Here is a 243,793-nt window from a genome sequence, read left to right as displayed (position 1 = left end):
CTACAACTACATTTTTCCTTCAGAACAAGTCTATTTTTCAGAGCTACACGACGCCCAAATACGTGGGATGGAACAGCAAACCACTGCCTACTCTACACAGACTGCCCTCTGCATGCTTAGAGGGTGGGTAGGGCTCACCTTTGCAGCTGCAGTGCTGTCCTTCCCTGAATATCTGCACTGTTTTTCACATGTTGCACCTCCATACACACAGATGGGAAGGCTTTGACTGGGACAACATATTATCCATTCTGCAAATCCCACAGGGGATTAATTCCATAGGCAATATTACTTTTGCCTACATGGTTGGGTTGGAATCGCTACGACTGAGCTAGAACATCAAACAATATCCTGCAATCTGGATTCCCTCAAAGTTATCATCTCTCCTGAGGACTCCCAGGCTCTGCTTCACTACCCCGCTGGAACAACCCAGGAATCCCTTTCTCTTTCTACTGCCCTTACTTTTTTCCTCCCAAACCAGACGAGCGATACGGCTCATTTCAGGCAGACATCTACGCAAAACGCACTCGAAGATATTAAATTCAAGTCCTAGTTTGACTGGCTACATCAGAAATTTGTTCCTAAGTGTAAGTAACAGATTACAACGCTTAATCAAATAACCTGATATCTCCCTTAAACAGGAGAAATGGGAAGATCCTGAAGAAAAGAGATGCCTCTGAAGAAGACCACAGGAGCTCTGACTAAGCAGAATTCAGTTCTCACCAGTAGCTGGTGATGAATGTTGGTGATTTTCAAAGACATTAGAAGGATTTTCACAAATAAAAAGCATACAAGTATAAAACTTGTAAAAAGTACTGGACCTGGACAATTTATCTTAATATAGAACCCACTGTGGTAATAAAAATACTGTATATGTAGCCAATAAACAGTTTTATATCATCACAAGGACAGAAAACAAGTGTTGAACCAGGAATATCAGTTTGGACTCTTATCTATTTGGTAATTGGTAATTCTGTTTAAATAAGGCACAAATATTAGCCTTTTTAAAAGATCACTGGTAGTAAGTGGAAAAGATTCTGTAACATTACAGACTTAAAAAATGTACCTTCAGTTAATTCAACATGGATGTAAGACCGAGTTACTTTTGAACACATACAAGGTTCAAAACCCAAAAAGACACGCTATTTAATGACTGTAAACACACTACGGGCTTTATAAATAGTAAGGGAAGAATGCAGCATAAGCACAGTAACTAGCATTTTGATGGCAACTGAAATAAAAATAATTCTAAGTTGAATTTTACCTTCCATCTTTTAGCTTAGCTCTTTACTTCTTTTCAGCCTGCGTTTTCACTCAATGAAGCAGTGAATTATTACCACAATGCATCGATTTTGAAAGATTCCACTATCAGACTTATGATTTTATGATCCTTATAATAACTATAAGAATATTAGGAGCCTCACATGGCTTCCGTATTTTTCCCACAAAGGTGAGAATGGGACAATATATGTGATAATAGGAGTTCAGTGCCTAACTCTCATGTAAAGGGAGTAAGATTTATTCCATCAGAGAGGCATTTCTGAAAACCATTTTCTGGCAGCATTCCTGAACTTATGTGTTTGATGGTTTTGAAAGTAATGATAGCCATAATTTCCGAATTTTTTCCTATTTTTCCCCTTAAGACATTAATACTGTTTATTATCTTTAATACATGAAGAAAATAAAACATCACCTTAGATGGAACTGTGGACAGAAACACCATGTCAGATGCAGAGGAAAAGGAAAGGTGAATCTTGAAATTCTCATCAACAAAATGCAAGGGCATGAATGAGAACAACTGAGAAGTGCTACAAAAACACAGACCTTTGTGTTGCCTGTCTTCTCTTAGACACACTCAGCAGCACTACTTTTGGGTAATGTTTAGTACCAGCAAAGGAGAAGAATGCCCTCTACCAAGTCATTAATACCACCTCTAAACAAGTATGCATGAGGTTGCCCTGCAGTTTTCTCATCTGAACAGCACCTGAGCCACCTGGTCTAACCCACCTGGAAAGGTTACAGCTAAGATTTAAAATAATTTTTATGACAATTTTGATTTTAATAGCGCAAAATATTTTGCCAAATAACATTTTTATGTTATTAAAAAAAATCCACTTCTAGCTTACATACCGTGTTGATACACAAGAGGAAACCAACAGATAGATAAATACTTTGGAGTACAGACCTCTGGACATACCACCTCTAACTCTGGAATACTGAGATTCTGCAGCAACGCAGATTGCAGATGCCCTCAGGAATGGTCATGCTCTAATCAGACACAGATATTTCTATAAGATTTGCATTTTTACAACCTTTTACCTTCATTGCACTGATTAATAAAAATAATTTTGGAGGCTCATCCTCAATGACAAGTACTGGCCCTGCCCTTCTCATTCTGGAACAAGCTTAAACTTTTGCATTAACAAAACCAAGGTCTCACTCTACTGCATCTCTTTGGTAAAGCATCAAACATTGCCTCTGTAATGATATGGATCCATTTCCTTAGGTCAGCTGCCTTGTAATAAAGCAGCCAAAAAACAGAAGGAAAGCTAGAAGGAAAATTCATTCATAAATCTCAATGTGGCAACTGATATTAAACTTTGCCACAAACTACTACTAAGATATTAAAGCACAATCTGATCCAAATACTGACCTCACAAACGTGCTCACTCAGGCCTATTCTGAGACTAAGACTGACCATTCATGTCAAAGAGGAAAAGTCAGAAAAAAAGGTTTCTTACATGAGTTTAGAAGAGCAAGAGAGCATTCTTCTCAGGTACAGTTCATTTTATACCCACATGTTACTTCTGTCAACTGCATCACAAGTTGACAACTCCAATCTGCTGAAACTTACTTCATGCCTTCCCTGTCCTGACCTATTGTGGGGGACAATGTATGTATGGCAAGGTGGAGAGGTGGAAATAGAAAAAGGGAGGAAAATTAAAAAATAAAAAAAAAAAAAAGAATGAGCTGCTCCATATAGCAGCAAGAATTTTCAGACTTTAAATATCCAAATATTCCTCAGGAACACTGCCAGAAGGAGGATAAATGCTTGTTCCAAATACAACATACATCAAGTCTATTTATTCTCCTTCACTGAATTTAGAAAGAGATTTTTGGTTGTTCAACTTGGCTAAACTGAGAGTTGGATATACGCAGTCTCAAGCTGAATCTGTAATTTTAGTTCTCTAGTGTTACAAGTAATTTTCAGTCATGCTCTTTAATAATTTAACTAAATATGACGTTTAAGTAACAGTAATTCAATCTACCTTCAAAAAGGTAGCTACTAAAAACTGAAAGAAAATAGTTCAGAAGAGGCACAAATTAGTTTGCAAACACTATTAAACTGTAGAAAATAAAAAATAATAGAAATCTATCAATTCCACTTACACTTTCCTTTCTGAAAATTTTTAGGTGAAATAGTCTACCTAGGGAAACCGGATAAAATGTCTTTAAAGTGTCTTAGTTGTAAACAGAAGTTAATAAATGTCACATTATAATTCAGCACTTCATTTACTTTACAGAAGAGAGAAAAGCATGTGCTACCTTTTCGAAGTCTGGAAGACAGGGCCACAGTTTTAGTTTGGAGTAAGTTCCAAGTTATATTCACAAGAAATTCCTTAATCTAAAAAAAGTTTCCTTTCCCCCCCTTTGCTGAAGCAAATTCTTGCCATGGAAAATCATTATTGCTGTTTTGTAGATTTGCATTCATCTTCCAAGATAGTTAAACCTCTTCTCAAAAGATTAAGGCAATTATTATTCATTATAAATATTAACATTTGTACATTTCAGACAAATTAGATTGCTTGGTTCATTTCATGCTTAATGGGATTAATATAGTACCTTCAAAAGCTGGTTACCTGTTAGGTAATACCTTTCCTGCTGCTTAGAGGAAGCAAACGCTAGGAAGCACCATACACCTGCTGCATTTTTAACACAGAGACAAACTAGTACCTGATTTAAGAGTGCATTCATATATTTAGTTCCATTTTGTGGACCTAACTACAGCCAACAAATGAACTGGGTAAACATAGAAGCGGATGTCCCAATGGCAGAAAATGCATACTCAACTGAAGAGATTTATTTTTATAATCGAAGATCTCTTATTCCTTTTTCATCTTTTGGTTATCATGTTATATGGAGTTATATGCAGTCCTGAGTAGTCTCCCTTTAACTTCTGATGGGAGTCAAGTTTCTCTTCTCATAGTTTTCTTACGTTTTATTTCCACTGCTACTGCTGGATAAGCTATCCTTTGAAATATTTAAACCATAGTGAAAAGCAGAACTCAGTTTACATAATGACACCACTTCTTGAAGAAGCCCACCCTCTTCTGGAGTTTCATTTCTTTCCTTCCCATCTTTCTCCCAGGGGACTAGAATGGATGGATGTTGAGCAAGACTTGCTGGGAGCTGATCTTCTGAGGTATTGCTTAGTGTTTCATTCCGCTTTGCATACTTAGAGGAAGAATAGCCTGCTTTGAAACTTTCTAGAGAAGCAAACTGGGCACTTGATCGTACTGGAGATGGGGATGTCATACTAGTGGTGTCCATCTTGTCAGTAATAAAGATTTTGTCGCTACTTTCTTCTTCCAGCCTTGAGAGAGATTCTCTATGGCCACCAGAAGAAACTTGCTTCCTTGGTGATGGAGGGAGCTGCTTCCCATGGACGACACTGTCATCCTGTCCGAGGTTCCACTCTGCTTGATCATTAGCACTGCTGCAGAGCAGGGTAAGGTTGCTCTCACTAGGTGCATTTGACTTGTTCTGAAAGAAAGAACATGTGTTTATAGTTAATGTCACAAGAAACGTCTCTACACTGGCACTTTTGAAACAAAAATACTATAATGGATTTTGTGTGTTCCTAAATCATGGGTCCCCTTTGGGGTTCACTGTTACAAAACAACAACCCCAGAAACAATGTAAGATCAAGTGTTTTTCTTCCTTGTCAGAACACTCTGTCTCTTATCCTAAGGATCACCTTTTGTACAGAGGAAGGATTTCTGTCTCCCCTGTCCATTCAGTCTTTGCACAAGCAGTTTTGACAGTGAACAAAGACACGCTTTGCTGGTTTGTACCCCTAATATGAGAAGGAGCTGGAGTAAAACTAAAAACAGATGGCATTTCCTCTTTGCTTCAGTGATTAATTATACCAACTTTCAATATTAAACTTCTTTGGCCAAACAAACAAAAATGGGCATTTTATTAATGTGACCCCTGTGTGACACTCATGATATAAAACTTTACAAGCTTTCTAAACATTTGCATCAGAATTTGCTGTTCCAGCAATGAATCTTCTACTATAGGATCCCTTTCAGCAAAAGTAAATGTTGGACAGCTGATATGAGCTGGAATTCAAAAACACTAGCATTTTTTTGGCTAACATCACAGCAGTGACTTGGTGAGGGTTTTAAAGTTGTAGGCAAGCAGTTTGTTTACACTACAAGTCCTGTGCAACCCTACCTAAAAAAAGGATCAAGGAGCCTTCTTAGAAAGCTCCAGAGTACTATTCTAGCAGTGTTTCAGGTGCAATTACCACATCAATCCCATGACTTATGATGGAAACACCACCATATCACTATGACTTGTTTAAGGATGCAAGGTGAAATGGAAATAAATACCATCTAAACTGCATAAAAAAAGACTAAAACCAGCTCTGAGAATACCATATTGAACAGCTAAATATAATATTAAGCTATTCAATTAAGTAAATTATTACACTATTCACAGCTGTATATGTGGTTACTGTTATAAGGGAAAAATACTGTTCAAAGATGACCTGGTAAACTGGACAAAGGTGTAGCCAATCTCTTGGCTGGTGAAAAACCATCATGCAGTGGCCAGCACAGGTATACTGTTACATAGCCCTAGGAAGACACACTAGCAATTCTAAGGACTATGCTGGAGTGTCTGAGCTGCATGTTGTTGATTCCACAAGTGCAGGATACTACTATACAGGGATTGGAGTTGTTTTTCAAATGAAAGCAGAAGACTAACCGCAGTCTTGTAATCAATGTCATCCATTGACCTGAAGAAATCCAGGCTCTTTGCCCCTGAGAGCTTTCCTTGATCTGAACTGTGTGTGCTCAGTGTGTCCAAAATCTCCCCAAGCAAGTCCATTTCTCCTTGAGGTGGAGGAGTTATTCCAGTTTCACCAGAATCATCACTATCATAAAAGCAAGCAGAAGCTTCTTCGCTGTCTTCTGATGATAACCTGAAAACAAAAACTCTTCCATTAGCTAGGAACATAAAAGCCATTTTATTACAGCCACTTCTGAAAGCAAGTAGGAGAATGCATTCCAAGACTTTTGAAAGGGGACATAAACCTGGAACTTCTTTCTACTCAAGAATTTTCATAAACATAGATGTATGATATCTATGGAGATGCAGTTACTGTCAGCTGTTTTTCCCGTCTCCTGGCGGCTCCCCAACCACTATAACTGTTATTTCAAGTCACCCTTAAGACAGCTTCCCAAATCTTCCCTCCAAATTTTACAGTTATTCCAAAATTGGTTCCTCTTTTCCCTTGTGTACACCTTACATTTAGGTCAGTGTCGCTACACCTCTCCAGCTGACCTAGCCACCTACTTTGTTCTAGTGGCAAGACTCTCATATTGCAACTCCTCTGTCGTATGACCTGATTTACTGAAGTACTGCCTATTCTGCAAGGAAAACTGGTGCTTTTGTCTCTTCTCTCTTTCGTTCTTTGCAATACTCTTACCTCTGACCCCCATACTACCGCAGTCTTTCCCTATCTCTGTCTCTCCATAATACTACTACAAAGGGTATTTCCATGGTTCACTGTTTTGATGGTATCCTTTGAACACTTCAGTAGCTACCTCTTCCCTACTGCATCACAGCTTAAGCTGCTTGACTTTGCTTTCAAGGTCCTTCATGGTTTATATCCATATGTTCATTATCAAAAACCGTCTCCTGAATTCAATCAGAGAATGCCTCAATGCAGCTTAAGCCTCAACTTATGATTTTCCTTTAATTCACACATAGGAAGACATTGATATAAAACTCACAAGGCAATATTTCTCTTTCAGACCCTTCAGAAAAACTTTCCATTGTCATGACCACAACACAAGACTTAAAGAACAGATTAGCTGAGGTTACTACCCACAACATTGACAAATATTATTTCGCTGCTTCTTTGTGTATGTAGCCTATCTTTTTATCTTGAGCCTGTGAAGACTGAGGATTATGTCAAGCTCTTCTAAGCACTATAAATAATGAAAAGATATAATAGCCTGTCCTTCTTTTTAAAAGCATATTTAATCCTAAATTACTTGACACAATCTAGATCAAGAACCAAGCTAGCAGCCTGGACAGGAGAAAAACATGTCACTTAAACTCAACTTTGCTGAATAACACTAGTTACCCTTTCTCCCATACATACACACACATTCAAACAGGCTTCTTACTTGCTTGTTCTCTCCATTTCATCATCATCGTCTTCATCCAAGGCAAAATCCTGGTTACTGAGATGCTGGTTGAAGCGAGTCTGGAGGATAGAAAGTTAACATTATAATTTCTGTTTATTTTTTCTATTTTGGCATTACTTATTTGGAGACTAGCTGCCACTTCACTGGTTAAGAGTTCCTGAACACTTGATGAGGAAAACCACATATCAGTCAAGTCTTCTAAAGGTTGTTATGAGAGGATGTGAAGTCCTCAAGCATCACCAATTAAAAAGCAAGTGAAAAATTTTTCTTCATGGCCTACGGAGTGCCTTATTATTTAGGCAAAGTCTTGATTAGCAGAAGACTGGCTATTGGAGGAAAAGCATCACTCAAGTCTACTGCCTACGTGGTCTACTGAGCATGAAGAAAAATGGATTTTTGAAGCAGCAAATACAAAAGAAGTCAGGAGTTTCTTTACATAGCTGTATTATGTTAGGGTGTTAAACAGAATTGCAGAGTAAGTAGTATGCCAGCTCAAAAACTATGTACTAAGAATGCCTTTGTGCAGAATAATTTACTGTAAATTACAGTTAACTCAAAGTTAGTGTATACTCAGAGCATCCCATGGGGAGCTTGTGTAGAGTATCTGGTGTGCCGTAAATTCACATACTACCATACTGAGTACTCACTAACCTGTTATATCACATTATGATTTAGCAAACAGAACCAGGCTAAAGATTTCTACAATACTTGGAAAAAAAGTCTCTATCTTCATAGAATCATAGAATGGTTTGGGTTTGAAGGGACCTTAATGATCATGTAGTTCTAATCCCCCTGCCATGGGCAGGAACACCTTCCACTAGACCAGGCTGCTCAAAGCCCCATCCAACCTGGCCTTGAACACTTCCAGGGATGAGGCATCCATAACTTCTCTGGGCAACCTGTTCCAGTGCCTCACCACCCTCATCGTAAAGAACTTCTTCCTTATATCTAATCCATATCTACCCTCTTTCAGTTTAAAGCCATTACCCCTTGTCCTATCACTACATGCCCTTGTAAAAAGTCCCTCTCCAGCTTTCTTGTAGGCCCCCTTCAGGTACCAGAAGGCTGCCATAAGGTCTCCCCAGAGCCTTCTCTTCTCCAGACTGAACAACCCCAACTCTCTCAGCCTGTCTTCATAGGAAAGGTGCTCCAGACCTCTGATCATCTTTGTGGCCCTCCTCTGGACCCTCTCCAATAGGTCCATGTCCTTCTTGTGTTGGGGGCCCCAGAGCTGAATGCAGTACTCGAGGTGGGGTATCACGAGAGTGGAGGGGAGGGGGAGAATCACCTCCCTTGACCTGCTGGTCTCGCTTCCTTTGACGCAGCCCAGGATATGGCTGGATTTCTGGGCTGCAAGCACACATTGCTGGGTCTGTCTTGAGCTTCTCAGCAATCAACACTCCCAAGTCCTTCTCCTCAGGGCTGCTCTCAATCCATTCTCTGCCCAGCCTGGGTTTAAGCTCGGGACTTCCCCGACCCACGTGCAGGACCTTGCACTTGGCCTTGTTGAACTTCATGAGGTTCACACGGGCCCACCTCTCCAGCCTGTTAAGGTCCCTCTGGATGGCATCACTTCCCTCCAGCATGTCAACTGCACCACACAGCTTGGTATCATCAGCAAACTTGCTGAGGGTGCACTCAATCCCACTGTCCATGTTGCCGACAAAGATGTTAAATGCACCAGTCTCAATACCAACCCCTGAGGAATGCCACTCGTCACTGGTCTCCACTTGGACTTCAAGCCCTTGACCGCAACTCTTTGAGTGCGACCATCCAGCCAATTCCTTATCCACCAAGTGGTCCGTCTGTCAAATCCATGTCTCTCCAATTTAGAGACAAGGATGTCGTGTGTGACGGTGTCAAATGCTTTGCACAAGTCCAGGTACATTTAAGTCATGAATTTTAGTCACTTATGCTTCACAAATTACTGTCTTAAGATCTGTGCATCTCTCATACTTGTTTTGCATCAAAACCCTGCAAAAATTAACTATGCAGGCAATCAATCCACTGAAGAGATTCTGAACCTTGGAAAACTGGCCATAATTTAAAGACATATAGATAGAATTTCTGCAAAGGGAAACAGTGTTAGCTAACTTTAAAGAAAATCATATGCAAGTAAAAAAGAAGTGCTGCTGCCCACATCTCATCATGCAGTTCACTGAATGCCCGAACCTACAACAAGCCCCTGATGGGGAAGAAATATGGCCTTAATTTCAGACTACAAGGAGCTTGGAAATTTTGTACTGTGAGGATTTCAGTACGTCACCTATTACAGATGTTGTCCGTGTTCAACATGTACCAGGACACTCTCTGTAACTTTTTCCCCCCATTATTGTCAGGAACGTTTCAAAGTTCACTCTTTATAGACTGACACATTTGTTCTTGTTCAACAAGAGAGGATTTAATTAAAGCAGCAAGTTTTGATAACACTTTCCATAGTTCTTCGTCCACAAAGAGGAAACATGTGGTTCTTAATGTGTTAAACCAAGTAACAGTTGATAGAAAATGACAGAATTATTACAGTATTAAAAACTATGAAAGAACCCAAACTAAGCTTCATACCGAGCAAAAGTTATAGAATGGAATGCAGAGAAACAAACTATTGATATTTCTAAGTCTTTCCCAGTTTTGAGAGTTCTTCGTGTCATTCCCATCAGTGTTGTAATCAGTCACATCCCTGCTTGTAACTAAAGGGAGGTTAACCACTCTGTCTTAATTGACGTTGTTAATTGGTTATCGTACTGATTACTGCCACAACTACAGTCACTGTTTTCAGTTTAAAAGTTGCTGCTTTAAGTATTTATCTTCACTGGGACAATTAAAATACTTTGTTTCTATAACACTGGTAATTCACTACTTCCCCAAGAAAATTCTGACACGACATTCATTGTAATTAAAGCTCTAATCCTGGAACTGACTCTTAGAGGGCAAACCCCTGTCTCTGTCTCACTTTCTTGGAATTTCCATCAGAATTAGATGCTGCCATCACATTTACTTCTACTAATGTAAAGACAAGATTTTGCAGTAAAGAAGGTTCTTCAAAAATGTTGAGAGATTTCAGAAAACAAACCAAAAACCAACACTTGATCATCTGTAGATCGATTAACCCTGTCAATGGAATAAAATTCCACAAGATAACAGTCACTGATTTATCAAAATAATAAATAATGTTTCAAAGAGCATAGACTGCAAGTTTCAAAAAACTAATAAAACAAAAACAAAAACAAAAAAACCACCACAAAAAAAAGAAAAAGAAAAAAAAGAAAGATTGTGTCTTTGAGAAACAGGAACTGAATAAAATTAATTAGAATCAGCAAACACCACAGGCATAGCAGTGGCCCCTCAGAGCATCTACAAACAGTATTATGCAAGTGTGTTAGCGAAAGCAAGAATAACATCATATAAAGGAATATAACAGAGCATCTGTTGCTAAACCTAAAAAAAAAAAAAAACCAAAAAAAACCCACAAAACAAAACAAAAAAACCCACAAAACAAAAACTTCTAGTTCCTGATAGTCAGACTCTCTATTTGGAAAAATATTTTTGTTACCAATTTAAATGTTTAGGGGTACGAAATTATACAGGAAAACTTTCAAGACTAAACAAAATAAAATGGGATTTACATACAAAGAAAAAAAGCAAAAGGGGAAGGAAAGGAAAATATTTGGCTGTAAATAACAACATTCTCCAGCATTTACAGCTCTGTGAGCTAGCCACAGAGACAACAAGCAACACATGTTTTTGAATAGGTGACTTTCCTCTAGGAGCTGTAATAAAAACAACTGCAAGGGAGGGGTATGTCCAGACTACTTTGCAAAGAAAGAAAAAGAAAGAAAGAAACTCTTAATAAATTCCAAAAGGAGAACCATAAATCTTTTTCAATGCTCCACTAGGCAAAGTGACATAGTACGTGCACCTGCAAAAGCTGTCAAAGTCATTTAAGAAGTCCTTCCATTACTGACGTACCCTGCTGTTTGCAGTTATTTAAGCTTTTAATTTCTGTCTTTTCTGCATTTTGAAGTGTGTAACCTTTTTATACCTTTTTATGAAAAAAGGACAGACTTCTGTTTCCTTCCTGATCAGCATTCTAATAACAACCAGACCATTTAAATTTATTACCGCAAGAAATGATATGGTAACACTCCCTTCTTGCTACACCAGAACTTTATAAAGTCTTAATAGACTGCTGTCATGTTTTTTTCTATAAAATAAAGCAACAAACTTCTTTAAAGTACTCAATTGTTTTGCTTCTTCCAACTAGTTCTGCTTACATAATAAATCTATTATTTAACCCATCTACTTTATATCAAAACACAAATAGGGATTTAACTTTTGCTATTTCAAATTTTTCTCATCTTCAGGCACACTGCACCACAAGAACTCATCTCTCATCTTGCTCAGAACATGAGAGCTCAACATACTTAAACACAACAAGTTTACGCTCTCCACAACCCGCTGTTGAACCATCAAGCCTGTGTGTAAAGTACAGCAAAGGAACAACTGCAGCTGGCGTGAAGATATATATCGTTTTTGTATACATTGCATACATCCTCTTTGCTTTCAGCCCCACTTCAAAATCTCATTCTGCAAGTGGTCTGCTACCTATACAGTTGTGGTAAATGCTGATCACTGAAACCAGAAAAAGAAGGCGCTGACAGTACAAATACGGGTAGAACCAAAGAAAGTCAGAACAGGTCCTTACTACTTCGGCATAAAAATGTAGGCAAAATACATGAATGCTAAAGGATTTAAATGTAAGATGGTTACATTCTTGATTGGGCATAAAAGTCAATCTTTGAAATGTCAGCTTTTTATTTAATGCTGGACCTTTCAGAAGCACAGCTTTCTGGAATGAATGCTTATTGATCGATACTAAGGCAGGAAGTTTAACAAGGCTGCTGCTATTAATTGTCCTCGAAGTGAGAAACAAATAATCTTTTGATAAATGGCAGCACACATATTATTTCACATTTACTGGCTACTCAATACATCAACACGTATAAAGTTTCAAGAAAAGAAAACTATCTAGTATGGTTTAAATCTATGAAGTACTGTTTCCTTTTTCTTAAAAATTTAAAGTTTATTCACTCACTACAAGAAAGCAAAATAAATACAAATTCACTATTATTTATGATCCAGTATTTTATTTTACCTATCCTCCTCTACAACCCAATCACAGATGTAATTATAGCTTCACCTCCAGTAGGGAAACAAAACATCTCTCAATCAAACTTTCTAGTTAAGCACGACCCGTTGCCTTCCTTTCTGGTTAAAAACTGTGACCTAAAGCAATGGATAATGAAATCACAGGAAAGTACTTCACATTACAACCCACAAGAGCTGAGACTGATGGGGGAAGAGGGAAAGAAGAGACATAAAAAAAAAGAAGTACAGCTTCCAAACTTTCTCTTCTTCAATGCCCTTCTTTTTCTCGGACATGGTACAAACAACCACAAGCTTAAAGTAGTGCTAGGGATACCAATTAGTTACATGGACACCAGACAAGGATAGATGCAAACAATAATTCTAGATTAATTTCTAGAAACGATCCCTTCAAAAAAATTACTTGTGTGCTTTTACTCACAGAAAGTAACACAAAGTAATGAGGCTTCACAAAAATAATGCTCTGATATCAGAAAAGTTGTCCTGGATATAAATTAAATAGATATTATCTAAGACGTCATATTTGCTTTTTAATTTTTTAAAATTATTATTATAACACAGGACTCATGGATAATTTAAAAGCTATTAATGTTAAATAAAAAAACCCCTTCATAGTTCCTGGGATAGAAACCTTCTCTGCTTTAATGGAGTTGGACATATAAATGATGCATTTGAAAGAACACGAAGTGATTGGAAACATCGACAGCTGTATGCCATGAGACAAAAGTGTCATCGATTCTGAGATCCTGTTAATTAAAATCATAGGGAAACAGAGATGATACACAAAAAAAGTAGGTTCCCAATGACAGAAGGAAGTCCTTTTCTGTGACAATAAAGTGCCTGCAAGAGCAGGAAATCCCCAAAAATCCGTTTAGAGACATAGACAACCAGAAATGTGTAGATAAGAGGACGAGCACAGTACTTTGAAATGACAAGTAAGCTGTAATGCAATAGAGATCTCCACTGACTTCTGTAACGTTAAAGGAACCATTAATATCCATGCTGAGGTAGGACTTATTCTAAGTAAGGATGATAAATTTGTCGAGATACTTAGTCATGGATAGCACATCATAATTATTTATGTTCTGAATTACTGTGATGAAAGATTAACAAATTCTATGCTTCCTACCTTTTGTGTATACTATACTCCTGAACACAGATAATATTTGAGAATTTTGTAACACTGCTTTTGATTTTTAAGGATTAATCATGCTTCTGCAAATATTTTTCAGAAATAGTTATGTTTTTCTCCAAAACAGCAAATAAACTTCCATTTTCTCTGAAGAATTGCAGACCATTTTTCCCTCAGGAAGCCTGCACCACCTCCTGTCCCTCCGAATCAGACCAAGACCCCACGCTGCCCACAGTCAGGTATCACCTCCAAATAGCCAGATCTCGCTCACTCTTCTCAACGGCACAGAGGCTATTCTTAGCAAAAACGGCCATTTTCAGCTGACACACTGTGGCACCATGCCATACATCTAGCTGCAAAGAGTGCACCATCCGAAGGCAGCCTGGCTTCACTTTAATTGGCAACAAGCAAGGAGTGTTAGTCTTTTAAAATAGGACACAGATTTTCAGTGCTATTAGCAATAACTAAAGCGAGCACCTCTTTTATAAACAAGTATTCTTTATGGATTATTTTTTTGTGGATGATTCTAAGAATCAAATTCACCAGGCAGAATTTCCAGATACAAAAAATAACAGCGAAAAATAACACTTATTTTCCCTTTTTGATGGTTATTAATGGCCTACGTTTACTCAACGATTAGAGGGAAGGGAAATGACAGAATGGAGGGTTGAGGGGGTCACGGTGGAGAGAGGAGTAAGAAGATAAGGGGGAACACGTGTCAGAAGAGAAAAACTAATCAGTGTCCGTATGCACAAAGGCATGTGAATATCCATATACACAAAGGCAGAAAAGACAGCACGTTTTTGAGGTAACAGGAAAGTCAAGAGACCTGGAAGTAACTTGGGTGCACAGTGTGTGACTTTAGTGAATCAAAACAGCTCTAAAGCCAGTTTATCTGGCTGGCACATGCTACCTATTTGCTACAATTCCTAAGCAGGTAAAACAGAGATTACTGACTAAATCAATCTTTCAGTTAAAACGTGCATCATATCCTTACATCAGCAGAACTATCATATGGTAAAATCACTGCTGGAAGCGCTGTTTGCAGATCACGTGTGACTTTTTTCAAAAGAAAACTTACCAAAAACCCTAAACATGTTAAGTCAATAATACAAGTGACTGAAATTAAAATGTACGATGTGGATGTGATCCTAAACACAAATATCATAATACCTCCAGACTTCAAGATTTAATGGGAAACACCAAATGACACAAAACGTTAGGTAGATAAAACCTGAGCAGCACTGAACTCTGTCCATCAAACCTACAGACAGTGGAAAAGCATATTTGAGGGAAGCTCTGTATGAAGCATGAAAACAGAGACTACTTACATTTGCAAGAAAAAAAGATTGTGCCTTAGAAACAGAAATATTGACTCCAATCACATTTCTGTCTAAGGCTCCCAACCAGAAGAAGTAGTTAGCAAGGAGGAGTTCCTCCTTGTTTGATGCCAGTAGGAGTCTTCTGCTCAACAAAGGTGGTCTTTCTCTACAAGGTGCTGGGAAACATGGATGGCACTCGGATTTTGATTCCCTTCACTAATTTCAGATGCTTTAGGGCCTAAATTAGAAAATAAACACCAGGAGAGAGGCATCATCAGGATGTAATCTAGATTCTAGGTGGGCTGAATTGCCCTTTGGCACGCCTCTCTCTCCACTTTCTGTGGAAAGCCCCCAGGGTAGCACTGCTACTAACTTCAGCATCTCAGTAGTGTCTAAAATTAGACGGGTTGAATCTGGGCTTTCACATTCAGAGACGCCAAGATCCCTGCAGGAAAGGCTTTTCCTGTTTCTTCTACTTCTTCCTTTTGCCCTCAGCCAAACTTTATTCTTTAACTGAACTTCTTCATATTTTTCACTGTTATGTACAGGAACAGAGAAAGGTTGGGGAACATACAGTACTAGAGCTTAAGTTTTAGACATAAGGTTGTGCTCTCCAAACTTCCAGGCCAGAAGGCAAAAGTAACATGGAAGTTGGGACCCAGGTCCCAACTGTTGGCTGACGGTTCTTCTGGCTCCCTGCTTGGGCTAGGTGGAGCCAAAACGTGACCCATGGAAGACAGAAGATACACAGCAAACGAAAGCAGAAGATACAACTGTTACATTAAGACTGCAAATTCTCCTGATGAAAAATCTAACCCAGTTATTTCGATTAACTATTAAGGACAGAAAGTTTCATCCAGTTTTGAAGGTACTTTGTGAAACAGCATTTTTCTTCCAGACCCTTCAGAAAAAAGAAACCTTGGTAGACATACGAGCATGGTTTGTTCGTTTGTGGAAGAAAGACCCTGAGAAAGGCTGCCTCTCTGTTTGCTAAAAAACTAAAATAGGTGACAATAATAGCCAGAAAAAGCATCTGCAAACTTTCTGCTTGCCTAAATTTCTCTCTCAGTAGGATAAATCAAAGGTAGATGTGCTGATGACTTTGCCCTGAAAAAAAAAAAGTGTTCCACGAAATGCCCACAGGGTAAAAAAAAATTCCAGAGTGATTTCCTGACCATTACCATATCTTTCCACTCTTTTTTTTTTTTTTTTTTTTTTTTTTTTTTTAAATTAGAGTCATGGCAATTAGTGGAGAGATTTCTCAAGTGATGTTTACTGCAAATCTCAAAGGAGAACAGGCGCCACAAGGTTTACGCTGGTTTATGGGTGCAGAACGAAGAGCAGAACTCTGCTGAGGAGATTTTGCAACAGTCCTTCACTTAAAATCATGGTGAGAAGAGACTGGGACAGAGAAGAGGAAAGAGCTCACACTAATAAAAATACTGAAATTAAAAAAAAAGCTTGACAAACTTCTATTGCTTCTTTTTTCTTCAGATGTGTTCACTGACTAAATTAAAATCAGTCACTGTAACTGTTTAGAGGCACTATCTATTATCTTCTTGTTGGGGGGAGGTTTGAGCAATTTTGTAATTATACTTCTACTTGGTAGTGTATATTCCTGAAAATAAAATTATGCACAATACATGAAAGCATATAAATGCTTAAGTTGCACAAAATCCAGATTATCTTTCAGTTAAAAAAAATAAAGGAAGTACCGCTTGATTTCTAAGAGGTCTTCTGTTGTAAAAAGCAGGTTTATACAAGGCAAAGATACACGTGTGCCTGTATTACTTCGGAAAGGTATCAGAGCCACGAGAGGGCACTCTCGTAATCTACAATTTGAAATTCTGCTGCCTGGCTTTTTCATTTTTAATTAAAAGGAAATCTGACTGTTTTGCAGAATGAAGAGATCTTACTTGACACATCAAGACAAAAGATTTTTCTCCAAATTAAAGGAAGGTAATGATATCTACGATATTTTCAAATTACACCACATTAGCTAAAGAAACAGAATTTACTAATCAACCAAAGCTTACTTCAAAAATGTATTTTACAGAAACAAAACGTGACTTACATTAAAAACTAGCTCTTACTGTTTATGACATCTGTCAATTTATAATATTTTAGTCAATGAAAGTAGACGATACCTCTGGCTATATAACCAGTATTATCTGTGGGTGCTAGGCACAGATGTGATCTCAGGCACATCATCTGAATCCAAATACAGGTAAAGGCCCTTAATCAGAGCTTTTATGTTTCTGAAATTATTGTGGGGTTGTCTGTGGGATTTTTTTTTTCTTTTTTCTTAAAGGGGTTCAGTCACCTTATACAGAATATGTATACTCAGCACTGCATTATCACAAGCATTTCCTCTCCTCTTTTATGTTCCCAGAAAAAAAAAAGTCTTCAGAATAGCCCACTCACCACCTTTTTCAGGTTAGAAGGGTAATCAGTTACTGGAAGCCCTTTGTAGCTAATGATTATGTCATTTATTTTACTGGCCATTATAGGGGTATTGATAAATGGGGCACTCCTGAAGGTAAGGTTATTCTGAACACATCTTCTTGCCTGACACTTGCTGTCTTTGTTGAACAGAAGCCAAGTATACCTACTGCAAGCTGAATTACACATTGTCTAGTTAGTAGGATATACTGCAATAAAACTGTAAGAACTACATTTGCAATACGCTTTTAAAAAAGAATAAAAAATGTTAATTCTCTTCTGTTCAAGAATACCAAGAAAAAAGTTCAGTCTAACTTGGATTTTATTACCTTATGCAAAAGTGTTTTTAAAACCTTCTTAGACACTGTATTTAGATCCTGCAAAGTCATGGGGAGCAGTTCACTTGGTTTCTTCAATAGACAAACATTTAGAGTAGTGCTGACACACAGGGATTCCTGGTAGATCCACACTTAGAATCCAAATGCCCAAGTTTCCATTACGGCTGCAAGGTAGTGCATGCCTAAACGTACAGGTATTACATACATTTCCTTAGAGACAAGGAGGCATTGCTAACTTACTAATTATAAAGTGAACTGGTAGTTCTCATTTGGTATTCTGCAAATCTTCAAGAATGTTTTATTAGCCACTAAATACATTAGGACTATTGACATCCAGAAATACTCCGTTTTTAATAAGCTACCCTATCACCTGATATAACAGTAAAATTACAAAGATTATATTCATGAAATCAAACAGATCTTCCTGGCATTCTATCCAGGCTCATAATAAACACGCTCTCTTTTTAATTATGTATTAATTTGGAGCAATTTTATAGAGCTCTCACTGCATTTAGGCCGCTGTCTACCCAGAAATCTGCATTACCTGGGAGCATGTAATGAAACAGAATTAAAATAGATTATGCAAAAACTGAATGCACAGTAGTCTAATACATGCACTGCCGTACCCTCCTCATCAATAGTTAAAGGAACCCAGCAATATCATTGGCAAGATACTGCAAACAGACTTGAAGCAATCTCATGCTTGCATTAATTTTTATTTCAAAAATTTTAGCTGGTAATTTCTTATATTTTCTACATACCTAATTAATATAGGAGATAAAACATACCCGAGACATATTATTAGATCTAGGCATGAAACAGTTAACAGCAGTGCACATGCCAAGGTTTTAATAAGGCTTAACAATAAAAAGCTTCAATCCTCCACTTTCACTAGATTTTGTTGTTGTGGTTTTCCCTTGCTTAGGGCAATCCATCTGTTAATGTTGACTTGCAATATAGTTAAGCTCGCACACATATAAAAAGCCTAGAACAGCTAACCTAAGCAAGAGTAAGTTCAAATGAATATTATAGAGAGAGAACAATTCATCTTAGGCAAAGATTAATTGTGTGTGCGCGCATGCGCGTGCACACAGGCACGTATGAGTGCCCTCCCGTTATTTTTGGGTTTTTAGGAAAGACTTTGAAAATGTAAATTATAGGAGGGCAAGCTGATCACTACAGTTTGCAATAACACATTTAATTATTTATCCTCTGATTAGGTTTTGACAGCTATTTTACATGGTATAATTTGTTTTGATTCACTGCTAATTTTTTTTAAAGTCTATTGCCGATCTGGCAAAAAAAGATACAATAAAACCACTATGACAGCGGTGATAAAGCTTAGTCAATATTCATTGTTAAAAATGGCTCTGCACTGTGACCAGTGCTGGTATTCTCCCTGGGCCAAACTGGCCTTGTTTTCAATAAAACCAGAGAAGTATCCTTTCCCTTGAGCCCTGTTAGGCTGAGGCTGCAGTTGGAACTGTCATCTTCACACAAAAGCAAAGGGGCTGGGTTTTACAAACGCAAAGCCTAATTGGGAGATCTTCATGGCTGTACCCTTGACATTTATTAAAGCCTCATCAACAAAACAGGAAATAACCGTACTAATTAGCAGACCCACATACAAACTACTATTTGCGGGCGTAAAAGCAGATTCACTTCCTATTGTAAAGGAAACGTCCCCCCAGACCCCAAAATCCTGCTATGAACAAATTATTAAAATGATCTTTTACAGTGAAGCAAACTTTCATATCATACACAATGTTTCGAAGTAAATATGTTTTACAGCATCTCAGGTAACTATTAGTTAGTATTTATGATTAACTGTTTCCAAGATGCAGAGAATGAAAAGCTCAAGGTATGCGTCTAACATGACATAAAATACAACATCAAATTCTTTGTATTTACAAGTTTCTAAATGTTTCAGTATGGAAGAGATACTAATAAGTGGAAGCAAGATGACCATTAAAAGCAATCTCTCTCTTTGTTTGTTGTTTGTTTAGGTTTTGGGAGGATATTCAAATACACTGACATTGCAACTTAATATCTGATCCTTACTTTAAATATATATCAAAGTGTATGAACTGCATGGTAGTACTATCCTTATACTGCTATAGACACCCATGGGCACCACTTTAGAAATCTGGGTGCAAAGGTTCATTTGCAGGATAAAGAGTTACAGAAAAAAAGGATTAAACCTGACAACAATAGCAATCTGTGAAATTCACTTCTTTTAAACGGCAGATTCAGTACTAGATCAAACAGTCTCTCTCATACACATGCACTTGTGAATACAAATATATTTTTTTATTTGGACATAAAGTTTAAAATCACCACTTATTCATAAAGAACTTGCACTTATGTTATCTTATTCAAATACTTACCAAGAACAAAAAAAACCAAAACAAACCAACCAACCAACCAAACAAACAAACAAAAAAAAACCCCACAAAAACCCCTCAAGAGTAGCAACAGTAGACTATTATTTTTTAGAAATATTTTGGTTTAGTTTGCTTTTGGGGAGGAGGAAAAAGCGGGAATAGTGCAAGTGAGAGGTGAAGGAAACTGTGTGAGAGCGGAGTTCTTGAGCGATCACCATTTGCTCCTTCCCGCCCGCTGGGCCCACATGACATTTGGGACAAGAGCTGGGGAGAAGACATCGGACCTTCAGTTTGCAGCAGGGCAAAACTGCTGGGCTACTAGTTACAAGCTTTGCTAGTAAACAAACCCTAGATAAGTACATGTACATGTATGTGTATACGCATGTGTATATGTATACATGTAAACAAAACTATTGACGGACATGCACTCCTCCTGTCTTGTTTTCAAAACTAAAAGATGAGTGGTAGAAACAGCAACAATGATATTAAAGGATTTAGCAGTATACAGCTGCACGAACACGAAAACATACAGAAGTTAAATTGTTCTGTCCAAACGCAGGCCTTCAAAAGAAATGTTTAATTGTACCAAGGTAAATTATATGCTTTGTATCCCTAGACTCCTGTACCTAACGGTAGGCAGCACTACCATATCAGTAAATTACTGCAGATTTCTTTAATAAAAGCAGCCTATGAAAATTCACTGAACTACAAGGGTACATTTGTGTTACATATTTACACGGATACATACAACTGTAGATTCACCTAAACTAATTTGTGAATGTTGGCTTATAATGCATTAAAAGCTTTTTAATACCTCACATTATCAAATTATTTGGGGGGGGGAGGTGCTATATATTAAAATGACTGTTATCTATTACAAACAAATATCTTAAGAACCACTCACGTTATTAACATTAGAGCACTATGCTCATACATTTAGAATTGTATACCCTCTCTTCCAATACTCAGTGAAGAAAATCTACTGTACACAAATTCCTGAAAGAATGCAGGCACCACAGATGCCTGTATGTAAAAATATACTGAGGGCACATAGTTTAAAACTTTATCACTGGCTTTAAGAGACCATGAAAACATGTACAAAGTAAAACCTGCCTAAATAATTAAAGCAGAAAGTCTTTGATTATTTATAACCCTACTAAAAATAATGACTTAATACTACTGTACAATTTCAACATCATTTAACAATAATCTGCATCAGTTCTATGTTAAAATTCACAAACTTCATATTTATTACAGATAAAAGCTAATTCAAAAATCAAATTGATTAAATAGGCAATTCAGATTTTTATCATTGCAATATCTAAAGTAAAAAACCAAATGTTGTTAGATCAGCTGGACTGAATTTCTATACTTCATTCTCATATGAGGAAGATATATGCATCAAAAATCCATATATAAACATTTATTACATGAATTAAAAACATGCAATAACAATATAATGTAAAAATATATACCCACACATTAAAATATGTACAAATGCGGGTATTTATTCCCAGGAAAGTGTTACAAAAACTATTTTATTGATATCTTTGAAACAAAACTCTCAAAATGAATCCAAAGACATTACAACACTTGCCAAAGTTGAGAAACTACACCTGTTACTTCAAATCAAGAGTAGAAAGGATTTGAGAACAAAAGGATATGAGATTGGCACCGTATTAACTAGCTGACTTATTAATAAAGTAATAAATCATAACTATCTGAGCAAAGTTAAAGGCCATATGACTGCCAAATCAATTTATTAGAAATACAAAACTGATGTGCCCCACTAGAAGAAACTAAAAAAGATAGCTTAACACAGATCTGTGAATAGAGCAGAATATATTTTCAAAGCAGCCTTTATCATAAACAGTATTTAAGAATTAAATCTCAGATCCATACTTATAAATCTCCTGTTTTTTCCCTCTCAACAGGGATGAAATACGAATAACATTTTTCCTCCATTCAAGAAGTACAGCAGTATTTCTATAAACATAGCCTTTTAATCACACTATCCAAACACAGACGGTAAAATAATCTTAAACAGATTAATTGATGCATTGCTATAAGTGACAAAAAATTTTCCTCATATGTATGTGAATAAGAACCGAAGTTTCAGGTGTCTTACCTGTGCCAGTCTTCGTTTTTCTGAGTTTGCTCTTTTCTCATAATGCAACGTGTAGACAGGAGCAGCCTGTACTGCACCAGCACTGCAAGTTCCATACTCTTCCTCACTCTCCTACAACAAAACAGATTTAATTTCCTTTATTTATAATCATTATCTGCAAACGTACCCTCCATATTATGCATGCAGAATGCATTCAAAATTATCTTGCCACGATCTATTACTGTCATGAAAATACCATCTGTAGTAAAAATAAAATTTAGCTTTTCAGGAAGCTGAATTATCAACACTGTCATTTAAAAGATGAATTGTTCTAACGTCTAGGAAATATTTTTGAAAGTTTTCTTAAAATAGCATAAAATATATCTAAAAAAACGGTTCCTTCTCCCTACAGAAAAATTTTAAGTGGAAACAAAATTTTCAATGGGAAAAGCAGCTGCAAAATGCCTAAAACATCTTTTCTGATTTTCTGCAATGTCGCTTTTGCAAAATGAAACTATTCCTTCATTTTTAAACATTGCCATTGTCCACATATCTTATGAAGCCAAAACAGACAACCACACCTTCTGAAATACATCGCACTGCCAGACTCCCCCATCTCAAATTCTCAGCTTGAAGCAAAGGCTTCGATTGTGATATCAAAGCAATCAACTTTATGAAAACATACATCCTGTTAATGTATCTTTGAAGACCTCTGTTGTTCTATGATAAAATATGCAAACAATAAAGAGATTATTCAGTGGATGCATAGAATGACAGATAGTTGCCAGAGGGCTCGTTATGAAAAATGTATTGTTGAACAAAGGGCTAAGCATATTTCAAAAGTCATTAAAAACACAAATCTCATGTGATTTGTAAAGTATAAGCTTCAAAATGATACAGGAAGCAAGGTAAGAAAGTAAAAAGTGTACTACATACCTTATGTTTTAACTTACTCTTCACTTCTTTTATTCCTTGCCTTGCCTGATTTTTTGCCTAGAAAAATAAAAGGACTTAAGTAGCTCTGCAAGACACTGGCTGTAGTCACAGAACATGCTTTATGATGCCATACTTATTTACCTTTTTTTTTTAAACACCTGGTGATATAAGAAGGATAATAACCTTTACCACAAATTTCATACATGCATTGTCAGTATATTTTAGATATTCATGCTCTGTCCGTATATGTAAGGATTTTTTTCAGTACATGCATGCCAATGCCATTAAAACATACATACTCAAAAATTCTCCAATATTACTAAGGACAGGCTAAAAATGGTCATATACATCACTCCTTTATTTGAAATGGTCCTTTAAATTTGAAAGGGTATTTTAGCAGTAAGGCATGTTGGAAAAATGTTAAGATTTTCAAGACGACTGCTACAGTGTTCCAGTCTGGCAACTTGCAGGGCAACATCAATCTTAAGAGAAATGAAGTGATTTCATATGCAGATGGAGATTTTGCCCAGTGTTGCTGAACAGCATAGTGCTGCTATTTAGGGGAGAATTCAGTATGTATTAAAATAGGCAGCCAAGGATCACTGTTGCATAGAAAACAGAGCCAAGAATGTTCTTCAATAGAGAAATATATTATCAATACAGAATAGCATGTACTTATGCTAAAAAAATATTGAGAGAGAGAGAGAGAGAGAGAAGGAGGGAAAGTAGGGAAAAAGAAAAGATGGGGGGAAGGAGGAGAGGACCAAAAACCTTAACCCTAATAGAAGAAAGAGTATTTTTCTTATATGAATATTGGAAAAAAATACAAAAGGTTTCAAGGTTTTCTTGAAAATAGGACTTTTAAAAACATATTTAAGGGCATAAATATGTGGAAACCACCTATTTTTCTATGGTTTTCTATACATGGAAATTCAGAAAAAGAAAATAATTTTCTTGAATCAAGAGGTCAGAGAGTCATTTTGATCCTTAAATCATACATCTATAAGCTCAATAACAGCACAATGGGGTGCCATGTAGCAGATGCTAACCTGAGAGCCACTTTCAACTTTCCAGATCATGCTCACAGCATTTGGATGAATTTTGGAGTGCTTTGTTCTAACTCTGAGGGATGGTACCAAGCACATTACTCAAGGCTACCAATCAGTTACCTAGCAATTAAGAAACGCTTATTTCATTTCTCTAGTAGTAGGCTCTAAAATGGGATACAGCATAAGAAATTAAATGGGGTATAAATACCAATCCCTTATACACACAGATCCTCACAAAATTTACCAGTGTTTCCTGAACAGAAGTTCACTTTGAATAACCTTTATTATCAAGGACATAATTCTCAAAATTGAAGGCTGGGAGAAGATCATGTAACCACAGTCTAAGCTAGTGCAAACTGAAGAAGAAAAATTTGCAGATAACCTGTTAATGAACCATTTATTAAATTATAAATGAGTTCATGATTATGAAGTATATTTATTTACCTGTTTCTTTCCACAACTGCTGTGTTTTTCAACTGACGTAAAATTAAAAATTCTGTTTGAAAACTTTACTTAAAATACACTAGCTTAGACTGATGTACTGATTTATTCAGGACTACTTATTATGCATCCAACTAGTGAAACATTTGGAAAAGCAAAAAGGAAGCCAGAAGTCTTTTCCCATATATTAAAAATGCAACCTTAAAATACTTCCCACTTTATTTTACACTATTGCTGTTTTTTCATACTGCATGATACCGTATAATTTCACATGCTTTATTGGGTAGGCAGTCTTTTAAAACAAGATCTTTTAAGCTCAAAAGTATAAGCATTAAATCCAGTTAAACATGAGTATTCTAGTACCATCTTTAAGAGAGCAGATGACAGAAAAGACTTGCTGCACACATTACTGATGCTTTACCACATCTTTTCAACAGTGCAGCACTTAATGCCAAAGTGAAATTGCATCTGTGTAAGCCACGACTCCATTTGTCCAGCATGAACTGTATCTGTTCTGAATAGAGAAGTTCTCTACATCATGTTAATGCGATATACTATGTAACGATATACTATAACGCCATATTTATATTACATATAAATGTAACATTTACAAAATGTTTTACACTCATGTTAACTTTGCAATGCCTGTGTTGTGTTACCGGACCTTAGTGTAAATGAAAATTTCTATTTTCAGAATCCATATTTTAATCATGTTGTCACCAGGTTAGGAAGAGTTTAAAGCTGTGTATCAAACTTCTAAATGATATTCAAATAAGCTTCTCATATGTATTATGATTGAAACAAAACCAGCACACTGATGCTTTAAAAAATGTCTATTGTTACATTAAAGATATCTGGAAGACTGAATCAACTCTAAATCCTAGTGCTATATGAGAAAACAAATGAAGCTTAAAAACATTCTACAGGCTGAAGTGTTTTTCTGCAATACATTTATAAAATGCTCAGGTTTTTAAGTATTCAGGAAGAATGAGAGGTTGTAGGAAGTTGCAGTATTTTTACGTATTATTTATTTGAAAGAGATGGTCTTACAAATTTATATGCTGTTTTCACAGCCGGAGTGGCTTTGGTCATTGCTGTGTTGATCAGTGCACTGCCTTTCTGAAATTCACAAAAAATGTATTTTAGTAACATTTATACAAGTTAAACCTTCAGACAACAGCAAGGGAAAACAAACAGTGTGCTGTAAAGAAATAATCTTCCTTTTAAATCGGCAAGAATAACCACAGCTGTGTTTCCTCCCCAACCTGCTGTCTGCAGCTACACAAGGGTTACAGTACATCATTATCATAGCTGACACGTTTATCAATGCATTCTAACAGAATGATGTATTTTCATTCTTCATTCATTGTTACCATTTCAAAATCAATTCAGAAGTTATGGCTATTTTTCATGTGTTCCTATCATATTTATTATGCAACTTAAAAATACTTTGACCTGACAGAAAGAACTATCTCATTTAATCACAAAAGAATTCTCTTTATCTAAAATAATACATTTTACTAATCCTGCAGAATAGCAAGGTTATACCAAGGGTCTTCTGCTAGCCAAACTGCACAAATCCATATTAATGAAATTGCTATTTACTAGAAGTGATAAACTTCGTATCAAATTGTACTGTCACACCAAATTCACAGTTATGGAACGTAACATGATACAGAAAGCAGTGAAAACCCTGACTATACAGACAGAAAAACCTTGGGCATTTTGGCATTCATTTTGGGACTTTTTTTTTTTTTTCCAAATCTTCAAGAAAAAAACACAAAATTATTGCATATACCATAGACATGTTATTTGTTATAGAATGTACTTATATTTTCTTTGCAAATGAATGAACTTTTACCATTACGCATATGTAAGGAAAAGGACAAAGATTTAAAGAACAGGATGGCCAGTATAATTACTTATCGAAGTTTATACCTTCACTGTATGCATCCACTGTTGGTAAGATCTTGAATTTCCTGAAATAGAAATGTAAAATGTAACACAATCAAACACACATTCAACATTTTAAATGTTACAACCCTCCTTATGACCTGCATAAAAAATTCCCTTAGAGGATTATTCATTAATTTCATTCTTCCTAGATAGACAAGGAATGTGAAGATAAGAATATGTGTACCCTATGAAAAAAAAAACTATGTATCTCTTATTTCACATTTTCCATTTTCTTTGTAAAGGCATATCTTTTCACCACACAGAGTTTTTAATTCCAATTGAGGTAGAAAGAGAAATTAAAACTACGATAAGGTAACATACAGCTAAAAAGTCTAAAAAGAAAAACACCAACTCGAAGGAAAGAATAATATATAATGAACTGCATTCAAGCATAATCCCACTGGGCAAACTTTCAAGTACAAAAATGGCATGGACTGCAGATGGTACCATCCCAAGGAAAAAGAATGAGAGAAAAGTCTAAGGATTATGGCACAACTATATACTCTTGTGCAGGAAAAATCCTTTTAAATTATTAACTGTGTCTACTTTCTTTCACAAAGGAAAACCTCTAAAAGGCAAGTGAGAGCTACTGGCTTCCGTAGGACTACTGAGGACTATTGTGCCACCAAGCTGGCCCTGAAGGACAGGGTTAAATTCTACCAAGCACTTGATGAAGAAATGAATACTATTTCCCAAAGGTGCTTCAGCTGAACACCAAAGATTGGGTCCCTGATCTCTGAGAAAGTTTCAGAGTACATCAGTCACTTGAATACTCCGGTACTTTGAGCTGTTACTAACCCCAAACAAGACATTCACATTGACAAGAATGCTGAAGCTTCAAATAGAGAATTTATCCATTGTGAAAGGACCATACTGATATATCCTTGACATTACAGACTTTCAACAGGAGTTCTCAGGACTCTTAAGCTTTGCAATGATCAGTTGACTAAGGCCTGGGTGGAATTACTGCATTGGCTAGTGGAAAGCCAAAACATTCTCCTAGAACACGGCTGAGAACTAACTGGATCATTGTAAAAGGTATTCCCGAGTTTCTCAATGAGGTGAAAAAACGGAGCTGTTTATACTCATATCAGGCATTTTCACCCATTCCACTAAATTCTTTACAAGCAGTTTTGAGACAGCCAGAGTCTCAGGAATGATGGCACAAGCGAAAGCAATGCTTGCTTAGAAAGGAGAGAACCTGATGATCATTATGATCCTATCTCCAGTAGGAACATCAAAGAGCAACCTAAAGCAGAAATGACTCATTTTTTACTTCTTTGATCTTGCTCCCTGGAACTATCAGAGAAGGTAGCATGCAAATAACATGTAATAAGGTGAAATTTAACCACTGGTAGTGTGTTAAGGACATTTCAATGAACCATAAGTACTTTCCCTAACATGACATTTCGTAACTTCAAATTCTTATCAAAAATATTCGTATATCATCTGGCTTGTGGTATCCTTAACAGTGACTCTTTCCACATCTGAGCTTTCTCTGTCAGCCTATGACTTAAGCAATTACTAGGGACAGTAAATGAGATCACAGAAAATCACCAAGAAGTTTCACTGTCTTCTAGTTGTGTAGAGAAATTTCAGGGAAGCCAAAAAAAGTAACAGATAAATACTCATCTACAGAAAAGGCCATGTTAACACTGCATACCCTCAGCTAGAGTTGAACCTCCTGAAACTCTAGCAAGGAAATGCTGAATCCTTAAAATAAGTTACTATTAAAAGTGGTGTTCAAAGGTTTTTACTTTTTCAGTTTTCCTTATACTACCACCATTGATATTAGATCAATTGAAAAAAAAAAAAAAATGAATGCTGTAGTAAAATTCATGCAATTACAATTACTTTAATGGATATGTTCTACAAGACATCCAAGTGCTAAGCCAATCAACTATCACTATATTCTTCTACTGAAAGTTACACAAAACTCTTGAGAACTAATACTTCCACAGAATAATACACATCACAGAAAATAAAATTTTAAGTATAAAGTGCAAACTGTAATGAAGATGGGTGACAAATTTCTTTTCACATATAGTCACAGGGAAATAAGTTTTGACCATTTTATTGTAAAAAAATCATAAAAAATAACGAAAACTAAGTTTTATTCTCCAATTTCCAGTTTAATTTTCTGTGCTGGTTTAGTTACGCTCGCGTATGTGGAAAAATGCAAATTAAAAAAGAGATTACTTAAAGAAACACTTTCCATTTGATTCAGTAATCTTAAAACTATACTCTCTATAGCTAAGAATATGTTCACCCGTCCTTTTAACAGCTTGTAGCTTACACTAACTTTCCGTGACTTTTCTGAAGGCTGGGTTTCACCTGTTTTTTTTAAAACCTTGGGCTTCCTGATAAAGTTGATGGGAGTTAACTCTGCAAAGAGATCATAGTTCTGCCCCATTAGTGTCACAAAATGTCACCTTCAATTGCATACATATTGTTAGCCCTGCACTTCATAACGATAATGAGACAGCAGTTATGTAAATACTGAATATGTGCCCTAAGCAATTTGTCCACAACCTGGCAATATCCAGCTTGTCTGACTTGAAAAGTAAGCACACAGTGCAATCTAACCGAGAACTGCTAGCAAAGCCAAGCATTCCCTCCTGACCAGAGCCAGGTGAGACGTGGTTCACAGGCAGCCAGCACACAGCCAAGAAACAAGCTTTATCTAACTTCTATTGCAGTTTTATTGCAGCCTCCTGACCCCCTAACTGCAGTCAGTGAACGAACTACGAATACTGACACCACCTATCTGAATAATGGATGCTCAATGCCTAAAATCTGTTTACAGAGCAGCATAAGTTACCCTAAAAAGGTAGAAAAGACGTAAATCTCTGTATAACTAACCACACTTTAATCAAGGAAAAAGAAAAAAAAATTATGTGCTAGATCATAGCACAAGACACAGAGGGCAGGAGAAGGCAGTGAAAATCTTGAACAAAAGGATTTATGTACTCTGAGTATAAAAAAGATATTTTACAAAAGGTGAAGATAGCTCTGCACCACTCGATCATTTCTCCGTGGGGGCCAAATCCTTTCCTCTGTAAATGTGCCCATTTAAAGGTAGTCTTTGCAAAGGGAGACCATCTAAAGCTGCCATATGCAACTCAGTGCATTTGCTCAAATCACATAACGTCCATTTACTGAAAAAGCTTCTACACTACTTTAAAGACCATAAAATGGTATTTGTGCTGTGATGCATATTTTGATCCAATATTTTGATAGCAAATATGATACCTCAAATAACAATACAGCTGTAATAAATGCCTAACAGGAAAGCAATCAACAATCCTGTAATATTCAGCAATGGATTGAGCACCCACCCTTCTATACAGGTTAACTTTGTAAGCTAGTTAACGTGAAAAGTGTTATAACAATTGTCAGTGAACATAATTGAGGGAAACAACACAAGGAATAACATTTTTATTTATGAAGAAGGTAAAATTTCAGTGTTCCTTCTGAGATTATATGCAAATGTTAATTTTTTCCCCTCTTTTTGAGAGTAACACATTTGCTGGAGAAAGCAAATTTCTCTAAACATTCAGGAAATCACTCTGATTTCTGCACTGCAGAAATAATTAGATGTGAAAAAAGTTAGAAGTGTTTATGGAAAACATAACTATCTAGAAAAAGTTCAGCAGCACAAATTTCAAAATTATTTTTAAAATGCAGTTTACATATATCACATTATGTAAACATGCACTTAAAAAGTAAATAATATAGTGATATTTCATCACATATTGAAATCTAAGTATTATTTTACTGGATTAAAACAACGTATCTTCATTTCATATACATAACTAGATACATAATAGTATGTGTCCCAGCAGTGACTTGTTAAAGGCTAAAACTTTTCCAAGAAAGAATGGATACAATGAAGCAGTAATAAGATTAACGACTTCTACAATTTACAGGACATCCTGAGAACATCATCATGTTGAACAGCTCCCAAAGAAGCATCATCAGTGAGTACACTCAAATTAATTCTGTACCTCCACAAAAACCTCCTGCTGTGATTTCTTCCTCAAAAACATCAGAGAATCCTCTTCCTGCATTTAATTTTGATAGCCGACCATCAATAAACTGAAAAAAAAAAAAGTCACACTGTTGGCCCTTCTATTGCTATACAGTGTTACAGTTTTCAGTGCGTACATTATAATGGAATATGGATGTTCAAGACAACATATGGCTTACGGATAACATAATGCTTTTAGATGGATTAATTAATGCTTTTAATTAATGCTTTTAGATGGATTTTGCAAGAGCAGTTGCAACTATGAGCAGCAGAAATATCAGAGTATTTTATATACATCAAGTAAATTATATGTATTACGCAAAATTTACAAATGGATTTGTAAAATTTTATAGTCAATGAAATTATACGTCAGTTTGTTCAGAAATATTTTAAATGGCTTTCAAGCTTTTCTTGCTTTTCTAATGGCATGAAAATATATTAATTTATTTCCTTACAAACAGTAACTTTGGATTTGTAATCATAATCAAATAAAGATCACTGAGATGCTCCTTGATGTTCTGTTTTGAAATCATAAGTTTACTTCACATCACCAAGAAAAGAACAAAACCAAACCTATGGTATTCCTTTCTGGGTATGCATCAATGGGTCCAAAGAGGAACTTGTTGTACACAGAAAATACCTTTAGAACAAATGGAAACATTTCACCACACCCAGTTCAAAGAAATTATAGACTACGATGTCTGCTTGAGGTCCATTAAAAGTGTATGTGTTTTACATGAAAAATGACCCTATAAGGACAGTACGTGGAAGGGAAATTGTAGCAAAACCATCCACACAGAAATAGCAGAGGAAGGCTGTGACTTGGTTTCAGAAATGGTGGTAGCAGGAGGTTGGATTTGACCGGCAGCATGCAAAGGGGCTCGAAGGATGTTTCGTTTAAGTGTATGCGAATGTGATGCATGAAGTCCCAATACAAAGTGAGGTACCATGACAAAGCAGACCCATAAAGCCCTCTCCACCTGATGGAGCACAGTTCAGGGTTGACATCATCGTATTTTTTAGTTCCAACGCATCTGTTTGCCCTTTTTTTAACCACTAACACTTACTTAGTTGCATCTACAGATGCATATTGCAACAGTTGTCCTTATGCAGAGGTTACAGGTGCATAAGCACATGGATTTGCATCCACGTATAAATGTACATAGAAAGACTGAAATGATCCAAATATGCCAGAAAAAGTCAAAGTAAGATAATTAATGATTAAACCTTTCAGAAAGAATGAATACATTCTTTTCAAGAACTACGAGGCTTCAAAGAAGTACAACGAGCACATTCTTAAAGGTTTAAAATTCTTTCAAGAAGTAACCCCTCCCTTTTTGTTTTGAAAAGGCTAACTCAGGTCTGAGAGATAAAGTGAGAAAGCACTTTTCCAATTATACATGGTTCATCTTCTAACAAAACTTATGAGCTATTCACTGGTACTAAACAGTACATAGGAACTAACTAAAATTAATTATTTGGCTATATCATATTTTACCACAGATTATCCAAACAATGTCACTGACAATCTGATGCTTGTCAATGAACAGACTAGTGACATGAAACAATTTACTTCAGAGAGTACAGAAATTCCAGCAGCAAGAATAAGGCAAGCATGAAGATAACCATTTCTTTCACTTTCTTGTCTAAATTCCTTCTTATTTTTTCATTTTACTCCAAGTTGGCTTTTTTCCAAGTAGGTTGGTTCATGGTCAGACCACATCCAGATCACTGGATTATTTCACAGTTAAAAACAAAAAAAAGGGAGATAAGAGCATCCTTAGCTACTGCTGGGGGGGGCGGAACAAAAAAAAAAAAACAACCCCTCTCCTCCTATCCCCAGCCTTTGAACTGTAAGACATTATCTCTTTTGGGAAAGTTATGAATTCATTCCATACCATAAACTAACAGAAGATTTATGGACATACTCATCATTTGGTAAAATTCTATCAACAGAGGGCTGAGACTGACCGAATTTTAGTTTTTAGAGGATCACTCCAACTGAGTGTTTAATGTAAACAGTGACAAACAGAACTGTTAGCAAAAAGATAATGGAGACATTATTTAAATGAAATTATAAGTGGTAGTAGTAGTTATTATTTTTGAGTAATTTACTGTAAATGGTTTCACTTAAATTGCTACATGAAAAGAATGGGGAATCACACATACAATTTATGGTTTTCTCCTCCCCTTTTTCAAACTCACCCTCTCAAAAAATCTGGGCCTGCTATTTCAAGAAATGCATTCACTTTGAGATCCAGAGTGCCCTTGGTTGACTACCGCTTTCAATGAAAAACTAGTAATTCCAGTGCTGCTCTTGGATTGTAAGCTGAATAAAGACAGAACTATCATAATCCTTAAGTAATTTTGAATTCTAAAAACAAAGTATAGACCATACCCACTTCAGAAGATCTTGTTACACAGGTGGTAAAGGGTGGGGGGGTGGGGAAGGAGAGATGATGTTCGTGAGCTAAGCCCAATCATTTATTTAGGCAGGAGTAAAAATTCCAAGTCAATTCACCCATTATTAAAAACAAGAAGTTGATAGAAGCAAAAAAAACATCATAAATGTGATTTCCACATATTAACAGCTCAAAAGCTTGCAATAAGAGAGCTCAACTCATAAAGCTTGTAAATGAAATTTGAAATTACTAGTAATTTTCGAAGACTTATGATTCTTCAAGTCCTAATCCTGCATTCATTATTTTTCTAGTTAGCACTTTCCACCATTTTAGGAACAAATTCCAATAAATGTTGCAGATTATATTACTTATACAATTACATTATTTAATGAGATAGTCTAGCATTAGGCTTCATGCTAGTTCTAAGAATGAATTAATATTTTCCCTGGACACTCATCAGAACTATTTGACATGTAAGATGCAACTATTAATTGCTTATGTTTGCAGCTTGAACTAAAGACTAGCTACACAATAATACAAATACCAAAGATGTGGAAAAAATATAGTAAGGAAAGAAGTAACATATACAGTCTAAGAGAAGAAGCATTTAATCTGAAGAAAAACTGTCATATACAGAATATTTCATCAGGAAATAAGAATATTTAGTATATAAATAATAGTTATTTTCTTTTTAAGAAAAATATTTTTTATATTACTAAATATCCTAATCATTTAAGAATAACAATTTTTTAAAATTGTTTTTAAAAGGGTTTTTAAAATTAAATCTATTCAGGGCAGAACACAGCTTTAGAAAACTAAAGCCAGCAAATTGCAGCAAACTGAACTTCACACACCCCTATAGTTGTGATCCATATCAGGGTATTTACCATAAATTACTTCTACAAATTCCTGGAAAATGTATGTTTTGCATAAACAGTTCGGTGTATTCTGTTTCAGAGCAATATAAACAGTCCTTTCAACTTCTAAAAACGTGAAGTCATCAACCTGATTTAAAAGACATCTCCATAATTTATAAGTCCAAGAGAATGGCTTGAGGCTAAAAGATAATCTAGGCACGGTCCCCGTCAAAAATATCCTGTCTCAATTTTCAGTAAAGACTACGATGCTGAATAAGGGACCAAAAATACCAAGTGTTAATGAAACATTAACGTTTATGTGTTATTATACATCATAATACCTAAGGAACAAAACTCAAGTCAAAAAAACCCTAGATTCACCTCTGTTACACAATTCTAAGGAAACCAGCAAGTAAAAAATTTTTATGAGTCTATCGAGGTAAAGAAAACACAGCTGAAGTGAAGAACAACAGTACCATTACTTAAAAAACAAAGGTTGTGATAAGTGCTGGTCTATCAGTTTGCCCTTAACAATTTGATGAGGCTTACAAATAGATTTCTGGGGGAAAAACAGTAAATGAGTAAATGGAAAGATATGAGTTATCAAAACACTGGTTCTCACAGATTCTTTGACAATTAATTTTCTAGATAAAGGACATGCAATTTATCTATACCACAGAAAAGACTCTTGCATGTGCCTCAAAATACTAGCTTAGATGAAATAAAAGCAGAGTACCTGAACAGTACACCTGAACTTTAGGTTGGATGAGGACTGGTCCAAAAAGGAGATAACAGCTTGTAATGAGAGGAAAAGTGCCAGGCTGGAAGTGTCACCAGTCATGGTATTTAAGGGTAAGCGCTGGAACTGATCCTATTTACAGGTTAATTAATGATTTTGGTACAAAAGACTGGCATGTGCTAATACATTTTGGGATATCATTACTAGAAAGCACATCAAAATGCAATACAAAGTAAAATCAGATGATGTTAAAGATGAAAATAATCTGAATGGGCGTAACACAAAGAATTAATTCCACAATTTATTCCAACAGTGATTTCCTGGTACTTTGGTGAAAAGACACTACAACTTCCAAAATTAAGAGAGTGGATAAATTAGAGGAATTAACATGTTTTAATGTAGGAGAGAGGGGGAGAAGATTAAATACCTACAAAGACAAAAGGACAGAGGAAGGGTTTTATAAAATGGCACAAATAAAGCTTACTTGTCAGTTATGGCAAAAAGGGTGCATTTAAAGTACCTATTTTCTGCTTGGTCTAGGTTTAAAGCTGCTTCTAAGAACTATTTTCTGCTTGAAAGATTCTCCAGAACAGAATAAAATACAGTTTAGTCTTTTTGAACACAAACAACTTTGAAAACAGCTCATTTGTCATTGGGAAAAACTGGAGAAGATGCAGCTGGGCTGAGGATTAGCTGAAAAAGTAGGAGTAACCTTCACAACAGAAACTAGAGGAATGAAAAAAAAACCTACTGCTACTACTGCTATTAAACCATACACATCATCAAAATTGTTACTATTTCCTAATCCTCTAAAATATATTATTTCCTTTCGTTGAAATAAAATTAAAACAAGCTATAAACAAACTGTAAACTGATTCTGTTTAATTGAATACATATTAAAATGTAATGGGTAAGTACGGAGCCACACTGACAAGCCCATTCATTTCAGTGGAGTTAACCTTTTTCTTACAGCTGAAGATCTTGCTTTAGTCGTAGCAGCGTGACAACAATTTAGAAACATTGCTTGTAGGCAGCTTTCTAGGAAGAAAGTTCCATGCTAGCTTATCGCACTGAGATATGCAAAATGTAAACAACACTGTTCACTCTATTACTTCTTTCCATTTCAATCATATGTGCTGGATACTTCAAAAGGTTTCAGATTTCTTCTTTATTATTTTATATTTTTATTTACATTTTGTTACTGTGTAAAACAAAATACAGTAAAATTAACAGAGCCCAATTCTATGATCAGCATTTCTTTAACTTTTATACAATTAGGAGAAACATATTTTCACAGGACTTCTACAAACTATCATCCTTGCGTAAATCTTTACTTTAGACACTAGCCTCTGATTAACACCAAATGTTTTTTGAAAATCAGAAGGTTTTGCATATAATGAATTTCCCTTATCTATCATGGTAGTATATCTTCAAAGAAGTCCACCAGATTATTTAAACATGAACTCCCATGCTTCAATCATTCCAGATATTTGCAGGCAAATATATATTTTTATGAGTCTTCTAATTTCATTCAGATTTTCCTTGATTTTCCTAAAAATCTAGTAACAAGTTTCTTAACACGCTTTTGATGCAATGGGATCATGTGATGAAAAGGAGGGAAAAAAGAATTACAGAATCAAATCAAAGAAAAAAATTCATTTCAAAGACTGTAATAAAACTATTACTGAGCTGTGCTGGACATTCAACAATTTGTTCTCTATTAGTTCAAATTCTATATTAACAGATCAGCTAGAATATTCTTCAGGCCACCCCTATGGCTTGGGTTTGTAACATTCGCTGTGTGCATAATTCAAAAAGCCTAGCAATGAAAACTGCAATTACAGTATGAATCCAGTTTATAAATAAAACACCATTGAAGTCCAATTTAGGTAAGTGCTATGTTGTTTAGGTTCTCTGGTCATGAGCCAAGAGAGCTGAAAATGAAGTTCAACCATCAAGCTGGGAGATCCATGATTTTTCTTGTTTAGATGAGTTGCTGACTGGCTCTGAAGAGATGCTGCATTGGCTCTGCACCCTAGGGTTATTTTTTGTTGAGATCACCCCCCCCCTTTTTTAACTATAACTGAAGATGTAAAAATACAATAAAACTAGGATGACTGTCTGTACAAAAAGTACTTGTATTTTATCCCAGAGTTTCATAAGCTGACAGAAAGGAAAATGTATTTAAATATGGATATGTTTTAAGGGAAAATCATTAAAAATGGGTCATTTACCCTCTCATACCTGTTTAAACAGTTGAAGATTAACAGCAGTTTCCAGGAACTGCTTAGTAGTACTGGAACGATGTTTCACAAAACTATTTTCACAGAAAGTTATAGGCTCTCCCTAAAAAAATTAAACAGAAAAAGTTAGATCGTAACTAGAGTATGCAAATATGGTGCTTTATTTAAAATTTTCCATTACAAATTTATTTACTTCTTAATAGTCAATACATACAAATATTCCCTTTAAACCAATCTTGATAAACATGCACCCAATTAAACAGACAACAATAAAAAAAGCCCAGAATCTTCACACAGTATTTAAATAGTTCTCAAAGTACATGTTGCAATTGAACCTCTGGTTTATGAAGTCAGTCTACAAAATACGCATTGCAAGAAAAAAACTAAGTGGTTTATAGTTGGTTCACGTTACCTTTATAGCACTGTTCATTAAAAATTTCAAGTGGTTCAAATTTTGAGGAAGAGCAGGTCCATTGCTTCAAATAATTTAACATGCATTATTGTTCAGGATTACTCTTATTTCGTGGCATACTAAACCAGCAATAGTAGTAAATCAAACCATGTTTTTGGACTGAATTAGAGTATCTGAACCAATTTATTTTTATATTTATTCTACCAAAACATGAGAAGATTGATAAATATACTGCTGATTTAACAGGAGATTACTGAAATACAAATCTATTTTATTTTTACACAAAACAAAAGGTACAAGCTTTTTTGAACATTGTTATGGAGAAAGTCTGAACAGACGAGATTAACATTTAATACAATAAAATGTACTTCCCCAACATGGGAAAAGCGCATAGCCTATAGTTACCAAAAACCCTGCACCAAAACACTTTGATGATGAAAGAAGAAAAAGTATTCGTTGAAAATGTAGTGTTTGTTGAAAAAATTATTACTGAAAACAGTACTCATTTAAAAATGAAAGATGCTAATAAGATTATTTATAAACAATTAAATTGACTCCTATGTTACTCCCTAATTTCATTTAAAATTTGCTATCTCTTGTGTGCACAGACCACTGGACATTTCTGATGAGCATTCTCTCCAATTCTGTTATTCTTGTCAATACTTTGTGATAAATACTTGAAGCTGTTTGACTTAACTGGATAGGTACATTACAAAGCTTGTGTAGTGATCAAGGTACATCACCTGATTGCATCATAAAGCCAAGGGGCCTCTGACCCAAGTTTCCAAAACCAAAATAACGACCAGGTTAGAAACAACAACCAAAAGTCTCAAAGACAGAAAATCTGGAATCCAACAAAATCCCACATGTAAATCTACCATAGAATATTTTACTACCCAAAAGCTACATATACAGTGCAGTCCCACAACAGAATAAAAGACCTCTCAGCCATTCAAAAGAAAAAAGATCAAAGACAACTGCTATATTGATCTTCACAACAGCTCCAACTGTTAGCCACTTTAAAGACAAATTTATTCATGCCCATGATCACCACAGCTTTCTGCTCCTACCCCTGTTTAACTACAGATGCTACTTCAAGCATTTTCCTGTCATTCTGGCTGACTGTGCAGTTATCTGTTTCCAGAATATCACCAACTGTTTTCTGCATGTGACCTAGGTGAGTTTGGCGGAGTGGCTCTAAATGATTTTCAACTGCTCTTTAGACCTTGCACTGTTTTTAAATGGTTCAAGTATGATCCAAGTACATGTTGCAGTAAAAACACTGTGATGTAATTTTAAAATCCTATTCTTATACTATCACAAAAGCTTCCCTCTTTTTAAGTCTCTCTTTTAAGAGGTCCAATCCTACGCAGCAAAGTACTTAAGTTCATGTTTCACTTGTTAAGTTTTACATCCTTACTTCTTTATGGAACCTCTGATTTTAGAAAAGAAATCTCACTGGAAGAGCTAGAAGCTATACATTTACCTAACATAATCCTTCCCCTTTCACAGGGTAGCTGAAATGCTGTGATACGCAAACCCGTCTCAGTACAATACGTAGCACTGTCTCAATCAAGTCTCCAGGAGAAGCACCCAAGTTACTCCACCTACTACTTATCCCAAGATAACTGGTGAACACTGTACACATGGCAGGACATGCTGGATCTGCCAAATAGCTTGAAATGTTTGTGGTGCTTTAAATAGCACTGCCTTCCTGACCCACTTTGCATTAGCTATTCTTGAGCTCCTAAAGACTCTTGTCTTAAGAAGATGACCCCAAGCTACTTAGCAAATTCAAAGTGCATCAAAACAAATGAAATAGTCTCCAGTGAGATATGGTCGTATAAGACACAGTGTTCCTGAGGGCAGACTCTCTTCTCAGTTCTGTCATTCTTCCAAAAAATTTCAAATTATAACAACTCCTTATTTATTTATTTATTTATTTATTTATTTATTTATTGTTGTTGTTGTTGTTACACAAAGAAATGATTTCTGGAAATACAGAGGCTTTGTGGGAGTGTAGAACTGACTAGATGATGGTTCATGACATACTATGAAACATTAAATTTAGGACCAAAGACAGAAAGTAGTATTTTCAAAATATACTATTTAGAAAAATAAAAACTAAGCTATGCCTCCACTGTCACTTTCCCAATTGTCTTTGGAAAGATGAAAGAGAAAAAGGAGAGGTTATCTCCCAGCAGAAGAGAAAACGGGCATGCTTGCTCTCCCTTTCACATCAGCCTGGGAAGAGAGAGCAGTCACATAGTTTTTCTTGATGGCACTTCTCCTGCCCGAGCCACGTAGCAGAACACCAGGAAATGGTCGTTCAACACACATTTGTAGTGCATGGCTGTAATATTTTCCCAAATACTTTCCTTTAATCGCCGGATGCTTCAGATATTTAGTAAGCACTCATGCCCTGGTGCATCTGTTCCCTTATCAGTACAGTTCAGAGACAGAATAACCAAAGCTACTCCTGAGATGAAAATTAATTTAGATCTATAAAGAGTTCACATCCAAAAGTCATCTATGTTATTTGAACCTACTGATAGCAAGGTTGCTTTAAAAATTTGAGTAGGTTTAAAGCCGCTACCTGTTCAGCACATGAAAATGAGAAAGTCTGTGGAAACCTGTAGAAATTCCACACTGAAGTTTTCTGAGGATATCTGCTGTAACTTTACTGAAATTGCATTAAATAATACAATACTCCTAGCTCTTTTATTTGTTCAAGGTTCTGAACAACAAAATTGTTTTCCAAATAAAACTTTTACAAATCTTCAACATTATTACTGTAAACACGAAGCCTTTTAAGTGCTATTTAAAAAATAAATTATTGAATCAATATAAACAAAAATAGCTCTATAAGTTTTCGTACATAAAGCTTATAACATTCTCATTTCTGCAAATACAACCGGGTACCTTTAGAAACTGAGTTTTGGAGGAATGTTCCACTGATATTTAACTACTAGACCATCAAATGGCTCCTGTCGTATTGATCTACAATGTACTTTCAAAACAAGTTCGATCAAAACCCAGTGGGGACTCTATACTGAAAAGCAGACAGCTAATACTCAGACCAAACAATCTATGCCCAAACAAGATATCTGTCCTTTCAACAACAGTTGCTATAGAATTTTCTTCCCCTTTCATAGCTTGCCACACACAGCAGGAAATTCTTACTCTAAGCTACATTTTAAGCAAGCTGTTTATACAGACCTCAATGCAACGTGAAAACAGCGAACTAAAACAGCGTGATCATTTTAAAAGGAAAAATAATCTAAATTAGAAGGTATGTTTGTGCTTTCTAAATCTAGTGCTATTTAACTTGAACAAGAAGTACAAACATTTAAATTCCTTATTTCAGAAAACATTCACATCTCCTCTCTAGCATGAGATGACTCATACCAACTATTTGTACTATTGCTATAATTAATACCATTTCATATGGTAGCTCTTGCTTATTACGTGAAGAGTATAAGGTAGGCAGGTATGGGCATAGCTTCTTTGGTTTTGTATAATTTATTTAAAAATAAAACAAACAACAAAATTTTAAACACGATTTTGGTTTTGATATTAAAATTCCTCTGTTTAAAATACAGGAAGTACAAAGCTGAAATTTCAGCTGTTGTCATGACAGTCAGAGATAAAGGCCAGGGGATAACTGAGTATGAGCTATGATTCTACTCAGGAAGGTGTGATTTAAAATTACAAACAAATTTCTGCAAAATTTGCAAATTTCTTGCAATCTACCCAAAGAAAGATTCACATATGATGATATTTCTTATAGTCACAATTAAAACCTACAACAACTCCTATTAATACAATATCTATATTCAATAAAGGACTACTACGATCCTTAAGACAAATTAAACAATATGGTTTTCAACATGTAATTAAAATTCTTATGGAAGTCACAACAGATAGTCATAACGGATATTACACAGGGTGGTTCTGGATTTAAACACAAACTATATTCTGGCATTTCATTACTCTTTCTCTGTTTCTGTACTCTGCTATACTTTTTATGCCTAACTCTTGGCGGAAAGGTAAACAAGTCAACGCCCATTTCAAGAGATACCTGTCCTCAAAAGGTTTCATTTTGAAACTCAATTATAAGCAACCATTACTTATGCATTCTCAAGTAATTCAGGTGCATTCTGCATCTTAAAATATCTATTTTTTTCCTAATTTAACATTTAATTGTATTATTTTGCTTTATTGTATATTGAATACAATACCTGCATCTGTTGGAGAGTCAATGTCACTACTTAAAATAGTGTCAATATTGGCCCAAAGCACTCCAGTTAGCATTCAATTAAAGTGAGGTCTGACAGGTTGTGCTATCTTCAAGCTGGAAGTTATCTCAGCACCCTGGCGTGCTGATGAGACCATGAACTCCTACTGCTGAGCATTCCACAGCAAGCCATTACCCTTTGCTCTTCATTTCTTAATTTCTGATGAGTGATGCTACAACCATCATAACTTAAAGTTATCCTGGGTTTCTTTCTTTTGTTGTAACATCAAGAGCTTTGAGGACCTTTTCCCCCAAAGAGGCAATTTTTTTCAATAACTTAATCTTTTGTTAGCTAATTCTTGAAGGAAAGCCCATTTTTCAAAGGTAGAAAATAAGTTATTGTTGCTTTAAAAAATCACACCTCTATATCCTCCTCATGTTTGCTGCCCAAGAGCAAACAGCTTTTCTGCTTTGCTTATTTTCCTGATGATGTTAAAATTACTCTCTATTATGGTGAATATTTTTATACTCATTATTCTTCCACTCCTTCCTCATTCTCTTACCTACCTTTCCCTCTCTAGACATAGATTGTCAGTGGGAATATTGCCTGTTTAAGAATTCTTTACATCATATAGTGTTTTATTAACTGACCATACTGTATATGATTAATAGAAAAAATTTAGTAGTCTTTGCTTTCATCTGCAAGGTTTGCACAAGTACATGTGTAAGGCCCATTTTCCCTTGCCACCAGAGAGTTGTTAAAATGTTTGACTGGCGTGGCTATTGTCTGATATAAGGAAGGATGCTTAAAAATGACGTATGAAGAACGTGTAAAGTAAAATAGCTAGAAAAACCACAATGTTGCACATACGCTGATTGACAAAATGACACAAACTGCACAATTGCAATCTTTGTATCTCACTCCCACCAACGCACATAATTCTGAAACATGGAACATGCAATCTTATTCCACAATAAATTCCCAAATGCTGGACTACCTAATGAAAATAGGAGCAACAAAAGGTTCAAGGCTAAGTTCTGACCACCCAAAGTAAACATAATTTGGATTTGTATGTGCATTTACATGGTATAAGTAACACTTATGTCACAACACTCTGATCATTGCAATGCCTCAGCAGGATTAGACTCTTGTGATCCAAACTGTTTGTGATCACTGACATTGCAGATCACGCAATGGCTCATACCACAGCTGCTAGCTGGCTGAGTACAGCCATGTACTGATCGCTTGCCCTTCTATATGCCAGGACTCCTTATAGCAAAACAGTTTGAACGGCCTCATTGCCACGGCCGTAGGTCTGCACTGCTGGAGAAACACCCCCCCCGCCCCCCTCAAAGTCCATGCACATTACCCTGTCAAAATAGGTGGCAGTCCTTTATGTCAATGGGACCACGTACAAAAACATTCTAATTCACTATTCCACTGATGACAATTTTGTTCTGGATTATTTTTCGGTCATTTATCAAATGACACTGAAGTAAATAAAGATGAAAATCTGTTTTATTTTCTTTTTCCCTTCCCTATCAAAATTTTGGAACAGTGATAAGATAGTAAAAGAGGTTGTATAAAGAATTTTTTCAATCATCCCCATCTACCATGCATTAACTGGATTCCTTCCAGACTAAACTAAAGCAGAAAATGAGCTCCAGCTAGTCATGGATATTCAGTATTCAACACCAGACTCAAGTAAGAACCACAATAAAGCTAGAAATGCACACTGTGTGGATGTCAGGTTCTTAGCACCAACTGTACTGTTTTGCTCTACAGATCCGCTCCTATTATGCAATATTTGCTAATGTACAGTGTAGCATATTACAAAAATATTCTTGGCAGTTATATCAATTTGACTGAGTTCTTTAATTCAGTATCCAGATTAAATCAGAAAAAACCAACTACTTCCACTTTTCTTGGAAACTTTTACTGGACTGAGATTTTTATTACCATTTATTACACAAAAAAATATGATCACCTTTATCTATTACATGTCATATTTCCTGTCTGCATTAGAGTAGTCAAATTTTCCATATGGTCTTTTGGAGTCCCATGAACTCCTTCCAAGACCCCTGAAGCTTCACATTTTCCTTTTCACCAATCATTTTTTTTTCAATAATTGCTAGACGTTTGTTCAAGACATATTGCTATACCGAGGAGAATCTGTCCTATGCTGAAAACAAACAGTTGCACAGAATGAGTGTTCAGCATGATGAACAGCGTTTGGAGTGAAGAGAAGTGTTGGATGAGTACAGACACTATCAAAGCTGTTCTTTACTCAAAGTGAATATTAATGACAGTTGTTCCATGTTTCAAGTTAAAATCATACAGAACACACCGTTGTAAGGAAAATAGTTCACTTAAACATATTTTTCAGCTTACAAGCAATCGATAACTATCCAAACACATTATTTTATTTTTCATCAGGATGTTTGTGATCCTAAAAATGGTACCCCAAAACCTCTCAGTTCTTGATTCTGAAGCTTATTTATAGCAAAAGTATTTCAAATCTATATAGAAAATATTCTGATTTAAATACAGCCCCAGAAATTTTCAACATGAATACTACTTGAGCTCCTGAAAGAATGTAAATGAAGTCCATAGCTCTAGTTTAGATTTCCTTATTCGATCTAGCACCAAAAAAAAAAAGGTAGTATTTTCTTTGCAATAGCAATTCACAAGTTTTGAGGCTCCTGACAAATGGTCCTAATACACTCAAAATTTCTTCACCGAAAGGGTAGTCAGGCACTGGAACAGGCTGCCCAGGGAAGTGGTTGAGTCTCCATCCCTGGAGGTATTGAAAAGCTGTGTAGCTGTGGTGCTTAGGGACATGGTTTAGTGGCGGACTTGGCAGCGCTAGGTTAATGGTCGGACTTGATGATCTTAAAGGTCTTGTCCAACCTAAACAATTCTATGATTCTATAAATGTGACTTGATCTTTTGAACTTCCCAATTCACAATGCATTAAACTGAGTTCAAAAGGCTCATGTAAAATGAGCTCAACGATCATGGGACAACTCCTATTAGTTTCTACTAACCCAGAGCAAATTCAGCTTCTAATAAATTTTTCTATCACAATAAAAATTCTGTAAAATACTAAAATTAGTTAAAACAATGTGAACACAGCTCAAAATAAGATACAATTCCTTTTTTTTTTTTTTTTTTTTTTTAAATACGCTTTGTCTTTGGACAAGTTGATGCCAGTCCAAGATATGCTGGTATTTGCCAGCAGACTTCTGCCTGTTAAGACATTCTGAAATAACATATCTTTAAAAAAAAAAAAAAAAAACAAAACAAAAAACCAAAAAAAAAACCACCCACCATCAGGCCACAATGGTTTCATAAATATCTTCTCTTATATGCAATCAGTGGAGCCAAAAAAAAAAAAAAAAAAAAAAAAAGGCAAAAGAAAATAATGCAGAAAGAAAAACTGCAAAGGTCACTTTGACAAATGTTTGCCAGTTGAAATGATGCATGGTGCACTACTTTCAATACAGTGTAAATGTAGATATCTCAGATATGCCAGCATATAAACTGAAATAAAATGGAAATCAGTTAAAAGGAGAGCTCATTTCAACCAAGATGCTAATCAGAATGCTAAAGAACTTGCACATTCAGTTCAACAAATTTACCAAAACAAAGGACTGACTGGAGCCTATTTCTGGTCAGAAGAGAAGTAAGGACATCAACTAGACTGACATCATTCTGTTTGCATATATCGACTGTAGATTAAGACACTTTTTGGCTTAATAACCGTTACTGCAAGCTGCCATGAGTTGACACAGACCAGTGTCCTCACCTTTAGACTAAGGGACAAATTAGATAAGCAGTGAAGCAATGTCAGGTAATGCCACTATGGAATACACGACAACTATCTGCTTTATTGGAATTATTTGTTTTAATGAAACTAACACTGTGTTGAACTCTAGCAATTTTGAAAATAGGTACAGTCATTTCAATATAGCATGCAAACTGGCTTTCCATATCATAAGAAAACTATAATGACCGCTAAACACAAATACTTGAACTAAACCCTTAAACATCATTTCTGCATGGGTTACTTTTCATCTCAATAACAATTGTTGTCAATGGCACAGACAGCGTGTACAACACTTATGGCAAAAAGGCTACCTGTAAGAGAATCACTTGGGTAGAAAGAAGACCCTGCCACAATATATTTTAGTGTTTCCTCCAGGAAAAGGCCTCATCTGGAATTAATAATGACCCTATCCATTTCCATCAAGGAATACCACATAGCTCCTTACCCGACAGAATATACTGCCCTCCTCGCCTCCAAACAAACATCCACCCACGCACCCACACACCCACCAGATTTACAAACTTGACACCTCAAGCAAGGATGATTTTCTCCTATCAAATCTCAATAAAAAACTGAATTAGTCAGACCACCAAACATAACATCCTCAGAATCTGATTCAGCCTATGTCATCTCAATGCGTTTTATCAAATGGAACTACTATCAGTAGTTTCCAAATATCATAGGAAAAGAATCTGGACTGACAGATGAAATTAATCTCTAACTTGTTTCTGATTAATGATTTTATCTCTAATAGGCTCAATATGTGCCACCCTCAGAAGCCAGAAAGGATGAAAGCCCATAACACATTAATCTACTGAGTACCAGCAAAACATGAGAAATACAAATTCTCCAGTTCTGATGGGATGAAATGGATTTTCATTTCTCCTAACTTCTCAGTGAAATCAAGATAAGTGTATAATATAAGAGATGCATGTTTGACTCATGTCTGGCTTCTGCTAGCAAATAAAAAGCTTCTGGCCTCAAACACAGGAAAGTCTCTGGACCAGTACAGTGAAAAATGATGGGAGTCTGAAAGGCACAGCCTCTTCAGTTCTTCACCACATTAAAACAGGTGAGCCGTGTGTAAGTAGCTTCATTAACACAATCTGATTTTATACTAGATAAATTATGAAAGGGATACAAATAAGAAAATAACTGACTTTAGATGAGTATTTTTTTTTCAGTACAACTCACTGTCAGGAGCTGGTCGTGACTTCTAAATTGCCAACGTATCCTTAGCATAGAGTAAGATTTAAAACATTTTCTTTGGGATGAAACTGGGATAAAACATATCATATTTTCCTTACAAAGAATGAGACTGGGCTCTCATAAATTAAAGAAAAAAAGAAGTAAAGAAGAAGCCTTACTGGTTTGTATCTTAGTGCATCTCTGTAGGATCCAAACAGTGCTGCCTGTGCCCGAAGAAAGGCCTTGGCTACTCCATCACCCGTAGCTGTAGACTGCTTTTTCAGTTTATTTTTCAAGGCCGAGACCTGCATGACAGAGTGGAACAGTTAAATTAACACCTCAGAAATTGGTACAGCGAGGTATGAACCCAATCAGCAGGCAAACCATGGTGTCTACAGGTCAGCCAAAAATTCATCCTCCTCCTTGATAGCTTATCTTTTTAACTGCAAAGAGCACCTGCTGGTCTGTTAATTGAAATGAAAGCAGGGGACGATGGTAGAGTGCTAATGCAAATTGGTTTATGCTCTCTTTTTTTCCCAAGGCCTCTTGACATAAATAAGCTTAATTATTTTACAGTAAACTGCATGTGAGCCACTTTTCTGCAGATTTTTTTTTTTCTCTCAATCATAACATGTACCTACTTGTTTTGAATGAAGACAGTTGGATATTTTTTATTTATGCTATGAAGGCTTAATTTTAAGGACTCTTAATGGTCACTTACTACTCAGTTTTAGGGATTTTTTTTTTTTTTAAGTCAAATTACTATCTTACATCATTTCTCATGCACCATGGAAGTAGCTGCTACCACTGTCAAATAGTTGAGAAAAGTTTGTGTAAATTCAGTGATACATGGTCTCTAGAATTGTCCTAGAAGATAAAACATATGAAAGGGAAAAAAATAATATTTATGAGACACCTGTAGTTTTTAAAAAGAAAAAAAAAGACCATTCTTATTTTAGTGCTTGACTTTTTTGTTTGAAGGAGGTCTTTCCTTACTTGGCAAACAACAATCACTGATTATATAGAATTGGAAAAAAAAATTAGAAATACCAATTTAGATGACCCTTATTTGGAGATACTTTGGAGAAAAATCTTATAGTTATGGAATTATTACAGTATTCTTTAAAGATATGTAGAATTACACCCAGTTATATTCTATAGTCTCCTATTTTTCAACATGAGGGACATCTAGGGAAGTAAGTCAACTTCAATTATGTTGAATACACGTTTCTACATCCCTTTGTATTGCAATATACCCAATAAAGCAATATTTAATTCACTAAAACCTATACAAAGTCACATTTAAAGTTACTCTTTAAACTGAACATTATAAACACAAACTATCACCAAAACAGCTTTCATTCTTACAGAAATATACACAAGAATGAGTATCTTTGTTTCTTTATGCAAGTAGTCCTGACTGCTCTTGTAGATGATGATTGTAATTGAAGTGTCAACCTAATTAACAACTAAACTTTGAATAATGCTAATGAGAACTGAACATGGCATCAGAGAAAAGACCAGCTCTACAGGTGATAAACCTTCACAGTAGTGACATTTTCCAGTGTAAAGTCACAGTTACTGTGATCTGATCAAAGAGAGAGACCCCCATTGGGTCCAATTATAACCATAGTTTTGAAAAAAAAAATTATTGAGTTATGATGTTCATAATCTATGCAGAAAGGCCTTTACAGTATAGGTCTTTTCCCCATAGCTGTGATCTTTTCAATTTATATCCAAGCTCCATAGATCTAGATAAAAGTTTAGAGCCTGATTCGTTTAGCCCATGGAAAGCATACACCAAGGCTCATTTACGTTTTTTCCTCAAAAGAAAAAAAAAGTACCAGTCTGAGTACAAAAACCAGTTAAGCAGTTCAAGGTTGAAAAAATAAATGCATGTTTTGGTTTCTTTTTGTTCTGTACTGTATGATTATTTTCAAGTTATTAAAAATAAGATTTATTTAATTCCAGGGTAAATAAATGTATATATCCTTTGAATAATGGAAATGTGCCCATCAACATTAGCTCTGTTTCACTAAAACAAAAGCAGTAACATGAGGTCAAAAAAAGAATTGTCAACCTTAAAATGTTGCCTCTGTCATGACAGACAAAGCATCTTCTAAATATAAGGGAGGGAAAAGGTAGAAAATTCTCTGTATTCTTTTAAATCTTCATTCTTCTAAATTACACCTTGCGAGTTTGGGGAAAAAATGGCAGACAATAAGACAGGGTCTGAGAAGAAAGGGGTAAAGATGATGTAGCGCAGAGGAAGTAGGGGATGTGAAGGAAAATGGTATTTTCTGATTTTCTCAGTTCTGGCAGGCCCTGTGTACCCTAACACGAATTGATACACAGGATGCTTTAGGCAAAAACATGTTAAAAAGAACAATAGAAAGGAAAAAATCTCCCACTTCACTGCAGTATTGGTACGTTATTAGTTCAACAATATTACAAACATCCCAATGGGCTGGCAGTTTGAAGGCGGGTTCTCCAGCACAAAAATGTGTAAGTCAGGCACAGTTTTTGTGCTGGCATCCTGGAGGGAGTTCTAGCCTCAAAAAGGCTATGCTGGAGTTCAAAGAAAGTTCCTCCAACTTTTGCTTCTCTCAGGAGGCTATGCTAAAAGGCAGGAAGAGCTCTATGAGATTATTCTGCAGATATACTAGGAGCACAGTGCTCTTAAGAAAAAGCCTGCAGAGAGAATGTGGGCCAGGACCCTGATTTCCCAGTTGCCACAACCAGAGTCCTGGCTGAAGCACTTTTGAAGCACCCTTGAGACCTGCCTAGGTTTCCTTCAAGCTGAGGTCAGCAAACGTGCATGCAGAGGGACAGTGCTTTCTCAGGGCTTATCCCACCACTGAGCGGTGGCAAAGCCAAGCTGCACATCTGGATAGGTTGCTGGCAAATTCTCTCAGTTCCACAATTTAATCAAAGATAGCGCGTTAAGGTAGTTATTACAGTCAATACAGTAGGTACAGATAAGAGACCCGGTGCTTTGAACTACTTAGGACTTGGTGCACAGCAGGATTGTGATTGCTTAAGATCCATGAACCTAAAACCAAGGAAGTGAGACACCCCTTTGGGTGACATCATTAATAGCTCTTAAAATTTCAAAGAAAATACACAGTTCTGGCACCAAGCCAAAAAAATACCAAGCAGCATCTTTATCAAAATCTTTTCCTCATATATGCTTTAATCCATCCATCTATCTATCTATCTATGATTAAGAATGCCAAACCTTTTTTCTCCCCTTCTTTGCATCTCTTAAGCAGAAATAGTCTTTTACAAAGTTTAAAAATAAAGATGTGCAAACAAACCACAGGGGTTAGAATACTGTTAAAATTTATTTCTGGAAGACATTAGTGATCCATTTCAGAAATGGTATTATTAATTACACTAGAAGGCAAACTGGTTTTATCTTCTCCTAGCAATGGCTTCTCATAGGAAGGTGACTTCATTGGGCTGCTAAACACTACCAATGAAGAGCAATCAGGGTTTCAGGAAGATTTAAATCAATAGAATAGTTTTTCAGAGATTTAGAAAGTCATAAGATTGCAATGTGGTTTTTCTTTCGTATGTAAGTAAATATCTAAAATGTAGAAACATATTGTGTTGATCATTAAAAAAAAGAGCATTATTTTTTAAAAGTCACCCTGTGTCCTTTCCTAAATTATTTCCTAAAATATAACTATCTGATCAGAAACCAAGCATCACTAATATCTCTTCAATATTCATGTGAGTAGAAGAATAGAACTGCATATAAAGTTAAAAAATAAACTAATAAAATGATGTAACTATTAATCAAAGCCTTTGCTGCTGCAAAAACTTAAGCACGCATATGAATTAAAGCATGTATAGAAGTACTCAAAACGTTTGTCACCTAAGAAATGCAGAACCATGCACTGGGGTTCCCAGTGACTACCAGATCCCTGAAAAAAAGATATTCATGTATTTCTCTGGCATCAGTGATAGTTGTTGTGCTTTGAACTATTTTTTGGTGTTCCCCATCAGATCATGTCACTATAAAAGTAAGCCCACTCTCAACAGTGAGAAAGTGATAGAAGATGGCAGAGAAGAGAAACAAAACAAAAGCCTTACAACAAAATGGAATCTGATACGATTTAAATCAATATTGTTAATGAAAGGGCATCTACATATTTGATATTATCTACACACATAGGATTTAGGCATCGCAGATAGCCCCCCGGCATTCAATCACAAATGCTCATTTAGATGAAAACAACCACTTAAATGCAAATGTTTTCAAAACTAGTTGTACTTTTCAATCTCATATTCTAGTTTCTAAAACTATATCGAGGTTCAATGGTATCTCAGCTCTAAGAATTTATTCAAAATAAAGAGTTGCCTCATAACACTGCAAACACTGTTGACTGCTCCGAGTTTCTAAAATGTATTAGTAATATTTTTGGCAATTTTCTGATGGGAAAACATAATAAATTATTATATTTAAATTTTTACAAAAAATCTTTTTAGTTGCACTGTTACACATTGACCATAACTTCTTTATAATACTATTAATCATTGTATTTTCAGAAATAATTTGCACTCCTAGTAATTGTTTTATAAAGTAACTGTTTAATTTTCTACAAGAATTACAGCCTACTTCTCAAATGCTACTTTTAGAACAGTAATATTCATATGCCCAATTTACGGTGTTAAAATCCTGTGACTTTAGGAATCTCAGAACGAAAACTCTAAAAACCCATTTAGATTCTGTATTGCATCATAGTGTGCAGGCACCACACACTACAAAGCCTACGCATCTTTCAACAGCTCTGTAGATTTTACGGTTAACCATACTTAAAGACCACAGAAGATGCTAAAAACCTATAAAGCCTATTGTTTTCTGAAGATTATATTTATAAAAGTTCTGCTTAGTCTATGGAGAAGTCAGTAAGACTTGGCTGCTAAACATGATGCCCTCAATTCTCCAAGCTTTTTTTGAAAGTGTTCAAATTTGAGCACAGGAGTAATCTTTTTGTCAGAGTTAACTGCAAGCATGTATTGCAGGATCAGGCCCAAAGTTTATAAATTTGTGTCCACAGTCTCCGCTAATTTATATACATCACATGTTCTTTGTCTAACATCTTACATTATTCAAGTGGTGATCTAAGTATTATTGTATTAGGAAATTTACTCCCACAGAAGTAGCTACTTAGTTTCATTTTTTTTTAATTAAAAAATAACAGACAAATTCACAGTGAAATGATGAAATTTAAAAACAAGTGTTCTTGCCAGAAGAGAGGAAAAAGAGGGGTTTTCCCCCCTCTAAGAAAACAAAGGATTCCTGAAAGTCTTGCACTGATTTATTTTTCCAATTTTAAATACCTTAGGAGTAGCGGAACTGCTACTGGCATGGTAGTATTTCTAACAGTCAATAAATCTAAAATATTATGTGTGAATATTGGAACGAAGCCATTAAGAAGATTACAGCATGCAACGCAGCAGAGGGTCCACATGAAAAAAGGACTGGTAATTCAGGACAACTGTGACCACTGACCTTTGCACAGTCAAGACCACTGGTCAGTCTGACAAAATAATAGAGTTCACATGCATAGAAAGTCATCTAGCCTGTAACTATAATTTAAATGCTTGAGTGAATGATTTAAAAATGCCTTTAAATCTCAGTTAATTTATTATACAGTTTATTAGACAATGCCATATAATAATGTTTTTTCAATCTTAAATTTATCATGAAAAAAAATCACAATCAGAACATTTTAATAGACATATTACTTATACATGGGTAAACTATTAAATACCTATGGTGTGAGGACATCATCAGGCTTATTGATCAAAAAATAATTACTCAATTTCCTTCAGACACAAGAAACAGTTTTAGAAAACTCTTTGAATTTCTTTTGTTAGGCTGTTAACCAACCTGGAATCAATTTTTGAAAGGGATAGTAAGACTAGAGCTTCTTTTACATTTTCAGTTCTTCATTCTATTTTAACACCCTTCAGAGGTACTCATTATTTTTTTTTTCATCAGAAGTTTTACCACCTTTGTACGTATGCTTATGAGGTTTATCTATATACGTTAAAATGCTTCACATACGTAAGTATCTTTGATATTTGCTTTAATGTTTAAGTCTAACTTACCATTTTGACTCTACGCTCTTATGTCTTATACTTTTTAACCAAGATGTTAGCAGTTGCAGTGCCCCTCACGAATGCAAAAGACGGGCAAGCATTTTGTCATTTTATGAGCCAAACACGGATGTTGTCTGTGTCTTTTGTTTCCAGGTTTTCCAACTATAATTATATATGTTTTCCATTAAATTGTTTTAATTAAAGTGCTTTACAGATTGAAGTAGAGGTAGAGATGGGAATATTCAAATTAAAAGCTTCATTATAAAATCCCCATATTCTGCAAGTATATTTTGCATAGAACATAGTTGTTCTGTTTTTTTCTATATTAGATATGGAATTAAATATTTTAAGTCTACTGTATATTCTGTACACTTGGATAACCTTCATTAACATTAATAATAGTAACATGTATATATCCTGGGGGAAAATATACTTCTAGAAGTAGGAAGATCTGTATTCCTTTTTTCTTCACGCTAGCCTACTCATTTAGAGATCATTTTGATATGCATCTCTAAAATAAATGAGAAATCCCTCTCATTGCACAAATATCCATTTTCACTGTTCGAAGGATCTCCAGCTACAACTCCAGTATCTTATGGAAGATGATGCCTAATTCTCAATTCTGCATCTAGCTATTATTTGACAAGAGGTATGTACCCCCATGACATTACCACCTCAACCTTATTTACTGAATGCAAGGTCAGTTAAAATTACTGACACTCCAGTACTTTTTTACTTAACTTGTTATACTCTTGAATGATAGAGTACAGTCAAAATTACTGTATATACATGTATGTGTGTGTGTATACTTTTTCATACACTAGCGTAAAATCACAAAACATCAGAATAATTTTTATATAGCCTTTTACGTTTCTGAACTATAGTTGATACCGCATCAAAAGAAAGACTGACCAGGTGATCTATAAAAAGTCTAGGTTTTAACATCATTAAAATCAAAGGGAACTGACATTAATATAATCATCAAGAGTTTGATTTCTATTGTACCAAATACATACAAATTACCAACAAAAACAAATGACATAGTACATCACTGCAGCGCCTTACTTTGATTAAGACAGTTTGTTTTTGTGATTTACGATTTCAGAAAATATAACTCTTTGATTTCACATTTCGATATAAAATTCTTTGTGCTGACAACCATTTGTGATAGCTTGAGCATCTGTAACTAAATAATCAAAACAGTATTTTCACAATGATATTCTTTTAGAGCTCTATTGGGAAAAACAAGTGAATTTTGCGACTATTTAAAATGATATACAGAATATGTTCCCCTATAGGCAATAAGAAAAAAAAAAGGGGGGGGCACCCTCTGCAAGATCAAAGTCCAGAAAGAACTGGCACTTAATTTATCATCCTTTACAGACAAAAGACAGTTTTCGTCATTTCAAAAGGATCAGATGTCTTTTATGACAAACTGGGTTTGCAGTTTAATTTACAAATAGAATTCTAAGTAAGCAGTCTTTGCTCTGCCAAAGCAAATGACAAACAGTATAGGTTTTCATTCACACAGCCCTCAGCAGGATAGAAGAGATTAAAATAAAACTGAAATAATTTAGAGAAAACAAATAAATGTTTCAGAAAGTTGAAGAAGATCAAAGCCTGAATTTTCTGACCCCAACTGTACAAGCATTTCTTATTATATTGACCAGTGCCATCAGATCATTAATTAAAAGGAAAACGCTGGCAGGTGGCAGGGAAGCAGAAGCCGATAATTGGCCCCCTTCTTCTTTTTGCCTTCAAAAACTCTCTCGTTCTTTTGCAAGACATGCCACTAGGCAGACAGAAATGCCTACTTTGTAATATAATGATTAAGATGACATGAAGAGACTCTTGCGCTTAAAGCAGCTATGCCTAATGAATGCAGCTAGCTTTATAATTATGATCCTACTTTTACAATAAGGAATATGATGTTCCATTCAACATCTCCTCAACTGTCAAAAAGGTAAAAATCTCAAATATAGGGGTCTACACTCGGTGCTTTTCAGCCCCTTATTCCTTTCATAGCAGTTAGCAAAACCAGGCAAAAATAACTACTAGTAATTCAAGCATCTATATAAGAAAGAAGAAATGAAACATCTGTAAGACTCACCACTTCACCAGGTAGGTTGTTCAGGTCATTAAAAGGGGTTTCTAGAGTGTTTGTGTCAACATTTAACAAAACCACATCCTCCAGTGATCTATTTTTCACTCTCTGTTAAGAGGGGAAAAAAAAATAGTGGAAAAGCATTTTACTATGGCATCCTCCTGAAGTACATTTTTATTATAATATGCTAGATTACAAACGATGATTTTACAAAGGACAATAATGGCAAAGACAACATTTTGAGCTTTAGATGTAGGATTTGTGAATTAGACACAGGATTCAGATTAGCTTTTAAAAACATTTCCTCTTCATCGAACAATAAGGTTATATTAATAATCTCTGAAATACACACATATTCAAGAAACGAATTCTTGAAAACAAAGATTTACACAAAACAGTTAAATATATTGGAACTATACATATCTTATAACAACGTTTCTTTCTCTCATATTTGTGAAAGATAGGATGTTAATCATATAATCACATGAAAAACAGAGAAAAATAAGTAATTATTTGCAGATTTCTCTAAGTCCCAGGCATGTGATGTCTACTAGTATTATAGAAGAATGGATGAAACAATCTTTCATCAATGGAACTTGACTAGCAGCTAAGAATTAAACAATTTGTTCCTTTCAGGAAAAAACGATAGAATTCTTTTCTATATGGTCCTACAATAATACATAATAGTGCAGTCCAGGAAAAAATTCCAGAAGGAACTGAGTGACTATTTTTTCAGACCAAGCCTTTCTGTTCCATTATTTTCTGATGGAATAAGGAAAAAGATCCTAGTCAAGATATTATTATCTATGTATGCAGATCATAAGAGATCATCTGAGAGAATAGAAGGCTATGCCTAGAGTTAAGAAGTGTACATGTAGAAGGCTCTTTTTTGGAAACACAGAAGTGCTAGTGACTCATACTGGGGGATAACACACCTCATCGGCTTAGCACATGTGAATTGACCCTTAGAAACTGCTTTAGCAGAAGTGTAAATCAACTAAAGTTCCCAAATCAATTATCTGCTCTGCATGATAATCAGACTACACACGTAGGCTTAATGGTGTCATCGAATAGTTATGGGAAGAGGCAAAGCTATTTATGACCCAGCTATTACTTACTGCTTCGGTGAGTTGTATTTGTTTTGTTGTATGTTGTATGTTTAAATCTGAAAAGGCTACCTCCTGTTTCTTGGCAAAAAATATTCATTTCTAAATTAATAGTTATGAATGTTATGGAATGAATGTTAGACTCAGATTTTCAGAGGAACAGGAACGTAAATTATCTGGGAAATCAGAATGATGCTGAATTTTGATTGATGGCAGCTCCAAAATAAATTTTAACTGTTCTTATTATTGGGAAAATCTGTTGCTGAACCACTAAAAAAGGCACAAAAAGAGCTATCATTGAGCTATTAAATAGACACAGAAACAAATCATGATGTAGAGCTTATATGTCTCCATAAAACACTTCAAAAGTAAGATTTCAAAGAGGGACATTTTTCACTTTGTAAAGCATCTGAAGCTTAAATTTTGTAATTCTGTATGCTAAAACACAGGGATTCTTTCTGAAGCATTACCATTCAAATTACCATTTATGGCACACACACCTCACTCTTACCAGTATGCAGAAGTGTATAGTAAACTTACCTCTATTAAGCTTAAGTGGACACCAATTAGATAAGGCATCGGTGCACTGAAGAAAAAAAGTGGAAAAGATCAAATTATTGTTTTAAGTACCAACTACTACAACATTTTGGAGCAAAAAAAAATCTAAAATCTTGGTACATACAGTCCCTAGTTAACATTCACTGTTTAAGCCTGTATTAAATTTACACAGTTGCTACTGAAATTTTTACTAGGAAAGGGGAATTTATTTTATTTTTTTACTCTGCAGTAAAGACAACCTCAAAATAAAGGACACTTTCTGACTATGGAAGTATGAGCAGGAAGACACGTAAGGCTTGCTAACCGGCTTGCCGTACCTAGTTTCAACAACTAACCATACTGTATGGCAGAGCTAACCTAGCGGATGTTCCAAAAGTGGTGTGTCTCTAGAACTGGAATGGCTTTAAAACACCATTCTGGAGAATATGGTACCAGTTAACATCACCACACTGCAATGCAAACATCATTAACATCAGTTTTGGTTCTGGATGTGCTTCTGAAACCCATCCTCGGTCGGCATGTGGAAGCTGTATAATATCCTATTTAACTGAAGATAGTAAACTTCTCATTTCCAATTTGAATAAGACAAGGAACTATATTCTCAAAATAAAACAAATATCCACACAAAGCCTCTGGAGTGAGACCTCCTGCAGCACGCAAGCAAGAAACTGAATTAGTCAGGCTAAATTATCACGGTTTCCTATAATTTTCTGTTTCTTTCTCTAGTGAATGTGTTCTGCCAACATCTGACAAAGAATATACTCAGTATGCAGTGCTGAAGGGAAAAAACATCCAATGATCATTACACTTTTGGGTACTTCAAGATTACTAAAAATATTCACTCCAGAGAAGCGAGCAATAGATAGGCTGGTTTAAGCAACTCTGTGGGAAACAAAATACTAAGGGAGTAGAGAGAAAAAAAATAAATAAAAATAATCTCTGAAAAATAAATGGAAGGTAAGATGACTCATACAAAGTTACACAGATAGCTGACATACAATAATTTCTCCCATTGCATTAATTCGATCACGGATCTGAGCCACGGGCACCAACTGATTGGCAATTGACTTGAGGCCCGAGGAGAGGCTTCACTGCATCATTTCACATGGCCACATCAATTTGGTCCCAACTCTGGGAGCAGAAGTAGCAATTCTCACCTGCCTGTGACTGCAGCCAGTTTTAGAAAAATCTGTACACACTGTGGATTAGCCAATTGCTCTCATTAACAATGTCCCACAGGAGAGGATCAATGCAAAAAAAATCCAAACCACCAAACCAAAAACCACCACACCAAACAAAAAAACACCCAAAACCCAGACTGACTGAGGCCAAAATAAGCTTTCATCATGTTTATACTATCAAAATAAAGGTTTGCTGAGACTGCAAACTGTCATGGCTTAAGGTTTCTAGGCAATGGGGCTTCCAAAAGGGGAAATGGAGACCCCCATGTCCCCACAAATCTTTTTCTTAGCGCAATACTGAAAAATTTTAGTACCTCCTGATGACTTCCTCCAGGCTAAGGCCTCATGCCTTTGTGGACTAAACACAAGTTGCATGGAATCATAAATGGGTGCCCCTCCAGAGCAGACATGCATTTATATTCAGCGAGGAATCAGACAGCTTTAAAACACTGTAATTTTAAGAGCGCTTTATACTGCGTAACATATTTAACCAAGCCAATGAGAATGACTGTGACTGACACGTAACTGAGGATTCTCCTTCTGAATATGCAGCAAAATAGATCCTCAGGTTCATCGCATCAGAGTTATCTTAGCGTTACGAATAATGTGAACTGGAGAAACTATGCTGAAAACAAGCGCTATATCATGTATGCATTTTATGCACACTTGTTTTCTTGTACACCGACACTGTTCTAGCAGCTTCACCAGGCCTGTACTAACTTAAAACAGCTGATGATTTGCTCCATTAATAAATCTGTCATTAAAAAGAGTAGCGTGTAGCTCTTTTCTATGGAACAAAGCAACAGCTACATCATTTCAATTTTGAGAAGTTAACAGAATAAAGGTACAAAGCTAATTAGATAAACACATCTTGAAAATGCATGAAATAAAAAATTCAGGCATGGAAAGTCAATTTGATCATATTCAGAAAAGAATGAATTTTATTACTGCTGGATTCTGAAGCCTTAACAGCAGAGGTTTGTAATACGTACATGAAATTGCTTACTGTGATACTACTGGGAGCTGCCGTATAGTTTTTCTCTTGCTTATGCACGTTATTACCAAAAATGTTATTAATCTACAGCATCATTGCCTAAAATAATTATTATGTTATGCAAAACATGCAAGTTAATTGGAAAATAATTGCCCCATTCTCAGGAAAACAGGCATGCCTATATCCCAATTCAGAAGAGGCCAAATCTCATAAAAAGACACGTTGCAATTGTAACTTGAATTTTCTAATTGCATTATATTCTTAGCAGAGCATCAGTAGAACAGATGCTTTATCATCCACAGACAAAACTGTCATACATTCTTTTAGCAGTGACTTAGTTTGCGAAGAAATTACACAGAAATTTGATGAAATTAAAATTCTCCTTTACAAAAATTAATTTTATTCAAATATAATTACTGTATCAATGCTCAAACTTAATTTTTGTAACAGCTTTCCTGAAAGCCAGCCACCTACTGGGCTGAGTGCAACAATATGTTTTTGCTTACTTAAATGTAGAAAAGAAATAAAGGCTTAAAAAAATACTCAGAAAATTCCATTTTTTAGTAACTCTCCTGGGTTTTCTTAGTCTAGAGCTAAAATGAAAATTACTTTCACTGCCTAATATTTTGCTGTCTTCTAGAAAAAGAAATTTATCATCTCTTCTTTTTTGGATAGTTGTTCCAATTCTCACATTGGAGTTCTCATAATGGAAATCGAGGCCAAGATAAGCTACGTGGGGGAAAAAAAACTTCCTGAAGTAAATAAATACGCAGTATGTTCACAGAGTGGACCTTGCAAGTACTCATAACCTGGCCAATCCTGACAGCATCACAGTCCACACTGATGCTCAGTACTGGAGGGTTTGGACTACTTTAAGAACATCTGTTACATTATGTCTAAAACCAGTCTGTATATCAGGTTGCCTGATAGAACTTAAGAGGCTTTTTGATTAAAAAGGCAAGGGGAAGAATTTAAATAATTTTTTAATATAGATCTGTTTTACGCAAAGACACATTTTGCTTTTTTCTTGCCCACAAAATGTACAAGCTGAGCAGTTTATGTAATTTATCAAATTCTAACCCCCACAGAACTATATCATTTATCTTTATGAAACTTTGAATATATATAATCCAACTCATAAAAAAAATTGAGGATTTCTCTCAAAATACATTGGATAATTAATATGCAAAGAAAAGTTGCAGGATCAGGGCCTATATTTAAACCAGTAGATTTAAATGCATTTTATCTTCGTTTAAAAATGGCCTTACTCCCTTGGAACGAACAAAATTATCAAACTGACAATCCCCTAATTCATTTATTTGAATACCATTTCAGAACAACACTAAGAAAATGAGAGTTCATGGGAGACAGTGCAACAAAGGCAAGTGAAGCAACAATGTAGTTTCTAGGAATAAAAATGCATGTTAAGCTAAAGGGAAAAAAGGCAATTTTATAAAAGAACTTTGCTCTATCAAAGCAAAAAATATAAAACAGAATTAGACAATTATTTTATTAATTTTAAATTGACATGACCCTCTTGGACTGCAGACTAGGTCTGCCCTAGTATGAACCTTGACCTTATGAATTCATCAAGGTTTTCTAACTTGATATATCATATACCTATGAGAAAAATATTTATTCACTCTTAATATGCCAAAACATGAGGCAAGCTACGTATTTTCTGTGGTTTTATTACACTATTCCAACCTATCTCACAAAAGAACCATTCAAACCAGACATGAGCAGAGAGAGAAATGTAAATGAACAAAAATCTGAGTTAAAAGGTCTGAATTACAGTTACTGTGGTAAATTCATCAGTTGTGCATTTCCTTTCATGAACTTTAAGCTTCCATTTGAACATCTCTAAAAAAGGGAAACTTTTTTTTTCCCCCACTCTATTGTACTACTGTGAAAAAGAAAAAGGGATATAAATGAGTTTTACAAGTTTAAGAAACTCCATGCTTCTTCTTAATGAGTAAAAAAAAATCTCAGGTCATGCCATAATGACCTAGAATCTCAACTATTATCATCATCATAAGAAGCTGTGTACAGCATCTAACATTATTATTTCTGGAAACATTATCTGTGCTTAGGAGAGGGAATAAAAAAATCTTCTAGTATTCAGGATGCACTCTGCAGGGTACAGCTTGAATAAAGGTGTTGATCTGCCTTCTGAGAACAGCATTTACGGATGATACTGAAGAAATTACAAAGCTTCTGGCGGTAAGCTCAAGTAATACAAAACCTAAACAAATACATCCAAGCTCTACCACCATATTGGTGTATTTTATCAAAGATAGGAGGAAAAACAATTAGGACAGAGTTTCTTCAAAAGAAAACTATCATTAAAGATGAAAGGCTTAGCTATAGTTGAAAGTAAGGGGAGGAGTGGGAGAAGCTGGGTTGTTTAGTCTGGAGAAGAGGAGGCTGAGGGGAGACCTTATTGCTCTCTACAACTACCTGAAAGGAGGCTGTAGCGAGGTGGGGGTCGGTCTCTTCTCCCTAATAACAAGCAATAGGACGAGAGGAAACGGCCTCAAGCTGCGCCAGGTTGGATATTAGGAAAAACTTCTTCACCGAAAGGGTAGTCAGGCCCTGGAACAGGCTGCCCAGGGAAGTGGTTGAGCCTCCATTCCTGGAGGTATTTAAAAGACGGGCAGACGTGGTGCTTGAGGACATGGTTTAGTGGTGGACTTGACAGTGACAGGTTAACGGTTGGACTCGATGATCTTAAGGGTCTTTTCCAACCTTAACGATTTTATGATTCTATGATTTCTTGTTAAAAACAATAAATAATAAATATATGAAGTATAGAAACTATCACAGAAAAAGATATACCATGGGCAAATATTGTAAACTTGAGGAAAAACTATCAAAGAGACTTAAGGAAACATAACGAGAATTTCTTTGAAAACAAGAAGTTCAATAGACTGGGTGGAGTTCAATGGAACATCAATATTTACAAGTACCAGAAGAAAAACAAAATAAAGTCGAGCAGACATACAAGAATAATTTATTTCTGTGAAGAAAAACATTAGTAACAGAAACATAGACTTATGTTGGTAGGCATCTGACTTGGACTCGTTTTTTACATATAACAATTCCTGATCTCTAAAATGGCTTTAAATGGTTCATTTCTCCACCACAGATCCATAGGGTCTGGGTAAAGCGGAAGTCTCCAGGGATGGATACTCCTGTTTTAGGTGCTTTAATGGAAACTCTTATTTGGTATCTCTGGCACTACTACAAATAAAAGAAAGTAGATCTCTTCTTAGCCTGGAATCTTAAAACACAGGCATGTGGAAACATCGTCCCTTGAAGGATCAGAAGTGACTCAAAAGTGATTCTTTCTTGTTCAACTTAAAAATCTGCCAAAACCACAAAGCGTGTCATGTGAAGAGAAACACATCGGGAGAAGCAGAATTCTTATAATGAAAATTTTGGAAGTACCAAAAGGAGATTTTCAGCTCTTTCAGGAAGGTGTTGGATAGGATCCTGAACCTGGCTGAGTCTAAAATACAAATATTAAATTATTGGATAGACCTAGGGGAAACACTGATGCCTACTAACATTTGATTCTGGAAAAACTGATGGTTTTTTTTTTTTTTTTTTTTTTTGTGCTTCTATCACTATCTTTTATCTCAAGCTAAGATAAATGCCAAATAAAAGAAAACCATAACACAGCCACATTTAAATTACTGAATGCATTCTCTAACAATAAAACAGGAACAGCTATTACAAACACGATTCTAAATGCTGCATTGATAGTAATCAGCACTGTAATTCAAGGTACCAATTCAAACACCACATAAAGGCATGCTGAAATGTCTCCATTCAAGTCATCATTTAAGCACTGGCTTAAGTGCTTTCATAAATTGGATCTTGTATATTTAGTCACATAAGTAGTTAGTGTTTTCATCAGTTACTTAGAATTACAAGACAGGTAAGAATCTCAGAAATGGGGATAACACGTTAGCTGTCTTACCAGCAGTAGTCCAGAAGATGTGGAGGAAGCACTGGGATGTAAATGTGTTGCCAATACATTGGATATAACAATGCAGCTGATGCATGAACACAAGCAGTTAACTAAAAATAAAAATACACAAAGAGAATTGGCAAAAAAAATGAATAAAAAGAAAATACAAAATCTTAAATTAATTTTTAGACATGTAAGAATCTTAACCTCAACAAACCACCTTTTATAGCATTTTTAATTACTTTTAATTGCTTAAATGCATCTATGAAGAACTCTGATATACATACAGAAGTACAACATTTGCAAGAAGTCAGACTAACAAGTCAATTAAAAGTTAGCCCTGCTCAGCTATTTCCTTGAAAAAAAGAAAATAAACATGCACTATTTGATGTTTATCAAATGTGGGTACTGCCATGAACACACAGAACTTGAGTGCAGCCCAGTTGCACTCAGCTCCGCTGAGTGGGGAAGACTCGGGGGAGTTTTATGGTCCACATTTCTGCTATTTGGAACAACTGGAATTGATCTGAAACTGCATGAAGCCACAGAAGAGCATTAAACTCAGGAGCAGGATTAATTTCTGTTTGTGCCACTATTTTGATTTCCAAACTACCTTTAAAAAAATCTGAAGTGAATATTCCTTGTGACAGCAAAGCAACTTTATTACAGTTTTCAAAAACTCCCTTCCCAAAGCAGAGACTGGCAAGTCTGGCACTAGCACCACCAGAAAATTAAAAACTCCTTGACCAAGAAAGGTGGTGTTACAATCCGCTTACCATTCAAAACCTGTTCTTCCAAAACAAACAAGCAAACAAACAAAAAACCACCACAAAAAAAGCCACCCACCTCAAAAAACAAACAAACAAACAAACAAACAAACAAACCCCACAACTATGGAATTGATTAGGAACGTGGTCTAGCTCACTCCTCAAGTGAACAAAATAATCTGCAATACCTAAAGAATTCAAATTTGATCTATCAAATACCGCTTTGCTGTCAGGGAGTCATGCAAATTTATCTATTTTATTACGCAGCCACAGAGTTACCACAGAATGAGAAAACATCAAGACTGTGTTCAAAATGAGGTAGCCTATATCCAGCAAATAAAACACTAAAAACCTCATAAAATAAAGAAAAAAAAAATTTAAAAAAAAAAAGGGAATGCCCCATGTAGAAGACACCAAGCTTATGGAAAAAGACAGGACTGTCCTAGTGTTCTATATCACAACAAAATTACTATCTGAGGTTAACTTGATAATAGCGCTGTTTATTAGACATGTACTTTCAGAGTAACAAAATGAAGAGCTAAAAATAAAATGTAAATCCTGTCCATACAGCAAGTGCTAAAACATTATGGATTTTACAGGAAAAAAACCCCTCTTTGTGGAACAGATCAGCAGTTAAAGCTTTCACACCCTGGCTGTCTTGGACATTTAGACTTGTAAATAAAAATTATACTGTGATTTTGTACACGTATTTTTACACTAAAAATGAAAAAAAATAATTATAAGACCATCGCAGCAGAAATCATGGACAATTACAATTTGTGCAGCATAGTTTGCTCAGCACTCAGATTAATATAACACGATTAAATATGGAAAAGAAGAGGGTCTGAAAGCTCCTGAGGGATATCATTAGGGCAAATTGCCAAAGAATGAAACATGAGCCAGTCAGGAGAGTCTGGAAGCTGCAGTAGTACCAAGGGACATGAATGTTCGACAGTTGGAGCTGCAGTAATGTGTGAACTGCAGGTTAAGGTATCAGGAGACTCTGCTCACTGACACACAGAATGTCACTATTGACCAGCGAACCGCCCGAGCCTGACAGCTACACTACAGAAAGCCAAGTATATCATAATTCCATATTTAAACTCTTCATTTCAGATTAACACCTCGTTTCTTAGCTTTACATCAAACCTCTGCAATTACTCTCATTTTAGACTTACAATAATGGCTACTTTAATAACTACTGTGCTGTTACTAAGAATTAATTAATTTGGGGGAAGAAATAAATGAGTATCTTATCCCTATTCTACACAGTGGGATTTATGAGTTGTATTTCCATACTATCTCTCTCTGTAGTTTAACTAACACTACTGATAGCACAGTCAAGCCAAGTATTATGTTTTTTTCTCTTTTACTCAAAATGGATATGGAATTACTAATTAGTAGGTCCACATACTATTGTACACAGTATATAAATTTCAAACTCCAACTACCTATATAAAAATTAGCATTTCATATATTTCAATCACAGACTGAAATAAAGCTGAGCATAGAGTTATACAGGATATCCCCCAATGTATACAGCCTCCTCCTCCTCCTCTTAATAGGCATTCTTAAATTATGAATTAAGATGACTATACTATTTGCATGAAGAAATATTTTCCTCTCTTACACATATGTCTGTGTTATATTTTAGTTCTCACTTTAACAGAGGAAGTGGATAATTCCTTAAAACATTTGAGGTTTTATTAAATCTCGTTTTACAATCTATATTTTGGTGTGGCACTCAGACTGGCATCTATTTAACATTTGTAATTAAAAATATCTACTACATTTTAGCATTTCTAGCAGGCAAGGTAAAGATTTGATTACTTACACATCAAGGTTTTGCTGTACTGTTCCTCGCTTTTCTATTTAATGACATCTTAGTGTAACATCTTATTTAAACATTTCCATCTATGATGCTGCAGTAGGTTTCCAAACATTTTAGTACAGCATGAATATATTTTATAGTTTCCTGTTGTATTCAGCCTGTAATACAAGCAGCTATGGGATTCTGCTGCTCTTCAAACTGTGTGACATTTTAATACTGTGCCAACTCTGCCTTTAAGCAAATACTGATAAGATAATTATGGATTTCATATTAAAAATTGCACATTTTCTGGCAAATTCTCTTTTTGCCTTTTTTACTGTTTCAGCAGTGACTGCATTTCTCAAATGCATTAGCTATTTAAATAACTTACCTCTTTAACTGACATATTCACTCTTCTAAATAGAATGGGGACTACTGCAAATCTTGGAATAATGCCGCATGTCTTAAGTAACCAGACAGTTCAAGAGATCTGAAAAGCATTCGGGGACCAGGTAGAGCCCGACTCCTTACATCTGAACACAGAGGTCTATACAGGCGACACTGGATTTGGAGGGGTGTCTGATAGCATCTGCGCTTGGGAGAGGAGCCAGGCAGAGCCCCGGCAGGCACCCTGCCGAATGCTGACGGAGGAGACGGTAAGGCAGAGAGTGCAGCACAAGCTCCTAGGTGTAGAAATGAGCATCTGTTGCTTGACCAATTGGTGAGATCTTTTGCAGAAAACAATTCTCTATGCTATTTAGGGAAAAAGGCATTCATATGGAACCTGTCTGTTGATTGCTATCTATTCCAAAAGAAATTATCAAGATCCACCTTTTAAAAAAGATTTGTAAGAAGAGAAATGTCATAGATCAGAAAAATCTCTTTTTCAAGACAGGTAGTAGTTATCCTAAATTATCTTGAAGTCATCTTCAAGGCTGTGTACAACCTTACCTATTTTGCCAGCAACAACTGGAGATTACATCAACTGTGAACTGTGATCCCCTTTACAGATAAGCTTGTATATATAAGGTGAAAGCATCTGTCCAATAAAATTTGCTATATATTTATGTATACACACAAACATATCATTGCTCAACTTTACAGTTTGCTAGAAAATCTTAAATTATAGCAAAACAGTGCTGCAGAACCTAGTTATTGCAAATCTGATAGTTTATTACATGTTTTGAGGCAACAAATAATGTTGAAACATCCTCCTACAGGCCACTGTACTGGAAAAGACCTATCAGAGTTGTGTTTCTATCCATAATAAAATGGGCAGGCAGTTTTTAAGTAACATTTTTGTCTGTTGAAACTCATTTGTCAATATTGAACAGAACTTTCAATATTTCTGCTTCCAACAATTTTGATTTTTAGACTGTTTTTCTCCATTTCAAAGAATGTCTTTTAGTTTAAACAAGTTTTATTTCAAAAATAAATCTAATTATGGCTTTAAAATTGGTTTAAATAATGTGGTTTTAAATTACATAAACAATATGAGTCAACTGACTTGAACTACTTAAAAAACAACTTTTAACAAAAAATTTCAATGTTCAACCCTCTAATAAATAGACAAATGTAATTTTAAATCCCTAGTATTTGCATTGGACATGAAAAGAAGTTTCCTGTCCCATTCTATCAGTAATGAATTTACTAACATTACTGAGTACAACTGAAGGTTTCAGTCTGTTTCTGATCTCTTCTGATAAGACACTGCAGCCAGCATCACCATATAAGCTTTCATCACCCTACAAGGAAAGGTGTGTGGTGTTTTCTCCAGTTTTGTAGTGATTTTGGTAAAACAATTTTATCTCTGTCTCCTGAAAAAATAAAAAAAAACTAGAACTATGTGCCTGGTGACAATACAGCCTCTCCAAATAGTGGGAGGCCATGTTACAAAGTTTGTTAGCAAAATTCAGTATTGGGTGACAGTAAATTGATTACTACCAAATCCCTGCAAGACTGAAATAATGCACAAATTCTAGAGAATGATGAGTTACTTTCCACCTTATGGCAATAAGCAGCCACTTGGGAAGACTGTTGTTCAAAAGCTACACACTGCTGAACAGGAACAGTCAGGAAAAGTTTTAGCTCAAGATTTGATCAGAGAAGGTTTCCCTGCTCCTGGGAACATGAAGAGTGCAGCTCCTCCCCATCCCTCACGTGGATGCAGTAATTCTGATGTGTGTATCTGCTACCCCAATGCTCACTTCTATCAATGAACCTTTCTACTCTGGATTTCAAAAGGACTGGCCCCTTTTTCTTTTCTTTCTTTTTTTTCCTTTTCGAATTTTAGTTTTTGCTAAAACACTGTGACATGTCTAGAGCCATACTACTTCGGCTGAAAGATTTTCTGCAGACTCACACATTATGCTTATATGATACCTATTATTCACGTAATTTCAATGAGTAACATGAAAATAATTATTCGGTATCCTGTACAAAACTTGCCTGGCAGTTACTTTCTATCTATATAAATTATTTTCTTCAAAGCCTTTTCTATCACCAAAGGTAAAAAGAGAGGCAGAGCATAGGTGGCAAGATTTGCACGCACCGCAACGCGCAAACTAGAAAGACAGAAACTGATTAGCAGAATCTTGTCAGAAAGCCAAAAACAGCAACAGAAGTTAGACAAAACACTAAAGTAAAATTAACCTGTGATACCATACAACCTTTCAGAATCTACTGTAAGCAACTAAAGAACTACTGTGACAAAACCATTTCTTGAAAAACCCTCAAACACTGTCAATCTCTGTCAACACCATGTCCAGAAATGGCTCCTGGTGTGCTCTCTCCCTCCTCCCTCACAGTCCCATTGGGCCAAAGAACTGCTTCCCTCCCACTGCCTTGACCACACATATGTTGAAAGATGCCAAAGATTCTGTTTAGTTCTCTCATCTATTTATTAATACCTATAGCAATAAATTGTAGGGGATGGGTCACTGTTTTACCGCAATTCCAGTAGCTACCATCAACCTAGACCAACTTATTGCTGTTACCCCAATACTCCCAGTTCATGAGAATTACTGAGAAACCACTGTCCGCTTCCTGAAAGGGGAGCAGTTGTACAGGTGAAAGGAAGCCTCTCCTCTACATTATTACAACTCCTAAGACTACCAGCTTTGTTAGAGGGGCATCCATACCTAAATCTTGTTTGATCAGGAATGAGATCAGGCCCCAAACCCATAACAGATACTTAACGGTTGCTAAGACCTACCTTCCCATCCATTTCTTGAGTGGGTGGGGGAGGACTGCTGGGGAGTAAAAGTGGGAAGGGAGCCCTTGCTTTCGCCAGTTTACCACAGAGTGTAAATCCCTTCCCAGCTCTAAAGAATAAACAGTTGGACTAAATCATAAGCTTAGTCCATTCTGCTGGCATTGGTGAGAAGTCAGAAGTCACTGATGAAAAATAATTGAGCAATGAAAGAGAACAGAATATACTGTCCAAGCCACAATATCCAAAGCCACTTCTTCTGCATTTCTTTAATTTAGCTCCTGGCTAATCGTTTCCAATCTGCCATCCCCATAATCTTTAAGAAGAAAAAGAGGGAGGACCTTAAATAAGCCAGAATGCATTTTTCTCCTGTTGGCAAGACGAGACCCCCCCAGCTCTCCTCTCTCAGAGAAGGGAGAGAGGAGAAGGGAAATATATTTCCAGTCCACAGATGAAAATTTTAACTTTTTCCATTGTGAAAATTAAATATGAAAAAGAAAACACTAATATAAAAAACTTATTGTCTCCTGGGTTTGTTTTGGGGTTTGTTTGTTTGTTTGTTTAGTATTATTCGCTTCCTTTTATCATTCTTTCTGGGGGAAGGAAAGGGAAGAGAAGAGTGTTATTCATGAATTTGACAGCACTTCATATACAATCAATTTCATTCTTTTCTTGCAATTCTTGATTCACAAAGCAGCATTATGGCATCATTCTTGTGCATTAGTTTGGAAGGGAAAAGAAAAGACTACAGACACAGTTTGTTCCTTGCCTATGGCTCCAGGAGTGACATGTTTCCCAATAACGGAAGCCGAGCAGAAAATAAAATTGAAGTGGTAGTAGACAGGTGAGCACTCAACAAGGAATACCACTGGCATACTGTGCCTATACTAAGGACCTACAGGCACTTCTACAGATAATCAGAGGTATCTATATACCAAAGTAGGTGTGGGTGGCATAGAAAAAGCCACGTGACTTGATTTAGTTAATTTCTTCATCCCACAAAGGTTTTTAGTATTTTTCATCAGTTGAAAATTAAACTTCCGAAAGTTAGTTGTCAGCTTTTATCCCTAACATGTTACAGATTAGTAACATGTTACAGTCTCTTTTGATATTCATTTATCCTATAATAAACTAATTATGCTTCTTTATATCATCTGTTCAATAATTTCAGTTTCCTCATATTTCTCCATTTAATCTCTGTACATTCTTGATAATTTGTTTATTCTCTTTTTGACATTCATGTATTTCCTAACTTCTTTCTCTCTTCCTCTCCGAAAAACACAGAACTCCACAAACATATACATCTTTTTGACCCTTTTCCTGACTATCTCCTGACTCCCCCTTTCCTCCCTCCTTTATTTTATGACCTGTCTCCGTGGAGGAAGAGCTACCCTCCCACAAAACAAGGGAGTTCTGCAAATGTTTCTCACTTCTGAAAGAAGAGTTTCCAGGAAAATAATTTTTATTAACATTTCCTCCCCCAGAGTAACTCCATGGTATGTTCTTCTGCCATACACTAATTAAGAAGCAGCAGGGAACAGCTTCCTTGTGAATAGCTGACAGACAACTTATTTACTGCGAGCAAGAGTAGAGATAACCACTGACTATTTTGCAGTTCATCTCATCATTGGTGAATTTTGGAGGAAAAAAAAAAAAAAAAAAAAAGAGTGATAAAGCAGCAGTGACCATGAAAAAGCAAAAATCTTGCCATAATGGCACACCAGAACAGAGAGCTGGTATTACACTCACACACCCTTCACTAGCTCATCTTCACATCTTACGCTTCACACAACCACCAATGACTTCAGTGGTACTTTTTTTAGGGGGCGAGACAGTTCTGGTCAACAGAATACAGACTCTTTCGCTTTCAGTTCTCATAGAGCCCAGCCACAAAGGGTTTGGTACTTAAAGGCTTCTCTTCAATTGCATATGCCCACAGTAGCATCTGCACTGGCTCTACACAGCATTTTGTTCTGGCAGTTTTTACTGAATTGCCAAAGATTATATGAGTTGGAAAAAGAAACAACTTTTGCTCCAGATTATCTTAATCTTGGATTTGTTCCTTTTCCTGAAAGTGCTAATAAGTGAAAAATTTAATTTTGAAATGAATTTGTAGATCTGTCTTTCTGTCTACATGCTTTTCTTTTACAGTGTGGTTTTTTGGTTTTTTGTTTGTTTGGGGGTTGGGATTTTTTTTTTTTTTTTTTTTTTTTTTTTTTAAATAAAAGCCAGAGATACAGTTCTTCATGTTTTACATAGATGGCAGGTAATAGCTATCTGCAACTTTCTACTGTTTTTTCCCCCCTCTCATTAAAAGAAAAAGAATTTTAATCATTTGCTGACCGTGCATTTCTATTTCTTTTCACAAAGTCTTTCACAATTTTTTCTCCTAATATTATGCTGTGGCAGTGGGAAAACTATTCTAAACTTCAAGACTGGGAGAGCTTCCCAGGTCTGGCTGTATATCCTAACCATATTCTGATTCCATATTGACATTCCGCAGCTTCACTGCTAGAAGTACACTCCCGACGGGTGTCCCAATGGGACCTTAACTGCACCCACAACACGCACCTCTGCCCAGTTTATCTTAGACTGCTTATACCTGAACTATTAAAAAAAAAAAAAAAAAAAATTAAACACCACTCCTCATCTACTCCCAGACCAAATGATCTAATTGACCTAATATTCCAAAATGAATTCTAATTATGCTTCTGGGAGCTCAGTAAGTATCAGCGGAATATCTGTTCTGCCTTGAAAGTTAATGATAAATTCCCATCCATTTCTTGTTTTCCAAGAACTAAATTTAGTCCTTGCATATTTCCACCCACTATGTACTGCATCACAGGAATCTGAGATATGAATTAAATTTTACATCTATATTTTTTTTAATTATTGGACCAGTATTATTTACAATGGGTCTGCCATACACTTCATAAATATATTTTTAGATAAAATTGTGACTGCACTACAGTGAACAATTAAAATAAATTAAATGCTATAGTTCGTTTAGCCAGAACTGGAGCATCACCCTAGCAGAAGGCAATGTGAGGATGTCGCTAAGCTGTATGACAGCTCCCAATGCCACTATTTTCTCCAACATGGAAGGCCTGTATGGAGACAATTGCTCCACTGTCTTGGATCCTTAGTTTGCACCAGAGAAGTAGCTCAATAAATAGCCAGCTTTGAACTCAGAAACATAAAAATACAAAAGAGGAGCTTTCTGTCTTTCCAGGCTCCACACTAACGTGCGCTGTGCTCCAAAACCACATCCCAGCGATCTGGCCTAGTCACAAAGCACTGCTTGGCAGTTTTTTTTAACCATATCCATGAATCTCCAACATGTAAAACGCAGAGATATTTAAGTGACATGAGAGAAACAGACAACCACCACAGTTGTCTTCTGATTCAGTTGACAATATTACTGCCCTGGGACATATGGATTTTCAAATAAACTCGAGAATCTTGAATTTAGGGTCAGATGAAGGAGGAGCAAAATGATTCACAAAGACAACATGTTTAGAGTAAGGGGTGTTTCACTTTCTCCAGTGGCTGGTACTACATTCTCCAAGGAGCCTCCATGTCTTCGTAGTGCCTGAGCGACCATGGATAGTGTGACCATGCCTGAACAAGACCAACAAGGCGAAGCCACCGTTCAGTCCAACTCTCTATGGCAACTGAGGGCAACTGCAGAAAACTCTCTTTGCATATAAGCAACAGTAAAAGTGATTCCACAAATGTATGTTTGTGTGTAAATTTATATGCCCTGCTCCTTCACCACAAAAAAAAAAAAAAACAAAACCCACAAACCTGTATCTTTTATTGATATATATGTTTGTTTTTATAGGAATCACCAAAGAAATCTTCAGCCAGCGCAAAGCAGAACTTTGTAACCACCATGCTCTCAGACACATCAGACTTGTATTACCTGAAACAAATACTGGTCAAAATGGAGATAACGTTTAGACATTTGCTTTAAAGTGTGGCATCCTTTCCACCTGCCAGTGTAGGCCGCAGAAGATACACTCTAGTTAGCATATTACTGACAGGATGATGAGAAAGCTCCTGTCAGACATGGGCCAGCCGGGTGTTTGAGACAAAATGCACAGCCCCAGCTGACTAGTTAGGGAAAGACTGGTGAGGTACAATTACAGAGGCATATGACAAGCTTTCATGCTTGAGTGACTTGAGAACCGATGACATGGCTTTAAACAGCAATCCTTCCTACCTCCGGTCACAAAACAGCAATAAGTCAACTGATGCACTGTTGTAAAATCATGATTTATTCCTTTGCTTTGAATACATGAGAGCGTGGTATGATGTTCTGGTAGACTACCACAGCAGGTGCACTTGGGGCCGAAACATCTAGGGCCTGCCTCCAGCATGCATAAAATCAATGCTGTAGTTCAGCCTTCCTGGAAAAGACATTCCCAGCACTTTAATAATTTATAAAAAGACTGAATTAAAAAAGTATTTGTACTGAAATTCATACAGCTCCATGCAACTAATAAGAATACATGCAGATGCAATGACGTGTGAGAAAACAGTGCTGTGCAAGAACATACAGCATGACATTTAGGAAAGGTCTTCCTTTTCAGCTAAAGTGAAACAATTAACAGCCACCTCTGCAAACAGATCATTTCCTTTGTTTCATTCATCCTTTCGTTTAATCCAAAGCTATATAATTTGTTTCTCTTTCGTAGTTTACTGTTCAAAACCCAGAAATGGTAATTTTTGCTACAAACAGATCTTACAGAGCATAATCCTCAGGCTAGCTGAATCAATCTCACTCTAACACTAAGCCTGAAGCAAGCTGTGAGGCTGGTGGTAATCATGTTATTAAAGTGGCTGGAAAGTCAAGCTAATAAAAGAATCAACAGTTAGCGCAAATAATGACCCAGAAGCTACGACAGAAAGGAGTGGTGGGAAGTTTCCACTTATGTCTTGGTAGTAATAGGTAGGGCAAGTAGACAAGGATCCCCACAAAGGAGTTTTTAAAGGAGGTAAAAACAGAGAATATCAATTTAAAGAAAGATGCAAAGAATACATAACAATTGCAAAAAAAATCAGAAAACGCATATAAAACAAAGCCTGCTTGGCTGAAATAAAATATAAACTGACAATCGAAACACACCCTCAGAATAAAATGGTACTTATGTATTTCTTTTTCTTTTTTTTTTTTTTTTTAAATTAAAAAACTCTACTCCACAACAGCTTAAAATAGGTAACCTTCTTTTCTCTTTCTCTTTTTTTTCTCCAAAGTAAACCTTCTTTTTAAATATAGCATCATTTCCTCCCCCCCCCCCCCCCCCCCTTTTTCCATAACAGGACTGATCCTTTACTTGAGTGTAATGAAAGCATGAAATTTATAGGGCAGAGATGCTAGACAAAGAATTCCTGTACATAAGTAAGTGTAGTTTTCCATTCCTGGCCCCCCACAAGAAGGGTTGAGGAGAAAGTGAGCAAGGCCTTGAATTATGCCTTTTTTTATCCGTCACTGCCCTGAGATAGTGAACCGAAACAGAGCTGATAACTCGAAGGTGACATCACAACCCAGTCTTCATGAACTGACATAAACACTTGATATTCAGTTAACCCCAAAGATAAGGCACAACTCCCTTAACAGAAAGCTGTACTTGATAGCACTATTTTTGAACAAATAATCTTTTCAAGTATCAAGCTGTAATTTAGGAATATTAAAACACAACCTTTGCAACACAAAGTACCAGTCTGCTGCGCTTTCTACACAATAGTGAAACAGCACAAAGCTAGCAAATGCTAATGTCCAAATAACTCCATTTGCTTATTTGTATTATATTAAGCAATCCAACATTTTAAAGAAGAAATATCACAAAAACACATTTAATCATTCTTAGCAATTCAATTAAATTCTTACAGGAGATACTGAGAAGTGTTCAATTTACTTTTTAAACTATATTGCTCTGTAAAGAAGCAAGCCTCACAGCAGTCCTGTTCTGTTTATGAAAGAGATTAGCAGGTAGCAGTTCTCACTGAAGTTCTTGACAAACCAGGTCTATTTTTCTGTTTTATCAGAACTCACTAGTGCAAGTGGAAATTAACCCAATCCTATATCAAAAGTGGATCCAACACGATGTGGCAGTAATTTCATTTAGCTATTATTAAGTAACGCTAGTAGACAGAAAAAATAACTAGAAAAAAGTGAAATTGATGTGCTGTCTCTTTTTGGACTTGACCTGCAATCTACTATTTACATTCACATCTTGGGACATTCTTCAGGACATCCAAATGCCACTACAAATGTCTGCTATTGCTACCTATCCTTGCCCCAGAGAGTGATATAAATTATTTTCAAGTAAGGACACCATCAAGATAACTATTACTTCATGAAAAGGTTTGGAATAAATAGCTGAATTTTGAACAAAGTTAAAGTTTCTCACAACCAGCATATTATATCTGTTGTTCTGTAATGACTTCCAAAAAACTTGGAATCTGAACATAAAAATAAGGTGGTCTAGATCAGCAGTGTGATTCTGATACCTCCTCTTCTCTTGTCATATCATAGCAACAGAGATCGGCTGAGATGTTCAGCCTAACAAAAACAAGCCTTAAGAGGATCCAAATGTAGGCTGAAAGTACGATTCCAAATCGTGTTAAACAGACAGGCACATGCCCACCTGCAGAATGAATCTTCCACAGGCACAGAGCTGCCATCATGATTCCTATCTCCTCTCTACTGGAGCAGTAAAATAGGTTTGACTGGGGCATCATTGGAGCTGAGGGTTTTTTATGGCGTATTCCCCCCCCCCCCCCTTTTTTTTTTTTTTTTTTAACATGCCAAGTTGGGTCCCAGACTGGCAAACTAGAGAAAAAAAAAAAAATTTACTCCACAGTTTTGCTACATCATGTGAACTTCTACTAAGCAGACAGGTTCTTTCAAAGGGCCTTCCCTTCAGATTCTCTTTGCCCATTTGGGTGGTCTTATTACTGTGTTGCAATGCCCAGTTCTTCCCCTAGCCATTTCAGCAGGTGGGGGGCAGGTGGAAGAAAAAAGTGTGATAGCATATGGAAATTTCCCAAGGTGAAGTAAAATATTTGGTGGTAAAAAAATATATCATTGACTAGTAACTTGAAGATTGCTTATATTCATTCACTATTTATTTTTCTGGTTTTCAGTTGTTCAAATGGCCTCTGCTTATATGAGCCCATGTTTCCTTTACTCTCCAGTCACCATGGACTGACTTAGCTCCATATTCTGCAAACCACTGGTAAAGTGCTGTCTTTGTGCATTCCCCTAACTGCAATGGCGACTGCAGATTCAGGGACCCAACACTGTGGTGTTAAAAAAAAAAAAAAAAAAAAAAAAAAAAAAAGGCAGTTAAACCTGTCAGCCTTTTATGGCAATTCTGAATCTTCTCTATCTTCAATTTACTTTTGACTCAAAAGAATTTAAAGGGGTTTTATCCACTACTTATAATAAAAAAAATCTTATTCCTTACATGCACATGTATGTATCAGAAATCAGCACCTGCAAGTCTTTGAAAATATTAATTTCTAGTACTATATCCAACCTTGCACCTAAGTGTTGAAAATAACTGTTCGTTTATTTGGTAGTACAATTAGCAGTGTTCAGGAACATAAAGTTGATTTTGCACCACAGAAAGCATATTAAACAAAATGTTTTATGCAGTACTGTTGAAAAAAAATAAAGGTATTTTCAATGATTGTGCTTAACAGGCTAAAGATTCTGCGTAACAAATATACTCTATGATGAAAGTTGGTTATAAAGTGACAGTCTTGTACTAATGCAAAATTAATCTTGGGAATATTTTCAAAATACACGATATTTTAAAAACTCAAGATTCTATGAAGAATAAAAAAAAATAACATCTGAACATTTAGGTATACTTTCAAAATGAAAAACAACATTCTTTTATTAAGCAGTCTAAGCAGGCATAAGGAGGAAAAAAACCCCAAACATTTTAATGTGGGCAGTAGCCCAAAACCTGTAATAAAAAAAAAAAAAAAAAATGCTATTTTGAGTTGTACATTATTATCAGTCTGAAGAGCTGCTCCAAATCAGAGCTATTACAGTATGCACTCCCAAACCACTCTAACAAAGATGAATCTACCTATTACCAGGTTAGGATAGCAGCTATTATTATAGACCCTTGATTTCTTTCAAGTAGCTCCAATGGAATAAGCCACAAGTGAATAATAAAGATCTTATAATAGCCCTTAAGAATTCTTTTTAGGTTAGAAGGCACAGAAACGAACTCAGGAGAGTTAAAGAACTCTCATCTCCTGATAAGAAAAATAATTAACCTGACTTAATGTATCTGAGTAGGTCTTATATAAATCAGACTTTTGTACTTCAAGAGCCAGACTAAAACCATGTATCAGAAAAGTATGTAGATATTGTCTTATAAGTACACATGGAACATATCTAAAACCACAAAGGTCTGCAGGTCATTTTGTGAAATGTTCAATATATTCTACTTAAAAGGAGATGTGTGAAGTACTTACAGTGCTTAGTTTGCTAGAGGTAATAATGATTCGTCTCTCATGCAACATACTGGCATAAAGTTGCAGCATGTTGTTCACATCCACAGCAACAAAATATTCAGTGAGGTTTCTCTGTTTAAATAAATAAGATGTTAACAATATAGCAACAGTAGTAGCTAAGTGGAGCATTTTATATATTACTTACAAAAATTTGTGTCCAATTAGTAGGTGGGAAAAAAAACCAACCCAAAACTATGAAAGAAATCCCTTTGCATTAAAATTTGTATGCTTTAAGAATAATTGACTGGGTTTTAAAGCCAATGAAAAACTAACTTTGGCGTAAGTTATTAATATTTTGCTCATTTGATTATGCTTGTGAATTTAGATTTGCCCTTTTTTTCCAAATTTGAAAAAAACATTAAATTTGGTATTATATCAATAGCACCATATGCTATTCAGGTAACCATTACTTCCAACCGAGGAATAGATCTTCCACCACTGCAATAACTGTTCTGTCATAGCTACAATAACAAAACTGTGCTATTTTGCCAGGCTCTCTCAACACATTTTATTCTACTTCTACAGCAAAACAGCTTGCTGAAAAACACCAAGCTTTTGCTCAAGCTGTATGCGCCAGGACATCAAACGTCCACCAGCACTGGTAGAAGGTACTGGGTCCTTCCCGCAGCCACCCTTTTCGCCCCAATAAGAACCCCACTGCCATCCCCACTGTGGGGTTTAATGAAAAGCAAAGTCACCAGCACCTCTTATTTATAGTTCAGACAACACAAAAGTGGGGGAAAAAGAGAAAAGGGGGAGGGTGGAGGGAGAAGGATGTCTGTGTTCCAGCTGAACTTAACAGTATTTCTGCATGGCACAGTGCCAGAGACATAAAAGTTCTGAATAAGCTACAACAGCTACCAGCAAAAATGCCTAGGAAAACAGCAAATTTTTGTAAACTTTAGAGAATATGTATGAAAATACACTAATACACCCCACAATATACAAAACATTTAAGTTCACACATTCATTATTGTATCTGCAACCAGAACTCTTACTCATCTCTTCTCAGGAACAACATATTACTGAACATTAATATAGGAGGTCTATCAACTATATGCCCCAACCCAAGGATAGAAATCTGAACAGTGGAACTCAGTCTATACTGGATGTGGCCAACACATGGCAGCAAGGTAATGCACCCCTGAAAAAACAGCGAGGGCAAGACAAGTGGTAAAGGCTTCACAGCAGGGTGACCCCCCTGACTGCCGGCAGCTCCCCCACGGGGGCCGGGATGGCCAGCTGTGGCCTCCCCGGCTTACAGCCCTCCGCAGTCAGGGAACGCGGTGTGGGGCAGAGCTGCTGTTCACCAGCTGCTGGTTTATCTCCTTACAGACTCTACTATATGAAAAGCTAACTTCAGTTAAAGCCCAGATGATGATCAGAAGACTGACCTCCTTTTTGGATATATTGCGATATTAAATAAAAAAAGATATTGACAAACAAAAATCCAATGGACAATGCAGTTTCATGTAAATTCAGAAATGCATTATTAATTTGAAGACACGGAGTATAGAGTTATTCTTGGTCCATGCCGCATAAAATTTTGGAAGAGATAAAAAACAAGAGCTTTAAGGCTACAAACACTCAATTTAGAAAGAAACTCTGGTCTTTCAAGTGCTACCTTTAACTAGTTGTCAGAGGCTGATGCCCCACGACAATTCGAGTCCAATTTACCTCGGACACCCTCTAACACTGTAGCTGACAATGGTATGCTGATTCTGTGTTGCAAAAGCTGTGGTAAAAAGAGTTTGCAATCTTGTACAGACCAATATATCTTTAGAAGACAGTCACAGTTATTCCTGCATTACATCTGAAAAGTTACTGCCCCTGAAATATGTGAATCTTACAACAAAGAATAAGAAAATTCATTTTATTGCTAATTTACTGTAATTACCTCACCTCTTCACTCCCTGCATGTTCTAACCCTCCATTAGTACCATACTATTTTGATTCATACTGGAAGGATGAGAGTTTTTTAAATGAAGTAAAAAATAATTATAAAAAGGCACCTTGAAAATTACTTTTCCCTTCTCCCACAGAATCAGAAAAATAAATCCACAGTGGCACCATCTCAAGACCCTCCATCAGACAGAGGCCCAGAGTGAAGCTTCCCACATTTTCTTCAAGTTGAACACATAACGCACCTTCTAACCTCCAAAGCTGTGTTTTATTATAAGCCCAAATAATAAGCTAGAACAAGAGAATTCTTTAAAATAGAGGAATTCGACCCGTAGGGTGAAAGAGATGAAAATAAACATTGAAAAGCTATGCCCTGTCCTGCCCTAAGAGCCCTTGCAACAAGGGTCCTCTCTTTTACTCCTCTATCCAGCAACTTTCCGTGGTTTTCTGGGTTGCAATAAGGGCCGTGACATCCCCTCTGCGTCCCTGGCACAGACTCCTTTCCACCACCACAGACGTACCCGCAGGCCTCCCCTCCGCTACAAGCACCCCACCGCTCCTCGCCAGCCTAAGCTTCCCGGCTCCGTTGCCTTCCCTCGCCCGTCCCAGCCCGCGGCCCAGGAGCCGCTGAGGGGCACAGCCTCCCCTCTCACCCGCAGCGCGGAGCCGGGGAGCGGGCGATCGGGACGCCCTCCCCGCCGCGCCTCACTGCCGCGCCACCGCAGAGGCTGCGAGCACGCTTCTGTCACGCTTTCTGAACAAACACCACAACATCTACCAAGAACGAGTTCTGTGGTACTGCGTGATTTTCTACCGTGGTGAAGCCCCCAGCAGCTTAACTTTGAGAAGGAAGTTATTATTTGATGTAAAAATGCACATCTATACATCCATGTTCAATTCCAGATTTAAATGCAAGAGTGGAAAGCAGCAAGTTTTGAAGCTTTTTTGTTAGATGTTATCCAGCTAAACACATCATAGAGAATGTGATCTGAGATTTCACGTTTGCAATCTACCCACAGCACCATCAAGGATTTAGCATCTACAGAATGCAAGTCTTCATAAGAACAAAAAAACCCAATAATAATAACAATAACCACCACCATTCCTGGCACATGGTTACCATCCCAATGTAGGCAGGTACGGCATGTTTTCAGAAAGCCCGAAACAATGCCTTCTCACACAAAAAACAACTGCATATCTTGATAGCTGAATTTGCAGCTTAGCAAAGCAGTGTTTAAAGGGCAGGTATTCAAATAACATGAGGTGCAGAAGTAGAATATATTTTACATAAATAATCCCAACAAATGCAAACAAGCCAAGTAATTATGAACAAAGGGTGGATATAGCAGTGGTCAAAAATGACCTGTTAATGCCTTAAAACAGGTTAATGATGAATGCAACCGTAACTACTAGCTAAAGGTTGTAATAATAGACATCAATCATATTCTAAAAACAGTCCTAGAAAAAAAAACATCTACTGATAAAAGCAGAGTTCAGGCCTACCCACAGAATGAGGTTGATACTTCTTCTAAATATTTAAAAAAAAGAAACTGCATACTTACGCTTTCAGGGATTGTTGGCAATCCAGTTATATCAGGAGTAATGAAATACGAGTGCTAATGAATGGGGAAAAATAATTAATAATTTATGCACACAGAAACCAAAAATTCTTTTGGAAAAAATCCAGCATTTAGGATTTCCAACCCCATCTTTGTTTAAGCAAATAGCCATTTTTCCAATAGCATTCTTACCACTACTAGACAAAGAATTAAGCAGATCACAACACAAAATGACAAGCTCTGGTTCAGCACAGCACACAAACCAAGGGAACAAAACACTGGGCTGCAGTTTTGAAATAACACTGAAATTAAGCCAGCTTTAAATGTTTTCACGAGCCTGAGAGCAGCATTGATTAACTTAGGCATTAATTTAAAAATTGCAACCAAAAAAAAAATGTTGAAGGACAAAATGTAAATTTAGAATGGAAAAGAAAAAAAAAAATCACATGAGAAAATTAATTAGAATAGAAATATTATTACTTGATATACATTCTCTTCTCTTTCCAAACATCTTTGAATCAAAAATGTGTGAACAGAAATGCAAGGTCTGACAGCTTGAGATTCCACAATCATTTATGAAATACATTAGCAATTTTATGCATCTTAGTTTGAGGCCATCTAGGATGTAAATATAAAATGGATTAAACTAAAAACAGATGTAATTTAAATTATTTTCATTAATCCAGTGCTTTTAGCAGTTACCAGACATGGATTTAGCTCAGTAACTTTAAGGCATTTTTGCATATTCATCTAAATATTGAAGGACAAAAAACCTTAGGTGCATACTAAGTAAATGTGATAATTATTGACTTTCTAGCTTTTATTTGTTTTTAATAAAATTTTGACATTTTTCGTAGACTTTCTTTGTTTTTATAGTGTATTTTAAAATTATAATTAACAACACAAAGACACAGTTTGTTTTCAAGTCAAACTTGAAAAAGATATACCAAAACATAAAGGAAGTCTATAAGATATTAAATGTGTCTTGTGTTCAAGCAAAAAAAAATTTATTAATACTATTAACTCTGTGTAGGAGACTTATTAAACCAGCTTGATACATTTAATAGAAAATTTTCCCCACAAATTAGGTCATTTGGCAATAGTTAAAAATTTAAGAAGAAAAATTGGCTTAAAAAAGGCATCTCATAAACATCATAGCACTTGCACAATAAATATCCCAGGTTATTGTTTTGCATCAACATAGAAAAAAAGCTAAGATTTTTTTTTCTCTAGTCAAGAACAGGAAAATATTCAAATTAATGGAATGCCTACATTCTTCAGAAGTATAGTGAGAATAGAAAATTATTTCCTATATGTAATAAGGTCACAGAATATTTATCAAAAGATTTCTGAGTAATGAAGTTAATAACTTAGAGAAGTAATTATTTATAATTAACAAAGTAATAATATTTCACTCATTAAACAGAAAAGGAAGTCAGAACTGTGAGAAGCAAAGACCCATTACTGCAGTCATTAAGAGTCATAAAGCATCAAAAATAATGTGGTATGGAGTCCTTGCACATCTTTGTGAACTCCCTTAGGAAGATGTACGACCTTCGAAGAGATACTAAATGAATAGTTGCTGTCCTGTAGAAAGTTTTCTCTAAAAAGGACACTAGAAAATGCAAGTTTTGTTCATCTATTTAAGGGTTTGATTTTGGTTGCGGTTTTTATGAAAGGATTATGACGCACGCTCACATAGCTCACATAGAAGTTAGATTGATTTAAACAGAATAGTTACATTAATATTAGACTGCTCTTTTAGGCTAAAGACAGCAGCAGAATTTCCCAAAGGACAGGTAAAAGTAAGCCTGAAATCAAGAGAGATATACTATAGCAAGTAATTATTTCTTTAATTACAATAGGCTTTAGATAGTCAGTGCCTTTTAAACTCACCGATACAAGACAAGGCTGTTTTTTCAAAACTTGCTCACTTGCAAAAATCATCTCTTGGTTCTTATGCAAGATGAGAGAAAGATTGAACAATTGACTTTTTACTTTTCCAACACAAAGGCCAAAGCTGACTCTAATGCTTGTAATACTCCATGTTTAAAATATTGGCTGAAAATATGTTTTATTCTCTGTATTCCTTCCCCATGTGAATTCAGACCTAAGTTAGCTAGCTTTTCCAACAACAACAAAAAAAAAAGAAACAAAAATAAAAGAAAAAAAAAGAAAAATCACTTTTGTTGGCCCTCTATGGGTAAAATAAAAGTGACTCAAATTATATTTAAGCTCGGGGTTCACAGGACAAATGATTACCCCTCATAAATTTCAGCTGCAGAATATTTGTTAGTGGGACCAACAGGTGAGAGTAGAACTTGGTCCCTAACTGGATCAAGGCATTTTGGTGTCCTCCTGACCAAGGACTACTGGGAAACACCATGTATCCAGATACTGGCCATAATTTATGCATGATTATATACATGCAATCCTAAGTACCATTGTGGTCTGCCATCTAAATCCCGCTCTAACATCTATGAGTAAATGGGAGGAGGGATCTTTTTAATTCTGCATCATGAAATTTGAACTAGACTCATCCTGGCACAATGAAAAGGCACCTCATGATGTCATTTCTACAATTATTTTTCAGACTGTAACTTCTTTTTAAGTCTATTACTACTGACAGTCTAACTTATTCACAATATACAAGGAGCAAGAAAGGAACATCAATATAAAAGACTAGGCACACAAAGTTAAGAGTTGAAAGTGGTCAGAAACACTTCACTGCTCCTTGCAGCACTGAGAATTACAAAAACAGATATGCCTGTAGATCCAACAAGCATTCTGATCCAGGCTAAGCTATTCCTTGCTGCTCTGTCCCATCTGAACCCACAACATTTGCTCGACTGTGCAGATTAGATAATCATTGTTCAGCTAAAAAGATTACAAAACTCTTTGATGTAACAAGCTACTGGGAACAAGAGACAATTGAGGAAAAAAAAATCCAAAAGTCAGATGAGGTACCGCGTCCAGCTCTGGAGTCCTCAGCACAGGAAGGACGTGGACCTGTTGGAGAGGGTCCAGAGGAGGGCCACAAAATGATCAGAGGGCTGGAACACCTCTGCTATGAGGAGAGGCTGAAAGAGCTGGGATTGTTCAGCCTGGAGAAGAGAAGGCTGCAGGGAGACCTTATTGCAGCCTTTCAATACTTAAAGGGAGACTACAAGAAAGATGAGGACAGACTTTTTAGCAGGACCTATAGCGATAGGACAAGGGGTAATGGTTTTAAACTAAAGAGGGTAGATTCAGACTAGATGTAAGGAAGAGATTTTTTACGATGAGGCTAGTGAAACACTGGAACGGCTTGCCCAAAGAGGTGGTAGATGCCCCATCCCTGGAAACATTCAAGGCCAGGTTGGATGGGGCTCTGAGCAACCTGATCTCATTGAAGATGTCCTTGCCAATTGCAGGGGGAATAGACTAGGTGACCTTTAAAGGTCCCTTCCATCCCAAAGCATTCTATGATTCTATAATATTGAAATAAAACCAGCAAGCATCAACTTTATTGCAAGCAATTTGTCATCCCAGTGTTGCCAGCTGTATTCACCACAACATCCATTTCCAGGTTCGTAACAACATTCATTTTGAGGTAAGCAAGTTCTATGCAAGATGAACTGCAACGCTGACTGCAACAGGCAGTAACACTTTGCTAGAAATGGAAGGGAAAATATCTTTAAAACTTCTCTATGTCCCTCTGAAACACAGTAGCATTTTTAAAGGACTTTATAAAGCATTTTAGGGTTGCCAAATTAGAATTGGTTATAATACTGCAATTAATGACAGCAAAATATTATTTGACATACAGAAGTATTCTTGGCAAAGGTACTACGAACTGGAAAATAACTTGAAAATACTACACTGACAACAGAAAGAAAAAACTTAGCAACAGAAACAATTCTGACTGCAGCCTCAAAAACCAGTACATTGTTCCAGTGAAAAACAACACACAAGACTGGAAAGACTTCCAAATACAGTGGATTAGCACCGTTCAAGAGGGAAAAATACTAGGCCTCTTTAGCCTATTGAAAAAAGCATAACAAGGAATCTGAAATACAACAAATTAAAATGAAATAAAGGTAGCATTATGTTGAGCAGCAAGGGCGAGTAACTACTGGAACAGAAGTGGTAGACTCCATTTCTGTATGCCTTCATAATAGAGCCAGATGCTTACTTTACTCGAAATATTGGGCTCAATTCTAAAATAAATGAGTTAAAAGTAACAGGAAATGACACAAATAAGGTCAAGATAAATAATCTAATGATCTTTCAGTATGTGCGCAAGAGAAGCCTTTACAAAAACACTTATTTCTGTGCCCTGCAGACTGTGCTAGTTCAATCAAGAAACAGTTATTTGCACACAGTTACTTATACATGCAGTAATTGTACAGATGCCATGAACATCAACAACGTCTCAGAGACAGCAGAGGCTCTGTATTGCCTTCACATTTCATGTAGGCTCTACAAATGTATTTAAACATGTGTCCATATGCCATTTCTGTTAAAAACTGCAGGAACTGTAACAGTGACAGGCTCACTTTTTGATGTTTCTGCCGCAACACCACCTTGCCATACTATCAATGTCCAGTCCCACATCATGAAAAGTCAGAGCACAAAAGCAAGGTAGGCGTGGACACGTTCTTTTACCCAGATGTGCCGAAAGTTTCCTATAACGCAGTACATGTCTCCTACCATCTCTCCTACACCATTTTTGCACTATCAAGCAAAACTAGGAAGAAGGGAAAGGAAGATGGGAAAGAAGCCAGCTTACACAGGTTTCTGTCCAATCCTGCAAGCCTACCTACTCAGACATAAGAGGCAATAAAACAGAGTTAGTGTCTCCCAATTCACAGCAGGAGAAACCAAAATTATCTACATGAAACAGCTGGAAGCACAAAAAAGTAGTCCTAGCACTGCCAGATACCACTGCAGTTTACTTTCTTATCCATACAGCAAAATTCAAATTTCTGCTTCTTTATGACTATGACTTTAAGAGAACAACATGAGACAGAGACAAACTCTGTTCTGCACAGATAGGGGGGAAGGTTGTCCAAGCCAGTTAATGATGGCAAGCAACATAAGTTTACTCTTTGCAAAGGATTGTTTGGGGTTTTTTTTTGGTTCAACCTTACCTACTATTTCATAGTCAGTAATAGAAATAAGAGTTAAACCGAGAATACTTACCACACTTAAATTGACTAAAGCATTCGCCTTTGGCACAGGATGGCTATACAATGATTTTAACAAATCATTTGAGTCATTTTCCTATAGGGAATATTTTTAAAAGGTAGTTAATTATTGTATAAAAACTGACTAATTACCATTTACTATACTTCGAACTATATATTGACAAAGATATATATATATTTAATGAGAAAGACAATTGCAATTTGCAGTGAAGTATTTATATATTAAGTATAACATTCGGGCCAACTTTGTGTCTCAGAAAATGATTGTATCTGCAAGTTAAATCAATCTCATATATTTCCCCGTATACTCCTTAAATGAGTCACATTACTTGCAACTAAAAATAGTGTTAACACATCTAGCTGGTCTGTGCATCTTGGACATAATCTTCCTAAAACTGATAGCCGTGACATTTGTCTGGTCAAAGTTTTACTAAATATGCAGCTACACAGCTCTATTGTATACTTTAAAAATGATTCATCAGAGCACATAAAACAGTTAATAAGGTTTACTAAAAAGTACACGCAGTTACCGGGTTTATCTAGGATCCCCCATCCTGATCTCCAAGAGAGACATTTACTTGGGAAGAGATGCGGCTGGAGTTTTTGTTTGGTTTAGGGGTTTCATTCAGTTTAGGGTTTTTGTTCATGGAGATTAAATTCTTTTTGTTGTCAAAGTAAAACCAAAAATATCAGTGACAAGCCAGGACCAGATTTTAAATATATTGTTTGAGTTTGCAGGAACCTTCCACCTCTCCCTGCAAGAATGATGATGTTACTGGATGTTATTCTAGTAAACAAGACTTTGGGTCTAGCTCTTCATCAGACAAACAGTGCCTGGGCCAGGAGGGAGCAGTATCCTCTAACAGCCTCCTCAGCAACAGATATAGGCAATACAACAAAATATTTCCATACACTGCTAAAACTTTCTGATCCATCAGAACCGTTTTCTCAGCATATAGGACAACAAACTTAAAACCCAGTAACTTAAACTGGTTGCAGTAATAGCTGCAATGCCAGAACCAGTGATCAAGAAAAAGGAGAAAACAATCCCTACCCCTTCTGTCAAATACAACCTTAATAACAATTTTCACTATTACAGTGAAATCGGGGCCTAAACCAAAGTCTCATTATACCATCTATAAGACTTAAATGTATTCCACGTTATTTAAACACAGCTAACACCAAACTTTCCTCCTGCATTTTCTTTTTACATAAAATATCATCATTCTCTACAGTCCATTTACTATAATGCACAATAATTGCTTATTCTATAGTTCATATATTCTTGAAATGTCAGCTTTTCCAGTCTACAGCATATGGCTGACTATTGATGCTTCTTTTTTTTTTAATTACAATCTAGTACACTAATGTCGTTAAAGCAGAAAGGTATAGCTTTAATGTTCTCAGTAAAGACAGATGCCAGTATTTCCTTTCCTGCGTAATCCTGGAATATGTCTAATTGCTCATGAATATGCAAACTAAACTATCATGATTCTTCACCAAAAGCTGCAAGTAATTTTGTCTTGCTAGTTGAGATGACGGAATTATGAGAGGTAGTTTTTCGTTAATATGAAGGGTGAAACAGTACATCATATTTTATGCAGTTCTGAAAAAAAGTGTTTGTAACTGATAATCAGATAGTTCCAGAGATCTACAGTTTACAATCAATACATCATACAGATCTCCAGTGATGTGACACTTTGCTCACACTTCACCCAGGACTTGTTTATGCTAAGACTGACACTTTATAAAGGTATATTCTCAGCAGCTTTTTAAGATTAATGTGGGATTCAAGTGACAGTGGCAGCTGTATGTTCAGATTCTTTGAATTTCAATATGATGAATGTAAAAACTTGATTCTAAATTCTACTAAAATTTTAAACTTTTAAACAGTATAGAATGACTTTACAGCACTTCAAATGGTGACTATTATTTCAAGGAAAATATTTTACACAAAGAAATAAAATATCGAAAATTACCTGTTCTTTAGCCAAATAATCTGCCAGTGTATTTAGGAGCTTGTAGTATACCTCAAACCATGGTAGGTAACTAAAACAGGAGGGGAAAAAGCATTTTAATAAAATAAAATATCAATGTATTTTTTCCAGTGCTTATAAAATACTACTACGATTAATCTGACTTGCACATTACATATAAATAAAATGCATATAAAACTTTTCCCCACAAATTTAATGGTACATCACTGTGAGATACTAGCAAAACTACGTTTCTTTATGCTGGACACCTGCTTGACATTCCATTAAGCATAGATTGGCTCATAATACTCTCACTTCTCATTATTTTAAAGGCACCAAAAATCATTTTAAACATTGCCAAATCACATTCCCATTATCTTTAATTGTTATGATTGTCAGTAGTTATGTTATTTGCAATTTTGAAGTTCTACGTCCTGTTGTATCTGGTGGGCTGCCAGAACTGCTGCTTCTCCAGAAAATGAAAAACAAGTTTACCTGGGCAGACCAGGTACCCCATATTTGACAAGTGGTACAAGGCTATGCAATAGTATAGATGTCATGTAAGAATATGTGTTTCCCTATAGAGTAATTTCTATAGATAGAATTAACTTCTAAAAATAAGAGAGCATTCACCAATATTGTAAACACACAGCACATTAATACATGAATACTTAATCGACTTTCAACACAAATCTGCATCCCATATGCGTGCAATACTCTCAGCGAGTTAAACAGCATCCAAGATAAATAAGACATAACTGAAGAGCATGAGAAAAGAAACTCAAACACAGTGGCATCCGTTCCATTTTTTTTGTAGTTTATTTACAGAACAGTTACCTTTAACAGTGACATCATCAGTGGCCTCATGCTACAGAACTTTCCATAATCACTATTTAAGCCTATGATACCGATGTAATAAGTCCAATAAACTAAATAGTACCAGTATAAATTACTCCTTATTTACAAATTACACACCTTCTCATGTCTGTTAGAATTTTATCACAAAGAAGATTTACTAAAATGGTAATAGTACAGTTAATATTAGTTGTTTGAGATTAGAAGCGGGGCTGGGAAAGAAATAAGGCTTGAAATATTTTTACTACATTTCATACCTACATGTAACAATACTACACACTTTGTTATTCAGTGCAGTGTAAATCCACAGACATACTTCCAATGCATTTCTTAAAAGCTTTAGTGTGTGCTGTGGACAGACCTTAAAATTTCAAATTTATATGTTTCAGGAAATATGTAACTGCAACTGAAAAAGCCCAGTATGCAGAACCTAAATGTTTTCCCTGATAGGAAAAGGAAACCTGTTAGGGGAAACCCTGGCTGGCAGAGAAGCCAAGTTTACTTTTGTGCAGCAAGTCCAGTGCAGGGTTATGTTTTCTTTGTAACACCTCTGTTCTCAGTAGGCAGCTGGCAAGGCTTTAAAAACAGATCCCGGTTCTTAGGGCAAAGAAAAGAACAGCAGAAATCTGAACACAGTTATGCATTTTGTAGCAATCCTACTTTGCTGTCCTTATAAATGCTTAACTGCTGGTTCTTAAAAAAAAAAAAAAACAAAAAAAACCACACAAAAAACCATCATGAATTTACACGTGCCAAGCCAAAGTGACACAGAGGCAATGATTTCTTTTAGAGCCACTGTATTAATGTCTTTATCACACTTTACCATATACTGTGCTGGCTATTAATCAAAACTACATCAACCTCTTAATGCTCACAGACGTTTTTAATGCTTGGTATTGTTGACAGTAGTTAAGGTGTGACATTATTGCGTTTGCTTTTCAATATATTCCTATATAATCAAAATTTACTTCGTTGCACCTGTGTAAGGCCACTCACTGCTTACAGGCACGAATGTTGCACGCCCTTGTAAAACACCCATCATACCAGCACCTAAAACATCTGATCTTTGAGTTTTCTTCCACCTAGGACTCCTGTTCTATTATCTTCTGAAATCATGTTAACCTGGTTTTACATGTCACTGAAACACAGCGCAGATAGGCAAACAAAATTGTTCACTACAGCATTCAGAGTACCTGCAAATGTCAGAGCTATTGAACAGTTTTACCAGCCTAGAATTACAGCAGGGACTGGAACACTCTTCTAGCATTTTGTCCAAGTCAAGGTAGAAGGTACGTATAAATCACAAAGTGTTTTTATATCACTGGACACAAAAATGGATTAGATTACCTAAAAGCTTTCCAGTCTTTTGCTATCACTTCTGCATTAGCAGTGTTCATCACCCCAGATATTTTGCTGTAGAATACTCTAAAATCTTATCTGATCACTCATTTTTCATAATGAACATTTATGAACAGCATTCTATAAAAATAAATGCTCCTACTTCAATAAAATATTAACCATATTTCTTTCTTGTATCTATGTTCTCAACTCCCCTCTTAGTGCGAATAGAAAAATTAAATGCCGTTTTTAAGTCTATGCATAAAAAGGTCAAATTCATTATTTGAAATGAATGAACCCTAGCAGAAAGCCAAGGGAGATTTTTCTTTCATACAGCAAGGCATGCTGACCAGAGTACTCGTACAAGAATTTCTTCCCTTAGCAAAATCTGGTTGATGATACACTTCCATGTCTTCATGTAACCAAACCACAAAGAAAAACATTGTAAAAACAGACTACTTGAACATAGTTTAAAAATGCCAGTTTCCTTTCTGAGCTGAAAGATTGGAAAAAGAATTGCTTTAAGCCTTATAACCACAGACACGAGGTTAATATAATTTCAATATGCCTCTTAAACCTGAAAAATTAAGGAAATCAAAACAAGTACTCCATTACATTATATGGCATGAAACCAAAGGCCACCAAGACCTGTCCTCTGTTTCTTTTCCACATAATCTTCTGTTCTGCAAAAGCACGGTTTAATTGCAAAAGTTTTTGTCAATATTTTAAATTATACTGTTCTTACTGCAATAAAATATTACAAAGATCTACTGGAAAGCAAAGAAGTTCCCTTTATATGTTTCTTTTATGTATTTACTAACTGCTATTAATTCAGTATAATAAAGAATTGTTACATTTGTTGTTTTCATAAACAATAAAGAGTGCATTTGTGCATGTGCATACACAATGCATCTCTGCATGCAGAAGGAAACATAAACACAGGTTGTGTTTGTTCATAATAGAGGGTGATATCACGTGGTATTTTAGATTCTCATTTCAAAAAGCAAGTATAAGCTCTCTTTTATTTTGTAACATCCTCACGGCTGTCAAGCAACATTTTTGTCCTCCTATATCACAGGCTGATTTTGGAAGCACGTGTTAATAACCCTATTAATTTATTTGGACTACTCTAGTAAATAGATTTATTCATAGTTGAACATTCCCATGATATAGGCTTTACATCTTTATCCAGTACATCGTATTGGATAAAGCACTGTATATGGCACTTGCGTGTGTGCGATAGCTAAAAACCAGAGGCATTGCAGGTAAAAGAATCTTCTTAGCTTGCACTGTTGGCAAATCTTGCAAAATAATTTAACCTTGTTTAGCACAGAAGAACTAGTCTATGTACAGAAAAGTCATCCAGCACACAAACGTCTATCAACATCTGTTAGGCTGGGTAACCATTTTTTTCAAGTCAGTACAGAAATGCACTGTCTGCAAAAAATAGTTTTGAAATGGCTGAATTTAATAGAGGAGACCTGCAATATATTATTCCTAACTCAAAACTGTCACACTAATATGTATGTACCTTAACAACAGATAAAAATCAAAATTTTAAAGCCCATTACTAGAAAGACCTTACCATCATACTTGTATTCATAAAATTATTTATGAGCAGTGCATTTCATAATTAATTAGCTGTCTTACAAAAACGTCAAAAGGTTATCAATGAAGCCCCTTCATAGTAGATAAAGCAGAGGAACAACAGTGGTTTAGTTTTCAATTTTAATGTATTTAGAAGCCTAAACTTCAAATAAAAATAATTTAGGTTCTTAAACTATGAAACCATTATTGGTTTCTTTTTTATTTTTCCTTAATTGTACACATTGTCTTTGCATTCCTCATGTTACAATCAATACCTGTTTGAGAAATAAATATACAAGACAAACATACAACAACCTCCAACAACACCGAACAATTTCTCTAAAGCTACCACAAAACATTTCTCCCGTAATAAAGAAAAACATCAAAATATACGCAATATTGTTTTAATAGATATGTATTCCCCGATTGAGAATACAGTGGTCTTTATTTAAAAGTACAGCCACTGCCTGTCACGAAAGCAAGAGCCCAAGATATTTCATGGTTAATTAAAAACGTACTTAGCATTTTCTTTTAATCCAAATGAGCCACAAGGCAGGAGCTCAGACTTTTATTCAAAGTCATGCATAACCCTTGTTGCCGTAAGTAGACTGGTGCTTCTACTATAGCTCTGATAAAACTTTTACATTCATGAGTCAAAGGTTAAATAAAGGAGAGGAAATGTTTTCTGTCAAATAGTCAGGTAACCACTAACAGTCCTGAACTATCAGCAGGAATCTAACTTCTAGTAATCAAATAAAACTAAGGAAACTGCCTTTCCGTAGCTAAATGTCTAATGTCTAGGGGCTACTTTTCTGTCTGGAAAATTGACACAAAATGTGTAAAATTGAAACATTCTGCTTCTAAGGGATTTGCCTAAAGGAAGAGCGAGAAAGCTTCAAGCGTGGTCTGAACTGAAGAACTACAAAGGCTTACCACATAAACCTGTCTTCCTTATTAGAACATTTCATTTGGAAACGTAGGTGACAATTTTACAGTCATAAAATTAATGAGATCTAAGACTGAGCATTTTAATGATGCATTTTGCGTTCCTCTGGATACATAAGGTCAACCTCAGAGTCCACAGTTTCAAGACTTTTAACAAAACAAATTTCAGTCAAATTATTTGCACTAAATATTTTTACTACTAAAACCGTTCAGGTAATTGAAAAACAATTTCAGGTAAACCCAGAAAGTATTATTGCTACTGCAAACAGCAATGGTATTTAGAAACAATACCCAGAAGAATTAAGTCTCCTTCTATTACTGAAAAGTGAACATTGAAGCTTCTACTGTGCCACTTCAAATCTCAACTGGCAAAATTATTATTTAAATTAAAACATAAAAAGGAAAACTAGAAGAAAAGATCTAGCATAGTACATGAGCACAACAAGGTATATTACAATATTCCTATTGTGGTACCCCTCGTTCTTACGGGGTTGCATTAGCTCAACAGTTTGGGGAGAGGGAGAAGGTGACACAGCAGGATTCACACCGAGATCTTCTCAAAGCAGCTGTGCAGTTTAAAGAAAAAAACAAAACAAAACTCGCAAAGGAATCACACAAAACTTCCAGAGAGTGATCCAAGATTTTTTTTCTCATCTTACTATGGTTTTGCATTTACTTGCACTTTGAATTTGGCAACTGCAGTCAAGCTCTGCATGATCATTTCAGACAATACTGTATCACAATTAAGTTCTTCAAACAAAAATGCCTGAGATAGCTACCTTTGGGGATTTTTATTTCAGTGTATAAACATACAGAGAACTTGAACAAAACATTCTGATTTGGGAGAAAATTCTGTTTACACATTTCCTACACACGCATATATAAAACAAAAAAAAAAGAAAAAAAAAACCAAAAAAGCAAAACATAAAACTTCTAGAAGAATTTTATATGTACAAGTATATTTTCTGTTTCAAACTATCCAGTTTAAAGCAGGACCATGTGGCTGCAAATTCAGAGATGATTTCCTTTAATTAGTGTTCCAGATGAGGAATGAATTATAGAGAGAAGTCCCATAAACTACAAGACTTGAATCTTAGAAGCAGCTTTAGATCATTGGTGTAAAACCTGAGGACAAGCAGCCTTTTCTTCAGTTTTTGGTTAAGAATCCTGTTCAGCAGTTCAAATCCTATCTCTTCAGCTGCCCTGACATAGGTTAACACATGGTCTGGTATCATCCACAAAAGATGTTCACAAGAGAAAAGTTGTATCCTGTTCCCCACTCATCAGCCTACCCAAATTTCTTTAGAATTTCCTTCTCATCACTTTGACTGGCTTGTTCCTGCTCTTCTTTTCAGAGATTCTTACTTAGATTTTAATTATTTATGACCATTTCATTTAGTTAACTTTCCTGTATTTGACTCTCGCTAGTTGTCTTTGTTAAAGCCCCAGTCAGAAATCTTAATATATTACTCTTGTTTGAGGCGACATCCATGTATGTGCGTATGTAGATGTATAGTTAGACATGGATGGTATTTATGTACGCCTGCATTTGTGTGTTTATATAGAAGTCTATGACTATTTTGTACATCTCTGTGATGGACAAGTACTTTGAATTGCTCATATATCAGAGTCACTATCTGTATATACACATAGTGAATATAAATTTATGCTATTTTGCTCTATGGAAGAGAGAGAGTATGAATATGCATGCATACTCTTTATATATAAAGACAGCATTCATTTGTTAAGACTTCTTTGATTTTGGTTAATGTAAGATCAACAAGCCATATAAAATGTCAAAAGAAATCCGCTAGTGAGTCTTCTTTCACTTGGTCACTTCTAATGAATCTTGGATCCAGAGCAGAAACCAGACTGGATACTAAAATGCATCGGATGGAAATACTGATGCATTCTTTCTGTCTGAGCTGAACACAACAAACACACAAGTTGGAGAGAAATGGACTACCAAGCTAGAAGTACAATGCCAGGAAGCTAGTGCTGTTACACCTTCAGCTACGTGTTGTAAATTTGAAATTGTCACAATAATAGCAATAAAGGCAACGCTTTGATTAAGATTTGGTGAAAAATTATAGCTTGCCACTTTTCATTTTCCTAGTTATTTCTACCAAGTAACAGACCGTTGACTAATCTTTAGCTGATGTATGTCTGTGGGGAAATGTTAAAAGAAATACCCAAGTTTACACCAGCTGAGAATTTGCGTCCTTTGCTTTGCAACACTACATACAGTATTTAAATGTGCGTACTTGAGTGTGCATAACTGATTAAACATTTGTTATTATAGCACTAGAAGCCAGCCAGACAATGTTAGCAGTACACACAAAAAATTTTGTTTCTACCTTGATGAGGGAAGAAAAGGTTAACCCAGAGGAGAGAGCTAAAAGCACACACATACATTCTCTCTGTGCCTTACAAGATATATCCACAAAAGGTACCACAGAGAAAAGGGTTAAGTTAAAGAGTTATTGTCAGGATCACAGAAAGTCAATTAATTTCCAGAATAAAATCTTTTCCTTTTGCTGTTTTCATTATATGGTAGTAATTATTATTTTTTGCAATCTTTATAGCAAATACTTATTTTTAAATTAGCTGCCCAAAAATGTCCAGTGTACTGGCTCTCAACATGAGTTTAGAATCTGATTAAAAGTTCACGGAAGTCTTGATGTGATATTTCCACACGATTAATTTTAAGCACTACTCTACAAGTTTCTATATTGTTTTGGGTTTTTTTCCCCCCCGTGTGTTCTTTCACTGATATTCTTTTACAAGTCGATGTAGGGTTTGTCTCCCTAACTCATGTGGTCTATCCTAATGACACCTTCCATGACTGCCTGACTTCCATGTTGTCCAAATACCTGATATTCTGCTTTTCTCCATAAGCTTCCTAGCTTACTCTCCAAAATTCTCCAAGTTGCCCCTCTGCTGCCAATGGGTTTGGCTCTTTGGCAACACATGGCTCCTCCTTCACCTTGTGTTTGGGGATTCTCACTTTTATGCAATTATACTTCAATCTTGTTCTTCTCATGTGCTGCTGAACTGGATGTTCCCATTTCCTCTATGGACATTACAGGCTGCTAGGCTCTTAACTAAAGTGGCAAATTTGCCTTTTAATTAAAGCATTCTGCCTTTTAATTAATTTCATTCAAAGGGTTTTAGGACAGCTAAACAATCGGTTTTTTTCACTACCAAAACAATTATCTTACAGGAGAATAAAGAAAAAGCAGAGGGAGAAACAAAGTATTTCACTGGGGTCAATTTCTCCATCATCAATATCTCTTCTGCAACAAAGTGGCATGCTCTTTATTGAGAATTATCTGGCCCTGGCGTTTCTTATATTAGATATAGTCTGGCCAAAGAACATGAAAGAAACCCCAAAAAATCATATTTCCAAGGAGAGGAATACAGAATAGTGCACTTTATTGTTAAATTGACTGGATACTTGTCAAAGATCTCATTAGAAAGTAAAAATATCCACACAATATTCAAAGCCTCTAAAGCTGCAGTGTATTGTTCTCTGCTTTTAAGCAGAGATTTCATGTTATTTAAATGGAATTATTTAGCCTCACACAAGAATACCATCACATGGGGCTTGGGACCACTTTTCATGTGAAATCAATGGTAACACTGTTGTAGAGAAATGATAGCCTGATAGAGAAGTACAACATATTATCAGAGGATTTGCAAAAGATAATTTTTTCTTGTATTTTTCTTATATTCGCTCCTTGACTCAATTTTTCTTATGACAACTTACCTTAGAATACAGAGGCAGACCTTGCCTCCTGACGTCAAACGGCAAAATCCAAACCTTTGCTTACTTTCAATGTCGGTGAGCACGAAGGTAAAATGCTGTCCTACTTGGTTTTGGGACACCCTGAAAAATTAGAGACAGAGCATAAAACCACTAAATCACATAAAAGACAAGCACTTAAGTCATTGGTTTCAAGCATTTTCATACTCAAGCCTCACTATCCTTCTCTCTCTCCTCACCATCCAGGCTGCCTCCTGCACCCCACTCCCTCCCCTCAGCACAGAAGAGCCCAGGTCCTTCCTTCAGCCATGTCTCCAGCTGCCGCCCCAGCCCCGCGCTCCGGCTGACGTGCTCCATGGGAGCTGGCCCCCAGTCCGAACAGACAGGGCATTTCATAAGGTTTTTTCCTACATAACGCCTAAGCCGAGCCAGTACAAGCCTGCCACAGCTTGTTGTCTTTGAGCACACCTCAACAGTGGAAAATGGCAACCAAAGTAAAGGTTTAAAATTCTACAAATAATTTATCAACTGTCATAATACAGGCCTGGTGTAAGCCATTAGAAAACTAGCTTGTTCCCCCCCCACCTTCAGAATAGCTTTGTTGGTTAAACCCGTAGCCTTCCCATGCACCCACACACATCATCTTCCCTTTTTTGCACTACACAATGCACAACAAACAACTTTTCGCTAAGTTCCCCTTTTCCAGTGCAAACTTGTTCAGCTCTGGAAATGCAAAAGCCAGAAAATAATCAAGAACAAACAGCATGAGAGCTAAAATAATAATATCTTCAAGACTGTATCAAAACCTACTTGAGACAGAACATGTTTACAGAAAATTTCACTGCCTGGTGGTCCAGCTCCTCTCATCCCCAAACTCTGCTCAGCGAGCGTTCTCTCAGCAGTGCAGGCTCATCTGTTTTGTTCTCAGTTTCTGCCTCCCCTCCAGTGTCACCTCTGACTCTTCGTACTCATCTCTAGGTCCCAGTCCCAACCTCCATTCCTGACCCCCTACTTTCTGCTTGACAGCATGAACCTTTTCCCAATTTCTTTTTAAGAAGAAATGGCATTTTCACTGCCATGACATGACTCTTATCTCCTTTACGCTCTCAAGCCAGGCGCCTTTCTCTCTTGTGCAATTTGTCAGCTTCAAAAAGAGGATCACTGAGAGCACGGGATGGACCTGCTTTTCAATGTGGCCAAACTTCAGTGATCTTCATAGAAATTGCAAAATATATTCAATGTAAGCATTTTAGAACTGTATCTGAAGTTCACTCACAGAAATACATATTGCACTTTTCCAAAATCTCCCAAAGAGAATCAGCTTTAGGTAGACTCGGCATCTTCAGCCAGGAGAGGTAATGTGTGGCATAGAATGAATCATAGAATGGTTTGGGTTGGAAGGGACCTTCCAAATGAAAACAAAGCTGTTATGGGGAGTGCATGGAGATTTGAAAATTTAAAACGTAGCAGTTCTGCCTGTAATTCTATTGTCCTCTGTTCTGTTCCCATTCTTACACAATCTTCTACAGCAGAATACCTAAGCACCTGCTAGTAAGCACTATGATTAACATGTGTCATGTGTGGTTCATTCTCGGATGCCAAGCTGAAAATGAATTCCCGCAGAAGCTGAGAACCATCACAGATCTCACAGATCTGACAGTCTCACAAGAGCACAAAATATTTTTTTTAATTTATCCCCTTCAATATGGGTTGGGTTTTTCTGTTGTGATTTTTTTAAAATCTCCACCAAAATAAAATATAAAAATTTTCCCCTAGGAAAGAACATAGAAGATGATCAAAGGGTGAGAGAAGTTACACAGAACACATGCACATTCCACTGCTTAACACGTGCATCACAAAAGCTTAAAAGATTAGTTAAGTGATACCACTACCCAGACTGTACAGTCTCCCACTCATTTCAGTTTGGTCTAGTCCCTTGTGAACATCCAGTGACTTGGCTAAAACAAAAGCCTGTGCTGAGCATACATGACATTACAAGACACCTCTAGTCCAATATAATCACTGGAAACCCATGGAAATTAATGGAATTTTTTTTTTAGGTAACTAAACTCAAATCATTAAGAAAAGCATTTTTCTCACTTGTCTTCAACAGACTGGAACAAGCTAGTGCGCTCTTTAAATGCAGCAAATGCTCAATGGCTTTCACTCAGTCCTTCATTTTTCCGGTTCTGCATAGCTAGCATGCTGCCTCTATGTTATGCCTGATACAACAGAGAGCCATCAATAACAATGTGTTATTACTCCCCTGCCAATGATGCAATTTTCTATTTCACATCTTTGTATTTCCCTCTATTCCTGAGAACAGATCGCCACTGAAACCTGCAGCATGGTTTCAGTATCCTCGCGCACTGTGGCTTACAGAGCAATGCAGCAGTAGCTGGTCGGTCGGTAGCACTGGTAACGCAGCATGCACAGCAACCTGGGCTGCCTCCTGCTCCCACCCCCTCTCTGCTCTGCTGTGTCCCACCATCAGGCTCGGAGCTTTCTGCAGCCATGACTGGCTTTTTCTTACACCGCCAAACACCTGGCATGGTTAGGCTGGGGTCTCTATCCATCTATCTTAACCCAAAGAGGTCATTAATAATTCACAAAAAACTATTGTTAATAGATGCCCATCTATGCAGGCGTTGCTTTTAATGTATTGTGTACATGTATGTCAGGCAAATGACTACTCCATCACTGCTTTAAAACAATTCCTTAGCCCTAAAAAAACCTCATATCAGTAAGGATCTCTTGCTTTCAGTTATTTGCCTCCTCCCTTCCCAAAATCTGAAGATTACATGGGAAAATAATCAGTTTTGCAATTAAAGCATACATAAAAATGTCAGTACGCAAGACCACTTTAAAAATGAGATTTAACTTCTGGTATTCTCTATCAAAAATAGCCCAGCCAAGTTATGACAGTTCAGCAGGAGGCAATTCCAATGCTATCTCACCACCTCCAACTCAATGTCTTCCCTTTGCTTCTTTAAGAGAGATAACTCTATGTTTCGACAGTCAGTGTAAAAATGGCCCAGCTTGAAAACTGCTTCCCACAGAGTTTAGAAGGAGATGCAAACAGCATGTTGTAGGTTTTCGAACTGAGAAAAACTCCAAGGCTAAAACTGAATCTCCACAAAGAACCCAAAAGTTTACATTTGGTCCCATTTGCTTCAAAGCAACAGCTAACAGAAGCCAGTGACCATCCATCTGGACCACATTTTCTGATCAGAATTTAAAATACTGAATTAATTCTGGGTTTCTAATTTGAAAACTCCACTTAAGATCTGGAGGCAGCAAGGATGCCTGGTTTTGTTTTTTTTTCTCCTCTTCAGCAGAATTAAAACTGACTATATGTAAACCTTACAGAAACAAACAAATGATGATTGGGGATTTCTGCATATCAGTAGATAACCACAGTGTATAAACCAGACATAAAACATTCAAAAAGTGCTAGCACTGCAGTTTCCACGTATATATTGCATGTACCATCATGTGGACAAATGTTGGCTATGTGACTTGGGGCTCGTGCCTCTCTGTTTCACTGCAGCACACTCAGGTTGTTCGGAAGTCAAGTCCCACTTTCAGTGATGCCTCTCAAGTTTTCCTTAACGTGAATATCAACACAGGTAAAACGCAATTATTATGTACAAGAATTCCCTACACAAAACGTTATCTAGACTTTCTATCAGAGCGCAGGATCCACTGGCCGAGCTTCAAAAACTTTCTGCAAAATGCTGGTCTGGTCAGCTATTTGAAGAGAGCGTGATCTACTCACTTGTGCAGGGAGAGTAGGCACAAATCCTTCCCAACCATTGCTGACCTTCTCCTCACTCATTCCTCTGCCTTGCTTTTGACTTACTTTCAACTCCTGCCCTGCATGCTTACATTTAATCTTAGTTTAACAATAATAAATCGCTAATAGCAAAGAATGTGTGTAAATACTTATTAACCCTGCAGCCTACAATGGGCTCTTTCAAGGTTATTACAGTTCACTATAGGAATAAAAGTAGTTTTTAAAATTTTCTAAGTACATATCCACACAATGCAGAAAAGGCTCTTTGGTACGCATGGAGTAGGTAAAGAGTCATTTTAATGATTTTTTTGTTTACACTACAGCTATTGTTCAGGCCTCATTTTAAGGGCGCCTTGAGAGAGCTGATTAAGGCAGGAATTAAATCTCTTCTTCGAACAAAAACCAGCATGTCTAATCACTAAATTTATCCCTTGTTCTCAATAAGAATTGATCTTCCAAATTAATGTTTAGGACACACAAGATGTTTGAAATTAGTTTTTCTTCAAATTTCAGGAATTTTTAAAGGGTTTTGAATTTCAGAGAGATTTTTCAGAGAACTAATTTTTTCAGTGAGTTTCAAAAAATGAAAGACTTAAAGCATGGGAATACAGATTTTGATGACTTATTTTTAAAAGAAAACAGTTACTGGTATCATTAATTATAAGGTGTCACATACACGTACTTGACCAATGTAAGTAAAGTATACGGTTCTGATTAAGGCTTTAGCGGCTGCTACCTAAACCTGAAAATTTCAAATGCATTTCATCTCCCAATCTGATGCTGAGAAGCAAACCCCACCAGTCATTCACCTAAGTCTCTCCAGATTAGAGAACAGATTAGAAACCATGTCACGCAGGAATTTGAAAAACAGATGTTAAGGTAGTGGCACAAGCTGATGGAGAGACTGGGTAACTCTAGGTCGGGCTGTCTCCTTCAACTGATTGCTATACCCAAATCTAAGCTTCAGGGACTATTTTCTCCACTTCCAAGCACACTCCATGATCCATGACTCCACAGCTCAGGCTCCCTGTATGGAGGGCTCCTCTGCTCCAACTGAGCTATCTGACTTGAGCTCTGCTTCCCAGAAACCCCAACGCCTTACACATCAGAAAGAAAAAGAATGAGAAGAAAACTGCAGAAGATATGAAAGTGTACAAAGTTACTACCAAATAAGGAAATTCCCACAAATAAAAAGCATAGTTAACTTATAATTGGGGTTGTGTTTTTGAAACAACAGAAGCATTAAAAAAAAACCCCACAATTAGTTAGTAAAGAGTCTCGCTGGGTGTATTTAAGTCGCAACACACCCCAGCTCTGTCCAGAGGCCCTGGCCACAGTACCTCGCCCAGGGTCTATCAGAGCACACTGCGGCTCCCTCAGTATGCCCAGGTTTCCTCAGACAGGTCCACTTCTGCACAGACATGGAAACCAAATAACTCACATTCGAAACCAATAGTTACACTCTTCCACGGCACACAGTTCATGCTGCAACCTGTCCTTACAAAGACTTCTCTCTTACACATACATATGCACATACCATAACACAACGAGATAAAGGATGGAAAGAACTCAGCTGTATAAAACCACTGCTACATTCTCAAGTTCACAACCCATCTTGCAAACTGACTGGAATGACTGAAGTGTACAGGAGATGCTATAGTTTATCTTCACCTGTACGGCTTGAAATACGTTCTCAATTATATACTTTTCATTCTCAACTATTTACTTTGAAGGCAAAAATTTTTGTGTAAGATAGCTTATAATTGCCTTTCATAAGATCTGCAAATCCAATGATCTCTGCAGCCATTGTTTTGCACTTGTCTTGATCATAGCTGTGTTTCTGCACACAGACTTTTACCAGAAATACCAACAGAAACAGCACTAGCCAGGAATAGGAGAGTGAAAGTGATGTCACTCCTGCCATCATTACTCATTGACTCTAATAGATTATGAGTTAAATAATATGCACAGTAATTCCTCTACTTGAGTAATATTCTACTGCTAACAAGAAATCTTCCACAGCATCAGCAGTAGAGCCACTTCTTACGCTCCAAAATACAATGCTTCCCTGCGATCAGGTGAGCGCAGCAGGGGAAATCAATGAGGTACACATCATTGTCTCCATGCTGATCCTACAGGCAGTTTCCAAAGTATCTTAGCTAAGAAGCCACATGTGCTACACATTCAGCAGAAGAAATGCATCCTGAAAGGGAAAAGACAGAGGAATGGAAGGAGAGAGGGAAAGTATTTATGGTAGGGACAAATGAGAGAGATTCAAAGCACGGATAAAATTGAGGGGTCAAGCATCGATGTAGCGCAACTTCGGACTGAATTTGAAATGGGGCCAAAAGGAACAAGAGGAGAAGTTGCATGCTCACTAGTCATCACCCAGCTAAATAACTGATGGATGTAGAAATCGAGGTGTGGGCTGTCGGCAAAGTTATACCCGAGTTTTGCGTTGAGAGCGAAAATACAGAAGACTGCTGGAGAAAGAAAAGTGAAGAAAACTATGCAGAATTTGCATAAAGGATTCAAGGAACAAAAGAGAGGACAAGGTGCTTTTTCTGATGTATTATGATTAGTTTAGCAAACATTAAAAGGAAATTAAAACCTCTACATTCTCAAATGTTAAATCCTCCTATTACGTATGAAAAGAAACAAAGAAAGGAATTCTGCAGCAGAGAAAAGGGAACTTATTCATAAATATCTACAAGCAGTGTTAGAATGTTATACAATTGTGCCATTTATTAAGCCTAAAATCATTTATTCACAAAAAAGACGTAGGTTCTTGGAGCAAATGCTCAAGAACTTCTATGACGCAATTCGTTTCTTAACCCCTTCAAAATAAAATGTAAGCCATAACCAACAGTAATGAAATTATGTGCTTGCTTTCACTAAAAAAATTATATATATAAAACTCAAAGTTTAAGTCATGGTCAAAACATTACATCATTGTGCCTATTTTGGCTTGACTTTCAGTTTAAATTTAATGGGAGTTACCTATAGATTTTTAATCACCTTTCACAGTATAAACTTTTGATAATTAGAATGATTAGAGTACAGCTATTTATAGCATCTGCATAAAAGATTAAGTAAGTATGTCTGGTGAGATGATGTAAGATACATGATAGTAAGAACCAAATCTGGATCTCTGTCTACATTCACTGTAGCTTAGTGAATAAAACAAAAATCAAATACATGTTCTCATTTCATGAACTTTTCAATTCATTCACTAATTAATACAGGTGAGGTGAAGGAAAACAGGTGACGATGATTTTAGCACTGTGCTTTAACAGTGCTTTAACTTTCCTATTTCCATAATTTGAAGAATATAGACTTCCTACTTTAATGAGTTTTATTTACCTAGTTAACAGAAAATACACTCCTTTCCCTCCAAGTCTGCTGTACAGTAGGAATCTATGGAACAGAGTCACATTTTTTAATTCTAGGTATCTTGATCAGCAGCATCAGTGGAAGTTATCACTTTTGCACTGGTAATTTCTAGCTCTTACTAGGATCAGATATTGCTTGAAGTGTTTTATATAGGTATAGTACGCATAACACAGGTTGAGAAACTATGCTCTCTAAAGTACAGCATGCTCAATCAATGAAACAGATACTTTGCGTTTCACTTCAATCAAAGCTTTCTGTACAGAAACTGTCACTGAAACTGCCTGTAAAATACGTGGGGGTATTAGTTGTATGGTCTATCATGATCCTCTATACAAGAAAAAAACCCATATATATGTATATATTCACCAGACAAGTGAAAAGCACATTTACGGCTAGACAAAAACTAATATGCTTGTCACATCTTAAATGTCCATTGGAAAAAAGCCATATGAAAAAGGAGCTACAGCAGTGTTTTTCTCAATACTTTTCTTTATCAGTCAAAATTTCAAAACAAAAAATAAAACTGAGAAAGCAGAAGACAGCTGAAGTTTTCTTTGAAAAAGTGGTAATACATGTCTACACTATAGAAAATGCCTGAACTGAGTAGTAACATACACCACACAGCCAGTAAGTTGTTCACACAAATAGCTTGCCAGTAAACAGTCGCCTGCTTTCTTGAATGAGCTTCCAGTATTTCTGTCCTTTTCCCCACAATAGCTCTGCCCCTCCTACTCGTCCGTGCTCTTTTATACTCTCATGATGTCTCATTGCCTTTCGTTCTCCCACAAATCCCCTAAAACTCACACAAGAAGCTGCAAGTGCGGCGGCTGATTTTAAAGACACCACGGTACTGCCGGAGCAGTCAGCAGGCCAGACCGAACACGTCAGTTTTGTTCCCTCATCAGTCTATCTCAGCTTCCAAGAACCTCTCCTTCCTCCGTCCCACTGCCAATTTTTATGAAAATTGTAGAAACTTTGCACCTTTGAGAGCACTGCTTTACAGTTGAGTATGAGGCCAAGAGTCAAAAAGCATGTCTGGGAGGGGTGCACGGGAGTGCCTGTATTAACAGATGAACAACAAACATCCCATAACTTTTTCTTTTCTTTTTTTCCTTGCTTTTTTCCCCCCTTCGGGTACTCAGTTAAAATACATACCTAGCTATGCTGTAAATTAATGTATTCCCACAGGTTATTGATTAAGCTTATCCATCTCATACAAGCGACTAAGTGACTTCTGAATGGGTCGACAGAAATAGTTAATGCAAGACGAGTTATTTCGAAATAATTATTTGCTGCCACTGATTATCTTCTTGCCACTGGATGGCAGCAACAGAACCTCACCTTTTTCCGTTATCCTCAAATTTTATTTCCATTATTCATCTTCATTACCAATTTTAAATAGAATTCTGTACATATTATAAGCACATTAAAGACTTTAATGCTTTACAGCCAACACTGACAAGCGTATTAGTTAAGTCATTAAAACAGCTTAAAGGACAGTGAGTTTAACCAGTCCAAAACCCAAACAGCTTAATTAAATTCAACTATAAAAGACTAAATGAACCTAGTTTACTTCAGGGAAGTTGTGTTTATGAAGATCTTTATTTTGCCAGTGTGTTTTTCTGCAAAGCCTCTCTTCTTTCCTCTATACACGCACCACCTTTTATTCCACAGATAGTAGCTTTTTGCGTCCGATAGATGCTTCTCTTCTTTGAGTCTTCATCTACAACTGATGCCAATGTTGTTCTGAAACCGGCTCAGCCTGCACACTACCTGGGTGTATCTTTCATTAATTATGCAAATCAAGCTTCTAATTCAATCTTTGCTGATTTGGACAATACGAGTTTTCCAAACTGAGTGAGTACCAATTGATTAAATTAATTATCGTCAGTCATTTTGACAAGCCTAAATAAATATTTTAATTAATAAAAATGTTTTATGTGAACAATTTAAATGACTGGCAGCATTACATGGAAGCCACACTATAACTGATACCAGAAAGGTAAGGGCTAATTAATTATAAATAATGGCCCTGATTCTTCTCTGAGAAAAAACAATTGCATATTCAGTTACTTCCATGCAATTAAAGTCGTAATTTCTTTGAACTCAAACAACATGTTTTCAGTACTGCTCGGTGTGTTTTTATATCCTGGTGCACCGTAACATTTTTTATGATGCTTGCCGTTTGAAGGAAACTATGTTATATCCTTATATTAACACAGATGGTGTTTACAATTATAATGGACAAAACTGGGAGCTGGAAGGTAGCTCTACCTTGAAAAAGGTATCTCCAAAATTCTGCAAAGGTTGCATTTTGCTGTGATAATTTCCTACTAGTGATTTCATACTTACTTGAACACAAAGGATGCGTTCTTCTTATCTGCAGGTGCAAGTTTAGGGAGTACAATATGTTTTCCTTTTCTTTAAATCTTCCCTTGCAATTATGCTAAATATCATTTTCTATGAAATATTTTTAAATAAACAATAACTGTAACACATACCTTTCAATGTCAAAAGGAAAGCAGAACTTTGGAACGCTGTTCAGCACTTCCTGTAAATACAAGTAAAAGAAATAGAGTTAAGATTTTGAAAAGGCGTTTATCTGTATTTGCTAGCAACTGTCCTACAGCTTGCTTTTAAAAAAATACCAAAAAATACTCGTAACAAATAATAAATTCAAGGAATATATGATTGCAAAAAATACAGCACACGTTCCTGGACTGAAATAATTGATTATTAAAAAGGAATTAAGTTTGTGCTTTGGCAGATTGCAAAGACAATGCCATGGAAGCCCCAGGAGGGAAAGGCCTGGCCTGAAGGGTATTAACACCCTTCACATCCCCGCTGGGATTCCCTTCAACAAGGCCATATGGATTTTACAAGAAGCACCACACCATATGGGTAAGCCACGTCTGCTGCTACTTGTACCACAGACTAGCCACAGGGACTTCTGACAGATCCTGGCTCAAAAATACAAATGTTGTTTCAATTAAAATGCAGGCAGAGAAAAGGGAATGAAGTTGGCAGCAGAATGAATTACGGAGAGGTATAACAACTCTATACATGTTCCATAGTCAAATGCTGAAAATGATGGAAATCGTCTGCTGGTCCAAAGGAGAAATTTATGTGATTAACCCTTTGGGTTTCACAACCAAGCCTCGCTATTAATAAAGGGAAAGGGGTGGGTGGGAAATCCACCGGATCTACATTCGTACCATAATATGAAAGGATAATGTCACTCTTTCTTGCAGATTTTTATTTAAGAAGCTGTTTAGTGGCAAATAAAATGTGTTAATTAAAATATAAAAATGCTCTCAAACTAGTCAACATTTTTCTTTTTAACGAAAAAAAAAGTTAATTACCAGATCATTTAGCAGCAAATATTAAACAATGACCTTACAAGATCCCAGAAAAACAGGTTTTATTTCCTTGCTCCCAACTGGGAAAACAAACCCTCTGTGAAATGCTTCAGCTAAGACGAGACAATCAACGTCAACGCAGTTGGTCAGCAAAGCTACAGAATTCCCTTTCTGTAGCAGACCAACAGCGACAGACAGACTGCTGTATACACGAGTTATCCCACAAGGTGTGTGTTTTCAGAAAAATGCATATTGATCGCAAATTTCCAGAGCTGCACATGGCGGTTTAAGAACTTGATTTAAGATGTTAGCACTCTCCAGCCTGAACTCTCTGTTTACTGCATGTTGAACAGTCAACTCCCATTAGGAGAAATTATGTATTTAAATTCCTGCACACCACAATGACTATTTAGTTCAAACATTTGCCTGGCTCAGTGGATAGTGTAAAACATGAAGAACCCATGCAAGTTAATCAGCAAGGAACAAATAGTTCAGGAAAAAGATGCCTCTGAATACAACATGTATATGTTAATTGCAACATTTTAAAGGTATATGATGTGGCCCAGTAAGTCATCATACAGTACAAAATGGAAACGTCAATTTTTCTAGCATTTCTAAGTCACACAAGAGAGTTCAAGAAATCTTTGGAGCTTTTACATTTTCAGCACAGATAAAGCAGGATAAGAAAGCCACATATTGTGTTTTGAGCAAGGTTATTAACTTAATTATGAACAATAGCAGTACATATAATATTCTCCAAAAGAAACTGCTGAAGCACCATCCTGACTGCTGCGAGTGGCCACTGTGGAAGCGTGATGAGCAAAATACAAACAGAGCAGGTAAACATTTTGATTTCTGTAGGCAAGAAACAAGCATACATGATGCTGCTGGTAGTAATAATAAACTCTAACAGAAGAAAGCAAGCAGAATGGCTAATCAAAACTTTTAACTCAGAAATTTCCTAAACATTTCCAAATAGTCTCTTACTTCAGGCTCATGAAGCTTGTTTTTCCCATTCCAAAGAAATAGTATTTTATATTCTATTTAAAATCTCTTTCCAAATCTGCACCTATTCTCACGCTATAGGAGGATCCTTATTACCGAGGATTTTAATTGCTGCCTGGTGAGCTTAGCACTGACTCAGAATTGGGTATGGAAATGTATTCATTTATGTTCCCCATTGTATTCTCTCAGAATAAATTATCACACAAGAAAAAGAAAACAAAAACAAAAAAAACAAAAGGTATTAGCTCAATATTTTGACTAAACAACCTGAAAATTATGGGTATGTTTTGCAGCGTTTTCCAGGCTGAGCTGCAGGACTGCGTTTCCCCCAGCTCTGCTGCGTCCCTCCCCCAGCCAGCACACGTGCACACAACTTCTGCAGAGCAGCCTCAGCTCGCTTCCCAACTGGCAGGAGCATCCCTCAGGGGACAAGTCTTTAAACCTCCGCACTCTTTAAAATTCAACCAGCCAGCAGGTCTATAGACTGGTGTATAAACAGTATAGACAAAAAAAAAAAAAAAAAAAAATCCTCTCTCAGCTTATGTCAGTGACAAAGCAGCTCAGCAGTTGACTGCTTCTCCCCTGACAGCGTAAGCCAGGTTTACACGGATCAATAGATGGAAGTCCTACCTAGCTTCCAGGGCTCAGTTTTCTCCCTTAATTACAGGTGCTATTCAGATTTTTAAAATGGAAGAAAACAAGATGCCCCAAGATGTTCCTAGACAAATTTAAAATGCAAATGACATTACACACACATTCACATACACAGTCACTATTCGTGTACAATTACAGTTGATACTTTCAGTAACCTCTCTATTGAATAAAATTTAAGCTCTGTCTCCTAACGGGTCATCATTTTCAAGGATCCATAACTCAGCCAGGACTACTCCTTCAGTCAACATACACATGCTCAGAAAAAGAATGATGTATTTATTGTCTTTTATTTTCATAGCTTCATAAAAGTATGTGTTTATTTCTGAAGACAAAAGGTTGTACAAGTCTTTCAGAAAGCAATATATCCTTGATTCACGTGCCCCATGATTATTTCCTCCTCCGGTACTCACAGTATTAGTGCTTTCAGAAATGGTCACTGTGTCATAAAGGAAAGAAATTGTATACATGGGGAAAAGGATAACAGTGTTAAAAAAAAAAAAAAAAAAACAAAAAAAACACACAAGTAAAAGATTATCTGTTTGCTTTCAAACACTGAATAAACACCTACAGTTGCATACACAATTGAGTTTAATTGCTATGTTAAAGGATAACTATGTCATTCCTTATACAAGCTCCAAAAGAAAGAAGAAAATCATAAAATTAATATCATGTGAACTACAGCATGCTGTTTCCCTTGCAAAAAGCTTAAACAAAGGTGGAAATGGTATTAAAGAAAATATTTCCTTTATGCCTACAGTACAGCAGCAGAAACTTGCACTCTCACAGGTTCATGGTCCAGTGGTTTTATTAATTCACTTTCATCAATTGCACTACACAACTGCAGCCTAGCCTGGTCGTGCTCCTTGGCTCTACATTGAGATGATATTACAGAAGCCTAAAAAGTAAGAATTATTTAGCGTTCATTGCTTATTCGGATACCTATACAGCTAATTCTGTGTATCAGTATTTTATAAAGCAATGTAAAAGGTGGTAGAAGATGCTTCTGAACTCATACATGCCAGTTTTCTGGAGAAAAGCTCCTGATAACTCACAGTCTTGCCCTTAAGTGAAATTACTGGTCAGTCCTTTTGGTTAGATTCAAGATATACACCATATTCCTTACTAACTAGAAAAGATAGGATTATTTTTTCTTTTTTTAATATCACAGTCAATTGATACAAGCGTATGAAACCTTCATGGCTGTTCAGTATACATTGTAGAGCACAGCGATTTGGAAAGATACTTGTTTCTTTTTCCACTTGAACAAGACACAATGGGATCTCACTACAGCTGGAAGAAGGTACAGGAGCCGGTTCTATGGGAAAATTGCACCAGATTTCATATATATTACAGAATCAGCTTATTAATGTATCTCTACACAAGTGTGAGTGGGTTTTTTCACTTTAACTTACGCATTTCAACCAGTTACCTTTTCCTGTGTAGATGAGGCCTGATGACTTGATGAATTGACAGAAATTAAGTTCATCACTTAATATTATGCTACTGAAATAAGTATTGAAGCTTAACCTGATTAATTTCTGAGGTTAGAAGATGTGGGAACTATTCACCCCAGCATTTTTGTTCATATTATAACATATTCTGCAGTTTGCATTTAAGTGGGGAGGGAAAAGAACTTGATTTTTCCGAGGATTGAAAATCTTTCCTAATTGCAATAATTTAAGGTATCCAGAATGCTGAAACACTTCATAAATAGCAGTTTAGACACTGTTTTTTAAAAGAGACTCCTGTTACCTTCCAACTATTTCTGCATTTATCTACAGCATAAGACTGTTCCTCAAGCAAGCAGGTGGGTTCTCCCCCAGGTCCATTCTACATATGGAAAGAGCATCTCTGGAGAAGAAAGGGAACAGCCTTACACTGAGACACAGTCACACTGTGCCCATTCCAAAGACACATCGGGATACCCAGGGAAGAAATGGCTTAAATAAAATAGATAGTAACCAAGATAATTTGAATTATTTAATTACATAATCCAGACCAGGTTACCAAAATCATTCATACAAACTAGCACTCAAATAACTATCTATCTATCCTCATCTCTTTATTCTCTCTTGAGGCAGAAATCAGCCAAAGAAATATCAATTATAGAAGCACAAATAAATGGTCATCCACTTAGTTACAAAATGCTTTCACACTCTCCCCCACCCATCCTTACTTCTTCAACTGTTTTCTTTCTTAGTAACACTATTTTTCTAGCTTTTGTCTTTCTCTTACTTCTGTACCTTATTTTTGTGAAGTCCTTTTCCCCGCCCTGTCTTCACTGAAAGGGAGATTGTCCTTTTTGTCTGTCTTATCTTTGTCATATCTACTTTATTATACAGTCTCTTTTTTTTCCCTTGTTGACAGAAGCTACTTGTTATTCTATTTTAGTATTTCATCTAATTGTCCTTCAAAATTCTTATTTTCTTCCTCCTAGAACTTCCTCTCCATACTAACCTCTCTTTAAATGTCTTCTCTTGAAACACCTGACCACAGGTCTCTCTTTTGGTTCTTCTTACCGGTTTTCCCTCTTCAAATCCCCATCTCCAACTCCAAAGTCCTCTCTTCACTCTTAACCCAACTTGCTCTCTGATCTTTCCTCAAAGGGGACTCTATTTCACCATTCCTTACTATAGTTTTCAGTCACCTTGTGCCAGTCCAAACATACAAACAAGAGACCTACTTGAGATTTAAGACTGTCATGACAGGTATTTCTGACTCAAACCAGTGACTTCAGTCGGAATATTTAAATGCTTAAAAGTTAAGCACAGATTTAGGTTTATTCTTAAATCAAAGCCAGGCTGCTTAGCATCTTGCAGTGTTGAGCCCTTCATCATCATGGTTCAACGAAGGTGAAATTCTAACACTGCTACATAAAACAGCCGATGAAAAGGCAAGCTCTGTCCTCACCACCGACTCTTCCTTTTCCTTCCTCTGAAGTCGCGCACACCCACAGCAGGGACCCATGCGAAGACAGCATCAGTAGTTGTATTTCAAAGACTTAGCTCTTACCTCTGCTAAAAATCTCATCAGAAAATTGTAGCTACAATAAAGAAAGGCCCAAATGGTTTGAATAATAAAAATTTTAATCTTAGATTACATTCACGGAAATCCAAATGCCTAAAGTATGGAAGTCATTATCAGGCCTCCATAAGTATTTTTAACCTCTACATGCCTCTCTCCAAAGTGCATCATTCAGTAATTATCTAGTAGTTCTGTACGGTAAAAAAAAAAAAAAAAAAAAAAAAAAAATTATCAGCTGCTTTCTGAACACTTAAAGCAAAGAAGAATACAGACATTAAATGCAAATGGTTTAGGGTGGAGATGAAAAGCTGTTTCAAGAAAGAAAGAAAGAAAGAAAGAAAGAAAAATGCACCTTAAGATTACAGAACTTCATTGTTGCAAGAATGAACAACTAAATTACATGGCGCTTTTTTTTCACTTCTTTTTAAACCTTTTTTTTAAAAGTCAGCAATCTCCATTTTAAATATTTTAGCTATCATTTCCATATTTGTTAAATAAAGTGTACACATAATTTAGAATTTTCAGGAGTTCAAGGCTCTTGTGAAGAAGAGACTGGAAAGCAGAAGTGTACAACTACATGATTCTAACAAGCTCTCTGCAACACAAGCAACACCTTTCTCCAACCTTTATGAATCATTTGAAACAAAAAAGTTTTCCAGACCTAGCAACAAGTCCCACTTTGTACACTGGAAAGAAACACAATCAGCAGTTAACTTTTTGCATTTTTGCCTTCGGATATTTCAAATTTTCCTCTAGGTCTAAAGGCAAATTATTAAGAATTCTCTGAAATTGTTTCAGAGAAATATTAATATTTAATAGCAATTACTAATTGGCTTGCTAGTCATATTTATGGGGTAGTCCCACGGAAGTCACGTGCACACAGCACCATTTCATTTGCAGCGTAACACCACAGGATTAATGCAGTCATGACGTAAAACGGTGGGGGTAACACAGCTGCGTGACACAGGAGTTTCAGTGCTGTGTGGGTAGCAAAACACAGACCCGCAGATGTGCCCTCTAAGCTCTACCTGTTGCAATACTTCTATTCCCAGAAGATAAAGAAGAAAAATTGTGCAATGGCAGCTTGCTCAAAATAGACCTGTTCTTTTCATCTCACAGTTTTCAGAGTAAGTTGTGGATGGTGCTGTGTTTTCTGACACTTAATCCTACCCAGATACAGCTGACATGTAAGGGTTCATACATCCCTGACAAACATATAAAGGGGAAGGTGATTCTGGACCATGTAGCAGAATGGATTGTATGTGACATGGACCATGTCACTAACGGATTCATGAAAGATTAAAACTCCACTAAGCTGAGCTATGTGTACATTCCTACAATCATAGATCATTTTGACCCACAGAACACAAACTCTACTCCATTGCTGAGAACAATTTTTGATCCTCATTTAGTTGGCTCACACATAAACTACAACTGAAGAGGTCCTAAAATCTATGACTGACATTCAGAAGAATCAGGTTGTTCATAATGCTTAAACACCAAGCCTTTTAGAAGAAGACTTGCTCTCTAAAAAGTGTCATGTTTTCATCTTTCTAAAGCTTATTCAGAGAAATATTTGTTGTCTAAAATGAATGAGGAGCTGAATACCTTCAAATGAGGAGGAGATCGCTTACAGAATTCCAATCAGAGTTAATTTCTCTTGTTCCTGTTCCCTGTCTCTTCTCCACTTGGCCACCTCTCAGTTACGTGCTCAAGGGGAGGACGGAAGGAAGAAAAGGTTGGTTCACCTACTTGCTCCTGCCAGACAGACAGCTATACATTTTTGGTATCTTAGTCTAGCTGCTCTGTGCTCTACAGAGCAATAAGGGCACAGTTAAATCATGAAGACAGACAAGGTAGCAGGACAGAAAGACTCTAAACAAGGTAACAAGAAGATCTTGAGATCTTAGAGAAGGAAAATCACGTAAACAAGTAGCTATCATAGAGGTGGCAGCAGAGACCTGAAGGTCAGCTGTATCTGCTACTGAACTTAGAGATGATTGTTGCAACATCACTTAGAACTAACAGTACATTAAATACAGACAAAAATAAATGAAATAAAATTAACGACTGGAACAGTGACATGATGTCGTGGTTTAACCCCAGCCAGCAACTAAGTACCACACAGCCGCTCGCTCACTCCTCCCCGGTGGGATGGGGGAGAGAATCGTAAGAGTAAAAGTGAGAAAGCTCATGGGTTGAGATAAAGACAGTTTACTAGGTAAAGCAAAAGCCACGCACACAAGCAAAGCAAAGCAAGGAATTCATTCACTACTTCCCAGCGGCAGGCAGGTGTTCAGCCATCCCCAGGAAAGCAGGGCTCCATCACACGTAATGGTTACTTAGGAAGACAAACGCCATCACTCCGAACGTCCCCCCCTTCCTTCTTCTTCCCCCAGCTTATATACTGAGCATGATGTCATATGGCATGGCATAGCGCCTTGGGCCAGTCTGGGTCAGCAGTCCTAGCTATGCTCCCTCCCAGCTTCTTATGCACCTGGCAGAGCACAAGAAGCTGAAAAGTCCTTGACTGGTGTAAACTCTGCTCAGCAAGAACCAAAACATCAGTGTGTTATCAACATTATTCTCATCCTAAATCCAAAACACAGCACTCTACCAGCTACTAAGAAGAAAACTAACTCTATCCCAGCTGAAACCAGGACACATGACCAGGGTGCGGTACACTTCGACTGGAGGCACATTACAGGACGCTCTGGCCCTGTACAGCGGACTAAGGCTGGCATCCCAGGCAGCACGCATCAGAGTTTACTGCTTTTAGAGCATCTTTCAAAGGCACCTTACAAGGAGAAAAGAACAAATGTATTAATTAACCCTGAGTATTTTAAAAGGCATTGTTAATCTCACTGTCCTGCAAGACTGAAGAATAAGGCTTCCTAAACAACCACAGAGTAAGTTTAAATATTCAGAGATTTTTACTAAGTTATAAAACTTTGGAGTCTCTATATGTCTGATTGTTGCTGAATCTCATCATGTAACCAGTTAAAAATAAAGCCTATTTCACCCACAGTTGTGTCCAGCGTAGCATACAGGGACTCAAAGTTCACTTTAAAATAACAAGCTCAGTTACAAATAGCAGAATAGTTAAAACAATATGAAGTTCAGCACAGGTTAATTTACCGGCTTAAAAAAAACCCTCAAGTTTCCTGGAACTCATAATAAAAACAAAAAAATTGACAACGCTCTTCTTCCCAAAGGAAGTTCCCATTCGAATAAGTGTAGATTGAAACATTACCATCTACCCCTAATTACTGGCAAGGCAAACAAAAACAAGAGAAATAATACTTTGCCATACAGCTCTAGCAAGCATATAATATTTGTATCCCATGCACGAATAAATAGTTTCCTCTCACTTCCCTGACTCATGTCAGGGAGACCATTATTCCCCAGGCAATATCAGAGAGCTGGGAAAAACAGGAAATATGTTCTTCCATCTCCACTCTTGAGATTTCTATGTGGGCAATATTTAACTTTTAAGGTAGTAGAGTATTTATTACCTTTAAGAAAGTTCATTACAGTTTGTACAAAAAAAGACACCAGAGTATGACACAATTTTGTATCATCATGCAGTAGGGAAAAAGTGACTTTTTATTAATATCCACTTTCAATGACAGTACCTCTAACATTATCTGGAAACTCAACAGAGAAATTGTCCTGTTGGTTTTTTCATTCCACCTTGGAATACTCTGATAGCTCAGGACAGAAATGAGCCTATTTGCAACATACCCAACTCCACCTATTCAATATATTGCTTTAAAGTGAAGTTTGCAGTCTCAGAAATGTCTGCAAAACAGTATCAAGGAATATCACGAGTAGAGCAGACTTGACACTCAGGTCAAAAGGCTCCTATTTGCAAGATTTTCTTCACGATCACCAAGGGAAGAAATTTTTAAAAGGAAAATTAACTATAAAAATATACTACAAAAAATAAATAGCTGCATTTCCATAAAAATAAAATATACCGAAAAAAGTCATAAAATTTCAAGCATGACAAACTACTCTTGATGACACTTGATACATTTCTGATTCATTTCAACTCCAAGCATATGTTGTTCCAAATATTTTTTTCCTCCATAAATTCTAGTATTTCACCAGAGACTTCAAACTATGCATAGTACTAATTATAAAATAAACAAACCAAAAAAAGCAACTGCACTTTTGATGGAAGTAGCCAAGGCAGAAGACCCACAGCATGCAGCAACCAGCAAACCAGAATGAAAGGTCAGAGGCAAGAAAAGGAGAAAATTGTTTTTGAGGCAGAAGGGAGAAACCAGCTAAATGGATTTACTTCATAAGTGAGATAATGGTTTCTAGCCACACATGGCACCACATTTTCTTTTCAATACAGGTAATCAGAGGTTGCCAGACTTTTGGATGTACAACCAGCAAACATTTTTGACAATTGCTGAAGTTCTTTCAAGTCTCCTCTTGGTGTCATCAGTAAAAAGTCTGGATTTTTCCATAAAACATGTTTTTGCAGGCTGACAGGTAAAAAACAAACAAAAAAAAACCACCACCTTGTTTGAAATATCACTTTACACTTTCTGACTCCCTCGGTTTTATAACCATTATGCTTTCACCCAGGCATATTTCAGAAACAGAAGCAAGCAAGCAAACATTATGGCTACAACACGCAAACTGGGAACAGCAGCCGGAGCACAACATACGAAATTGCTCCTTTTTCTTAACTAAATCCTAAGTATAAATAAAAAGTACTGTATAAGTTACCTAAAAGACAAGTCCTGAAACAGAGAGTGTCTGTAAACAGAAGTCATTCCTTGCCTAGGAAGCTTCTACTGAACAATTGGTCTGCCCAGTAAATACCCAGTACTGATGTACCCAGAAAGGTCAACACCAGATCTGCAGATTGCTTATATGCAAGAATTGGCCTGCTCAGGCTGGGGAGTGAAACTGTGTCTTGTAATGCCAGGTGATGCCCTTCCAGAATTGGAACCTTCCACTGATTTTTTTCATAAAATGACCGTACATCATATGCCGTGATGAAATCCTGATTTTGCTGGCAACTCAAAAACTTAAAAGTAGTTAATAAATGAAGTATCACATAGGTTAATGAACAACTTGGGTGCCACGCCAAGAGAAAGTATCTGTAGTAGAGAATGACTTATGCAGATAAATAAGGTGATACAGTCCAAAAGTTAAACCCTCAACCGGGCTCATCCACCTCTAAATGTGCAGTCCTATGGGGAAGTGTGCCGGCTCTCATGGCTGTGACAGTAGTAGGGGAAGTCAGGGAACCACATTACATTGTAAAGGGTAGTGAAACCAATTACATGTGTGGGCTGAGTTTCTTGAGCTAGAAGAATCTATAGCCAAGAGAAAAGGAACTGAGAAAGGAAATCAGCTTCTAAGGAACCTGCTAGGATTATCATTTCATAATTAGAATTATTTGTGATATTTTTATAAAGAAAACAGTTATTTCTTGTTTTACAGGCAGCATAGGTCAAATTCTAAGCCTTACCATACTATAGCTCAACAAGGCTCACTTGTAGTAACAGTAATTGTAGTAATTTAGTAATACTAAATTCAGATATTATCAACAGTGTTGAAAAATGGAGATGAAACAACTCCAAGACCAAAGAGGGACAGGGAAGAAGCAAACAAGCATAATTTCAAAGCTCTAACATATCCCTTGCGTTACCAGATGCAGACAGATGACTATCGCAAAAAATAAAACACAATGGACACACAACTATATGTATTTTTTCCCAAGGAGATACGCAGTGTACATTTGCTTCACCTATGGCTGAGCTTGTCCAGACCTTCTGGCTCCCTGCTATGGTATCATTGCTGGAGATTACTCTGCAACAATTTCAGGTTGGTGTTTCTGCATGCAAGCATCCGTCAGCCACTTCAGCATAAAGTCAATCAGCTTAGCTTAGACCTCTGACATAGCATAAGCCAACTTCGAACAGCTAAGAGGAGAGGGAGGCAGCTTCCACCAGCAAGCCAGGCAGCACAAGCAGCTACAGCAAGTAAGATTTTCAGCTGCTTCAGTTTGATGAAGAAGAACAGAACTGCCCATGCTCAGAGAAGACACTCACAAATCTAACCCAAATATTCACTGCGCTTACTGAAAATTAATAAAAAACCTGTTCCTACAGCAGGATTTCTCTATAAATTGAAAAAGGTCTTCCCTCTTCCCGACTTTAGTCTAAAATTCAAGAACTGATGCACTGAGTCTGCACTGGCCCAGTATATTTTCTCTAATAGGGGCCATTAGTACCTAGTGAAGGACAAAGGACAGAGACAAGCATGCACTGTGCCCTCAGAGACAGGTTATTTCTCAGATGTGGATCATTTGTTACTAATTGTACTTTTATTAATGAGTGCAGACAGAAGCTGACTCACACAAAAACCAGAAACTCGACACCTCTGCTTAGGGAAGAAGCAAATAGAGTCTACCAGCCAAATAGTTCACAATGCCTTGAAAACTTATACAGAAGCCATGAGTACCAGAAATAATTATATTCTGATGGGCTAATGTATTTCCCTTCCTGATCACCTGCCTGGAGCTACTTCACCTTCACTTATTCCTCATCCAAGATCCCAAAATGTGTAGTCTGGACCCCTCTAGCTGCAGCCCACTAACCACCCTTGCCTTGCTCTTGCTGCTGGCAAAGTCCTCTGCTGCTCCAGTGCCTGATCTCAGTCCCATCAAGTCTCGCTCTTTGGCACCAGAGTGCCCTGGTTCCTTGATTTCATCATACTTGGATTATGACATTTGATCCCAGACCATTGCCTAACATAAGTAACATATAAAAGAAAGTTATTTTATTTAACAAAATATAAACAAATTATTTTAAGTGACCCTTCAAATACCTGTAGCAGTAACAGTGAACCAATGTGCCTCAAATGCTCTCCCCGTTCTGCAGAAAACTAGCATCAAGAAAGGCAGAGCAAGAGCCAAGAAACAAACACAGGGTTCAGGAATATTACATCCAGTACCAAACACAAAAAGAGGCTGAGCTAGTTAGGATATTCCTCAAAGAGCAGCAGTAAGCTTGCGACACAAGAGCAATGCTGAAAGTAAAACAGAGGCAACATATTGAAGACTAAAGTGGATGGAGGGTACTAAGCAAGTAGATGAGAAAGTATAAGGTAGCACGGAATAACGAATTAGGTGACATTAGACTGGAATATTCTGAGGGCAGTTGAGGTCAATCAACAACAACATCACACATGACAATTTGGCAGTCTTTCTGGAAGACGTTCCAAATGACTGTCATCACTGTTTCAGCCATCAGTTAATTTTTTCTTCTTTGGTTTGGCACATCGCTGAAGGCTGTAGGAATAAGCCAAATCACTAACAGTTATTTTCGATAGGCTGATACAGAATATCTGAAGGACAGTCAAATATTAATACTGTACTTATTTGAGCAAACAGAGAAAAGAACATTTCTACAAAACGTAATCCCCCAATATCACAGCTGTATGATAAAAAAAAAATGGCTAACATATGCATACAGTCTATTAAAACGCACATAATTTATTTGACTCAAAATGAAAACATATCTAACAAGTAATTCCATTCATCTGGCCCTTTTTCACCCAGCCTTAAGATATACAAATGCATGCCTTTTCACCAGAACACAGCAGCTGGGAATGAAAAGGAAAGCATTCAAATGATCATTTTCACATCATATTCCATCGTCTTTTCACCAGCTTCTCCCCAGTCTTTCTTTGAGTCCCATTCTGTTACAAGAGAGCTGCTTTTTAGATCAATTCATATTTCCATAATCCACACTGCTGTTTCTCCCTCTCCTCCCCAGGGTGGACTAACCCCTGCATCCAGAACTATGGCTTACAACTGTCATTAAGACCTATAACAATAACAAGATAACAAAAGAGCTGGTAGAGATGAGGCTAGCCAGTACCATATGCTGATCAAGTTCAACATTTCTAACTTAAAAGCTCTATAAAACAAAACTGCCACAATCCTGAAAACAAGCATACTTGATGTTGCCACCTGTCCTCAAAATTTCAAGAAAGTTCCAAGTTTCAAGTATTGGGCTTTTATGATTTTAAAAATAAAAGTTTCAAAATAAAGATTTATTCTGTCTCTGTTGGGATAAATTTAAGAAAAAAAAAAAAAAAAAAAAGAAGAATGCATCTTGGAATATTTACATCTCAAATGATGCAAGGGTCTCGGTGATACCGGGTGTTCCCAGCATGTCTAGGTAGGTAGTTATTTCACAGAATATTTATCAGGACCAGGCAGATCTTTTCGGTTCACACAGTGCAGTTAGCAACTATAAATACATCTCTGAGTGTTTTTCTGCTGACCATCTATCAGCTGTGATTTGCATAGACAGAAAGCATTTCTGCCTTACACACACAGTATTCTTCAATAGAACCAATATGTATTTCAAATACAAAGTTTCAGAAAATCACAGGAAACAATCTTAACCTGATAAAGCTTACTTGCAATGCACAAAGCTGCCATCATCTCAGCTGGGTTAGTTCTTTTCCCCAAAGTTACACAGGGATTCAAGTTCCAAAATATCCTTAAACTAAACAATAAGGTGTAACATTTAGACAAAAATACTTTGGAAAATTAGTAATCTAATTAGATTGATTCCTCCTTTCTCATACCAAAGTATCCAAATACTAATCAAACTTATTAATACACAAGCAACAAAATCCCAAAACCCTTTTTAAGATTTACTGATAAAAACAAAAACACCAAAGCAAGCACCTATCTAGTTAGCATAAACATTTGAAACATGTATTTAATGCCTCATCAGAATAAAAGAACAAAGCCATCAAATGCAGAAAGCCGGTGAGATGTATCCCCTAACAGCATGCCTGCAGCCTTGAAAAGAGTGTAAACAGTCTCATACCTCCTGGGTTCCTGCTGCTCTCTCAGGAGAGCACAGAGGAACACAGAATCGTCACAACTGGCTTCCACACATTATTTTGACCCAGACAACAGACTTTAGCTTGCTTCTTGAGATTTCTTTTTTTTTAATAAAACTTGTGCTATTATTTAAATCATAAAAAAAAAATATATATAATCTCTTTCATATTGACCTCATTTATAAATTGCTGCAATGATCCATGCAATTAAATATTCCATCCTTTGAGAAACTGAGCACTTTGACTCCAATCAGACATTCATTTAAGCCAGGTTTAAGTTTCGATAGTTAATACATACGTTGAAAGTAAAGGGTGCGATTAGTGCTTTGCTGAGAGAAGGCTAACGTATTGCACGTTCATAGCATTTATCCCTTAAACAACTTATGTTTACACACATGCATGCGTATCTATATATTTTTATATATACCAATATTTTCACATGAATCTGACAGATTTACATGTATAATATCAGGCTTTAATAGTTGGGTCACTACAGGATAAGGAGTAAGGTTTATTGCTCACCATTCAGTGGTGACTTTTGCATAATGTGATACATTAAAAATAAAACTCAGATGTTACAATATAAAACATGAGATAATAACACAAAGCCATTACTGTAACTTCATAGAAAACAGTAGAGATTCCTCACATGGGATGCCATATCCCTTACTGGTTACTCATCTGCAGGGTTTGGGAAAAGCCTGACATGAAAAGGCAGATTTAGTCTGCTTGCCTTAGAAAGCAGAGAACAAGAGAAGATAGGATGAAATCTGCAACACAACTAACAATCTAATGCAGAGTCTCAAATCCTTCTTAACCCACATCTTCAGTCAACAGTCCCTTGTCATATTTCACATTACTAAAGAGGCTTCTGGTAAGACCGTCTCCTGCCATATTAGATATTTGTACTATCTTTCTGGTGAGATGTTTTTCACCAGCAGAGAAGTGGCAGACCAAAGAAAGAAATTAGTATGTGATTAGAAGGGAGAAGAATAAAGAACTATTCAATGGATCAGTTTTCCTATACACCGTATACTCTGGGACCTATTGCAGGTGGAAATCACCTTGGGCCAATAAGCAGTCAGATTAAAAAGCAACTGAATTCTTACACAGCTAAAAATAATATCCAAAATAGTTGTAATTACTAACTTTGTAAGAAATGTTAGACTTCACATGCTTCAAAGGTTAAGACAGCACAGAAAGCAGCACTGCCTCTGGCAGAGCCACTAACACCGGCTGGTGCTATCGGCACCGCGCTCCCGTCCTTCCTTGTGCCAACACTACTCCTTTTCCCAGGAATGATTCAACCCAATAAAGTTACTGGGAGCTTGAGTGTTTTTATTTCCAGAACAGCTACGACTAGAGGCATACTGGAGGCATCTGAACACATCTGACATCGATAGGGCTTTGCCACTGACTCCACTGCCATGAGGGGACAGCCAGCATCAGCAGATCTCAGTTCTGCTGGGTGACATTCATTTCTGCAGAGATAGACATTTTCTTTCTCAACAGGTATGAAGTATTCCATTCTGGAAGCAAAGGTGCTGTTTTTATTTAGGTTGCTTCTCTAAAGCACTTAAAAAATATTTTTAAAAATTAGTGGATTTTTTTTTCCAGTTATCATAGCATTATTATTTCCTCTGTATAGACTTCCATTAGAAAATTAGCTTGCAAGGCTGAAATTAAACTTTAGTCTCACCAGTCTGAATAAACAAAATAGGAATTTCATGATTAAAAACACATGCATCTTTTATCATAAAAATTTCATTGAGCACAAGGGGAGTTTCGAACATACTACAAGGCAGAGCCTGTAGGCATATACATTCAAAATATATTTTAAATAAAAAAAAAAAAAATATTCCATTAAATGGCTACAACCCATTCCTCATCCAAATGTGAGCTTGTGAGGATAATCATAGAAGAGCTATATATGCTCAAATCAGGAATCTTCACATTTTTTCCACAGTACTGAGCTTATTCAGAACTTTGTCAACATTGCGAAACTCATGTTTATAGCATTAATGCCAGTATAACAGTAAACTGTAACTCTGTGATGTCTCAAACAGATTAGTTCTTTTGGCTCTTGGGGTACTTTTAAATAAAGATTTTCTTTGAAAGGGTAACCTGGTTCTTTGTACTTAGAATTCTACCTGGCATGAGTTCATTGTTTAATTGATAGTTTTGAGAGTCACTAAAACATTAATTACAATCCCACCATCAAAAAAAACAAAACAAAACAAAAAAAAGGAAAAAAAACCCAACTTTCTGAAATACTCCTGGCAAAGAGAAGTATTTTTCATTTCCTGCCTTGAAGCATTATTTTTTTTCTTTCCCCATTCTGTGTTTTTCCCTTTTCCTTCTTATTCTGGCATCTGAAGAATTACCAGAGAGAAAATAAGTGGTTTCCCTGCAGTCTTGGCAGATAAGGAAACCAACAATGAATCTTGCAAATTCTTTTGTGGTACCAAAACTACACCTTAATATTTCCTTTACTTAATGGACTGCATGTGAGCGATTAGGACAAATCACTAATCTTTTCTTTTTGCTAATCATCTGTAGTTTCTACATCCCATCCACACCAGATGGGATGTTTTCCAAAACAAGATTTTGGAGAGTCGATATTTAAGAAAAAAAAAAAAGAGACCAAAAGAAGAATACTGGCCAGCATAAAAGAAAATGGCAGGCCGCAAGAATAAGAGAGAGGATTAGGGATGAGTAAGCATTGGAAAGTTCACGCATACTGAGAGGGCGAATGTGAGAAAGAGGAGGAATATATCAAAATGGCTTAGACAAGTTTTCTTTGCATTATGAAAGCAACAAAAAGGTGACATGATAAACTGTAGAAAAATTCAGGAAGAGAGGAAAATATTTTGCCCACTGTTATCACATCACTGTGCAAACAGACAGCCCTTAGATTTTAGGAAAGATGATTCTTTGGGATATATCCAAAAACTAACTCACACATTTTACATTTAAAATAGAAATGACTGGAAAATAGGATGGCGAATATTCTTTTTATTTTTTTTTATCTTTTCCCTTTTTTTTTTAAATATTCTCCCCACAAACCTTCATTGAAATTAGCCTTGATAGTTCTAGTGAGATCTCATCATTTAAAAAAATTAAATCTGGTAGGTATTCAAGGTCTCCAATCCAAACCTACAGAGTTCAACATGCACACACACATGCGCACAGAAGGCTTCGGCTGCTTTCACTTGATTCTTTGGCTCGGGGGGTTGTTATAGAAGCTGCTATATATTCTGTTCAAATTCAGTGGTTCTAATAGGAAAAGCTCCCTTGCAAGGACGAGGATTAAAACATACTGTTTTCCAGGAACACAAGCAATTTACCTGAAACGCTAGATTCCCTACACTGCTGAGACACAATGTGCAGGTGTAGGTTTTTCAGAGCCCAAAGGCAGTAAGCTGCCTGAGGACTCCGGTTTTTATAGATTAGGTATGTCTGTTGCATCTTTGTATGATTTCCCTCCAGTCTTTAGTGATCTTCATCTTCTAATCATTTTTCTACACCAGCTGTTCTTTGAATAACCTTCGACTTACTGAATAAGCTCCCATTTTTCTTCATACATATTTTTTTTTTTTTTTAAGATCAAGTCTTTCTTAGGGAAAAGAAAAAGAACAAAAGAAACTAGAAAAAAAGAATTTAAATGACAATGAAGATAATCATTCTGCAGCCAAGAAAATTATCAAAACTTGCTGGATATCTAGCTAAGAACGTATAACGGCACACTTTGCTCATGTACCATTTATCACTATCTTATAAGCTGCACATGTTTCTGACTGATGCTATTCCCTAACCAGACATCCTACCTTCTATGTTTGTATATTTATTCCTTTCATCATGAATCAGCTTATAGCTGTCTTTAGAGAATCTTGTATTATTGATTTCAAAAAAAAAATCAACAATTTATCAAGATCTACTGTACAAAAGTATTTCGAGATCATTCATTGTGGTGATATTACCAATGAAGAATATGTTTGACTCAGTATCAGTCTAAAAAGAAGAGCAAAGAGAGACATTGAGGTAGAGATATTTCTTCTATTTAGTGTTTTCATGTATTTTTATTTATGAAAATAAAAATATTTCCATGGAAGAAACTCATCTAAAAGTTGCTGAACTAATCAAATGTATTAGTTCCGTTAAATTTTAATATTAATAACTTTAATAAAATAGTCCAGGGAAAAAAAAAAAAAACAACACAACACACTAATTAATACCTTTGTTATCACTACAAACAGTGAAATAATCCATCAGTCCTGTATGTATAAACTTTCCTTTGAGGATTAATTACACATAGAAACTAGGATTTTCATGCTTTCAAAATCAGTAAATTCAGATCATTGTCACTTTTAAGGGTCTGAGGATTATTTTTTTTTTCCAAGCAAATAACTAGGGTATCTCTAAAATATTATTAAATAAATACGTAAAATTTTGCATTGTAAAGGATTAAAGGAACAGGACGCACAGGTTCTGACATTAAAAGGACATAGATGTGTAGCTCTTCAACTTTTTTGTTCTGGTGGTTTTTGTTAACACAATTTATAACTTCAATGTTTGGCAAAGTTTTGTTGATAAATTTTCCACATTTTCAATCCTACAACAGATAAAATGCCAACACTTCCAACAGAAACAGCTTATAAAACACTTCGTATCAAAAATAAGGTGATACAGAGAATTAGTATGATATACAGTGCTCTACAACTGCTATTGCATATGCCTGTCACAAAGGCATTCTAATCACCAAGCCACCAGTTGGGTGAAGACTTCCTCCCCGCTATCATTAGCATCTGCCTCTCCACAGCTGAATAGGAGAGCTTTTTTATTATTATTCTAACATTAAAAAAAAGTTCAATCTCATGTTTCCAACCTGGTCTCCAAAGTCCTCCGGGAACTTCCACAGTACCACTGGATCTGTAAATAATTGACAGACAGCATTAATCAGAGGCAAAGGAACAGAGTATTACAGTCAGAGTACATTAATATTAAAGAGAGGGTCAGCTTAGCGTCAAGCTTTGAGGCAAGTGCAAAAATGTATCTAAAAACTAAGGAAAATACTGGATTATTAAAAAGGCTTATTTCATATTTATGAAACTATATGTTTGTTGTTTTACATACAGTAGCAGGTTATAATGTACTGAACTATTTTCATATTCAACTCTTTTTAACTTTTGAGTACTTCATTTTTTAAGCACATGTTCAATTTTCACATTTGAATTTAATTAAGAAATACTGATATAAAACCGCTTTCCATCCAAGGAAAAAAAGATGTAAAATGATAAGAAGGGGGAAACAAAGATCTCTATGAGGTATAGAAAAGTGTAATTTGTGATTTTAAAGATAGTACCAATATAACCAGCACTCTCAAGGATGAGTTTAGAAGAGCTAGCACATTTGAATAGTTTCTGTTCAGAGCCATTTAAAATCAGCATTTCAATAATATCTTAAAGTTTTCATTAACCTATTATAAACTTAATTATCAGAATAATCAGTGTTATTTAGGCTATATATTAGCCTACAATTAACATTATTTTGAAGGCATCTAACACAACGACCTGAACCATAACCTTTCAACAAAAACCGAATTATGCTCTTCATCCCCCCAAAGCTTTTAATCTCCTGTGATACAAAACCTTCCCGAGGTGCTACTGTTAAACTGTATCACAGACACCCATGAAGCTTCACAGCACTTTTATACAACAGATTAGCAGCAGCATTTGTCCGTGTGCTGAAAGTGAAATTACCCATCTTCCTGCAAGGGAGACCCAGGTCGGTGCCAAAGCCTGGACTAGAGGGAGAGCTCACCAATTTCTGCTCGTGTCCTAGCCAATGTCAGGCAGATCCTCCTGCCGCTGACCGCACGGCCGACGACACCTCTGGGTGCCAGAAGGCCGTAAAACGAACAGAGAAACCCCCGGGTAAGTGCCAGGGGACACTGCCTGATGAGAAGTGCAACCTCTTGGCTACCTCAGGAGCTGCTGGGATTCCTGTCTTCTGAGGAGCCAAGATCTGGGAAATGCATTCAGATTTCCACTTCAGTCTCTAACGCTAGCACTGTCTGATAAACCAGAAACCTCCTTCTTATTGCTACGTTTTACATCAGAATCGGAGGGTTCTCCACTTTTGGCAAAGTACAGAGTTTTCTACTCTTCTTCAACCCCCCACATATGTTCGCTGCTGCAAATTGAAGCTTTAATAGAAGGGAAATGCCATTGATGGTATTTTCATTCCCAGCTGCTGATTTCAAATCCTGCTATTCAACATGCAGCTGCCATGCCCGTGTTTGCCGCTGGCCCGCTCACAAGGAGCTGGAGACTGAAGCCAGTATTCCTCCTTCACCCCGGGCCAGATGTTAAACCAACAGTGGAACGTACATTTTGAATGTGTTGCAAAATTCAACTTGTCAATCAACTCAACCTAATTTAGACTTAATTTTCAACTAATTCAAATCTAATTGATATTTTAGATAAAAATGTGGCTATTTGACTCTTCTTATTGGACAAGCACATCTTTGCTCCTAAGAACATCTTGGGAGGGTTCTGCAGCTATTATCTATGAAAATACATGTATTTTGCACAAGGAATCTTCCTGCATCTGATATAGTGAGCAAGAACTTTTGGAGGCAGACGTGAAACAAGATAAGATGCTATGTTTATAAAAATATGAGAGCCAATAAATACAGTTCCTTAAAACAGAGATCTTTTCTCCCATTTATTTTGTGTGTAATGACCAGATACAAGAGGAGTTTGAATATCTCAGTGCCTATACTCTAAGGGTTCTCTTATTTTTATTCTGATTTAGTATGATGAAAAAGAAAGTAATTATATAGCAACAGTTATCACTGATAAATTCAAGGAGCAGCAAGCACGGTAACATATCAAATACTCACTGTTAAGTAATTCATACATTACTTGCTAAAAACCACTGGAAATTGTGCAGAATCCAAAAAATACCTTAAAAGAGCTTGCAAATCTAAGGCCATATCTCCACAAACATTTCAAGCACAAATTTCTCTGCAAACGAGCAATCCCACTGCACTCCCGGTACCAGCTACTTGTTGGTTATCCTGTACCATCGTCCCTCTTGCTGATGCAGACTTTTCCACAGCTACCGCTGAACCAGATGAGGGAACTGGCCAAGATCAAACCAACCATTTGGAATTTTTCAGGTCAGCGTCTACTAGATCAGTTCCTCAAAACCCTTGGTTTTGTGCCAGAAAAAAAAAGGAAGAGAAACCAGGGAATGGGGAGCTGTGCTGAGAAGAAAGCAGGACCGCTTCACCCGGCAGCAATCCGGCCTTAAGCATTTGCTAGACCTCATGAAATGCAAGCTGGTTACTAAGCTGCATCTAGTTCCGTTTCTTATCACCTATTTCTTGTTCAGAACTTCCCAAGTCTTGTCGTACCATTTATAGTTGCTTCTATTGCAAAACACAAGAGTTATTGTCTGCAAATAGGTGCGCGGACCATTCTGCAGTAAGGCAGGCTGACGGAGCATTGCCAGGGAGGAGCGGACTTGGCAAGCTCACCTCTTCCTAGCAATGAAACCGCGCAGAGTATTTCGGCAGATGTGAAGTACAGTTACATGAGAAACATTTAGTATATTGAATGCTTTAGCAACACAGTAACAAAATCACAGGTTTGTTTTTTTTTTGATACTTTGTAAAATGTTTAATGTATAAACTTCTAAATGAGAAAGAAATGTAATTTCTTTCTTTCACTGTTCTTAGTGGGAGTATAACCGCCAGGCTTCAAAAAAGAAAGCAGATCACAATAGCAAAACCACCAAGCACAATTTTAAAAGGTCACAATCAGGCGCAAAGTATAATCTCAGAATTGAGCAAACTTGGGGTTTGGGGTCACAAAATGGGTAATATCTTCACACCTCGGTGACGTGCCCATGGAGCTGAATTACATTTCACAGGAGCGCCTTTTACCTACTGGCAACAAGACCAGCAGCTCCAATAACTTCTTTTGGTGCCCTGATATACTAACAGATATAAAACCTACAACTATAACTTAGTGTCCTGCACAGTTTGCCATCTTTACTTCATGTTTTTAGGGCGCTCTCATACTACTTTGGTCTCATTTGAAATAATAAAAACAACTCTGAAGTAAATTCCAGTTCACTGAACTACAGGTATAACAACATTTATTTTGAAAGGATATTTATATCATGAGAGGATAATTAAATTCATGTGATCTAAACAGGCAGAATAATACTCTTAATACTCCTTCGTGAAAACAAAAAAGAGCCAACATTTTAAAAAATATTCCTAACTCAATTCAAGAAAAACGTTCAGTGCTACATTCAGGAAAAATTATACACCTCCAAGACTTGTCCAACTGCTTTGAGCTGGGTTTTGCACTTGTTATTACTGGCTTTTAACCAGTTATTTTAGTAGGTACTTGCCATACATTTATTAAGTAAGAAGATCTGATGCGACTTGTGCTTCAAAAATAAAGGTTACTATATTCTTTCTATGCCTTCACTCTCTGAAACCAAACCCTAAGACCTATTAAAAGCCTTGCAATTTTATCATAATTATCTGAGTCAGGGGTTGGGCTTTTTTCAAAAGATTATGTTTGTTTCTGCTTTTGGAGCTAGACTCAGGCAGCATCTGACACATCTTTGTGGCAACTTCTCACAAGTGCTACAAAGGAAGAAACAAAAGAGTAGTGATTTAGAAATAAAAAGAGAAAGTATAATCCGATTCTGCAACTTTATGCACTTTATCTTCAGATTCACAAAGACTGAATTTTCTTTTCCCTGAGGATTACTTTCCAGATACCCCATCTGATCTGGCAATGTTAGGTCAATTTTATGCTGATTTTATGGGTGAAAGGATGAGAATCACTCAAAAATAGCTGCTGCTATAGCAGGCTGAGGAACTACTGAGTTTCTCCTGGTTTTCTTTTTTTTTAACAGACTTTTTGGGACAAACACTTTGTGCCAAGTCTAAGTAACTGTAGTAGTAAGAGGAAATTGTTAAGTGCACACATAAAATGGTTTGTGCGTTGCACGTGTAAGTAGAGATAGATATATATATATATATATATATATATGCACATACAAGCATCACTTCTTCCTATGCCTACAGCACCCAGGACAGACATTTCTTACAAAAGTACATTTTAGCATGTACCAGGAACGTCTGAAAATTCCTTTGCTAAATATCCTACAGCATTGGAAAGTACGTCTCCCAGGTGCGAATTTCACACCACTGTGAGGCTGCAGCTCATGCACACATTGCTAGACATAACTTGTGACGTTTGACTTATTTGACTACTTTTGTATCATTTGCGATCATGTAACTCTGTTTATATATATTTTAAAAGAAAGCTTTTTATAATAAGATTCAGAAAGAACCAGTTAAGACCCTGAGGACCACGATTAGAAGCAGGTGCAACTCTTGGTACAATTCAGAAAAAAGAGACAAGCACGGAAAGGTTTGTTGAGAGACCAAAATTTAGAGTACAGTACACTTGCTACAAAGACAAAAGTGAGTCACATGCAATGCTTAAAAACAAAAGTATTTAAAATGTTGTAATCTAGAACTGCTCCACAAGAAAAATGCTGGCAAGTGTGATACACACTAAGAGAAGAGGAAAACGTATTCATATCTTCAAGGTAACTCCTCCCCAAAAATCTATTCCCATAGAGGTAACTTCATAAAGCACATCATCTGTATTTTTAGGAAAACCAATTCTAACACATTTCAACCTCTGTAACAAATCTAAGTAACTATAAAAGTACTATTTCTCATGACAGAGTAGATTAGAGAAGTAGTGCATTCAGAACGACAGAAAAATAAAGACAAAGCTTTCCGAGTGGTAACTTTCCCAAAAATTCAGTAGTTAAATATACTCTAAAAATACTCTTCACAATCATTAAGCTTGCAGATTATAAACGTCACCCAAAAATACAACAGGATAAGCTAATTAGCAGACATTCAATTTGGTAATGGAACAGAAATTACAAACACATGCTGAGAAACATCATCTCAGGTAATTCTCTTGATAGCAAGAGAGAACGATTTCAGACAGAAAAACACAGCTAAGGTAAAATGAAACGAATTAATTAAGTAGTCCAATATTCTGCCTGGAGAGGAGGAATCTTCGTCACTGGGTTTTACGGAGCAGGATAGACAGAAAGACTGCCAAGCAGAGTTGGTCACGTCTTGGGACAGAGGAATGGACTATATGACTGCTCAGTATCACTCCAGCTACATTGGCTCTGATGCTATAAAGATATTCCTTGGAAAAAAGCTGTCAGTGCAGAGGGGAAAGAAGAGACTGGGGCCAGGAGTTATGGGGGTGGGGAAGAAACACAGTGAGGAAAAGGAAGGCAGCAAAGGAAAGCTTATTGCAGACAGTTCTTCTTTCTTGTCTGGAAGAAAAAGAAGTTCCAGATTGTTTTTCTTACATGAACACCAGAATGCAGTTAATAAAGCTGAAATGCTATATCATTATCTCAGGGAACAGCTTTATAAACACACACTTAAGCAATAAGCGGAATTGATTTTGTTAGAATAAGTCGTTTTCAGCAATAAAAAATTAGTTCCCTAAACCAAGTTTATAATACTGCTACTGTTCAAAGGCAAAAATCTGCTACATACTTAAAATAATTTGACAGAAACCTGCAACAATAATTATAATGATGCTTTTGTATCAATATAGTATTTTATTACAACAGTGATTCAGAAACAAAATAAGAGATGAACCATAACGTGCAACCCAAGCGTTTTCACAGATGAAATCATCTGATGAAAAAAACAGCATTCACATAAAAAGATTACTTCTTGCAAAAAAAGACTTCTGTATATCATATTAAAATCTGCTTGTTAACAGTTTCATACATGAAGTGCCAGAGGTGCAGTGGGAACGGAAGGCACTGCTGTCAGGAAGATCTGAGTGTGACAGTGGTCTTCAGCTCCCAGGTTTGGGGGATCAAAGTGGAGCACCCGCCAGCAGCTGGAGGAAGAGCAAGATACCGCGGGAAAAGGGGGGAAGAAGGGAGTTACAGTATTTTCCAAGCACCAGTAATCAAAAGAAAGAACAAGGACAAAATACATTGAAGCAACTTCATTAAAAAAAAAAAAAAAAAGTGAAACTAAGGAACACTCACTAACTTCTCTGGCACTTAAAACCTGTCAGATTAAAGACAATATGCAAATGAAGGTGCCACTGTAGAAAATACTTGAAAGTATACTTTTATGCAAATCATGTAGTCCACATATTTTTTTGCTCATCAAAGGAACACTGAAAGAAACTTCTACAGGACCGTTAAGTCTGTTCTTACTCTAACTATTCCACAGAAAGCTTATTGCAGAATGCAACCACGCTCTTAGTCTTTTCATACAAGCAAAAGAGAACTTATTTACAAAATTGTACCAAATCGTAACAATCCAGCACCTTCATCTTCTTTACTCACACTTCACCCACTCATGTGCCTTCCTAAATTGCCACCACAGTTTCAAACAGTTGCTACTTCAGCAAATAGCAAGCGAACACAAGGCAAAAAACCACTGCACCGAAACAGGTACGTTCCCCTGGAAAGCCAACTACTTCCCGTCAAAGACCAGTAATATTGAGTGCTTGAGCACTGACAATTTTAGGAGCTAAATACTGACACTATAGAATCATGTCAGTTACAGAAAAACGTTAACGAGTTTCAGGAGCTACGTTTGTCAGCTTGTCCTGCTATATATTAATACATTGAGATTTTTCTGGGTCTCTAGGTGTTTACACAGTAACTTCAGCAGCACATTTGAGCAAGGTGCTGGACCTGGACTTGCCTTTCAAAATAAGCCACAGTGTGGCCAGAACGCAGGACCCAGGTGTCTCCTATCCCCGTTCCCTTTGCCACACCAGTGGCCTCTGCCTTGTCAACTGATTGTAAAGCTTATACCCCATTCTGAAAAACTATTTTGGCAGTGAAGGTACCTGACTCTCACTGGCATTGAAGGAGATATTTGGAATGTGTGACTTTTGACATTTTTCCTTTTAATTTTTCTCATACAAAGTAAAGTGTGAACTCAATGACAACAGTGTCAAACAACACACTAAATACCGCTCTTTAAGAAAGGGAAAATGGAAAATAACATTTTACTAGCCTGCCTCAGTTATAGTCACAGTAGCTGTCGCCTGTAAGTCTTCGTGGTTGCACACTTGCAAATCAGAAATGTGATTTTTATACCAGTACCTTTTCAGTCAGGTTCAGAAACATAATTACAAAGACTGAGTCCTCACAGGTAAGATGAAAACGTCTTCCTCCCGCAAGGAAGCTGTTCCCAAGGAAACTGCTTGTAACTGTAGCTGAACATAAGCTGGGCAGGCTTTCAAGTAAACTGAAAACCGTATCATAGTTTAAAATAATTTCTGTAGGACTTATGCTTGGAAAATGCCCCAAATTACAAGTAACCCAAATTACTCATGGACTTATCAAGTGGCTTAGAATTTAATTGACTCTTTTCACAGACATGTAACTTTCTAAGTGGTTTCAAGATACCAGTGCTCACACGACGTTTGTGGAAATTCAGAATTTTGTTTCTAATACACAGGAAAACAAAGAAACAATCCACAGCTGTAAGATTCACTTGGTCTTTAAACAAAAACCACACCACATTCTTCTCTACTCCACACAAACACAGCTCGCATTTGAAGTCAGTGGGTCCAACTCAGTCGCTACTCGCAGCATTACGTCACGGCAACTCCACAGCTTTTACATGCAGTTAGTACCACCCCATCAAAGTATTAACAGCTCATGATCTGTACCGCAGTGTGTGAATCTGACATGTGTACATCGCACTGCAAAGCCATGCAATATATTTACTGATTACAAAGTTTACCATAGAATTATTTTCAAGAACTTCTACTTTTAACTTCTGTGATAGTGGTTCCTCAAAGTATTTGGAAAATCAAGGATGTGAAAACAGTGTGCAAATACTGAACTCCAACTCATTATGTGCAAGGTTCAGCCTACCGCATTGTAGAGATGTGGGGCTTTGTCTGATGGCAACTACAGGGTTTGGACCTGACAGTTCCTCTGATTTTTCCAATTTCCCTGTCTGTAACACACTCAAACTACGCAATAAATACTTTTTCCCTTTTATGAGCAAGTAGGTGGTTAAAACTTCTAGCTACAACTTGCCACCTCCTTCAGAGCTGCAGGTCAATCCCTTTTTGCCCAAGAATTTGTTACCACTGAAGGACAGAGCAGTAAGCCATTTCAGCTAACTAGGGACAGAAAGAAAGGGTCCTTTCGGCTGCAATGCTATTAGCCATGCTTCAGGATAAAACCTTAATCAGGGTGAGAGTTCATTGCACAGATAGTGCACAGATAAAATGAATATGTTCAGCCTTCATTTGGTCTCTTCACAAGATAAGCAGGAGTTTCTTTTACCTGGTAAGTCTTTAGAATGAGCTTGTAAAGTATGACAACAATTGTATGCCTTTTGGAGCCATAGTGTTATTTTTAATTTTCCTATTTTTAACTTGCAATCATGAGTGAATTACAGCTCATGAAAACGAGGATCTAAGAACTCGGGTAACAAGAGAACAAGCAAGAGCACCATACATGCCTTAAGTCCTTGCTAATGTTTGAGGAAGGTTTACAAAACAAAATACTTCTGTTTTGCTGTCACTAGGTCTCTTGTTCAAAGAAGTTTCAACCAGACAGGCTGTGCAGTGATCTAATGAAATGAACAATAATGAGTGAAAGCGAATGAATATTATTGTATGTTACAAAAATATAGTTCCAAATTCTCTATCTTTATCCTGCTCTCATTCTCCCATTACAATTAATGTTGTCTATATGAAATTCAAACCTTTCACATTTTGCTTACTGGCTGTGGTAGCAAAGGATAGGAGTAGAGCAGCACTGAGAACCGGGACCTAGCCTGGCTGTTTCCTACTCCTCAGAGCATCTACAGCACCACAACTGAAACACGTCTGACTATGAAAGCTTTTACTATATCAGAAAACATTTCATAATTTTATATACATACCAATCTGCTACAAATTAAATTATAACAATCATAAACATTCTCAGTTACACAAAGCTCTAAAACCATAACAATCATGTTGATTAGCCATAGCCTACATATATAGTTTGCTGTATGTGTAAACAATTCACAGATCTAAAATAATTAAAATATCTTATACACATATATATTTTCTAGCCTATTCTGATTCAGTGTTCATTTTTATCTTTGTTGTTCATGATACATTAAACCAGAATAAAGATGAAGGAGCACTGATCAATAAGCACAAATCTTTTTTTGCCTTTGCTTTCCATCTTATACCAAATCCATTTTAATACCACTGGGGGGCAAAAATAAACTCATCAGTCACCTGATGGAGTAATTCAAAACTTAACCAAACAGGGCTAATGGGTGAGAATTGAATTGAAAACACCTTGACAAAGAAAGCAATTTCTTTTCTTCGCACTCCTCAGAAGCTGTGGGTGATCACTGTAATCGAACCGTCAACAGCAAGGGGCCATCTGTCCCAAGGGCCCTCCATGTGAGCAAGAATCAACAACAAAAAATTTTAGAGGCTGGCCCACATGCATTCAGCCCCGATTTGTCTATGGCAGGCAGCATGCAGCTGAAAATCAATGTTTTGACATTTTTCACATACCAATCCTTAAAAGTCAACACTAAACTTTTGATAAGAACAAAACACAAGAGTAGGTTAAGAGGTTGCTTACAGAAAGATCAGTGTTACTCCAACAGCTAATAAACCTCTAATCAGCTGAGATTCTCACTCTATCATGAAGCACTCATGTTTCAGTATTCAATAGCCATGGTCAGGACAAAAAGAGTACATAAAACAACCTTTACACTAGCATTGATGTTACGAGTCCCCCGTAGTATTAGTCCGTGCAGCTACTGAAGATATTCTAGTCATTCACCAAAATACTTACACAGAATACCCAAACCTTGGGGTTTTTTCCATAGAAAACAAAGAAAACATTAAGAAAGGGTCTCCCAGAAGTTTCCGAGCCAGTGACCGCACACAATGCATGCTGAGAGCAAGGGGCTCAGGCTGACCCAGCAGAGGCACTGTGGCTTTGGCACCTGATGTCCTGGGGAAGAGAGACCCCTCTGATCCCCGCCAAGGACCTCCCAGGGCAGGAGCACAGGCTCCATGGCGTACCCCTCCCAGGGATGCTCCCAAACCAGGCACTTTTCCCTCATCAAGCCTTTCAAAGGGGAACAACAGACACAGCAGAAGGTTAATCCAATTTATTTCTTTGGTGTTTTCCTACTGGAAAATATATTGATCTTTTAGTAAAACAAACTCTGTCATAGCTGCACCTCTCTGCACCTTTCTCTCTACCCTGCTTCAAAGCTCTGAAGAGTCACAAAGTAGTTACAGAGGGCAGCAAGAAAAAAAAATTATATCCTTTTTTCTTCAGCTTCATTTATATTTGTCCCTCTTTGCTTCAGCAGAGCTAGAACGTGGGCCCAGCCAGAAGCACAACACGCCAGGAATTAGAAAACACACGCTCTGATTTTCAGTCCTGGCAGTTACCTGCTGCGTGACCTTGCATTTGGAAACCTGAAATGACTTATATCATGAGATATTGGAAAAATTAATTCTTTTTCATTCAGAAGAACATTTACATGCATTAAAAAAAAGGACATTTCCATGCAAGCCCAGGGTTAGTTATTTTACTCAGGTCAAAATTCCCAACTATTTGCCAAAGCAGGATCAGTAAAACAGGGGATGTAAACGGCATCCCAATATACGTAAAGGGGCTGTAACCAGAATGGTACTGTGTCTTGCTGCCTTGGAAGCAGGAGATCTGGGTTCCAGTCTCTATGGGTTACTAACCCCAAAATACATTCAATAACCAGGAAACTCTCCAAGACATTTCTTGGTATCACATACATCAGTGATAAAACAGAAGAGTTACGTTTCTGTACTGATTTCTAAAGTTCTATTTATTCAGAACAGCAAAGTAGGAGGGTGATGTAGAGGCATGATTTCAATTTACACCCCATTACAAAGTAACTGTGATGTGGTTAGAGTGCAAAAGTATTTTATCTTATGAAACCTCAACGCCTAATGCCTCTTCATCCAGTGGAATCTCAAATAAATCGTGCACCAAATAGTGAAAATTAATTTAATAGTGTGATAATAGCAGACAATATATTTCACCCCAATAGAAAAAGCTAAAGTTCAAAACAACATGCCGCACTCGCACGTCCCACGTGTGGTCAGAACTCAACACATCCTTCGTAAATTGAGCCTTTCCAGAAGGCAAGGTCAGAAGCCTTCTTCTCCCATTTCAGCAGTCTGCATTGAAACTAGCTGTCCTAAAAGTACAAGCAGTCAGAAGCAGTTACATCGATGAAGGCACCCTGCAAGGTACACGGCTACGCTGCTGGGTGGGAGCCCGACCCAGGCCTGGCTGCCTCGCTGATGAGAAAGCCAGAGTACACCAGTCAGGCTGCGGCTGGTCGGTTATCTGGTCACAGAGGCAAAGAAGTGGCCCGAAGAGTGGTTACTGCCACTCAGGGTAGAAAGAAGAGAAGAAACAGACCTGCATGCACTCAGAGGAGCAATGGGGTGTCTGAGGATGGGCAGATAAGGACTACAGGAAGGAAGACAGTATTACAGAAAGATGGGCCATCCATATGTTTGAACTGAGTATTTCTGCCTCTTAAGTAATGAAGGTCTTAATTTTACTTTCCAAAGAGCATAACAGCAGAAAGAAGTGTGATGAGAACAGGGAAACCATGAGTAATGCATGTGTATGCACCAGATACAGAGCAGTCAAAAATATTAGCAAGGGAAAAAATATTATTATTATTGATGTGAAAGAACAAGGAATGACTTACTAATAAATCAACAACAGCATAAATTAAGGTTATGTCTCATCTAAAACCATCAATTTACCAAATAAATCTGATGCTAATATTTCAGAATGCACATATAAACCTGCACAATAGTAACAGCCATCAACACGCAGAATGCACAAGAAGCTGAAATATATGACACTTCATGTAATATTACATATTATATTACATTAATCCGTATGAAATTTTTCATAAAAAGGTCTCCTCTCAACCACTGCCCTTCTCATTGCACAATTTCCCTGTGTTCAGTAGTTGCAGGAAAGGATCAGATGTTGCTATTATGTCCTCCACATGTTGGAGGGGCTGTATGATTCTAGTAGCCATTTTGTATCTCCAACTTCTTCCGTGACGCAGATCATTACACAAACCTCAGGTTACGTACAAGGCCCACATCACTAACCACTTCTGGTCACTTCACACCCATGCGCTGTCCTCCCATATGTTCGCCATCCCCACCAGTAGGGCAGCGCTGCTGCCATGGCTGCACCCTCACCACAGTAAGCCTTGAAAGCATGATTGGTATGGTTTGGTAACCATTTGGTAACTACCTGGAGCTCTCCCCTTTGTTTTTCCTTTTGTTTCTGAAAACAAAAGGAAATTCACCTCTAGGAGAAATAGTTGAGCTCTATTATGTCTCTGAAACCTAGACCAGAAAGGGTGTACAGTTGAAATCAATGCTAAAGGCTAATAATTTCTGATCTAAACACAAATTTAAGTCATGACCAGATGGGCCCCAAGAAAACACCATTGTCTCATTGGTCATTTATCAGGAAAACAAAAAAGCTACAAATACTAAGAATTAATCACAGGTGCCAACTAGTCTTCATAAGTCATAAAAATGAATTTTCAGAGGAAGTATTAGGATGTTTTCAGACAAGCAAATTCTTGTGCTAATATACACTATGCTGCAGACGAAACAAATCATTAACCACATGCATGCACTTCTCATCCAGAACAGTTCAATATACAGCTAGATAAAAGAGAAGTTGCTTTGCTTTAAGATAACTAATTCCATTTTTTTATTAATGAAGTCTAACCATAATCACCCATGCTGACAATTTCATAATCAATGGGATACGATGTATTTGTAAATTATGCCTATATAAAGTAAGGTATCTCCTTATAGCACCTTTTTAATTAATTGTTTTGATAATTAGTACGAAAACATACAAGGTACGAAAACACTGCTGCACCTTTCAAGTAGAAAGACATACTCTCTCTCAAGCAAGCCTCAGATTACTCTCTTATCTTGAGCCTTCCATCACTCTGATAAACAAAATCAGCACACTTGCCAGAGCAGGGAAAATCAACTTATTTCTGAAAACTGAAAAGACTAAAAATAGACTTGAAAAACCATGGATGTGCAAATATCACATCTTAATTTTAACAAGTTATCTCAGATGACTTGTTATTGCTAAAACTCTTCATTCCTGTCAAGGTGACTAACCTGCTCTAGACAAAAAAGGAGGCCTGTGAGCTGGGTGTCTTGTCCACATATGTTGAAAAGCACATTCAGGGCAGAACCGGAGCCTAAAGCCCCATCCACCTGCACAGGATTTCTTTTCAGGGTAGGTAAATTCCACGGAATAACATTCTGCTTAAAACTGTAAAGCATACCTCCTTTCTTCAGGGAAAAGGGACAGTTAAGATTCTAGAAATAAAATCTTATTCTAGCTCAAGTCCATGCTCATTTACCATTTGCTTTCCCACGACCAATATACCACCTTAAGATATGCATGACTTACTTAGAAACTTTATTTTTGAGACATAGAGTAATTTTTATTATGAAGTTTTCTACCACCATAGCAATTAGTCAGAAAAAAAGAACTTAGCAAAGAGATACAAACTACATACAGCAGTAGTTTTAACCCATTGTCTTCCTGAAATATGGACACATTGCATGACATACTATTCCAGAACATGACGACATCACCGGTCATCTTTTATAAGGTATAGAAGAGGCTTAGATTGTTTTTAAAGATTCCAGAAGAAATAATTATGGAGGAAAAACTGTATCTCTTGTTTTCCAAATTCAAATACAAGCTACTGGAAGGTCACTTACTCTAAAATGCATAAACCTTTTAACTTCGGGTGCTTCCCCAAGGGCAAAAATGTCAGTCCTTTTGGTTGAAAACACCATTTTATCCCATCGAATTTGAAAAGCCTAAAAGGTCACAATTCATATTAACTGCTGCCCACTGAAAAAGTTACAAAACTAACCCATTAACAGCAAGGCAAATAGAGTATAATGGGTTATTCATTTTACTTTCACTTAATAGCTATAGGAATCACCTGCGTAGGTATGTCCAACAACAGCCACAATCCCAAGTCTTTCATTTAAAATTTAAACAACTCTGCAGATTTGACAAGCTCTTCACTAAAACACTGTATTTCAAAATCAGTAAACCCAAAAGGGTTTCTAAGGATCGTAAAGAGAATGAAGAGACTTCTCTCTCATTTGAAGACATGTCAGACCATGGAAGTACACTTAGTAATACTTTTCTGAGGAATTTACCCCTATATAATTAAAAACAAGAAAGACAGATGTATACATGAAATTGAGAAATGAAGGATTAAGCTCAGCCAAGGGTCAGAGGAAGCATGATGTCTGAGGTTGTGCTATATCCAAGCGCAAATAAAATCAAGCATGTACCAAATTATATGTCCCTGAGTGCTGAGAAGTCCTGCCACTGGCTGGCTGAGGAATGCTGGTGGTTGCTGATCACTTCTCTTAATGCAAGGGGCCTAAAGCTGTCCAGGTCATAAGCAAATGTTTGAAGATGTGACATGTGAAGAGGGTCAACAACAAAGCCTAGCTTTAATCCCTTTGTGTGAAGCAGGAAGAGGAATTTACCTCATATATAAAACACATCTATGGCCAGTGAGGGATAAAACTTCCAGAGGTGCACAAGCAAGGCATTATGTCTTCTTTGCTTTTTTGCATGCCGGTTCTCATGGGCTGGATGTAGTGAAGCACAAGGAACGGTTGTATGCCAGGCAGGGAGCTTTAACGCACCAAATATATTAATCACTGTTGGTATCTTCTGCCAGCCTGGGTCAAGAGTAGCGTAACCAATTAGTCCAAACGGGTAGACCTGAGAATATGGGAGGCTTAACTATTAGTTAACATAACTTCCATCATTTCTAATTGGATTGCGACTAAATTCCCAGCATTGATAATACCAAAATGAGATCAGAAGGGAAAGCCTCCATACTCCCTTTGCACAAAGATTGGAAACAGCTCTCCCCTGCTGCTGTACAATAGCACTGACCACCCAAAGACCCACGGCATTAACTAGAGACCCATCTCACTGCCTGTTGAACGCGTGTGAGAGGTTATTACTGTGATGCTTCTTTATGAACTTCAAAAAAACAGTCCAGAAACAGTGGAAACAGTTAAAAGGCTAAATGATGTTAATTTATGCAAAGGAAAATTAAAATTTAAAAAAAAAAAAAAATTTAAAAAGGATCTGGGCTGGGCTGGGAAGGTGAGCAGAGTAACTGTACTTTTAAGGGTAGCTGAAAGATTCAATTTTCATTTGCTTTATCAAGCATTTGAGAAGAGAGAGCTATGCAACCTCCAAACTCTGTCACAACGTGCAGCTAAGCCAGCACACATCTTCAGACTCACTTGCGTCCCATCAGAACCCCTGTAACCATTCCTGACACTCATTTGCTTGACCCATTTTTGATAAACAAAGGATGGAGTACTTGAAGTATTTTTCCCCCTTGTTCATCCCATTCTTCGGTAGTCTCTTATTTTATGGTCAGAGGTTAAACTGCTGACCTCTCACCTTCAAGGCAAGTTTTTCCCCCCTTCCATAAAAGGTTTTTCACAGTGTGCAGCATTCGGATTAGCCCCTATCCCCTTGAACAAAAGCTATGCCTTTGTACTACTGGTTTGGGCATGGAGTCTGTACATCAGAGGAAGCTGCTCCTACTTACCATTCACAATAACGATATTGTGAGGCCCCTCTCAGGCCTCGTCTCTCAGTGTCTAGACTTTCACCCAACCAGCCAGCAAAAAGAAAATCCTGTAAAGCACTCAACTGAAAATTAACTATGGTATCCTGTTGTGAACCTGATGAAGACGTTATTTGAACATACGGTAAAACTTTCCATTGTTTAACATAAAGATAAGAGAAAAACTTTTAAAGCCCTAAGCTTTAAATAGTCATAGAGATCAATTCACTCATGGGTCAGTAAATGCATTTTATTAGCAAGCAGCTATTGCTTATGTGTGTCTTTAAAATAATACACAGATTATTAAATTATACTCAAACACCTAGCATTCTAGATATCTACAGAGCCTAACTTTATATTCACTCAGGATACACTAAAGCAAAGCTCAAGACACAGGAAAAGAAGTGTATCTTCCAGAATTAATTGAAAGTATAGCATCCGTATTGCCCACTGTCCCAGTCATCTTCAGCAACTGAAATAACAGAAGGATGGCAGCAGATGTATTTTATGCTTTGCTGTATGGAACAAGATGTGTAAGTGCTCAGCATCGCTTTTCATCAAAAAAGGAGAACCCTGGGCAAGAAAGAGTATCTATAAAATTAGAGTGAAAATAAACCATGGGATTTTCCAGGGGCGGGAGGGGGAAAAACAACCCCACACTGCAATGACTTGTATTTTGTTTCCTTTTAACACTTGCATTTCTATAGCATAAATAATACACAGTGGCATGAAAGTTTACTGAAGTGGACTAACATTAATAAAAATATATTCTTTCATCTTGAGGAAAAAAAAAAGAAAAAAAAAACAAAACACAGTCAAGCCACAAAAAAACCCCTAGATCTGAGCAATATTTTAATGTTTGAATAAGCATATGACACATTGTGAATCACTGAAAAGAATTCACTATTGCAAACAAATAGATGTTTGCATCTTTGTGGAGTTCTTATGGCCTCTCTTGAGTGCGTATTTTGGAAAGAGTTCCCAGGGCTTTGCTAGGAGAATAAGCCACAGCTGAGGAAACGCATCTCTCACCAATTTCGCCAATCTGCTTTGAAAAAGAGAGCCAGACTGTCTCAAAATAAGAGGCAAACAGATTGCTGTTTGGCATAGGTTGCTTGACTGGGGGAATGTGAGGGTGTTTGCTTGTTTTGGGGGTTTTTGTTTGTTTTTTAAAGTGTGTTTTGTGATGAAACAAGAAAGTGTGCTATCATCCTTGTCATAACAGGAAAAACAAAAAAAACACCAAACCCCACATTTATCCCTCACCAGCTACCCCACAGGGCCTGGTCACAGCAGCAGTATGTGGAAAGCAACAGGACTTGACAGCCTAGAAACAAACACTACCATAACTGCAATGCCCCAGGACGGGAATAAAAGCAACCTCAATTCTCTCAACAGGTAGAATAGGTTGGATTTGCGAGGGAGGGAGAAAACAGGAGATAACCTCTATCTTCATGAAGTATCAGACATCAGGCACATGCCACCATCTCCCTCTGCCACACAGGACAGTCATGCTTAGGAAGCCTGAGTATTTTAATGTTCCTTGTAATGCTCTTTTAAAAAAAAAAAAAAAAAAGTTCCACACAGGATAGTTACTGTCATGCCTAGAGAGTGCTAGGTGTTAATATCTTCAGCTATAAAAATATTTAAGTCAACCTCTCATATGTTTCAGCTCTGATCTTTCCTATGACTGACCATTGGACAATTTACCAAGCAGACTTGCATTGCCCACTACAGTCACTGCCAGCAGCGCCTGCTGCACTACAGCAACAGCACAAACACCCTCGGGCTTGTACTGAACTACTTTTACTTTAAGTTATCATACATAAACCCTGCTATATTATCACTAATCTCCAGAAGCGATACAAAGAAATATTAATAAAAAGACATTTAGTATAATTAAATTGGAAAGGAAAATGGTTGCCTTCTACACCATGGATCAGATATGCCTTCTGCTCCATGTCTACTGCACTCTGTCTTCTTTGCAGACAACATCCTCTCAGTGCAAGATAGCAATGGATGCTCAACTTGATATATCATCATTCAATTTACTTTTAAATAGGTTGGCCAAATCAGTAACTACAAGAGGGATTTCTCAAATAAGAACTTAAGGGCATTAAATTCAAAACTATAGAATAACCATTTTCTCTGAAGCCGAGTAGCGCTACACAGGAACCTCAGCTTCCCAAAACAACACAGCTGCCACAGAAGAACAACAACAGAGGATCTAATACTATAATCCTGCTCACGGTACCAAAGAACTTGCTTGTTTATAGATATTTACTGTGAGTGTGATTCAACAAGATGCACATTTTCACAGATATGTAGGCCGGTCAGAGGATATATGCAAACTGATTTTAGATAGACAAAACATCTGAGAAGGAACAAATCCAGAGCACTAACCCAAGAGTATGATAATAGCAACAGATTTATTTTCTTACAATTCATTACTATTTTTAGTTCTAAACCAGGTTACTGAGAGAAAAAAAAAATACTAACACAGGAGATTTAAAAATCACTTTGAAATTCTCCCTGTGTCTAGAAGTAAAAAATCCAAGATTATTCTTCTTATACTGAAAATAAATTTTGGGCCATTTTTATGTTCTCTTCTCTGACCCCACGTTTAGCACCATAACATCATACCAAACAGGAAAAAAATACTGTGAAAAACTGCACTACATGAGATCAGATGACCTACTGATTTGAAGCTTCAGAAACAGACATAGAACTCAAAAAGTTTTTGTTTGGGTGTGGTGATGCCTGTTTTTACAACTCTATATATTTATAATCTTGTTGCTGTAACAATGAACAGTAGATTCTCCACCATGGGTAAAAGTGATGAAACACTTGCTTCCAAGCACGGGGGGGGGGGGGAATTGTGAATCATTTGCTCTGCTGCTATAGAAATCCATAACACGATGACACTTTAGATATTTCACATAATTATGACCACCCTCTCCCCAAAAACCAAAAAAGATTGAGAGAAGAATACAAAGGGATATATCATAGGTATGGAAAAGCACCTACTCATGGTCAGGCTCAACAAATTACACTCTTCAGGTCAGAGAGCCAGCTGTGGGGGGATAAAAGATCACCCATGATGCAAGTGAAGGTGAAAACGAAATATTTACTCCCTATTTCTTGTAATACAAAGCCTATAATCCAAATGAATCAACAGTAGCAGGTTTCAAACAAACAGAAGGAAACACTGCTTACAAACTCTGTACCGCAGCCACAGACAGGACTGTCCCAGGATGCTGCGGAGGCCAAGGGTCTAAAGTAGGCTCAAAAACAAGTGTGCTTGCACAAGACAGGTCTGCTGTGGGCCACGAGAAAAAATGACAGCTTTAACCAACTTCCAAACCTAAGCAGCTGACCATGGGTATGCACACCATGAAAGGAAGCTGGCATAGACCAAGGTGGGCTCAGGCAGTGACACAAGGCACACAGCGCCCACTCCTGCCACCCCCTGCTGCCACACATGGGTGGGGGAATGAACTCCTGCAAAGCCTGCTCAGGGTTTTTCTTCTCTGTCTAGAAGGCTAGAATCTGTATCTTGACACATTTTCCATTTTTCTTTCAGTTAGAAATACAAGAATGGAGTCACACCAGGAATGCATCCGCAAGGAGCGGGTGCCGGGGGTCAGCCCTCCAAAACTCTTTCAGTCAGGCCCATCCCCTTTCATCTGTGCTGAGGAGGGACAGAGCAGTTTTCATACAGGCAAAAGGGAGGCCTGACGCTTTTGGAGACCGCTAGAAATGGGTAACAGTTTAGTTTTGCATCCACGCAGGAAAGAAGTTGCATCCAGTGCAGGAAAGGATTCATCCTTTAGACTGGGGGTTCAGGCATTTTGTTCCAAGCAGGCAGCCTTCTTTTCAAAGACTGCACACTGAGCTCCTTGCAGCAACATCAGACCCATTTTAAGCTGCCAGATCTGGAAAGTAGAGTTTAGCATATCTCAGAAGAAATTTTCTGGATCATTCAGCTAGATTCAGGAATGCTGGCCAGTATCACTAAAGCACTGAATTGCAACACCTGCTGTGGCTAACTTCAGCTGGTTTCATTAGCCAGTGTTTTAACAGTTATGCAAAAGGAGACACATGCCTTCACATAGAGATCACATATACATTAAACAACAAGAAACGCACAGATAACTTATCTGCAATGAAAAAAAAACCAGAATCTTTACTTGTCCTGAGGATGAGAAGCAACATCTTTCTTTTGCACAGAACTGCTGAAAGATAAATTTTCAAACACAGAAGTCTAATTTAAGAATACATTTCTGTTGTTCAAATTACAGAGCATCTCCTTAACAAAAAGCCTCAGTCACAACTTCCTCCCACATACACTTACACCCAAAATTAAAACTAAAAATGAGAAGACAGCAAAACAAGGAACCAACTGCACTAAGAGGATACTTTATTAAGCTACTGAGCAAGATACTGAAATCTCATTTCTGATATGCTAAGAAAACTTTCTTTTATAGACAGTTATAAACCAAGCACACAAAACATGCATTTAAGAACCAGCTTGCAGAGATGACTTGGTTGACCTACTTTGTCCTCTTCTTCATCTATATGCTATTGTTTACCATCTTGTTCTTTCTTATACTTAGAGATAAAATTACTTAAATTGTTTTTCATTCCTGACCTACAAGCATATTATCAAATTAACACCTCAACAATTATGCAATATGCACCATCCTAGAAGCACCACATGTAAGAAAGTAAACTACACACAAATGTACACCTAAACCCCTTCTTCACACTGACAGATACACAAAGAAATCCTCATCTACCATTGCTTTTGGGCTCTTTAATCATTTTAATCTCAATTAGTCAGTTACTAAAACTGCTTCAAAAATGGGAGTTATAGTTCTGCACGTACAAAGGGATAAGTTTTCATGGCGTGGTACAATGCATGAGTCATTTCAAGTACCACAAAGCCCTGCAGCTAAATTTAAAAAGAAAAAGGTTACTGAATATAATCCCCCAGTAATATTTGAAAACTACTTAAGAAAGTTCTGATTACAACCGTTCATTTTTTCCCCAAAAAAAGGTTCTAATAAAGGGTAAGTGAATATATCACTTATTTGTTTTGCTTTTGGAATGAAACTCTACAGCAGCTTTAAAAAAAAAATGCACTTTAGTGTTTGTTATTTCTTTGCTAAATATACAGGAACATTTTGATAACAAAAAGTATAGCAGATTCATCCATTTTTATAGTTCTTTAAAATATTGATCTATTTTTAAATCCTGTGTTTTACATAGAAACCGATACTGATCCACTATTACCAGAAGCAATTATCAGATGCTCTGAAATGCTACAAACACATTACAAATGCAGCAAAAGTTTCAGCCTGAACTAACAAGACCTCATAGTCTATGTCACTACTCCCTGCGCATTAACCTAGCTTTTACTGAATAAAAAGAAAGAATCAAATAAACTCTGTTATCTTAAATATAACCCATCTGTGTGGTACCTTGAACTCTTCGAGAGCAGAGTTCAGCAATATTCTCCCCTCTAAAAACAAGGACTTGAAGAGCGATGCTACACAGCAGTGCAATCCTAATCTGCTCCCTCTCTCAAGTCAGTCATTGCTCATTGGATTTTCTTCCTATGTTTCCTAGCTGCTCTCCATATACCATGGGGAGCCATTCACCCGTTAGCAGTCACAGAAACGTACTAGCTTTGCTTGGCCAGCTTTCTTACACAGGACAAGGTTAGAGGAGCAAAGCAACACTGGGACTGTAGCACGAGGTGACAAGAGTCCTTGCAGCTTCCCCTGCCACAAAGAGGATCAAAAGAAAGAGGTGCCAAATCACACCTCTTTCTTGGCAAGGCATCCAAGCCCCTAATGGCAAAAACAGAAAGCGGAGTGGGTACCATTCTCGCAACGCCTATTCCTTGAAGAGTGACATGGCAGTAAGTAACTAAGGATATGTTTGATGAGCTATGGGTAAATTGGCATGTAGTTTTTACCTATTAATTTACTCATTTCCCTGGATTATGAGTATCTTGAAACAACACCTTGTAGATCTGTTGTTGCATCAGGCAACATTAACAATGTTTTAATGAAGCTTTTGGTAAATTTCCTACTTGAATAAAGCCTAGAACAATTTTCTTTTTGAAGTTAGAGGTCAGCAGGAAGTTATAACTTTCACATAGATGTGCAGCTGAAGCGCTGCTGTGGTGCAAAGGTAATAACGATACATAGTCTTGTTTAATCTTTTCAATAGTAGATATTACAGCACTTCAAGGAGGTCACAGTCACAGTCCCCTCATATTTCATGATATGATAGCTTATAAAGAGGCTTTTTTTGGCTTCTTTGTTTAAAGGCTGTCTACTGCCTAAATACGTTTAAAAGGTTATACAGTAAATTTTCTCCACTGTCTTACCCCACTCGGATTATTTGAGGTGAACGTGTTGCTTAACCATAGACTTCACCCCCACTGGCTCCTGCTTGAAGGGGAGCTCATAAGAGGTACTTTAACTACTGCCAAATACATTACTAATTAAGTTTTTAGTCACCAATGAACAAAACCAAACAAACTTAGGTCATTTTCTGATATTGTAAAAATGATATTTCAAAAAAAAAAAAATAGTTACTTCAGGGACATGAAAAGCTAACACTTAGGAAAATTATGTACATTCTCTATAATGCACTTACATCTTGATTTCCAGCAATGAGAACCAGCATATATATGCCATTTTCTCCATGGCAGTTTCAGGAGTGCTCATCCCCTCACTATTACCTCAGTTACACCAACACAATTTCGGTGCAGCCACGCAGTAACTAAGACAGCTTTTGCTTTCTCCTAGCTGCCCATGGAAAGACAGGCTATAGAATAGAAGACAGTAACGCTTACCACTAGCACCAGAACACTACTACCAAGAAATGCACTGCGCTCAGTATTAGTCATTCATTTCAAACTTGAAGCATCTATTTCCTGGAAAATGCTATTCAAAGACCTGGGGATTTTTGCAGAACTTGCCTAATGCATGCTTATTAGCAGTAACACTCATTGATGTGGCCCACAGTAATGCACCACTTGGGCTTTCAGCAATGTGATCCTGGCTTTCTTCCCTCCCCTTTGGGGGGTGACTGGTGCTTGCACTTCCTACTAACATAGAGTATGTGTTTTACCTTTGTGCAACCATTTATTTCTCCAGTTCGGTTGAAACGCAACATCAGCAAAGTCCAAAACGAACCTAGGATTATGTCTGGCCCTTACAATGCGGGGTTTTTTCATCCTTTTCCCTTAGTACTGCTAACTCAGATGAAAACATAAACCTCATGCATGCAAAGGAGGAAGCATGGACAATAACAGGACACTCAAAAGAAAAAAAAATATAAAAAAGAAAAATAACAACAGAGCTAGCTCTGTAAACATATTCCAGAGCTGAAAGATTTTGTATCCTATTAATAACTACTGAGCCATCTAGCCACAAGTTAGAAAGATATTTCATCTATTGTTTATAAAATCATTTTCTTTGTTGACTTACTACCATTCAAGGTTGGTACTCTGTATGACACTGTGGTTTGTACCACCGCATCTTTGGTGTTTGTGATCAGTTTTCTGGGCACAGGAATTTCTAGAGGGGAAGTCTGCAGTTCATCATACATAAAGCAGATTTTATCCACACACCTGTGCATTCTATCAATGCCCATAACTTCTAACACACCTACGTATGAAAGAGCATTCTTGTTTCACTGCTCACATATTTTATTTGAAGATAATTAAAAATTATACTATAATGTCTGAGAATTTCAAATTCGAGGAGTCAATTAGCATATCTCAACAAACCACCGTTTTTCATTGCTGCTATATAGTAAACATTCTCTTAAGAAGCACCTAATGAAGTTGAAAACATTGATTTCAAATTCATCTTTCCCAGCCATTGGTGTTCAAAGTAGATCTGAGAATAAAATCTGGCTCTCTGCCTAACCCTGCATACTTGCAATACTCACATCATTCCAGTATGTCTAGCTGATACACTGTAGAGTTAAACAAAATCCTCGAGAAATGTTGGCAAACAAACTATGACTATAATGGGGTAATTAAACTTTAGAACTATTGATTTATATTTCAAATTTGGTTTCTTTGGTTTCTAAGATGTATTATTTTCTTGTAACAGATCAGTATTGCTCTGTCACAGGAATATTAATTTAGGATAACACACAGCATACGCCGTCATTTCTTTTTGTTTTACATATATGACATGACTTCTAACATTCCCATGAAACAGATTAATTGAATATATACTGCTGGGACTTAAATAGAAAAAATTGAGCTTCTGGAACATCAATCAATAGAAAGCCACTTTCTCACTTTCTGTAACACTTAACTGTTTCAACATTTATCTCAGATTAGGCAATTTGTATCTGTTTCATGATTTGCATTGTGTTCTGACCCACAAGGACAAAGTTAATATAGTAACTGCTATGCTAAGTAATAGATACTGTTCCACATATCGAAAGCAACATTAACTAAATATAGGCCTAAAAAAACAAACAAACAACAAAACCCCCACAAAAACAAAACAAAAAACAAACAAACAAACAAACAAAAAAAACAAAAGAAAATACCAAAATCCCTTTGCTCTCATTGCATACAAAGCATTTTGAAACATCACTTTGTTTTAACTATTGTTTATACTGTTCTGGCACTTTCTATCCTAGCAAGGCTTTTTGTCTTGCTCACTGAAAGATGAATATTTCAAGATGTGCTGACAATTAAAACATACTGGTCATGCTTAGATGAATAATTCCTAGTGTTTAAATACACAGGAGCAGAACACCAGTAGCAGAAGTACCCTAGTAGCATACGTCAGTATCAAGCCTCCCTGTTTATATTAAGATATAGGGAGGAGTGTACACGATGAGACACAAAGCAAACAATGCACTTTTACCAGCTTATAAAATCCCATTATGTTTTTAAGACACAATGTGAGCAATTCTGATTTGGCTCCATACACAGCCCAGTTATGTTCCCAGCAGGAATCCAAAAGAACTGCATATACCAAGTATTTACTTTACACAGATTGACTCTAAATCCATGTTACGATACAACCGTAATGAGCACCTCTGCCACTGGCCTAAGCTGAATTCATTTCAGACTCTCTTTTACTAAAGTCATTAATGATGATGTTAACTGGTGAGTGCACAGATCATTCTGCAATCCCAGGCCACAACTTACTGAAGTGACTGCATACACAGCCAAATTTTTATCCTGAATACCTCTGTCTCCCTTTAGATGGACTGTTGAGCATTTTAAAACTTGGACAGCCTATGAAGTACAGCCACTGTTCACCAGAAAGCCAAAACTTCTACTGGGTACTCCTTTTGCAGAGGACGTCTTATAACAAGGTATCATACAGATGGGTTCTGTGAGAACAAATGCTGCTACCAAGAAGCTTTCTGGGAAATGCAGAGAAAATAAGTGTTTCAGAGCTGAGACACCTTCAGTCCCATGTTAGGAGAGTCAGGCAAGCCTACAGATTGAACTGAAGTAATTTAGGCCTGGAAGCAAAGTACTTTTTCCTCTTTCCAGAGCTTCAAAGCATTCTGCAGTTTCAGATCTTTCTCATCTATTCAAAATGCACGAAGCAGATCATATATGAGCAGATCAAGTTCACATTCTCCAGCCACTAACAGAGCAAGTGCTCATGTTTTGCCCGTCCTTGTGCATTTACTGGCTTCGAGAGCTCTGCTGTCCACAGCCAACACTGATTCACCAACCTTTCTATTTTCCAACTTTCACCCTATTTCACTTCCACTGAAAGTTCTGGTAGTTTAATTTATTTTTATTATTGTTTGATCTGGTCTATCCTTTCCTTCATTATTTTCCCCAACAGTAGCAGCTGAAAGGATTTCTGGTTTATTCACTGTTGAAAACATAATGCAAATTTCCCCCGAGGACTGCGAGGCCTGACAAGTATTCTCAACGACAAAGCGGTTTGCTAGATCTGTTAGCATCCAGCAACGTTACACAAAATTGTTTATTTAAGAAGAAGATAGTCACCATCACTAGTTGCCAGAGAATTTAAGGAAAGCTTTAATTTATTATGGTTTTTATGGCCAATGAAAAATGTTTTCACCCAGGCACTATAGAAGTGGTTATCTCAAGCACTTTTTTTTTTTTGTCGTGCAGTTTCATAGCATTGATTTCTAACATCACAATCAGAATGCAAAAGAATACATTTCAAATTATTCTGTGTAAAATACAGCATATTATATCAAGACTGAGAAAGAGAATTCTCTTTTTCAATTACTTAATTACACACGCTAGTTTGATCTGACTTTTTTTCCCTGGCTGACACTAATATAAGCATTTTTAGACTAGACCTTGCAAGATGCTATGGGGCTCTGACCCCAAGTAAAGGCAGATGTAAACATGTACTTACATTGCATGGGACGTGCCCATTCCCAGAAACTAAAATGGGTTTACTCAGATGCGCCAATTAACAATGCCTGATTGAAGCTGCAACTGAATGCTCAGAACCTCACCTCACTCAGTTTCCAGTGTCAGAAAGCTTTACCTGTGCTGGCACACAATCACTGTCATCACAGCTACCTGTGACACGACAGGAAAAGTTCATTAGTTTCAGCTAAAGAAGTAAGAGATTCATCTGCCACTAGGGAACTAAAGTCCTTTTTTATCTGGCAATATTCTTAGCAGGGAAAAGATACCTAGAACATGAATACCAGCAAAACTCTTTCCTGGACACAAAGTTTTTCAGAATTTCCCATGTTGTGTCATGATACCGTTAACTATTTTAAGTGCTATGAATTACTGCATGATACCAATCTAGCATAATTGCGCTCTTTAGACAGAATTTTATTTACACAAAATGAAAATTTAATCTATCTTCAAATGTGCAATGCCTTAAAGTGACCATGGGTGACAGGGATCTCACTGAGTATTTGGTTTTTTCCTTAAGAGCTAAGTTTTACTATGCAAACAGAAAACTGGAAGGCACCAGCAAAGTTGTTGAACATATTTCCTCAAAAAAAGGACAGGAGTTTAACATAACCCCAACACAATTCCAACACTGAGAGTACCCTAGAAGCTCAAAAGCCATCAGGAAGATGGCAGGAGAGAGTAAGGGCATCCCTAGTTTTTTTCAGTTTCCTGAACTGGCAACACATTTATTTTAACAAAACCAAAAAACCTGAAATTAATGCTCAGAAATGAAACAACAGCCTATGCTACATCGCACGGCATGAAAATCCCACCAGTTCCTCCTTATCTGACCTACGTGAGAAACATTTCCTGTCAGCTCCAGAAGCAGCCCCACCAGCTGAACAGCGAGCGTACCCACAGAGTAAGCCTGCCAGGTGCCACCAGAAGCAGGAAGGATGCTTAGCTCACATGCTGCTTTTAGCGATGCTAGGTATTTGAAGTAAAACACAAACAAACAAACAAGCCAACACACACAGTTTAGGAGCCAAATGACCTCCAAAGGTTAGGAAGAGGATGCATGAATGATCAGCTCTTGCTAGCAAGACTCAGTTATGATAACTGTTTCCCTCTTGTCACTCTAAAGGCGTAATGGTTTCACTCCATTATTTCAAACTCATGACAGACCTCCAGGTAAGTTTACAACTGTCACGTAATCCTTGTCTTTTACCTCTGTGCTGCTACTTTTTCTTATTTTGCGTTTAAACAGACCATAAGCACATTCACCGTAACACAAAACACTCTTTTACATTTGCTTCTTTATATTGCACTTAACCTGAGGATATAAAAATTATCATCGTTCTTCAACAATGCAACTCCATTCTGGAAACAGCTGCCTTAAAATGTTAAGCTTTCATTTGCAGCTTCTGAGGGAAATGATGCTGTGCCTTATAACCATTATCAGCACGGTTTCCCTGTGTCAAGTGCAACTCTCACAACACAGTTAAGTTCAATTCAACATTTAGCATCCAGCATTTAAAGACAAAGGCAGCAGCTTTTTGCATTTAGCTTGTCCTGTAACAGAGCAAAAGAACTGCCTCCTCCCAAAAGCAAACATTTGACTCAGTCTACACAATGACACCGTAGCTTTGCAATATTTAGATGTGCTCTAGAACAGGTCCAACTGGTACAACAAATAAAACCCTCGATGTGAACAGTAACTAAAAAGTCAGATGAACAAAAATTTCTTGTTCTCTATTAGAAGGTAAGCAGAAGTATTAATCATTCTTTGTGTCACTCTTTCCCATTCCGAGTTTAAGGAAAAATGCAATGGTAAACCAGCTATGGCAAAATACCTTGGTTATGACGATTATGCCTCTATAATGATTAAAACTTGGTATTAACAAAGAAAGTTTATAAAATGTCTCCTAAAGTAAACACAGAAACCCTAACTAATATGCTATTTTCAGACACAAGTTTGTAATTTTAGCTAGGTTTTAATCTACATCTGAATACCCACTCAAATGCATAAAGAAACCAGATCCAGATTCAAACTCTAGGAAACATAATCCAAGGGCGTTTTTCAAGCCTTATTTCTAATTAAGGATTTAATACTTGGACAGTACCTTCCAAAGGAGGATTAAGAATTTTGCAGAGGAAGACAGTATGACTGTAAACTGCTGCCTTGGCTTTCCCAGCTCAGGAAGTGCAGATACCACACCCAAAATCTTGTTCGGGCCTTTTTTCTCTCACCACTTCTGCTTTTTCTCTTCTCTTTTCCATATAAAGTTCAGTATTAAGTTTTAATCTTTTCTCCTAAACCAGAATCACAAAATATAAGAAGTCTTTGTCCACCCAAATTATTCAGTTCTACACACAGAGCTACAGTTCCAAGACACCTGGAAAAATGTCAAAGGCAAATATAAGAAACTAATGTTTTCAGCATTTTACTACTTTATCTGTCAGTCACATAGAATCTTCCATCCTAAGTATGTGCCTGTAAACATCATGTTTTCACCTGGATACGGTTGGACTTGATAATCTTAAACGTCTTTTCCAACCTAAACAATCCTATAATTCTACAATCCTGGACTTATCTCACGTCAGCCTACCATGAAAAATATGGATTCTTAACACATTAGCTGCAAAGCGGTGCTATGCTCAAATTGCTCTTACTACAAAATTATTTTAAGGAATAACAGTAGCACTTTACTGGCAAAATTTATTTTGGCTTCAGGGGTTTTTAAGACCTTCATGAACAGTCATATAACTCTTCCCTTTGTAGCCCTAATCATGTTTTATTTTATTTACAAAGTAAATAAGAAGTATCCATCCCAACAGTTATATGATGAGCACATGCATCTACGTTCATCTGCATCCCCAGATAATATCACCAGTGGCAGAGGAAAAAGAATCAAAAAGCCTGTTTCTGTGAACCAGACAGGAAACCCTACACTTCAGCCTCTTCAAGTCAGTGCTAGAGAGAGAAGTGTCTCAGGGCTTTGCAAAAAGCATTTTAAACCTTGAAAGTTTAACCCGTTTTCAAAGCTTTTTAAGCAGATTTTAAATCCTCCACATATGAAAGACAAGCCACTGAACTATGTATGAAGAGAACCAGCAGCATAACATATGTCCTGAAAGAACGATAAACCCCTGTGTAAGATGGACTGTTCGGCGTGTGGGAGGGCAGAAGCATGCTGACATTAGCTTAGAAAAATATGCAAACTCTTAACACTTCTGAACGCAAGCAATTTAAAAGCCCGCAAACTATCCCCTAGGCAGCCATCTCAAATAGTTAAGTACTAAAACGAAACTAAATTAAATTTGAAAAAAAGCACAGGAACGTCAACTTTCATACTGATTGACTACATTACATGATACAGGTTGCTGTTTTCAGCTTATATTTAGTTATATTAATACTAGTACATTTATTCTACTGAATTTTATACAAAATTCTTCTTATAAAAAGTTAATATTTGTATTAGTTAACTTATCAAGTTTTTCCCTTTTCATTTCACTTCCCAAAACCTGATCGCACTGCTGAAAGTGGCATATGGCACTACATGAAAAAATGACACAGTCAGGCAAATGCCTGCAGGGGAATAATTCATCTCTACCAGCATTGATACCACAGCGCCTGCCCCCACATTGCTACAGCTGGAATCTCTGGAGTGGAGCAGAGCCTGCGGCTCCTCCCAGGACTGTCCTCTGGCTGCTGGGGAGTAGGGTCGTCCCTCCCACCGAGGTCTCTTCTCCCCGGTGAAGAATGCAGGGGAGATAGGAGAAAGGGCTTCCTTGACCTATTTCTCCATCAGCTCTCACCCTTCCCCCTCCTACACACACATATCTGCACCCACCTCCAAATTACACATGCATCCAAGAATCTCTGTAGGTTGGTGAAAAAAAAAAAAAAAAATCTGTAGGAAATGAGGCACTGAAAAGCAGCAACATTTTCCTCCACATTTTTGCATCTGTGAAGAGAAGCCGAAAGCTGGCGTGACTACCCTCCATTTTTCAGTCTCTGGAGAATGAAAGGAAAAGGTAAAAAGCATCAAAAAGCCAATCTTTATCTTAGATGCAAAATCATAGTTGCCTTAATTGTTTTTGTTGTTCATAATTCTCCAACATCCACTCTTTGCTAGTGACAGTCCAAACACACAGAAGACATTGTTCATACCCTGAGGAGCTTTCCAATTAAATGAAAGACATTTGAATATAATGAAAACACTTATTTAGATACAACTGGAGGGTTTGAAGTTATACAAAAGATTATAATTTATGAAGGACTTACAGGTATGCTTGGTGCTCATGCACAAGAGAGCTTCAGCCAAACTCCAGCTTATATTCCTTGGTTTTGTCAAAAAGGACGAAAGCGATGCACAATCTCAGGCACTACCTGCTTTTGCCCTCAAAACATTACATAATCCTCAACAAAGGATTGTGAAATATTCTGCTCCTAATCAATTTATAATCCTGTAGAGAAACCGGGCTAGATTAAATGTCCTCTTCCAAGCTTTTTAGGTACCACCACTTGAAAATTTCAACATGAAAAACAAGAAGCCATTACAGGAAAGTAGCACTAACCTAAATAACAACGTATCAATTAATGAGTTGGGGGCGGGGAGGGGGGTGTTCAGCTTAATGAAACTTCAGACGAGTATGAAAAGAAAGCTTTATTTTTTATATACAAAAACTGCGTCTAAGACTATAATCAGATAGCCCATGTTCTCAAATGGCATTGTACAAACTGAAAAAGCATCTTTAACTTTTTATTGGCGTAAAATAAGTTCCAATATGGTAACATAATATTTGAGACTAAAAATCTACAAATAAATATGAGATTTGTAAGAAAGCCTATCTAGTTCATAGCAATATATAGTTGTTCTTCATAGTCACCTGAAGAACACAGCATGCTTTAAAAAGTTAGAGAAACCTAACTTTCTGTAGGCCAGTACTTATTTAGTATCCTTCCAGTTAAAACCAACAGTGAAAAGGATTGCAGCATATAAACGTTATATCAAAAGTTTTAATTGCTCTGAAAAAAATCCTGCAGACTTCTTCATGTATTACATACGATAGAATTATCTTTTTAATCAGGTTCAAGTGGTGTTCTGCAAAAAAAAAAAAAAAAAAAAAGTACGGCAGAGGAAAAGAGTTATCTGATCAGCACGTTACACCCACAGGCTGAGTCTGTGGTTAATAAACAGCTCTCTACAGTGAAGAAAAAAAAAAAAAAAAGAAAAAATAGTGCTTGCTCTGACCACAATCCTGAAAGCAGCTTTGGAAGACTCTTAATCAAAACCCTACCAAAGCTAGACAGGTTACCCATGGACAGAACTACCAACTACATTAAACTTTTTTTCAGAATTGGGACCTTCCCGGAACTACATATCTTATTAGTACCTTACAGATCACAATCAAACCTCATACAAAAAATTTTGCATTTCTGGCCTAATTCCTGGACTCAATTCATACAGTTTTTAACTCTACCAATACACAATTAAACTGGTTTGCATGGCTTTTCCTTGAAAATTTAATGAAAAGAAGACCCTTTAAAGAAAAATAATTTAGAGATCATGCATCACTAAGATTTATTACCATTCTGACACAGCAAGATAAACTACAGGAGTTATTCATGCAATTCAACACAACCGATTAAACACCTTCTCTGAAAATCACGTATCTAGCCCTAGAGCTATAGAAGGCTTCCTAGCACTTAAAGAGGAAATAGAGACAAAGCAATCAGATTTCAAGCCTTGTTCAAACAATTATTCTTTGCTTGAACAGAAAATGAACTGCTATTTCAAAGTGATTTTCAAGTAAAACTTCAACAGCCAGGACTAAAGCAGTCCAAGACCCAAACCACGACATTCAGTGGTTGAATTTTTGGGTCTACCTGCACACTCTATGGAGCCTTCTTGTTGCTTTTCGTATGTGCTATAATCAAAGAAAATAAAGGTGTAGCAAACAGCACCCTCTTAACCACACAAACTGAAACCAATCTGAGTTGTCTTCTTTTTGGGAAACTGTGGACAGAAATGCTGAAGACCTTATGTTCACAGAAGTTGTTGCACGTTGCCTTTCTACTGCTAGCTGCTATATTTGCATTGCCTTTTGTGTCTGGCCTCTGCAATCCAGTTTTAATAAAACCAATATAGGACATACAGTTTATAGAATGAGTTAAATTACCAACTTTATCTTTGAACATTTAACCAAAATGTAAAGTTCAGATGTGTGTGTATGCACATACTGTATATGTTTGTGTATGCATAGATACATACATAAATATATACTCTTCACAAAGATTACACTGGCACTATTATTTTGGACATGTCCTGTGGAAGAGTTCAGAAACATCAGCTTTCCAGAAATTGTTTACTTTTCCTGATAGAAGGACCTGCATAGAAAAAGAAAAAAAAAAAAAAAAAAAAAAAGCTGCAGACTGCTTTGGTTAGCCAATTTCTAGGCTCGAGCATATCTTACAGTGCAAAGTGCAGTGTAACTTTCGAGAGACAAGAGAGTGCCAGGAGAAGAGTAAAGTTGCTGTAGGTGCAGCTGTCGTACAACCTTGAACCAATAGCCTCATGCAAGACTATGCACTCAGGACAACTGTAACACTGCATTACCCCTGATACCTAGAAAGGGTGATTCAGCCCGAAGTGCAAAAAACTTGCATCTTTTTACCCTAAAGCTAAAGAGCAATGGTCGTCCTTAAAATAACACAACAGTTTCGATAATATTAGTGTCTGTTATCAAGTTGTCCTCTGGGTCTGTAAATGAAAATGTAATACAGAAGGCCAGCTGATGATGTTCAAATGAGCACATGTTTTTCCTACTTCTTTTGTTTGCTTGTTCATTAAGGAGTGACACAGGAAAGAATTACGAAAATCTGCAACTGCCTGGGAGGCAACATAAGACCTTTTGCTGTAAGGTGCTACTGACACTGCAATGCAAATGCACAGTTAACAAATATTGGGCTGTTAGAATAGCTTAGCACTCATCTCACAGTCGCCTAACAAACTCTGGTGAACAGAACTTAATTCATCTCAAAGGTTTGCGAGAATTGGGCTATGAATTTTCCCAAGAAAAAGTTGTCACACTAACAGTTACTATGTTTCAACACATCGTGTTAATTGATTCTTATCATCTTGACCATGCTGCAAAGGACTGGAAGTTATGACATGGGCTACAATCTGATTTTGGACCTAAAGGTTTTCTCTTCTCTTTGGAATATACGCCTCAACTGTCTAATTAAATACAGCTGAAACGCCAACTTGCAAAGTAAAGTCTTAGGTGTAGTATAATATCAAAAGCATCATTTACTCTGAAAATACAGTAAGCAATATATTCTAAATTGTTGAGGGAACCATATCCTGCTTTGTGCTAAGAGCAGGCATTAAGCCCTTCTAATAAACAGAAGATTTTTTTTTTACATAACCCCAGTGAAGAATAAACAAAGCTTGTCAGCAATAGCAAAAAATGTTACAATTCATGCTATTAGTTCAATGGAGTGCTCAATTATAAGAATATTCACATAAGTACCCTTTTTTCTCTCCCGTCCCAAAAACGAGCAAAGGGTTAGATCACTATTCTAGCAATGCTATTGCGCACTTCTGTAGTTTAAAACAGCGAGAGAGAGAAGAGAACAGCCCAAAAGGATAATCTATTCAGTCAAGAACACAGTATTAAGAAATAAATATTCAAGTATGCACGCTACTCTTAAATCACAAAAAACAGGTATTCAATGGGAAAACAAAATTTTGATCCAGCTATAATAAAAGATATGCTAGCACAACTGAGCCTGTAACCAATTCAGGAGCTACCTACCATACATGAAGTGATAAATTTACATTAACCTACATGAAACCTCTTAGGTGTTTATATTGAGTAGAAAACAATGTTGGAAATAATAAGTGGAATGATTTAAGAACAAATTTCATAATACATATAAATGTTGCTGCATTTCATGTATGTATGATCCTTTATAGCTGGAAGAGCCCTAGGACATTGTCAGATCTGAAAAATTAACATTCCTTGAGAGATATACTATAATTAAGAAGTTATCTAAAAATACTTTTTCAAAAGCATAACAATTCTAACAGCAAAATTTTTCATCATGTCACACTTGCAGGCATATTGCATCCTCCTAAAAACATCACCTTATTAACAACTACACATGCAGCAGGGCTATCTCAATTTATATTTGTTAAAACAGTTACACGCTGGCACAGGGAAATTAAAACGCAGGAGAATGCACACTACAGCAGAGCTTGAAAAGAAAAAGCTTAAAGATACATGGGTCACATTAAGGTCTGCCTCTCTCCTAAGTCGGGCTTCTCCTGCTGCTCACTCATGCAGGGAGATCATAATTTTGTGGCTGTGATATTTCCACAGCAACACTGGTGACAGTGATGTCACAAATTCAGCCCTGACATAGCTTCAGGATCAAGCACAAGGAGCAGATGGGATGCGAGGGAGAAAGCCCCTATTTAAACACAAATCTCTTTCATAAGAAAGAAAGAGGCATGAGCAAAGAAACAGGTGAATGGATCACGTTTTCAAGTATGATATATTCAAAAGATTATCCTAGCATGAAAATCTATTTAAAGGCAAGACCTACAATACAGGGTAACTGTCAAATTTGTTAGGCCTTATAATAAACCAACCTTGAAAGCTCCCTGTTTAGCATGACAAGCCTTGTGCTCCATTTCTAAAGTGGCGGTGAAGACAATACACTTTTGTCCCTTGTGAATTTCCTTTAAATAACTTTAACATTCAGATATATTAATTTGATACATCACTGTGCTCATAATACCATATGTAAATATGATGTCAAGCCCTCACTGGAGTGAGTTTGTTATCTGAATTAGATATAATAAGAAAGAAATTAAATCGAATCCCAGATGGGCCACCAAGTACAACAGGATGGTAACTGGAATATTCAGCCAGCACAATGTGATGCTAAAAGGGGACTGCACTTTTGCACTGATCTGCGGACTCATGCAAGAATCAATGCAACCTCCAGGCCAGCTGAAACACCCCTAAACCCCTTGCCAGTCACATGCCGCAGCCTCCAACACTACCAGTATCAGACCTCCTTTCTGCCTTTGGCCACCCCATGGACGAACAGCAACTGAGCCCATACGGGGTAGAAGGGATGACAGCAAAAAGTGGAATAGAAGAGGATGCACCCACAACACAGTCACAAATACAGTCTCCACATTAACTCAGGTCACAGTTCAAGGAGATACACAGATTTCTTAAAGAAATCAGAATTCATGTATAGGCAGTCATTCACAGAGCTGCAGGTAACGAGAAGTGGTTTCTCATGGCAGCAGAGGCAGAAAGATGCAAAACAAAAATCAGAAGTCAAAAGGGAGATTAAAGGAATTAAAAGGATATAGATCCATGTTCTGATCACAGAAGAAAAAACCCCACATTTTTCAAGATTTCAAGATGAAGACCTGAAAGGATTATCAACAGCCCAGCTCTCAGGAGGGAAAGGAAGAAAGGGAATAAAATCTGCAGGTTGAAGCGATGTGAACAGGCCCCCAGGAAGGGATGTCAGGTGGAGGCAGAGACTAAATGCACAATGCAAGGAGGAACATATCATAAGTCAAGTAGCTAAGCAGGGTTCACAGACATCATCTATGAAATTACTAAGGTAAAAACTGCAAAAGGGAGAGAACAGAAGGTAAAATGTGCCATGATACAAACCACAACAACGATCAGAGTCTTAGGAGAGCCCATCTGATTCCCCAAACCATGACTGTACCAACAGCAACCCAAAAAAGCAGGCAATAAACTGAAGGACGCTGGCTGGTCACAAAAAAAGTGAAAATACCCAAGGACTGCACCAGGACCAAGGCGTCATTCCACAAATTAATGAACAATCTTATGAAGAGGAGAAAAAAAAGAAAAGAGAAAAAAAAAAAGGCAGAGGAACTTGAGATATCAATAATGGATAACATGTAATACAACAGGTACAGAAAAGCCTGCTGGGATTGTCAGGAAAACACGTAAAGAACTACAATTGTTTAGCTTCAACAAAAATGTTTTTTGTAACATTTTAGGCATGTACCCATGACACCACTAACAGAAATGTTGAAATATGTTGAAATTAAGAAAAATGTTGAAATTAAAAAAAAAGGAATAGTTTGGGGCTATAAACTTCCACAAGCTTCTAACTCGTTAGAGTAGTAAACTCTGGAAACAGCATCCACTAGCACAGTAGGATAAGAAATATACTCAATTTTAAGATGTAGTTTATTGTTTTTTACAGTTATGATTAAGACACAGCTGTGGCAGACTAACACGACTACAACACAACCCCAACAAGACTTCTTCTCTCCCAGAGTTTTTATAAGGCTAACAACCTCAGATGCGAACACGAACTGAATTCCCCCAATGGACCTTCTAGAGGTCACTTTAATTTCAGCACTGGAATTCCCATCTTCTTTTTACCCAAGAGGAAAAAAGCCTCTCTCAGATAACTCTTGCAGTACTACATCTCTTTTACCATGTGTTTATAGAGACGTGAAACTGATGGCTAATACAAGCTCAAGTCAGCACTCATTGCTGTTTGTATCATGTATCAAAGCAAAGCAGCTGCCAAACATGAGCTAGAAAGTCAGTCTCTTTCTGTTGTTCAGGAAAGAACTTACTTTCTCCCTATCACACTGATCAAAATTAACATTCCACTGACAGACAGAAGTCAATTGTTCTGCTAAAATGAAGTCTTATACAAAACATTTTAAGACTAAAGAACTGTAGAAGACACATTTCAAGTCCAAGCTTTGCAAGCATTTCTCTCAGAACAAAAATATTTTTACAATAGCCAAAATGAAAACATAACAATAAAAATCCATGACAACTATGAATTAACACATTAATAGATTTTAAAAGGCAATAAAATAACCATAGTCGCTTTCTAATGCAATCCCAATCCAACAGCAATTCAAAACATAAGATGACACTAGATCAGGATACAAACAATTTTTTTTTTCCACCTCTCATTTCTATAAAGAAATATCAATAGGCACAGTACATTACCTTCGTTTTCAGATGCTTGGCATTTTACTTTCAGTACCAAATCAAAGGTACGTTCTGGATTTTCCCTAGAAGAAGCAAACACAACTGATTAATCAAATATATGTTTCAGACAGTGTTTCTGTCGTGTTGTATCTTTTCCATTCTATTTGTACAGAATAAAATTAAAATAAATTAAAATTTAATTAAAATAAAATTAGAAATCAGATTAGTTCTAAGGAAGAGCCAAAAAGTCACATTTCCCTGTACAGCCTTAAAAAAAGAATAAGGAAGATAAACAAGCTAAACTGTGTGATTTATTTAAGTGATACTGTCACTGCCTTATACATCAAATAGCTTTTAAGTCACTCCACCGTACCACGCCGAACAGAAAAAAAGTGCTAGTAAAATCTTTATCAATCAATCTGAAACATATTAATGGAGTCGTGGGCAGCCTTTTCTAAAGCTACATTTTATTTCTACTTAATAGGAATAGCCCATCATTAGACTTCCATTTTAATTCCACAAATTTAGCCGCTACCCTTTAAATGCATACGATTATCACCATAAGGCTGAGAATCACTTAGCTTCCTCTTTCACAAGATATTGATTGTCGACTTTGACTTTAAAGGCTGAATCTCAGGCATGATTCGGTGAGTGAGAAAACAATGCAATAACTAGGGACGGACGCAATCCCAAGCTAGCCAGGAGGATGAGAAGATGGAGCCTCCGTATCTGCAGCAGCCATCATGGTCAGCTCTGTGTGATGGTCAACGCCTCTTTCACCTCCCCAGTAAACACACACCTGATAATAATGAACTGCATATGCTAATAGCAGTTAACACTCAACCTAATCCCAAACTAAATATTTATTAAAACAGCTCTAAACGCCATTACTATACCACTCACCTCTCTCTGCCTACCAAGCATGCTGCTATTTATATTAAAAACAAGTGGTATAACTACACCCGTATCAATTATTTATTTAACCACATAAAAGGCTCACACTTGAACTCGCTTCTTGGGTAATGCTCCTGCTGAAGTCAGCTAGAGTTTTAGGCAAATAAAAAAATCGAGGACTTGGTTCCAGGGTTCTAGAATGCTTCAAATAAAGCATGCAGCAAATTAACACACTGTTGTTTCTTTAAAGAAAGTTTTGAATGAAATCCAAAGGCTGAGCTGGGGAAAATTTCAGCTGTGACAAATTAATTGATTCAGTAGATGCTTTCACTGACCTCAGCACCATCATCAACTGAGATATGCAATTATAGTCTATTTCAGGTTACGGAGACATAACCTGCCCATGTTACAATCTTTCATTGCATCGTATTTTAAAGCATCTAGTTAGGAAAATCCCGTATCTACTGATCCTATGTGTAGGAGATCAAATTCTGCTCTGAGTTACAACAGCCTAAATCCAGGATATTGGAGATTTACTCTGGTATTAAAGTCCGTCCATTGTTCCTCTGGCTGGCGAGCGGGGTCAGAATGAAACTGATAAGGCTTGGCTTCGTTGAGCCACCTAGAAGAGTGAACCACAAAAATCCTTCCTTTAAAAGGACTGACATCTCCCCATGATGTTACTCTAGATCAGGCACTGGGTTTATACTCTCAGGACATCTTCCCCTTCCATTTCTTTCTAAAACCCAGACCACACAACGCTGGGTTTTTAATGTGAATTGGTTAAAGTGTTACAAACACCAGCTCCTAGCTGAATTACCCTCATGAAGAAAGCTCTTTGAAGTAACACTGCATGCCGTCTTTCACTATACCACTCTAAATCTGCTTTTGCAGAAAAATGCTTCCAAGTTTACTCTTCACATCCCACTACGCTTAGAAGTGTCAAAAATGTGTCAAACTAGTCTGAGAATTGTCAGACTGTCTCTCATTTCCTTTACAGCTACTCGGTAGCAGCCTGCTTATTCATCATATATTTACACAGGGATTTTTGTCAATTCCTGAAACCCGTGTTTAACATCTTGTTGGTTTCCAATGTCAGCGAGACCGGGCGGCCGCTCCTGATGGGTAAGGCTGAACAGCAGTGCTTCCAAACACCTAAAAAATCTCTTTTGCACCTGCCATACCATAATGGCAAAGAGAAGGTTTGTAATCACTGGGGAGATTAACGTCCCAAACCTTAGCCCACCAGCTGCTGGAGGCAGGGTGACTGCGGGAAGCGGCACTGCCCAGGCCTGAGGGAGCTCTGGCTACCGAGGCAGGGAGATGGGGCTGCGGCCGCGCCCCCGCCGCGCCGGGTGGGCGCCTCGGGAGCGAGCCGCCACCATTTCACCACCCCCTGTCACCGGCCGCAGGCCGACGGAGCGCGGGCACCGCTCCGCCCGCCCCCGCGCCCTGCCGGGCGCCGCTGCCCGGCACCGACGCCTCTGACCCGGCGCGGCCCGGCGAGGCCGGCGGTTGCAGGAGCGCGCTCCCCACGCCGCTGCGGGAGGGCGACGGCAGGGCCGCCGCGCTGCGGCCGCCGGCGGGCCGGGAGCGGCGAGGGGCGGGAGAGCGGCCGGCGGCGCTGCGGCCGCCTCCTCTCCCTCCCCCGGCTCCGGGCCGGGGCGGGGGGCGCCGCCCCGCCGCTGTGCGCGCCCCGAGGGTCCCGTCTCGCCCGGGCCCGGCGCGCAGCGCCCGCTCCCGGCCCCGCCGCCTCCCGCCCGCCCCGCTGTCACTCAGCGGCCGCGGCGCGCCCGGCCCCTCGCACGCTGCCGCCGGGTGGGCTCCCCCGCCTCCCCTCCCTCCTCCCCTCCCTGCCTGCCCGCCGCCTGGCGGGCCCGGCAGGCCGGGGCGGCTGCGAGGCCTACTCGCCGCCTGCCCGCCGCGGGGCCCCGTTCGGCCCGCCGCTCCTGACAGCCCCGCCGCCGCCCCTCGCCGGCCTCCCCCCCCCACTCACTTGAACCTGCTGTCCATGGTCACATCGCGGGCCCCCGGCGGCTGCTCCGGCGCCCCCCAGGGAGAAGCGCCCCGCCCGGCAGGGGCGAGGGGGCAGCGCCGGCCCCTCTGCCTTCGGCGGCGGGGGCGGCTCAGCGCTGCGGCGGCGGGCGGCGGCCCATGGCTGCTCCGCTCCCCCGGCTCGGGCCGCGACTGCAGCGGAGCGGCGGCACCGCCTCCTCCCCCCGTCTCTCAGTTCCTGTTGCAGTCGCTCCGGCACCTTCTGGGAACCAGGAAGCTCCGCGGCGGCCCGGGGAGCCGCCGGGGCCGGTGTCACCTGAGCCCGGCGGGGGGGGCCGCGGGGCCTGCCCCCGTCAGGGGCGGCCTGCAGCCCCTGCCCTCCGCGGCAGGTGCGCTGGGCCCGGGGAGGGGAGCCCCGCTGCGCCGGGCCGGGCCCGGGACGGCTGCGGCCCCTTCCCCGGTGCCGGCCCGGGCCCGGGCCCGGGCGGAGGCCCCGCGTAGGTGGGGTGGGGCAGCGCACAGGTAGGGCAGCGCCGGCGGCGGTCATGTTTTACCTCACCGACACCTTCACCCGCTGCAAAATAAGCTCTTCATCCGAGTCCGGCGAGTGCGTTAACTTCTACGTCTTCACATCCCTTCTGCACTCTTTATGCACAGCAGGGAAGTGGGGCTTTTCATACTAAAGGTCATAAATGTTATTTTAACCTGCGGTAATCTGTTTAGCTTTTATTTTTATCGAATGCTAAACAAACAACCTCCCAAAGTGCTTAAGAGCTGGTGCAGTAGGGAAGGGCGCTGGAGTAAACGCACCGTCCCGTAAACACACGTAAAAAGCTTTATACCCTCGAGTGTTTCCAGTGAGTTGGGAAAGGAAGAAAAAATAACACTGTCCTTGAGAGGCTTCCAAGTCTCATTCATCTGAGAGGCACTGAGCAGCCAAATTCCCACCTACACCAAGTTTCCCTCACCAGCATAGTATCATCGCAATGAAAAAACGCATAAAATAGATTCTGTGGTACTGGGCCAAAGAAAAAATGTCATTCTTTTCACTCTTCCTCCAGAAACTAATCATCGTATCACCAGTTAAAAAGAAGAAAAAAATTCAAGCCAATTATATATTAAACACGTAAAACAGCATTAGTGTGTTACTGAGGATGAAAAATCAAATATTCAAAAGTCAGGAAATTACAAATACTAACTTTTCCAAAGCAATATCGTTTTGGCTTCATTACACATCCTACACACCTCACAGGATACAGATTAAATAGTAATAAAACACATAGATGTGCAGCGAAAATGACTGAATGTTGCGGCAGAAACCTTAGCTTTGGGATTTTCCTGGTTTTCAAGTACTTACTTTCCCAGCTTTCATTTTGCAGTAATTCTTGGCTGTGTTTTAACAGCCAGTATTTGCAACTCCCACTGAAGTAAATGAAATTGTTTGGGGCTTTGTATCCTTCACACATAACCACACACTTCATATAGCACAGGGGTTTTTTAGACAAAAAAAAAAACAAACGTGTGTTTTTGCATTCTGTGAGAGGCCCTTGAAGCGGGCAGCTTTAACTCATCCACTGTTAAATTTAACTTCTCTGATAGCACCAGTCTGGACTAAAGGGCCGGGAGGGAGGGGGAGCGATGCCCGTCCCTGCTCCAGCCACGGCTGTGGGAAGAGCAAGGCAGGGACCCTCCTGCAGCCGCCCAGAGCTGCTCAGCTGCGGTACCCGAGGCAGGCTGGCCGCATCCTGCACGCAGGGATGTGGCAGAGCTGAAAGGGCTTCAGCAGCAGCAGGCAGCAAGTAAAGCTGGGTACACGAGAAAGCACACGTGGGGAGGGAGACGATCACAAGCTTGTCTATACATCTGTCCTTCTACCTCCTTTCCACCCTCCATCTCTCCCCCCATATGTACTGTAAAGCACGAAGAATTTGAAACTCGTTGCTGAAAAAATGGCCAATAATTTAGCAAGAATGAATTTGGATTGGATGATTATCCAAATATTGCGATGTTTTGTTTGTGGAAAAATTCCATTTGAAGTGCACCAGAAAGTGAAAAAAATGCTGTGTTTCAGGATTTCAGTAAATCTGTATTTTGGATTATACTGAATGTTTTATAAACCTACTGTGAGTTTGCTTCTCTCTTCTCTTAAGCTGCTGATGCTTGCCACTTTTACAGACAGAAGAGTAGTCTGGCGGCCTGTCAGGCTGATCTACGGTGCGATTCCAGCCAGTCTCTTGGACTGGTGTCTGTCTTGGCAGATATGACCATCAGGTCCCTTGGAATTTATTTTATCGTAATTGGAGAAAAAATAGGTAGGGTTTCTTTCCCAAAGTAAATACGTGCCTTGTCACTAGAGTAAATTGACTGTATGCAGTGACTAAACCTTGCCTGCCTGGGAGAGCAGGAAGAGTGGAGAAAGTTCACGTTTAAAATAGAAGGCATACAAGAGAAAACCCTGTTGAGATGAGGTTTGCATCTCTCAGAGCTATTATTTCAGGCTCTGTGAAAACTTAAGCAGACATCTATGCCCAGGTTACACTTAGTTCATGTTTTCAAGACTGTTTTGCAACCATAGCAGCTTTTAATGAAAGACAGTGTTTTAGGAAAGGTGCAGGTGTTCAAAACCACCTCTTGCTGCTGCCTTGTTTTCAGCCCTTCCCTGGGAAAGGGTTGAGGCAGAAGGAGAAACTGAAAGAAAAACCTAATAGATATCCAGAGAGTGGATTACTTTAGTATATTGTGAAGCCAGAAAAGTCTAGTTTGCTTTTCTTTACGCTTTCCACATCAGAACCATGAAGCAAATGATGTTTGGGCTTTTCAGAGTCAACTGTTCTACCAGGTAATCCAGAAGACAGGAAGCCTTTTTCTTTATGATTTGCATAACACAAAAATGGCTGAACTCTGCCTAAATTCTCTCTAAAAGGTTAGCGTAGGGACTGCTATAAGGGGATTTGCAGGAGGTGGGGGCGATGAACATTTATTTCATAGATATAAGCAACTGAAAAGCAGGTAATCTAAAGATTAAGATTCCTACTCGATTGTAGTTTTCCAGCAATTAATACTCATTAGTCATCTTTGTAGCACTGTAAAAATGTAAAGGAGCCTTAAAACTGATACAGATATTTACAGACACTATTGAGCTCTTATGTGCTGGCAGTAAAAGAGGTCTCAATGTAAATTGAATTGGACCTACGAGTCTCAGTTTTCCCCCAAACTGATTAATGCTTTGAAGTAAGAGGTTGGATGAAAAATGCCTAGAAGTCTACTTCATCTGAATCAGATAAGAGGATGGAAGTGCCATCAGGGCAGCTCCATCTCAAGGATCAACGTAAAAAAACATGTAGCATACTTTTTAGTTTACAACCAAATTCAATATGGAAACAACAGGAGATGTAGTTGAAAATCACCAAACAAAATCCAAAAACAAGCATCCACATCCTTTCTACTATGGAGCAATCTGCCATTGCCTGCCAAATCAAAACCATGTGGGTTTGGGTCTATAAAAGTGATGCAGAGCAGGGTTAGGATCTCAAAAAGGGATATGAGAAACAGACAAGAAATGGCCACACATCATGTCCCTTGGAAATGGTGGAGCAAGGGAGAGAAGTTCCGTGAGAATCCAATTACTTTTTTAAAGTTGAAACCATTACGTACACACATTTAGTGGTTTTCTTTTGGCAGGGAGAAGGTAAAAGGGACAGAGAGAAGGGAAAAGCTCAAAGCCTCTGAAGACAAGAAGTATTCTGTTAAGCATTTAGCACAGGGGAATTTGAATCCTCCCAATGCAAACTGCAAGCACGCATGCTTTGTGCGAGGAGATTCAGAGGGAGCACAGGAAACAGAAGTTACCTTACAAACCAAGGCGACCCTATGAAATAACAGGGGGTTTAGGAATCGCTGACTGAATCCGACCCCATACAGGTCTAAATCTCCCCCCCCAACTAACTCCAGCAAGGCTTTTTTTTTCTTTGCTGCCTGGTTCTGAGGTAGAAGAGAGCTCTCATCATCTCCGTAAGCTGGAGTGCGCGCATTGTGAATTAAGGGATCTTAAGTATTACAGAAGTCCTCCTCGGCCAGGTACCTTTCATTTAATAGTAAAACATACTACTAATGAAAGTACTCTTCCTCTTAAATGCTGCTGAAAGCCATAAAGGGATTTCCTTAGAACATTGTTAGCAGAGCTTGCTGAAAAAGATGTTCTCCCCTGGGAACACTAATGGGTTTGTCAAAAACGGCAAAATCAAAAAAGATGCAATTTCCCGTTGTATGGTTATAGCAAAATATTTATTGGAACATGTTCGTATAATCAGCAATTTATACCTTGTACCAAGAATTACTTCTTCATTCACCACTGAATCTGTTTGTACCAGGATCACTTTTACTCCTCGTTCCTTCAAATAAGTTACAGTTGTTTGATGTTATCTCAGCAGCTATCAGTACATCTCCTAACAACATAATCGCCTTGTCAGACCTCACAGATTTGGAAACCAGCATCTCTTAGAATGAAATATTGACCTCACTGAGAGTTTACTGTTCATTTTAATGGGATTGGAGGTTATTTTTTTATCAACTTGTTTGAATCTTACACATACTCATGCCAAATTGTAAATGAGTGACAATGTAATCCCCCTATGCAAAGTTCTCCAAACTCCCAAATTCACAAACATCAATTTCCCCATTAAACTTCTTAGCCATAATACTGTCATGAGGCAATATTTAAAAGAGAAAATACTTTACTTTTAGGAAACACCAGATACCTACATTAGGTCGTTTCATAATTCAGCTTCTTTAAAGATAGTCATTGATTTAAAATGAGTCTCTTTCAAAAAGCCTGTGAAGTTTATTAACTAAAATCTGATCTGAATTCTTTCAGTGCCAGGAGGCACACAAGGCGCGAACATCGTGCTTCCACTTCGATCGGTCTGCGGCTGCGTGCTCTGGAGTCCCAAGGGCCACAGCGCAGTCTTCTGTTGGTTTTTTCCTCAAGACACGACAGATCCAGTTCCATCTCCTCCTCCTCACTTCTTAACTGATTTTCTCCATCTCCGTCATTTCGGGTTTTTTTTTTGAAAGTTGATGCTCGTCGTTTCTGCAACTTTTTTTTTTTTTTTTTTTTTTCCCCGGGAGGAGGTAGTTGGCCTCCTGCCCAACCCCCATGACTTGGAGGGCCAGTGTTTCTTCTGTCAGGGTGGCCTTCCCTTAGGCTGCGTTGGTTCGCGGCACCTTCTTCAATTTTATCCGGTGCACCCTCCAGAGAGGGATCCCCTATCCACCACCCAGGGGATGCGCCTTCTAGCCGTGCAGCCCATGCCAAAGGTATTAACTAAAATACATGTCTACAAATATTCTACATATTTATTGACTCCTTGCATGATCCATCCAAACATCTTTTTTCATCTTTCAATGTTACTCATTCAAAAAAACAAGGTAAAAAGCTGACATTTTCCTGCTTAAGAACAGATGATGATTTAAGGAAAACGCGAGCAAGGGTGACACCTTGAAAAGGTATAGACGTGGCTGGGCAGGACTTCTGCGTGAACTTTATGCTATGCTATCGTTAAAGTTCGGGGATGCAGCATTCCAGTAGCTGTCATTATCCCTTCAGCCATGCTATGTGCAAAGGCTAATCTGCCCGAACACGCATGCACAGGTAAACACACTCATTAATTAATCTGTGAACTCCCAGGGAGAGATCACTGCTTGGACAGGAATGAGGATTCCCAGGCTTCCTAATCAATGTGTCCTACCAACAAGACTGAGAAAGCAGGTCTTCTTAATCAGGTCAACTTTAATTGCAAGTTTAACAAAGGAGCTGGGGGAACTTTTATGAATATAAGTTCAGACTACCAAGTTTTAAGAGCTAAGACACTCAAAAGTTTAAATGTTTATGATATGGCTATGTTAGCTCAGCATTTGGTTTACTGGTAGTATTTGCAAATCCTCACAGTCTGATCCATAATACCTTTTGTTAGTTAGATTTGCACCGTAACCTACAGAAGATGTGCAGTATGTATCTAGTAAATATTTACAAGCCTTTGTAAGGCTTGATCAGCTATTTGCTCTACCTATGCAGTCCTAATGTCTTATCAGTGGTTTGGATGTAAATTAATTTAGAAATTAAAGATAAATAATGTTTCTGTGCGTACTAACCTCAATTCACAGACAATTTAGAAAATTATTTGGGTGGATTTCTAATTTATTCAGACATGACAGCTGGCAGAATCTAACAGTAGAATAAACCACCTTCCAGCTCTGCTGCCCAAATCCAGCCTTCAGCCTGCGAATACCAAGTGCTTTCCGGTGGATGTTGATTATTCATAGGAGTGTTTGAAAACAAGCGGTGGTCTTTGCCCAGTTTCAGTTTAAATGCGAGTCAGACACCTTGCAACCAGCCTCCCTGTTAGGAACTTCAAAGAAAGGAAAGACTGAAGAAAGAAACTGTTCTCTTCTTTGCATAAAAAAAAAAATTCCTCCAAGAAAGGTTTGAGAAGCATTGATGGCAACACTAAGGAAATATACCCAGTTCTTCCCTGCAGTTACTGATTATTGTGGAGATTTTTTCAGCCTAGCACATAGTTTTCTTAAGGATGAATTTTTGAGTGAAGCAGCGGGGTCAGGCGGCATCTTTCAATATGCATGTATTCGGTAGAAGGAAATCACTCATTCAAGTCATTTGCAAGTAAAAGTTTCTTACCAGATTGAACACTTTCTGCTGAATAAATTCAATTCTTCTGTTTAGGCAAGGATATACTCCTCACGCTTCTCAAATGTATATTTTAAATGCTGCAGGTTGTAGGCTACCTGATGAATCTGGTACTCATTAAAACTACCATGGAGCAAGATTTTTTTGCCATATTTGAAAGTTATTTTTTAAAAAGTTCTATTCAAAGCAGTAAGAAACTGATTTTTAGTATCAGCCATAAAAATTTCATACTGTTGTAATCTTCTGAATGTGGACTTCTTGTGGTGAGGCCAAATGTACATAAAATTAGGAACTGAACTTTATTAAAATGAGGATGTGTTAAAAGTCTATAAGCTGTTTTGGAAACTGTCTGCTGTGTCTACCAAAAAAATTCCAAACAGTAAATCAAGCAATACTAAATATTAAAAGAACAGTTTCCAGCTGTTTTTTGGCCATGGATTAAGGCTCTCTGATTGCACCAGCATCATTATGAAAGAGTATATACAGACAGATGTTTTGTATGGAAATTAGTTATTAAAAAAGCCAGTTTCTCAACTCTACAAACAGTATTTAATTTACAAATAGCCAATAGAGATGGTGTATTTTTATATTTACTTGCATAAAAAGATTAAAAAGCACCGTACAGTTTCCCCTATCAGAATATCCTGCAGAATATCCCTCAGCCACATTCTAATATTGTGGCCAACATAATGGGGAGCCCACAGTGCCAGCCTCTTTGGCCAGAGATTTGTCTTCATATTTTGTTGCAGGTGCTTTGCATCGGATAAGTCAGTAATGCCAACCTTTCTTCTTAGGAAAAGACAAATTTCCTCTTATATAAAATTAATGGATTAATACTTTTTCTATAAAGGAAAAATTATATCCCTGTGCAATGTATGAATCCTAATGTAGATACATAGCAAGCTTTTTGAGGAAAACTTCCTACACTTCTGTTGCTATAACGGTTTGTTCTGCAATTGGATGACAGGTAGATCACTGAAATATCAAACACATCTTCTGCAAGTTTTTTCATTCAGAGGTGTTAGGACAATTGACCCAGTTATCTTTGTGCTAAATAGCTGCAAACAGTTCAGACAGATGGTTTTTAGATCCCTATATGTATTTGCCATTGTTGACTCACCACTGGATCGGATACTGAAGGCACTAAACTGATTGAGAGATTCTAAGCACAACAGATGGGAGTGTAATCTCCAGTAATTAACTAATACAGTAAACTGCCATAGTTGTAGGTGTGCTTACTGAAGAAATTATTGAGTTTAATATCTGGCTAGAATGAGATTGGAAGAAGAAAGTGACAGCTCAAGAAAAGCAAGGCCAATAGACTATCCTTGGGACAGTACAGCCCTACTATAGCCATGCAGTATACAGCTGATGACTGTAATTACTGGAGCTAGTCCAGCTGCCTGCCCCAACCACTGGAGCTGTAGATCCAGTGTGGGAGCAGAAGAATGGTAGGATACCATACTACTTGGCATTTGAGAGAATGTGCTTGAGAGAGCTCAGAAAGATGGCAACAGCTATCCTGTGCAGCCACCTCACCATTTTATTTCAGGGCTTCACTCCTCACTGGTGTAAAAGGGAACATAGGGTATTCGGCAGTTCTCAAATGTTGCTGTAAGTCAGCCACAGGATCAGGCTATTTTGTTCTCAGAGTCGCAGGCAAACACAAAAATTAAATCATAGTGATATTACTTATTTTACACAGAATTCTCCATCTGTTGCTTTTCTCGACAGTTCCATTAGAAAGTCATTTTGCTTCGTACTCTGTTGTATTATTAACAGATGTTGGAACAGAATAATGCGTACGTGTTCCTGAGAATTAGAAGTGTTGCTAAGTGCAAACCTCCATGTGCTGTCCTAGGACTTGCATTCTGACACTGCACCGAAGTACCTTGCTGCCATGTGAAACTACACAGGTGGGAAGGGACCTCCAGAAGTCACCTCATCCAGATGCCTGCTCCGAGCAGGTCGTGGTAGAGCAGGCTGCTCAGGGCCTCACGCAGGTTGGTTCTGAGTATCTCCAAGGGCGGAGGATACTGCAGCCTCCCTGGGCAACCTGCTCGCTCCAGTGTTTGACTACCCTCACAGCAAAAAATAAATTAGGATATCAAGTCAGAATTTCTCATGTTCCAACTCATCTTTACTGCCTCTTGTCCTTCCACTGCGCAACTCTGTGAAGAGTCTGGCTCTGTCTTCTCTGCACCCTCCCCTTGGTAGTGGCATACAACAGGGGGGTTCCCCCTGAAGCCACCTCTCCTGAGCTGAACAAGCACAGTTCTCTCAGCCTCTCCTTCATCACGAGCTCCAGCCACCCAGCATCTCGGCAGCCCTCCCCTGGACTTGCTTCAGTATGTCAGTGTCTTTCTTGTGAAGGGGAGCCCAAAACTGGAGAGAGTAAACAAACAGAGGGACTAATGACTTCCCTTCAGCAGCTGGCTCTCCTTTTGCTAATAGAGCCTGGAGTGCGGTCAGCTTTTTTTTTGCTGCTAGGGCATGGTGCTGACTCACATTTAGCTCCTTGTCCACCGGGTCCCCCAGGTTTTGTTCTGCAACACTGCCTTCTGGGCAGTGAATCCCCAGCCTGTATTGCATCAGGGCCTTGAGTGAACTCCCCCTTCCAGGATTTTAGTTGGTTCAGGAGTTTAGTTGGCTGAGTTCAAGGTCAGCCTTTTTGCTGATCGGAGCTGTTTGTTGGGAAGAAAGCTAGAGGCAGCCTCAGCACGGGCCTGCCTGCCTCTCCTTCCCTTGGGAGCTGCTTTCAAGCTGAGACTCTTGCGCTTGGCCTCTGCCTGAGCCATGCTGCAGCTGTGCTGCAGCTGTGTCAGTGCCCGGTCTCGTACCTCCCTGATCCTGGCCCTGATTCTGAGCTGCTGGCTTGATTTCCTGGCTTGACCTTGAACCTGCCTCATCACAACAGACTTGCTGGGTGGTCACTGGACTGAGGCTGACACTGGTCACTGTTTCCAGGCATATGCACAAGAAGCCCTTCTTGTTGCCCTTCACATCCTTTGCTAATTTCAACTCAGCTGAACTTTGGATTTTGCAATTCCTTCTCTGCATGCTCAAGCAGTGTCTCTCTATTCCTCCTGGGCAGCTGTCACTGCTTCCTCCTTCAGTGTGCTTCCTTTCTGCATCTGTGCTCGGTCAGGAGCGCCCTCTTCATCCATGCTGATCTTCTGCTATGTTTGCTTTACTTTCTGCATATTGCAATAGACTGCTCTTATGCTCTAAGGAGGTTGTCTCTGAAGATTTACCTGCTCTCCTGGGCCCCTTTTCCCTCCAGGTGTGTCTCTTCCATGGGAATTTGCAAAGTCTCACAGCCATTGCAGCCAAGGCTGCCCTTGACCTTCACCTTTTCAACCAGTTCTTCCTTGTTTGTGAGTAACAGGTCCAGCAGAGCATCTCCCCTAATCGGTTCATTGATCACCTGCTTCAAGAAAATGTCTTCAATACACTCCAGAAACCTCCTGGGTTGGCTCTGCATGGCCCTGTTACCATTCCAGCAGATATCAGGGTGTTTGAAGACCTCTATGAATGCCAGGGCCTGTGATAAAGATGCACTCAAATACAACAGAACTAAACAATAATTCAACTTTGTGCATACAATACGTTTAGACCCCAAATATCCCTGCAAACACATCATGCGATACTGAAGAAAAACCTCAGTATGCACACTATAGCATGAGCAGGAAACACAGCTAGAGCTATGGTGCAACTGCAGTCGACAGGACAACGTAGATTGACACAATGAGACAGCCTCCAAGACAAGAGCTCGAGACGTCAAGCAAGAGAGCATCATTCTAAGTCCTGAATTTGGGGTTGACCCTGAAGAAGTAGGGATCACTACATCCTCATCGCTACCACTTCTTGAAGCAGTTAATCTCTGAATGTTTCTATCTAAATACTGGCATTAGCAACACATGAGATCTGATGAACTATGTTGAAATATAATCATCTTGAAATCCTCATTGCCAAGGATCAACTTTATTTCTGTTGCAATCTCCTGAAAAAAAACAAAGAAAAAATATCATTCAAGGACCTTTCACACATTAGCATGTAATTGCACTATATCAAATAGTCCAAAGGCATGTTCTTTCTGCTCTGTTATCTCCTCAGTTTCTTTGATGCCAGCTGTTAAACATGGTATTTTGTTTCCAGGCTTCTATGGCAAAGCATTACTGATGTGCATTTCAAAAAGCGTTGTGAAAGCTGTTATCATTCACAGTTTGCTCATCTCATGTGGTATTGATTATTAACATTCAATTTCTATATGTTAATCAGGGCTGGGCCTGTTCCACAGAGTACAAACCAGTGCATCTGAAATTTGCCAAGTGAAAATATTTTGGAGAGCTTAATAAATATTCCTGGTACCAGCATTTATGCTTAACATAAGCATATCCATTACTGACAAAATCAATTGCAATCATTTGTTCCACTTTTCCTACTAAATTACAAAATATTTTGCACAACATTTCTTTCCTCAAATAATGTACAGTAAGCTTGGCAAGTGGGAAGACACAGGGAATAGTTTTACAAAACAATATGTCATTTTTCTTTTTCACAGAACATATGTCAGCCACTAGCAGACTCAGGAGATCTAATCCATATGAGAGTTCCTCAAACGTGTTACAAAATAAAGGCAGAATCTTGCAAAAGAAATGTCTGTCTTCAATTTATAAGCTTGGGATGACAATTAGGTCTAATCCATCATTCAATACAGTTAATTAAAAAAAAAGAAAAAAGAATTCCTATATCTGTTTTCCACAGTGAAACTATAGGGTATTTCCAGGCACTAGTTAAGTGAATAAAACCTGTTTTAAACTGTAGGACCTCTTTAATAATCTCCCAGTTTAGCCTGGAGACATGGTATACTGCGATTCTGATGTGATGCAACTTATTTTCAGTTTTGTGATCTACAGAGTGTATTAAAACTATGTACAGTACAAAGTGTGCTATCAATCTACTCACACCATAGAAGTTGTTTTCATAACAGACACAGTAAGAGGTGCTTGAAACAGTCTAACTGTAGCCCCCATGGACTTATACAAATGCTTGCAATTCCCTCTGCTGTTTTTGTTATGTTACCAGTGTTATCAGTGAAAAATTTAAATTTCTCATCATGTGGTCATCAACTTGTAACAACAGTAACCCAGAGAAATAATTTGCTGAAGTAATAGTATGTTGTGCTTTATTGTAAGATGATTTCTGGCCTGCTAAGGAAGTCAACCAGTATTTTCAACAAATCTGGGCCTTATCCACAGAGTGAGTCTGCTTTGATCGCATGGTTATACAGCAGGGGAACACAGTGATCCACTGCCAGTAATGTAAAGATATTTATCTAACCTATTTTCTTTCCGACCCATTCAGAAACAGAGCAACCTCTCTGCACTTCTCAAACCAAATATTTGCAGGCTTTCACTCCCTGAAACAGAAGAATCGGTGGAAACTACCTTTAATGCACACAAGAAGTCAGCATCCCTCCAGTCCATCTGCTGTATACCACTACACATGAAATATGTGTAACTCAAAATAACCACTAAAGGATGGCAGTGCAGGGTTCTGCTACTATAGCTACTCTTTTGCTAAATTCATCCTGCAGTTAACATAAGCACCCATACTAAAACCAAGTGAATTAACTGGGGACAAGCAAGGGTATTCAGGCAATTCCCTCCCTTATTTCCTAGTGACTGTGTTCACAGTTAAGCATTTAAGAGAAAGCATTTGCAGAACCAGGACATGGAAACATCTGCCAACAGAGAATCTTTTTCCTGATACCATAAAACCAAAATCTACAATCTCCACACAGCTTTGGAAGAAGCTATATTGAAAATGTGTCCTGCAGCTGGACTGCAAAGCAAATAGGATCCTAAACAACTGGGACAAGCACTGGTTGACCTGCGACCTGTAAGGGAATTGTCTCTGCGCCGCTTTGCTTCCTTTGCTGTTCACTTGCTGTCTTCTTCATCTAATAGGGGGGATTTATCTCTGCAGAAACATCATGGAGCTAACAAGTGCTTGGGAAAAAGACAAAGGGTAAGTACTAATGGTGGAACATTTCTCAAAGCTGTCTGACAAAAAAGTTGCACTTTCTTTTTTCCGTATGGAACAGCATGCTTTTATATGACAAGGACCAGCAATAGCATATACACAGAAGTAGAAAAATATCTTCAATGCATTATGATTAATTTACCTTAAAAAATGGTTCTCTCTGTCCTTAGCATTTCCTTGGATTTTACTGCCTATTCATTTGTATCTATGAAATACTTACAATTTGTAAATGTTCTTTCTGTCTATAATGTTGATAAATTACCCTGAGAATGTTAACTAGCATTTTATGTTTCAAAGAACATTTTCTTGATGTTCTCTGCAATCATTTTTTTGGGTAAAATGTTTATATTACTAAACCTTTTGTGCAATCTTCATGTTCAAAGAAGGAATCTTGATCTGACTACATGCAGCTCAACCTTGTCCATTCTGGTATTTTCCCAAATATTGTCAAAATCATTTTCCTTGGCATGTTTTTGTCTTCCACATTCCTATGTTGTCAAATTCTTTCTTTCTGCAGGTACTTCCAGCACTCTATGCAGTTCTGTTGCCACTTATTTATCAGCTCCATCTTCTGTGCTCCTGCCATCAACTCTGTCCATGTTGGACCGAGGCACAGATGCTAGATAAAGCCTTGAGCACTGGGATAAAGTTGTGTTTTCCCATTTAAAAAAAAAAAAAAATCTTTCATTCAGCCTTTCAAAAATCTCTCATTCCCTAGCTTGTATATAAACTCAAATTTGAGAATAATTGATCTTGAAATGTCTGGCTGAATATACAGCCTGCTGAAACAAGAGCAGGAGAGCTCCCTCCATCCACTCCCATAGTTTGTGTGAATCCATGTGGATCCAGCAGGAGACTGATTCAGTGTGTCAAGGGTAGGGGACTGAAGGAGACCTGTACATCCGCCCAAACAGAAACACAGGGTCCTCTGCTGTGTCTGAGGGCATTTTCCGGGAAGAGAGAGGAGTGTGACGATGCTAAACCAAACGAGAGGAGAACACAAAGGTCTCTTTGTCAAGTTTCCAAGACACAGTTGCCTTCATCCTTTCTTGGTGTGCAGAATGCTTCCCCTGGCCTCCTAATGAAGCTGCCAAACACCCGCCCTCTTAATATTTCATGCATCATTTCACTGCATGGACCTTTGTCCTCGGCATTTGTCCCGTATCAGTTTTTATCGGCTGTATCCTTACAGTCCTGGGGAGTGAGCAACTTCACTCATGAGGCTGCTGTTACAGAAAGCAGCGCTGCCTTTCCCAGTGAATCCAGGAAGGTTTTACACTGGGACTTCAGACTGTAAGAATGAATCTATGATCTTTTTCGTGGGTGAAGCTGTCTGATAAGATTCTGTCAGCAGGGAATCGCAGCCCAAGTTCACATCGGGGATCGTTATTGGTTTGTTTTCCAAGTGTTAGTAATAAAAAAAAAAAAAAGTCAACTGATCAGTTTGGCAACCCCCAAATCAGCTGTTTGTAACAGAATTATATAGAGTAATCCAAACCAAAAAGTTATACACAGTTATACCGTTTCCATCTACTGCACCTTCAGGCCCAGAAGGGAGCTCCTTTGTGCAGCAACAGGAAGCTCATTTTGTGCTCATTCAGATGCACTTTGTTACCAAATGAGTCACTATGGTCTTCGTCTCTCTCCCAATGCGAGTTTATATTTGTTTTTTTCATAGTTTTCACTTTGCATACATCAATATTTTTTACATCCATTTGTAAAGTTCAATGTTGTGTTGGTAATATGTTTCCATTTTTCAGAACAGCCTCATGTTTTTTAAAATCCACTTAAATCCAAAATAACAGACTGTGCTTAAAGGCAGGGAATAGACATGTTGAAGGAGACAGATTATGCCCCAGATCATTAACATCAGTCCATCTTCACAAAAGTCAGGTAATTTGTGCCAGCTGATGTTTTGGCTTTGCTTTTTAAGCTTCCAATAAGAAATTATGAAAACAATACTGAGAGCAATCTAGAGAGTTATAAAAAAGCTTTGGAATTATTATTTTAGGATTTAATTTCTTCATTTTTGTATAAAACCCAAATGTTTACTAATCGGGTCAAGGCATGTGTCTATTCGGGAGCCATTGCAGTATTGTTGAAGATTTTGGCAAAATTCTCAGATCTACTCTCGTTTATAGCACTTATTGCCAGAATGCTCTGTCATTTTCCAAGAAATGTGTATTTCTTGGACTCGTTGTCCCAGCTGGTTTATTGATTTCATGGTTCTCCTTTCCAAATCGCTGTTCCAGCTCATTGATGATTCTATCCAGTGCTGGTTACACAAAATGTTGTTGAAAGTCATCTTTACTTTGAAAAGCCATGTGTTGACCAGTATTTTTAGTTGACAGATATACTTCGCCAAGATGACAGTCTCCAAATTTTCTACTTCTGTGTTTTTTCCGCAGAAGGCAATGAGCTGTTTGCTGCAATAAACTCTTCTGTTTTGCCCATACTCATGGCCACAATCCATGCTCTAAATCACTGTCTACATTATTTTAACATAAATCCGCTTTCAAATACCCTTCTAATTCAATGTCATGCCATAAATCAAATACACACTATTATAACTGCCTTGAGACTCTACTGGAGCTCTTCAAATATACTCTTTAAAAGCACTGACTTTATGGCAAGCTTCAGGGTAAATTTACAGCATGATACACAAAGACTTAGTCACAGGATAAAATTCTGCATGCAGAGAAGCTTAATAGCTTGGTCTTCTCAAACACACAGGTGGTTCACTTTAGAAATATATATAGTCCCACTGAAGTTCATGGAATTATGTGTATGCTTAAGGTTAAGTACATGCATAAGTGTTTTCAGGAATATTTCCAGTATTCCCATTTATCTAAATAGCTACTCATTTAAAATCTTACCTTTAGCAACAGGCTTAAGATTTTCTCTTCCAAAATGCTTCATCTGCTTTTTGGGGTGGCTGACAGATTCTTGTGGTTGGCAACTTCCTAAAATGAATCCACTAGTTTAGATCATCAAGAGATTGGCTCCAACTAGTCACACTTATTAAAACTATTTCTAAGAAGTGGACCTGAGTGATAACAGTCAGACACGAACAGTCCACAGGGGCAAGTTTAGGGCCATCTCAGTTTGCTCTTACAGGTTAGGACGAGCAGGTATGTTACAGCTTTGCAGAGCTCTATTAAGCAAAATGGAACATAGGCAAAGGCTGCACCACTGCCTTTCTTCCCATCCCCAAGAAAAAAATAAAATAGCAAAATATAAAACCTCAATATGATCTCCATCCCTTGCTCTTGCTCCCCCACTAACAGAGATGGCTACTTTTGCCAGGCAGCCTCAAAGTGCTTCTTTCTCCACTTCGTATGTATGCCTGAGGCTTTAAACCCTTTCTACCCAGCTAATTAGAAAGAGTATGGAGCTGACAGCCACAATGATGAAGACCAGGAACAGAATGAATAATAGTCCTCATGGTTTGATATAAACTAATATATCAGATATTTTCCAAGAGATTTCTACCACTCCACAGCAGCTCCACTTTCAACCTGCAGCTGGTCTGTGGGTACACGATCACGTGAGCAAACCAGGACTAGCCCTGAGCAACTGTAACGAGGAACAAACGGTCTACATTTCAAACCCCAACTTTCTGATCATCTTGTCAGGAATAATAGGCTCTGTAAGAGACAGGACATATTGAAAATGCTAAAAAAGTTAAATTGGCTAATATTTGTACAGCAGTTTTGCTGTACAATAATCCAAGAGAAAATGTCTCAATGTATTTGCCTTCCAAAGGAGTCCCAAAGGAGGAGTCCAGATTGCAATTCACGTCTAGATTGTCTGATTTATGAAGCTCCTCATCTGCTGAATTCAGCAGCCTATAGAAACTAATCCCAACATGCTACCTTTATGAGAAAGCTAAATATTATTCTCTATTTCCTGGGCAGAGAACTAAAAACTGGAAGATTAAACAATCCACTGCATAGCACGGAGCACAATGTTGGCAATCACAGACCATGTCAATGCCATTTCTGCCCTGGTATTTCAGATCAGTGTCAAACACTATCATGAATGATTGCTTATTTTGTCTGAAAAACAGCTTCTTCCAACTCAACAGAACTTAGGTAACAAACCATCCTTCTGCAGTCTCTTAATTGTTTAATGGGCTTTTCCACAAGCTCAATATTATAAAATAGTTAATTATCACAGATAGATTTATTCATTTTAAGGCCACCTCGGATCATAGTACAAGATTAATAGCGCTAGCTGGAGGCCCAATCTAACTACTTCAATTGCATAGATAACTTCTTGCACATGCGTAAGCGCTTTGCACTCAGTGAGACAATGCATTCGTCTTACCCACACGAGTGTATAAACTCCTGGAATCGCGGCACTCGGGCTTAACTGCTCAGTAGATATTGAACATCCAAGTTTATATAGAAAGTTTCTGTGTAGCCTAAAATGAATGCCTGCCCTTACTGTCATTTGTGTAATACAAAAACCTTGAACAGAAGAAGAGATAAACTTGCTAAGGTGTGACTGAACACAGATATTCTACAGATACTCAAAACTAAGGGAACATGTCATCCTCACCCCAATCTAGGTACCTACAGCTATTGTTTAAAAAAGAAAAGGCATTTAAGAAAAATATTACAGGGAGGTAGAATTATTTATCAATGATGTAATAAACTGTAATGAAATAAGCAAGGACAACATAGTTAAAAATAGAAAGTGTTGTTTAAAATATGGAAGAAGCATGAGAAGAGAGGTTTAGAGATGCCACCTCGATAACCTACTATTGAAACCCACTCGCTTATTGGAAAGCTGAACACTAACAGGAATTCTATAATGAGGAATTTTAATTTTGCTTATATGAACCAGTGTTTTCTACTAATGATTTGACAAAGTTATTCCTGAACATGGCAGCTGATAGACTTCTTTATGAAATAGTTATTGAACCAACAAACAAGGCTATTTTAGACTTTCAGAAATTATGTTACAGGAGAGTTGCACATGCAAAATAAATTTGAATTAAGTAATCAGAACTTGATTCCAGTTTAGTTAAATGGAAAAAGAAACAAATGTTGGTCTATAACTATGATTTTTATTTCAAAAGGGGAAACTTTAACGAAGGGAAACTGAGTGAAGTAAACTTTCCATTTTGGGAGTAAGCACAGAAGCTGAATCAAAATTGTAAGGCCAACATAGAAGCGGGTAAAAAAAGAATCTCGCACCAGGTGAGATATTTCTAGTAGAAAGAAGCAAGTGGCTCATCTAGTTTAGGAAAACAAAGATTGTGAGGGCGGTTGATCACAGTTTCCCAACTATCCTTGAAGTTGCTACCACCAAAAGTTATTAGCCTAAGTTATAATACCAACAACACAAGGAACTGGTCTAAAAAAATACTCTTCATGGAGGTTTAAAGGGGAAATAAGGTTTCTTTTCAGAGAATTTTTGAAACAGCCTACTAATAGGGGCAGAGCAAGCAAAAACCTAACTAGTTTTACAGTAAATTATGAAAGGATAATGACAGTGTAGCTGCTCGGGTCAGGGCAGAAAACAGCGACAGAAAAGGTCATTCCAGACCTACAGCCCATGCTCCTATCTTTAGCCTAGTGCTTTGCCCTATTCTAAATACCCTAATAAGTAAATGCAATTTCTGGTGCTTTATCGAGTTGTACAATACATCTTCAGGGAAAACAATAACCAAGCTCTTTTGCATGTTTTTCCCAGAGCCAGGGACTGGAGCCATGGCATTTGGATGAAAAAATCTTTATTCTTGCCCAGTTTTCTTCTGTGGAGCCAAAGTGTCTGATTCCGCTGGCATCCAGTTTCAGTTCTGATTTTAGTCCAGTGAACCTGGTAACTCTGGACTGTGATCTTTTACACCACAGAATTTCTCATCGTCTTTGTAGCCAAGTTTATCATCATCACTTCTCACAATAAAGTAACGCTGCTGACTGTTTCAAATTGTTTCTCACTGTACTTTCTGGCCTTTCTATCGTGAAGTTCACAGAAGTGACGTGAAAACTGTTTTTCTCCTTTACTCCTTTCTTTCCCTGATTGTACAAAATTACTCTAAAGAATCACATCATCTGTTTCAGTCATCTTCGTTTTTGGCAAGTAATGTTTCAATATCCATTTCCTGATCCTATTCCTAAACAATCATAAATAGAAAAACGTGAATATAAATATGCCAGTATGAAGTCAATGCCAAATGACTCTTATGTCCCCAATGTCCTATATAATACCAACATAATCAACATTTCAAATCCTGTAAAAGGTTTTTGCATTTGCGTTGTCACCGCGGGCTCCATGAAGCTAAGACTAGAGTGCCTTCGGTTCTGCAGCACGCCAGATGATACAGCTGAAAAGAGTGCAGCTTTGGATTTTAGGCTCAAAAAACTAGAAACAGCGGCCACGTTTTCTAGATGGCACCAAGCTGCAACATAGGCAACTAAATACAAACCTCATGTGGATAAGCATGTCTTATCCCATGGTCTAACAGGAGAACAAGGGACAGGCTCTCCTTTGGTTTTGGGAAAGGAAGTGTTGGTTTGCGAGAGCACCAGGGTTTATAATGACTAAGACAGAGGTGCAGATTTCTGCATCATTTGATTACTACATGCTCTTAATCTTTCTCTAAGTCTTGATCTATTTTCTCTTTTAAAGTGTCCCTGGCTGAGAGAGCACTTCCTTTTGTTATTGGCCAGGGAAAGCAGATTTCAGCATTTGCTTTCATATCAGTTAAAAGGAAAGAAAGATACCAAGCTGCATGTGCTAGGTAGGTGCTTCTCCAGGCCACCAGAAAACAAATTAAAAATTTGCACCAGCAAATTGCTGTTAATTCATATGCACACAAGTTATCAACAGCCTGATGGTTTCATGGACACCTCTAGTTTTTATGGTGAAAGATCTAAATCGCATTCAGCAGATTTTTCCACTGGTTTTAAAGATGACCAGATTTCATCTTTTGTTCTCAAGGATTTTTATTACACCAACATATACATCACAGTCCAGCATCCTTGTATACTGCTTCAGTAAGGGGTCCCCATCTTATTTTGGAAAAAGGATGATTTTAATGAGTCTTGGCATATTCACCGTTGCCCATTCACCTTGTTCTAGCGCCCAGATCCTCATCAGACAGCACCCTCCCAAGAGACGGGGAAATTACACGTTATACAAAAAAGATGTGGACAGGCTGGAGGGGGTCCAGAGAAGGGCCACCAAGATGATCAAGGGTCTGGGAAGCCTGCCGTGTGAGGACAGGCTGAGAGAGATGGGTTTGTTCAGCCTTGAGAAAAGGAAGCTTAGAGGTGATCTCATCACCATGTACCAGTACTTAAAGGGGAGCTACAAAGAAGATGGAGACTCCCTTTTTACCAGGAGTCCCATGGTGAGGACAAGGGGTAACGGGTACCAGTTACTCCCAGGGAGATTCCGATTGGACACGAGAGGTAAATTTTTCACAACGAGAACAGTCAATCATTGGAATAATCTCCCCAGGGAAGTGGTTGACTCTGCTACGCTGAACGCGTTTAAGACTCAGCTGGACACGGTGCTGGGCCATCTCGTCTAGATTGTGCTAGAAAGGTTGGACCAGATGATCCTCGAGGTCCCTTCCAACCTGGTATTCTATGATTCTATGATGATTCTATGATTCCTAGCAGTAAATGAACATGGTCAGCTGGAAGAAGCTTCAAAAAGTTTCCCGAGTAAGTTTTCTGCCAATTCAGTGGTCTGAACCAGCCCCACAGCTGGTGAGGCAATTTCCAGAGCTGGCAGAGGAGGAGCAGGATCACCTCTGGCCAGGAGCCACTCCAGTGACTCCACCTCTGAGGTGAGGGAGAGTTTTCCAGAGGAGCTAGAAGGGACTGTAACTTAGCTACTGAGAACTGCAGGCTCGAGAGCAATGGCACAGTAGATGGAGATTTCTTTATAAAACATTTAAATTATAATTTGTCTGATGCAGCTGTTGAACTTCTGTTTAAAGAGCACCTTATTTTGTGTTCTACTAAAACAGTCTTTTAGAGATTAAGAGTCCATTTGGTGTGGGCACTTTGAGGAAAAGCTACAGCCATTCTATTTCAATGCTCTCAGACCTTTGCTTTTACCACACAGGCGTTGAATTACAGTTTCCCAGGCAGGCTGTGCGAGCACATGGAAAGCATCTGCCTGCAAGCAAGCAAGCAGGCATGCACCAAGGAGAGGGATCTGATACTGGCACAAATGTCCCCTTTCAGGCCTATGCTGGGTCACTTCAGTCCCCCCCAGGCCAGGCATGGCTTTCTGGAAGTATCAGCCCCTTGGTCATTTGTTCCCAATACCACAGTGCTGCAGCCATGCAGTGCTGGTGCTTGGGGGAGGCACTGGGCAGATGCTCTGGATCGCTGCTTTGTGGCCTGAGCTCTGGGCATTGCTCACTGCAGCTGCTGCTGTTCTGTACATAATCAATACACTTAAAATCTGTGCTTGCATCTGCCCAGCTGCCCAGCGCACTAACTCTGAAACAGGGTGAGAATTGAAGTGAACAAAGCAGTAGCGAAGTCAGAAGGGAAGGTGGCCCCATTTCCTCCATCACAGAACCCAGCTCCAGGTGTGAGTTTTCCCCACTCACCTGAGCTGCTTCTCTTCAGAGTAAGCCAGAGGCAACCCTCATGGCCAGGGCCACCACCACTGCCAAGGCTTCAAGCTCCCAGCACTTTCAGAAGCAACACAGCTCCAGCAGTTGCTTTCAAACATCTACCTTTCGGGGAGAAAAATTTCTCATCCCCTCAGTAATATCACTGTTACACAATGCCATCTTACAGCGCAGCACCAGGATCTTGTTTCTGGCCTTGGAGGTATGTTCACTTGCTTCGGCATCACTTTACATATACTAAAAACCAAACATGTGCTAATGCAACAAGCCGCCCACAGCTTTGCTGTTCTGCATATGCACAATTACTTGCGCTGAATCTCCAAATTAGTCTCCTGAGTCTAGATTAACTCACAAGAAAGGAAGAGGGCTTGTCACAGCTACCAGGGTGGATACAGTGCTCTTCCAGCATGGACCCATGCCAGGTTCAGTTCAATCCCCAGCTGCAGAGCAATCCATGCTTTCCAAATGAAGGAGGACAAGTTTAGCGGATAACATAGCAAAGCAGAAAACAACTCTATTTCACGAGAGGTTTTGAAGTTTCTCCATTTATTTTTGTTCCACTGCAGAAATGTCGCAGTCAGTTTCCTGCATCCCAGATGACTGACTGAACTGCTCAGGATCACAGAGCTACCCCGAGGGCAGTTTCTGGATTGTCACCAGGTACCAGAAAACTGTCATGTCAGGCTGTGTGCGACTGCGGATCTTTGGGCCTTGAATGCAAGCGTTAGACTAACTTCCCACTTCTCTTTTACTGAGGCTGTCAATAAAGGGTGTTCAATACCACTTAACTTGCATTATAAATATAACTGGTCCTATAAAGTGTTTTTTATTTGAGAGTAAGATAAGTGGAGATTTTTCCAAAATGCTGTCAATGAATTGCTGATCTTAACAGGGATTTCTGCATAAATTCTTAGTTCAGATGAGTTTTGGTAAATTCATTCAATTTTCTTATCAGGTTCTGAGCGCACCAACAGGCTGTGCAGCCGTTTACCACCACCACCAAGGGTTTGGCTGCTTCTGCCAAAGCTGCCTGTGGTATAGTGTAGCTGTTCAATCTGGGATCAGACTTGTGTGGAAAAGCATCGTAAGCAAACCCATTCCTTCACTTGGGATTTTTTTTTTTTTTAAGAGTAAAACTTTTCTACTAAAAATCTTTGTCATGAGAGTATCTAACTGTAAAAATAAAGTTCAGTTTCCAAAATTCTAGTAGTCTATCAAATATTAAAATTGTGTTTGAAGAGTTCCTGCAACTGTTACTTTTTAATGGTACAATATTTAATAAAAATGCTTCAAGGTTGTTGCTATGGAGTACCTAGATCACCTGCAGCTATAGGAATGAGCACCCTGTAATGTATAATGAATGCTGAGGCTCTCCTTAGTTTTGCCCATGGCTTGTTTTGCCTTAAAATGTTGTGTTTTGTTTTGGGGTTGCTTGTTTGAGTAACATTTGTTGTAGTTTTAAAGGGTCTAACCGTAGTCCAGGGAGAATTCTAGTGCTGATGGTTTACATTTTTATATAGTAAGTACTAAACTTTTTTGGATAGTTGATCTTCAACTCATTCAAGATCAGTTTTAGCAGAAAAATCCCCATTGTTTATAACTTCATAGCTAGGACCACTGGTAGGCACAATAATGGGGAGGTAGCCTGATCTGCCCTTCCCCTGGGACACGGGAGAAATTAAAATGTTCCCTGTCCACTCCTAGCTTAGATGAGATGCTAACAAAAAGCAGGGAACCCTATACACTGTCAGGTTTCTATTTCAAAGGAAGCAGAGCACTTATATTTTTATGAATAGTGCTGAGAGCCAAAGGTATTGGATAAATATACATCATTTCCGCGCAGTTTTATGAATCATTCTGTAGCATGTATTAATCCCAGATGGTATGGTAACATCACCTTTTAAATGAATACTGGTGTCAACCTTATTTACTTCTCCTGGCCAAAACAACCACAACCCTATAATATCCACCTAGAAGGCATAGCTTCCTGATCTCTCTCATCTCTTGAGGGACAGCCTTCTACCTTACAATTTAAAACTAGTTTAAATGCTTCAAAAAGTATAAGAGCTCATCATTTCCAGGCCTGCTGAACAGATTTTGTCAAGCTTTTAGATATCTGACAATACTAGGTTATTTTCATTGTACAGATGGAGAATGAAAACAGACAGGCATGCAGCACTTTTTGTTTTTTCAAGGCACTTGGCTGCCTACAAATACAGGTAATTGCTCAGTGCTTCTAGAAAGTACCTCAGAAACAGAGGTGTGGGTACTTTTGAAAGCACTCATTTCCTTGATCATCATCTTTGTGGGAAGATCACCTAGGCTACAGGTTTTTTTACAGCAGCAAAAGTTACCCTACCTTTGATCATTCCTGGGATGAGTCTTCAGTTCAGCTCCAGCTGCAACTCTTGAATTCTACTAGTCAAAATATTCCAAATCTTGAAACGTTCAATAATTTCAAATAATTAATACAATCCTTAAAGTTGAGTGTTTACCGAAGAAAGTAAACATCTACAGAGGTCCTCAAAAAATGAAGTGGAGTTTAGCTTCTTGATTCATTTTTTCCAACAGTGGCAACACTTCTGTGAGCACTTTAGTCAGGATTCAAGAAACCTGATACATCCAACCACAGCACCATTACCTCAGACTAAAGCAAACCAGAGCCAGTTAATTCTGGATGACTAACTGCTCTATGAAATCCCAGAGATCAATGACAGAATGGCTTGTGAGAGTCAATGGGATGAGGACTGAGAGACAGGCTGTAAATAAGCATTAACTCCCAAAATACAGGATCGTATTCACTAGTACTTTCTTTAGACATACAGGATCTACCAGCCAACATCTTTAAAAGAAGTTTTAAATTCAGTAGATAAAATAGGGGTTCATCCCATGAATGATCCCATTGGCAGTTTCTCCACATTGCATGTAATGACAAAGTTCAAGTTAGCATTTTTAGAGCATCATTTCTAAATTATCACACCCTAAATTTTGTGAGCTGTTTGCTGAACACTGGGCATCTTTACAGTGTGCTATACTAAGGAACCTGACAACTCTTTACAAAAACTGACCAGCCTTCACAAAGCTCCAACTCCTGGCATGCAGATAATTTTCAGAGACAAAGGTGTTTTGTTTTGGTTGTTTTTTTGGGGGGTTTTTTTGTGTGTTTGTTTTTTTTTTTTAAATTACTTGCCAAAGGCCATGCAATTCATCACTAGTCTAGGTTAGGTTAGTGGCATGGTTTAGTTACCTGCTCAAGCCACAAGACCCCATTGCTGAAATAAAGGGCAAAAAGAGCACAAGAAAGCTATCTGAAATCTCCATTTTCTTGTCCATGTCTGAGAAAAGTATACTAAAATTGTTGGATCAGAATAACGTACATTTTTGCTGAGATAATACAAAAAACTTACCTTTTTTCCATTAGCTAGCAATGTATTCTAGTAAATACATTTTTCATTCATGCACATTTCAGACAAATTATTCCATTAAGAAATAAGAAAATATATTTTTGACATGTCTTTTGCCATTTAAAATGATCCTATTCTTATGGGATTCAAGTAACTGTCCCTTAAAGCATGCCAGGGGCATGTGAATGATAATGCAAACAGAAGCAAGGTCTGAAAAGACTCACATACAAAAACTCTCTTGAATTTTTAAACTTTTGAAAGCATGAGCTTATAACTGCAAATGTATATAACTATTTGGTATCAAACCATCTGAAATGAAGAAAGCATCAAAACCATCTTTCCAATTAAGAGTTATTCCTCACTTTAGAAAAAACTAAGTATATAATAATAAATCATAAAATCACATTTTTCTCATGCTGAATGAGATCCACATGTGTATTCAGGCGTCATATACAGGATCCACAATCCCCAAACTCAAACCCTATTCCAGGTCCCACCTTGCCTTCTATAGAGAGCTCTTCCAGATTTGTAAAGCAAATCACAGTCCATTACCATTTTTCAAGACTTTCACTCACCCACAAGTGACTGGGGGGGGGGGGGCGGAAATCAAGCCAGACAAAGGGCAAGAAGAGTCCATAGCATAGTGTAAAAAGTAACAATACAGCAGCAAGCAAGGTAAGAAGAGCTATTTACAGACAAGCTGCACTTAATCAGCTGAAAACATTTAATATATACGAATGCTTTCCAGCTGCCTAAAACCCAGTAATTCCTGCTAACTGGTTGCAAACATAATCCTCACAAGGAGCATTTATAAGCTATTTCTTCAGCACAAAATTATTTTAACATTCTTATAGTTCATACCCCGTTTACAACCTAGTTTCTGGTCACTGTAGGTACTACAAAAGATTTTTCCTTTCCTCCGAGTTGCAGAAAAAGGAGACTGGAGCTGCTGTGCATGAGCTCTGGATACATTTCAGTTTGGGATATTTCTTTGACAGTAAAAGACAAGATGAGAGCACAGACAATCCACAGTACTCCAATGAATTAACATCAGATGACTTTGCACAGTGGCTGTGACAAGCAATAATTTGAATCCAAACCATGTAGAAGGCCTAATTCTGTTCAGGCATAAATTGGAGCACCTCCACTGAAGCAAATCCAATTTACTGAAGAGGTGGCACAGGAGGCACACACTGCAGTTCTGGGCATCGCTGGTCCCAGCAAAGGACCCCGTGAAGGTATGGCAATGCATATAGACACACAGACTCTGTTTTCTGTAGAAAACCTGGAGCCATGTGAAAAAATTCACCAACACCTTTATCACAGGAATGGTACCACCCACAGTGACAAATACCAAGCCCAGCTCACTCCTCCACAGCAGCAACTTCTCTCTGCAAGGACTGCAAGTTACATCTGTAACCAAAAATTGTCCTGACACCTCTCAGAGCTCCTGGTTTACGATCATTTCTCCAGCGTGGCAAAAAAGCTGCAACACTTCTCCTCAAGATCCTCCATGCTGCTGCTGCAGATGGGCGTCCCCATGCGAGTCCTGCGTCACAACACCCCACTGCTCCATTTCCCACCTCTTCCCCAGCCTTCCTCTTCCTAAGGCACTGCATAGCCAGGACTGATGGCAGGTTTTTCTCTGTTTCTTCTCAATCCATGTTTACAGCCTCCTGGGACTCAGAGGTGGAGTCCAGGTGTATCAGCACCTCCGTACGCACACGAGGTAGAAAGGTCTTGTGCTCACAGTCTAACAACCTGAGCAGCCAAGGTGGGGGGAGTTTGCATATGGACCACAATCCCCAACAGCGCTGCCTCTGTCCTCAATTTCTTTGCCATCCTTGCTCACTCCCTCTGGACATGAGTGGCTGAAGATGTGTGCATTAACTTACAAATGCAACAGGATACGTTTACATTTTGGCAAAAACTTGAAGGCAGTTGTATTGTCACCTACGTCTGCTGTGACTACAAAAAAGTAATTGCATGTATAATTTGCATATGCAAATTATTCCCCAGATTTCATTAATCTGTTCCTAAAAATGCTGCCAAGGAAGTGGGAGGTCCATTTAAGGATGGATTCAAGAGGATAAGTTAATTGTTATTTAATAGAGCAATTCTTCCATGTTTATTTAACAGTCTTCCCCTGGCCACTGGTGCACCATTATCAGATTAAATAACATCTAATCAGGCTATCATATTATTGTATTTTTGTATGAACCAACAAATGCTTAATGGGTTTTATTTTAGAAGCAAAAAGATTCATATTACAGGAGATTAACGCTATGAAAAAATATCTATATTAATATCTCTCAGCAATAAGGGATATGAATTAATGGATAGATGACCCAGTTACAAAAATGTGATGGTTTTAAAAAATTCAATACAATATTTTTAAACCTCACACTGTTAAGTCTTTGAATAGACTTCAATAAAGAAGCCTTCTGTTATGCAAAAATGTTGTACATCCTGGCACAGAAACACGAATTTGATTTTAATTGAAAGAAATCTTGACACCCTCTCACCTAGGAAGCAGGCTTATCTTTCATAATGAAGCTAGCATTCAGAGTCACGATGGGCAATATCCTCTGCTGCCTGCCTGAGTTTTAATCCAGCAGTAAGCAAAGACACTCTGGTTATGGCCAAAAAGGTAAACTGCTTGTGACCACCACAGCCAATCTTCCTTCAGTCTCTGGGCCACACTGCTGAGCAGCCGGTGCTGTCACCAAAAGGAAAAGCTTAACAGGAATAAAAGGGGTCAGCACTCACCACCGCCTTGGCAGAGCGCTCTGATCACTTCAGTGACAGCATCTTACAAAGAAAAGTCTTGGGGAAAAGGACATCATCTGCCTCCAAGTCCTCACCCAATCTACAACTCTGTATGCAGCATCTCTAGTTTCTGTATTGCACATCTAAGCAGTTCTATACTCTGAATTGACCACAAATTTAGTCTTTAGTTCATTCTGAGAATAAGAAAAATGCCCAAATGTCCTCTAATGAATAGTATTTTCTTTTCTCTTATTCCACAAGTCCTTCTGCTTGCTCACCCAATTATTCCCCCCTTCTCTATCCAGCTCCTACCACTCAGCTTCAAAGAAGCTAGTCATCACTTATTTTCTTCATTCCATCGCCAGCCACTCCAACACCATCCAATAAAACTGTGTTGAATAACTCTTCAGAGCAAGATGGTTCAGGCTAAAGGCACTCAGCTCAAGATTGGACCCCGCAATATTATAGCAATAATGCCTCCATAAATGAAGCGAGGCCATGTTGACTTCATAATTTTTTAATGCTATGTCTCATTCCAGGAGGAAGAATTTTTGGGGAAGCTTGAAAGTAGACTGAGAAAAGAAAAATTGAAGGTTTTTTTAATAGTTCCCTGTTGTTTGTCTTATGCCATCACAGTAAGTTAGTAGCTCAGAGGCTTGTAAATACTGTCCTACCCCATCCCTTTGGTTATTACTCAGCTAAGCCTTTCAAAAATATTTAAGTAATCATTCTCTATCTCTATTAAAACAACAGATGGAATTCCCAACATTCAATTTTATGTCGGGATTCTGCAGCAATTTATTAACAGCTTGAACTCTGTTCTCTTGAGGGTTTAACCTGACAGTTGAACCCAATTATATTACAGTCCTTTGTTCATCAAGGGACATATGTAATATGATATTAAATATGAAACAACTCATGCCTGAATAATGTAGTCTTTGTGATACAAATTGATGGAGTTTGGAAGCCCAAATTTCAAGCACACAAACTGTTCTTGGTTCTGATCTTATATCACAAAAATTCAGGACTAATTCCACTGCTGTCAGCTGACTCACTAATAAAACTAGCATAAATTAGAGCTGAATCATGGTTCGTCTTTCTCTTGTATTATTGTCAAGCCATTCTGAAGTCCTAGTCATGCAGCTCACAAGCTGGGTTATGACTCCCAGAAAAGAGTATACATTTAAATCGGTATAAGCCTCCTCCATCTCATATCAGTCCCATCAACACAACCTAGGGGAACCCCTCCACACACACAGTACCCAGGCTATAATTTCATGCAGCTCAAACAGTGTTTCAACATAGCATGGAAGCCTCCCACACAGAGAGAGAAATCTTATACTTTGCTGTGGCAGTTTTATTTGCCATTGTATCAGTCCTTATGAGCTAACTTTGACAGGTTAACATACTGCTTTTTCCATTATGAATCCTCCCTTCTTACCCTATTTTTTCCTCCTTGCCTCACAATGCAAGCCTTCAATGTTAATTACTGTGCTTCTCCCACAAATTGCTCCTAGTCCTATGCTTCATGGATAGCGTGCCATTCCTGAGCTCATCCGTCAGGCTCAGGTGCTCCTGCAATGTACCTGTGTTCCAGACGCATTTCCACTGCCAAGCTACAGATACATAAAAAAACAATTAACAAGTTAAACCAATGACCGCCTCATAACCAAGCAACTTTATATGCAGAAAATGTCACCTGCTAAAGAGCTGTTGCTTCTTTTGACATAATTTACATTTTCATTCTAAGGCTCAAGTGTCCAGCTGAAAAATTGCTGTTGAACAGTTCCCTAGTAGCGCAGAGGACTAAGTGCATTCGGTTTTATGTTAAGCTATAATTACAGTAGCAAAGGAATATATTTTAAAACATCCGGCGCGCTTAAATTAGCAGGCTGTCAGTATACTTTGCACACAATAGGAGGGACAAGATGGGTGGAATTGCATCTCCCTGAATGGCAGATCTTGAAAACCCACACCTAAAGTAGGACAGAATCAGTCTATAGTCCACGGAGGAAAAACAAGCACTTCAAAAGCATAAATAACTTTGTTGCAAGAGAGATGTTTTAGAGAGATTAATTGTACTTGAGAAGAATACCATAACTTGACTATAAGCAGAGTAACTGGCAGCTCAGGTGCAGGTGCCTACAGTGGAGGTGTCTAAATATGGAACAAGTAATTCCACACATCATACTCGAGGGGAACAAGCTTGAATATAACCAGTTGCTCTGATGCTTTAAAACACCACTTGCCCTGACCACAAAGTCCTGCTTAAAATCATATTAATTAATACACTCCTTACATGTTAAGTCTAGAGGTGGCCATGAAGACCAGATCTTTTGCTTTGCCAGATATCAGTCTACTAGAAGAATTGTATTTTTACTGGCAATTCAGATAAAATGCAGTTTAAAGGCTGCAATGCTGTTTCTAGCCCGTGAAGTAGTTTTGCTGCCAGATCTAAAAACTTTAAAACCAAGACTGGGTTTTGAAATTATTTCATCAGAGAGCAATAACACTTTCTTTATGGTTCAGTTTATCATCTGTAATTGCCAGTGTTAATCTACACAGAAGTATTCTAAATCCCAGGCCTAAAGAAATGCCAACCTACTCCTCCAAGTTTTTGTTTCCTGGAGCCGAGTACAACTGAAGCACACAGCTGAGTTTTTGAAGGAATTCTAGGAAGTTTTTAATCATTACCTTTCATATGGAGGGGTCCCCATTTCTTTTAACCTTTTATAAGCTAAGTTTGTGGTTGTCCTGGTTTCAGCTGGGATAGAGTTAATTTTCTTCTTAGCAGCTGGTAGAGTGCTGTGTTTTGGATTTAGGTTGAGAATAATGTTGATAACACACTGATGTTTTGGTTCTTGCTGAGCAGAGTTTACACCAGTCAAGGACTTTTCAGCTTCTTGTGCTCTGCCAGGTGCATAAGAAGCTGGGAGGGAGCATAGCTAGGACTGCTGACCCAGACTGGCCCAAGGGCTATGCCATACCATATGACATCATGCTCAGTATATAAGCTGGGGGAAGAAGAAGGAAGGGGGGGACGTTCGGAGTGATGGCGTTTGTCTTCCCAAGTAACCATTACGCGTGATGGAGCCCTGCTTTCCTGGGGATGGCTGAACACCTGCCTGCCGCTGGGAAGTAGTGAATGAATTCCTTGCTTTGCTTGTGCGTGCGGCTTTTGCTTTACCTAGTAAACTGTCTTCATCTCAACCCATGAGTTTTCTCACTTTTACTCTTCCGATTCTCTCCCCCATCCCACCGGGGAGGAGTGAACAAGCAGCTGGGTGGTGCTTAGTTGCTGGCTGGGGTTAAACCACGACAGTGGTTTGTATCCTTTAGATTCTTAAAACTTGTCATATTTTTCAAGCACCTTTTGGGTATGAATAAAAAATCCAGTCAAAAAGCTCAATGACTGACTCATTCCAAACCTCAGTGCAGGAGGACTTAACTGCACTGGGCCAAGTGCCTCCATGTACCCAACAGTTCCCTTTGCCTGGAAAAAGAAGGGATTGCTTAGGAAGGTTAGCCCCTTCTAGCCAGATCACTGGCATACACAACAAGCAAGGAAACCAAAACTGAGGATATTCTGTTTCTCCTGTCTTCTTTCACCTCTAACACTCATATGTATTGTAAGACAATCAACCTTTTTTCCCCTTCTACAAAGCATAAGACCAACAGTGCTTTTTTCCCCTCACAAAAGATATTTCACCTCTGAAAATAGGTCAGGCTTTTTTTTCCTTGCAACTCCTCATGCAAGTTCAAAAAAGTTGAACTGAGAGTAAGACTACTACTTTAATTATTCTATAATTAAATGTGCTTTTAGTGCTTAAGAAATCATGCTTTACTGCAGACACAGCTGCAGTTCAAAGCACATGCAAAGGTCTTTGTAGGGTACATATCAGTTGTCCATGTGTTAAAGTAATGATAATTTAAGATTATTAAGAGAAGCATTGGAAGCCCTGCCTCAAGGTCGGGGTGTATAGTCCTCAGTCAATCCCTTTGTGAATGCATCACTGTAGCACATTATGATACAGAAGCAATTGCACAAAGTCTTCAACCAAACAATTATGAAATTTAGATCTGAAATCAAAGTTTTGCTTTTGTGACAGAGCAGATATTATATTGATCACTTCTTAAAATGACCTCGCCATCTTGTTGCACCAAAGCCTGTCAAGGCCCTGCCCTCTCTGGCTCCCAGCAGGCTGGGTGACACTGCTGTAGCCTCTCCTTTCCATCTGTGGAAGCCTGATGCTCCTCGCTCACCCACACAGACCCCATCCCACCAAATAACAAGGCTGCACTCCATGCTGGAGGTGACCTGCAGTTTGCACAGGAACAAGTGAACTAGTTAAGAGCTTCCAGCTCTCAAAATGCTCACACATTTCAAGACTTCAGGGAACTGATTTTAGACATACTCTATTAAGCCTTTGCCTCATTCACTGCATAGCAGGAGCCAAAATCTCCTAAAATGTGAAGCCTGTCTCATCTCTGCCATACCTGTCTGTGGGGAGTGCTAGAGCCCTCATGGGACATGGGGTCGCCAAGCTCAGGTCCTCAGTCTCCTGAACTGAATACACATCAGATTTTTTTTCTACTGGAATTATTTTCCCTTGTCATTATGAGCAGTGTAGTACAGTAACACATTCCACAGCATAAATGAGAATCATAAATATCTTTAGTTAGCAACACACGAACCAGAGAGCATCATATGAGCCATCGTTCTACAAATATGGACCAGTCACAATATCAAGGAAGACAATGAAACAGTTCATTGACTAACCTGTTTAAGTCACAGTTAATATTTATGACCATAATTACAATGCAGAGTAAGAATAAAATATATTTACCCTTTACAAAAAGGACACAAATAAACACTTGCATAATCCAAGATTTGTATGAGTTCAGATTCTCACATATTTAACTGTGTGCAGAGTTGGGATTATTAAGAATTCAGCTTTGGTATGCTGTCTATTAGACTATCATCAACAAACATGAAGTAATTTTGGATATTGTTTTTTAAATGGTCCAGGGATATTTTAAAAGCACATTCTCTATCTAGCAATAAAAATAAGAGACATACCTCACCATTTATGAGCAATCTTGCATTATCAAAACATTAACCACACAACCGTGATTAGCTACTGGACAGTAATCTGTAGATGAAAAGTCAAGTGGATCTTCAAAATTTAATTCTTCAGTAACTTTTTGTTATGTAAAAGTGACACTATCACATAGCTGAAGGGACAGAATCCAGAAGACAGGGAAAGACACATCCAAAGTTCACACATTAAATCTCTCAACCCCAAACCAGAACCTTGGTGCCTTGGCACGCTGCTGTGCCATACCTGACATTGCCCTTCCCCACACAAGGCTACATTCAAACCCATTAAAGGCAATGAGGGTGTTGCCTTTGAAGAGTTGAAATTGGGCCCTATAAGGGGAATTTTACAGAATTCACACTGGGTAGCAGGTGCTTTGTTTTTAATTGACTGGGAAAACAGAAATAAACAGCTATTATCTTCTTAACCCTTACCAGTTTTTTCACTGCAGCATAAGAAATAAAGTGACATTCTTAATTGATTTTGTTTCTTTTTTTTTAATAATAAAAGAAAAAAGCAGACAGGCCACAAATTAGTTATAAATGCAATACTACTCCTTGGTAACCAATCAAACCAGATCTTAAACCTTTCCCTAGAGTCTAAGGTCTCCGTTAAACAGCTACCAACAGGCACAGGCAGTTGGAAAGGTAGGAAAAAGGTCAGAGATAGACTTTGTGCTTCTTGGGAAAAACATTCATTTTGCAGTTAAAGATTTCTTTCCTATTTTGTTGTTATACAATACTATTGCTATACGAAACTATTGGGGTTTTTTCATATCCACAGCAAGAGAGCTCATGATGCATACTACCCTGGAGCACTACCCCAAGGAAAAAAAAAAAGCATCTGTATCAAACTGGCAGCACTCACATGAAATCCATACTCTACTGGCAAATATTGATCCCTCTGAGCAAGAACTAAGTGAATTTCACTGATCCAGTCAGGCAGGTGGCTTATCATCCTGTAGGCAACGAGGAAAGGGAGAAAAGCTCTCTAGAGATAAGGATCCAGAACATAGACTGAATAAGTTAGAAAGAAAGAACACTTGACTATGCAGGCTAAGAGATTTTTTTATTATTGAATTTATTTTTTTTTAAACTGTTCTGTAAAGCTCTTGCCAGACATGGGTAGAATTCAGGGAAGAGGCAAATTTCAGATCCTAGACCTCACAAATTTCCTACAAGAGCAAATGGGAAAGCATTAACCAGCACTACTACAGAAAGAGTAAAAGGAATCTGTTGACAACGAACAGAACTCTTCGCACCAACAGTGGCTCTAGATCCCTGAAGAGCAGAGTGAAACCAACCTCCAAAGTTCTCCTTTCAGTTTGAGTAAATTTAAAAACAAAAACAATAAGAGCTGTACTTTTCTTTAGTAGACTATTCCCAGGTGCAAGGAATAAAAAAATCTTGATTAGGTAATGTTTATAGTAATCAATTTAGATCATATGAAGATGACTGTTTACAGTGCTCTGCTAAGTCATGACAAACAAGCACTGAACAGAAACTGTGTTCAGCAGCCTGCAGTACACATACAGGCGTTCGCCTGGTGTTTGGCATAGGGCTGAGTAAAGAGAACTACAAGAAAGGCTCCGTGCTTATTTTCCTAGTCTCTAAGGCTTCAAGAGTGACATCCCCCTCTAAAAAAGGTGGAAGGGGGGACAGGGACAACACCACAATAATGTCATCGTCACTATGTCATCATCAAATATCTGATAATGATCTCAAGGCAACCATTCTTAATTACTCATTGTTTTAAAGCACAGAAATATTAGAGGAATGATTACTCAAGAGTAGATGCAGCCCTAAATGGGGGCCAGCAGCTGTATCCCCATGCTGCGACAGGAATGGCGTGCCATACCTCCTTGGTGTGAGGCACAGCCCCCTCAGGCCTCAGTACAGCTTTGTGCTAACCACAGCCAGCAGCAGCTCGTACATAAGAATTGGCCTGCTTCAAACATCATACAAGCTATTTTTTTTTCCTTCCTAGTGCCAGCAGAGATTAAGAGCTTGAATAAGGACATCAGAGTTACAGTAAGGAGAAGGCAATCTTGTAAGGGAGCTAAACCCCATTAAAAGAGAGCTAATTCCCTGCAATCAATTGGGGTACTCACATGTTCAAAGCAGAAAGTTGTCTACAGCGTTGAAGAAACATGCACAAACTGTGCTACTCCATCAAAACCTACCGCTGGAGGCAGCGGCTGAGAAAATTTTTAGGTTTTTGCTGAGATTAAAGTACCAACCATAATGACTTTTGTCTGGGTTTACCAGCTTGTTTTGTGTAAATCACCCAGCAGCCATGAGGCCGTTGTAGGTTGTCATTTTACCTACTGCAGTAGAAGTCAGCTCTCAGTTCAATTGGTTATTTATCAAAATAAAATATAGTTATACAATACTTTACTCCCAAATCCTTCCCTCCTGAAAGCAAGCCACCAATACACATACTCTACTCCTCCAAATAAAAAAAAAAAATCCATAATAAATAAGGAAGGCCAGTGATTACTAACATCCTTAATAGAGGAAATCTTGATGTAGTTCCTTTACCTTTAGGATAGTATTAGTTCCAGTGTTTTCAAACTGAAAAAAATTCCATCAGGTGTGTTCAACAGATAATCTGCTTTCAAGCTCAGGAGCAAACATAGAGCCACTTTCTGGCAATACCTGGTAGGGCACTGCAAGGGGTCAGCAGCTCCCTGGGGAGTGAGGGGTCTCTCCTGGGTGCAGCAGGGCAGGGTCTCACAGCCAGAACCCATCTCAACACCCCTGCCAGAGAAGCAGGGTGGGCTGGAGACTGTGGCCAAACAGGGCCTTGATGATGGAACAGGTCCAAGTTGAAGCCAGGACATCAGCCAATTAGTGTTCGGATCAGCAAGACACACAGCCAGGCAGGGGAACAGCAGTGATGCTTTGAAGACAACCACACCCACACAAAACTGAGACAGAGACTACCAGTCCCCAGGCTGAGCTTAAATAGAGCCCTGGGCCCCATGGGCAGGGTGTGGATGGGGGCCCAGGTGAGGCTGCTCAGGGCATTAAGGCTTGTTGGTGCCCTCAGGGACTGGACAATTACTTCTACTCCTTCCAGCTGTCAAACATATTTTATATTACCTTGTTCAGGTTCAGGAGAAAGATGCATATATGTCCCACATATGCACACACAGAATAAAATCCTCTTGGCACTTTCTCCAGCACCTTCCTATTGTTGAAATTAGCTAATCCATCTGCCTTTGCTCCTGTAGGAAAGTCTGCACCATCTTGGTCAGTAAGTGCCTTCATCCAAATAATTGGGCACTTCTGCCATATAGTAATGTGAGGTGGTTTTTATCATTGGTTTGGGATAAAAATCAACATGGTAGAAATCTCCTTTGTTACTGGAGCTTCCACCAGTACCATTACCCCTTGAACTGTGCTACTGATAAAAATATATTTCTCAGTGTCCATAGGGTGCAATAGGAAAGGTAATAAAATGTTCAGTCCAGAGGCATGATAGGATACTCCCTCCTCCTTCTCACAGGGGTTAAAGGGATCCGTGGACAAGCATGTATACAATTTCCATGGGCACCAGCAGGATGGCTTCAACCAACATATTCTAGATTACGTGGATTATGTCTCTAATATATGCACCACTAAATAGTCTTTCCAGCTTGCCAGAAATCAGTCCTGACAGAATCCCCTTACATCACAAATACAAGTGTATCATTCTTTATGTGCCCGTGTATTTACAGGAATACTGTTTTGTGCTGACTGCTACTTCAGGTCACAGATAAAAAGAACAAAAAGTTAAATGCTAGCTTGAAGTAGACTGAATTAGCTTATTTTTATCTTAATTTTTTATTAGTTTAAATTATTAGCTTAATTTCTTTTGCTCTAGGAAAGATTGTGAAACCTACGAAGTGCTGTATCTTTTCCTTACTGGAGCTAAAACTATGCGATAACTGCAGGTCTTCTACAAGTGCTCCCAAATATTTAATTTGTGTTTTCATTTACAATCCTTAAAAAAATAGTCTTAGAAGATTATGATCTTTTTTTTTCTGTGAGAGAACATAATCTTCATCCAACTTGCAGAGGAAAGAGACACTCTTCCCAAGTGGAGCCCTTTACATTCCTGTGTTCCTTATACAAACAAAATTGCCAAGTCCTTGCAATGCTAATGCTAGTCCTTGCAATGGACTCCCTCCATATGTGCTAGAGAAAAAGCACTGAATCATAGGGAAAACACAGGCTAAAGCAAATCAGCCCTTTCATGTTAAATGCCACCATATACAGCATTTCAATTAGTTGATATTGATACTATAATTTTGTATGTTGGTGATTGCACATGCAATACATAACAGCAAATTACTGCAATCACCAACTGTTGAACAAGTGCTTCTCATTCATTAGCTACTCTTTGATCTAAAAATCATATATTTATATTAACAGTTAAGTGCCATAAATGTACATTAATTTAAATGACAAGGGAGATAAGCTTACATAACACAAGAAAAAATAAGGAAAGGGAAAAGGCGCAGCAGTGACTAATCATGTATTTAATGGCAGTCTCCCCATTACACTCTTTCCTTTTCTTGCTTGCTTGCTGTAAAAATCACAGTGGTTGTTACTGCTGAGGAGAATTTGACACTACAACAATTCCTCAGACCTCTGAGATCTCCCAGGTACTGATGAGCATTTCAGACTGCTCCCCTTTCCCAGTTTCCTTGACCTCAAAATGCACTGTAGGCACTGGACAGTCTACCTTTTGTGAAGAGACATGCAGAAGATTTGCATCTATATAGTTAGATGACCTGAGATGATATTCAAGACCCAATTCTTATTTTCGCTAAGATTGCCTTACATCATGATAAAGTAAAGTTGCATTAGCAGACGTCAGGTTTTCATAATTGCATAACTGCCTGGTTTTTCTCTGGCTAAGAGTGCAGTGGTGATGTGAGGAACACCAAGAGAGGAACCAGAGTCAGACAGTAGCAGAGATAATCGATCTGAAACAAAGCTAAGGTATACATCAACTGTATGCTCATTAATGACTTTGTCGTTACTGTGCTCGGATGTCCCAATGGCACCATGCCGTGTAGTAGTACGCGTACCAACACAGCTTCTTTACCAAAAGTAGATATGTTCCATTTAGCATTATAATGTGCTTTTTAATATATCAGCATATAGGAAGTAGAAGGTTATTTTCCTTTCTGGATTTAAAAATACATGTTATTGCTAAGCTCACAGCTGACTGTATTATCTAGCGTAGACAGCTGAGAATGCGAGAAGGTTCACTAAAAAACATTTCAGAAAAAATTTCTTATTCTCTTCAAAGAAAGATTAGTCCATACCAAAAAGCAGAGTCTATTAAAAGATGCTCAATAAGATGCATTGCATATTCTTCAAACGTCTGTCACAGATGGCTTTCTGTCTGTAACTATGATTTGAAAAAATACTGATTTATGTTCCACGGAACACAGGAAAAAATACAGAAGGAAATTAGTTGCAGCCACTAGAAAGGAACAGGCTCTACTAAGTAAATTGCAAAGCTGTAGGAAGAGCTCCTATTACTCAGGGTTGAAACTCTCCTAACATCCAGAGAAGAGGGCTGAATGATGTGCAACATGTCAACATGTCCTTATTTAGGGACTGCTGCGTTGGAAGGGCTGCCAAACAAGGGGAAAGCAATTGGACCACAAGAAAAGTAGGTAAAAATGTTTAGTGCTATGGCTCACAAGTCACATGTACGGAAAGCCCATAAACAAGCACTAATCACAGCATAACACTGCACACAGAGTGACTGCATAACCTGTACCATCAGCACTGAGAAATAACGGCACCCTGGGCTGCCAGTTCAAAGAATTCACTAAACCTTTCCCAGGACTACTTACTGCTCTTACAAATGCCAGTTTTCTGGGTTGTGTACGGAGTTACCAAGTGGCAAAGCAAGAAGATGTATTTCCATGAACATGCCCTAATAGAGACTATGCAGAGGACACTCTTCTTGACAGGAGACGCTCATTCCCACTGCTCCCAAAATGTGCTGTAAAGGTAGCGCGTTCTGCAACAGATCTAATTTTTGAAGATTTAATTCCACACAGTCTCCTGAAAAATTCCCATCATCTCAGAGGACTCAGTGGACTGCAACAGAAAGTTTACTGTCTGATAGTCTCCAGCCATACAATGGCTAATACGACCTTTCATACGGGCCCCTTTTCAGTGCCCTAAACAATATCTCATCATGTGCAGCCACACAAATCTCATGGAAGATATTGCCATGTGAGCATAAATTTCAGCAACATCTTTCCACTGAAATAAAGAATTCAGATTCTTATCGTGACACTCCACCTTGAATTCAATCACTGAACTTGATTTAAAATCTGTGTTACTGAAGCGCTGTCCTCCATGTGATTTTTCCGAAGGAAAAATCCTATCCTGTGATGTCCTATCCTGTGATAGGACATTTTGCCTTCACGTATTCGGGGCCTCCTGTCCATAATGAGCAAAGTCAGCACCGCTCAGTTGAAGCCTGCTCTGTATCTCAAGAACTTAGTTACCCGTTGTTCTCTGAAAATAAGCAATTTGCTCACACCTGCAGACATTTCTGGCCAAATGGACCAGTACAGGCCTTACCTGCCAATCCTTCTTTACTCTCTCAAAAAGTAGAGGTTTGGTGGTTTGGAATAAGTGAATAAAATTGGCTCCTCATTTTTATAAAAAATGTTTTTTTCATTAAAAATGAGAATTTGTCAAACTGCTACTGAAGTTGAATCCTACGAGGATTACGGAACTGGGACCGACATCTGCAAAAACGACTCTAGTTTTATTGCATTCAGTTAACTGAAATATATAACTCACCCACCTATAAAATAGGCTACTCAGCTGGGAAACCAGCATATCTTCAGTTTTTGACATTTTAGTACATACAGATTTTCTTAAATCATTATTTGTTGTTATGGTCAGAACTGCTAAACTGCATAATCCACCAACTCAATCAGTAAGGACAAAATAAGTAGTTGTCATTCAACACTCTATCTGCACTCCCTGTACCAGATGCCTCCTCAATCTTCTCTTCATCATCCGAACTCAGCTGCAATACCTATCCTGAATACCACTTTTTTTCAAATAAATTCCAATAGTATGGTATATAAGGTATAGATTTTAAGTTAGTTGAGGGCCTGTGTCTCTATGGCTGTTAAGAACTAGACGTGTGCGCTGAAGTTAGGTGCAGGATTTCCAAAGGACTCCTGTGGGGCTGCAGCATTGGTGAGCCAAGTTACTTCTTCCATTGCGGTACACCAGGATTTACGTCACTGAGGTCACTGGGTACTTACTTAAAGGTAAAATCAGTGATAGCACAAGGGAACCTGCACAGTCATTTATAAATGAAGATGTAAATGTCATGTGAACTAAGATTATATCATTGTTTTAGCTGCTGGTTTCCTTGATTATTTTTCTAGAGGTCAGTGATAAGGAAATAATTTTATAGAATGTGACCTCCCATGGAAGGAGTACTTACACGAATTATGAACTAGACTGATGATGCATACATCAAACAAATAAAGACAGTCCTAGGAAAGAAAATAAGCTTCCCGATTAGGCACAATGTTTGCACATGTTTTTGGATCCTGCAAAGCACCACACAGAACATTACATGAATTTATAAATAAAATGAAATGTTTGAAACCAATTTCATTAAGTTACTCAATCCTAAAGAGAATTATTTAGAACTATTCACTGCTGCTGCACAAAGTGCTTTTCCTAAATTCATAGGTGGAGCCAGTATCTCGCTATCTGTAAAGCTGCCCTACATCTCCCTTGTTTTACAGCTCCTTAAAACCGTGCCACTTGTAATGAATTAAGTTCCTATTTTCCAGATTCCTCTTTGCTTTAGGGTAAATATTTTGCAAAATTTTAGCCAGAAAAGGTATAGCCTTATTAAAAAAAAATGTTGTTGTGTTCACGTTAGTAGTTCCAATAACTTTAAGCAACGCTTGGCCCCCTTGTTCTGACACAGCAACGTATTTGTCAGGGACATAGTGTGCTAGGAGCTCTGTGTGTTGGGAATGCAACTTTTGCCAAATAAGTGAAAATGTATCCTAATTTGGCCAAGTCATAAACTGTAACAAACCATGCCTTGCATGTACCCATATAACCTGCTATACCTGCTGAATACACGCAGCTAAACTCTCTGATGACTGCATTTCAGCAGGAATGCTCAGATTCAGGGTAAAGCATGACTTTATCTGCAATTTTTCTTCTGGACTGTTCTGGGGTCTTCCCAAACCATCCAGGTCTGGAACCGGTGACAAAAAGCCTTTTCTCTGGTGCTGTCTGCAGTCCCTGCTGGCCTTAGAGCTTGTGGGAGAGGAAAGTGCCTGATTTACACACAGAACCAGCGAGGGTTGGACTTCAGTGGGAGAGAACAGAGGGATGACTTCAACTGAAGCAACGAATCGACACTCAGCATGGAGGAGGAATAAAGGGACATCTGATGAGCAGCTGTGTTCCCTGAGAATCGTCATGTTCGGGAAGGCAAAAAAAAAAAAAAAGGAGTAAAGAGGTGATCACTACCCCTGAACAGGCAACAGGAGAGGAACCAGAAAGGGAACTGGGTCATCTTGAGGCCCACAGCTTGAGTAAAAGAACAAAATCCATGTGGGCAACTAGAAAAGACTGAGCACAATGTTTGGGGGCATGGGCCCAAGTGAAACAGCCCAGCACCAAGGCTTCAGTTCCACCAAGGCGCCTGAGCCTCTCAGTTCATGCTCTGGGCTTTTGGAGATACCTGGCTGTGGTGAAACTGATCCAGCAGGGTCAAGACCAAGAAGCCCAGGGCAGGGAAACCAGAAATGCTTCCTCACAGGCATTATGGTTGGGAATGGGACTGAGGCTGAAGGCTTGAGAAGGAGGTCTGAAAGGTAAGAGTATGTCTCCTGAGGAACACCATGTGCAACCTGAGATTGTGCTGAAAGCCAGCTCTGGGCTCGCAGAAGAAACAGGTTAAGGAGGTAGGTATAGGGAAAGAGAGACTATGTAACTGTACAACTTAATAGTGGTATCGAAATATATAGGCACAAAGACACAAATTACAGTTGCACTGGCGCTTATTTCTGCATACCCCGACTAGGGAGTCCTCGCTAGCGGTGGCTGCAGCAGATGCGCGGCGTTCAGCATCCCAGGAGAGCACAGCTACGTTAGACGCCCCCACCCCAACAAGCACCCAGATACCTCAACACGGACACCGGCCCCTCACGGAGAAGCCACAGGCGGGCCGGGGCTGAGGCTCCCTTACTTTCGCCCGGGGCCGCTGCTTCCCCCCGGAGGAGCAACGGGGCCGGCGCGGCCGGGAAGAGCCGCCGGGAGCCCCCCGCAGCCGGCTCGGCTCGGAGGAGGGGCGGCGGGAGCTGCAGGGTTTGGGGGGGCTTTGGCGCATCCCCCGGCAGAGGAGAGGAGCGGGGGCTCCTCGGCGGGGAGGGGGCGTCCCTCAGCCCAGCCCGGGGCGGCGAGGGAGAGGAGGGGGCTGCAAAGAGCCCCTCGGCCTTAGAGTTTGGAAATAAGATGAGGAAGAAGAGCGGGTCACCGGGAGAGCCGGGGCCGCCCGGCGAACTTTGCCCGGGGCCGCTTCCCCGAGCCCCGGCTCGCTGCAGCCCGCTGACCTCCTTGACGAAACGTATCATTCGCAATTACGGGTTTGATGTAATAGGTGAGCGCATGGTTTGCATTACGGAAGAAATGACCTGATAATCGCCCGGCAGCGGCGTGCAGATGTGCTAAGTGACTCGGGTCCCGGTGCCGCTGCCCGCGCCCCCGCAGCGGCCCGGCCCGGCTCCAGGCATCCCCCCGGGTGCCCTGCGGGGCTGGGCTCTAGCCCTGCTTTGCCGAGCGCTGGCCGCGCTGCAGGCACGTCCTCGGCGCGGGAAGGGTGACCCCGTCCCCGGCAGCTGGCTGCTGCCCCGCCGGAGCAGAGGGGGAGAGCAGGCGGGTACCGAAGCCATCTCCTGCTCCCCGGCGCCTCTGCTGCCCCCCTGCTGGAAGCAGTGGCTCGGTGGCCCCGGGCTTGCAATTGCGGGGCACCTTGTGGCGTCGGGGGCTGAAAGGATAAAGGTTGCTTTTGATCAAGGAGCTCTGAAAAGCAGTAAATTACGTCAAATGCTTTCTGGTAACTGCGCGAAATGTTTTACAAGTAAAATTCGAGGAGCTGGAATTTGGAAAGGGGAGAGGAAACAGTGAAAAAAAGGGAAAACCTCCGAAGTGAAAGGAGAGCAAATGTGCCACGATCTCCCGCGAAGCCGCCGCTGCCGTGGCCAGCCCGCTCCCCCCGCCGCCGGCCGCCGCCGGCCGCTCGCACCCTCCCGGCCCGGGCGGGGAGCGCGGCCGCCGGCGGGGCCGGCGGGGCTGGCGGGGCCACCAGCCCGCCACCGGCCCGCCACCAGCCCGCCACCGGCCCGCCACCGGCCCGCCACCAGCCCGCCACCGGCCCGCCACCGGCCCGCCACCGGCCCGCCGCGCCGAAGCGCCGGCCGCCTTAGGCTCCGCGCCCCGTGTCCGTGAGGGAACGGGTGGGGAAGAGCCGAGCTGTGGCTGCGCTGAAAGGATCGCTGTAGGTGCGCCGCGTTCACTTCTGTAACTTGTCCCCCTCTATTTATTTGCTAAGTCTTTGTGAGTAACAGGCTATAATTTCTTTATAAAGGCATTTAACCATGAATGACCAAGCAAGCCTATTTCATTTAAGCAGTTATAAGAGGATAATATCAAACTCGCTTGCAATATGAAACCTCAAAGAGCTGAAGACTCCTCAGAGCTGAGGCTGTTTGGTTTTGCTTTAGGGCTGGCCAGCAGACCTCTGTGGATCCAGTTACTGGTTATTTAGTGCTCTCCGAAGCTGCCCACTTGCAGAGAGGTAAATGCTGTGGCTCTGCATGCAGACATGTGAGTATGAAGCCTTGCCTTTCGGCATCAGCTTGTATGTTGTCTCCGTGACTTTGTAAAATCATTTATGCTGGGGTAGTAGGAGTTGGCAACCCATCTTATGTGTTTTACCGTGACTTGAAACGAGTCAAGGACGTTTTAAGTCCAGGGGAGGTCATTGACGGGTTTTCTTAAAGTAAAAATAAAATATTGCAGCATTTCCCATTAGCTTTATCTCTTGCAAATAGCATGAAGAGCACTGCACAGGAGTTATTTAATTGACTGTCGTTTTGTAGAAGTTCTGTTCCTTTGGCAAGTCCTTCACGTCTAGGAAGAGAACCGGCATGCCAGAAAGTCTGTTTCCAGCAAGCTTTCCTTTTTTTTTAAAAAAAAAAGAAAAAAAAAACAAACCCAAGATGATAGGACCAAGATGGGTTTTGCCTCTAAGGTAGTTCAGGTTTTCAGCACTGTTTAAAACTTTCGGAATTATGTTTTTTCAGTGGGATAGAGAAGTAACAAAAGACGTGGGATTCGGTGGAAGGGTGGGTGATTTTCATGAAGCGTCAGGACCTGGAACTCCAGCTAATGAGAAATAACAGTTTATATTTTGTACATCCAAGAAACAGGCCTCCCGTGGGAGCAAGCAGCGAAAGTTTTGTTGCTTTCGGCGGAGGCAAGATCAAGGCCACACAAACCCACTGGCCAAGCTCGTGTGACTCCTCCAGTCGCTGCCTGAATCTTCACCTGGGTACCACACCAAGTGGGGTATACATGGGTATGCCCACGGTGTATTTCACTTAAAGATCACCCTTGAAAGCGGTGGAAAGAGTGGGTGAAAGCATGTGATAGACAGCTCGAATATGCACGGCTTGGTTCTGGGTCTGGTTTTAGCTTTTCCTTTTTAAAGTTTGTGTTGCTGTCTGAGTGGCGGCAGAGACTTGCTTTTTTGATGAAATCCCCTTTGGTACTTCTCTAAGGAGACTCGTCAGGAGGCAAGGCTTTGGGGAAATAAAGTTTCAAATGATCAGGACTTATTTACAGGCGACACCGAGAGACTGGGGTCCTCTCGTCCTCCCTTCTGCTCCTGGTGCTGCGCTGTACCCTTAGATGAGCTATTTTCGGAGCTCCGGTATGCAGAGCATTTTTGCAGTTACACACAAAATAAAGAAGTTTAAGAACAAAAGATTGCTCTGGACAGTCAAACTGGAATGAGTTGGAAGGATACATTTAGGAAGTGGTTTCTTGGACACTAATTAGGACCATTTGCTTGGGGTTGCCATTATTTTCCTTTTAGTCTGGAGGGCACAATAGATCAAATGATTTATATATCATTAACAATTCTTGTTAACCGTAAGCAGGGTTGGGCTTTTCCATACTGATTACTGAGTAATGCAATAACGACTTGTTTTATTTCTTGTGCAGTGTCCATATGAGAAAGTTAACGGGAAAGACCAGTCCGAAAAGAAGCGCTTCAACTCAGTTTTTTAATGTATGAGTATTAACGTCTTTCATTCTGCGAGAGCGAAGCCCATCCGCTCTTTGTGGCTTCCACTGCCGGAATCCTGGCATTTGCTGTACCTGATCCTGGCTCCCAGGGAACGCAGTTTAATTGTAATAAAACACAAACTGAACCATATGTGCACGTGTGTTTTAGACGCCGCAGTACTGATCCCTCTTTCCCTTTCTTTTGCGCTACAAGTAACGGGTTACAAGCCCATAATACAATTAATTTCACTTTAAAAGAAACTAAGAAAGCGAGCATATGCAATCATTGGAATCCCACGCTTTTATTTAACGTGACTTTTGTATGCGCCGCGATGTCCGAGAATCGTTGATGGTTGCGGTACGCCCAGGAGTTTCGGCTGCTTGGCGGGAGGGAGGGGCGGGACGGCCTTGCGTTGCGCTGTGTTGTGTGCTGTGCTGTGTGTTGTGTGCTGTGCTGTGCTGTGTGCTGTGTGCTGTGCTGTGCTGTGCTGTGTGCTGTGGTGCTGTGGGCACCGCCGAAGCCGGGCGTCGCTCCTCGCCGGCAGAGGCGGGTGCCCGGGGCGGCGGCAGCGCTCCCGCCGCGCACCCGGGGAAATCCGCCCTCCGGGGTGAGCCCAGCCCCTTCGGCTGCTCCGGGGGATGCTCCGACGCCTCCGTACAATGAGCTGGGGGATGCCTGAGCACCGGCGCGGCACCCGGCCCCGGAGCCCTCCCGAGGGGAGGCAGGAGAAGCCGCCGGGCCGGGCCGGGCCGGGCCGGGCGGTTCCCCCGCGGGTCTCCGGCCGCGGCCGCCTGCCCCCCCCGGCCCCGGGAGGCGATCCTGCCGCCGTGGGCAGGGCCCGGGGAGGCTCCCTGACACACTCATTACCGGATTAAATCCCTGGCACTGAGGTGGGGGATGGGAGAAAGAAAGGCTCAACAGAATCGCTTGGGTTCCTGAATAATTTAAATTCTTTGTATTTGATTGAACATCGGTCTGTTTGGTGTCCAAGTTTGTAAGAGCCTTTGAAGGACAAAAGAATTCTGTTTGCAAACATAATATGAAGTGTAAAGCACACTAGAGATATTCATGAGCACCCAGGAGGTACTGAGCACTCCGGTACGTTAGCGGCAACCTTGCCAAGAGCTCCTTCATCTTTGTTTCATTAACACGAAAGTCCTCCTGTATTTCCTGCTAAAGTTATTGCTGTCCGGACTATTGCATTTATTGTCTCGCACGACTTCTCCCACAGATCTTCATTACGATTGAACGGCGCTCGGATCCGATGTCCTCTCGTAGCGTCGGTGAGCGGCGGCGCCCGGGACATCCGCGGCGAAGCCCGAGCCCAGCGAGCCTCTGCAGGCGGTGGCCCTGGGGACACCCCGATGCCACACAGCAGCTCCCAGATGGACCTTGGATGGGAGGGCTGTGGGGTTACCCGCGGGGGCTGTAACAAATGGAAAGGCATTTTTTCATTTGTGTGCTTTCATACGAAGCGGCCAGTTTCATTTAGACTGGAAACTATTGTCAGTCGCTCGGTGTCCCATTTTGCTCCTTCCTCAGCTTTGGTTGAACGAAATGTCTTGAAACCTATTCCAAAAAGATGCTTGTACGGGCTTCCAGATGCTAAGATTTAGATCATTTGAACGTCAGCGCAGCCTTCTGGTAACAAAAAACATCCAAATGGATTTCGTTTGTGTGTTAACGTCCATCAGATGGGAGAGTAGCACAGTTTAGAGCTAAAGTCTGTTTTCGTCGTTTTAGCAGTTGGGTCCACATGAACGTCTCGTCTGGCAAGTCAATAGGTTGAAGCTACATTGAACAGACCGAGCCCAAATATCCGAAATGACTCGGAATAGCTGTGCTAACAAACAGTGGTTTAACGCATGAGGCTATTACTGCTGTTTATATAGCTTCGCTTGTGCATGCAAATAGATGGGGAAGGGGGGTCATTGCGGGGAGAGACAGCTATAAACGCATCCCGTGAGCTGTGCACCCCAAAGCCGGGGGCTGAACCCGGCCCCACGGCGAGGCACGGCCAGTGGGTGCCGGCTCGGTGCGCGGGAACCCGGCGCCGGTCACCGGCTGTCGCCGAACGGCCACTGGCCCCCGCTTCCCCGCCGGCGCGGCGGGGTCCCGCTCTCCCGGCTGCACTCCGAGGTGGGGAACGTGCCATGCAAGGTCCGGTTACCTTGCCGCCGCGGCAGGAATAATGAAATAAAGCATAACATTAGTTAGGCGCGACGCAGCAGGTGGCTTATTATAAGCCTTGCATATTCCTCTGCCTCTTGCTCCCATTAGAGCGCCGGTAATTGGGAGAAAAAAATGGTTTAGGCGCTTTAGAGAGCAAGCGGAGGAGCGGGGAAGAGCCCGCGGCTGCGGCCGCCGCCGGCTGCGCCGTCCAACCGGGCCGGGCCGGGCCGGGCCGGGCTGGGCCGGGGCCGGGGCCGGGGCCGTCCCAGGCTGGGCTTCTCCCAGCGCCCAGGGCCCTGGCAAGGCCCCGGCACCCTCCCTCAAAGTCGCAGCAATAACAACCTTGCTGATTATGGTGATAATAATACTTATTATTGTACCTTGGCGCAGATGGCTGTTGCTATCTCAGGGAGATTGAGAGCAAGGCCCATGAAGGCACCTCTCTCCCTGCGTGGTCAGCCGCTTCCCAGCGCAGACACAGACCGACGGGTTCAGCTAATCCTGCCCGAGGGCTGCTCCCGCTTTTGCCCGGGATGGCTTTAACCTTCCTGATCGCGAGCGGACTTAATGAAAACCTTACTTTAAAAGTTCTCGCCATCCAGACCATGGGAGCAAGACGGGGTTGCGTGGCCGCAGAGCCGGCAAAGCGAACTCTGCGTGCTCAGAGCAGACGGTCACCTGCCCCCCGCCCCCTCCTCCTGCGGGGAGATACCTCGCCTTTTAAGTTCTCCGCCAGCAGAATTACTGCCCCCACCCCGCCCGACACCTCCCTGGCTGGTTTCTCCAGGTGAGCTGCTGGTAGGTGGGATGTGTTTTTTGCTGCACGTCCACGTTCACCGTGACCGCGGCGCCGCAGCTCCGCGCCCTCCGCGGCGCCCCGGGCTCCCCACGCCCTGCCCGCGGGAGGGCGGGCGCTGCCGCCGCGGGCCCCCCCCGCCGGCCAGGACGAAGCCCCGGTGCTGTTACCCGGCTGCTGCCGAGCTCCCCCCCCGCCGGCAGCGGCTTGCTGGCAGCTCCGGCGGCCGGCAGAGCCGAGGCAGAGCGGGACGCGGCCGCCTTGCCCCGGGGCGCCGGGCCGGACCCCCCGCCCTCGGGTGCGCACCGCGGCGGGGAGCAGAGCCCTGCCTCCTCCGCACGCCGCCGGCTCTCCGCTCCCTGACCAACCGCAAGGAAGATCATTAGCATCCCTTGCTTGCTTGCTTTTTTTGTTTGTTTTTTTTAATAGATTACCAAGCTGGCCACGCAGACCTAAGGGTCACACGGCTCAGGGGAGAAGGACTGCAACTGTCACAGGAGTTAAGAGAAACAGGCAAACAAAGCCGAAGCGAGCGGTCACCTCGCGTTCCCGCTCCCGAAGCAGCTCCCCGGGCAGGGGGCCCTTGCAGTGAGCCCCTCCTGCGGGAGCCGCTCCGCGACCGCGGCAGAGGCGCGGCCGCAGCCCCTCCGGAGCCCGGCCGCAGCGGGCTCCCGCCTGGCCGCCGGCTCCGCGCCTCCCCCCCGGGCGGGAGGCTCCGAGTGCGAGGAATGACTCCCGACCCTACATTTTTCTATTGTTTTGAGCCGGTGGATCAATTGTCATCAGTACTGTCACCTAAGAAGCAATGATTCCGATTCATCTTGGCATCTGATTTTATTCTAATGGGTTAAATTGGGTTCACTTTTACAATTATCCCAGGTTTGACTGCGTAGTATTGCATGACAACTCACAGTTTCATCGGGTTTGGCAAAGCGAGGTTGCTCCATGAATCCGTATATCATATCACATCAGATCAGGCTGAAGTTTGCTGTTTAGTGACTCCATTTGAGAGGCTTTTTATGAAAGTGGGAAGGGTTGATGCAGTCCATGGCTGGTTCAGTGCGATTTGAAAAAAAAAAAAAAAAAAAATGTGGAGAGATGGCAACAACACGGGGTTTGCTGCTCAGCTGTGAATAAGCACAGAACGAAAAAAACGGCATGATGGGGAAACGCTCAGCTCGCTACAATATTTTTAGCAGCCTCTCAGTCCTCGCCTTTTTTTAATTTCCTAATATGTTCTTTGCTTTATTAGTTTTATTTACAACCAGCTCCCCATTAACACCTCACCTGATTACTGAGGAGCTGAGACAGCTAATCAAGAAAATCCAGCAAACCAGCCAAAATTGAGAGGTGGGATTTATTTTTGCTTTCATTCATTCTTCTTCTTTATTTATTTATTTTCTGTTGGAAAATATTTCGAAACAAACAGAAAATAGAAGGCAGGTATAAGTGTATGTTGGGGAGAGGTCAGAGGTTAGAAATTCACGTCAATTCTATATTAGAGGCTATGGGGGGGGAGGAAGAGAGGGGGGGGGGGGGAAATCTTTCCACCAAGCAGCTTGTTTATTTTAATTAACATAGGGATCCTCTGCTAGGAACAAGGAACAACCTCCATCTACTGGCTAGATCATTGCGTCTCTTCTCCATCCAAAACCCATCCCTCATCACTCATTAAGGAGGGTACAATTTTGGAAGAAGCTTCTAAGGTCTCAAGGTAAGCTCCTACATGAGTCTTTCCTAGCAATGCAGCTATTTAGACCTCACGGATGGCATTTGCGGGGTGTTTCTTTGGCGTAGTGGGGTTTTTTTGAACAACACAGAATGGTCGTTTCCCCAGGTGTATTCGCAGACAACATTTGGTGCATCTGTACTTTAATCTAGAAAAATAGCAGCCTGGGAAGACTGAGCCATTCGGTTCAGAGAAAAAAAAAAAAAAAAAGCCTGTGGTTTTTTCTTCCCTTTTTTTTTAATATTCTCTCTCTCTCTCTTTTTTTTTTTTTTTTTTAATGGAATGGCTCATTTCACCTGCCTGTGAATCTAGGTTGTAAAGGAGTCCTTTCCAAAAGCAGCAAAACATGATAATTTCCAATGGCTTAATTACAACCGGAGTGCAGATACGATTACGGTTAATGTCAGACAACTAAGAAGCTAACAATGCTGAGGTCCTTGGCGGTGAACAGTTTCGTGTTAGACAATGATCTGCCTCTCCTGCTTTCTTCTGGCTGTGTGATCACTTGTTAGTGGTCAGTCACGGCGCTGGGCTATGGAGACGTGTGGCTGGGATTACTATGCAAGCACCTAATTGTTTATTATTTGAATATCACCTCCTTAAGCAAATGAATACGTGGCGTAATTTACACGTTTTCCCGATGACCGGGAGGCGGGAGCAGGCTGGAGGTTTGGGGGTTAGGATTCGATGCCGGTTAGGGCTGAAGGCTCCCCGCGCCGCCGGCCCGCCCGCAGCCGGCCCGGGCAGAGGGGCCGGCGGGGCACCGGCCTCCTCCCTTCCAAAGCTGGGCCGCCGTACGCCCGGGAGGACTCCGGGCGGGAAAAAGATGGTGACGGTAAAACGTGTTGTTTCTCGCACCAGAGTGGAATTTTAAACCACGTCGGGCTTTTTAAAAAAAATGCAAGCCATTTAAGTGCTGAAAACGACATTAGCTACACTTGATGCCACCGCCGAGAGATGTAAATCTATTCAGATTTTCCTCCTTTGTGTCTAGATTGCTTGTACGAACCGCGGACTTCACAAAGAGATGAGGTTGATCGTTAATAGCACTGTACTCCACCGCAAGCTCGCAGAGCAGAAAATAGCGTTAGGATTTAAAAATAGACCTGGCTTTAACCGCCCGACTCGCAGGCAACAGGGTCGTAATCCTGTTGCTGTTATCACTAGGCGCTTTACATTTCTGGAAATGATTATACTGGACGTGTCTTGAAAAGTTCAGGTACCTGACGGAGCCGGTGTGAAGTTTTGCTGCCCTGGTGCGGCGGGAGGCGGCTGCCCCGGCGCCTGCAGCCCGGATCAAGCCGCGGCCTCATCTAGGACAGCCTAAACCCAAACCGCTTCTGCTTAAAGGACTCCCCCTCCCCTCCACCCACCCCACCCCCTCCCCGCCTCAATACCCTCCCCTTTCTTCTAATTATTGTTGGTCAATTATTAATTTGCATGTAGACCTTGTCCTAAATCCTCAGAACTAAACACAAGATCGTTCACGCTGTAATAGGCTTTAGACTGGAGCCCGCGGCCGGGGAGAATGAGGGCTCTATAGCAAAGCGGATCCCAGCGACCGCATGCTGAAATCTGTCCAGGGCAGATGCTGATTACCAAGGTGGAAATGGCTTCAGCGAGGCCCGGGAAGCGGCGGGCCGGGGCCGCCGCCGGGCCGGGGCCGCCGCCGGGAGCGCTGCCGCCCGCGTCGGGCCGCGGCGAGGCGCGGGCGAAGGTTTTACCTGTGGAAATCTCAGCAGCGATGCATTCCCCCTCAGCCTCATTAGCTCGGGGAGTCCGGGTGTAGCCGCACAGAAAGGAAAAACCCGAGAGAGCCTGTCATGTCCCTAAAATATTCTGAATACTGCACATCAGATATCCTTCCCAAAACGCCGCGCCGAAAGGAGATAAAAGCACCCTGCAATAAGAAACTGCCTTCGGAGGCGAAGTGCTAATGCGGGCGGATTCATAAGGGATAAACCGGTCGATTTGGAATTTAGATTCCCTGTCGTGTTCAGTGTGAGCTTTTCCCTCCCCTCCCCGAGCAAACCACCCAAACTACACCCAGGCCTTCGTGCCGCCACGGCAGCCTCTCGCTGCCAGCCTGCCTTAGAGCAGCCGAGCTTCCATCTGCGGCGAGGAATGAGGTCTCGGGAACATTGAAACAGATTTACCTTGATCTCCTACAGGCCTTTTGGAAACGGAGAAGTCACGTTTGATGCTAGCAACAAACTTTTAGTGTCCCTTTAGGTAAGAAGCGGTCTGCCAACATTAGGATGTTAATCAGAAAACGCCTTGGAAAGCCCTGGCCTTCTTTACTGGAGCAGCAGTAGCTACCAGCGTATCCTTAACCGTACCTGATGGAGCAGAAAGAAAGGACCCTCTAATTAATTAAGTGTGCCCAACCGGAGGAGGTTTAGTCATTTCTGAGTTTTGTTATGAGTCTGCCCAATTATTCCTAACGGCGCCGTCGAGCTAAGGTAGACAGGGACGGGAATTTGGCAATATTTTTGGTGCCTCTGGCTCGGACCGACGCTGTGCCACTGCACCTGCGGACAGCATTTCGGTGACCCCAAGGCAGCAGATGTCAGACGAGGCGAGAGAAGGGAGAGGTGCCCGCACCCGGAGGGCCCGGGGCGGGGGCACAGCCCGCTCGGGGGGCGCAGCCTCCCCGCAGCAGCCGCCCGGGAGGGAGCTGGGCCCGGGGGCTCCCCCCAAACCCCTCCTCTCCCCGCTCCCAGCGGGCACGATGAGTTTGGCCGTCCTCGGCCCGGCAGGGACAGGGTGCCGCCGGCGGCGGCCCTTCCGAGGGGTGGGCAGGGGCGGCCTGGGCCGCGGGGGGGTCCGGCCGGTGCCCGTGCCTGGCACCCGCCGGGGTGGCTTTGGCAACACGGGCGCCACGGGAGACGCAGACCATTTCCAAGAGAGCAGGCGCAACACAAAGCTGAGGCAGGGTGAGTTACCCCTGACAAAATACCTGGACGGGAATAAAAGAACATTTCGTTCAAAGGAAAAAAAAAAAAATAAAGCAAAAAACCCCACCAAAACAAAACCAAACCCTGAACGTGCCGGTAGAGTGGAAAGATCATATTGCAACTATTAGAAATAAACTCGTCTCTAGGTGAGATTGCTCACCTCTGCCGACAGCCCCCGTTGCGGTCGCCCACGCCAGGCAGGCGCACGCCCGTGGCAACTGGTGGGCGCAGGGTGTGCGGGGAGCGAACCCTCCCGCGGAGGGGTCACCCCCTCTGGCAGAGGGGTCACCCCCTCCCAGGGCGCGGCCGCTCCCCCGAGCCCCCGCGCCGCCCCCCCCGCCTCCCTCCCAGGCGGCCCCGCGGCGCTCGGCAAAGCCGCCGTCCCCGCCGCGGTCCCGCCGGCTCGCCCGGGCCGCGCTGCCCGGCGTGGGCTGCCGGCCCGGCTCCCGCTCCCCCGGCGGGATTTGGGGGTGAGAGGGAAGGAACTTCGCCCGTCCCCCGGCGCAGCCGGGGCACCGCGGAGGGAGGGCGCGAAGGAGGGGGATCCCGCGCAAACAGCTCCCGTATCCCGGATTGAATCACCTTGTTTATTTTTTCCTGATGGCTTGTTGTGCTAATTGACTTGTTTTCTCCAAGGAAAGCCTATCTCCCTGCCCCCCGCCCTCCCCCCCGGTTTTTTTTCTTCTTTTTTTCCCCCCTTTTTTCTTTTCTTTTCTTTTCTTTTTTTTTTTTTTTTTTTTTCTCCCCAAACCGGGAGTGCTCTGCAGGAGACTACGGCTTGTGGAGGGATCTACCCGTTTTAAGGGAGATTCCCTTACCCCTTTGAGTCTCGTCGGTTTTATAGCTATTACTCTCTTATTAAAACACACACACACACATACAACACATTGATTTCCATCCAAAAGGGCTAATTACATTACTTACAGTAAATAGCAGCCCTGCTGTCCAGGGTCTAGTGTGCCAACAGAGAAAAAAAAAAAATCCCGGCTTATTTCACTTGATTGCCTTCATCTTTGTGTGAAATTTTGTTTTATGAGCTGTATTCTGGCACTCGGAGGAAGGCAGCAACATTCAATCTGCAAATAACATTAATTTTAGCTACTTAGGGGGAAAGAGAAGGGAGGAAACTGGCTGCCTGAATCTTGGGTTACATGGAAGAGGTGACTCGAGGAGCCCCTGAGGATGTCTCTGGGATGCTTTGTAAAGGAAGTGGGGGCTGGGGTGCTTCTTTCACTAGTCGCGCTCGGGTTTGGTGTGGAGCGTCCCCCGGGGAAGCGGGAGCGCAGGACTGCCGCCAGGAAGATCCTTCAGTAGGGATCGAGGTGTCAGGAAACAGCCGGCAGCTGTTCCAGGGAAAGGCAAGGAAGAGTGGTGTGAAAAGTAAGTAGGAAAAAGGGAAAAGGAGGGGAGGGGGAGCAGAGGGAGGGAGGTTAGCCGGCAAGGAATGCATCGCCCAGTCCCCCGCGCACAACGATCGCTCGCAGCCCGCAGCCGCGGAGCGGGCGCGGGGAGGGAGCCCCGGAGGGCGGCCCCGCACCGCGCCGCGCCGCTCCGCTCCGCGCCCGCCCCGCCGGCGGCCGGGGCTGCCCGGCAGGCTGCCCGCGGCGGCTGCCGGAGGTCCCGCTGCCGGCACGGGCGGGGGTCCCGCGGGGCCGCGGCTCCCGGCGGCGGCAGGGCGGGTGGAGCCCCGCTCGGCGCTCGGTCCGCCCGGGCCCTGGGCGGGCGACGCCGTGCCCCCCTGCCTCCGAAGCCCCCGCCCGCCCTCCCGCCTAACCACCCCCTCCGCCGCCGCCGGGCCCGGGGCGCGGGGAGCGGTCTGGCCGCTCCGTCCCGCCTCGGCTGCCCCAGAAGGGCGCTTCTCCCCCCTCTCCCCGGGCCCCGGCGGAGCCAGGCGCGGCGGTGCCAGCCCGAGGGGCCGCGGAGCGCAGCTTCCCCCGGCGCGGAGCGGCGCGGCCCCGGGGGGGGAGCGGGGCCCCCGGGCCACCTTGCCCCTCGCCGGGCGCCGCCGCCGCCAACTCCCGGGACTCCGTGTTTGGGGGAGGTAATAAAGCCCACCCCACCCACAGCCCCGACTGTAATGTTTGTCACTGCTTGCCCATCACTAGGGGTTGAGAGGAGTATGACAGGTCTTTGTTGTCTGAATAAAAATCAGTGGCAGCGCAAGGGAGAGAACTCCTCCTACTAAATTATCAAAAATGGGCTGGCTTTAGTCTCTTAACAAATTGGACAGAGCTCCGGAAAGCAGCAGTCCCAAATCCAACCTACAGGCACTGGGAACTTTAAAGCAACCAGGGACTGCTGAAAATAGCACTTCTTTTTGCTTTCTTTGTATTCAAAACTATATCCTTTCCCGACCGATTCTACTGCCCCAGGTCCAAGTCTCTCCAGTCAGGAGCCCCAGCTCTCCAGAGCAGTAACAGACCCTTTAGCTCGCTTTTATTATTTTATTTTTAAAATTAATTATTATTATTACATTTTCTCCCCCTTGTTTGTTTTCCGCACATCTTCAGGAAGCCCTCGGTGCTTGTGCAAAGAGAAGCTCCTATTGCAACCTCCCTCCCTGCGCTGTGCGCCTCGGTGTAAACATTTTGGATGATCTAAAGACTCTGGGGTCTGTATATGGAAATAGTGGGGTGCAGAGCAGAAGAAAATACTTGTCCTTTCCGTCCCCCAGCCATGCTTTTCCACGGGATCTCCGGAGGCCATATCCAAGGAATCATGGAGGAGATGGAGAGGCGATCCAAGACCGAGTCCCGCCTGGCCAAAGCGGGACAGATGAACGGCCGAGAAACGGTAAGAAAGGAGCTGGCACTCTTGGACAGGGAATCCCTGCAAGCACGGGCCCGCGCCGGGACAGACCCTGGCTTCGGGGAGGAGAAAGGCGCTGCTTCCCCCTGCCCCTTCCCTGCCACCCCTTGCTTGCAGAGACCCTCCCGAGGCTCCCCGTGAAGCCGCCCGTAATGCCGGGGGCTCAGTTATACCTTTGCCTGATCAATGTCGTGGCGTGTGCTCTCTGGAGCAACGGGGGGAAGTATTTTAAATCGCAGCAGGGACGGGGTTTCAGTCCTTACAGCGAAGCAGCCTTTTGCCCCGGCTCGGCTCGCTGCGGCCGCTCTGCCCCGTCCGAGCAGGGCTGCAGCGGGAGTTTCGGAGGTGTACTTTACTTTCTTTGCACTCCTGGCACCTCCTAAATTAAACCGCAAACCGCGACCGCTTACTTTTCGTAACCATTTTTGGTCTGAAGTGTGGGATTGACACAAAGAGGCACCGCTCTTTCTGAATCATGTGCCCGCCGACTGCTTTGCTTAGCAGTAACATCTCCTCTTTTATTAGTCAAAGGACCAAAGTCTTCATAAATGCACTAACGGACGGCGGAGAACCCGGGTGCCACGCTGTGTTTTGTGCAAAGCCAGATCCCCCCTTTCTCCAACTTGTAGGGCTTCCGCCGGTGGCACGCAAGGCTCCGCACACAAAGTAACGGCCTGGAAAGCTGCTTTAGGGCTTAGAGCCATAGGGTCCTTCCCCCCTTCTCTTAAATAAACTCCCGCTTTGTTATATGGGGATTTGCAATGTAAATTCAACTCGCCTTTTCAATTGCTAAAAAAAAAAAAAGGGGGGGGGGGGAGAGGAACACAACTTTAGATTGGAAAATGAATGCGGAGTTGCCACTTTAACACAGTTGCGACTTTAGAACAAGATGTTCGGGATTTTTTCCCCCTCTGATACTTCATCGGCAAATGCTGCCCCAAGTTTCACGGCAGAGCTTTTGTCTCCGCCGCCCCTCCGTCTGCCTTTGTCCCGAGCGACACTCCTCGTGGGGAGCAGATTAACGGGAACTTGCCAAGTTTGCCGATGAAAAGGTGCTGGTTTTAGCTGAAACCAGCCTGTGCCACCTTTCCCTCCCCGTCCCTGGCCGGGGTGGCGAGCGTTCGCTGCTCTTTACACCATTCACCTGTCTCCTTTCTCTTACTTCTGTTTTGAATGGCCTGGTTTTCTTTAGAGACGGGGTTTTGGCTGGTTTAAGCACGGGGGAAAATTTACCGGAAACCCGGGGCAAGCCTGCACCCTCTGCCATAAACTTTCGGTGCAGCAAACCGGCATTTTCCTGCTTTCAAACGCCGTCCCGGTGGAGCGCTCTGAGATTAAACCGCCAAAGTAACGGGGAAGCCACAGACTTCAACTTGGGGACCTCAGAAAACAATGGGCTCCGCTTTTCTTACCGAGGCCTAATCAGTTGCCTTCACGTATTGAAATGACATTAGATCGTTAGGAGCGGTTTAATGGGATAAACACGAAAGCTGAATCGCGGTAAATACTTTCCTAGCGGGGACGGTCCCGGTTCCCCCTCAAACTTCCCGCCGGGAGCAGAGCTGGCCCCGGGGAGCAGCCTCTTTGTACAAGCCCCGGGCCCCGCGCAGGACCCCGTCCCCAGCCCGGCCTGCCTGCCTGCCTGCCTTTCTCTCCCTGTCTCATCCCCTTGTGGTGTGGTTGTTTTGCAGAACATGCCCCCAATGAGCCCCGAGAAGCCTGCTTTGTGTGCTGGTTGTGGAGGGAAGATCTCAGACAGATATTACCTGCTGGCTGTTGACAAACAATGGCACCTCAGGTGTCTTAAGTGCTGTGAATGTAAACTGGCTTTGGAGTCAGAACTCACCTGCTTTGCCAAGGACGGCAGTATTTACTGCAAGGAGGATTACTACAGGTACAGCAATCAGTCCCCGTGGGTTCAAAAGCACATCCCCTCACAAGGCATTACGAACCGAAACGCTCTTTTCTCCACACGGGCTTTCAAAGGTAGCTTTTCGCAGTCAGCGATCCCTTAATCCTGCAAACGTGTCCCCTCCGAAAAGTCTCGCACGTTTAAAAACTGAACGGATGGGCAGGGGACACGCCGATTGAGCATGTGTGGCGGTGCACAAACAGGCGAAGGAGAAGACCTCGGGTCTCCCGCTGCTCTGCCGTTTCCCTCCGTAGATACCAGCGTAAGACCCAACGAAAGTTTCCCCCTGCCCGCAGCTTGCCGGTTTTTCAGCGGGCCGGGGAGCGGCCCCGGGGCTGGCGCGGCGGGAGGGGCGGCGAGCGGCGGCGGAGCCCGCCGCCCCCTGCCCAGCCCCGGGCTGCCCGGCCGGGGCTGCCCGGCGGCCGGGCCCCGGGAGCGGGCACTCCTTACCCGTGCGTTTCGGCTTGCCCGGGGTTCAGCTCCCCGCGGCCCTTCTCGTCTTTACACGAGTGCCAGGAGCGCGGGGACGGCTTGGCCCGGCCCGGCCCGGCCCGAGGAGCCCGGCCCGGCTTCCTTCATGCGCAGGGGCAGCGGCAGGGCTGGGGCGAAAGTCCCAAGCGACCAGGTCAGCCGGGCAGAAAGTGCAGGGCGTTTGCCCTGGGGACCCAGTGCTGGCTCCCCGGCGGCGCCCCCGGCGAGCCGGAGCCCCGCCAGCAGGCGGGCCGGGGCCGCAGCCGGCAGCAAGGGCCGTCCTGGGGCCGGGGAGGGCGCGACCCGGCGGGGCCGGGCTCCCTGCCCACCTCCCGCGGCCGGGAGGGAAGGTGGGCGGCCCTGGGGCAAGGTCTGCCTTTTCTTTTCTAGTTGATGCCCACTTTTCTGTTTCCTTCAGAAGGTTCTCCGTGCAGAGATGTGCCCGCTGCCACCTTGGGATCTCAGCCTCTGAAATGGTCATGAGAGCCAGGGAGTCGGTTTATCACCTGAGCTGCTTCACCTGCACCACCTGCAACAAGACTCTGACCACAGGCGATCACTTTGGCATGAAGGACAACCTGGTTTACTGCAGGGCCCACTTCGAGTCCCTTTTGCAAGGAGAATACCCCCCTCAGCTGAGCTACACCGAGCTGGCTGCCAAGAGCGGAGGGCTGGCCCTGCCTTACTTCAACGGCACTGGCACCGTCCAGAAGGGGAGGCCCAGGAAAAGAAAGAGCCCTGCCTTGGGAGTGGACATCGTCAACTACAACTCAGGTGGGAAACACACGCCGAGCCTCCCTCCCGCTCCTCCGAGAAGAGGGTTCTCGGGCTTCCCCTCAGCTAGGCAGTGCGTGAGTAACTCGGCCAGGCCAAATCTTGCTTAACCATTGGAAAATCAAACAAACAGCCCTCTGAGGGTTGGAGCGTTTGCAGGAAAGCTAACAGCAGCCCTCCTCAAAGCCTGTCTTTGCCTATTAATGTCAAATACCCAAACTTAGCCACTTCCCAGGGTAAGGACAAAAAAAAGGGAAAAGGAAAAAAACCCTCCCAACCCCAAAACCACAGCGTTCTTTCTCTATAGGAACCTCGCAGATACTGTTATCATTATTTGTATTCTATTAGCAAAAAGCACTTCACCAGTTAGACCTCAAATTAGAAGTAACCGAGCAGATCAGTAAAAAAAATAGAATAAAAGTTATAGTATATGGCTGCCACAACACCACTGCAGTATGCACATAACCCGATATAGATATTCAATTTATAGTAATTAATTCTGCAGGCTAAATAATCCTGTTTTACTGGCACATAAACGATCAAACTGTACAAGAGGCCAACGAATAAATGTTGTTCCCTGTAACTAAGCCCTAACAAACGTAATTAAGGAGAAAGGTTTCTGCTCTCTCAACGGTAGGAAAGGAACAAGTGTTGCCCCGTATTAAATTTCTTCCCCAACTCCAGTCACTGAAGTAGCCAAACCGTGCCTAAACACACAGTGTTAGGGGCCAGAGGTAAAGGAGTTTCAGGTATGAGCAAGCAGTTTATGCGGCGTTTCATTAGATGGAAGACGAACACAGTAAGGGTAAATCCGAATTAACAAGCTACCGGCTCCAGAAATTATTTTAGCGAAACTTAAGCTCCCCATGGGCGCTAACGAGGAAGGAAGGGTGTGGGCGGCAAGAGTGGTGCGAGGTGTTTCCCTGTGAAGCGGGGAGCGCTTCGGTCGGGGCAGGGAGCTGGGGGCTCCGGGCAGCGGCGGGGCGCTGGGAGCCGCTGGCCGAGCCGGGAGAGGGGTGAGGGCCTCCCCTTCCGACAAAGGCAGGCCGACAAAAGCGCACCGCTCTCGGCCCCGAGCTCTCTCCCCTCCACCCAAGTTCAACCCGCCGCCATTGAGACTCGCAAGCAATCCCCCCCCGCCACCCCCGCCATCCCTCCCCCGGCACCTCCTCCGGGGCTGCTGGGAACCGGGTAGCTGTGCGAGGCTATTTCATCTCCTCTGATGCGTAGACCTTGGAGCCAGGGTAATCACTGCGCTAATTGTTCCTTGTTAATTGAAGATGACATTGGAATCCCTGGCTACGGAGCGGTTTCCAATCAATCCTGAAAGCTGCTCAAGAAAAGGGAACCTGTAGCGCAGGCGGGATTCGCCCCGTGCCGGCTTCCACGCGTGGGTTCGCCCTGCGCCCGCCCTGCGCTCTCTGCTAGCTCTGACCCGCGCGCCGTCGCCCAAATGCCCCGCAGCCCTCAGCGGAAATATTCCTAGGGAAAATTTATCGTTAGAATCAGGACCAGAAATTAGGGAAAGATGAAAAGTTGTGGATGTGCTAAAACGCCCCTTAAACTTCAGGTCAGGGCTCAAGAGAGACATGATTTGCGAACGCCATCATAGTTTTTGTGGGCTAGTCTTAAAACTCTCTTTCTTTGCAACAACGGGGCATATAAGATGTACCACCGACTCCGAATGAGATTAAAAAGCACTACCCATTATGAAAATACAGCTCACTTCGCTGAGATCTCACGGAATCCTCCGGGCAACGGGTGGGGGGTGGGGGGGTGGCGGAGAGGGAAAGCCGCTCTAATCTGATGCTTTGGACTCGGTCTAGCTGGCTGAGAAATTTGATCTGTTAGGGCCGTGATTTTTTTCAAAAAGTATTATCTAGCAGCGTCGCGGGTTGACACACGGTCTCGAGAAAAGACAGTTTGCAGCCAAACTGTGCATCCGATGCGAGCGGCTCCAGCCCATTGACCCGCTGCGCTCCAGACCCAGGCGGAGGAAAACGAATCTCTAGCAGTTACGAAATGAGTTGCAGTAGATGAAATCGGTTCTCGAAAGAAAAAAAAAAAATCTCTAAATAATTGGCAGCCACTTTCCTACACGCATTTTTCGTTCCCTGCCCTGTGATTCAGTAACTGCTCTCGCACGTAATCATTTACAAAGGGCAACCAGTCTACAGAAAATTAAATGTTGGATACGTGACTGCCGCCTTCAGAGGCAGAAGCGGGAGGCGGGCAGGATCTGGAGCAGGACCCCATCACCCACCCCGCAGCCCGCAGGCGGGCGCTTTCCCCCGGCCGTTCGCCGCGGGACGCGCTGCCCTCTTGCACGGCGGGCAGCCCCGCCGCAACCGGCCCGGCCCGGCCCGGCCCGGCCCGGCCCGGCCCGGCCCGGCGCGGCGGCTCGGGCTTGCGAGCCGGCGGGGCTGCGCGGAGCCGAGGTGCGCGCAGCCGAGGTGCGCGGAGCCGGCGGGGGAGCGAGGCGCGCAGCGGCGCGGTTCTCCCCTCCCTGCTCCCCTCCCTCCCCTCCCGGCCCGGGCTCCCCGGGGCCGGGGTCTCGGCCAGGAGAGCCGAGGGGCAGAGGCGCAGCCCTGACCCGCAGATCCCCCGCCTGCGCTGAAGCACGCCCGAGCCGGGAGGCAGCGCTCCGCCTCTCAGCGGACAACTTCTCAGTCGTAGCAAAAGTTGACTCCTGTCGCGCCCTGTTCGGCGAGAGCCACGAATTTAACTTCCCCGTAAACCAAGGCGGTATCCTACCGAAACAGTCATGCCCTGGGGTGTCCTTATCGATGTGGCAAGCCGCTATGGAAAACGAATCCGACCTTTAAAAACGAAACTCTGATTAAGCTAACTACTTCACTAAGCTGAGCATAAACATATGTGTATTCACAAGCGATCGCGCAGTACCTGGCTCAGATTTGTGCGCACGTTTTGTTTGAGGGGAGCTGAGCACAGGGCCAGAACGGAAAATCAGATTCTGCTGCCGGATCTACAACAGCTTTTCTATTCGGTATTTTGTTTAGTAGTTTAATTTCTGTTTCTCAGCTCCTCGGTTGTAAAGTGGAAACACAACAATAAATAACTCAAAATGTTATGAGGTAAAAGCCATTCATACTTGCGAGCTGTCTGGAATTAATGTGAAAAATGGAAGAAACTGTTCAAAAGTACTTAAAACATTCAAGGCTGTCTCTACATTACCTCCTATATCATAGAATTAATATGTATTTTGAGGGAAACTGTGTTGACTTACAGCCCACAGGATATAGAAATGAGATGGTGAAGAAGATTTCCCTAGGAAAATATTTTACACAGCTGTTGCTCAAGGAGCTGTTTACTTTATTTCATTATATGTATGTGTGTGTGTGTGAAAAACTATGAAGACTTCACTTGAAGAGTTCTTGGCAATAAAAAGCAAACTGTTCTAGCTCTTTCCAAAGCAAAATTAAACACCCCCCCGATCCTGCTGCAAAGAAATCAGCAATAATGTCTTGCCCGATCTTTTGCTTCCCTGTAGTTCTCCAGGCAATAGTGTAAAACTCTGCTCTAAGATGTGGCCAAACCACGGAATGCTGTTTCACCCATGTAAAATAGAGAGTGAGCTAATCATTGTATAAACTAGGATCGTCTGAGGATGCTTGGAGCCCTCTTCCCATTTTCTCTTGAAAGTAAAAGCCAAAATAAAGTAGATCGCAGGCAAAAAAGTAGATCACAGAAACAAAGACAGTAAGCAGGACAGAGGAGCCCGAGGAAGTTTGCTTTGCTGCTGTAAACCTGAGCGACCCAAGGAAAACAGCACAAACAGCTTGCAACTGTCTGAAGTAAAACCGAGGACTGAATTCTGCTCCTCTGATTTATGTCAGCTCATAAGTTACGGCCCACGTAGTTTGACTGAAGGCAGTGTGATTGCTTGTGAAAACAAGTAGTAAATACAATCCAAATCTGGTCTGAAATTGTTTTTAAGGCAACTTTCAACTCCTGGTATTTTCAGAAGTGTCAGCTTACTTTGTTTGAAAGTGCAGATACACTTCTTACCAAGGCTAGAAGCAAATCTAGCTATAATTAAATATTCACCTGATTTTCTGTCAAAGTGTTGTCTTACCAGCATCTGTTCATGTTGACTTGTCTTATTCAAAAGAGAGAACACCTTCAAGAAGCTTTTTATATTCTCCTGGTTTCAAGTTGCTTTGCCTCTGTTTATAGCACTGTCAACATCAGTCTCTCTGTAGTGTGTGCTTTCCCTCTTTCTCCTTTTCTCTCTCTTTTTAGAAATAGGGATCAACTAGGCCTAGAAAATAATCTAGTAACTATTGGAAAGCAGTTCAAAAATTCAAATGAGCAATTAATGAATCTTGGTCTAGTTTACAGACATTCTGAAACATTTTTAATTAGCTGTTCTTTAATTAATATTCCCTGCTATGATGACACCATTAATTTTCTCCTGTGTGACTGAGCTATCTTTATAAAATGTGATCCTATAATTTGGTAACCCAATTTTTTTAAGCTGAAAAGAAAAATGTAGATGTCTTTCTTACTTTTTTTGCCAATACTGTCTTTCCTTTCCCCAATGAAGTAATGATGCCACAGTCCCCGAACAGCTGCAAGTCTTGTGTACAATTCACACCCATAAAAGTGTAATCTGAAACAAATTCGTCTTTCATAGACACTTTGAAAATCCTGAATCAGGGAAAGCATGGAAACTCTTTTATAAAAAAGTTTTTAGCTACTAGTTGGTTGCTTATAGAAACATCCTAAATCAGCACCAACTAAGAGCTACTGCTGACTGACTGACTGAATCAAGCCTTGATGCAACTGCTTTCTAGACGTGTTTTACAGATGAAGGTCTTTGAGCAGTTCATATAAACTCCCAGGCAGAGTCCAAAAGCATTTATTTTATCAGCAAAAACCTCCAGATTTTATGCTTCCTTGATGAACTGTCATAACAAACTTTCCTGCTGTACATCTCTTTTTATAGGTGCTTGTGATTTGGGGGAAAAGCTCAGGAACATTCAAAATGCTCGTTTGACCTTTATTCTTCTCTCAAGCGAAGAGTGTTTCAATGAGTGAGATTTCAAAATCTGAATGAGATTTCAAATGACTCTTTGAACGCCCAAAGCAAAACCATCACCGTAGGGAAAAGACTTGTTTGAAAACAAATGCCAAAGGAGAGAGAACTTTTTAAGTCTGCCCTTAGTAGGTACAGGCCCGGGGGACATAGCATGTTTTAAGAATAGGAAAAGGTCATCTTCTGGATCTTTTTTGTCTCATTTGATTACCACATCTGTACTTATCCTTGCACCATCTTAGCCCTTCCTTCCTTGCTTGCTTGCTTATTTCCTTCCAAAGAGTACGTGACTCAAGATTTTTGCCTTGATTCATTCATCCTACTGGATGCATGGCCACTAACTCCTTGTTTCATTTTGTTTACTGCACAGGTTGTAATGAGAATGAGGCAGATCACCTGGACAGAGACCAGCAGCCTTATCCCCCATCCCAGAAGACAAAGCGCATGCGCACCTCCTTCAAACACCACCAGCTTCGTACCATGAAGTCCTACTTTGCTATCAACCACAACCCAGATGCCAAGGACCTCAAGCAGCTTGCCCAGAAAACAGGCCTGACCAAGAGAGTTCTGCAGGTAAGAAGCCACGTCACAGGCTTGACAGAATTTTCCCCTACCCCTGCCAGTCACTAGCGTTTCCCTTATGTGTAATGATAGCGATATATAGAGAAATACTTTTGCTAGGTGTGTCCCTAGCGGGTGTGCAGAGGGGTATGGTATTACATGGCAGGAGTGCCGAACGTATGCCCTACCGCCCCAAGGCAGCCAAATACTAAAATGTGATTTGTAGTTAGTTGCATCCTCAACATGAGGAAACTGTCTCCAGAGTCTACCAACCCAGTAGATATCCTGGGATCTGTAGTCTCTCTGTGGTGACCTTATTAAGGTAGAGGTAGCAAAACTACTCATTTTATGCACACTGGGTGAAGCCTTCGGGCTCCCCTGAAGTAGTTAATGTGGCCCCTCAGTGAGCGGATCCCCCGATATGCAGGAAGCAAGCTTTGACCAATATGATCCTCCAGGACCAGCCGGCTCCCTCTCTCAATGCCTGTTAGACAACTGTTATCGTTAAGGGCCTACACAGTAAAAAGTCCTTCCCTGTGAAGGACAGCTTAGCAAATTACATCACTAAAAACAATCCCTATACGGTGTGCACTAGCTCAGTGACGTTAAAGCGAGGTGTGTATTATATGCAGAGTGCCAACGAAGGGCAGCGATCGAGATAGAAGGAGAATCTATTAGCGGCAATTCTTTGTCCGTGTTACATGCCACCTAAAACATTTTCAGTGAATCTCACAGAACAGAAAGACTAGGTGACCCATATCAACAATCTGTATGATAGGGATGGTGTAATTACCCCTCCTTCCTCTTCAGTCCTTTAAAATGATCAAGACAAACTTTCAGCCTTGGTAAAAATCTGCTCATTCACCCTTCACCTCAATCTTTATCATGTGTCTTGACCTGAAACCTACCCAACCCAAGAATACACTACATGGCCACCAACAAAGTTGCTTTCCTTGGGTGGGTGAGTGAGCAGATTTTTCTTATGACTGCTCTATGAGGTCTGCACACGGGGGGCTGCAACGTTCCCGTGAGCGCCCATAGCGCTGGGCCTTGTATGCAGGGTCCCGCCTGTGAAAGAGTCAGTACCACCAGTAGCAAATGAAGCTGTAGAGTGACTTAGTCGATTTGCCACACAAAAACAAACGTCAAAAAATGACTTAAAAGCAAGAACAAAGACAAAAATAAGCAAAACAAAACAAGCATCGGTAAAGAAATCAATTGGGATTGGTTTGCAGGTTTGGTTTCAAAACGCAAGAGCCAAATTCAGAAGGAACCTTTTGCGGCAGGAGAATGGGGGTGTCGATAAAGCTGATGGCACCTCACTTCCGGCACCGCCCTCAGCAGACAGCGGCGCACTCACTCCACCCGGCACTGCGACCACTTTAACAGACCTGACCAATCCCACTATCACTGTAGTGACATCAGTGACCTCTAACTTGGACAGCCACGAATCCGGGAGCCCCTCACAAACTACCTTAACGAACCTTTTCTAACATTTCAGTTTTTTTTTTTTTTTAATTCTTACTCTTCTTCTTTATTATTATTATTATAATTATTATTTTTATTATTTTCAAGCTTTTTTTTTAAATAACAAACCCACAAAATATTTGGGAAAATAAACAGCTTGATGTGTAGCATCTGCAGCCACTTGGCAAATGAGTTTGAAGTAATATGTTGCTATAATAAATGAACATTTATGGTTGTTAAATTGTACTCAAATTTTTTAAATTCATCAAATAACTGAAGAGAAGTTTATGAATCATTCTAATAAGTGCCTCTTAAAATTGTATGTTACTTATTTCCAGAACCTTGACAAAAATGATTCCTACCGCAAAAAAAAAAAAAGAAGATTCTTTTCCCTCCTTGATAACCAGATAAAAATCAGTTTAATTATAACCAAAAGAATGCTGCTTCAGGATTGTATGTTCACGTACAGCATTTAAGAACCCCAAATTTCATTTTATTTTTATAATGCATCTAAAAGTTTTGTATGATTTATTTTTTAAATGTTGACAAATAAATACAAAACAAATTAAACTAATAATTGAAACAGTCAGACTGCAAGTGCCAGTGCTTTTTTCTAATGCATTAGTCACAAGCCTGACCCTCCCTGAGCACTGGGGAGTCTCACTGGGATAGCTAAACGCTCCTCTGCCAGTTCTTCACCCAGCTGGGACGTCCTTGGCCACCACTGAAAGCTGTGCCTGGACGGAAGGCTTGGAGAGAGAGACCCAGTGATGAGAGTGCATGTGGGTGAGGGTGGCAGGGTCAGGCTGTTGGTCTCCAAATTTGTGTTCTGTACATTAAGGAGGCAAGATCCGGAAAACGTCCTCCAGAATGAGCTCGCTCCTGTAGGGATATTATTAAAGTAATAACAGCAGAATAACAACTCAAGTGAGGAGTCCTACTGATCTGAAATATCACATAGGAAGGGTTTTTCATTTTTGTCTGTCAAGTAGCTCTGATCTGGAATTAAAAAAAAATAAGTGCTGTTCACTACACGGCCTTGATGCCGTGCCATTAAAGCAAGCAGGAGGTTGCCCAGCTACTTTAGCGAGCACAAAAATAATTTCCAAGACGACGTATGCATGTGTACTGTTAAAATGAGTTTTGATAAATCATGATTTTTTTCAGGGAAATGGAAATAAGCAAAATATAATTTATTAAGGTGTTTAAGGAAAATATCTCAGTACAATTTATTCATTACTATTTTGAATTTACTTTAGATGTTTCCTGAGATTGTACCAGACACTTTGTTTAACGCATGAACTTAAAACCTTTAGTTCATTAATATCTCTAACACATACTTTAACTTTTTAAACTTTGTATAAAAGAAAAAATGTTAGCAAAAATTCTTATAAAAATGGGAATTGGCAGTGAATAATTTTAAAGCAGATAAACTCAAAAGCCTTGTGGATGCTGATCTGAATACATTTCTTAGTTTACAATAGTGATCTTTCTTTTTTTAATTTTATTTAAGCTAAAAGTCTGAATGGTCTGGGCAGTGGTGAATGTTCATTTGTATCCTTTTATTGTAGTTGAACACCAATTAGATTGTGGAGAGTCTCAGAAACAAAACCGAACAAAAACCAGTCAAGATCTATGTCTTGCTTTTAGTGGATTGTTAAGAATAACTTTGCACATATACCCCACTTTTTAGACACCATCAAATCTCTTTTTTGGTGGTCAAAGTGGCTATTTAATATATTTTAAAGGTGTCCTTTTTGGCTGTATAAATGTGTGGTTACATATTGACAGTTCACTGCCCACATTAAAGTGCATTATTGTAATTTTTGCTCAGGGTTTTTAGAAAATTAGCACAGAAAAGTAGCTTATTTTTAAAAAAAGATGATGGAAGAGATGTTAACACTGTAATAGAAGAAAGGTGTGTTTGCCATTATATATTTAGCAAGTATGGTTATCATCTTCTACGGATATTAAATCTTGACTTTTCCTATTTCTATTACCTTATGGGCATTTACCACTAACCAGACCAAACGACCTTGGTAAGGCTGAGATCTTTATTAATACACTTTTACAGGTAAAAATATTGATACTTATAAATTTTGTTCTTTGACAGAACAATATATGGTACTAGAGATCTACTTTATTAAGTAGACTAATTAAAACTCAGTTCTACTATGTGCCTTATGATATACCTTGGGAGTAAGTTTGTGAAAAATCAGGATCTATGTGTTGTTTGTTAAATTAACTGTTTTAAGCCCTTTTGACACCTCACTAGTTTTGTACTGTTTTACCTCTTATTTCTGAAACTCTTTTTATGGTGTATCCTGTTAGAGGGGACAAACATGTCATAGAAAGCAGTTGTGCACTCTTTCAGATATAGTTGATAAATCCAATAATCTTATATATTGAGCTTCGTGTTTATAGTACAGTAAGTGGTCTAGCAAAATTGTCCATGTTTCTTTGTTTATTGATAAATGCATTGTATAGAAACTATTTCCCCTAAATATTTATGGACCAAACAATTGTGATATATCCTATTAAATTTGTGTGAATAAACCATTTCGAATCTAAGGAGTTTTATTTCCCATCAGTTTTGTTTTTGTTTTTTTTTTTTAATTTGAAGTCTACATGTACCAGTGCGTCTCTTTGCTTTTACGGTACCTGTGAACAATTGGTATTAAACACGGAAACACGGCCTTTTAAGTATTTTAAAATATGGTTCCTTCTTAGGTTTTCAATTTCTTCATATTCAATGTATATGCTACTGCTGGTGCAATTTAGATTTTAGCCTCTTAACCCTCTTTTTTTGAACATGCAAAGTAATGCCCCACTGATTTGATATTGAAACCCTGTCTTAGATCTCTAAAAAAGCCAGAAAACTAGCAGCTAAAGTAATTGCATGACAAATATGACCTAAATAATATGATGAAATGAATCAAGATTTAATGCTAGGTATATTGAACACAAAATAGAATTGCAGACCCTGAAAAGCCAGGTTGCTCTGTAGTTTAATAAATTGTCACTATGATTTCTTTCAGGGAGAACAAATCATGGGGCATTACAGCCAAACATCCCGACGTTTGAAAATTCCCTAAAGTATTAAAAGAAGGGGAAAAGTTTGATCGGAAATCCACTGCAGTGAAGACAAAGACAATATTAGGTTATGATAATCATACATTTAAAAATCTATTGAGCCAAAAAATAAAAATAAAAGACTTGATGTCATTTCCTGAATGTTAACAAAACATATGTTATTTTATGGTGTCTAATTAACAGAACTGAAGGCTTCAACAAATTGTGTGGTATTAAAAACAAATTTAGAGAAACTGTATAAAACCAGAGCAACCTGGCAGCAACCTACCCAGCCCATATTCGAAGAAAACTTTTCTTTAAAAAAAAATCACATTCGTCAAGCACAAGTACTTGTAAAATAAAATCTGAGTGCATTCATTCCACTTGCTTGCTAATGTGTACTAGTCATATCTGTTAAATGGATTTTTGTAAATTCAAAGAGAACTCTTCACTCATTCAAGATCTTAGGAATCAAAACCCAGTAACTTTAGTACTATTGTTTCTGAATTCTTTTATTTTTAAATGAGACAAATCTGCATGCACTTTTCCATCTGTCACATATAGTGTACATTTCTGTATGATGAATTTCTCTTTGATGTTTCTTGTATAATAGCTTTCATTAATAAACATTTTATTTGATGCAAACATAGTTAACTTTATGTAAACACATAGCTAATTGTTCCAACTAATTTAAACTTTTCTTTTGAAAAGAAGCAGTACAGTGCAGTTCCAATATGTTATATATATCTAAAATCACAAAGAATGAGGTAGCAATACTGTTGCACAGTGTAAAATTATTTCCTTTGGTGTTAACTTTTTAATTTTTTAACTTCTTGTATAAAACTGACATGTTTTAAAAAAAAATTCCCATCAGCATCAACAATAAAACAATCCCCAAATTCTTCATCAATATAAGAAAACATAAGCAGTACAGTATGTAAAATCCTCAATGACTTTTAGAGTACAAGGATATAATTTGTGGATCCCTGAGCTGTTTACATGGTCACTATGCAATGAGCAAGTATGTTACAAAAAGTTGGTCAAAAGATTGGACAAAAAGATTTGGACAAAAAGATTTCCAGTCCAAATCACAGATGATTTTTACAAGCCAACAAGCAAGTGTAACAATAACCAATTCTTAGTAATGAGGTTTTGTAACTGTTAAGCAACTATTTGCAGAAAGATTTTTTAAAATATATTCCTATTTAGCTGTATAGCCAAAGCATATGTTAAACAAATTAACATATAAAAGACTTGCCAGAAAATCTTTCATTAAGATGACATTTTTATTATATACTAATGAACCCTGTGTAAACAATGTAACTTTTATGAATGATGGACATTAAATATTTCACTTACGTGTATCCTCAGCATTTCGCATGTTTTCTTAAACTTTTCCAGTTTTGGAATTCTAAAAAGAAAATCACACAACTATTAACAACATAATACAAAGTTACATACAGATTACTGCAGCGATCTCTGGAAACCAGTAACCAAGAGTGTTCTAGTGGCAATAAAGGTATCATTTATTGGTGGCAATTATGGGAAGCATTGTTTAAACAACAGTTTTATAGTATGCTGTAAAGTTCTATTGAAAAAGGTTAGCATGGTGGACTTAATTCAAGTCAGCTTGATCAGAAATTTAAGTATATTGTGAAATTCTTAAACTGACCCTTATGCGTACTTACCACTGCAGAAAGTAAGTAAATGTAGCAAAGCAATTATTTGTGTCACAGCCATAATGTGGTTTCCCCCTGTTGTCCATAGGAAAATATTACAAACATTAATTATTCAAATCAGTAAAGAACTTGGTGGTGTTTAGGGCCAAGAAAAAAACCTATGTACTAGAATTTTTCTTCTGTAGATCACCACATTCTTTAATAAGTTGGATTCCTTCTCCCCATGATTTAATACTTACAGACATATTTCTAGTCTAAATTATTGTCCATGTGCTGCTTTTTTACGTGATTTAAATCAGAAAAATAAATTAATTAAATGCTCCTGTTGAAATACTAGCTCCACAGAAGTCAATGGCAAAATCATCACTGATTAAAGTAAAACCAGGACAATTTTATTTCTCCATGTCTGATTAGAAATATTAAGGTTTGATTTTTCTTAACAACACTATTCTTTGTTTGGACATAGTCCTGCACATAGTGCTCTGATTTACCTGACTAGTTGCATTAGCCAATCCAAATTTTTTGAAAGATAAAGATCTGCCTCCTGCATTAAGACAGTAAACATGTTGAAAGGGCAGCATTATATGAGAAAGAAAAGAAAGGAATAATTTCAGACAAAATTTGAGAGAATGCAAGACAAATATAGGTTTTCAGGATTGTTGCAAGTCAGAAATGTGTTTGGGGTCTTTCTAGTGGATACATGTCCACGTCTAGACACAGCATTTCTTTGCACTCTTGTTCTTGAAAAAGAAGCCAAATTGTGCAGTTCTAGAACATCTTACTCAGAATTAGTAACCAGAGAAATGGCTTGCAGGACCAGGTCAAATGACAGAAGGTTGACACCACAGCCCACTGAAATTGGTGAATATTCTCTCTCCGATTCTGTGGGCTTTGAGCCAGGAGCTGAATGAACATGGAGATTAAATTACTCTCTTGTCTCTAAAGAAAGCATAACCTTCAGAATGAGACAGAATATATAGGACAGCCATGCCGCTCTGTGCTTTGGACTTCATTCTTCAGAGCTGCTAATCCAAGCACCTGGCACATGCATTAAATTGACTTCAAAATATTTCTTCCTCCTTCACCCAAATACAGGACACACATTATACTACTGGAATTTCCAGAAGCTACTATAGTGTCGGAGACTTTATTCAGTTATTCTGCAATGCTGAACAGTTCTTCTGCACTTCTCACTTGACACAGACTTATCTCGACACATACCTATATACATATCCTTGTCTTGCCTTCAGATAACCAGTACTTTCATATTTATTTAAGTCATTCAAACCTATAGGAAGCAACTCTCTGTGCTTACACATTCTAGCAAAGGCAGTTGTCATAATTTTTGTTCTGATACTCCTCTACTGTAGAACATTTTTCTGGAGTAGTTTTCATGTTATGAATTTGTACTTTTGTATGTCTTTTTCTTTTCATAGATCTGGACCAAAAAAATGTAGTGCTTGAAACATCTAAGTGTACAGATTATTTTGCCAGCTTTTCTTGTAATATCTAGAAAAGCAAATCTACTGCAATCATTGAATTCATGGCTTGCATGTTACTGTAAGAGCATTCTCTTGTACAAATTGATTTTATCATAACAAATGATATCAAATACATTCAATTCTAATTTTAACTAATTCGATTAATATTAGACATGACAGGTTTTTAGCTGCACTCATTTCTGTCTCAAGTGAGCTGCACTCATTTCTGTTTCCGGAAATGGGATTGTGAGCAAGCATCCTTTGAAATTTCTGGTATTGGCTACTGCTAGGAGCAGAGGTCTAGATAGAAGGTCTGATCTAGCTTGACAAAAATCAGTGTTATTTTCCAGTTTGTCCTCTTTTCAAACTGGACTTCAACAGAGGATAAAAATACTGTCAGTAATTATTTTACTGCTAGAAAGTTAGATATGCTTCTCTTTTGCACTTCAGTTACACACTTCAATATAGACTTCTGAGTCTGAACAGATGCACAGTGTTTTGAATCTGTGAGACTGCTGCATAGAGCAAATTAATAATAACGGAAAGAACAAGCTAAGAAATGGTTATCAGACTGCAAATATAAGCAGCCACTGGGAGAGATGTGGTAGTTTTCTATTTATCATCCTATGAATCCTTATTTCACCATTTTCATTGAGGAATTTGGACTTACCTGAGAGCAAACGATCAAGTAGGTTGCTGTTGCCACATGCATCTTGATCCCACAATGGAGAGGCAATAGAGAACCATCTATAACAAGAATTTTTCAGGAATAATTATCTAGCAAAATAACAAAATATTGGCCAATACCCTAAAATCAGTAAAATAAAATGCAACACCAAGAAAGCTGAGCACACTGATTACTATTATATCTTAAGACATAAACATATACAGGCTCATGATTTCTCTTTAATTCATAGAGGATAATTAACTTTACCAAACAAATACATATCCCACCATAACAAAGAGCCATGCATGTAGTGTCGGTAGGGACAGCAAGATAAGTTTAGACAGTAACCAACTTGGCAGCTTAGAGGTGAATATTTTTCATCTGCAAAGATATTTGCATAATTACTGCTTGGGCTGCAGCCACAAGTGTTAGACAATACCTCTCATTTTCCTTTCCAGCTGTCCAGACGAGTATTTTTTGACTTTGTAAGAAAAAGTGGGCTACAGAAAAGAAAGTTAAATGGACACTGTAAAGGGCATAAATGGGATTGTGTGCCTTTTATGTGCCTGCTTGCACATTTGATATAAAATGCTGCTGCATTGAGGCCCTGAATTTCAGTCTTAAAGAAGTTATCGCTGTCTTTCTGCTTTTTTACTTGAAGATGCCTTGCTTCTTGTATAAAAGGTTACACAGACAAGTTGTAACTACATTAGCTGAAGTAATATCTTACCCCATTTTGTCAAAACTTTTCTTAATAATCAAACCCTTGGACAGATATGTTTTTTGTGAATCTGGCTGGAGCAAATTAAGAAGATAGAGCTGCTGCTGTTCATTACAAGGTGTTAGAAATAGTCTATCTGCCCAGGAGTGCTTTCCACATACAGCAATGCTAGAATTGTCCTGAGTAAATCCATTTCTTCTGCTATTTAATCTGTAACAGAGCTCTAACATGATACTAAATACATAGTAATCACTGGTTCAAAACACTAATTTTAAACCACTGCTGTTGTTGTGGATGGACCCAAATCGAGAAACTCTCCAAATCAAAATTTACCACTAATACAGTAGCATTAAAAGACTATATGACTTGGAGTACTCAGATCTTTTATAAATAACATCCAGATCCTGAGATCTTTTTGCCCATTGTCTTATAACAGCAACAGATTAAAACTGGAGAACTCAAAATTATGGCTGTGTCCTTGAACCTATTCAAACTGTCTAAATGCAACATGTTTCCAGAATGGACTGTTGAATTCTGGTGAAATCTGGAGATTTTTGATTAAATTTCCTTGATTTCCTCATTTGGATCTGTCTGAAACAGAAAAATAGTGTTTTAATGGGCTATTAGACTTTCTGATCTTCAGCAAAACTGAAAAATGAAGTAATGTGTAACATCAGTGAAAAAAACAATTTTACAGAACTAGGATTGAGTTCAGAACAGGTCTAAAAATACCCCAGAGGTTTGGTTTTTTTTGGTTTATTTGTTTGTTTTTAGAAGAGAAAAGTAACAGGGAAACCCATTTTTTGGAAACCTGCTCTCCAATAATTAGTTTCCAAAGGCTTCTCCCTTCAGCCTCTGAAGAATTTTGCCACTAAATTAAATAACATTTCATTACGAAAACATCTTATTTCAAGCCAGCTGAATCCTCCAGTTTCTTTTACTACTTATTTTCAGCATCTCTGAACATTTGTGTTTCCTCTGTATCATTTTTGTCCATGTAAAGCCAGTCCGTGCTGGATCGCACAGGCAGTCTTATCAGCACAGCGTGCATTTGTTTATGAGATCCTTCACCGGGTATAAATCCTAGAGCTGAACATACCTTACTCCCGACTGATTTCCTCAAGCAACTTTTATTCCTTTTATTAATTCTCGGGCCTACATGGTCTACATGGCCCCAGTCAACAGGCCTGTTGGGCCGAGGGCACGAACGGGCCCTGACCAGCCCCACCTGGGCCCCCACCGCCCACGGCCTGGGGCACCATTTAAGCCCGGGCCCGAGGCTCCCTCCCCCCCGAGCTGTGCTGTACCTCAGCCTGCCTCTGGGCCTGCCTCCAGCAGGGTTGCTCTGCGGTCCAGCTCCATCCTCAGGTTGCCCATGGACCCTTGGGCAAGGTGGGCTTTTGGTAAGAAAAGGAATACTCCATGATTTGGTCAATCTTTTTCCTTCATGGCTCCGTTTTACGGCTGGGGTTCCTCCACCTAGCACAGAGTTAAGGATGCCTGTTAAAGTTGCTTAGAAAATGAAAGCTGAAACAAGATCCTGGCCTGGGAGGTCCCAGTCGCTCTTTGCGCTGCTTGTGGCACCCTCAGCCCTCCCTGGCGTGGTGCTGGGTCAGTCACACGCAGGCTGGGCCTGTACCCTATGGGACTCATCTGCGTTGGCCATGCAAGAGGTGGTGGCTTCCGCAGGGCCTGTGGGCACTTTCCCTCCCATCCACATGCCACCCTCTGACAGCCTGAGGCTGTTTTTTGGGAGGGGAAGGTGTAGGCCTGGGAGCCTCAGGTGGAGGAAGGGATGAAACCCCTACCCTGGCACTTGGGGCAAATGTGCTCTGCCTTCAGAGCTGCTAGGTGAAAAGAAAAATACTTATGTTTATGTGTACTGAGCCTGACTTGTGATGGTGGGCCCCAGGAATTCTGTAAGGCTGCTAGCCTCGCACTGTCCTATGCAACACACTGCTAATGGGCAGCAGAACTCTGAGAAGAAAAACTAATTTAAGGTCTTCTTTCTACTCCCAACTTGCATCCATATGCTATGATCCTGGTTGTGGAAGTATTTATGCATGTCTTTAACTTCCTTATCCTGTGTGATACCACTGAAATGTATTTAAATGGAATTATTTGCAGTACTGAACTTAACTGGAGCCATAAACCAATAAAATCAGAGTTTAGTGTATAATTTATACCAACTCTGTTTCCTTCTAAAAGACTTTAAAGATTTTCAGGTATGTTAGTAGAGTACTGTTGAAATATCCCTATAGCTGCGAATTTGCCTTCTGTGTTGTCAGTTTCTTATATTGGCTTAGGAATTAGCATTAGAATGAATGGAAGCAGTTGGATTAATGGTCAAGAGTACAAATGGTGAAAGGATGAAACTATAATTTGAATATTTTGCAAATATGTCACTGCCATATATGTAATATGTTCTGCACATATGTTATTATTTTGCTGACTGGCATGGAATGAAAAGGCCTACTTTTGGTATTTCAGGTTGCAACAGATGTTATTTCTTCTGTGCTTCCAAATTATGATACTTAATATTCAGCACAACTTTAAAGTAGCTATATGAGAGACAGAGATAGTCATAAAGCATGCCCAGATTTTGGGTTTTACTGCCAATGTATAAATACAAAGCACCAGGGTTTTCAGTTTGTGTCTGAGCCATGAAGAGGATAAGCAAGAACCAGCCTGGGCAGCTTTTTAGAAAGCTGTGGAAAAAAGTTGTTTCAAACTCAAGGTAATATTTCTAGGTTTTTTTGATCCTGACTTCCTTGCTCACAAGTGAAAGCGATTTCATGCTACTTCCCTTCAGGTAAAAACATTCAGGCAACCCAAAGCCTGAAGAGGAAAGGAGAGCAGAGTCCAACAGTGTTTTCACAATCATGCTAACAGCATTTAAAACCCAGTTCCACCCTCTGCACGCAGTTCCACATGGTCACCTCAGTAGGATAGTAGTTTGCCCAGAGCATGAATCCCCTTGTGTGGTGACTGTCAATTGACTCCGACTGTAAAATGCAGCGAGAGCAAACGCAGTGGTGGGAACACATGCCAGTATCCGCATCGCTGCTCCCATGCTCGGTGCTGATGCTGACATGTGTCAGAACGGAGGCTGCCATTTCCTCTCTGGCTAATAGGGGAGTATGTCCTAGGGTGGTTCTTCACCTGTAGTGCTAATAGCAGCCCTGTTCAGAGAGGTTTCTTTTCAGACCCTCCAGAAAGCTGTTATTTTTCTCTGTCCTGAGTAACACTGTTTGGATAACTGTTCAGTTACTAATGTCAAAAGGCAGAATACTCCTATGGGCATATACTGTATCAAATGTTCTGTTCGCACTGTGTCATATACAGATGAAATTCAGAATGTGTGGTTTGAATCCTCTGCAGACATAGTCTGACCCTAATCCAAGGTAAACTTTGATCCTCTAGTATCTAATATCAAAATGGAGAATAGCAATAGGAGACTGAACAGGTAAATATCTGTCTTCCCCAGAAGGAAGTGCTATATGCTGTATATTTAAACTCAAATGATGGTATGTAATGAGCTGAAGAGTCCATGGCATCAGCTCTTAAGAAGATAGTGCTGTCCAGTGTGCAAATTCCTTTGTGGTGAATGTCAGCTAACTGTGACCTTACACATACCACCACCACTCCTGTCTTTAATCAAGTTTGGCAATGATTACACTTGAGCAACTTGCAAGACAAGCAGACCTCTAGACTCTGAACTGCAGTGCTTCTGTGATCCTCATTCATGTGCCCTGATTTTGCACTACATCTTGTTTGAAAAGGAAATAGGATCATAGGTGTTTAGTTACACACATGGGGCAAATGATTGGAATTAATCAATATTATTTGCAGCAACCCTCAAGTTCAGCAGCCTGTCAATGTGAGTGCAACAGGCGTTAACCAGGTGTCTGTGTAGTGCCCTTAAGAGCAAGGAATGGTGCCAGTACTTGCACTGATCCTGGAGAATCCTTCCCTGCATGTAGGTATTTCTGTGCTACTGCTGCAGTACATGTATTGTCATTAGTTTGGTATTAGTGAAAGTGAAATCCAGGATACAGCACTGGGAAAGAGGAATCCAAAGTTTCTCAAAAATGCTTCATATGATGACAAATGTAACACAGACATAAAATAATTATTAGACTATTATATGATTTGCTCCCTGTGCACTGATATTGCACTACTGTTTTCTGATGGACTTATTTACATGACCGGAACACTCACTATGTAGACTCTGCAGTAAATAAGGGTGGGAAACTGATACAACATTGACATATGAACTCTAACCACCTATGTAATAGCATCTTCTTTCTTCAGAGACTTTCTGCTGCAGCTCTGAATCTTGAAACACTTTTTCTTATTTTACCTTTGTCTGTAATTGTATCACTTCAGTGAAGTTTTGCCCAAATTCACACTGGAATTGTGAACAGGATCAAAGTCTGTGCTGTAATTAAACCCATCCCACTCACAAGAATTCAATCTCTTTTCTGAAAGCTACTTCATATATTTATATATATATAAAATGAGTTTGCTAGTGTCATCTGTTTCCCATTATCTATGCTTTGAGACCTATATGAGGAAACATTAAGTAAAACATTTTTATTAGACACTTTTAAACTACATAAGAAAATTAAGAAAGTATTCAACAAGTAGGGCAGTAGGTTAAGCGAACTAGCTGTACCCAAGGCAGTATTTGCACCCTAGATCATATGGTGTGACAGTGAGGCTGCACAATTTCAGATTTACCCAGCAATGACTGCATCCAGCTGTGTGGTAATAGGTTAAACTTTGACTTCGTAGCCAAAGACGACAGATTCACTCCAGAGCCTAAACCTTGGGCCCTGTGACTGTCAGCTATTCTCTCTGAAGGTTTACTTTCTCCAGAATCTTTCTGAAGACACCATTGATCACTATATCTACAAAATAACTGTGCAAATGTATGACCGTATTCTTGCACAAATGCTACTGCATGCTTTGAATTAAAATAGTAGTGTTGGCATTGTATGCTGCATGGACCGCTAAGCCCATTTTTCACCCTA

At 39.4% G+C, this 243,793-nt stretch overlaps 2 protein-coding genes across 4 annotated transcripts; one reads left to right on the top strand and one right to left on the bottom strand.

Annotated features, from left to right (window-relative positions):
• Window positions 1–3,194: 3,194 nt before the first annotated feature.
• DENND1B (DENN domain containing 1B) lies at window positions 3,195–165,464 on the bottom strand. Of its 2 annotated transcripts, XM_082311510.1 has the most exons (23): window positions 165,433–165,464; window positions 162,561–162,625; window positions 125,141–125,184; window positions 105,820–105,869; window positions 96,133–96,252; window positions 87,642–87,711; window positions 85,658–85,738; window positions 82,370–82,429; window positions 80,477–80,530; window positions 76,974–77,084; window positions 62,693–62,793; window positions 56,515–56,560; window positions 54,875–54,976; window positions 46,830–46,955; window positions 36,985–37,086; window positions 30,720–30,810; window positions 26,695–26,735; window positions 25,807–25,875; window positions 23,267–23,323; window positions 22,352–22,462; window positions 7,422–7,501; window positions 5,992–6,208; window positions 3,195–4,761 (listed from the first exon to the last, which is right to left on the bottom strand). In XM_082311510.1, the coding sequence occupies exons 1-23, from the start codon at window positions 165,447–165,449 to the stop codon at window positions 4,210–4,212; spliced, it is 2,367 nt and encodes a 788-aa protein (XP_082167636.1). In that variant the 5' UTR covers window positions 165,450–165,464; the 3' UTR covers window positions 3,195–4,209. The 2 variants fall into 2 exon arrangements, with proteins under 2 accessions (XP_082167636.1, XP_082167637.1); XM_082311511.1 differs by lacking the exon at window positions 82,370–82,429.
• Window positions 165,465–220,704: 55,240 nt separating this feature from the next.
• Window positions 220,705–234,232, top strand: LHX9 (LIM homeobox 9; the record flags this gene model as incomplete). Of its 2 annotated transcripts, none has more annotated exons than XM_082314734.1 (5): window positions 220,705–220,878; window positions 222,585–222,787; window positions 223,695–224,050; window positions 229,480–229,682; window positions 234,176–234,232. In XM_082314734.1, the coding sequence occupies 5 exons, from the start codon at window positions 220,705–220,707 to the stop codon at window positions 234,230–234,232; spliced, it is 993 nt and encodes a 330-aa protein (XP_082170860.1). The 2 variants fall into 2 exon arrangements, with proteins under 2 accessions (XP_082170860.1, XP_082170859.1); XM_082314733.1 differs by lacking the exon at window positions 234,176–234,232 and adding an exon at window positions 230,906–231,163.
• Window positions 234,233–243,793: the final 9,561 nt, after the last annotated feature.

This window comes from Platalea leucorodia, assembly GCF_965183815.1.
Source record: "Platalea leucorodia genome assembly, chromosome: 5".
In the NCBI taxonomy this organism is placed as follows: domain Eukaryota; kingdom Metazoa; phylum Chordata; class Aves; order Pelecaniformes; family Threskiornithidae; genus Platalea; species Platalea leucorodia.
This window is presented reverse-complemented; position numbering and strand designations above follow the sequence as displayed.

Coding starts and splice junctions, on each gene's coding strand:
- DENND1B (XM_082311510.1), bottom strand. Junction 62,794..76,973: donor CCTCTAGCAAACTAAGCACT/GTAAGTACTTCA, acceptor TTTTATTTTTAG/TTAACTGCTTGTGTTCATGC. Junction 22,463..23,266: donor AGAGTAAGTTAAAACATAAG/GTATGTAGTACA, acceptor GTTTTGTTGTAG/GAGAGTGAGGAAGAGTATGG.